The following is a 224,234-nucleotide window of genomic DNA, read 5'->3' as shown; positions in this document are numbered from 1 at the left end:
TTTACTGGTTATTATCTACAATTGGTAGTGTTAGTATAGTAAGGATTTTAGTATTTTTTTTTTTTTAATATTTATTTTTGAGAGAGAGGAGGAGACACAGAATCAGAAGCAGGTTCCAGGCTCCGAGCTGTCAGCACAGAGCCCAACATGGGGCTCGAACTCATGAACCATGAGATCATGAGCTGAAGTCAGACGCTCAACTGACTGAGCCACCCAGGTGCCCCAGCATTTTAGTATTTTTATAATCTGTAAATTACCCAGAAGTTTGATTTGGTATGTGTTCCGTTTTTCTGCTGTGGGGCGACCTAGAAGCTTCGTCTCTTCATTATAACGAAGCGTAACCTTGGTACCCACTGCATTTGTTTGTATTTTATATCCCAAACGCTTAGTTAGGATATATAAAACAGAACAAGAGCCTCCTAACGGGATCGAGGTAATTCTACAGAAAAAGGTTACATTCCTATGTTAACACTCCTAGCAAACTGGACAAGCCAGATTTTACAATTACATTTTATTAGGTATTTGCACAGACATTTCTGTTCATTCAGCAGATACCTACTGTGCTCCTACTACGTGTCAGGCTCTGTGCCAGCTGCGGGGGATATGGCTTCTTCCTTGTGTTTGTGTTCATTATACAGTTGGCTACGTTTCCAGGGTAATGTGCTCAACGGTTGCCGATCGCATACTTTTGCGGGTATTTGGGCTACGGTTTATCTAGATTCACATTAGTCTATAATATGAGCTGTAAACCCCACCGGGTGGGTGAGGGACCCTTCTAGGGAGTTTCTCCTGCCCGCACCCCCCCCCCCCCCCGCCCCCCCGCCAGGTGTTCGCGAAGTGTTCTGACTTTCAACACAGGAACTGGGAGTGAAGACGCACATCAGACTCCACCTTTCAGACGCTCACTTCTCCCGGAGATGATGCCGGCGCGGCCAGGTGCAGGAGCGAGACCAGACGGGCAAAGTATTTTTTATCTTTAATTGAGGTATAACTGACCTGTAATGTTAGGTTCAGCTGTACAGCTTTCTGATTTGGTGTGTGTATAGATACGGAATGATCACCACGGTAACGTCTAGTATAACATCCGTCACCACATACAAATTTTTTTGTGGTGAGAACTTTTAAGACCCAGTAGCAACTTTCAAATATGCAATACAATATTAACTATAGTCGCCATGCTGTACGTTAATCCCTGTGGCTTATTCATTTTTAAAAAATTTCTAGGGGTGCCTGGGTGGCTCAGTCGGTTAAGCGGCCGACTTCGGCTCAGGTCATGATCTCACGGTCCGTGAGTTTGAGCCCCGCGTCGGGCTCTGTGCTGACAGCGCAGAGCCTGGACCCTGTTTCAGATTCTGTGTCTCCCTCTCTCTGACCTTCCCCTGTTCATGCTGTGTCTCTCCCTGTCTCAAAAATAAATAAAATGTTAAAAAAAAAAAATTAAAAAAAAAAATTTCTAAATGTTTATTTTTGAAAGCGAGGGACAGAGCACGAGCGGGGGAGGGGCAGAGAGAGAGGGAGACACAGAATTCGAAGCAGGCTCTGGGCTCCGAGCCGTCAGCAGAGCCCGACGCAGGGCTGGAACCTGTGAACCGCGAGATCATGACCTGAGCTGAAGTCGGACACTTAACCGACTGAGCCACTCAGGCGCCCCGGCTTAATTTATTTTATAACTGGAAGTTTGTACTTTTTGATTCCTTTCACCCATTTTGTCCCCCACCTCTGGCAACCACCAACCTTTTTTCTGGTTCTATGAGCTCCGTTTCGTTGGTTTTTAGGTATTTGTATTTCTGACCTATTTCACTTAGCAGAACACCCTTGAGGCCCATCATGTTGCAGATAGTAAGATTTCCTTTTTTTTTAATGGCTGAATAATACTGCATTATGTATAAATACTGTTTTCTCTTATTGACACTTAAGTTTCCATATTTTGGCTATCGTTAAAGCTGCAAGGAACAAGGCGGTGCATGTATCTTTTCCAGGTAGTGTTTTCATTTCTTCAGATAAATACCTAGAAGGGGAATTGCTGGGCCACGCAGTAATTCTATTTTTAATTTTGGGGGGAACTTCCATATTTTCTGTAGTGACGGTGCCATTTTACGTTGCCAACAGTGTACAACGGTTTCCTCTCAATCCACATCCTCACCCACGCTTCTTTTTGGTAACAGTCATCCTAACAGGTGTGAGGTGGTTTTGATTTGCATTTCCCTGATTAGAGTCGAACACCTTTTCGTGTACCTGTTGGCCCTTTGTGTGTCGTCTTTGGCAAAATGTCTTTTCAGTCCCTCTGTCCATTTTTTATTCGGATAGTTTTTTTGCTACTGAGTTGTATGAATTTCTCTATTTTGGATATTAACCCATCAGATTTATCTCATTTGCAAATACTTCCCCCCATTCAATAGGTTGCCCTTTTGTTGGTTTCCTTTGTTGTGCAGAAGCTTTTTAGTTTGATGTAGTCCCCCTTATTGATTGCTGCTTTTGGTGTCAAATCCAAAAAAAAATCAAGACCAATGTCGAGGGGCTTACTACCCATGTTTCCTCTAGGAGCTTTATGGTTCCAGGTCTTACGTTCAGGTCTTTACTCCATTTGGAGTTAATTTTTGCGTATGTATTGTTTTGCATGGAGCTGTCCAGTTTTCCCAACACCATTTGTCGAAGAGACTGTCCTTTCCCCACTATATATTCTTGGCTCACTTGTAAATGAACTGACCACGTATGTGTGGGTTTATTTCTGGGCTCTTCATTCTGTTCCACTGATCTGTGTGTTTTTATGCCAATACCATACTGTTTTGATTATTAACAGCTTTGTAATATAGTTTGAAATCAGGGAGCATGATGCTTCCAGGTTTGTTCAGAGGACAAAGTTTTAAAGGCAGAGTAGTTTCATGTTTTCTTAAGACAAGAAGAAATCGGTCCTATCAATCCAATTAGCTGGGTAAGGTTTGAATGGCTGAGAATGCCAGATAAAACAGGTTTCAGCACGTCTAGATTTGTGATTTTAACAGATCTTTTAAGTTGCAGCTCTAGCCCCAATTTTGGATTCTTCGGGTAGTTTATGTCATTTCTCTTAATGACACTCTTCTGTCTGCTGTGCCCTTCTCATTCTCTCTTCATTTTTTTATTGTGGTGCTTCTTGCCGTTGCAAATAAGTTTTCCCTGTACCCTCAGCCCCCTCACTAACGCTCTGTTCTCTTGGCTGACCTCCACGCTGGTTCTTCCTTTTCCTTCCCATGTTTTTCAGAGGAGGCAGCTAATTCTCCAGCGCCCCACCATACGGTAATGCATATACACAGCTAAACATACAAAGTTTGTCATATACACTTAAGAACCTTAAAGAAAAAAGAAAAACAACCTTCATCGCCCCTCCCCCTGGCCCCACTCTTGCTTTCCAGATGGCATTAATCCCAAGTATTCGGTCAGCTCTGATGTTTCTTCCATGTTTCTAAGTGACATGTTAATATTATTCATTAATTTTAAACCGTCTGGTTGGTTTCCTTTTATGGTAGTTAAGGATTTATAAACTTCCACCAATCCGGCTCTTTTCCTCCCCACTCATATGTCATATCGCAGTTCTAAGTACATTTTCTTTTCTTTTTTTTTTTTTTCTTTTTTTTTTTTTTTTTAATTTTTTTATTTATTTTTGGGACAGAGAGAGACAGAGCATGAACGGGGGAGGGACAGAGAAAGAGGGAGACACAGAATCGGAAACAGGCTCCAGGCTCTGAGCCATCAGCCCAGAGCCCGACGCGGGGCTCGAACTCACGGACCGTGAGATCGTGACCTGGCTGAAGTCGGACGCTCAACCGACTGCGCCACCCAGGCGCCCCCAGTTCTAAGTACATTTTCAAATGCATGCATGATCAGGAGCGTTTCCTGCGTTCTTCCCTCTCCCCAGGCACTTGGATGGAACCATCTACTTGCTGAGTTACCACTTCATTTGCTTTCTGTTTTTTGAAAAGAAGTTGGCATCTTTGAATGTGTCCTCCTCTCCTATTCTTTGACCTTTGCTTAGCAGGCCTATCCTTTTCCTGCTAAATTCCCTCACCCATTCTTTTTGGTTATTCCTAGTTATTTCTTAGCTTGGTAAAGAGCTGGCAGAACTAGCAACTTAAGAGTACTCCTAAAACATGTAATATTTAAAAATAAAAGTATCATTATACTTGTTTTAGCAAATTCAAATAGTATTAAAGTATATTAAGCACAGAATGAAAGTTTGTATAATCTATCACTCAGAGTGACACCTATTAATGTTTGGGGCCTATTCTTCCAGACGTCTCTACTGGTTATAGTTGTTGACCCTTGAACTACCTGGGTCCATTTATACATGAATTTTTTTGTACAGTACTAGAAAATACTATAGTATTTTAATGTTTTTTTTTCTCTAGGTTTATTATAAGAATACAGTATATAATACATATACAAAATGTCTTAATTTTTGTCAGTAATGCTTCTGGTCAGCAGTAGGCTATTAGTAGTAAAGTTTTTGGGGAGTCAGAAGGTATACATGGATTTTTGACTGCACGGGGCCTTGGCACCTGTGGTCTCCATGGTGTCCAAAGGTCAACTACATACTCCATTATATGGGAGATCCACCCATACCACAGCTTTTAAAGTAAAATAGTATCACGGTGTATAGTTTCATTTGCTCATTTTACTCAAATATATCGTGGATAACAGATCTACTTTCATTTTTTCTCTTCATAACCATTTTTAGAATTCACGTTGTAGCCCTTACAGACCTAGCCTTGTCTTGTGCACGTCCCCGGTCCTTTCCATTCACCTGCACTCACTCCCTTGTCCTGGTAGAGCACAGCTGTCTGGATGTCTGTCTGCAAGACCAGCGGATCCCACGGATCATGCTCCCAGGGCCTCTGTTGTTGTTCATCGCCATTGCTACTCTCTACGTTCCCTAACCGGAGCCTCTCTTCTCCCCTTCAGTCCTTTCCTGGGGTCCCGTGCCATTCTCTGGCTCTGATCAGCAAAGTCCCCCTGTCTTCAACTGCTCTGGAGCCTTCCTCCCCACGGAAGGTGTGGTGCCTTCCTGCTGGGTGTGGGGTCTTCTCCTCCTCCACGCCAGAAATAGGCTTGGTGTGCACTTGCCTACTTCCAGTCCACTGCGCCTCCTCCCCACCTGCAGGCACGAGGGCTCCTTCGAGGCACACGCCTTCTGGCTTTCCACACTCCGCCTCTTCTCACGCCGTCCCCCGACAACGAACAGAAGCCACGGCCACAAATTCTCACCTTCCAGCCACCAGGTGAAAAACCTACACACACACATGCTCTTTTAAAGGTTTAACCCCAGCTCCCACTGCTGATGACGAGCCCACACTTACAGCACTTTTCTGAATTAGAGATGTGTATTGTTTTTACCGAACTACAGCAATAGGTTTCAGGAGCTTGCTGCTCAATCAAGGCCTATTAACTAACTGCTTTGGTGCAAATATGACTAACGAAGAGTGTGTGCCTTTATTCCCTGCCCCCCCCCCCCCCTTAACTTATAAATTCACAGCAGTGTACTTCAAGAAAATTTTTATTTAAAAAAATCATGTCATAAAAAGTACTGGAATGAATATATAAGTAAAGCATTTGGAAAGGAGTCTCCTGGTTTAGAGTGTTTACTGGCTCAGTTCTAGCTCTGTCCTGGTAACGTCCTCCAGAAACTTCACTTACAAAATCTGGTCTCATGGGAAGGGATTTTTACTGTACTGAAAAGAAGCCAGATGAAGGCGCGATCTGAAGCGCTCAGCTTCCAGTTCCCGGAAGAAAGCATCGTCGTCATCCTGGGTGATCATGCGCTGAAGTTGTTGAATCTCCTTCTCCATCTTCGACCTCAGCTCCCTCTTCACCTTATGCAGTGTCTGCAAGAGAACTCACGTCACCTGCTGTTCACGTGTGTCCGGGCCCAACTCTTGTTACACCCTCGCCACTTTCTAGCTGCTCCGGCCCCTGCAACTGCAGGAATTTAGCAGCAGCTCTTACAGAGACGTCACAGGTAAAATGAACACATGATAAATCCTATTTATCAGATTAACCATAGGATAAATGTTTTGGATCGTAGATGGATCTTCTCCATTTCCCTTAAAACGTGTACTATAGTTGTTTTCTAGTTCTGAAAACTATAAATCAATGATTTCTATTAATTATTACCTGTGCCTGGGATCTCTCTCTGGCTTTGAGTTCCTGGCGTTCTTGTGATATGGCTTCTGCCAGCAATGAAAACTGTTCACAGAGAGGACAAAAACCAAATGTTTTACCTACAGCCCAAATATAACAATTCTTATATTGAAAGTTCATAGACTTAACATCTTTTTTTTTTTTTAAGTTTATTTCTGAAGAGACAGGGAGTGAGAGTGCAAGCTGGGGAGAGCAGAGAGGGAGACAGAGGATCCGAAGTGGGCTCTGAGCGGTCAGTACAGAGAGCCTAATGCAGGTTTGAACTCACGAACTGGGAGATCAAGACCCGAGCCAAAGTCAGATGCTTAACCGACTGAGCCACCCAGGTGCCCCTTAAAATCTTTAACAGGACCAGGGCGATGCAGATTCTGTACCGTGGTCAAGGACTAGCTTACTGTGAATCACCAGTGCAACCTGTATGGACAGGTTCTGAATGGATACATGGAGGCTTTTTATTAAACATACAAAGCTGATCTCTGACACAACGTGGTCAGGATTAAGCACATTAGGATGTGAACAAGCGACAGCGAGCCCACCTGGTCTTTATAGTAGTTCTCCATGGAGTCCAGTTCATTCTGGTGCTGTCTCTTTTGTTCAGCTCGCTTTTCTTTGGCATAGTTTCTTAGGTCTCGTAATCTTTGCTTTTGAATTTGTAAACCTTCTTCAAACAACTTCTTAAATATCTGTTAGAAAAATAAAGTTAATGCTGAACTTTTCATGGAGGAATAGAAACATTTTGTCCAACTGGTCCAGCTACACTGATTGTATTTCACAAAGTCTTTTTAAGTAACAGCTTTGTTGCGATACAATCCACATACCATAAAATTCACCCTTTGAAGAGGTACAATTCAGAAAGTTTTTGTATATTCAGACTTGTGCGACCATCGTCACTAACTTCAGGACATTTTTATCATTCCAAAAAGAAACCGTACGCCCATTAGCAGCCACTCCTCCATCACCCCCCGACTCCCTGCAACCACTAATGTACTTTCCAGGTCTATATACCCTGGAGATTTCATATAAGTGGAATCCTAAAATATGTGGCCTTTTGTATGTGGCTTCTTTCGCTTATTAGCATGTTTTCAAGGTTCATCTATATTGTAGCAGGTATCGATACCTCATTCCTTTTTATTGCCACATAACATCCTATTCTATGGGTATATCACATTTTGTTTATCCATTCGTCAGCCGACGGGCCTCTGGAGTTTCTTTCTTCTTTTCAGGTATTATAAATAAGGTGCTATAGCTTATTTGCGTGAATATGTATCTAGGAGTGAAACTGCAGAGTCCTACAGTAGCTCTGTGTTCAACCTCCTGAGGAACTGCCAGACTGTTATCTAAGGTGGCCGCACCATTCTGCCAGCCCTGCGTGAGGGCTGTAACTTCTCCATAACCTTGCCAACACCTTTTTTATTTTAGCCATTTTAGTGAGAGGTTTCCCATGGTGGTTTTGATTTGTACTTCCTTAATGACCAGTGGTGTTCAGCATCCTTTCCTGTATCCCCAGAATTCTTTACTGCTCTCAGAAAACAATTCTCAAGGAGTCATGTATATAGGGGAAGAACCCCAGCCAGAGAAGGAACAAATGGCACATTTACAGATGAGCACAACTGAGGGTGAGGTGGTTATCTGAGCCAGAGGAAAACAGATTATTCAAAGGATTTGGATATGCCCACTTTCGTTATGGCCACGCATTCATCAGTCAGCGGTGTCAGTCAAGTTACTTAACCTCTCAAAGCCTTAGCAGCATCATTTAGTAATGCTAATAGTAGCAGCCCAGTCAACTATAATTACCTCAATGTTTTACTCTAGAGATGAAATTTACTACCAGTTTGTACTCTCAAAATATTAAGCATTTCAGCTTAAGACAACAACCTACACTCCTTTTCTGATTTTATGTGGAATCCAGCTCATCTAGTCACACCTTTGATTCCTGTTCCTTCTAACATGTTCGCAACCCCCTTATAGCAATTGTCCTGGAGGATAAGTGCAGAACAGAGGGAATGAAGGGCTCACGTTCAGACGAGGGCAGTGGAGACTGACAACAGACTGGGAGGCACCACACAGGTAATAAGAAACTTTCGTAGCCAGCACCTGAGGATTTGCATTTGGGTTATGGATTCAAATTGGGACAGGAGTCACAAAGAAGGTCGTCCTGAAAGGTAACAGGTAAAATTCATCCCTTTGACAGGGGTTGGATAAAAAGCCACATTTACCATTTCTTCCCGGGTCCTCATTCTCATCATTTTGGCACACAACTGAACTCTATACTCATCGTAGTATTTTCGGGCACGGACAATCTGCTGCCGGTTTTCCTTTATCTTTGACTGTGTCAACCTCTGCCTATGAATGCGGTCCTTGAAGTCTTGCTAGGAAAGGGAAAGGGAAAAAGAGGTTTAAGGACAAGAGGAAGACAGACTCTGGCATTCTTAACTGCCCTGTTCTGCACCAGGAGGTCCTTGTAAGCCAGGCCTGCGGAGCCAGGGGCCTATCACCTGGGCATAGGTTCTGAAAAACTATTGGCCCCCAGAAGCCTTCCAGCCTTTGGTAGGTTCATCACCAGTCTGAAGGGCCACCCCAACGAGCCCCCACTGCCGCAGGTGATCCAGGTGGAACTGAGGATCGCATCGCCCCATGTCCACCAGGGGGTCACCTAAGCCCCACTCAGATGCCAGGTTAAAAACAGTAGAAAAAAGGCATTCTGACTTTCTAGCAAAACTTGTTACCAAGATTATTTACATCGAAACTAAGGAAATTAGGGGCGCCTGGGTGGCGCAGTCGGTTAAGCGTCCGACTTCAGCCAGGTCACGATCTCGCGGTCCGTGAGTTCGAGCCCCGCGTCAGGCTCTGGGCTGATGGCTCGGAGCCTGGAGCCTGTTTCCGATTCTGTGTCTCTCTCTCTCTCTCTGCCCCTCCCCCGTTCATGCTCTGTCTCTCTCTGTCCCAAAAAAAAAAAAAAAAAAAAAGAAACTAAGGAAATTAGACTATATCTTGCAAAGCAGAGAGGATGAAATAAGGTCATCTACATAAAGCCCTCAACTCAGTGTTCAGACTCATACTTGTTTTCAGATGGCTTCCCTTTCTTTCCCTGGAACTGTTTAGGATTACAGTTGTCATTGCTTATCTCAACCAAGAGTTTTAAAATCTCCTCCTCTGGCATACTGTCTTTGACCTCTGTCCACTCCATTATACTCAACAGAGGATGGTGCGCCGCAGACAGTTCTCAATCCACATTATAAGGGAAGGTGCTAGGCTACCTCAGCTCTCTACTTATGACCTGAGAAAGATCAGAGAGGACAAAAAACACTAAGTTACAACCACCTGGTACCTCGAAGGTGCTGTGGAAGTAGAGACAGACCTGAATTACCACAACCTGGCCCCTTGCTGATCACAGTGGGACCAAGTGTAAGCATCTCGAAGAAAACATCTGCATTACGTTACTATAAAGACCAAATGAAACTGTCTATACTAGCACCTTCCCCCCTCATCAGTTTTGGTTACAGCCCTAGATGCTTCCACAGGCAAGTGTTAAAGGTAAGTCTGTGGGACTATCACCCAGCTGTACAAATCCAAGTAATTAATATAACTTATAAAGTCAAAATTATAATATTCAACTTGCTCTTAACATACCAGTCTCTTGTTATGTTCATATTCTTTCTTGACAAGTACAGTAAGGAGGTCATGCTTTTTTAAGGCTTCTTCTATCTTTAGGGGGGAAAGGAAGGAAGGAGGTTATAATGCTATTCACTAGATTCTAAAAGATTAGCTCTTCCCCTTTCTCCTTTCTAGTCCTATGCCTGAAATTGACAGGTAACTTACTTCATCCTGGAGTTTCTTCTTTGATCGATTTTCTCTATATGCATCTTTTCTGAGCTGTTCAACCTGTGTAATTTGCTGTTTCCACATTTTGCTTAGTGTTTCACCAGAAACATAGAGAAATGGAAACTGCTCCAGCATGAGGGGCAAGAGGCTGTGTTCATTCACTTTCACTGCAAGGTAAAAACAAAACAAAACAAAACAAAAAAAACCCAAACCCCCCTTCACCTGAGAGATTTGCTGACAGCTTTTAACAATAACTCTCATTCTACCTTCCTGGTAGAGCAGAGCTTATCTAAGTGATACAGTTCAGATCCTGAAAAAAATACTTCCAGAAGTACGTCATTAACTTTTGCCCTCCTTCTCTGATCCCAGCACACCAACTACCAGAAAGGATGAAAATAAGCCCAAGAGACCTGACTGATGACACACGGTTCTCATGAAGTCCGTCCTGACTGCTCGGCTGACTCAGCGACTGGGGCGGACGCTGTGTGTGTGGTCACACACACGCTTCCCGGCCCTACTGGGCGGCAAAGTCTGTGTCTGATGGGATGTAGTCAGAAGGCCAGCAGTGTTTGAAACTGAACCCTGGCATTTCACATGACTTTGTTTTCCTTTTAACAGGACTCTAATGCTCACTGGCACCAACTGTCGATGTAACAGGAGCTGGATGGGCCATCTGCTTGCTTTGGACCTTCTCTTTGGTTCTACCAACTTGCCAGAAACAAAGATAAGGCAATTAAAGTGTGAGTGAGCAGAGTGAGGCTGAAGCTGCAGCAACAGGTAGCAGCCCTACCCTGTCTCTGGTACCAATATATAGGCCTCCCTAAGGTATTAAGAGTTTTAAATAAATGCCTTAAGAGTTTTCTCTCTCTCTACAGAAATCAAGCATATGGCAGTGATAAAAGAGGGCACTTTCTCCAGCTAACTGGCAGATGTGAAGTTTTCAGTGTTGTGTCCCTTGGAATGTAGCACACACTTTCAAAGGATGCCAGTTTTCCGTGAAGCACAATTTTGTGGTTCTTACTTGGAACTGCTTTATTTGGCTTTGGCAAGCCACCTCTTGGACTTGGAGTTGTGGTCTTTCTAGAGTAAGTCTTCCAGGGCTGACTACGTTTTGGAGTTCCTTTATGAACAGCTTCTCTGTATATTTTTTCCTTGGAAGCAGACATAAAACAGGATAGAAATAAGATAGAAGTCTAATAACTTTCATATATTATCTTAAGTATTACATATTGATAAAAATAGCTAACCAATCCCCAACCAAACTGTCGTACTTTACATTTCTAAAATCTGGTTAGTGTTTATCCACTCTAAGTTAAAAGCATCTTTTGGCTTCTGGCACCTCTTGGAATTTGAAAAAGCGCTGCATCTTTTTTGAGTTTCATAGTCACCAGAGTCCCACACCCTAAATACAACCACCAGTAATACTTCGATGTACTTGCTTGACGACTTTTTCCACGTAGATTAAAAAAGTGCTTAAATAACATTTAGTTGCAATCATAATGTATTTTACACCCTGTTTTGTTCACGAACATTTCAGCATAAGCATTTGTCCTGTTTTCACTTAGTTTCTGTAACCATCCTTTTGAAAGGCAATGAAAATTTATGCTTTGGGTTTCTTCTCATCAGGCATAGAACAACTGAGATTATCTAACTCCTCTTTAACCTGTCAGCCTCAACTAGCTTTTAAACTACTGGTCAACTGCTAAACAACAGAACCACATAAGAACTGATGGCAGTTTGGGGCAGGAAGGAAAAATGCTAGTATTCTCTGATACCATGTCTTGCCACATTTTAGCAAGTTGGCTACCCTATAAATAAGAGAAAATCCTGCTTCATGAAATCCTTTTTCTAAGGAGCTAATGAGTAAGGCCCTGTTCTTTTTTCCTTTTAAAAAGATCATCTCTGTACTTGGCACTGATCTGATCAAATTGCATTTATTACAGTAGAGACTTTTACCCACTGTTTCCTCATCATTGTTTATTCCTAGAGATCCAATATTCTCTTGAACTTTATTTCTTCTTAGCTCCCTTTCAAATGCTTCCGTTATTGCCTAGAGGAGAAAAAGCCATATATTATAACTATTAAAAACGTATACAAATGAAAATATAAGGAACAAAATTCGCCTAAGTTCCTTGCAGACTCCACTATCCTAAATGTACATTATTTAACAGACATGTAATTGGGACATGAAGTTTTACATAATACACTTTTTTGTTCTCAGGTTTTGTAATTATTTTGATAGTCCCTTGAGTGGAAGTTACATGGGGAGTTGAAGTTACATGTCATTATAAGACATACGAATGCATTTTAGTTTTTCACTAATTATAAAATATACTATAGCAAACAATGTAAGTGTTCTAAATTTATGCTGCATTTCAAACTCCCTGTTCCACAGCAGAAGTCTTCCTTGGTACTCATGCATTCTCCATGTTGAATTTTAACCACCTCCTCTCATTCCTGTCTTGAGCACTTAAATCCTATCTGTAACTCAGCAGGCCGCTCACTTTTAACCCACCTCAAATTCTCATCCTCTCTGAAGCACTCTGCAAATATCAACCCACATTGATCTACTCTTTCTGAATCCACTGGAGTGCTGGATTATATGTGACAAGGTTAGTTTTCTTAGAGTATCACAAGTTTTATGGCGCCTAATGGGAGACATAAAAGCTCTGCCACATCATTTCCTATCATTCACTTAGTTCAAGAATATTAAATGCAATTGAAGCATGTTCACTGTAGCACTTGGCTGAGGGTAAATGGTATTGCCTGCTACTCAACAGGAATCAAGAGATGGGCTGTACCTTTGCTTGGAATTGGTGGATATCTGCCTCTTTAGGCTTTCGCTGCCGTTTTCTCTCCATATGGAACTGTGTGTTTTTGTTAACTGGAGATGGAGAGAGCGAATGAGATCTGTAGGGTGGCCTTCTATGCATAGGAACTCCTGAGACACGGAAGAGACATGCACCATTAGTTCCTGAGAGCCAGAAATAGTAAGGTGGATATCTAAGTTGACTTTTACCAAATCCAAAAAAGAATGACTGTGAATGTGCTAAACATACTCTCTCCTGTAACGAATTCGTATTTATTTATATGTTTAGTCATACCAAGTAAACAGATAAAGGCACATAAATGTATACAGCCTAAAAGAAGTGGAAGGAAGTGGTGGTGGAGGAAGAAAATGTTACACCATCCAAGCTGCGTGTCTGCTATCCCTTTATACCTATCTCGGTCCTGAGGAGGCAGGACGTAAGTATGTATACGTCTCATCCCTACGAAGCAGCACGCTTAGAAGACAAAGTTAATGTAGGTCAGCATTTTGTAAGTCAGTCTCAATTTTGCCCTACTAAGTAATTTAGCCCTCCTAACAATTGCACACTGCCTAAGACATCTAACAAACCACTTTTCTTCACAAATGTTTTTAATGCTCCACTGTGTATAGTTGTGCTAGGGCATCTGGTAGTTGTGTAGAGGGGGACTCCATGCCTTTTCAGAAAAGTGAGTAATTCTAAGATCAAGGAAACTAGTGTGGTATCTTGCTAAATAAACCTTCCAAGAGAACTAAAATTTCCCTAAGCTTTTATTTTTTTCAGTCTTTTAATTCAAATCTTTTAAATTCACTTTGAATGTAAGGTATTAAGGGCGTGCCTGGCTGCCTCAGTCAGTGGGGCACATGACTCTTGATCTCAGGGTCGTGAGTTCAAGCCCCATGTCAGGCACTGATATTCGTAATTTAAAAAAAAAAAAGATTAAGAAAAACTGACTTGCACAATTTACTTTTTAATTTTTTTTTAATGTTTGTTTATATATTTTTTTATTATTATTATTTTTTATTTATTTTTGGGACAGAGAGAGACAGAGCATGAACGGGGGAGGGGCAGAGAGAGAGGGAGACACAGAATCGGAAACAGGCTCCAGGCTCCGAGCCATCAGCCCAGAGCCTGACGCGGGGCTCGAACTCAGGGACCGTGAGATCGTGACCTGGCTGAAGTCGGACGCTTAACCGACTGCGCCACCCAGGCGCCCCTAATGTTTGTTTATATTTTCAGAGAGTGAGTGAGGAGGGGAGGTGCAGAGAGAGACAGAGACAAAGAAAGAATTTGAATCAGGCTCCAGGCTCTGAGCCGTCACCACAGAGCCTGATGCAAGGCTCACACTCATGAGCTGAGCCATGAGATCATGACCTGAGCTGAAGTCAGATGCTCAACCAACTGAGCCACCCAGATACCCCCACAATTTACTTTAAATGATGCTTTCATGACATCTTACTATGTCCACAATGTATTCTTTAGAAACTGAAGATCCAATTAAAATAGCATTGTAACTTACTATGAGTTTTCAAAATAGGATAGATGTGTATGTGTATAGCAAGCGAAACATGTAGCTTACTAGGTGAGGCTTACCTAGAGATTACTTGAGAAAGTTTAAGAGGCGGGGGAAGATGAAATAACCAAGGGAAGAAAGTAATTTTGGGGTAAAAAGAAATTCTACTAGATGTAGATCCCAGAGAAACTTTCTTTAAAAAAGTAAACTGTACCCTCTACATGGGGCTCGAACTCATGACACTGAGATCAAGAGCTCCATGCTTTACAACCTGGCCTGGAGATCCTAGAGAAACTTTGCACATTATAGGTTGTTCATTGCAAAACTGTAGTTAGGAAAAGTAGAAACAATCTACATGTGCTGAAATAGAGGAAAAGGGTGATCTATATATATTCATACAAATGGAGTATATCATATGAACTTACATAGTTAAAATGAATGAACTGTATCTGTATCAACACAGATTTCCAAAACAAGAGAAAAAAGTTACAGAATAATACAGTATCTATATAAATTTAAAAACAATAGCATTTATAAATATGAGCTGTTACAAGTATAAAAAAAAAGGATGAGAAGGTTCCAGTTTAAGATGGCAATTTAGAGGCTCCTAAATTCACCACCTCCCCAGGATGCACTCAATTTACAGCTACATAGATGGAACAATTCCCTCTGAAAGGAATCCAGAAACTAGCTGAATGACTTCTACACCTGAAGTGAATGAGAAAAAAAATCCCAACCTCATCTTCTGGGAGCCATTAAGAACAAAGACGGCAGTCTGACAATCACAAAAGTTTGGCACAACCAAGAACTAGGGACGGGCTGAATGATGAGTGCTCTCCTACACAAGATGACTCCTTAAAGCCTGGGAGAGGTGGGTGTTACCTAGTGCACAGAGACCGACACAGGAAAATGAACAAAAAGAATATGTTGTAAACAAAAGAATAAGACAAAACTCAGACCTTAATGAAACAAAAATAGGGATTTACCTGATGAAAACTTAAAAATAATGGGCATAAAGAGCCTCCACAAGGTCAGGAGAACAATTTCACAAGTGAAAGTGAGAATTTCAACAGAGATAGATAATATAAGGAAGTACCAAACCAAAGTCACATTATTGAAAAATACAGTAACTAAAGTGAAAAATTCCATACAGGGGTTCAACAGCAAACTAGAGGAAGCAGAAAAAATAACTACCAACCTCAAAGACAGGACGGTGGAACTTATCCAAACAGATGAGCAAAAAGAAAAAGAATGAAAAAGAGTGAAGACAGCTTAAGGGATTTGTGGGACACCATGAAGTGGAGCAATATTCACACTACAGAGGTCCCAGAAGGAGAAGAGAGAGAAAAAGGCAGAAAGCTAATTCAAAGAAATAATGGCTGAAAACTCCCCTAACCTGGGTATAGGAAACAGACACCCAGATTCAGGGAGCCCAGAAACTTTCAAATAAGATGAATCCAAAGATCCCACTCTAAGACACATTATAACTAAACTGTCAAATTTAATTTGAGAGAATCTTAAAATCAGCAAGAGAAAAACAACTTGTTATTTACCAGGAAACCCCCATATGACTATCCTTAGATTTTTCAGGAGAAGGTTTGCAGACCAGAAGGGAATGGCACAATATATTCAAAATGCTGAAAGAAAAAAATGGCCAAGGAAAACTATTTTACTCGGCAAAACTGTCCTTTGGAACTGGAGAAATAGTTTTCAAATAAGCAAAAGCTGAAGCAGTTCACCAACACCAGAACGGCTTTAAAAGAAATTTTAAAGGCGCTTCTTCAAAAAGCAATAAAAGGGTGCTATTTAGTAACAGGAAAGCATATAAAAGTAAAATCTCACTGGTAAGAGTAAATATATAATTCAGGAAAGTCCAACATTGTGACAGTGGTGGGTAAAGCACGTGTAAATCTGGCATAAAGGTTAAAAGAAGTAGCAAAAACAACTACAATTATTTGTCACTGGATACACAACATGAAAAGATGTAAATTATGGTATCAAAAACAAAGTATAGGAGCAGGAAGAGAAACCTACAATACACAAAAAATAAAGAAGTGTAAGCATACCCTTAAAGAAAATCATCAAATCACAAAGAAAGCAAGAGAATGAACAGCAGTATTACAAAACAGCCAGAAAACTAACCAAATGGCAACACTAAGTTGACACCTATTAATAATTACTTTAAATGTAAATGGAGTAAATTTTCCAATCAAAAGACACAGAGTGGCTGAATGGATTAAAAAGAAAACACAACTACACACTGACTCTAAATAGAGACTCACTTTAGGTTCAGGGACACTGTCCACGCAGAATAAAAGTGAAGGGATAGAAAAAGGCATTTCACACAAATGGAAACCAAAAGAAAGCTGTGGTAGCTATACTTTTATCAAACAAAACAAACTTTTAAGACAGAGACAGTAACAAGAGACAAAGGCGACTGTTATATAATGATGGAAATGTTATATACTGTTTATGAACACTTCTAAGTATGTATCCAACATAGAAGCATATAAAGATGCTTAAATTCCACACTTTTGACCAGATAACAGACATTTACAGAATATTCTATCCCAAAGCAACAGAATATACATTCTTCTTAAGCATACAAGAACATACTCCAGGACCAATCACATGTTAGGGCACCAAACAAGTCTTAAGTTAGAAAACTGAATCCTATCAGGCATCTTTTCTGACCACAATGGTATGAAATTTAGAAAGCAATTACAAGAAGAAAACCGACAATCAGTTCACAAATATCTGGAGATTAAACAACATGCTACTGAACAACTAAAAGGTCAAAGAAGAAATCAAAGGAGAACTTTTTAAAAATCTTCAGATGGAAAAGGAAATACAACATATCAAAATTAGAGGATGTAGCAAAAAGAAGTTCTAAGATGGAAGTTCATAGCAATAAATGCATACGTTAGAAAACAGGAAAGATAGGACACCTAAAGTATAAGCAGCAAAATAAAAAACAAGTGGAGCTACATCAAACTAAAAGTCTTCTGGAATGGGGAAAAAATTTGCAAATTAGAGATCTGATGAGGGCTTAATATCCAAAATACATAAAGAACTCATACAACTTGGGATGCCTGTGTGGCTCAGTTGGTTAAACCTCCAGCTCTTGATTTTGGCTCCGGTCATGATCTCACTGTGAGATTGAGCCCTGCATCTGGGGAGCCTGCTTGGGATTCTCTCTCTGCCTCTCTCTCTGCCCCTCCCCTGCTCATGTGTGTGCTCTCTCTCACAAACTGAAACCAAAAAACAAATGCATACAACTCAATAGCAAAAACCAAATTTAAAAATGGGCAAAGGAACAGAATAGACATTTTCCAAAGAAGATCTACAAACGGCCAACAGGTACATCAAGCGCTCAGCAGCACTAATCATTACAGAAATGCAAATTAAAACTACAATGAAGTATCACTTCATGCCTATTAGAATGGCTACCAACAAAAGACAAGACATAAAAAGTGTTGGAAAGGATATGGAATAAAGGGAACCCTTGTGCACTGTTGGTGGGAATGTAAACTGGTACAGCCAGATGGCAGTTCCTCAAAAAATTAAAAATAGATGCATTACCATATGATGCAGCAATTTCATCTTTTGAAATACATCCAAGGAAAACAAAAACACTGTTGAAAAGATTATCTGCTACCCCATGTTCACAGCAGCATTATTTATAATAGCCAAGACACGGAAACATAAGTGTACAATGATGGATGAATTATTCAGTCATAAAAAAGAAAATCCTATCATTTGTGACAAAATGGGTGGACCCTCGGAGGATTATTGTATGATCTCACTTGTAGGATCTAAAAGAAAAAGAAATCAAACACTTAGATGTGGAATCTACAAAAAAAAAAAAAAAAAAAAAAAAAAAAAAAAAAAAGCTAAACTCATAGAAAAAGAGACCAGATTTCTGGTTATCAGAGGCAGGGGGTGGATGGAGGAATTTGATGAAGGTGGTCAAAAGGTACAAGCTTTTAGTTATAAGATAAATTAGTACTGGGAATATAATGTAAAACATGACTATAGTTAATTCTGCCATATGGTATATTTGAAAGTTATGGTAGATCCTAAGAGTTCTCAACACAAGGGAAAACTTTTTTTTCTTATATCTATAGGAGATAATGGATATTAACTTATTGTAATCATTTCATATGATAGGTAAATCCAGTCACAGCACCATATACATACACAGTGCTATTTATCAACTAGATCTCAAAAAAATTGGGAGAAAAAAAGAAACAACATCTCAAACAACCTAAATTTACACTGTAAGGACCTAGGGAAAAAAGAACAAAGCCCAAAGTTGGAAGGAAGGGAATGACAATGATCGGAACAGAAATAAGTGAAACAGACAACAACAACAAAAGAAAGGTCAGTGAAACTAAGAGCTGTGTTTCTTTGAAAAAATAAGGATAAACATTTATTTAAATTTTTTTAAATGTACATATTTATTTTGGGAGAGAGAGAGAGAGCAAGCAGGGGAGCAGCAGAAAGAGAGGGAGACAGAATCCCAAGCAGGCTCCACACTGTCAGCACAGAGCCTGATGTGGGGCTCGAACTCATGAACCATGAGACCATAACCTGAGCGGAAACCATGAGCTGGATGCTAAACCAACTGAGCCACCCAGGTGCCACATAAAATAGAGATAAACCTTTAGCCAGACTTACCCAAGGGAAAAAGAGGAAAGACTCAAATAAAATAGGAAATGAAAAAGGAGACATTACAACTAATAAATACCACAGAAATACAAAGGATCCTAAGAAACTACTATGAACAATTTTATGCCAACAAATTGAACAACCTACAAGAAATGGGTAAATTCCTAAAAACATCAAATGTACCAGGATTTAGTCACGAAGAAATAGAAAACCGGAAAAACTAATTACAAGTAAGATTACATCAGTACTCAAAAACCATCCAACAAAAAGTCCAGTACCAGACAGCTTCACTGGTAAATTCTACCAAACATTTAAAGAAGAATAGCAGTCCTTCTCAAACTCTTCCAAAGAACAGAAGAGGAAGAACACTTCCAAACTCATTCTAGAAGGCCAGCATAATGATGAACATCAATGCAAAATGAATATGGATGAACACTGATGTGAACGAAAATCCTTAACAAAATAATTAGCAAATGAGTTCAACAGTATATTAAAAGGATCACACACCATAATGAAGTGGGATTTATTCCAGGAGTGCAAAGATGGTTCAACATCCACCAATCAATGTGATTCACATTAACAAAATGTAGGATAAAAATACGATCATCTCAACAGACGCAAAGAAAGCATTTAATAAAATTCAACACCCATTCATGGTAAAAACTCTCAACAAACTGTGTATAAAGGGAATGTACTCAATATAATAAAGGCAATGTTTGATAAGCCCACAGCTAACATTATAGTTAAGGGTGAAAAGCTAAAGTGTTTCTTCTCATTTCAGTAACAAGACAATACCTACTCTCACTACCTTTATACATATATGTATGTTGTATATATACACGTATACAATATAGTAGTGGAAGTCCTAGCCAGACCAATTAGGTAAGAAAGAAAGCATTCAGGGGCACTTGGCTGGCTCAGTCAGTGGAGTATGCGACACTTGACCTCAGGGTTGTGAGTTTAGGTTGCGTGCAGAGATTACTTAAAAATAAAATCTTTAGGGGCACCTGGGTGGCTCAGTTGGTTAAGTGTCAGACTTCAGCGCAGGTCACGATCTCATGGTTCATGAGCTCGAGCCCCACAATGGGCTTTGCACTGATAGCTTGGAGCCTGCTTCAGATCCTCTGTCTCCCTCTCTCTGCCCCTTTCCAGCTCACACTCTTTCTCTCAAAAATAAACATTAAAAAAATAAATAAAAAAACAAAGCTGCAAGATACAAAATCAGTATACAAAAATCAGTTACCTTTTATATGCTAATAACTATAAGAGAGAGAAATTAAGACAACAATCCCATTTACAATGCTTCAAAAAGCCATAAAAAAGAATGAAATCTTGCAATTTGCAACATGGGTGATCTAGAGAATAGAATGCTAAGTTAAATCAGAGAAAGACAAATACCATATGATTTCACCTGTATGTGAATTTAAAAAAAAAAAAAAAAAAAAAAAGACGACAACAACAACAAAAAACAGACTCTTAAATACAGAGAACTGGTGGTTGCCAGAGGGGAATAGGAGGGAGATGGGTGAAATAGATAAAGCAGATTAAGAATATACTGATCTTGATAAGTACTGAGAAATTTATAGAATTATTGAATCGCTATACACCTGAAAGTAACATTGTATATTAATTATACTTGAATGATAATTCAGAAAAGAATAAAACACCTAGGAATAAACTTAACCAAGAAAGTGAAAAACCTGTACACTGAAAGCTATAGGACACCGATGAAAGAAAGACACAAATAAATGGGAAGATATTCCATGCTCAAGGATTGAAAGCATTAATACCATTACCACCCAAGTGATCTACAGACTCAATGTAATCCCTATCAAAATCCCAATGGTATTTTCACACAAATAGAATAGTCACAAAATTTGTATGGAACCACAAAACACCCCAAATAACCAAAGTGATCCTTAAAAAGGAGAACAAAGCTGGAGACATCACACTTCCTGATTTCAAACTGTATTACAAAGCTATAGTATCAAAACAATATGGTACTGACGTAAAAGACACACAGATCAATGGAACAGAATAGAGAGCCAAGAAATAAACCCCCATATATATTGTCAATTAATTTACAACAAGTGACCCAAGAATATTCAATAGGGAAAGGAGAGTTTCTTTAATAAATGGTGCTAGAAAAACTGGACAGCCACATTTCACAAGGATGAAACTGTAACCTCTCTTACGCCATACGCAAATATCAACTCAAAATGAACTAAAGATTTGGATGTAAGACCCGAAATCATAAACTCCTAGAAGAAAACAGGGGGTAAGCTCCTTGCCATTGGTCTCAGCAATCACCTTTTTGGATTTGACACCAAAAGCAAAAGCAACAAAAGCAAAAATCAGCAAGTGGTCATACCAAGCTTCTGCACTGCCAAGGAAACTATCAACAAAATGAAAAGGCAATCTACCAAACAGGAGAAAATATCTGCAAATCAGATGTCCGATATAGGATTAATATCCGAAATATACAAGGGACTCATACAACTTAATAGTAAAAAAAACTATCCAATTAAAAAAACGGACAGAGGAACTGAATAGATATTTTGCTAAAGACAACACACAAAGAGCCAAGAGGTATGCGAAAAGGTGTTCAACATCACTATCAGAGAAATGCAAATCCAAATCACCATGAGATGTCATCTTACGCTGATTAGAATAATGACTATTACCTTTTTTTTTAAGTTTATTTTGAGAGAGCAAGTGAGCATGCGTGCGAGTGGGGGAGGGGCAAAGAGAGGGAGAGAGAATCCCAAGCAGGCTTGAAGTGGGGCTTGATCTTATGAACCGTGAGATCATGACCCGAGCCAGAATCAAGAGTTGGACACTTAACCCACTGGGTCACCCAGGCGCCCCAGAATAATGGCTATTATCAAAAAGACAAGTGATACCAAGTGTTGGAGAGGATGGAGAGAAAAGGGAACCCTTGTGCATTGTTAGGGGGAATGTAAATTGGTGTAGCCACTAAGTAAAACAGTATTCAAAATAAATAAAACAGTATAGAGGTTCCTTAAAAACTTAAGAACACCAAATGAGCCAGAAGTGAAAAGAAATCACTACCTCAAAAAGATATATGCACCCTCATGTTCACTGCAGCATTATTTAAAATAGCCAAGATGCAGAAACAACCTAAGTGCCCATCCACAGATAAATGGATAAAGAAAAAAACATATATAAACAGATATTATTCATCCATAGAAAAAAAAGGAAATCCTGCCATCTATAACAGCATGGGTGGCTTTGAGGGCATTGTGCTAAGTGAAGTAAGTCAAAGAAAGACAAATAATGTATGATCTCACTTATATGTGGAATCTAAAACACCAGACTCACAGACATAGAGAATAGAATAGTGGTTGCCAAAGGTGGGCGTGAAGGTGCTCAAAAGGTACAAACTTCCAATTATAAGATAAGTAAGTTCTGGGGATATAATGTACAGCATGGCAACTATAGTTAACAATACTATATTGCATATTTGAAAGTTGCAAAAAAATCACCTTAAAAATTATTAACAAAAAATTTGTAACTATGTGAAGTGGTATTAACTAAACTTACTGTGGTAATCATTTTGCAATATATAAATATATCAAGGGGCGCCTAGGTGGATCAGTTGGTTAAGTGTCTGACTCTGGATTTTGGTTCCGGTCATGATGTCATGGTTCATGAGTTCCAGCCCTGCATCAGGCTCTGCACTGAAGTACAGAGCCTGCTTGGGATTCTCTCTCTGCCCCTCTCCCACTCTTGCTCACTCTCTCTCAAAAAAAATAAACGTAAAAAAAAAATACATACGTATATGTGTGTGTGTGTGTGTGTGCATATACACACACACACACATATAAACATGTCAAATCATTACACTGTACACCTTAAATGATTTTATTACGTGTGCTGAAGCAAACACCTATACACCTTAAACAAATATAATGTTATATGTCGATTTTATCTCAAACAAAAAATCAATAAACAATAAAAACTGGGATAAGAAGATATCAACTTTGAGAGAATTGTTTCTTTGAAGGAGGAAAAAAATGGACTGCAGGGAGGACAGGGGATTCTAACTCTTATTTTTAAACACAAAAGGTGTAAAGCACACATAATTGTTAGCATCTGCTACTTTTAGATGGTGAAGATAGAGCTATTATTTTTTATCCTTTTATGTATTTCTAAAATATTTAAAATGAAAAAGCCAGTCATTATAGACCAATGGATGTGCCTGCATGGTTCCCTAGGACTGCATCCTGGCTTCTCTGGGAGAAGAAGTACCTGGCCTTCGCTTCTTCGGCCCATACTCCATGATGCTGTCACTGTGTTGAGACAGTGTCTCATCATTTCCACTCTCCATCTCTTCATTTCCAATATCATCTTCTTCGAAGCCAGTCTTTTCTTTAATTCGATCACCCAGGGCACTTTTTAACATCTATTGAGAAAATACTTTTTAACATCTTTCATTGATTTCAGCAGAATGCAAGTAAGAAAGAGTAGACAGAATCTTTAAAAAGCTTCTTCTCGGGGCGCCTGGGTGGCTCAGTCGGTCAAGCATCCGACTTCAGCTCAGGTCACGATCTCACGGTCCGTGAGTTCGAGCCCCGCGTCGGGCTCTGGGCTGATGGCTCAGAGCCGGGAGCCTGCTTCCAATTCTGTGTCTCCCTCTCTCTCTGCCCCTCCCTCATTCATGCTCTGTCTCTCTCTGTCTCAAAAATAAATAAAAACGTTAAAAAAAATTTATAAAAAAAAAAAAGCTTCTTCTCATAATTAGGTATTAATAACTTTTAGATACTTACGCATATTTAGTTTATCAAGTGTGTATATTAACCAGTGCTATGGACTATTCAGTTTCAATCAACTTTAGAGTAAGTCACACAAGGATTTAATACATTTATTCAATGATACCCCTAAACTGTAATACTGGATTTTGTGAGAAGCAGAGATCTAATTTTATACCAAATCTTAGATGTGTCTAAAATAAAGGTTATAATGTAGTTTTCGGGGTGCGTGGCTGGCTCAGTTGGTAGAGCATGCGACGCCTGATCTTGGGGTTGGTAAGCTTGAGCCCCATGGTGGGTACAGAGATTACTTACAAATAAAATCTTTAAAAAAAGTAAATAATTAAAAAATTTAAAAAAAAAGTAAATAATCAAATGAATAGCTTTCATCAGAATTCAACAAAAATCTGGTTAAATCCATACCAAATTTGGTTATATCATGAAAGGCTAGGTGGAGATGACTTCTCATCCTATGTCCTATCTGCCTGATTAATGGAACATTTTTACAATAATTAAGACACAACTAATTTTAGTACCTTAGCTTAGCTTCCATCTTCGACTGGAAGACCACTTAAATACTCACCAACTATGGCAACTGCAATATAGATAGATAAAAAACAAGACTTGCCCAATCTAGTTCAGAGAGCCGTTGAGAGAGTTTCTCGGAAACTGCGTGTATTTCTTGTTCTGTTAACCTCTTCCTTGCCCTCTGGGAGAAGGGTGAATCCCAGGATGAGACTGTAGGTCTACCTTCATATCTGTAATAAAATGACCATGTGACATTTAAGTAGCCAAGTAACATTACTTAGACAAAATAACTGTAATGCATGCTTTAACAGATTCATACTGGTCTTCACAGCTAAGGTCAGAGAGTACACACCTTTCTTCAAATCCCTTTGCAAACAGACTAAAAACAGAGTGCAGTAATATTACCTTTTTCCTGTGGGAAGTTTCCTTGTCCTAGGGCTTTGGATCTGAGCTGAAACCATTTCCTGTTTGCTATCTTTAGGCAACTTAGAAGTTAAGATAACTCTATTATCTGATTCCTGTTAAAAACAAAAAAGAGTTGATTTGAAAAGGATACAAAGATGGCACATAAAAACATTTTGGGGGAGGAAAAGGGAGGTCCTATGGCACACAACTAGGTACCTTTATTCTCCACGTTTTACTTTTTTAAACGTATTTGTCAAAATACTCTCTTGATCCTCAATACCAAAGGAACAAATGTCTATAAACATGTACTCAGATAAAAAGTGTGGGTCAGGATGCCATTCAAATATAAAGGCAGGTGAGCTGTTCTCAAACAAGAAAATTCAAGGGTTATGGCTAAACCTGGACAATGAAAAAGTGATCAAATCACAAGTGGTAAGTACTAAAATAATTCTCTTTGGTATCAAGAAGTCAACAGAAACTGTCTAAAATTGAAACAGTTAAAAATCAAACGTTATGAATATAAATGCTTAACATTTTTAACAATTTATTTCTTAACTTCAGAAGAAATCTTATGAAGAGACATTTGATGTTTAAGAATCTCTTCAATTTAGGGTGCCTGGGTAGCTCAGTCGTTTAAGTGTCCGACTTCAGCTCGGGTCATGATCTCATGGTTTGTGGGTTTGAGTGCCACGTCGGGCTCTGTGCTAAGAGCTCAGAGCCTGGAGCCTGCATTGGATTCTGTGTCTCCCTCTCTCTCTGCCCCTCCCCTACTTGTGCTCTGTCTCTCTCTCTCAAAAATAAATAAAACATTTTAAAAAGTTAAAAAAAAAAAAAAAGAATCTCTTCAACTTCACTTATGTGTTTCTTGTGTAAGTAAAATTAAATTTAACACTTTTTAGTAAATAACAACTATAAAAACAATCACATTTTAAAAAACTTATTATTGAAGTTTAAGTGTCCTGCTCAAGAATTATTTCAAAAGGAGTATTCCCATTTAAATGCCACTCAGGTCAGGAAATAGAATATTACCAGCAACTCAGAAGCCCTTCTACCCCACTCTCTAAAAGTCCCCCAAATGTAATCATAATCCTAGGATCCCTTTTTTCTAACTTATCCACCTTCCTACCTGAATAGATGCACAGAATGTTTAGAATGATGGCCACCTAATGCTAATGATGCTCATTTCATCTTCGTACTTCTATGTACTCTCTGAATTTTTTAATAATGAAAATGTATCATTGTTTATAAATTCACCACCTGCATATCCCTACATGTTCGTTTCTAGGAAGATAGGGACAGGATAATTATAAAAATGGATTTTTTTCTTCCTAAAGTACAGTAGAAGCAAAAAGACCAAGATATTACTAGCAGTTCACACTGGATAATAGGAATACGGATGAAAGGTTGTTTTTCATACTTTCTTATTAAATTTTCAGTGATTTAACTAGGGACATAGAATACGGGTTCTGAAACTAGAATACCGAATTCAAAAAAAAAAAAAGGTGTTGTTTTTTTTTTTTAATGTTTATTTATATTTGAGAAAGAGAGAAAGTGAGAAAGAGCGTGCGCGTGAGCACGCCTGAGCAAGAGAGGGGCAGAGAGAGACAGAGACAGAATTGGAAGCAGGCTCCAGGCTCTGAGCTGTCAGCACAGAACCCAACAAGGGGCTCGAATTCATGAGCCGTGAGATCATGACCTGAGCCAAAGCCGGACGCTCAACCAACTGAGCCACCCAGGTGCCCCTAGAATATGGAGTTCAAATCCCGACTCTACAGTTGTTGTGTGACCTCAGACTAGATACTTAATCTCTTTATATCAGCTTCCCCTTGGGAAATTAAAAAATAAATAAATAAATAGTACCTACTCCACAGCTGTTGAGGAGTAAATTACTCAATACCAGTAAAGTACCTAGAACTGTGCATGACACAAAATAAACAATGTGTCGTTAGCTCTTACTATTTTCCTTTCTATACATTCATCCCCACTGTTCTAGAGTAAGAACATGTAAGTATACCCAGAGGCAAAATTTAAGAAGTACAATGCTTGGATTAGTGCAGTATCTATAATTACCATTCTAGCAGAGACGTCTTTAAATTGATAGACCTCCATCTCATTGAAAGTAAGCTTTTCCACTTACCACAGAAAATGCAGTGCCCTCTCCAGTAGAATTCACAGCAGGGGAGATGTGACTTGAGCGCAAGTATTCTTTTCCTATGGGACAGGGTGCTCGAGGCTCTGAAGGGTGGTAGGGTGGATGTAAAGGAATAGCTGATTGAATAGGTTCCCCTAGTTTCCTAGCACTTGGAATCACATCCACAGAAGGAATTTCCACTAAGTAGCAAAAATAAAGTAGACATTAAGATGAAACTGTAAGAAACACATCATTTGATATATATACATGCCTATAGGTACTAAAAACCTAAATGGCTGGAATAACAGCTACAGAAATTATGGTTCATCCACAGGTTATACAGCTAGTTCACCATTAACAATGACTTTATGTAATATTAACTAATAAAAATCCCAGACATAACAGTAAGAAATGAGAATATTTTTCAAATTGCTATGTTTTGTCATTCCTTAATAACTGGAAGACTGTAAACTGATGTGGTAACATATGAGAAACTTGTATTGTCCTAAAGTCTTTGAGAGAAGAGTTAGAAAATAGTAGATGCACAACATGTGACCAAAAACCATCTTAAGAAATCAGAACTCATAATAGGAAATGTTTACAAATATAATCATAAGCGTAAAGCAACAAAAGTGAAAAGACTAATAGCATCCGAAAGTATCCCAGGAAATAACTTTTGGCTCTAACTCATAGCAGTAGTCTCACTAATAACACGTTACTACTCACTGTCTTCAACAAAGGATGTCCTACTCTTGGACAAAAAACTAGATGAGGGAGGGTGTAGCACTTCTTCATGTAATAGAGTTGGGGCTTTTTTGGATTGCATTTGGTTAGGGCCTTCGGCACCTAGAAAAGAAAATATTAAAAAGAATTTTTTTTTACTGCCGAATGATATACTAAAAACCAAGAATTTTGTATCCAGAGGATATAAATCTCAGGAATGACGTAATCCTAGAACTATGTTGGTCTGATTGTTCAAACTACCCATTACTTTTAATAACCACCAGAGAGTAAGATCTAGTTCTATAGCCCAGAACCATTTATACAAATTAAAAACAAAGCTTCACATCACATTGCTTTGCTTTAGAAAAATAGGTGCCACAAAAACAGACACATAGATCAAAAGAACAGAAAAGAGAGCCCAGAAATAAACCCCATGCTTATATGGTCAATTAATCTACAACAAAGGAGGTAAGAATATACAATGGGGAAAGGATAGTCTCTTCAATAAACGATGGTAGGAAAACTGGACAGCTATATGCAAAAGAATGAAACACCATACACAAAAATTACCTCAAAATGGATTAAACAACTAAGTGTGAGACATGAAACCACAAAATTCCCAGAAGAAAACATATGCAGTAATCTCTTTGACATCAGCCTTAGCAACAGTTTTCTGATAGGTCTCCTTAGGCAAGGGAAACAAAAGCAAAAAATAAACTATTGGGATTACACTAAAATAAAAACTTTCTGCACAGCAAAGGAAACCATCAACAAAATAAAAAGACAAACTACTGAACAGGAGAAGATATTTGCAAATGATATATCTTATAAAAGATTAATATCCACAATATATAAAGAACTTTATAACTCAACATCAAAATCCCAAAAAAAATCCAATTAAAAAACAGGCATAGGACCTGAGTAGATGCTTTTCCAAAGAAAACATACAGATGGCCAACAGACACAAGAAACGGTGCTCAACATCACTAATCATCAAGGGAAATACATATCAAAATTACAACGAGCTATCACTTTATACCTGTTAGAAAGGCTTGAATCAAAAAGACAAAAAATAAGTGTTGGCAAAGATGTGGAGAAAAAGGACCTCTTGTGCACTGTTGGTGGAAATGTAAATTGGTACAGCCTCTATGGAAAATAGTATGAGCGTTCCTCAAAAAATAAATAAATAAAAATAGAAATCCCTTATGTTCCAGTAATTCCACTACTGCATATTTACCCCCAAGAAAACAATAACTAACTTGAAAAGATACATGCACCCATATTTACTGCAGTATTTACAATAGCCAAATATGGAAACAAACCCACTGTCCATTGATAAATGAAGGAATAAAGATGTGGCGCGCATACACACACACACACACACACACACACACACACACACACACACACAGAGGAGTATTAGTCATAAAAAATGAGATCTTGCCTGGGAATGCAAGCTGGTGCAGCCACTCCGGAAAACAGTATGGAGGTTCCTCAAAAAACTAAAAATAGAACTACCCTACGACCCAGCAATTGCACTACTAGGTATTGATCCACGGGATACAGGTGTGCTTTTTCAAAGGGACACATGCACCCCCAGGTTTATAGCAGCACTATCAACAATAGCCAAAGTATAGAAAGAGCCCAAATGTCCATCGATGGATGAATAAAGAAGATGAGGTGTATATACACAATGGAGTATTACTCGGCAATCAAAAAGAATGAAATCTTGCCATTTGCAACTACGTGGATGGAACTGGAGGATATTATGCTAAGCAAAATTAATCAGAGAAAGACCAATATCATATGACTTCACTCATATGAGGACTTGAAGAGACAAACAGATAAACATAAGGGAAGGGAAGCAAAAATAATATAAAAACAGGGAGGGGGACAAAGCATAAGAGACTCATAAATGTGGAGAACAAACAGAGGATTACTGGAGGGGGTGTAGAAGGGGGGATGGGCTAAATGGGTAAGGGGCATTAAGGAATATACTCCTGAAATCATTGTTGCACTATACGCTAATTTGGATATAAATTAAAAAAATAAAATAAAAAAAAAGGAGAGCTTGCTATTTACAACATGGGTAGACTTAGAGAGTATCACACTAAGTGAAATAAGTCAGAGAAAGACAAATACCATACAATTTCATTTATATATGGAATCCAAAAAACAAAGCAAAAGAACAAACAGAAAAAGAAAAAGATGCATATATACAGAGAACTGATGGTTTCTATACAGGAAGTAGTAGGGGGATGGGCAAAATGGGTAAAGAGGAGTGGGAGGTACACAGGCTTCCAGTTATAGACTGAAAAGTCCCAGGGATGAAAGGAACCTCATAGGGAATATAGTCAACAGAATTAATAATAATGTATGGTGACAAATGGTAACTATACTTGGGGTGAGCATAGCGTAACATATATAGTTGTCAAATCACTATGTTGTACACCTGAAACTAATGTAATATTGTGTCAACTATACTTCAATTAAAAAAAAATCAAAATAACAAAAAAAAAAAAAAAAAAATGGAAAAATATTCCATGCTCCTGGATAGGAAAAACAAATATTGTTAAAATGTCAATACTACCCAAGGCAATTTACATATTCAATGCAATCCCTATCAAAGTAACACCAGCATTCTTCACAGAGCTAGAACAAACAATCCTACAATCTGTATGGAAACAGAAAAGACCCTAGGTAGCCAAAGCAATCTTGAAAAAGAAAACCAAAGCAGGAGGCATCACAATCCCGGACTTCAAGCTGTAATCATCAAGACAGTATGGTACTGGCACAAAAACAGACACTCAGATCAATTCAACAGAACAGAGAATCCAGAAACGGACCCACAAACGTATGGCCAACTCATCTTCGACAAAGCAGGAAAAGAATATCCAATGGCATAAGGACAGTCTCTTCAACAAATGGTGCTGGGAAAACAGGACAGCGACATGCAGAAGAATGAACCTGGACCACTTTCTTACACCAGACACAAAAATAAACTCAAAATGGATGAAAGACCTCAATGTAAGACAGGAAGCCATCAAAATCCTCGAGGAGAAAGCAGGTAAAAACCTCCTTGATCTTGGCCACAGCAACTTCTTACTCAACACGTCTCCAGAGGCAAGGGAAACAAAAGCAAAAATGAACTATTGGGACCTCATCAAAATAAAAGGCTTCTGCACAGCGAAAGAAACAATCTGCAAGACTAAAAGGCAACCGACGGAATGAGAGAAGATATTTGCAAATGACACATCAGATAAAGGGTTAGTAGTATCCAAAATCTATAAAGAGCTTATCAAACTCAACACCCAAAACACAAATAATCCAGTGAAGACATGGGCAAAAGACATGAATAGACACTTCTCCAAAGAAGACATCCAGATGGCCAACTGACACATGAAAAAATGCTCAACATCACTCATTATCAGGGAAATACAAATCAAAATCACAATGAGATACTACCCCACACCTGTCAGAATGGCTAACGTTAACAACTCAGGCAACAACAGATGTTGGCGAGGATGTGGAGAAAGAGGATCTCTTCTGCACTGCTGGTGGGAATGCAAATTGGTGAGGCCACTCTGGAAAACAGTATGGAGGTTCCTCAAAAATTGAAAATGGAACTACCCTAGACCCAGCAATTGCACTACTAGGTATTTATCCAAGGGGATACAGGGATGCTGTTTCAAAGGGGCACATGCACCCCAATGTTTATAGCAGTGCTATTGACAACAGCCAAAGTATGGAAAGAGCCCACATGTCCACTGATGGATAAATGGATACAGAAGATGTGGTGTATATATATACAATGGAGTATTACTTGGCAATCAAAAAGAATGAAATCTTGCCGTTTGCAACTATGTGGACGGAACTAGAGGGTATTATGCTAAGCAAAATTAGTCAGAGACAAATCTCATATGACTTCACTCATATGAGGGCTTTAAGACACAGAACAGATGAACATAAGGGAAGGGAAGCAAAAATAATATAGAAACAGGGAGGGGGCCAAAACATAAGAGACTCTTAAATATAGAGAACAAACAGAGGGTTACTAGAGGGGCTGTGGGAGGACGATGGGCTAAATGGGTAAGGGGCATTAAGGAATCTACTCCTGAAATAACTGTTGCACTATAGGCTAAATAATTTGGATGTAAATTAAAAAAATTTTTTTAAATTAAAAAAAAGAAAACCACATAGATCGCCCTGCAAAAAAAAAAAAAAAAAAAAAAAAAGCAAAATAAAATTACTCATATGCCTTGCCTGCTTCAGATTCTGTGCCCCACCCCTCCACCCCACCCCTGCTTGTGCTGTCTCTTTCAAAAATGAATAAACATTAAAAAAATTTTTTTCTTAATGTTTATTTATTTTTGAGAGAGAGAGAGAGAAATGTTTATTTTTGAGAGAGAGAGTGAGAGAGACAGAGACTGTGAGTGGGGGAGGGGGAGAGAGAGAGAGAGACACACACACAGAATCTGAATCAGGCTCCAGGCTCTGTGCTGTCAGCACAGAGACCGATGGGGGGCTCGAACCCACGAATGGTGAGATCATGACCCAAATGGAAGTCGGACACTTAACTGACTGAGCCACCCAGATGCCCCACTGTATGACTGTATTTTAAAAGAACATATGTGAGGGGCGCCTGGGTGGCTCAGTCAGTTGGGCATCTGACTTCAGCTCAGGTCACGATCTCACTGCTCGTGGGTTCGAGCCTTATGTCGGGCTCTGTGCTGACAGCTCAGAGCCTGGAGCCTTTCTCTGATTCTGTGTCTCCCTCTGTCTCTGCCTGCCCCTCTCCCGCTCACACACTGTCACTTTCTCTCAAAAATAAATAAACTTTAAAAACAAATAAAAAAGAACATATGCGATGCACATTTGCATATCCATAAGTAAAGAAATCAAAATGTTAACAGTGATTTTCTCTAGGTCAGAGGTTGGCAAACTATGGCCCAAAGTCCAAATCTGACTCACCAACTGTTTTTGTAAATAAAATGTGTGTGTGTGTGTGTGTGTGTGTTTTAAGATTTTATTTTTAAGCAATCTCTACATTCATCATGGGGCTCAAACTCACGACTCTGAGATCAAGAGTTGCATGCTGTACCGACTAAGCTAGCCAGGTGTGCCTAGCTTGTGTTTTACTGGAATATACTCATACAAATAGGTGCGAGAATTGTAGAAATGCTGTTCTGTGGGTATATCTCTGAGCCACGAATCCTGGTTGATACCATAATAAAAAATTTATAGGTCAAACTGTTTTGTCTAACTTTTGAATGCTTAATATTTAATCAGCTTTATAATGTTATTACATAGAGAGCTGTATCAAAATAGTTCTGAAATTGAGGGAATATCCACTTTGCTCCCTTAGAAATCTACAATACATAAACTTCCCACAAACAAAACAGACTTATGACTCCTCCTCTACAAATGACTATTTATCCCTTCTTCAATTTAATGAAAGACTTCACCACAAACTTACTCCTCACTTTGAAGGTATGAGAATGTATCCTGAAAACTCAGTTACTAAAGTGGTTAACTGACATAATCACACTAAAAATGGAAAATTCACCTTGCACAAACTCCATGCAATGTATTTCAAGACACTGCATATTTTAAAATGTCTGACATTCATTTGATGTCTCTTAAAATCCAGCAAACACATCTTTTTATGCTCTCCTTTTCCACAACCCAGTGCAACAGGGCCATTTTCACATCAACATGCTTAAAATATGTGAATCTCACTCCATAACTTCATATTTTACACGAAGAGCATCTAAGATCTAATATTCAAAATTCGTAACGTGGTCCACAATTTCTCTACTACCTAAACTAAATTTGTCATCAACTTGACTCCAGGCTAATTCATTTTTACCTGAGTCCATTTTTTCTTCAGTTTCTTGGATGACAAAGAAACTCATATGCTGTTTCTTTTTGATAAAATTTCTCCAAAATTTCATGCTTAGTTAACATTTGGCACTTTTAATTTGTCAGACTGAAAGTGACACACTCAAATTTCCTTATAGTTTTTAGACTGTTTTAGGATATACTGTTTTATGACTGAAAAGTCTCTGGACTTGTCTACTGCAAGCATTAATAAGTATCTATAATAAACATATATGACATTTCATAACTAAGGGGGAACCCTGGGTAGGAAAAAATGGGTGAAGATGGTCAAAAGGTAAAAATTTCCAGTTAAGTCATGGGAATAAAATATACAGCATGACTATAGTTAATACTGTAAGTTGCTAAGAGAATAGATCTTAACAGTTGTCATCACTATCTGTGGTGACAAATATTAACTAGACTTTTATTGGGACAGTCATTTCACAACACATGTAAACATAAAATCCATAGATTGTATATCTGAAACTAACATAATGTTACACGTTCATTATATCTCAATTAAAAAAATAAGATTCATAGCCCAGAAATTGAAGCCTAAGTTAGATGCCTATAAATGTATACGACGACAGTTATCTGATGACTTAAATCCAAATATAAAAGGAAGCTACCATAGCCCTTAATGACACCAAACCAAAACACCTCAGCCTGGCTTTTCTCTCAACCTTTTCTCTTTTGCCTTAATTGCATTATAACCCAAATAGTTAAAATCTGAAAACAACTCACTTCTTACAGATGCAACCTTTCTACACGGTAGTTGCTATCACAGAACACCATTTCTAAAATCATAGTCCCTTCCATCTTCTGTCAATCCACTTGACTCTCTTCCTTCAAGAAGCATTCTTTTGTTACTTTCAATTGACTCTGGTCATTCTGTTACTTCGCTCATCCCAGTGGCAAGTACATGCCTTTAGTCTACTGTCTAACCTTCCATATTGAGGTTCTTTGAACATTAATTCCTTGGATTTCAATGTATATTCTTTGGAACCAAAGTACTAATGCTCAAAGGGATTTCTCAGATGGTTTTGCTGAATTCTCCAATTTCACATGTTAAGAAACGGGCTCAGGAAAGATAAGGGCCTTGTCCAAAGTCACATAGCCAGTAGCAGAGTCTGGATGAGAACTTGGCCGCTGGATTCCCAATTTAATATACTTACTGCCTATCCAGCATTCCTGTTCTTCCATTAAAAAAATACAAACCACAACTTATTTTGGGCTTGGTGTTTTGAGAAGCTCTAAAACACTAAGATGAATATGAATAATTTTACTATGTATCTCACTTACTTGTCTTACTTATTGGCCGCCTCCCCAAGCAGAACACAAGCTCCGTGAGGGAAGGGATTGGTGTCTATTTTGTTAACCACTATAACACCACTGCGTGGCACAGGGAAAGCACTAAATATTTGCTGAATGAGTCTGGTGTGGTTACTGTCCCTGGAACTCACAGTTTATGAAACAAACATACTCAAAATTACTATACAATGTGAGAATAGTATTACCAAAATAAGATGAGAAGGCCACAGTGTAGAAATAGAGCCTCAGAATCTAGGCATGTGGGGGAGGCTGGGCTTTGTAGGGTGAATTTGCCAGGAATAGAGATGAAGAAAGAGCACCCCAGCAGAAGAAACAACATGAAGGCAGAAAAGAGCATGACAACTAAGGTAGGCAGGACAGGAAGTGGGATGAAGCACAGCAAGGTACGAGGATATTCAGGCTTACTGTGTATGAGCAGCAGACTCTTGGAAATGTAGCCTGATGCCTGGAAGAACTGCCACTGACTTGTTGTTTGAAACCATGAAAAGAGTGAGTCATCCAGTTTAGGAAAACTATACTTAGGGGGTAATCTGAATGTGAGTAGACTATTAAGTTGCATTCAGAATTCTCTTCTCAGGGTATCAGGTCTCACATATTATATGACAAACTTGCTCATGTGTCTATAACTCCTACTTGTTTGATTTCAGGTAACTGTTCATATTTAGGTTAATCATGGTATACTCTGGAAATTCAACTCTAAGGTCGAGTTACAACCCTATTCTTCTCAACTGTAAACATTCCTAAGAATAACTATTTTTATTTTCATAGTTGTATGCTGAATAACAGGTATCTGAAGTTTACTCACCATTACTTCTTAGAGAAAAGGTGTGTGCTGTGTCTCCGAGTCTAATTACTTCACCAGTGGATTCTGTTTCATCTCCATCCCAAGAGGGGCCCAAAGCCTCAGATGACAAGGAGCACCTGAAAGAATTCCCTTACTTACTTGGGCCCAGCCTAACCAGAGGGCCCCTCCTGACGAAAGCTGCTTTAAACAGCCTGCCTATGAGTATTCAGACTGCTCATGGCTACGTGCAGAAAAAGGGCAAGACACTCCCTTCTGTTGCTTATCACTTTTTGGTGTTTATCTGTTTTAACTCATACACGTATGGTAGAAATAGCCGTGTAGAAAGTGTCAAGGATTAAATGCATAGGAGAATACACACAGAGAACAATAAACATTGGATACTCGACGGGTGTGGGGGTGGAATCTGGGTAGGGTATGAATTTTGCATTAAATATCCTTGCATTGTTTCACTTTTGCACTGTAAAAAAAATCTAATAATAAAAAATAAAGTCAAGAAATTCATCTCGTGGTGGTCTCCTTTAAGACAGGTTTTCCCCAATGTACTATACCTAAACAGGAAGATATTGCCTGTGTCTTTCAAATCAGGACAAATTCCATAAAAAAAATGGAAAGTCATACATTTAAAAGTCATAGCATTATGTTCAACCCGTAGTTAGAACTACCATCAAATCTGTAATGACATTATATTTTGTCTATAAAAGTTGCAGGTATTTTAAAACTCTGATATTTGTTAATGAGTTAATGTTACTGATTCATGAGGATACAGTAACGAGCAATTTTATACTGCCGGTGAGTGTATAAACTGTCATGGCCTTTTTGGAAAGCAGTCTGGCAACTTCTAATAGGCTTATAACATTCATACTCTTTGGATGTAGCTTAAAGAGCAAACAAAAGCATGTATCACATTTTCAAAAACTATAAAAAAACCCAGAAACATCCACCTCCACTTTAGAGGAGTGGTTTAGCCCATTGTGAAGCACCTATATGGTCTGTTATACAGGGATTAAAAATTACAAAGAATTTAACAACTCGGAAAAAGACTTGATATGTAAAATTTTTAAATGCGGGAAACAAAACTATGTAAACAATATGACTAAATAAAAAAAAAAACGTTATAAAAAAGACTCAAGTATAACAAAACATTAACAAGCCCTTGTTTAGTTCTGAATGGTAGAGCTCATCTTTTTTTTTTTTTCACTTGTTTTTTATTTCTTCGTATTTTCCAGGATTTCTACAGGGAACATAAACTATTTCGATGACCAAGGGAAAAATAAAAAAAATATGCAGGTGCACTTAACCAACTAAGCCACCCAGGCGCCCCACTAAAGACGTATTTTGGAAAGGGGCACCTGGGTGGCTCAGTCAGTTAAGCATCCGACTCCAGCTAAGGTCATGACCTCACTGCTCATGAGTTTGAGCCCTGCGTTGGGCTCTGTGCTGACAGCTCAGAGCCTGGAGCCTGCTTCCAATTCTGCATCTTCCTTTCTCTGTCCCTCTCCCACTCACGCTCCCTTTTCTCTCAACAATAAATAAATGTTTAAAAAAAAAAAAATTTTTTTTTTTAAAAGAAGTATTTTGGAATAAAAGAACTAACTAGGAAGAAGACAATACACAGGTGTTTAATACTGAGATTTAAGTATTACATATAGCACAAGGTTCTTAAAATTCCGTCGGGGAGATTTAAAATATGAGAAGGTACTGAGATTTTCCCATCAGTTTGTTTTGGTTTTTGCTGCCATTGTGGTATGTTGTGTGCCAATTCTTAGAAGGAAAAAGCATAACTTGTTTTGATTAAATTCATAGACATTGAGTGCTACCTCCCAAAAGAAACCTTTTTCCATGATGATTTGGATTCCTTAGTACTTTCTGGCTCTTCTAAAGGTTCTCCTTGATGGAATTCTTTAAAACTCTGTCCAGTTTCACCTGTTTAGAATAGATAAAAACAACACCAAAAAACCTCTAAATTAATAATGCTATTTTTATATGGGGGTGGGTAGAGGTAAGAACAGTTAAGCACCCTCATCTTCTCCTGGTAAACTGGGCTTTTGTGAACATGAAATTAGAAAGAACCAAATTATCACCTGTGAAGACCATGTATTACTTGGGTAACAGAAGCAAGATAAATGGTGCTTTAAAAGCAAGGTCTACAGTTGTACTAGCAATGTTTTATTTTTTAAGATAGGTGGTAGGTTTATTTTTTATTGTTTATAACCTCCCTGTTCAGTAAGGGATGTCTGAAGCAAGAGGACTAGGCTGTGGCTTCAGAACACAACTGTGAGCCTCAAGCTCCAAGACTATCCCTCCCAGGCTAAGAGTCAGAGTACATCAAAGCTCGGCTGAAGTTCTCTTTCAAACTATCACTCCTTTTTCAACTCAACATTTCTGAGGAATACACTTTTGCCAGCAGCAACACACTAGGGAATTGATTTCAGGAGGTACGTGGGTGAAACTTCCTATGATTCAGATTGACGCCTCTGAATATTCCCATCCCCATTTCTAGAGATTTCTCTATTTGAGCATCTACCTTCATTTTTTTGTTTCTGTATTCAAAATAACCAACACTGTAACAACATTAGTTAACATGCACTGTGCACTGACTCGGAGCTAGGCTTGGAACTAAACTATTTATATATCTACTTACTCAACCATCACTATAGCCATGGAAGAATTTCAAATGAGAACACTGAGGCTTAGAGAGCTTCAAACAATGAGAGGCAGAACTTAGCATTGACGCAAAGTCTGCTTTCAAATCCCTGTTCTTCAGTGGTAAGTTAATGATAATGCTAGCTCAGGTACCAGGAAAAAGCTGCTCTGTACATGATGTGACTCATGATAATAAAGATTGACTTCCCATTATTAACTGGCATTTTGAAGACTCTGATTAGCTCTAGGTAATGCTGCCGTATCAACTTGGACCTGCAAAGGTGAGAATCACACTTCAGAAAACATCATCCAACCACAGTACTGCTGCGCTGGGAGGTCCCACCCCTGCAACCCCCTCCTAGCAGCACTAAGCTCACCACATTTTACTGACCTCCCCTGGAAATCTCCCTCCCGCATGCCCTGCCTCCGCGTCTCACTATTACCAGACTCACATTTAAGTATCTCTCAGTTCTGCCCTCCTCTCGCCATCCCCACTGCCCTACTCGTGGTAAAGCCACTACCATTCCTCTTCTACCTGAAATCAAGCACTACATTGTAAAAACTGCTGCTGTTAGTGTAAAACTTCAAATTAATCAATTTCCACCAAAGGTAGTTTTCCATCTCTTAATCTTGTCGCTAAAATGGTTAAAGCCACCAAGCCTCAAAATACCTACTAAGTAGCCTTGAATTAGGTAAATTTCACATGTCTTTCACTCTCCCCCAATTCTCCTATAATGGTTTTTACTGTTTAACAGTCCCCCCCCCCCCACCCCCGAGGGATACGTTCCAAGACCCCCAGAGGATGCCTGAAACCAGATAAGATTGAACCTATATATACTATGTTTTTTCCTATACATACGTATGATAAAGTTTAACTTCTAGATTAGGCACATTAAGATAAGCAATAGCTAATAACAAAATAGAACAATTATAAAAACACACTATAACAAAAGTTATAGAAATGTGGTCTGTCAAAATATCTTATTGTACTGTACTCACCTGCTTCTTGTGATGATGTGGGATGATAAGATGCCTACGTGATGAGACGAAGTGAGCTGAATGACACAGGCATTGTGATGTAGCATTAGGCTATTAATAACCGACCTTCTGACAATACCTCAGGAGGATCATCTGCTTCTGGACCAAGGGGGACTGCGAGTGGAAAGCAAAACTGCATCTAGGGGGACTACTGTATGCAGTTATGGCTGTCTTCCTGACTTAAGTCAGAAACTTAGGTTTCTTTGAGAGCAATAAAACATGGCATGCAATTATGAATCCTCCTAGCGAACCGAGGCTGGTACATATTTAACATATTTCAAACACTCAAAACACTCCACACTCAGAACACTCAAGTGTTTGAAATAAGAAATATCCCCTGTGGCAGTTTTTCCCTCCAGGCCAGACCTACATATGCCTTTAAATCTTTTCAGCAACAATGATAAAAGGTAGAAAACTATCACTAAAGAGTTTAAGGCCAGATGTTATCACAACCACGTGAGAAGTAGGAACGATGAGCCTACCCACATTTTTTTGTCTTCATTCATATTAGAATTTATGTTGTTATTGCTGCTGAAAACTTGTTGGATAACTTTTTGGAGAACTGGATTACTCAAAGGCTAAAATAAAACTTTCAGGCTGTCACAAACCTAAACATAGGTTAAAGACAAAAACACTCCAATTCCTACTGTTAATGCTTTAGCAATATCCAAATTTATAACAAAAATGGCAGTTCTGACAGGAAATTTTGGAATAAGTCATTTCATGCAATAATAGGACAGTAAGCAACTTTAATCAGAACTTTTTATAGATTAGCACATCCAAACTGACAAAGGACATGGTGATAGTCTAAGATAGTTTTTTCCAACCACTTAGAACAGTTAAGAAGTGAGATTTAATTTACCAGGTATATGCATTAGTTATTCTAATTCCTTTGAAGAAAAATACACAAAAAGAAAAGAGGCAAAAAGGGACATGATGTAGAATATAAGCCAAATCAAATTACAATTTTAAAACTTACTTTTTTCGTGAGATGTCTCACTGATGTGTTCTGTAAGATACTCCAGCAACCCATCAAAGATTTCTAGCAGATTCTTAATAGATTCTTTATCTCCCTTCACTATATTTTCTCCTAAACACAAGATAAAAAGCTATTAAAAATATTAACCAAGAAACTAAAAGTCTCAAAGTTTCAAAACAAATATACCACTGTGTAAATACTGTTCAGATAAAAGAATTACAAATTAATTCAGGAAAACGAATAATATTATAAATATTAAAAACATGAATGTCTTGATACCTAATTATATTTGAAAAAACAAAGGAAGCAGTCTTGAATATAAAGTTTGGTAATTAATTAGCATATTCCTTCCTTTACCAAGAAACAAAATAAGTAGACTTAATAAAACATCCTCTGGTAAGATTTATACCAAGATATAAAGTATCTGAGCAGAACTTTTTTTAGGCTGGTGAAAAAAAATGGCAGGAAGCAACACAGTTTCAGATCGTGGGATCCTACTTCTAGATAGTGGTTTGTTCTGAAGATAACAGCAGTAGAGTAACATAAAAACAAAAAACTTGTTGGGATACTTTCATCAGGAATTCCTCATTTTTTCTATTTGTTAACTCCTATTCATTTTATATAGGTTATGTCATTTTTCTTAATTTAAAAACTGCCCATGTGGGATGCCTGGGTGGCTCAGTTACTTAAGTGTCTGACTCTTGACTTCAGCTCAGGTCATGATCCCAGGGTCCTGGGATCGAGCACCACCGCCCCCCCCCCCCATGTCAGGCGTGGAACCTGCTTGAGATTCTCTCTCCCTCTCCCTACGCCCCTCCCCTGCTCAGACCCAGGTGCTCTCACTCTCTCTCTCTCTCTCTCTCAAAAAATAAATAAAATACTAATTTTAAAAACTTGTCCATTCATACAAATTTCCAATTTATACAGCTTTGCATACAGTTTGTCTAACTTCCAGTTATAAAATAAATCAGAGATGAAAAATAAAGCATAGGGAATAACATCAATAACATTGTAATAGCGTTGTAAGGTAGTGGTCGGTTACTATACTTATTACAGTGAGCACTGTGTAACATATAGAACCGTCCAATCACTATGTTGTACATCTGAAACTAATGTAATTTTGTATGTCAACTAAACTTCAATACTAAATTTTCTTAAAAACACTGGCCATGCACGTAAAACTTTTTAATCTCACCTCAGTCCCAACTTCTCCAGCCTCACCTCCCACCACATCCACTTTACACCCAGGGGTTACTCTTTAAACAATTCCTGGCACAATACTTGTCCCCTAATAAATTTTTAATACATGCTAAATTGATATGTTGACAAGAAATGGGTTGGTAAAAGCATGGAAACTTAGCATGCTTAATATCACCTAAAATGGACTCTCATCAACATCAGGTATGGAAGGAATGTAACTCTTGAGACAGCTGGGTTGTCCTTTGGGAGGTCATGCCTGCATTCTCTTAAGTTCAAACCAGTAAGGGAAAGACACCATGGAAACTTGATATTTGAGAGAATCTAGCCATTCAAAATTTCACTCATGATGCAAAACAAACCTAAACCAGAAATACGATGTTTTACAAAATTACCAATACAGATAGACAGTATTTGACAATTTTTTTTTTTTTTTTTTTTTTTTTTTTGGTTTAAAGCAAACAAGTCTTCTTAAGCCTTGTTTTTCTGGCTTAACGAGATACACAAGTATACCCCAAGGGCATACTCAGAACTTCTCAGTTGCCAGGATGGGGAGCATCCTCTGCCAACCCAGCAACTAAGGCCGCCCACCAAAATGCAGTGCTTCATGGTACAGAAGAAAGTATTTTAAATTGAACAAGAACACAACGAGTAAAAAGCTGCTTTGCAGTATACTGGAGGAGATAAGCAGTTCTGCAACTTTTCACCGGGTGGGTGAGAGTTGTTAGGAGCAGCTCTGCGTTAAAAAGTTACATAAGCAGATACAACTATGCTATAGGTTTAAAAAGAACAAATACCAGAAATTACCCTATTCCAGTGATAAAGCAATTCTGAATTGCAAAAGAACAGGAAAACCCTGGGATTATCCCTCAAAATGAATTCTCTTCAAACTAATTTACCATTTTTACTCCTAGAACTGCACTCAAAACTTAAGACAGAGTATTTTTGCAAAACTTGTCGTCAACATCACATTGAGAGATGTGAGTGACCAATCCTGATTAACATTTAACTGCCCAAGAACAAACCAATGGTGTAAGCCTTCTCTAAGTGATTCAAATGTAGGTTCAAATGCACAGATTCCCTCTTTTCCTTAGCTTGAAATAATTTACTGGAATAATCCTCATTTTCTACCTAGAATACAGGGATTTACAAATATATTTATATTTGGTATGTTTGGCTTTAGAATACAAGCACGATATACTCTATTTTGGAAAAAGTTTCAAAAACAATTTACAGTTTTATTTATTTTGAATAGAGAAAATATTCACGAGGCTTAAAATTCAGGGGCGCCTGGGTGGCTCAGTTGGTTGAGCATCTGACCCTTGATTTCAGCTCAGGTCATGATCTCACAGTTTGTGGGATGGAGCACCATGCCGGGCTCTGCGCTGACAGTGTGGTCTCCTTGGGATTCTCTCTCTCTGCCTGTCCCCCATTCACGCACTCTTTCTCTCAAAATAAATAAACTTTAAAAAAACAAAATAAAATTCAGGAAGTATAAAAGTTATATAACGAAGTCTCATCCCACCCTCGTCCTGCAGCCCTGAAGTTCCTCTTACTGGAAGCAATTGGCATTACAGGTTTCTTGCACATGCTTTCAAAGAGTCCTTCTGCAAGCAATCAACTGCATATTTCCTCTCCTTACCTTTGTTTTTATAAGCAGCACCCTACTCTACACATTATCATTGTTAAGTGCACATCTTTCTGAGATTACATATATTGGAGACTGTTCCACTAATATGGAACATTGTACATAATGAGCATCATCAATCATCTTTTACAGTAGCAGAGTAATTCCCTGCATGGAGCTATCATAACTTATTTAACCTGTCCCTATTTAATGGATATTTAGATGTAGCTAATTTTTAGCTACTACAAACAAGCAGCATGTTAGCTTTAAAATAACAAAATAACAAAAAACATACCTTTAACCACCAGCCAGAATTCTTACATCTCAGACTCAGGTCCATCATAAACTCAATGTTTGACTCTCCTAAAAAACCTCTTAAGAATGGCTGCCTTAACTCTACCAGTCAATTTGTCTTGGCTCAGTCTTGCCACTTGGTTTATTTCATAAGCTTACTCATTTGGTTAACTAAACAATGTCTAGGATTCTACCCAACAAATTATTTTAGTCAAATGCAAAATTATCTGATGGTTAAGTATACACCAACCTGTTATGTGAGACAAGCTGACTTGCAGGTAATCCAAGGCCAGCGAATCAATTACTGCTTGTACATTGTGAGCTTCATCCTCTTGACTCCTGGGAATAGCTATGAGGTCTGTGGAAAAAAGGCTACACATTTTTCATCTGAGGGTCCAAGTTTTCATCTGTCTCTGACCAGGCTTCTGAGTCAGGTTAAGTGCTACAAAAGTAAGCTCTACCCAAACAGAACAGGCTCTAAAATTCAGATAAAGCTAACAGAGCCTGATTCCACACAGCACCTTTAGTGGTTGAATACTTAGTCAATCAACATATATATTAACATGTTCTACAATAAGCACCATGCTACAGAAAGATAAAGAGGTCCCTAAATTCAAGGAGGTGCTAATACTCTAGTAAGGGAAACAATAATGGAGTGAGACTTTAACCCATAATCATGGGATGCTTTCCATGAGAGGAAAAAACCCCACAACCTTCTGAAGGTAACCTAGTAGGAATTAATGGCATAATGATTTAAAAGGTCAGTATATAAGGGTGTCTGGGTGGCTTAGTTGGTTAAACGTCTGACTCTTAATTTTGGTTCAGGTCATGAGCTGAGGGCTTCTGAGATGGCATGGAGCCTGCTTAGGATTCTCTCTCCTTTGTTCTCTCTCTGTCCCTCCCCCACTCATACACACACTCTCTAAATAAAAACAGAGGCCCCTGGGTGGCTCAGGTGGTTAAGTGTCCAACTCTTGATTTTGGCTCAGGTCATGATCTCACAGTTCCTGGGATTGAGCCCTGAATCAGGCTCCATGCTGACAGCATGGAGCCTGCTTGGGATTCTCTCTTTACCTCTCTCTGCCCCTCCCTGTACATGCTCTCAAATAAATAAACTTGCACCAAAAACCATAAAATACCTAGTAATAAATCTAACCAAAAGCATAAAAAATCTATACACTGAAAACTACAGAAAGCTTATGAAAGAAATTGAAGAAGACACAAAAAAATGAAAAAATATTCCATACTCCTGGATAGGAAGAACAAATATTGTTAAAATGTCAATACTACCCAAGGCAATTTACATATTCAATGCAATCCCTATCAAAGTAACACCAGCATTCTTCACAGAGTTAGAACAAACAATCCTACAATCTGTATGGAAACAGAAAAGACCCCAGGTAGCCAAAGCAATCTTGAAAAAGAAAACCAAAGCAGGAGGCACCACAATCCCGGACTTCAAGCTGTAATCATCAAGACAGTATGGTACTGGCACAAAAACAGACACTCAGATCAATTCAACAGAACAGAGAATCCAGGAATGGACCCACAAACGTATGGCCAACTCATCTTCGACAAAGCAGGGAAAGAATATCCAATGGCATAAGGACAGTCTCTTCAACAAATGGTGCTGGGAAAACAGGACAGCGACATGCAGAAGAATGAACCTGGACCACTTTCTTACACCAGACACAAAAATAAACTCAAAATGGATGAAAGACCTCAATGTAAGACAGGAAGCCATCAAAATCCTTGAGGAGAAAGCAGGCAAAAACCTCCTTGATCTTGGCCACAGCAACTTCTTACTCAACACGTCTCCAGAGGCAAGGGAAACAAAAGCAAAAATGAACTATTGGGACCTCATCAAAATAAAAGGCTTCTGCACAGCGAAGGAAACAATCTGCAAGACTAAAAGGCAACCGACGGAATGGGAGAAGATATTTGCAAATGACACATCAGATAAAGGGTTAGTATCCAAAATCTATAAAGAGCTTATCAAACTCAACACCCAAAACACAATCCAGTGAAGACATGGGCAAAAGACATGAATAGACACTTCTCCAAAGAAGACATCCAGATGGCCAACCGACACATGAAAAAATGCTCAACATCATTCATCATCAGGGAAATACAAATCAAAGCCACAATGAGATACCACCCCACACCTGTCAGAATGGCTAACGTTAACAACTCAGGCAACAACAGATGTTGGCGAGGATGTGGACAAAGAGGATCTCTTCTGCACTGCTGGTGGGAATGCAAACTGGTGAGCCCACTCTGGAAAACAGTATGGAGGTTCCTCAAAAAATTAAAAATAGAACTACCTTCTGACCGAGCAATTGCGCTACTAGGTATTTATCCAAGGGATACAGGTGTGGTGTTTCGAAGGGGCACATGCACCCCAATGTTTATAGCAGCACTATCAACAATGGCCAATGTGTGGAAACAGCCCAAATGTCTATCAACAGATGGATAAAGAAAATGTGGTGTATATATACATATGGTGTATGTGTACATATATATACCTATGTATACATACAAACGGGTATTACTCAGCAATCAAAAAGAATGAAATCTTGCCATTTGCTCCTATGTAGATGAAACTCGAGAATATTATGCTAAGCAGAATTAGAGAAACACAAATATCGTATGACTTCACTCATATGAGGAATTTAAGATACAAAACAGATGCACATAGGGAAGGGAAACAAAAATATAAAAACAGGGAGGGGAACAAAACATAAGAGACAAATATAGAGAACAAACAGAAGGTTGCTGGAGGGATTGTGGGGGGGGGGGGGGGGATGGGCTAAATGGGTAAGGGGCATTAAGGAATCTCCTGAAATCATTGTTGCACTATATGCTAACTTGGGTGTAAATTAAAAAATAAAAATATAAAACAAAGTAAAACTTACTTTGAAATGCAAATAAACTTTAAAAATTAAAAATAAATCAAAATAAACTTAAAAAAACCCAAAAGGTCAGTAAAGACCACAGTGAGGAAAGATTTTAACACTGAACTTATATTTGGAGTTTCTCCTCTGGCACTGAGGGAGATGAACGGGGGAAGAAAGAAAAAAGTACTTTATTTTTTAAGTTTTTCTTTTATTTATTTTGAGAGAGAGAGAGCAAGTGAGCAGGGAGGGGACAGACAGAGAGGGGCAGAGAGAGAATCCCAAGTTGGCTCCATGCTGTCAGCACAGAGCCCGATGTGGGGCTCAAACTCACGAACCTTGAGATCATGACTGGACCCAAAACCAAGAGTCAGATGCTCAACCGACTAAGCAACCCAGGTGCCCTGAAAAAAGTATTTTAAAACACTGGTCTAATAACTATAGGCCTCTGTGCTCAAATGAAGGTTAAGACTAGCATCAAAGATACCAGCTAGAGGCCATCTCCATTATTCCAAGTGATGAGGGCACTAACTCATGGTAACAGTGGGAAAGGAAAAGAGACTACACAGAGCTTTAATACTAATGGTTATAGCAGAGACAGTAGAGATCTGTGGATAAAGACTCTGAGCTACTCAACCAGGGATGCAGTACAATCATCAATTCATATCCATAATACTGGTTAAGCAACAGGACCCAATAAGTTTCCAAGTTCTACTCAATTTTAGAATTTTTGAAAATATATGTACAGAAAAGGTGTGACTTTCACAAGGTATTAGCCATGATTGACACAATGACCAAGACCACTCAAACTGATTTGAACAAGGCTGTTACTATATGTGGGTCTTTATTATGGTAACGAATGCAACAGTTACATGCAAATAAAATGTAAACAAAGAGAAAATACAGGATTTTATAAACACCACAGGATCTAACTTAAGGCACTCAAAACACCTGGCCTAACATATAGTCACTATTACTCCCACTTTTTAGTACCCTTACCTGGTACCTTTTCTCCCAAAATGGATTGATAAAGAGCAATAAAAACATTAGCATCACAGTCTTCCAGTTCTCGGATCCTCAGGTGTATGTGACATTTCAAAAGAAGGTTATTGGCAACGGTTATCCACTCTGTTAGGAAAGGAAAAAGATAAGCCTTAAATAGCAAAAGTCGACCCCACAAAGACAGACATTGAATGAAGCACAAGATAAGAAATTTGGTTACTATATAGGTTCAAAGGCCCTCCAAGGCATGAATTTTGAAAATACATTATTTAATTTCTAGCACTCGAAGTGCTAGAGTGCTAGAATTTCAACGTAGTATAAAAACTATGATGCAAATCCAATTTCTACCGTTATAGGCTAAAGTCCTAAGTTATGCACCCTTTTCTTATTTTACAAGCCACACAAAGCTGTTTTTATTTAAAACATACGTATAAGTAAACAAATATTATGTCATAAGCAAGACACTTTGTTAATGATAGTCTGAGGCTACCAGAAACTAATTAATGAATGCTGTTTCAAATTCCCAATAGCGTTAGTCATGTTTTTACCAAATTATCTTGTGCAAGTCAGAATTTCTCTGGTGCCCAATAGGCTGATTAACGCAGGCTGTTAAGAAGTGAAGTAATGACACTAACACTACAACATTTGTTAGTTGTTAATTATATTTAATGTGTAAGAAGTAAAACATAGAAAATACCTAAAAATGTCTCTAAATTCACAGCTAGCACATTATCAACACTGAAGTTTCCTGTGCCACCGCAACCCACCCCCAGACACCGTTGGAATTATAGCAAGCACACTTCAAGGGTTTCTCGAACAATTCAGAAAGCTTGAAATATTTGCGCCCTGATATAATTAGCAACTAAAGAGAAAGTTCTGTTACTCTGTATCTGACATGCTCAGCAGGTTCTAAAAATGTGTCTGTATTCAAGGCACATCATCTCCCTCTTCCCAGAAACAAATGAGAGTATCTTCCAAGAATCACGTTCTCTCTCTCTCCCCGTGCCCAGTTCCCAAGCTGACCAAACCAAAGGGTTTGAAGTTTGAACGCTGCCTGGAAGAAAAGGATGAAGGCGTCCCAGGCAACCCAACCAACTCGCTTCTCGAAAGAGGTTGCTAGAAAAAGCCAGGTAACGACACAGAGCACCGAAGAGAAAAATCCACCACCGTTCTACTTTGGCAAGGGCATCAACAACACCGTAAGAGTGCCGTTGCTCAAAAGTTCAATGCACAGGCAGGTACGGCCTCAGTCTCCACAATGCAAGAAGCAGAGAGCGCGCTGACAGTGGCTGGATTCCCGAGAATACAGGTGCCAGGAGGACACGTTCTGCTTTCTGACTGCCCTCTTTGCAGCCAGGCTGCAGGCGTGCTGCGGGCCCTCCTCTTCACACCCCAAAATCCCGCTCGATGGCCACTAAGCGAACCGAGAGCGGGGCTAAGAGACCCAAACCCGCCGACCACGACGGGGTGTCTGTGACGAGCCCCGTCGGCAGGCCAGACCAGTGAGTCCAGCCGGAGGACTCGAGATAAAAGGAATAGGGGTGTTCGGGTTCTTAAACGGTTTCAGTCCACACACACCGGGGCTCCGGGCCGAGACTCACCAGCCTCTGAGCCGGCCATGTCACGGACGCAGGTTGCCGCTAGACTCCCAACTGGGCGCGCGACGGACGGCGTCCTGGAAGGGCCGAACAGCGCAGACGCACCGCCGAGGTGGGGGAACGAAACGAAAGGGCTGGGGGAGAAAGAGGGTGGGACTTTAGAACGGCTTCTCGCTGCTGATTGGTCATCACAGGAGGACTTCCTTTCTCAGCACGGGCCGAGGCGGCGGTTTGTGGGCTCTAGATACCCTTCGCCGCGGGCAATATCCCGCTAAGGGATTCTCAGGTGGGTGGGTTTGACATATCGGGTCACATCCAGCAGCCCAGGTCGGTCTCCCGGGGGCATTGGTACGGAACTTCCGGCGAGCTATTTAGTTTCGTATTCCTCCGCCGACGCCAACTGGAGATGTAGTGCGGTCCGCTTACCCCATGGGCGGGAGCAGCCACGTGACAACGTCTGGCTCCGCCTTCCCGTCTCATTTGGTTAGAGGCGTGAGGGCTCTTTGGAGACGTAAACATCTCCAAGTGGGCTGAGTGGGTTGGCCTGTGCTGGCCATTTTGTTGGGTAGGCTGAACCTGGAAAAGGGCAGGGTGGCCTCCTTGAAGTGTGGAAAAACGAGAAAAAGGTAAAGAATAGAGTGTAGGCTGAGACATCTCAGTGTGGGTGGGTGCAGCCATGAAAGGGGCCCTAAACCGGCGATTCCGAGGGAGGGGCGGTGGGGGGTGGGGCGAGAACATGGCGGATCCCGGAACGCCGGCGGGCGTTGCGGCCTCTGCGCAGGGGCGGAGTGATTAGGTCATAGAGCGGCTCCCAGCGTTCTTTGCGGCGGAGGAGGCGGTCCAGACTATAAAACCGGCTGCCGGGACGCGGCCGGCACCTCATTCATTTCCACCGGTCTCTCGTTGAGCAGCTCCGGCCCTAGTCATCGCCGCTCCTCCGCCGTTGCCGCCCCCGCAAGGCTTTGCTGTCGCCAAAGCCACCCGCAGCGACTCGTCGCACCCGATTCTCTCCATTTCGTTCCCCGCCAACCGCAACCATTGACGCCATGTCGGGTTATTCGAGTGACCGAGACCGCGGCCGGGATCGAGGGTGAGTGTGGGAACGGACTTGTCAGGCCTGGCAGTGGGGGATGGGAGGCCGATGAAGGTGGCGGGCGGGGGCGACAGGAACTTGGGTTTCTCAGCTTATCCTTAGGCTTTTGTGACCGAAGGCTTGCGCCATTTTGGTTTTTGTCAAAAACTGATTGAAAGCTGTTATTCTGTTAACGGCTTTTAAGGTCGCCTTTTGTTGGCGGGCTGGCGGGGGGGGGGGGGACATCGAAGTTTCCCCGGCGATTGAGCAGCTGTTGGGAGAATTCGGGGGAGGGTATTTCGAGGGGAGGAAAGCGCGACGTTTCCAAGAGGATGAAGTCGTCTCTATTAGGTGCAACCCTTCGAGATGTGGTTTAGGTGCCCCGGGAATTCTATGAGAGCCGCCGGGCTCGCCTCCGAACCCGTTGATGTGACAGGGGCAGCAGGGTGGCCAGCGCCGCGGGAATCGGCCATGTGGTTGGGTCGCGGGTACAAAATGCCGGCGTCGGACATGGCGGCGGCGCCTTTGTTACCCCGCCCGGCGGAGGAGCTCAAAATGGCAGCGTCGAGAAAATGTGGCGCAGAGAGAAATGCGAGACAAAGGGGGAAGCGCCGCCCCAGCGGGAACGCCGCCCGGTCCGGGACTCCTCCCCCGGTAGTTGCCAGCTCCTCCTCCTCTTTTTCTTTGCGTTATATAATTTTGCTATCAGAATCAGGAGCCCTTCCGCGGGATACCCCCAAGTCGATTGGCTTGCGTAAGTGTCCCTGAGACCACCGTCCTTGTTCTGTTCTCATTGCTTGTGTTGTCCCCGTTATTCCTTAAAATCAAAGCTTCTTCGCTTGGAAACAGTTGATAAGTAATATCGCTGTTAAGCTCCTCCCTTGTATTGTCTCTTTTCCAGACATTTAATTCCTAAGCTCACGGGAAAGGCTAGTAACCATAAGCTGTTGTCTGTCCTTGTAATCGGAACTTCGGGCGTTTGGGCAGCCAGGTTCCGACCTGCTATCTCCCGGGCTGTTGACTTGGCTTTAGTAGTGTGTACTTGGGACAACGGGAAGGGAGAGAGATGGTGCTAATGGTGGCTTTTGATAGCATGACCATCACCAAGGGCAGTGCTAAGTCTTCAAACTGTGAAAGTCATTTACCTTTAGTGTGTGCCAAAGGATGAAAAGTCTGTATGTAAATCACTGTGTAGACACTTGAAAATGTGAGGTTTTTGTTTTTGTTTTTCCAGGTTTGGTGCACCTCGATTTGGGGGAAGTAGGGCAGGGCCCCTATCTGGAAAGAAGTTTGGAAATCCTGGGGAAAAACTAGTCAAAAAGAAGTGGAATCTTGATGAGCTGCCCAAATTTGAGAAGAATTTTTATCAAGAGCACCCTGATTTGGCTAGGCGCACAGCAGTGAGTAATTTCACATGGTTTTATCAGGCTATAATTCAATAATGACTTAAACCAAAATCTGAATAGAGAGGTCTTGGAAATGACCAAATTAAGGGAAACTCACACTTTTATGGTAGCTAAGAAAGAGGTGGTACTTATAAAAACAGGTGGCTTGGGATTTTTCTACTTCAGAGTTGTTGACCTATAACCACAATAGGTGAATCTTGTGCTGTGTGGTGTCTGTATGTGGATACAGGTTTAAAATCCCATTAAGGTTTGTTAATCATTTAAAAAGTTAGGGACCTGCTGACTTGCATTTTAGTGAAGGTTGTCATGGTACTCAGTAGATCATTAAAATTTGTTTTTTAGCAAGAGGTGGAGACTTACAGAAGGAGTAAGGAAATTACGGTTAGAGGTCACAACTGCCCAAAGCCAGTTCTGAATTTTTATGAAGCGAACTTCCCTGGTAAGTGCCTAGTTTTGAGGTCCCCCCCCCCCCACTTCATTTATTCTTTTTCTTCTGGTTTTGCTAATATTTTATTGAATTATTCTTCCTAATTTTAGCTAACGTAATGGATGTCATTGCAAGACAGAATTTTACTGAGCCCACTGCTATTCAAGCTCAGGGATGGCCCGTTGCTCTAAGTGGATTGGATATGGTTGGAGTAGCACAGACTGGATCCGGGAAAACGTTGTCTGTAAGTTTGGGATAACTCTTGAGTTTTATTCGGTGGTGATGTGCTAGAGAAAACAAATTGAGAATATAAAGAAACCGGAAACATTTTAACTTAATTCCTGTTGTTTGCCTCCCCCCCATAGTATTTGCTGCCTGCTATCGTCCACATCAATCATCAGCCATTCCTAGAGAGAGGTGATGGGCCTATTGTAAGTAGACATATTTTCATTAGCTTTTGCTTAGGAGTATGATGGAGAGATTTGTAGCAAATGTTTGTATGTAGCAAAAAACTCGTGCTTTTACATGGAGATGTTAGTTGTCTTACTCAACTTAGTCGGAGACAAAGCTGTCTTTACAGCAAACATCAATTACCTGCCAGCATAATGCCAGTAAGTTTAAAACTAGGATCCGGGACTCTGTTAAAGTCTCCTCTGCTTTGTGTTTCTTTTAGTGCTTGGTGCTGGCACCAACTCGGGAACTGGCCCAACAAGTACAGCAAGTAGCTGCTGAATACTGTAGAGCATGTCGCTTGAAGTCCACTTGCATCTATGGTGGTGCTCCAAAGGGACCACAAATTCGTGATTTGGAGAGAGGCATGTAACAATAATTTTGTCAGTGTTGGTTCTAGAACTTCTACACTACGTGTTGTAGTTACATCATGTGTTTCATTGAAGGTGTGGAAATCTGTATTGCAACACCTGGAAGACTGATTGACTTTTTGGAGTGTGGGAAAACCAATCTGAGAAGAACCACCTACCTTGTCCTTGATGAAGCAGACAGAATGCTTGATATGGGCTTTGAACCCCAAATAAGGAAGATTGTGGATCAGATAAGAGTAAGTTAGCCTTTAAAAATGTTTCCTTTTCAAACTTATCTCAAAGATTTATTCTTAGAATACAATGCTTTTTTTAACCCAAAATTCTTCAGCCTGATAGGCAAACCCTAATGTGGAGTGCAACTTGGCCAAAAGAAGTAAGACAGCTTGCTGAAGATTTCCTGAAAGACTACATTCACATAAACATTGGTGCACTAGAACTGAGTGCAAACCACAATATTCTTCAGATTGTGGATGTATGTCATGATGTAGAAAAGGATGAAAAGTAAGTTTTCTGTAGAAGTATTGTTCTAAAAACATCACTGTACAAATTCAGGAGTTAACCGTTTGATAGGTTATCTTAAAAGTGACTTTCAGTTGGGTGCAATGTTGGGTGTGTTTGTTTAAAATGAGTCTGTCGATCCTTATTAAAATACTTTCATTCACGCAATTGGTTATCACTATATAGCAAAGAAGGAAAAGGAACTCGTTCTTTATGGGTTAAGGACCAAGGATAGAATTGCTTGATACAAGTGTTCAAGCAGGTGTTTTTACTTGAGTTGTGTAAATCGGAGTTAGTGATTTCACTGACCATAAATATGTGTCTGTAACTGTGGACTTCTTTTATTAAAATTCACAATTTGTTTTTCCAAGACTTATTCGTCTAATGGAAGAGATCATGAGTGAGAAGGAGAATAAAACCATTGTTTTTGTCGAAACCAAAAGAAGATGTGATGAGCTTACTAGAAAAATGAGGAGAGACGGGTATGTGGGCTTCTTCCATTGAAGCAGGTGTATGAGAGCTGAGTTTAGAGGGAGAGGCAAACAGATCGAAAGTAACAGATTTGAGTTTCATGGATGGCAGTTATATCTGGTGTAAATAAAACTGTACATCAGGTAAAACTAAAGGAAATTGTGATTAGTTTTTTAAGCAGACTAAAATCTATCAGGTTTTAAAGGTGAACTTACTGATAGTTTTTCTTTAATGTAGGTGGCCGGCCATGGGTATCCATGGTGACAAGAGTCAACAGGAACGTGACTGGGTTCTAAATGGTAAGTCAAATGAAAATGAAAATTTTTTTATTAAAACCTGTCATTCTTACATTATTGATGATAGTTTTTCTTTCACAGAATTCAAACATGGAAAAGCTCCTATTCTGATTGCTACAGATGTGGCCTCCAGAGGGCTAGGTTAGTAAAAACTCGAATTCGTGGCTCGGTTTCCCAGAAGATCTCCATATACTTTTTTAAAGAAAGTTTATTGCTTTCTTTAACCTCTGCATTTTTTCCAAGTTTTTTTCATATAAAGGTGCAGCCTTTGGCAAGGCCTAGGCATGACAATCGGAGGACTCGAGGGGGATGGAGGACTAGTGGTCGGCTGGCTGCTTCCAGTCGATTAGAGAGGTGAAAAGCTGAAAGTGTGCCAGTAATCTTCAAAAGGCAGAACATACCACCTCTGCCCCGTAAACTGTTCTCTCCGGGGGAAAAAAGTGCAAGTTATCCTCACAGTTCACTGCCGTGGTATTTCTTCTGTCCCATGCTTTGCATGACTGCCATGGTACAGCACTGTTTCAAACTGTTTACTGTGATCTGTGGGTCTTTGAGTTTCAGTGAGTTGGCTGAAATGTTGAAGAACAATTTCCAAACTTCAATGTTCAATGAAATTTTTGTTCAAGTTTGAAATGGAGAGAGCAGCTTTAAAAGGTACTAAGCCTTTTACAAATTGGTGAGTACTGGCACATGAGATCTAGAGCAGGAGCAACTTCTCACACTTAGTCAGTGGGAAAAGAAAGCAGTGCTTTGAAAGTTCCTCCCTCACCTACACAGTAGTCGTCATGTCGAGACCTGCCAGAGAGAGACACATTCTCAAGTGAATCCTGGCTTCTTGGAAGCGCTTGCCTAGACGAGACACAGTGCATAAAAACAACTTTTGGGGGACAGGTATGTTTTTCTTGCAGCTGCGGTTGTAAGGTCTTGGCAAGACAAGCAGTGTGGCCAGAATTTTGAACTTCTGATGAGTGTGTAATGCAAAGGACCATGTACATTTTTGTTTAAAGGTCCTCAAAATGAGCACATGAAGAGGTTGCTGTGAACCTTTAAGTGGCCCTACTGCGCAGAAGCATTCAGATGTCACTTGACGATCTGTAAGGGGACTTGCTGGTTTGGGAATATGTTAGAGAATACACGTCTTACTGACAGGCTGTCTATCATTGGGTGGGTAATGAGACATCCAGGTAGATGGTGTGTGCTTTTTTTTTTTTTTTTTTTTTTTTTCCTTCCCCCTTCTCCAATTTCAATGGTATTCCTACAGGGAATGGATAACCATTTTAACTGTATTTTTTGCAGCCCGTACCTTCTTGGAAATACAATTGTCTAACTTTTTATTTTTGGTCTGGCTGTTGTGGTGTGCAAAACTCCGTACATTGCTATTTTGCCACACTGCAACACCTTACAGATGTGGAAGATGTGAAATTTGTCATCAATTATGACTACCCTAACTCCTCAGAGGATTATATTCATCGAATTGGAAGAACTGCTCGCAGTACCAAAACAGGCACAGCATACACTTTCTTTACACCTAATAACATAAAGCAAGTGAGCGACCTTATCTCTGTGCTTCGTGAAGCTAATCAAGCAATTAATCCCAAGTTGCTTCAGTTGGTCGAAGACAGAGGTTCAGGTAAGACCAACCTTCATTAAGAAATGTTGGTGATTTGGGGTCACATGATGGTCTACAAATCCATTTAAATGGGATTGGCGGGTGAGTAAAAATCTTTAATCTGAAACCGAGAAACACTTCACAGAGTGAATAGAGCTACTTGCTACCTAATTCCTTTTTGTGTCAGTAGTGATTTGTGGCATGGAAATAATCAGCATGCGATTATCTTTTTTTTCTTGACAGGTCGTTCCAGGGGTAGAGGAGGCATGAAGGATGACCGTCGGGACAGATACTCTGCGGGCAAAAGGGGTGGATTTAATACCTTTAGAGACAGGGAAAATTATGACCGAGGTTATTCTAGTCTGCTTAAGAGAGATTTTGGGGCAAAAACTCAGAATGGTGTTTACAGTGCTGCAAATTACACCAATGGGAGCTTTGGAAGTAATTTTGTGTCTGCTGGTATACAGACCAGTTTTAGGACTGGTAATCCAACAGGGACTTACCAGAACGGTTATGATAGCACTCAGCAATATGGAAGTAACGTTCCAAATATGCACAATGGTATGAACCAACAGGCATATGCATATCCTGCTACTGCAGCTGCACCTATGATTGGTTATCCGATGCCAACAGGATATTCTCAATAAGACTTTAGAAGTATATGTAAATGTCTGTTTTTCATAATTGCTCTTTATATTGTGTGTTATCAGACAAGATAGTTATTTAAGAAACATGGGAAATGCAGAAATGACTGCAGTGCAGCAGTAATTATGGTGCACTTTTTCGCTATTTAAGTTGGATATTTCTCTACATTCCTGAAACAATTTTTAGGTTTTTTTTGTACTAGAAAATGCAGGCAGTGTTTTCACAAGTAAATGTACAGTGATTTGAAATACAATAAATGAAGGCAACGCATGGCCTTCCAATAAAAAATATTTGAAGACTGAATTAAGTGGAAATTGTACTTTATTTTACATATATAATGTCATGTAAAATTTTGCTTAGATGGTCTGTTTTTTTAACCATAAAAACTAAAAAGACTGCTCCTTTCTATAATTTAAGTTTGGGAAGTGGGGAGATCAGAAGGCCCTCCTTAAAATGGTCTATTTATATTGCAAGAAGTAAAATGAGTTTAAATTTATAATTTTAGGCAAAATTGCATCAAGGCTTTTTGTGAGTACCTCATCAGGTGAGTCATTTAATAGCCTGGTAGCAGAATGGTAAAGTGAGATTAAGGTAGGAAATAACCAACTGTGTAGCCCCACCCTCAAAGTGCTTCATGTGAGAGCAACATGGAGGACTTTATTCCTTTGTAAAATTTCATCATTTGAAAAGCTCCAAATAACTTGCTGTTTCAGAATAGATTATATTTTTGCTCTTGGCTCTACTGTGAATTAACTGAAATGGTGATTAAAGCTAAAAACTTTACACCTTGTAAGACGTTTGGCTAAGAGCTAAGTTTCAGTTCGTGTAGATTGTAGTCTTCAGGCTTGCTGGGGCTCTACGCTAGTTACATGGGAAATCATGAATATCTTTCCAATAATTCAGGGAATTCTAAAGACTTCAGACTGGAGGGTCTATTCATAAACAAAAATCTCGTTGAAGTTAATAGTTAACCAAGAGGAGGCAACATAACCAAAAGCACAGTGACCATTGTACAAGTCTTCTTAGGGTCAACCTGGGTTTTTATTTCTAGAAAGGTCAAGGGAGGGGTGGTGGTTTTCGATACAATTTTGGCTCACCAACCTTTCTAATACTACATTTCAATTATGACTAGAAATAGGTCTGAATGTCTTCCCAGACAGTCTGGTATTTATGTTCCTTTTTGTCAGGAGAGGAGAGGTCTTAATGAGACTTCATTTAAATTTTGATTATTAAACTGAGGCTTTAATTGGTGTCAATGCCTTATCTCTAAAATGTAAAACTTAACTAGAATTTGCTTGGGGTGGGGGATGGGGATTGGTATTTTTAGGACTAATAACATTGAAAACTGATTCAGCCTGTCTAGTAACTGAACAGTTTTCAATAGCATGGTTAGTCAAATTCATTATGACTTTTAACTTAAAAAGCTTTTGGGGTAGGTTGGAGTATTTATTACATATTTTACTGTTTAATGTCTAACGGCCTTTTAATTTGTAAACATTTATTGAAATGATTGTGGGGCTGTGGAAAACATTTACCTATTTACCTTTGAAGTAAGTTTTAAGACAGTCCACTTTTTAGCATGTGTGTTGTGTCCAGCCTGTGGTTGTCTGAACTAATAAATGTGATTTTTCTCCCCGTTCTCGCTTTTATTTATTTGTGTATAGGCCTCTTCCCTGGTGTTTCCTGATTGGAAAACACGTTGATAGAGCCCAGCTTTGCAGTTCTTGTAATAGAATTACAAGCAATACACAATACGGTCTTAAAGCTTTTTACAAACTAATGAACATGTGCTTGTATGGAATGATTTTCTGAGCCTGATAAATTTTAACTATTGTTAGGTTAATTCAACTGCCTCAGCCGTTGTACCCTCCTTTCACAAACTGCCCTTTGGTGTAGTACAGTGAAATCCAGTTGCTTGTGTCTTACAAGGCTACCCTAACTGCTTTAAGGGAGGCTTAGAAATTGGGAGTTGGGGGCTTTGGGAAGCAACAATTTTCCTCAGTGGGCTGAGGCACCTTTCCACCATTTGGGCAATTCTAAAGGCTCTAAGTGTGAAAATGAAAATTGTGAGGTCTTAAGTGCCTGGTAGGTAATCCTGGTTTGGTTTTGAGACCGGTAATCACGCATTACGCTTTGATGGACCTGTGGAAGGATCCTCTAGTGGGAAAACTTGCCTCTACCACTGATTATCAGTGTGTCTCCACATTCACCTGGAGGATTTGTTTAAAAGGTCACAGGGCTCCTTTTCCAAAAGTGTTCCCAGGGGGTGCAGGCACTGCTGGCCGAGGACTCCCTTTTGAGAACCACTCCCAAAATGTGAAAGATCCATACCCTTCCCTGTCGCACAACCCCAACCCCAGAGAGCAGAGAACCTCTTTGTGGGTAGGTAGGTACCATGGCAACATTTACAAGGAGTTGCAACTAAAGGTTGTGTCTGTAATCTATAAAGGGCTCAGACTTTAAAAGAGGTAACGGTTATTTACGCAAACACCTGAGATTGAAAAGGTGTATTTAAATGGCGATTTGGCGAACTCAAGTATTTCGATGTGATTTGCAAAACACTTGAGAAGCAAAGCGGACTTGGTACAGCACGATAGTGAAAAGTAGACGAGGATGATCTTTATCGGTGCTAATGATGGCTAAAAAGTAGGGGCCGAACTTGGTTGAGGCGAGAAACGGTACCGGGTCTGCGCCGGCCATAGCTACTGGCCTAGGCCTGCAACCGCTACAACCGAAACACGGGCGCGCTTCCGTGGGCGTGGCCAGCCGGGCGTCCGCGCACTTCCGTCGCGCCTGCGCAGTTGGCTCCTGGGCTCACGTTTGTGGCCGTTTCCCGGGACCAGCCAGCTAATAGGATACTGCTGTTTAACTCCCGTGGGCGATGCGTTCTGGTGCTGCAGTCAGGGCCTGCCAGAAAGTCTGCAGGTGCCTATTGTCTGGGTTTGGAGGTCGAGTGGATGGGGGGCCGCCTGAGCCTTTGACGGAAGGGAGTAGCTCCTTCGGAGTGCCCCTGCGGTCGCAAGCGGAGCTGCCCCGGGGGAGCGAGCCGACCGAAGTCCCCGAGTCCGGTGAGGGGAGCGAGGAGCTGCTAGAGATCTGTCAGAGAAGGCATTTCTTCAGCGGCAGCAGGCGGCAGCTTAGCCGACATTCTCTTCTGAGCGGGTGCCACCCCGGCTTTGGCCCCTTGGGCATAGAGTTGCGGAAGAACCTGGCGGCAGAATGGTGGTCCTCCGTGGTGGTGTTAAGGGAGCAGGTCTTCCCCGTAGACGCCCTCCACCATGAGCCAGGCCCTTTGCTGCCCGGGGACAGTACCTTTAGGTTAGTTTCAGCAGCAACTCTACGCGAACTCTTGCAAGACAAAGAGCTGAGTAAGGAACAGCTAGTAGCATTTCTTGACAACTTACTAAAAACTTCTGGGAAACTACGGGAGAACCTTCTTCACGGTATGCTTCACGATTTCATGCTTCAAAATAGATGGGGTGGAAAGGCAGTCTTGGTAGATTTCGCGAATTGCAACAGGCCCTGTATTCACGTGGGAAGGAAATTATCTGGTTCTCATCTTTTTGATGTAGTTGGGTATATTCACTTCCTACCATGGAGAAAACTGGTCCATTTGACTGGACAACACTAGAGTTCAATTGAGCAGCTCCAGAATTCGGGCCTAAATTAAATGATGTGAGTCATTTGTTCGACGTTACTAAAACGTTTGTACATACTTTGTTATCTTTAATTTTACACACAATAGACTAATCAAAAGCTTATTTTTCTAGAGCAAAATGAAAATCCCCCTCCCCCAATTTTTTCTTACAGAAAACTGGTCTACAGTTGTTTGAAGTGCCCCTTAAGTGATTTTTGAGTCAGTTAAAAAAATAATAGTACTAATCAAGCTTTATAAATAATTCTTGAGTGAATACACAGAAATTTGTAGGTCACAATTTGCCCTTGGAGTCAAATAGAACATGATAGCAGAGATTCTGAAAAAAGTAAAAAAAAAAAAAATAATAAAATAACAAAAAATAACGGTTCTTTACAGGACAGACTTGCAGCCACAGCTTCTCATCTTTGCAAAATGCTATCCTTGCTATTTTAATTAAGTGGCACTATAAAGTAACTTAAAATAACCCAATGTCCATGGTTGTCTGAAAATTAGTACCCATATTTTAAAGATTTCCCTAATAAAACAAACTGGTGAGTATTTGTGACAGTTCTCATTTGTGCTACTTTAATTATTCCATGTCTTTTTTCTGGGGGAGTTAAATCACTACTTGTTACTATGTCCAAAACACATCAATGTTTTCTTCCCTATTAGAAAATGAAACTTAGCTCGCTTAGATGCCCATTCATCAAAACATCTTTTGATATATCACACCTTTTCTTTAGCAAATTTAAAACCACTTATTTGCAGAATCCTTTAATTGACTGGTGTTTTTAGCTTAGACTTACCCAGTTTGCTACTTTCTATTCCCAAGGTCCTTGCTTTCTTTATTTCATGTCTGGACAACTTTGGTAGCCTCTACTTATGAATAGCTTTTTAAAATTCTCAGCCATTATGTTTCTGGATATTGTTATTGTCTTTTATGTTTTTGTTTCCAGATATTGCTATTGTTAATTGTCTCTTTCTTCTGTCCTTCTGTGACAAATTACACGTGTTAAACCTTTTCCCCCATCTTGTCATCAGCTTTCTTGAACACAATCACATTTTAAAGTCTGTGTCTAATGACCGAGATGTATCTGTTTCTAGTGTCTGTATCTCCGGCTTTTGGTCATTGGACTTTTCTCCTGATATTCTCTGTAATTTGTGTATAAGTTGGAGAGAGAAATTGAGATATTGGTGGTGTTTTCTTCTTCCTGGGAGGATTTACTTTTGCTTTTGGCAGGCAGCTATCGTGGGAGCATATCTTCTTAATGCAGTTCAAGATTGAGTTTATTGGAGGCTGGTCTTAAGTGTTTTCATCTTTGCTCCTACACTATAGCTCTTTGAATGTCCCTCATGAAAGGCTGGAGTGTTTACCTTGGCACTTCCTCCTTCAGGAGCCCGGAACTACAATTTTTGTACTTTCCAGTCCCATAACTTGTCAGGAAGTTCTCAGCATTTCAGCTTCTCAGCTCTGCTACTTGAGCATTAGAAAAGCAACAATCACTGTTGGGTTCACCTCTCTGCTCTATCCTTCTCTCCATGTTTTGGACCCACAAGTCTTTACTGCCTTGATAGTCTTTAAACAGATTTTTTTTTTTTAATTTTTTCTTAATGTTTATTTATTTTTGAGAGAGGCAGAGACAGAATGTGAGTGGGTTATGAGCAGAGAGAGAGGGAGACACAGAAGCAGGCTCCAGGCTCTTGAGCTGTCAGCACAGAGCCCGACGCAGGGCTCGAACTCACGAGCCGTGAGATCATGACCCGAGCCGAAGTCGGATGCTCAACCGACTGAGCCACCCAGGCGCCCCCCAGCTTTTCTTATCAGCAGGCTAGTGTACTATTATCAGAAGTGGAAATTTCAAGTAATTTGAACACAATGCTGTCATTTAGTGGGATGCCATCTCAGTGCATAAAGAACCACAAAGAACTCTTGAATTTAGATTTATTCCAAATAGAAATGTTGGAAATAGAATTCTGAAGCTGTTTCATATATGTTAGATGATAAAGCAAGTAGATGGATAGGTTAAGGTTATTAGGAACCAAGATTTTCGCTGTAAGAAAAAAGAGATACAAATATAATATAAAAGATACAAATATAAAAGAAGGCAAGGATAAACTTTGTAATGTTAAATTTGAATCAGCAATATTATATTAATATTAGTATGACCTCATAATTTTGAAAAACATTTCTTAACTTTCTTCATTTTGAAAGGACCTAGAAGTGATGACAATAGCAATAAACACAACTAGTACCCAGACTTTGATTTTTAAAATGAACCAGTGCTTGGAGAAATGGCTAATCCCAGATCTGGGGCAGGGAAAGTACAAAGTGAGTTTGAGACATTTTATGGTGCTAGAAAGCAAAGAATTACTTGAAGACTAGTAGAGTTATATCACAAGGACACAGATAATGGCTTGAAGGAGAATCCAGGTGAATATTAATTAGTAATAGTAATAGATTATAACACATTAAAAATAGAAATTTATAGTGTTAATCAAAAAAGAAATAGTTGAGACTGCCGGTAGGGGAAAGGGATGGAAAAACATTGTTTTTACAGAAGCTATGAAATAAATGTAGAAGGAAAGACAGAAAAGTCACCTTTTAATGATTTTGCAATCCCCAGTATAATGATTCAAGCAGGATCATGAATGGATTCTAAAATGTTGGGTGGAAGTTTGTTGAGCAGGATGTTGTTGGGGAATGGATATTACTACCTGATCAGGTAATCAAATTTGGTTTCATTAATATGGGATAATCTGAAATTATGTTCCTCCTGTTAAAATGCAAGAAGACCTACATATCAACTATGTAGTATTTAGTTCTGTTAAAAATGATTTACCCCAATTAATGAAACAATTAGCCAGATCTTGAGTATGACTGTCCTGGACTCCAGTCAAGTCAATGTCATTAAAAGCAAAGTTAGAGAAGGAGGGAGGAGCAAGGGGACATGTTCTAGATTAAAATAGATTAAAGAGACCTGGTAAAAATGCAGAGCAGGAACCACAGCAATAAATGACATTTTGGGTGACAATTGGAGAAAATAAAATATTGACCATGTGTTAGATGAAATTGTGGTATTACGATTAATTTTATGGTGCAGTAATGATAGAGAATAATTTCAGGAGCCACATGCTGAAATGTTTCGGGGTGAATAAGAAAACGTGGCAGAATGTTGACAGTTGGTGTGTCTAGCTGAAGAGTTTACAGATATTTATTGTACTATACTTTCAACTTTCTTATTGATTTGAAAATCAAGAAGTTGTGGGGAAACCCCCTAAAACTAAGTGGTAATCAATTAAGATCTGCCTTAATAGTTCCATGCTACTTGTACCGCTTTGCTGGCATTATTATATTGTTAACTTGTTTATAAACTAACCCTTATGACTTGGGGATATGGAATAGATTGATATGATGATGAATTTATCTTTTGACAGGTGCGTTGGAGCACTATGTTAATTGCCTGGATCTGGTAAACAGGAGGCTGCCTTATGGCCTTGCTCAGATTGGAGTGTGTTTTCATCCTGTTTCTGATACTAAGCAGACACCTGATGGTGTTAAAAGGTACAAAAAAATAACAAATGACATGGCCTTGTATTTAAGTAGTCAAGAACCAGTCACTCTCCCTTTGATCCAGATAGATTATGTAATTTCCAAGTAAGTAACTCTGATATTTCTGATATCCAAAGAATCGGTGAGAAGACTGAGGCTTCACTGGTTTGGTTTACTTCAGCAAGAACTGCAGGCCAGTGGCTTGATTTCTGGTTACGTCATCGACTCCTGTGGTGGAGAAAGGTACCGTTAATTTAATAGTTAATAGGTAGAGTGTCTTAGTGTGTCAGAGATGATATTTCTCTACGATAAAATATTTTATTTGGTGTAGCTACGTTATGCTTGTAAGAGCTATAACGAATAGATAAATGCAAGTAAAACCTCTTTGTAATGATTTTCATTGTCGCATATAAAAAGTTTCTTTGGTAAAGATACCTGTTGATGTCTGTCTTGCTCAGAAGCTTTTGTTGAGTAAGCATTTGCATTCGAGATAGAGTTCAAGTCCCTCACTTGGCATTCCTGGCTGCTGTAGAGTTTGACCCTTGCACACCCTACAGCCCCAACTTTTGTACCCTGCCTCCATGAACTCTGTATTTGTCAAAATGGTTCTGTAATTTATAATTAAGTTTTAGTACCTGCTGAAGGGAAAACAGTTGAAGTAAGCATGTGTGGCTCACCATTGTCTTATCTCTCTCCAATTCTTAAAATCCCAAACACCCACTAAACTGAGTGGAATAATTACAAATAATCACACTCTTCACAAAGGATAAGAATGGTGAGTATACACTTTCTTCTTTACCCCACTTAGTTTACGGTCACCTTCCCCTCTTACTAACTGACCTCAGAAAGGTTACATAGCTCCAACAGTTTTTCTCTGTAGTTCTTTCAAACTAAAAACAATATTTTTAGCAATATATTCACTCATTTAACTAAACTTCATAATTTTTATTTGGAATCTGACCAATTTCATTCAGTTCCTGCATAGAAAGTCTCAGGCAGCTTTCCTTTTTTTTTTTTTTTTTTAATGTTTATTTTAACTTATTTTGAGAGAGTGAGAGCACAGGGGAGGGGCAGAGAGAGGGGGTGAGAGAATCCCAAGCAGGCTCTGCTCTCTCAATGCAGAGCCCAATGCAGGGCTCAAAACCACACAAACCATGAGATCATGACCTGAGCTGAAATCAAAAGTTGACACTTACCTGACTGAGCCACCCAGGTGCCCCACAACTTTTCTTATTTAAAAATTTTTTTTTTTTAAGAGACAGAGCATGAGTGGGGGAGGGGGAGGGGCAGGGGCAGGGACACAATATGAAGCAGGCTGTAGGCTCTGAGCTGTCAGCACAGAGCTGGACACAGGGTTAGAACTCAGGAACTGCGGGATGATGACCTGAGCCGAAGTTGGACGCTTAACTGATTGAGCCGCCCAGGCGCCCCTCAACTTTACTTTTTAACATTTATTTTAACAAGTTAATAAAACAAGTTTCTTTTCTAGTTTGCCAAGAGTCCATCTAACTTCAGCAGCAGTGATTGTCAGGACGAAGAGGGACGAAAAGGAAATAAACTTTACTACAATTTTCCATGGGGAAAGGAGCCAATCGAGACCCTGTGGAATCTAGGAGACCATGAACTTTTAAACATGTGTCCTGGAAATGAGTCTCAATTACACGTATGTTTTATATTAAGCTCCTATATATTTTTTACCCAGGTTCTCTAACTGATCTTTTTTTTTTAAGTTTATTGATTTATTTTGAGACAGAGACAGAATGCAAGCAGGGAAGGGGCAGAGAGGGAGGGAAAGAGAGAGAATCCCAAGCAGGCTCCGCACTGTCAGCACAGAGCCCGATGTGGGGCTGGAACTAACAAACCATGAGATCATGACCTGAGCCAAAATCAAGAGTCAGCCAGCTTAACAACGAGCCACCTAGGCACCCCTAACTGATCGCTTCTGAAACCATTTGAGAATAAATTGTAGACATGGGGCCCCATGACCTCTTAATACTACAGTATATATGTCTGAAATGCAAGGACACTCACCTACTTAACCACAACACAGCTGTCGAAATCTGGAATGTAATGATAATCTAATTATTACCATCCAATCCACTTAATCCTTCAAATGTTGTCCTAATGATGTCCTTCATAGGTCCAATATCCAATCTAGGATTTCATGTAGTTGTCATGTCTCTTTAGTTTCCTTCAAATGAACAGTTCCTTTTATCTTTGATGACCTTGACATTATTTTTAAAGATTTTATTTTTAAGTAATTGCTACACCCAATGTGGGCTTGAAATTACAGCCAAGAGATTAAGAGTCGCATGCTCTACTGACCGAGCCAGTCAGATGCCCCATGACTTTGACATTTTTGAAGAGTATATGTCTTTGTAGTTACTTTGTAGAATGTCCCTCAATTTGAATTTCTCTCATGTTTCCTTATGATTTATGTGTTTTTGCTAGGAATACCACAGAAATGGTGCTGCCCTCTCAGTGTATCATATCACAAGGCAAATGATAATCAGATTTTTTACTGTGGATGTTAACTTTTATCTCTTGGTTGCAATCGTGCTACCAGGTTTCTCCAATATGAAGTTGACAAATACTTTGTACTTAGTAATTAATGAGCAATTAATATGTCTTTTGTGGGCAGACAGTTTAAGACTATGTCAATAACCTGTTTCTCACCGCATTTTGACCTACCAGTTGGAGCATGTGTTGATGTTTCTTGTGTAAATCAGTGGTTACTATGAGGGTTGCTAAATGGTGTCATTTATTATAATTATTAATTGTATTGCTCTATTAGATTTGTTTTTCAACAGTATACTGTGGGGTAGAGTTTTCTCCCCCTTTCTGTAAATATGGACTTACCCATTCCAGTTTCTCTCAGAGGGTTATAATCTGTTACTAGCATTATTTATTTTGATGCTGAAATTGCCCTAGACTTGGCCAGGGTCCTTTTGACATACCTCTATCATTCTCTGAGCATTTCCTTACTTTTTGTAGCAACAAGTTGTTCCAGGATCATCTTGTTTCTTGGCCTAGCTGTGGAGTCAGCCATTTCTCCAAGGAACCTTAATTCTTATTAGAGGAAAATGTATTTAAAAACTGAGATTTTGCTACAAGATGTACTCCTTGCAAGTGGGTATCATTGCTTCTGGGCCCTTTCTGTGGACCCAGCTAAGAAATATTTGTAGGCGATTCTGTACATACATGTTTACACACTCACCTCTATATTTGTGTCTGTATTTACCTGGTAAAAACTAGGAGTGCACACCAGTTCTTCAAGTTCTAGTCTAGTGTCACAGGGTTTATTCTAGCTTCACCTCTTTCCAAATTTATAATTCTCTTCTCTGACAGTGAGAAACCTGGCTCCCAGTATCTTCAGTTACTGATTTTTCATTTCTTGTATGTAACCAAAGTCCCTACCATTGTTATACAAAGATCAGCCCTGATACATCCCTCTTCCCACCCCATCAGACACTCTAGGTGAGTGTTTGAAGCAGGGGAAGGAACAAGGAAGAAAGACTAAAGAACTTGACTGTAGATATACTGTTGCCCGCTCCCTTTACAACCCCCATCACTAGGTGCTCTGGTGAGAATATAGAGAAGGAGGATTAGTTAGAAAGCCTGGCTTTGGGCCTCAGTGTCCCCTTCTTTACCAGTCACACTGGCTAGAAGTTGGGCCCTGGATCTCTCCCAGTTGGATACACTAGCCAGCTGACCAAAAACTGAGCCCTGGCCACAGAAGAAAGGTGCTTCATTTACATCCTAAAAGGAACAAAGTTTTCAAAATTTAAACAGGTGATATAGTTTTCTTAGAGAAGGAACCTTGCTTTTCCATCACACAGGGTTCTTTATAAATGTCTATAATATTTTTCAAGGTACCCATGGATACAAAGTTTTAGAAGCCACATGGATGGATAGAATTGTGGCTGAGCCCTCTTATATGCTGACCCAGTCTTTCATTTAATTTTTTTAAAGTTTATTTATTTTGAGGAGGGGAGGGGCAGAGAGAAAGAGAATCCCAAGCAGACTTTGCATTGTCAGCACAGAGCCTGATATGGGGCTTGATCTATGAGATCATGACCTGAGCAGAAATCAAGGCTGGGATGCTCAACAGACTGAGCCAGCCAGGCACGCCCATGCTGACCCTTTCTTTAAGTTTATTTATTTTGAGAAAGAGAGGGCGGTGGGGGTTGAGAAGGGGCAGAGAAAGAGGGAGCGAGAAAGAATCCCATGCAGGCTCTGCACTGTCAGCACAGAACCTGACGTGGGGCTTGAACCCACAAACCATGAGATCATGACCTGAGCTGAAACCAAGAGTCAGATGCTTAACCGACTGAGGCACCCAAATGCCTCTATGCTGACCCATTTTTGAGCTGTTGCAGATTTGAATGTTTAGATTTTCTGATTGGCAACGGGTGGAGTTTTTATGTGCTATTTGGTGACTAATAGAGTCTTCTCGTTGTTGAATATTTTCCCATAGCACCAACACCATCACATTTCATTTGGGGATATTCAGCACTCTTATGAAACCTGGTTAGCATAGTCATAGTTAAATAATCATTATTATAGTTAAAAACCAATCAGTCTTGTGACTAGGAATTTAATGTTTTTAGGTCTTTTTTTTTTTTTTTTTTTTTTTTTTTAAACGTAATCGCTACACCTAGTACGGGGCTTGAACTCAGATCAAGGGTGGCATGCTCTTCTGACTGAGGCAGCCAGGGCCCCAGTCTTATCACTAGAAATTTGAAGGTAATCTCTTTGTTATGGCTATTAGTCTCTTAATTTTTGTTCATTTTTTCACTATCTCCATGAAAAATTTTCCATACTCACCGTTAAATTGTTGCCCTTCCATTTCCATGGTTCTCAAAATTGCTCATCATTAGTTGAACATGTTATAAAATAATAAGTAGAATTTCTGCTATTTAGTATGTTTTTTTGAAAGGCTTCTTGGGCTATTTGGTGTTTGTTTTTAGTAAATTTTACAGTTAACATCTAAGTACATTCTTGGAGGGATTTTTTTTTTGAGAATGGTGAAGTAGATCAGCAACGTCTGAAGAACAAAGTGAGTATAGAAAGAAGTTTATTCTGGATGGTATAAGAAATCAGATATTCTAGCTAAGAAGAGTTACCATTGGATACCTTGGCATCCTTGGATATCCAGTTATCAAAGAATTAGAAAACATTACCTGCATCTGGTTGGCTCAGTCAGTAGAGCATGTGACTCTTGATCTCGGGGTTGTGAGTTTAAGTCCCACGTTGGGTATAGAGATTACTTAAAATCTTTGGGGCATCTGGGTGGCTCAGTTGGTTGAGCGTCTGACTTCAGCTCAGGTCATGATCTGGCAGTTTGTGAGTTCAAGCCCCCTGTCGAGCTCTGTGCTGACAGCTCAGAGCCAGGACCCTGCTTCGGATTCTGTGTTTCCCTCTTTCTCTGCTCCTCCTCGGCTTGCTCTCTGTCTCTCACTCTCTCTCAAAAATAAATAAACTTTAAAAAATAACAATAAAAATAAAATCTTCATTAAAAAAGGAAAACATTAAAGCCTTCCTAATACTTAAGCACAATTTAGTCTTTTTTTAATTCAAATGGCACCACAGAAGCTTGCAGTGCCTCAAGAGTTATATTAAGTATCATATCTATAAATGTGTACAAGATGTCAATTAATAGAGTTATAATAGAATCCCAGATTTCAGGAAGTTTACTGCCTTTTGAGAACAAATTTACATTAATCTTTACGGTACCATATGCCATAAAAATGGGTTTAAAATGTCAGTACATATATGTATTAGTGAAAACTATGCTTGATCATGGATAGTAGAAGTTGAGATTGACAAATTTTTTAAGTATCAGAATTACATGAATGTTCAGATGACAGTGATAACAGTAAAAAAAAGAATGAAGGTAGAACTGTTTATATGCAGAACCTTTTTAATTTTTAGAATTGACATTTTAAAAATTTTGAGATGGTTGTTTATCAGCTTAAAAGGAAGGAAAGAGGGGTACCTGGCTGGCTCAGTTGGTTAAGCGTCCGACTTCAGCTCAGGTCATGATCTCACAGTTCGTTGGTTCAAGGTCCACATTGGGCTCTGTGCTGACAGCTCAGAGCCTGGAGCCTGCTTTGGATTCTGTGTCTCCCTCTCTTTCTGCCCCTCCGCTGCTCATGCTCTGTCTCTCTGTCTCTCTGTCTCTCAAAAACAAATAAACATTAAAAAAATTTTTTTTAATAAAAGGAAGGAAATAATTGGTCTCTTATCAGTATCTGATTTATATCCTGCATTATGGTATATTTTACATTCTTAATTGTAGCCTTAAAGTAATAACCCCAATGCAGGTTTTCAAAAGATGTTTGCTTCTTATAAGAACTTTACATTTACATAGATTATACTCCCTATCCCTAAGTGTACCAATTGTTTTTTTCTCTAAGGGCCCTTCTGAACTTTATTGTAATATTATAATCTGTATTATAACACTCATGTAGGGAGCACTGGAAAAGTAGTGATGTTGGGGTCCCACTCTTGTCCAGGTAGTTGAGAACCTCTGGGAGTGGGGCCCAACACAATACCTTTACATTTTATTCATTTATTTATTTTTAATGGGGTTTGTTTGTTTTTTGTTTTTGTTTTTGTTTTTGTTTTTTGAGAGAAAAACAGAACAGAGGAGCTGAAGCAGGCTCTGTGCTGCCAGCAGCAAGCCCTTTTGGGGCTAGAACTCACAAACTGTGAGATCATGACCTCAGCCGAAGTCAGATGTTCAACCGAGTCACCCAGGTGCCCCAAAACCTTTTACATTTTATAATTCAGGGCAGTTTTATGGGGCCCCTGGATGGCTCAGTTTTGAGCCCCACATTGGGCTCTGTGCTGACAGCTTAGAGCCTGGAGCCTGCTTCAGATTCTGTGTCTCCCCCCGCCCCCCCCCCCCCCCAGCCTGCTGCCCCTGTCCTGCTCATGCTCTGTTTCTCAAAAATAAATAAACATTAAAAAAAAATTTTTTTTTAATTCAAGACAGTTCTAATACATAGTCAATTGAGACTTAATGATCTAATCTAAATCCTAATCTCCCTGAAAGCAGGAAATGTGTCATAACCATCTTTGTGGGTCCAGTGACTAGTATAGGCCTGGCCCAGAGTAGATACTTTCTTAAATGAATTTGTAAGTTTGTGTTCTGATTCTCTAAGTCTATAGTTTTAAGAGATAGCTCTGCTAAGTGATACTTTATTTTTGTTCTACTTTTCTATGAAGGGCCGAGATGGACGAAAAAATGTGGTTCCTTACGTTTTATCTGTTAGTGGAAATCTAGACCGAGGCATGCTGGCTTATCTCTACGATTCTTTCCAGCTAACAGAGAGCTCCTTTACAAGAAAGAAGAATCTTCATAGAAAGGTGCTTTTAATATTTCAGAGATAAACTTGGGAAACTAGAAGCATATGTTTTTTTCACTCATGTTATTAGTATACTTGGTTTCTAACACAAACTGTGAATAATAAATTTCTTTTAGTGCAAGTTATTTTACTGTTTTTCAGATTTTTAGAATCTGGCCACAGGAATAATAAGCAGGTTCTCACAGAATAGAACAAGGCATTCCTATTGGGTAATCCCAGAGGCATTTCTGTTTGATCCTGGCAGACAGGGAGACAGAAATCTCTGATTCTTAGCTCCTGAGCCTTTCCCTCAGGTGGCTTCCATTTGTATCAGAGTGTTAAGTAGGATTATGTCACACTAGTAAGACTTGTGGTATTGACCTTACTGCTTCTAGTCCCCAAGTGGCTATTGAGTAGATCATAAGAGCTAGCTATGGGCCTGGATAAAGGACATTTTTAAGGGCTCAAAATCAAGAGAGAGGAGGAAAGAAAGTAAATGACTAATGGAGCAAGATTTTGGAAGAAACATGAGGAGTCAAGGCAGGATCAAGAACACAAGTGGGAGGGATTGGTCTTGAAAAGGAATTATTTGAAAAAGCAGGGAGGAGAGAAATGATTGTATAGATAGAAATAGGCTACCAGGGCTGGTTAGCCTTTGAAGGAAGTTTTCCTCATACCCTCTATTTTCTTAGGGAATTAGAAGGCAGGATTATTAACTTAAACTGGGGAGGAGTACGGTTTAATTGGCAAGAATTTAGAGTATTCATATCCCCCTTGAATGCAAAAGGGAGCTGCCCCAAATCAATTTCAACATGTTGGGTACTCAGCTGGGACTGGAAACTGAATTTGTCCTACCACGCTGCAGAGCTAAGTGATTTATTATGCAGTGTTCATTTAGCCTGATAGGCCCCTAAAGTTGGATTATAGAATTAATTGTTCGGGGGCTGGGATTTATAGGATGTATAGCAAACAAGGGGGATCCGTTCCTTCTCTCATATCCCACATCCAAACCGTCAGCAAAAACCATCGGACTCTGTCTTCAAAATATATCCTGTGTCTGACCATTTCTTACCACCAACTGCTTCCGCTCTGATCTAAGCCACCACCATCCCCTCCCTCTGGCACTGAATGACCCTTTTCAAAGGTACGTGTTACTTTGCCCGGCTGCTCAGAATATTCCGCTAAACTCCTCCGCTCACTCAGATGAAAAGGCAAAGCCTCCCAAGTGTTTCACAAAACCCTTCGCTTTTGACCTCACACGCCTGCTCCAGCAGCACAGACCTCCTTGCTGTTCCTGGGACATGCAGGTCACGCTTCCATTTGGCTGGGATGCGCCTCCTCCAGGACCCACTTGCACCTCTCAAGTCTGCCCCAGTGTCACCTCAGAGAGAAGAACTTCTCTTACTACCTTATTTAAAATTGCAGCGGTGCCTGGGTGGCTCAGTCAGTTAAGCACCCGACCTTTGATTCTGGCTCAGGTCGTGATCTCCCACGTCACAGTTCGTGAGTTTGAGCCCCATGTTGGGCTCTCTGCTCATGACGTGGAGCCGGCTTGGGATTCTGTCCCCCTCTCTCTCTGCCCCTTCTCCGCTCATGTGCGTGCACCCTCGCAAAAAAAAAAAATAAAGTTAAACTAAAAAAAATTGCAAACAGCCTCTCCAAACCACCACTCACCAGCACTTCCTGTCTCCTCCCATACCACCTTCAAATATATGATTTACTTGTTTATTATCTGTTTATCCCCTCCATGAGGGGCAGGGAGTTTTGTCCCCAGTACGTAGAACTGTTTCTGGCACTAAGTAGCTGTTCAATATTTGTTGAGTGGATGGATGAATAAGAAAAGTGGTAAGTTTTGGCAAAAGAGAGTCCAAACAATAAGCCACATGGCTCTGGCTGGGTAGGGAAGGCAGTGATGCCAGGAAGGGGCATTTTGATTGAGGGAAAATAGAGTTGTCAGAAAATGGGAGAGTAGCAAGTGAGCTTATTTCTGCAGAACGTTTAAGTGGGGAAGTCAATGAGCACCTGGATATAGCCAGCTAAGTACATCATTACATGATTTTTTTCTGACCTCAGCTAGCTTCCGTTTTCATACAAGATTTTACTGTTTAAGAAGCTCTATGTTTGTTAGTGCTTGTGTTATGTTTAAACAAGGTGTGCTGTCCTTTCCCCCCCCCCCCCCCCTCTTTAAATTGCTTTTAGGTACTTAAACTTCACCCTTGTTTAGCCCCTGTTAAGGTTGCTTTGGATGTGGGAAGAGGCCCAACAGTGGAATTAAGACAGGTGGGTTAAATGAGTTTTAATGTCATGATTTTAATTATTACCATTATTTCAAACAAATGGGTAGCTTGCCATTTAAAATTTTTGATTTGTTTGATTTTTTAAATTAATATTTTTTTATTTGAGAGAGAGAGAGGAAGTGGGGTAGAGGGGCAGTGGGAGACAGAGAATTCCAAGCCCTGGGGATAGATACCATGACCCTGGGATCGTGACCTAAACTGAAATCCAGAATTGGACACTCAGCTGACTGAGCCACCCAGGCATCCCTCATTGGCTTCTTAAAAAATTTAATTAAATGGCTATGGATAAATTCTATGGTTAATTATGGATAATTGGAACTATAGTATATAAAAGAAGCTGCATACAGTTCAGTGGATTTTACTGTTAAGTCATGCTTAGTGATAGTTGCATTTTTTAAATGAGTGTGCATAGTTTTGGTAATCCAAATATTTGTACAGATGTCTAGTGAGTTATTTCTTGCCTACTTACAATTTTAACGTAACACTTTTGATACCTGTTGATATAAACACAAGTTCTAGATCTGTAATCTTGTTTTGGTTTCTCTAATCTATCTAGCCTAATGAAATACTCTTGAGAAAAGCCAGGAGGGTGGTTTTAGTTTCTTTTAAGACCCCCCTTTACAGTGATGCTGGGTCCTGGGTGACTCAGACCCATCTAGCAACTGAGTGAGGACCCTAGCAAGATTCACCCAGCTTTTTTCTTCAGGGTCCTGTGGAGAGGTCTTGGGGGGAGGGGCAGGTAGTGCACACAGAGAAAAGGAAGGTAATGGTTTAACTTCCACTTTTCCCCCTGGGGTCATGGCGGACTCCCCAGCACCCTTGTAGGTAGAAGTTCCTTGGGGTTTTTTGCTTGAAGGACAAAAAAGAACTCTGCTCCTTAAATATTTGTCATTGTAATTGCAGGCCTTGTTTTGTTTTAGTTTTCTTTACGTGTAAGAATATAATAGTATTGTGTCCCGTGGGTGTTTTTAATTTACCAAAAGGGAGCATGTTGTATATCTTACTCTGTTTCTAACTTTTTTCCCTCAGCAGTATGACAGAAGTTTCTGGGCTATGCAAGAGTTTTTTGCCGGTTATATACATGAAGATGGGATTACTGGATAAAATGGATATGAATCCTTAATTTCACTATGTCAGTGAGATTGTCTCCATATCGGCTGCATGGTGTATTTGTATTCTCACTCATGGTGTGGGGATTGTCATTATCCCATGTCTTCAGCACCTAATCATGCTTAGAGCCATTTCTCTTCTACCTTCCAAAAGAGCAAAAATTTTTTAAGTTTATATATAGCGGGGGGTGGGGGGCAGAGAGAGAGGGAGAGAGAGAATCCCAAGCAGGCTCTGCACTGTCAGCACAGAGCCTGATGTGGGGACTGATGCCACGAACCACGAGATCATGACCTGAGCCGAAATCAAGAGTCGAACATCCAACCTAATGAGCCAGCCAGGTGCCCCAAAAGAGCAAATTGTTTGCTGTCAACCACTAACCTGTTAAAATCCACAATTATGTTTACCTTTCTCTGTTAACTTCTTACTTCGATTTATTAATATTTATATTCTCACCTATCCCCAAAATATCAAGTACCTTAACACCCACCTACTTAGTTACGGTCTTTCCCTCGGAACTTGTTAGAAATGCAGATTCTTGGTCTTCGCGGCAGAGCTGCTGAATCAGAAACTCTGGTGATGCAACATGTGTTTGACAAACCCTCCAGGGGATTCTAATGCTAGCTGAAGTTTGAGAAACAGTACTGTCGCTCAGGCACTCCCTCCACACTCCCCAGTTCGAGATGGTCAACCTCCCCACCAGGGACATTTGGTGTTGTCTAGAGATAGCTTTGGTTGTCAGTTGTGGGGAGAGGAGTGCTAGAGGTATCTCGTGGAGGCCAGGGATGCTGCTAAGTATCCTGCGTCAGCATTCAGAGGGGGAGAAACCCTTCTCCAGATTGTTAAGGATGTTTAAAGTTTTTGCTCTGTTTTGCTTCACCATTGCTTGTTAAGAAAACTGTTTATTATGTAAATTATGTAATATTACCCCTTACTACTTCTGTATTTCCAGTCAGGCTTTTGTGTACAGCGTCCCACCAAAATCAGTCATTCTGTCCTGGAAACGTTTTCTTTAGTTGGCTTCAGGAACACTGTTGTCCCCGTTTTCATCATGTTCGTCTGACTACTTCTCCCTTGTTTCCTCTCTGCCTGACATGGTTGTACAACCCTGGGGCTCAGTGCCCTGCTCTCAGATGAGTTCACAGCACAGCGCTTTGGACTGTTTTTTCTCCAACAGAATCTGCTTTGGTTTTGTTAGTGTTTTGAATGATAACGATGATGACAAAAATTCTTGTATTTGGTATAAAATTTTCTCTCAGAGAATATTTGCATTTAGTATTCAGCTTTGCAGTGCTTAATTTCTTCATTTCCAGAGGAAGTATGCAGCTTATAAGTATATAGTATGTGAATTGTGAACACTATTATCACATAACTAAAAGAATTTATGCCCATTTTAAACACTGGAAAAGGTGATTAGTGGTTTCATGAAAACAGGGTAATCATCCTAGTTACTTTTACTTCCTTCATATTTGAATTTTATGTATTTTTTCTCAGGTTTGTCAAGGACTATTTAGTGAATTACTAGAAAATGGTATTTCTGTGTGGCCTGGTTATTTGGAAACTGTGCACTCCTCACTGGAACAACTTTATTCAAAGTAAGAATTGTCTTTTTTTTTTTTTTTTCCCAACATTTATTTATTTTTGAGAGAGTGAGAGAAAGAGAGAGAGAAACAGAGCGTGAGCAGGGGAGGGGCAGAGAGAGAGGGAAACACAGAATCTGAAGCAGGCTTCAGGCTCTGAGCTGTCAGCACAGAGGCCAACATGGGGCTCAGACTCATAAACTGCTAGATCATGACCAGAGCCAAAGTTGCACGCTTAACCAACTGAGCCACCCATGCACCCCAAGAATTGTTTGTGTTCAGAGTTTTTGATCCTGTGATGTTTCTTTATGAGTAACAGAAATCTCTTCTAAATATCCTTCTAAATATCTATCTATTTATATCTACATAAAATTATTCCTAACTCTCCCATTTATAGAACCATGTGCCCCTAGTTAATTGCTATAGCAGGAACAGTATTCATCAGGTATATCTGAGCACATACTATGTGCAGCTTTAAGACTTAATGTCATGGACTGTGTGTACCCGAGTTTATCATTTTATCAAGGATGCATTTATGTGTATTAGACACATTTATTGAATTAGGACTGAGGGAACATGAGTGGAGTGCCTTTTCCTTGCTTGTGTTGTGGTTCATTCTGAGGCTGAGTGGAAGATAATTCCATCCCAGACAAAGGACAGAGGACTAGTTTCAGTGATCAGCACCTCTGTTCACCCAGTTGATCCAGACACATTCCTGGATTTATCGTCCTTAACTCTTTCCTCTTCCTTACTTTTCACCTCCAGTTCATCACTACATGCCAGCCTGCTTCCTGAATAGTATCTTGGACCCATCTCTCGATCCTTAGTTCACTGCCCAAGTTAAAGTCAACAGTGTCTTCTGGCTGGTTCTTGCAGTAATCTCCTGATCTTTTTTTTTTTTTTTTTTTTAATTTTTTTATGTTTATTTTTTGAGAGAGAGAGCATGAGTTGGGGAGGGGCAGAGAGAGAGGGAGACACAGAATCCAAAGCAGGCTCTAGGCTCTGAGCTATTGGCACAGAGCCTGACACAGGGCTTGAACTCACAAACCACAAGATCATGACCTGAGCTCAAGTCGGACCCTTAACTCAGGCGCCCCTCCTGATTGATCTTCTGTCTCTAGTCTTACCCCCTGCTATTTCATTAACTTCTCTTTTTCAAATAATCCATTCTTCCCTCCTTTGGGTTTATTTTGTTATCTTAATAACTTTTTGTGTTGACTGTCTTTTGGGTGAAAAGTTGGGAAGCTTTATGTTTTTCTCTTCAGTTCTCTAGCAACTTGTTAAAATACGCCTTTCAGATGATGTCAGAGGAAAAACAGGTTTCTATAGATAAAGCAAGTAATGGTTTCACTGTATGTAAAACTGAAAGGTGCCGCTTGAACCTGCCAGTCCTGTGAGTTCTAAAATCTTATCCTTTGTGTCATTAGAGGATAATTGAATATTATCAAGTTACAGTTGTTTTTGAATGGTAAAGCCCAAGAGCTTTTTAATGGAACATTTATTAAGCACACTTACTATATTTTGGGCACTTTGATAACAGCAATAAACAAGACAGAAAAGATTCCTGTTCTTATGAAGCCTATATTGGAGTGGGACAAAGTAGACAGTAAACAAGTAAATAGATAAATAGGATAATTGCTGATGGAATTCTAGAAAGAAAACAATGAGGTAGTGTAACTGGGTAAGCAGAAAGAAGGCCAGTGCGAATATATTCAGTTATTGCTGAACTAGAAACTATAAGTTAGCATACTAAGTTCTGTATTAAGCAAGCATGGTTTGGGTATAATGTATTGTACTCAAGATCTTTGTTACAGTAGTATCATAAGAGAATTTAGTCTAAAGTAATTTTTCTTGAATTGTATCCAAGTACCAGAAGGCTATAGTTATTCTGAGGTTCCTCCATAATTTCGCCCCAGATGATGTGTTGAGGTACCAGTGTTTATTTCTCAAATTTTAGTTTTTTATGACTTTCCATCTATTACAATAATTCAGAGAAACTTTATGAAAAGTTTACTTTGAATACAATTTGGAAACTTTGAAAAAGTTTTTTGGTCTACCTTTCAAGCCCTGCCTTTGAGTTTTGTGACTCTGGAAAGTGACTGGGTTCTAAAGTAATTAAAGCTGGTAGTATGGCGAATTTACAATTTAATTTGTGCTCATGTGTTTTGTTTGACTACTTTTTCCCTCAGATATGATGAAATGAGTATTCTCTTCACAGTTTTGATTACTGAAGCTACTTTGGAGAATGGGTTAATACATCTGAGAAGTAGAGACACCACGATGAAGGAAATGATGCATATATCCAAAGTAAAAGACTTTTTAATCAAGTATATATCATCAGCTAAGAATGTATAGATTTTAATATTTATATAATAAATATTCTTCCTTCCTAATTTGATTGTCTTCTATTAACTTAGATTTGTTTTTAGCACCTTTACACTTATGAAGTAGACATTTTCAGTGCTTTTTGAAAATTCAGTTTGTATTCCTTATATATCTTGATGTATTCCATTCTATCAGAAATATGTTCAGCTACAAGAAACAAAAATCCCACTATATTGGGTGCCCCTAGTTGGCTCAGCTGGAAGAGCATGTGACTCTCGAATCTCAGGATTGTGAGTTCAAGACCCTACAATGGGTGTAGAGATTCCTTGAAAATCAAATCTTAAAAAAAAAAAAAACCCAACATATTGGATTAAGCAAATTGTAGTTTGTTTTTCTCGTAACAAGAAGTCCAAGGGGTGGACTGTCCAGAGCTGGTATAATTATTTCAATTATACTTGGGGACCCAGGCTCTTGATATCTTTCTATTCTACCATCTTTAGTATTTTGGTTTTTATTTTTGTACTTGCTGCTACATGCTCATAAGGTGACTCCCGTCTAGGCTTCTTGTCCACATTCCAGTTAGGAAGAAAGTCAAGGAAACAAGAGCTAACCAGCCAAAACTCTTTCCTTTTTTTTTCAAAAAAATTTTTTAATGTTTATTTATTTTTGAGACAGAGACAGAGCATGAACGGGGGAGGGTCAGAGAGAGGGAGACACAGAATCAGAAGCAGGCTCCAGGCTCCAAGCTGTCAGCACAGAGCCCGATGCAGGGCTCGAACTCACAGACCGTGAGATTGTGACCTGAGCCAAGGTCGGACGCTCAACCGACAGCCACCCAGGTGCCCCAACTCTTTCCTTTTTAATTGGGAAAGTAAAAGCTTTTCCAGGCATCCCAATTAGAAGACTTATTTACATTTCATTGGTCAGAACTGGGTCACCTGGTCACTCGTAGGCCAGTCACTGTCTGAGGGGATGAGAATATCATGATTAATTTGGATCAAACACAGTTTATTCTTTGGGGCTTTAGTAGTGTCTTCTCTCTGAAATGGGTTCTACTATCAGGAAAGAAGGAGTCTTTCTAGAATCTGCCACATGTATATTGTCAAATACTGAAGATTAACGTAAAACTAAACTTTCAAAAATTAGCACATTTATTTTTAAAACGCAAAATAAAATGTTAGATGGCATAATCTAGTGTTACAGTGTATTTTGTGTCTGCTTCTCATAGATAAAAGAAATCTTTAGACTTTTGTGTGCTGATTATGTTTGTGTTAATTATGCTGTCATTACTCGCTTGGCAAAAATTCCAAATATATGGACAATAGTGTAATTGACTCCAAATACTATGGCCCAGCACCAGCAACCATCAGCCTGTGAACATCTTGCTTCCTCCCCCTAACACCACCTTTCCATTCCAGTTTGAAGCAGATTATGGGTATCATTTCGTCTGTAAGGATTTCAGTTAAGTATCTTGTTAACCGTTATCCCACCTAAAAACATTAATACTAGATGATATGAAGGAATTATTGACAATTTCCTTGGGAGTCTGATGATGGTATTATGGCTTTTTTTTTTTTTTTTTAACATCCTTATCTGAAAGAGACACATACTTAAATATTTTTGAGTGAAATTATACAATATCTGAAACATGCCTTAAAATTCTCCAGTTTAAAAAAAAGTGGTGGAATATAGATAAAAAAAATATCTCTGAGTTGTTGGAGGTGGGTGATGGGTACATGGAGGTTCATTGTAATGCTTTTCTATTTTTGCATATGTTTGAGAATTTTCATAATAAAAAGTTTTTAAAAACAAATTTTTTTTTTTTTTTTTTTTTTTTTTTAATGTTTATTTATCCTTGAGAGAGAGCAGGAGAGGAGCAGAGAGAGAGGGAGACAGAGAAGCCAAAGCAGGCTCTGGGCTATCAGTGCAGAATACGATGCAGGGCTTGAACTCAGGAACTGTGAGACCATGACCTGAGCCCAAGTTGGATACTTAACTGCCTGAGCCACCCAGGCACCCCAAAACCAATTCTTTAATGTCAAATATCCACTTGATTTTCAATTGTCTCATAATTTCATAAAATTGAAGTTGATTGTTAGGTCTTTTAGTCTCTCTTATCCCATAAATTTGAGCTCTCTGTTTTTCCTTTTTTAAGAAATTGGGCTGCTTATTTTACAGGCTTTGTCACTGTTTGGACCGTGCTTATTGCATCCCCATGAGGGTTTAACCTGTTCTTCTCTATATATAATTCCTGTAGAGTGGAAGTTGAATCCAGAGGCTTGATCAGTTTCAAGTTTAATATGGGGGTGGGGGCGGGGGCGGGGAGACAAGATTTTTCCTAGGTTGTGTTCTCCCATCAGGAGGCAGTTAGGTCTGGTGGTTTCTCTTTTGGGGATGCTAGCAATCAATCGTTGATCAATGCTTAGGTCAGTCAGTTCATTAGAGGTGGCAAAATGGTGATATTCTGATTTTCTTACATCTTCATTCATTAGTTAGAATACTTCTGTAAGGAAAAACATCTCTTACTTGCTTAGAGGTATGAGAGAGGTAGGATAAATGCTGATTCATCCCCTTTAAAGTTGTTCCTTTTGATGTTCAAATTGTCCTATCTTTAGCCAGTGGGAGCTTCTTCAAGTTGGCCTGGAGTCCTTTTGACATAACTTTAGTAGTGTTTGATAGCTTCCTTGGTATCTAATGTCTGATCTAGAAATTGTATATTTCAGAGTTTCTCCAAGAAACCCTGGTTCCTTTTAATGGAAAACAGTATTTGGATGCTGTACTCTGGGTACTAGGGGTACTGATAGTTAGAAAGTAGACTTTGTGTCTAGGCCTTTTCAGTGTTCACGACTAGCGTGTGTGTGTGTGTGTGTTTGCGTGTTTGTGTATGTATATGTTTTAATCAGCTTTGTTGAGATATAATTTATCTTCAATAAATTTACCTATTTTAAATGTACAAATTAGGCGTTTTAGGTAAATGGGTAACTACTACCAGAGTGACAATATAGAACATTTCCATCACACCAAAAAAGTCCCCTCTTGCCCTTTAGGACTGCAGGGGTTTTACTTAATCTCTTTTATCAGACATTTGTATTCCCATTCCAAAATCCCAGTTCTCAGGACTATTGAGGGTGATGATAAAATTAGAAAGCCACATCTCACAACTGCTCATTTGTTTTATTTTACCTTAATTACATCAGTCTCAGAATTGCAATACCAATATGACCCCTGTACGTCTACTTAAAAGTTTAAATTTCGTTTTTTGCAATTTGGGGTTCAATACTTAGTTTTAATATAACTAAGAATTTTTTAAGTTTTAAAACATTTTTCTAAAGCTCTCCGTTGTACTGCCAGGTCCCTTTATTTAGGTACCTTTTCCTTTTAGGGGCCTCAGCCTTCACAGGAGATTGTATTCCTGGTTTGACTGCTAAGGCATCTGCACTGATGGGCAACATAGAATGTTTACACTGCAGGTGAGGTAAGTAATATTTATGGAGGTTTTTCCAGATCACAGATGTCCAGCTGGAGTTCTACATCAGAATCCCCTGTGGAGCTTTTAAAAACCTGAATATATTTGAGCCCTATTCTTTCTGATAACAATCTCTGACCGTTGGGCCCACACAAGTATATTTTTAAAACCTACAGGTGATTTCTGATGCTCACTGCAGCAGCAGTTCCCATTAAATCTGTCCGACAGCTGCACACTTGCATGGTATTGTTTTGATGTATTTTCCCTCCAATCCAATTATTTTTAATACATTTGTTTTTACCAAATACCCTTCTCACGTATTACACCACACCAATATCTATTGAAAGATGTTACTAAGAAATAGTCCTGTGAACTCATTGTTGATTTAGCCATAAGAGTGTTTTTGGAGGCATTTGTTTGCTGTTATACCACATCATCCTGTAAGGAAACATGGGAGAAATTTCTCTCAGATAATTGTGCTTCTCCTGAAGACTGGCCTGCTATTGTATGTGTTCTCTATTTATTCATCTTGTTCATTCAAAAAGGCTTTCTGAGCACCTGAGTCCCAGGGACTGTAAGTGTTAAGGACGTAGTGGTGAACAACACAGACAAGTCCCTTCCAGGGGTGGGCAGGTGGGGACAGATGCTAAGCAGGAGGCACATGGACAATTTCAGATAGTGATAGTGTTGTAGGTAATAGAACAGGATGATGTGCCAAATCGTGGCTGGGTAGTGTGTTTTGCATAGGTTGTCAGGGAAGCTCTGAGAACCTGACCTTCAAATTGAGGCTGAATGATACAAAGGGGTCAGGTATGTGAAGATCTGGGGCGGTGGGACTAGCAAGAGCCAAGGCCCTTACGAGGGAAAAGGTGTGGAGTGATCAAGGAGCAGAAAACAGGCCAGGGGAGCCGGAATAGATGAGCATAGGGGAGATGGGTAGAAGAGGTCAGAGAGGTGGCCAAGACCCACATCCCTTAGGGGCACTTGGGTGGCTTAGTCAGTTGAGCGTCCAACTCTTGATTTTGGCTCAGGTCATGATCTCATGGTTGGTGACTTTAAGCCCCCCATCAAGTAGCCTTATAATGTTTGCAAACCTTATGCACACCTCTCTTTCTGCCCCTCTGCCTTCTGCCATTTATGTTTACTCTATGAATGTTCTTGAATCTTACACCCTTTCTCTGTGTTCAGGTTTCTTCTTCAAGTATACAGCGTACTTCTTTCACTGAGAACGTGATTGGAAAACCTCCTTCTCAGTCTTTGTCTTAAAATGCCTTCACTGTACCCTCAGTCTTGATTGCTATTTTGGCTAATGTAGTAGATTCTTTGGCTCTCTTAAGTGTCATCATAACCCTCCTATTTGGTGGCATCAGAAACCTAAAAAATTACAATGCCCTTACTGCCAGGGTGTGTGTGGTTGTGAATGTCTTCCATTTAGACACACGTGCATGGGATCTGGGAGGTAGAAGGGAAGGTGGTGGTTGTCGCTGAGAAGCAAATGTCTGCAGTGGCAGAACTCCACATCCCATGTCGAGCCTCCAGTTTCTGGGCCTGAGGCTGTTGTGGCAGGAGGCAACCAGGGTAACGGCAGCAGTAGCTCTCCGGTCTCCAGAATGTAAGAACATCTACAGTTAAGTTATTTAAGTTGAAGAGAGTTTAGCAGGGTTGCTAAAGGATACAAAATCAAACAAAAAAAAACTGTGTTCTGTATATCAACGGCATGAAATAAAATACAACTTACAGCATCAACATATCGAGTACCTAGGAATAAATAAGATGTGGAACAAAAGATGTGTAAGATGGGTATGCAGGAAATGATAAAATGTTAAGAGAATCCAAGAAGACAAAAGCAGTGAGATGCTTGTAATGTGCAAGACTCATTATTATAACAACGTTAATGCTCCCCAAATGGATCTATAAATTCAATCCAGTATCAATCAAAATCCCTCTAATGTTCAGGGTTTGTTTTTGTTTTTGTTTTCTTTAAGAAAATAACAAGCTGACTCTAAGATTTAATTGGAAATGCAACAGGTCAAGAATAGCTAAGACATTCTTAAAAAGAACAAGATGGGAAAATTTGCTTTTCCAGTTATCAAAACTTATTTAGAAGAGTATGGTGGCAGGGCGCCTGAGCGGCTCAGTCGGTTAAGCGTCTGACTCTCGGCTTCAGCTCAGGTCACGATCTCACGGTTCGTGATTTCGAGCCCCGCATCGGGCTCTGCACTGACAGTGCAGAGCCTGCTTGGGATTCTCTCTCTGCCCCTCCCACAATCACTCAGTATCTCTCTCTCTCTCACAATAAATAAATAAACTTAAAAAAAAAAAAGAGTATATGGTACTAACGCAGGAGAGATAAGAAGAACAATGAAACAATCTGAAGCGCAGAAGGAAACGCACATTGTACATGGACATTTGATTGTGCGACAGAGACGATATAGCAGTTTGGTGGGCAGAGGACAGCTTTTCAGTGGATGGTGCTAGAGTTGGCTATGTTCGTGCACGGGAGGGATGAACTATGATGTCCACACCACACACATCTGGGTGGATGTAGACCAAAATATGAAAGTCAAAACGCTTCAGAAAAACAGGCTAAGTAAGGGCCTCAAACAGGGATTTCATTAAAAAAAGAAATCCAAATGACCTATAAATATGGGAAAGTGTGTTCAACCTTATTAGTCTCAGGGAAACGCAAGTTAAAATCACAAAATGATATTACTAGATGGCCACAAGAATGGTTCAATTAAAATGACCGTGCGGGGCACCTGGGTGGCTCAGTCAATTGAGCATCTGACTCTTGGTTACTGTGTAGGTCATGACCCCAGGGTCATGGGATCGACCCACATCAGGCTCATGCTGAGCATGATGCCTCTTTGAGGTTCTCTCTCTCCCTCTGCCCCTCTCTCCCACTCATGCTCTCTAAATAAGTAAGTAAATTAATTAAAAAAATAAATAAATAATGACCCACATCGGACTCGTGGTGAGCATGATGCCTGCTAGAGGCTCTCTCTCTCCCTCAGCCCCTCTCCCCTGCTCACGCTCTCAAAATAAATAAATACATAAATACATAAATAAATAAATAAAATGACATCGTCTACCATTCAAGGGAATGGAAAGGTGATAGAAAGGTGATAGAACCACTTTGGAAAATATAATGGCATCATCTCCTTACATTGGGGATAAACATGGGGATGAATCCCATGACCCAGTCATTGTATTCCTATACATATTCAACATAGTTGCACGCACATGAAAGCACCAGACATGTTGTTGCATAAGAGCAGTCACAGCTTCATTATTTGTAATAGCCCCAAGTTGACAACAGCCCAAATGTTTGTCAGCTGCAGAATAGATAAGTTACAGTATATTCAAACAATGGAATACTATTTAGTAGTGAAATACACAATTAAAGCTGCATGCTGCAACTCACAAATCTCACAAATACAATGTTGGGTAGAAAAAAACCAGACACAAGAATGACTGCTCCATGATTCCATTTGTATTCAATGCAAAAACAGGCAAAACTAAAGACAGTATGGAAAAAGAACCAAAGTGAAGCTGAAATAGACCTGAAAACAAAGTAGCTATTGAAATGAAAGCTCAGTAGGTCTTTTCCTTTTCCTTTTCCTCTTCTTCCCTTCCTGAACAATTCAATCTGAAAGCCAGAACGTGTGTGGGGAGTGGGGTGGGGGGGGTGGTGTGGAGTGGGAAGCCACAGGAAGTCGCAGCTGGATGGGGAGGGAATCGTGAGGACTATGGAAGCATATAAGGTACACAAAGCACTTAATAGCAGCTGGACACTGGTATGGCAGTTATTGTTTTCACAAAGGAACTTTGGCGAGATGGCGTAGCCACCACCTCTGTATCTTGTGTCACATCCTCGGGGCCTCACCTCTGATTCCAGCTGCATCTGGGACTTCGTTCACTTTGTGTTGACAACTTCTCACTTCAAGCGTGCAACACATATCACTCATTTTCTGCCCTGGTGCTTTGCAGTTCCCTGCATGAGACGCCCATGGAAACCCACTTGGAATGTCCACATGCACAGCCTAGAGGTCGGGGAGGCATCCCCTCCTGGGACACCCCTCAGCCAATCAGGGATGGAAGTCAATGGATAACCGCTTCTTACTATCAGTCCTTAGGCAGACAGTTCTAAGAAACATCTTCTCATTGCTAAGAAGGTTCCAGTGAGATCAAGCCCCAGTTGCCCAACTCAACAGTACACCCTGGTACTGGCTTTTCCTCCAGTACCTGATGCTTGCGTCACCTCCCAGATAAATTATTTGCACAGAAGGCCTTATCTCAGGCTCTGCTTTCAGGGCTAGCCCAGGAAAAGACAGGGTATCAGAAGGCCCTAGAAAGCAGTGCTGGGAAGCTGAATTACTCCTTGGATGGATGGCAACATGTGATGTTGGAAGGGGGTGGTGATAACACTTGCACGCCATAGCCTCCCAATTACTTTACAATTACTAAGACCTTCCCCTGCAGTGGGAAAGGGGACAGAGGTAGAAAGTGAAGCACTAGGCTCTTCCATGGTTTTAGCACTTGAAAGGCACAGGGCAATCGTAATTATATGGATTGTGGACTTGGTTGGCTTCTACTAAGTGCTTTAAAAGCTTTGCAAGGAGAAAATGAGAGGCTGTCGATTCAGGGCATGCTGTGAAACCCAGAGGCATTCTGGACTTCAAAACTTCAGAAGGTCTTAACTGGATCAAATCCAATTCCCAGTAAGGTTTCTAGCTTGCTGGCCCCTCCCCGCCCTGAGTTGACTTTTCCTCCTCTGAAATGTTTCACTGTACCTGCTCTCTCGCTCCCAGCGCCTGGGGTCACCTGACATATAGGCTACCTGCACCCAAGTCCTTATCTCAGGCTCTGCTTTAGGAGGGAGCCCAAGACAGAAGAGGCCAATGGTGACTGAGTTGCCAAGTTTATGACCACAAAGACTTCAAGATTTCTAAGGGGAGCAGCCAACTGGTATGACTCAAGAGTAAGCATCATACCACAAAGAGGTAGCCTTTTAAAAATTCTTATTATATGCCTGACCCTGTTCCAAGCCCTTTACATTCATTACCTGAACTAATTCTCACAGTGGCTCCATGATGCAGGTATTTATTTGTCTCCCCCACCCCCCACTTTGCTCTCACCCCCCAGATGAAAAAAAACTGAACCCCATAACTTATCCAGAGTCACACAGTTAAGACATGACTGAGCCTGAATTCAGCTCAGTCTGTTTGACTCCTTACTCTCTTAGCCTCTGTGACATACTGATTTCCCCCAAATACAAATATCAGCAGAGAAAGGGCAGAAATTATGCTCATGAATCCTGCCTTATGACAATACAATCCTCTAGTCTGGACCTGTGTGCACAGTATCCCTTCCCACCCTAAGAGGCATTTCCATGGCCAGTGCTTCTGCTGATCTTTGCTAGGACTGAACTCCCAATTCAACCACCACTAAGCTGTGGGTGACCTTGTAAAATTACTTACCGCATCTGAGTCTAAGTTTCCTTACCTGTAAAAGCAAGTTCATAATATCGGCCTTACAGAATGTTATACAGTTAGTGTCTAATAACTGGTAGCTGTGCTTTTTCTAGTCAGAGGTCCACTGTTGGGAGCGATTAAGACAGAGGTTCAGGCAACACCCAGAAGAAGAGCAGAGCAGAAAAATTTTGGCCATGTTGTTTTGGTTGTCTACAAATGCCTTTTGGCTTTTATTGGATGTTACTAATAACTCCTAGGATGAGAGGCTTAAACTAGAAACCATTTTGTCCCCTGTAGGGGTCTGAATGGGTGGCTCCCCAAAAAGATTAAGTCCATGTCCTAACTCCTGAAACCTGTGAATGTCACCTAATTTGAAAAAAGTGTCTATGCAGCTATAATTGAGGATCTTGAGATGAGGCCATCCCAGATTATCCAGGGGGTTCCGAGATCCAATGACCAGTGTCCTTATAAAAGAAAGGCAAAGGACGAGCAGGCCATGTGAAGACAGAGGCAGAGACTAGAGAGATGTTGCCACAAGCCAAGGAACACCAGGAACCATGGGAAACTGAAGCAGACAAGCAGGATTCTCCCTTAGGGTCTTCAGAGGGAGCCCAGCCCTGCCGACATCTTGATTTTGGATTTCTGGTCTCCAGAACTATGAAAATAAATTTCTGTTGTTTTAAGCCACCAGTTTGTGGTAATTTGTTAAAACAGTCAAAATAATCCATTCTCCTTTCTCCCACACAACACTGTTCTCTCTACAGAATGCTGATGGGAAACATAAAGGTACGCCTTTGATATTAGCTAAGTCTTGAGGACTGAGGAAGTCCATGAAAATCAATATAAATGTTTTTGCAGCCTTCCAAAATCTGAGAGCAAACCAAAACAGCAATGGATAATAAATGTGTACTTGGTGTGTAACTATAGGGACTGTTTTCTTCAGACACATTTTCAAAGGCACCAATTTTTGTTTTAGAATTTAGACACGAAAAGCACAGTGGTCTAACCATTACTCTTTTTTTTTTTTTTTTTTTTTTTTTTTTTTTTTTAGAGAGAGAGAGAGAAAGCATGGGAGGGACACAGAGAGAGAATCTTAATCAGGCTCCATGCCGAGTGGAGCCCCGGGGGAAACTCGATCTCACGACTGTGAGATCATGAGCTGAAATCAAGAGTCTGATGCTTAACCAACTGAGCCACCCAAGACGCCCCACAAGTACTCTTTTTTAATGATGTGGCAATGGGGAGAGAATGGTCCATGCCTAAAAATAGCAAAAGCATTTAAAATCTGTCACCAGTCAGGATCCCACCTGACAAAACTATTATCTGATGACAGGATTGGATGTACCCAAATAGGCCAAAGGAATAGTGTTTGATCATGAAAAATAGTAATTTATTTTAGGTAACCAGTGAGATATTTTTAAGTATCAGTCAAATTTGCTTTTTCTTCATGTAAATCAGCTTCATAAAAAGCATCTTACTCTGAGATGTAGCTTGTAGCTTTAAATGTCATCTTCTGATGAGCTCAGAATAGATAGACCCAGTTTTACAATCATTATAGGCTTCTGAAATATAAAAGAGAAAATAATTCAGTAAAACTAATGTATATATCCATAGAGTCTCTAAAAACCAACCACCACCACCCCTCAAAAAAAAAAAAAAATCTCATTTTAGTAGCTGGGTGGATTGACAGAACCAAGAATTAACTGGGTTTTTTTCCTGGACTGTATACAAACAATTTATTCTTTAAGATGGTTTAGGAGTACCCCCGTATCCTCCTCTCTGAGTTTTTTATACGTCACTATGTCACATCCTTCCCTCTTCCCTACCCACCCGTCTCCCGATGTCATTTGCTAGGAGCTGTGGTATTGGTTCCTACTGGTACCCTGGGTGTGCACGTTGCCCCCATCTACCCCATCCTTGGGCTTCTAAAGCCCCAGAGTATGGTGGCCTCACAGGGACCGCGGTCTCATTTTGTTAGCATCTCTTATCCCAAACTGTGGCTCACCACGACCTCCAGGTGCCACCTCCTGGAACATGGGGGTAGCATAATGTATCTCCTGGGAGTGTCCAATTCCTGGGCAAAAGACAGGGAACAGAGTTACTAGGCCTGTCATCCGAATCTCTGATCACCATTTCGAGGGCAGGGTTTAGCCAGCTGCCCTCGAAATGGTGTGCAGCCTCTGGACTTTTCCCAGAGAGCACTCACCATCTTGGGCTGTGCGAACACACTGCCTTGGTTCCAAGCCTGGCACAGAGTCTATGGGAATGAGATAAATTGGGAGTCAGTGGTGTTTGCATATACAGAGCAGGTAATTTGCTTAGCGCCATGCCTGGGGATAAGGCCGGCCCTCAGTCAGTTGGCTGGGTTTATTCTCATCCTTACCAAGGATGGCCTTACCCTGCCCTGGGTCTATTTACCATAAAGCAGTGTATGATGCCTGCATTAAGAGGGGGTCATAAGAGGCTCTGGAACACCCTGCGGTTCATTCCGAATTGACATTAAAATATCTCCACGATACGTTGTGAAGTGAAAAAAATCAAGGCGTACGATGGCATGGCTATGACCTGCTACCATATGCATAGAGTATCTGTGGAAGGATTTTAAAAACTGATGGTCAAACCAGCAGGGTGGAACTGGAGGTCATGGGTCGGAGGGAGCCCTTGTATTCTATAACTTTTCTTCATTTTTTTTTTTTTTGGTACCCGTGTGTCTGTACAACCTTAAAAAAATTTTAAAAAGACGAAACCTGAAACCAACCAACCAAACCAATCAAAATACCCAACAAAGTTCTCTTACCTGCTTGAGTTTCACAGACATTTGCATATATTCCAATTTCCATGGGTGTATTTCCATTGTCTCTGGGTGCCTGATCTCTCATAGCTTTTCCTACGTAAATTGGTACAGAAACATTAAACCAATTCAGCCATATTTTTCTCATTTCCTCTGCCAAGGAGCCAAATCCCCCAAAGTTCCGAAACAAAGAATGACCCTGCTCCAATGGCCTACACTGTCATCCATTAAAGGAAAACCATGGGCTCAGCGAGGAATCCATATCACCCGCTTCTCCAAGCCAGAAGCCCTTCTGATTTATTTCCCTGGGTCTGCAAGGAACATCCTTTGCCCATCAGATTACGCAGATTACATTTGGGTTGGCCACAGACACATTTTCTTTCCTTTGCTGAAAAAGAACAGTCTGTAAAAAAGCTTTGTAATATCTGCAAGAGACAGTAAATTACCCAGCCGAGTTCTATTGAATCCTGGCCAGTAATCAAGAATGCTAATTCCACTTTTGCAAGACCCTGGGCTTTTTGTAAGAAGGGAAGACAGGTTGTAAAAAGGTATAAGATGTATACATTTTGACATCTAGTTTCAAGTTTTGTGTCAACTGAGTCCCTGACTTCTCTGACTTAAAACTCTCTAGAGGAGGCACAGGGGGAGGCACAGGTGGCTAACATGCATCACTTAGGTCTCTCCCTAGCTGTGACAGTATCTCCCCATTCTACAGGTCAGAACACTGAGGCTCCAGCAAGTGAAGGAGCCTGCCCAACGCCCCTCGGCTCACTGGTACAGAGACATCCTGGTTTTTTGTGCAAATCTTGATATTCCTCCATACTTGTGGGCCAAGTGAAAAGGCCAAATTTCACAATCTTAAGTAGAGGTGGTCCCGAGAGGTGACTGGCGAAAAGCAGTGCCTGGGGCTTGATGCAGCACCTGAGGTGAGGCAGAGGCATGTTGCTCGAGTTCATCTTCAATTACGGAGCTTCCTCGGAGGGGCAGGGCCAGCAAGGAGGTGGACAATTACAAGGCAAAGCTCTTGCCTTTGCGGAGCTGGCGGTCGGGACCCACCACCTCATTTGCAGGGCCCAGTGCAATGCAAACATGCGGGGCCTTTTGTTAAAAAATTATTAAGATTTGTGTGCCCATGTTTACAGCAGCATTACTCACAATAGCCCAAAGGCAGAAGCAACCCAAGGCCCCACTGACAGACGAATGGATAAATTTAGCGGATATATGTATTTGTATCTACGTATGTATCTGTGATGGAATATTCTTCAGCTTTAGAAATGAAGGAAATTTCTGACACATGCCCAACATGGATGAATCTTGAGGACATTACGCTGAGTGAAATAAGCCTGTTACCAAAGGAGAGACACCCTAGGATTCCCTTAGATGAGGTCCCCAGAGTAGTCAATTCATAGAGGAAGAAAGGAGAACGCTGGTTGTCAGGGGCTGGGGTCGGGGGAGCTGAATGGGGAGGGTTGAATGGGGACAGGATTTCAGTGTTGCAAGATGAGAAAAGTTCCGTGCACGGATGCTGGTGATGGTTGTGGAGCAGTGGCAGTGTCCTTATACTCAACTGTATACTGAACAGTGGTTAAGATGGTAATGTTTATTTTTTTATGTGTATTTTACAATTTTTTTAAATTTTTTTAATGCTTATTCATTTTTGAGAGAGAGAGAGAGAGAGGGAGGGAGAGAGGGAGGGAGGGAGGGGCAGAGAGAGGGGGACAGAGGATCAGAAGCGGGCTCTCAGCTGACAGCAGCGAGCCCAGTGCGGGGCTTGTACTCACGAGCTGCGAGATCCTGACCTGAGCCGAAGTTGGATGCTCAACCCACTGAGCCATGCAGGCGCCCCCTTCGTCGTATCCCATTTTTAATTTTCCTTTCCCTTCCTCTTCACCTTCTCTCCTGTTCTCTGTATCCCACGCCCATGGAAAGCCGTGAAAAGCTGCCAAAAGAACTTACCTGCTCTGTACTTTGGTAGTATCCAAAATGTCAGAATTGGGATTATTACCATTAGCACCAGCAATAATCCCAGAAGCAGTAGCTGCAGACAGAAAGGACAGCTGCCTCCTCCTGGAAGAAGATAGCGGTTCATTGGTTACCGCACAGCTTTCTTTTCCAATGACATTGAACTGTAGAGTGTTCTGGAAAGGGCAGTTTACAACCGTCTCCTAAATTAACTAATTTAATTACCTCAGACCACTATGGACACCTGCAACTCTTGAGAGGTAGCTTGTTAGTCAGTGAAGTTGTTAAAGTCACAACCAAATACATCTTCCACAAGGGGTCGCACAAAGGAAGAGAAAAAACAGCACAGCCTTGAACCAGATTCCTGGCAACACTGTTAGAGTCATAAGGCTCAGAACAGCCTGGCCACTTATTGGGCAAAGCCCTTAGTCATGTTGGCATGATTTATGTCACCTAAACAGCTACCATTCGTTATTAACTACACGCCAGATGCTGTGTTAAGCACTTTGCGTGCATTGCCTTATTTATCTCATTGATAGCACTCCCATTTTACAAATGAGTAAAGTAAGGCTCAGAGAGGATAGAGGACTTTCCTACAGTCACACAGCTAGTAAATGGAAGGGCTGTGGTTTGTAGGCAAAACCAGGACTCTGGAGCCTGAGTCCAACAGGCTGCCTCATCTGTTAGAACTTACCAAAGAGCAGGGTGTGGGCTCTGTTCTTCTGTGGATGAGGCTAAGTGAAGTGTTCAATGCCCAAGTGTGCCTACTGCCTTAGCTAACCTCATTTTTGTTCTACCCTCCTCCTACCTCGACAAGTGTCCCTTCATAAGGACCTGGAAAGCCAGGTTTGAATCTAGAATTCTCAGACTCCTCAGACTTCTGTGCCAGAATATGGCAGCATGAAGAGAGTCAGCCCTAGCCCCAGGCCCAGCCCAGCTTTCCACTCGGGCTCTGATGTGCACCCCAAGGGGCCTCGCCTGCACGTGGATCCTCTAGCCTGCATGTCCAAATGCTATCCACACCCCCCAAAAGCAGCCCCCTACACTTGAGTCTAGGGATGCTCCTATCCTTACCCTGGTACAATCTTGGGAGGATGAGCTGGGAACAAGACTTGTGTAGGCCCTGGAAGGAGGGTTCTGATCTGACTGGGTAGGGAATTCAGGTGCAGGTACCCAGAATATGGTTTAGGAAAGTGGAGATACAGGGTCCAGGTGGGCACTTTCTCATGTGCCCCTGGGCCCCTCGGCCTGTGGGAAGATACATGGCCAAGAAGCACCAAAGCAGTGCCTTCCAAAACACAGGACTGGGACAGGGGCCCTTCTCACCACAAGGGTGGTCCCAGAAGTCTAGACTCACCAAGCATTAGTAGTGGGCAAGAAACAGCCAAACGGGAGGGCACAGGCGTTAGAAGTCAATGAAAAAGCAGAAGGAAATCAAGACCGGGCTCCAAGCCCAAGAAAGATGCAAATTCTCATGTGCTAACTTAGAACCTGGGCAGCGGGAGATCAAGGCAGGAAGCAGGGTCAAGTCAGGAAATCTCACTGCAAGGTTTCTTCCTGACCTAGCTTCTAGGCTTTTCATCTTCTTTTGGATGGCAGAAAGAAACCCCATCAGAATTTGTGTGGAACCTTCCAAAGGAAAGGCCTTTGGATGCGTACAGCCAAAGTGGGAAGTGCGTGGGCAGGGGAGAGGCTGGCTGCAGTTTTTGGAAGCAAATCCAGAGCCTGTCGAAAGAGTTCAGGTAGCCCTTACCTGTCCAGGGATTGATGAAGACTGGTTGACTGTATTTTGTGTGGTCAGGCAATTTGTTTTCAGCTTTGCACCTATACTCTTCCCTTCCGCCAGTGCTTTTCTTGGTTAGGTTGAATTCAGCGGGCTCCCTTACGTACTTGGAAATGGCTGGTGATACGGCAGTATCTTTTTCAAAGAAAGTATAATTGATGGGCAGAGAGCCGTTGAATGAGATGCAATGCAGTATTATATGTCGGTCTGTTTCTATTTTAACGACGTTAACATTCAGCACTGGTGTAATCACTGGGTCTAGGCAAATGAAAGTATGTGTTAAAGGGATGAGCAGAATGGATTCACCCACTCAGTCCACCAGCATGGATTGAACCTCTATTCCTGACTGTGGACGCAAAGGTAATGACACCCTTCTTGAGAAGCCAGGGAGCTTGCAGCCCAGTGGGAAAGACCGATGGTATATGGTTAGCTCCACTCAGCGTGGCACAAGCTGGGTGCTGAGAACACCAGAGGGTGGAGGGTGTCTCTTACTTTGAGGAATCAAAGCACAAACTTGCCTTTCAGCAGAATTCTCCATCTGTTTATTGTTGACAACGAGTGTGATTCTGTCAAAGATCTAGTTCCAAGTATGAAGTTGAGAGGCGCTCTTAGTCCCAGTCTTTATAAGGCTACATTGTTTTTTTTTTTAATCAAAGAAATCTAAAAATATAATCTTTTCTAACTGTATTTTTATTTATAGAATTCAGCTGAATGATTATCTTCTACTTCCTCCCACAAAGCAGGAAGTAACTCTGATAGATTCAAGAGAACTTTTCAACAGGAAGTGTGTGGGTCTGCTTAACTTTGTCAGGGAAAACCCTGTGGTATGGGTATTTTGTGGGAGAATCCAGCTATATTATTTATTTAATAATTCAGTAATAAAGCAGTATTATAGGAAAGGAAGGATAATTGTTGAGTATCCATCATGTACCAGGCTTGCTATTCACATTACCTCCTTTCACTTTGTAACAACAGTACTACAAGCAGGATAATATCATGCCCATTCCGCAGATGAACGAACTGTGATTCAGAGAGGTAAGAAACTCACACCGCTAGTAAACCAGCAGATCCAGGGCCAACTCTCAAACAGATTTTTTTTTTTTTTAACAATATCAGTTTGGCACAGAAACAATGAAATACAAGGACCCAAGTATAAGTAAAATCAAGGAAAATGATTTAGTCTCCTTGCTCCACCCCTCCCTTGAGCAGAATCCCTGAAGCAACATCCTTGACAAGGCAGCACCTGGTTGGTGATGGTGGCCTCAGAGAGCAACTTTGGGAAGAGCACTGATAGGACATTCTTCCAATGGAACTGAAATCTATATCCTGTAGTGTTCAGGAAGGAGCAGTTGAAACAATTCATGAGAAATCAGGGCGCCTGGACTCCTCGCTGAGATGGGATGATCCAAACTGGACCAAGGACTGATATCTAAAGTGACTGGAAAGATGTAAACTTTCCTGAGAGTTTGTAAAAGGACTGGTAAAAGGGAGTCACAGCATCACAGTGATCAGAGTAAGGGGGTTGCTACTCTTCACTAACCCAGTTATATTTTTAAAAACTTCAAGGAGTCCTTTAAGACTCATTCAGCTGCCCCGTTTCCTTTAAGACTTGCCTAAAGCCTCCAGGCAGAAGTGCTTCCTCTTCTGCCTCCTCTCGTCTTTGGCCCATCCTCTTATATGATACACTTGGGTGTCTCATGGTCCCCTCAAGTGTAATCTGTTTGAAACTGAACTCTAGCTGATCTGCTGGTTAATGAAAAATCAGTAGGTAGATAAACATATAACAAAATCCCATTCTTTAAGAAGTGTTTTTATTTAGATATATATTCATTCATCCACCCATCCACTCATTCATTTACTTACTTTACCATGGTAAGAAGAGTTAACAGGAGATCTACTTTCTTAAATCTTTAAGTGCTCAATACAGTAGTATTAACTACAGGCACAATGTTGTACAGCAAGATCTGGAGAACTTACTCATCTTGCATATACCCATTGAACAGCTCTCCATTTCCCCCACCTCCCATTCTTCTAGTTTTCCCCATCTCAGTAAATGCAACACTCCTATCGTGGATCACATTAGATATCTGGAAATCATTTTGATTCCTTCCTCACCTTCACTGCTGTGAATCCAAATCCAATCACCAAACAAATCCTGCTGCTTCTTCCTCCAAAATATACCTGGAATCCATCCATGTCTGTCCGTCCTCACCATTGTTTGTCTCCTGGATGACTTCAAGAGCCTCCTAACCAGTCCCCAACTTCTCTTGCCCTGCCTCACCTAGAATGTACTTTGAAGATGATCAATTGGGTCATAGGCCCTGCCTGACTTGGCCCCTTCCCACTCTAGTCTCACCTGGGGTTACACTCCCCTCATTTGACCTTTGGCCATACCAGCCTCCTATCAGGTCCTTCCCAACCAGCCAAGTTCTTTCCCAAGTTGGAGCCCCTGAACAGGCTAGTGTCCCTTGACTAGAGCCCTCTTTCTCTGTCTCCTTGCATAGCTAACTCCTCATTCTTCAAGGCTCTACTTCAATGCCATCCCCTTTGAGAGGCCTTCCCTAACTATCCTACCTAAGTAGATCACTCCACCATGCCTTGCCTCACTCCATCACTGTGCCAGTTTCTTTTTTCTTCATAACAAGCAATGCCGTTTGTGATTATGAATCTGTTTGGGTACTTGGGTTTTGTATCTCCCCAACAAGACTGTAAGCTCTACCAGAGCAGAAACTTAATGTATATCCAGGGTTTGGCACATTTGGGATATCATCAAATATTTGATGATTGAGTCAATAATTAGTGAATTTGTGTTCATGGCTCATATCCCTACTGGGCTGGGGACAAGAACATGTCTTAGGCATCACTGAAACCCCAGCAACACCCAATACCCAACACAATTACTTGCACAGGGTAAGCACTCAATAGATATCTACTAATTGGATCTAAATGGGGCTGAAACAGTCTTATAATCTATCAAAATAGTTCTACAGGACAGTGTAGTTACCATGACAAATTGCAGGAAACTTGTGCATTTACTTGGAAGGCAGGATGTGGGAAGACTTTATACATATCTGTGGGACAGAAGCTCAGGAAATGAAGACTTGGGGTTTTTTTTAATCAGCTGATTTAAGGCTTCAGCCATCAAGTTCATAAACCATCTAAAACTGGGCTTATTCCTTACAGGAGTGTAGGTCCCCGTTATTCAAATGAAGGAAACCCACACTAATAGTGGGTCTTGACATCTTTTCTCACACTGAATCTCAGTGATTTGAAGGACAATCGTATGTTTTCTCGGCCAAGTAAGTGCCTACTCTCCTCACCCCATGCTGCCCACAATAGACTGAGATTCCCACCCAGAGTTAAAGCCCATGTTAAATGGTATTTTACCATTTAACCCATTTTAATGATTGAGGGCTGGAGATATAGCAAAGGCGCATCTAAAGGGAATATGCAAAGTTGCACGGGAAGCCAGGGGTGCACAGGTTCCCCAACACTCACCCCGTTGCTCTTTCTGCAGTACAAGGCGGCTCAGTCCAGCCTGGTGGCCTAGATGGACTATTATCAGCGGAGGGCCTGCCCTCATGTTATGTACCACATCCTAAGACCATGTTTGTAAGGATTTGCCCCTTCTTCACTCTTCTTCTACAATATGGCTTCTGTTCATTTTGGGTTCAAAACTGTCCTAAAATGGTTGGTTTTAACCTGGATCTCCTAAAAGCCTTATGCAGAGATTTGCATCTGTAATCTCATGAATATGTCTCAGGAAAAGTACCCATCACTATCATTCGATTGTTAAGACAGCTATAACCTAAAATGCTAAGAACCCTTGCACTAGAGCAATGGCGCTCAGTAGAACTTTCTGTAATGATGGAAACGTTCTGTCTGCACTAACAAAGCAGCCACCGGCCGGCTGTGGCTATTGAATACACTAAGGAATTGAGCTTTTTGCTTCATTTAGTTTTAATTAATTTGGATGTAAATGTAAATAACCACACGTGGCTAGTGGCTACTATGCTAGACAGCACAGACCTAGAGAATCACTCAAAGATTCGATCAGTGAGTCAGAGCTCTTATGTTTAGAAGCCTCCAGGTTCCATGCCCACATATTACCTGGAAACCCTCTCTCCCTCTCTCAGAAGTCCTTTATCAAGGTCACCTTTATAAATGAGACCATTAATGCTAGGTTGTGAGAGGCTTGGGTGGGAAGACGGGAGAGAAAAATATAGCAGTAATAAGATGTGGTTGGGCAGGAAGAGTGCTGGCTGGTGGGGCGCCTGCTGGGTGGTCACTGCAAAGGGAAGAAGTTGGAAAAGACCTGGGGCTTTGAAGACCTTTGCCGCAGGGTCCAATACTGATTCTAAGTCTTCCTGCACCTTCAGAGAAACAGTGGTTTTTGCCTACGTGATGGGAATCCTAGAATAAAGCATCTAGAAAAGATCTCAACAATTTCCCAAATTGTTCACATAAGGCTTTTTGTCTAAGGCAATCAGGCTATCATTATTTGAAATAGCAATGAGTCTTTGGAAGAGGTATGCCGGATTGCCACGATGTCATTCCCCAAATACCAGCCGTGGCGGTTGGCCACCCTGCCTGCTATCTTCCACCCAGCCGAATATGACAGGCACATCTGTGGAAGCCCAGAAGGCGCAAACTGAGCGGTTGGTCGTAAGACACCAACCTGGGGCGCCTGGGTGGTTCAGTCACTAAGCTCCCGACTCTTGATCTCACCTCAGGTCATGATCTCACCGTTTGGGAGATTGAGCCCTGCGTTGGGCTCAGCACTGACATTGCAGAGCCTGCTTGGGATTCTCTCCCTCTCACCTTGCCCCTCCCCAACTCGCACCTTTGCATGAGCGCTCTTTCTCTCTCTTAAAATAAATAAGTAAACGTTAAAAAAAAAAAAAAAAATCCCAACCTAAATGGGAGTACTTGCTTCAGTACCACAATCTGAGCCACAGAGGGCTCACCAAAGATCCTGCCTTAATTCATTGGGCCCTATGCAAGATCAGCAAATATCTATCCCAATCCCAAGACCTCACTCTTAGGAGCTCTGTTAGGAATTGGGTCCCCCTTCTTCTGGTATTATGTTTCCAAAACTGACAGAAATAGGAAAGAAAAACTTATCTAGGAAGGAAAATTGGATCGACCATTTAACATTTCATATTAAGTCTGGCAACGATGACCCTATGTATTATAATAGCTTAAAGAAGTCTATTAATCATTAAAAAAAAAGTCTTCGGAAGAGCAAGCAAAATGGAATTAATAAGAATAAAGATCTCAGTGACATACTTTCCAAGCCCTTGAGTGAGTATTCTCAGGAGAGCAGAGAGCCCATTCTAGGACAGGAAAGAATCCCACAAATCACAGGGCCCCCCCCAGGGATGAGTCTCTACTTACCAACAAAGGTGAAGTTGAACTCATGACTGTATTTGATAACTGAACAGTTAGAAACTTGGACTTTGCATTTGTAGGGACCCAAATCATGGGCTTCTGAGACACTTAGGTTAAAAATCATGGGTTCACCTTTGCCTTCCTGGGTTCTCAGGTGCTTCTCATGCCGAAACAAAAGATAGGTGATCTGTAGTGATGGGTTCCGGCTGGAACAAATTAAAGACACATTTTGACCCCTCGTGACTGCATTTGTTTTTGAGTTCAAACTTGGAGAAAGGAGTTCTGGAAAACAGAGTAACACAAGAAAAAAGTCTTTGTTAATGTCGCTTAATAACTAAGTGGTAATCTGGCCACATTTTGTGGGTCAAGGGGTAGAGACGCTCGTTCCTGGAGAACTTTCTTGTTGGCACGGCCAGGCTGACCAGTGTGTGAGGAAAGCCTCAGCACCTACAGAGGCTCCTTCCAGTGACAGATGGGTGGCCTTGACCAGCTCTTCCGTGCTTGTTAGCTCTTCTGCTGGTGAGAGCTTGAAGTGGACACTCTAATTTTTCCTTCTTTCTTTTTTTAAATTTAAATCCTAGTGAGGGGGCGCCTGGGTGGCTCTGTCGGTTAAGCATCCGACTCTTGGTTTTCGGCTCAGGTCACGATCTCGCGGTTTCGTGAGTTCGAGCCTCACATTGGGCTCCAAGCTGACAGTGAGGAGCCTGCTTGGGATTCTCTGTCTCCCTCTCTGTCTCTGCCCCTCCCCCACTCGCGCTATCTCTGCCTCTCTCAAAATGAATAAATTTTTAAAAATTTCATTCCAGTTACTTAACGCACAGTGTAATATTAGTTGCAGGTATACAGTTTGATAAAAGACACTCCCTTAAGACTGGCTGTGCTGACTTAGAGATATTAAAATTCCGGGGCTCCTGGGTGGTTCCGTCGGTTAAGAGTCTGTACTCTTGATTTCAGCTCAAGTCATGATCTAACGGTTCGTAAGACCTAGCCCCTGTGCTGACAGCACAGACCCTGCTTGGGATTCTGTGACTCCCTCTCTCTCTGCCCCTCCTCCACTCTCCCTCTCTCTCTCTCTCTCTCTCACTCTCTCTCTCTCAAAAATAAATAAACATTAAAAAAATTATTTTGAAATAAATATTAAAATTCTAGGTTCTCTGACCAAACATTATGTCTGGTGACCTTTTTGGACCACTATTTCTTTTAAATTTCTTATTTTGAAAAAAAAAATTATTTAAAAATTTTTTTAATATTTATTCATTTTTGAGAGAGGGAGAGAGACACAGAGAGAGACATAGAGAGAGACAGAGGGCAAGCAGGGGAGGGGCAGAGAGAGAGGGAGACACAGGCTCTGAGCCGTCAGCACAGAAATCCGACAAGGGGCTCAAACTCACAAACTGTGAGATTATGACCTGGGCCCAAGTCAGAGGCTTAGCCGACTGAGCCCACCCAGGTCCCTCCCCGTTTTTTTTTTAATTAAAAAAAATTTTTCTAATGTCTATTTATTTTTGAGAGAGAGAGAGAGTGATAGTGAGGGGGAGACACAGACTCTGACACAGGCTCCAGGCTCTGAGCTGTCAGCACAGAGCCCGACACGGGGCTCAAACCCACGAACTGTGAGATCATGACCTGAGCTGAAGTTGGACGCTTAACCAACTGAGCCACCCAGGCGCCCCTATTTCTTATGTCTTTTTATTTTTATTTATTTTTTTTTTTTTATTTTTTAATATATGAAATTTACTGTCAAATTGGTTTCCATACAACACCCAGTGCACATCCCAAAAGGTGCCCTCCTCAATACCCATCACCCACCCTGCCCTCCCTCCCACCCCCCATCAACCCTCAGTTTGTTCTCAGTTTTTAACAGTCTCTAATGCTTTGGCTCTCTCCCACTCTAACCTCTTTTTTTTTTTTTTTTTTCCTTCCCCTCCCCCATGGGTTTCTGTTATGTTTCTCAGGATCCACATAAGAGTGAAACCATATGGTATCTGTCTTTCTCTGTATGGCTTATTTCACTTAGCATCACACTCTCCAGTTCCATCCATGTTGCTACAAAAGGCCATATTTCATTTTTTCTCATTGCCACGTAGTATTCCATTGTGTATATAAACCACAATTTCTTTATCCATTCATCAGTTGATGGACATTTAGGCTCTTTCCATAATTTGGCTATTGTTGAGAGTGCCGCTATAAACATTGGGGTACAGGTGCCCCTATGCATCAGTACTCCTGTATCCCTTGGATAAATTCCTAGCAGTGCTATTGCTGGGTCATAGGGTAGGTCTATTTTTAATTTTCTGAGGAACCTCCACACTGCTTTCCAGAGCGGCTGCACCAATTTGCATTCCCACCAACAGTGCAAGAGGGTTCCTGTTTCTCCACATCCTCTCCAGCATCTATAGTCTCCTGATTTGTTCATTTTGGCCAGTCTGACTGGCGTGAGGTGGTATCTGAGTGTGGTTTTGATTTGTATTTCCCTGATAAGGAGCGACGTTGAACATCTTTTCATGTGCCTGTTGGCCATCCGGATGTCTTCTTTAGAGAAGTGTCTATTCATGTTTTCTGCCCATTTCTTCACTGGGTTATTTGTTTTTCGGGTGTGGAGTTTGATGAGCTCTTTATAGATTTTGGATACTAGCCCTTTGTCCGATGTGTCATTTTCAAATATCTTTTCCCATTCCGTTGGTTGCCTTTTAGTTTTGTTGGTTGTTTCCTTTGCTGTGCAGAAGCTTTTTATCTTCATAAGGTCCCAGTAATTCACTTTTGCTTTTAATTCCCTTGCCTTTGGGGATGTGCCGAGTAAGAGATTGCTACGGCTGAGGTCAGAGAGGTCTTTTCCTGCTTTCTCCTCTAAGGTTTTGATGGTTTCCTGTCTCACATTCAGGTCCTTTATCCATTTTGAGTTTATTTTTGTGAATGGTGTGAGAAAGTGGTCTAGTTTCAACCTTCTGCATGTTGCTGTCCAGTTCTCCCAGCACCATTTGTTGAAGAGACTGTCTTTTTTCCATTGGATGTTCTTTCCTGCTTTGTCAAAGATGAGTTGGCCATACGTTTGTGGGTCTAGTTCTGGGGTTTCTATTCTATTCCATTGGTCTATGTGTCTGTTTTTATGCCAATACCATGCTGTCTTGATGATGACAGCTTTGTAGTAGAGGCTAAAGTCTGGGATTGTGATGCCTCCTGCTTTGGTCTTCTTCTTCAAAATTACTTTGGCTATTCGGGGCCTTTTGTGGTTCCATATGAATTTTAGGATTGCTTGTTCTAGTTTCGAGAAGAATGCTGGTGCAATTTTGATTGGGATTGCATTGAATGTGTAGATAGCTTTGGGAAGTATTGACATTTTGACAATATTTATTCTTCCAATCCATGAGCAGGGAATGTCTTTCCATTTCTTTATATCTTCTTCAATTACCTGCATAAGCTTTCTATAGTTTTCAGCATACAGATCTTTTACATCTTTGGTTAGATTTATTCCTAGGTATTTTATGCTTCTTGGTGCAATTGTGAATGGGATCAGTTTCTTCATTTGTCTTTCTGTTGCTTCATTGTTAGTGTATAAGAATGCAACTGATTTCTGCACATTGATTTTGTATCCTGCAACTTTGCTGAATTCATGTATCAGTTCTAGCAGACTTTTGGTGGAGTCTATCGGATTTTCCATGTATAATATCATGTCATCTGCAAAAAGCGAAAGCTTGACTTCATCTTTGCCAATTTTGATGCCTTTGATTTCCTTTTGTTGTCTGATTGCTGATGCTAGAACTTCCAGCACTATATTAAACAGCAGCGGTGACAGTGGGCATCCCTGTCGTGTTCCTGATCTCAGGGAAAAAGCTCTCAGTTTTTCCCCGTTGAGGATGATGTTAGCTGTGGGCTTTTCATAAATGGCCTTTATGATCTTTAAGTATGTTCCTTCTATCCCGACTTTCTCAAGGGTTTTTATTAAGAAAGGGTGCTGGATTTTGTCAAAGGCCTTTTCTGCATCGATTGACAGGATCATATGGTTCTTCTCTTTTTTTTTGTTAATGTGATGTATCACGTTGATCGATTTGCGAATGTTGAACCAGCCCTGCATCCCAGGAATGAATCCCACTTGATCCTGGTGAATAATTCTTTTTATATGCTGTTGAATTCGATTTGCTAGTATCTTATTAAGAATTTTTGCATCCATATTCATCAGGGATATTGGCCTGTAGTTCTCTTTTTTTACTGGGTCTCTGTCTGGTTTAGGAATCAAAGTAATACTGGCTTCATAGAATGAGTCTGGAAGTTTTCCTTCCCTTTCTATTTCTTGGAATAGCTTGAGAAGGATAGGTATTATCTCTGCTTTAAATGTCTGGTAGAACTCCCCTGGGAAGCCATCTGGTCCTGGACTCTTATTTGTTGGGAGATTTTTGATAACCGATTCAATTTCTTCGCTGGTTATGGGTCTGTTCAAGCTTTCTATTTCCTCCTGATTGAGTTTTGGAAGAGTGTGGGTGTTTAGAAATTTGTCCATTTCTTCCAGGTTGTCCAATTTGCTGGCATATAATTTTTCATAGTATTCCCTGATAATTGTTTGTATCTCTGAGGGATTGGTTGTAATCATTCCATTTTCATTCATGATTTTATCTATTTGGGTCATCTCCCTTTTCTTTTTGAGAAGCCTGGCTAGAGGTTTGTCAATTTTGTTTATTTTTTCAAAAAACCAACTCTTGGTTTCGTTGATCTGCTCTACAGTTTTTTTAGATTCTATATTGTTTATTTCTGCTCTGATCTTTATTATTTCTCTTCTTCTGCTGGGTTTAGGCTGCCTTTGCTGTTCTGCTTCTATTTCCTTTAGGTGTGCTGTTAGATTTTGTATTTGGGATTTTTCTTGTTTCTTGAGATAGGCCTGGATTGCAATGTATTTTCCTCTCAGGACTGCCTTCGCTGCATCCCAGAGCGTTTGGATTGTTGTATTTTCATTTTCGTTTGTTTCCATATATGTTTTAATTTCTTCTCTAATTGCCTGGTTGACCCACTCATTCGTTAGTAGGGTGTTCTTTAACCTCCATGCTTTTGGAGGTTTTCCAGACTTTTTCCTGTGGTTGATTTCAAGCTTCATAGCATTGTGGTCTGAAAGTATGCATGGTATAATTTCAATTCTTGTAAACTTATGAAGGGCTGTTTTGTGACCCAGTATATGATCTATCTTGGAGAATGTTCCATGTGCACTCGAGAAGAAAGTATATTCTGTTGCTTTGGGATGCAGAGTTCTAAATATATCTGTCAAGTCCATCTGATCCAATGTATCATTCAGGGCCCTTGTTTCTTTATTGACTGTGTGTCTAGATGATCTATCCATTTCTGTAAGTGGGGTGTTAAAGTCCCCTGCAATGACCACATTCTTATCAATAAGGTTGCTTATGTTTATGAGTAATTGTTTTATATATCTGGGGGCTCGGGTATTTGGCACATAGACATTTATAATAGTTAGCTCTTCCTGGTGGATAGACCCTGTGATTATTATATAATGCCCTTCTTCATCTCTTGTTACAGCCTTTAATTTAAAGTCTAGTTTGTCTGATATAAGTATGGCTACTCCAGCCTTCTTTTGGCTTCCAGGAGCATGATAAATAGTTCTCCATCCCCTCACTCTCAATCTAAAGGTGTCCTCAGATCTAAAATGAGTCTCTTGTAGACAGCAAATAGATGGGTCTTGTTTTTTTATCCATTCTGATACCCTATGTCTTTTAGTTGGCGCATTTAATCCATTTACATTCAGTGTTATTATAGAAAGATATGGGTTTAGAGTCATTGTGATGTCTGTATGTTTTATGCTTGTAGTGATGTCTCTGGTACTTTGTCTCACAGGATCCCCCTTAGGATCTCTTGTAGGGCTGGTTTCGTGGTGACAAATTCCTTCAGTTTTTGTTTGTTTGGGAAGACCTTTATCTCTCCTTCTATTCTAAATGACAGACTTGCTGGATAAAGGATTCTCGGCTGCATATTTTTTCTGTTTAGCACACTGTAGATATCGTGCCAAGCCTTTCTGGCCTGCCAAGTTTCAAAGGAGAGATCAGTCACGAGTCTTATAGGTCTCCCTTTATATGTGAGTGCACGTTTATCCCTTGCTGCTTTCAGAATTTTCTCTTTATCCTTGTATTTTGCCAGTTTCACTATGATATGTCGTGCAGAAGATCGATTCAAGTTACGTCTGAAGGGAGTTCTCTGTGCCTCTTGGATTTCAATGCCTTTTTCCTTCCCCAGTTCAGGGAAGTTCTCAGCTATAATTTGTTCAAGTACCCCTTCAGCACCCTTCCCTCTCTCTTCCTCCTCTGGGATACCAATTATGCGTATATTATTTTTTTTTAGTGTATCACTTAGTTCTCTAATTTTCCCCTCATACTCCTGGATTTTTTTATCCCTCTTTCTTTCAGCTTCCTCTTTCTCCATAACTTTATCTTCTAGTTCACCTATTCTCTCCTCTGCCTCTTCAAGCCGAGCCATCGTGGATTCCATTTTGTTTTGCAATTCGTTTAAAGCGTTTTTCAACTCCTCGTGACTGTTCCTTAGTCCCTCGATCTTTGTGGCAAGAGATTCTCTGCTGTCCTGTATACTGTTTTCAAGCCCAGCGATTAATTTTATGACTATTATTCTAAATTCACTTTCTGTTATATTATTTAAATCCTTTTTGATCAGTTCATTAGCTGTTGTTATTTCCTGGAGATTCTTCTGAGGGGAATTCTTCCGTTTGGTCATTTTGGAGAGTCCCTGGCGTGGTGAGGACCTGCAGTGCACTTCCCCTGTGCTGTGGTGTATAACTGGAGTTAGTGGGCGGGGCCGCAGTCCGACCCGATGTCTGCCCCCAGCCCACTGCTGGGGCCACAGTCAGACTGGTGTGTGCCTTCTCTTCCCCTCTCCTAGGGGCGGGATTCACTGTGGGGTGGCGTGTCCCGTCTGGGCTACTTGCACACTGCCAGGCTTGTGTTGCTGGGGATCTGGTGTATTAGCTGGAGTGGGTAGGCAAGGTGCACGGGGGCTGGAGGGGCAGGCTTAGCTCGCTTCTCCTTAGGTGATCCACTTCAGGAGGAGCCCTGTGGCAGCGGGAGGGAGTCAGATCCGCTGCCAGAGGTTTGGCTCCGCAGAAGCACAGAGTTGGGTGTTTGCGCGGAGCGAGCAAGTTCCCTGGCAGGAACTGGTTCCCTTTGGGATTTTGGCTGGGGGATGGGCGGGGGAGATGGCGCTGGCGCCTTTGTTCCCCGCCAAGCTGAGCTCTGCCGTCCGGGGGCTCAGCAGCTCTCCCTCCCTTTGTCCTCCAGCCTTCCCGCTTTCCGAGCAGAGCTGTTAACTTCTGACCTCCCAGACGCTAAGTCGCGCTTGCTGTCGGAACACAGTCTGTCCGGCCCCTCCGCTTTTGCCAGCCAGACTCGGGGGCTCCGCTTGGCCGGCGAGCCGCCCCTCCGCCCCGGCTCCCTCCCGCCAGTCCGTGGAGCGCGCACCGCCTCGCCGCCCTTCCTACCCTCTTCCGTGGGCCTCTAGTCTGCGCTTGACTCCGGAGACTCCCTTCTGCTAATCCTCTGGCGGTTTTCTGGGTTCTTTAGGCAGGTGTAGGTGGAATCTAAGTGATCGGCAGGACGCGCTGTGAGCCCCGCGTCCTCCTACGCCGCCATCTTCCGGCACTCTCTCTCTTATGTCTTTTTAAATCTGTAGATGTTTCCATCTTTTTCTTTCCCCCTGCAACTTATTTGTGGAAGATGGCAAGCTCTTTGTTCGATAGTGTTTTCCATGGTCTGGATTTTGTTGATCACATTCCCATGGTATCCTTTACCTTGGTCCTCTGTCCCTTGTCCCCTGAATTTAATGAAATTCAGATTAGCTTTTTTTTCTTTTAAGTTTTATTTATTTAAGTAATCTTTACACCCAATGTGGGCTTGAACTCATGACCTCAAGATCATGAGGCTCATGCTTTTCCTATTAAGCCAGCCAGGTGCCCCCAGATTAGCTTTTATTTAGCAAGAATGCATGAGGGTAGGGTGTACTTCCATTGTGAAGCACATAATGTCTGGTCATCTCTCTTTTTGTTTCTTAGTCGGCTTTGACAATAATCACTTGGAAGCATTATTTCATTAGAGGTTGCAAAATGGTGATATACTAATTCATTCCTTTTCCATTTATTATCTGAAATAATTCTATAAAGAGAAACTTGCCCCCATCAACTATGGTTATATGGAGATACGGTTTGCATTGAAAAAGCAGGATAAATGCTTGATTCTCTTCCTTTATTGACTGGTTCTGAAAATAATGAGTTGGTTTCCTAGCATCTTGTAACAGGAAATTTTTCTTTCACTGTTGTTATTTTTTTGTTTAAGAATCATTATGAACTTGGGGCACCTGGGTGGCTCAGTCAGTTAAGCGTCCAACTTCGACTCAGGTCATGATCTCATGGTTTGTGAGTTCAAGCCCCGCGTCGGGCTCTGTGCTGACAGCTCAGAGCCTGGAGCCTGCTTCGGATTCTGTGTCTCCCTCTCTCTCTGTCCCTCCCATGCTCATGCTCTGTCTCTCTCTGTGTCTCAATAATAACTAAATGTTAAAAATTTTTTTTAAAAAAGAATCATTATGAACTCATAGTTTACATATTTGATGTATTTCAATCCATTGCAATTATTATTTTTATTGTCCCATTTTTTGGCCATGAGAAGCATCTCTATACCAGCTCCTGAGTCCTTTTTTGTTTTGTTTTTTGTTTGTTTGTTTTTAGGTAAGCTCTATATTCAATATGGGGCACAACACGGGGCTCAACACGGGGCTCAAACTCATGACCCCAAGATCAAGAGTCACATGCTCTACCAGCCAGGAGCCCCTCATGAGTCCTCTGACACTAGCTAGTAGTCTTTGATAGCTTGTATGTTTGTATTTTATTATTTTAAAATGCCAAGGAAAAAAGTAACCCTCATCAGAAAATCTAATGTAAAAGAATAACATTATTAAAGAATTAAAGAAATATTAGAAAATGTTTTCATATCACTTGAGAAGAAAAGCTCTTCCAAATAAGACACAAAAATTGGAGCCACAAAGAAAAGACTGAAAAATTGACTCCCCTAAAACTTAAAGCTTTTCTATGGCAAAATTAAGACAACTGACAATCGAAAAGGAAATACTTAACATATAAATGAAAGCAAAGGATTTTTCATGTATATATATTTTCATATATGTATATATATAGACAGATATGTCAATGGCAACTGAATAAGAAAAAGACAAATAAATGGACAAATAATATGAATAGGTAATTTCCAGAAGAATGAATGCAAAAGGCCATTAAATAATGCTAGGGCCATGGGACAGTTTGGGTAGAGGAGGAGTTTAGGCCCCTCAAAAATGTCATCAAGCTCCCTTGCCCTTTTTGATCTGGACAACTGACATTTTCTCAGCTTCTGTAAGCTCAGCTTCAAGATAAAGCCTCTCCTCTCCTTCCAACCAGACGGCTGTCCCTAAATTTCCTTTCCATAGAACTTCTGGAGCTTTCATGACCAATAAACATGAAGAAGATGCTCTGGCTCACAAGTGATGAGGTCAAAACAGCACTGAGATATTGTTTTTTACTCATCGGATTGGCACAAATTTAAAAACAGATTGTGTCCACTGTTGGAGAAGGCTGGGACACACTCACCCTGTGACTGGGTACCCGGTCTGCGTGTTAAGAAGGCAACTTAACAATTCAAATGTACATGCCCTTTGACGCAGCGATTTCACCTCCAGGATTTTATCCTCCAGAGATGCTCTCCCCCTCTCCTGTGTCCACAAAGGATGTTTTGTATGAGGATTTTCATTGCAGCATTGTTTACATTACAAAGAAAAAAATGGATAAATCAGTAAGGGGGGTGGTTACATGAACTATGGCTGAGTCACATTATGAAATGCCAAGCAGCCGTTGAAAAAAGAGAGGTGAGTCTACATCTACTGCTTACAAGGATTTCTGTGATGTACTGTCATCTAAAAATAGGACTGGGCCCCTGGGTGGTTCAGTTAAGCATCAAGACTCTCGATTTCAGCTCGGGTCATGATCTTGAGGGTCGTGAGTTTGAGTCCCACATTGGGTTCCGCGCTGACAGTGGAGAGCCTGCTTTGCGATTCTCTCTCTCCCTCTCTCTCTGCCCCTCCCCTGCTCTCTCTCTCTCTCTCTCTCTCTCAAGTAAATAAATAAACTTTAAAATAAATTAAAAAGGACACATCACAGAAGAGTTTGTTTCCTATGGTACCAAATAGAGAATGACTGTTGATAAGTGGTTGCTTCTGGAAATGGAGAATTGGAGAGCACAACGGCACTTTCATATTTCATCTAGTCACAGCAGCATGGGCTGGCATTTAGCGACACCACATACCAAGTTCTGTGCTAAGGGACATGGCTTGTCTCACCGAGTCCTCGTAAGAACCCTCCCAGGTAGGTGGTTTTATTATCCTCACATCACAGAGGTAAGAGATTAAGGGTCAGGTGGTTACATCAGACACCCAGCCTGCCTGCTGGAAAACGGTAGAAACCGGGGTTAGGACCACAACCCTGGCTGGTCTAGCTCCATGATGGTAAACCACCTCCCAATATATATTTTTATTTTGTTGCTTGAATTATTTTACAATGATTATGCATTGATTTTCTAAATTTAAAAAAAAAAACAAACCAATAACAACAGAGAAAGAAAGAAACATTTCAGCGTAAAAGCAATCTCAACATTTAATCTCTGAACCTCAGCAAAGAGCCTTCAACTCCCTCCCTCCCATCATTTCCTTTTAAACTGTAGGTAACAGAAAAGGCTTGACTTTGGTTGTTCGTCTAAAAGCAAAGAAAGACTTATTCGTGAATGGTCGTGCTGAAAGCTGACCATCTCCACTTGTCGGTGAAAAGAGTTTTGGTAAAAGAGAGAAGGAAGTAAATGAAACTTACTGTTCCTCCATTCACAATCCAGGGCAGCTCTTTGAACTGAGAGAGAGAAAAGGAACATGAGAAAACTCTTTTTCCACATCACGTTTTGGTTTGGAGACACAAGCTTCAAAATGGCAAATGAGCCATACATGCGAGAGAAGAAAAAAATGCCCTAAAAGAACAGTTTGTTGAAACAGCTCCAGAAGAAATTAGGGAGGAGGACACAGAAGGCATGATGACCCCATACTGATGAGTCATTTAGGGAACTTCCTCTTTTTTGACAACGTAAAAGAAATTGGAGGTGCCTAGACAAGTTTGAAACAAAATATGATTGGTTGGTTTGACCGACCTGTGTTCCCCCAATGAGTTCTTGTACGAAGAGACTGGTGGTTCATGGGTTCAAGCCCCATGTCAGACTCTGTGCTGACAGCTCAGAGCTGGGAGCCTGCTTCAAATTCTGTGTCTCCCCTTCTCTCTGTCCGTCCTCCACTCACACTCTGTCTCTCTCTCAAAAATAAACATTAAAAAAAAAATTAAAAAGAAATGCCTTGTATTAAATATATTAAATGCTGGTTCTTAGGCCCCACTCCAGACTTACTCGGAATAAAACCTGGGACTCTGAATTGTAACAAGGGCCCCCAGCAGTCTCTGAGTCTCTACGTTACAACCCAGAGAGGCTTGTGATCCACTTCTACTCCATCTAGCATTCTCCTGGCTCTGTGAAATGCATGCAGAAGTAGAGTCACATAGCGGCGCCTGGGCGGCTCAGCCAGTTAAGCATCTGACTCTTTTTTTTTTTTTTTTTTTTAATTTTTTTTTTTTAACGTTTTTTATTTATTTTTGGGACAGAGAGAGACAGAGCATGAACGGGGGAGGGGCAGAGAGAGAGGGAGACACAGAATCGGAAACAGGCTCCAGGCTCCGAGCCATCAGCCCAGAGCCTGACGCGGGGCTCGAACTCACGGACCGTGAGATCGTGACCTGGCTGAAGTCGGACGCTTAACCGACTGTGCCACCCAGGCGCCCCAGCATCTGACTCTTGATATCAGCTCAGGTGGTGACCTCAGGGCCATGGGATCGAGCCCAGGGCAGGTTCCGCACTGAACATAGAGCCTGCTTGAGATTCTCTCTCTCCCTCTCTCTCTCTGCCCCTCCCCTGCTCAAGCTCGCTCTCTCAAAACAAATAAATAAAAACTTAAACAAAAGAAGTAAAGCCACATATTCCAGTGTCACCAGTCTGAAGGGGGGGGTAGGAAGTGTGAGGGGCTTCCCAAGTGGAGGGAGCTGTGATCTGGCCAGGCCACTTTGGTGGTGATTTCTTTTGCCACTCTAAGGCCTGCCCTATAGGTCTCCCGCTTTTCTGTGGACAGGGGCTCTCTCCGGGGGAAGTCAGTTTCCTGCCCAGGTACATGTCCTTCTGGGACATCGTCCAACCCACTGTGTGCATTCAGTCCAGGTGCTCTTTGCTTGGCCTCCCCACGTCCCATCCTGTGGTGGTGAGTCATTCTGGGTCTCACACCTAGCCAGCCCTGGGGGACTGAGCAAAGCCAGGGTCTGCCACCTGGCCACTGTCTGGAAGCAAATCATTAGTTAACTCTCAGTGCATAGAAGGCCCTTATTCCCTTCTGATAGTAAAAGTTGCTTTTGGGGGGCACTTGGGTGGCTCAGCCGGTTAAGCACCCGACTCTTGATTTCAGCTCAGGTCATGATCTCATGGTTCGCGAGTTCGAGTCCGACGTTGGGCTCTGCACTGACAGTGCAGAGCTTGCTTAGGATTCTCTCTCCCTCTCTCTCTCTGCCCCTTCCCTCCCCGTCTCTCTCAAAATAAGTAAACTTTTTTAAAAAGTTGCTTTTGGGACACCTGGGTGGATCAGTCAGTTAAGCGTCCAACTTTGGCTCAGGTCATGATCTTGCAGTTCGTGAGTTTGAGCCCCGTATCAGACTCCCTGCTGCCAGCACAGAGCGTACTTTGGGTCCTCTCTCCCCTTCTCTCTGCCCCTCCCTTGCTGGCACATTTTCTTTCTTAAAAGTAAATAACCATTGAAAAAAATTTTTTTTCAGTTGCTTTTTGGGCACCTCTTGTAAAAAACACGACAGTGATTGATGGTGATTTTCTTTTTTTTTTTTTTAATGTTAATTTATTTTTTGAGAGAGAGAGAGAGAGGGAGAGTGAGGGGGAGACACAGACTCTGACACAGGCTCCAGGCTCTGAGCTGTCAGCAAAGAGCCCAACACGGGGCTCCAACTCCCAAACTGTGAGATCATGACCTGAGCCGAAGTCGGATGCGCCACCCAGGCTTCCCAGTGGTGATTTTCATGCTGGGATAGTGGTGGTAATTTCTCTTGCTGAAGAGAGGGAGGGAAGGAACCTCACAAGTTTAATCTCTGGTGGGATGATCCTTCTCCATGTCAGAACTGTTGCCAAAGGAAATTGGAGGTTTTGCAGGCATGGCCGGTTTGACACTTTCCCCACCAGTATCTCGCGCATCCTTGCCTGGGTGGTGGGCGGGGCCAGTCCCTGAGGACTTTCATGCCCAGGAGGACTGGGGGGCAGGGGCAGGGGTACATTCAGAAGAGCTGACGTGTCTAGAACATTTTCCCTGTATGAAACTCAGCTGGGTCAGGAAACTTGCAGACCGCAGCTCGGATGCTTAGAGAGCAGAGGAAGTGCTACTAACAGCTGTTGGTAAGTACTGATTGGTAGGGGTGCGTTGGCAAGGCCCCATAAGAGGAAAGTAATTTGTCAAAGGTTACACAAATATATCAAGAGGGAAGTGTCAAATGGAAAGAGAAAAATCCATCCATGGACTTGTCATGCTTACTAATAGTAAAGTTAGTCTATTCCTCTTACCTGAGAACTTTACACTGATAATCTCATTCAATCCTTACAAAATCTCTGTGAGGTGTGAGGAGGTATTACAAATATTTAACAACCAAAAAAAAAAAAAAAAAAAGAAACCTACAACCCCCCCCCCAAAAGATTTAACAACCTACGGAGTAATGTAAATAATTATTAACTCAATGCACAGATCAAAAATTTTAAAACACACTCCCCTTTATTCTAAGTAAACTAAGCCATGTGATACAAAGCTACTTAAGAAGTGATATACATATTTCTGCAAATTGTTAATCAAATCATTCTCATATTGTCCAAAATTTGGTTGATGTTTAGAAATGGTTGGTGCAGTCTTTTGATACAGGGCTCACTGTCGGGGATGATCTGATGTGGGGAAGTGCCTTGAACTTTTCCAATGAATTCTTTTAAATAGATAGCCATGGAGTAATGTGTAGTCTCAATAGAGAATTCCTCTTCCCATCAAGGATATTACTCATGATGTTAAATCTTCAATCCCTGATGACCAATAATAATTACAACTATTTATTTATTCATTTATTTAAAATGTTTATTTATTTTTGAGAGAGAGAAAGAAAGAAACAGAGAAGAAATGGGCAAAAGACATGAACAGACACTTTTCCAAAGAAGACATCAGATGGCTGACAGACACATGAAAGGATGTTCAACATCATTCATTCTCAGGGAAATACAAATCAAAACCACAATGAGATACCACCTCACACCTGTCAGAATGGCTAACATTAACAACTCAGGAAACAGCAGATGTTGGTGAGGATGTAGCGAAAGGGGAACACTTTTGCACTGCTGGTGGGAATGCAAACTGGTTCAGCCACTTTGGAAAACAGTATGGAGGTTCCTCAAAAAATTAAAAATAAGGGCTCCTGGGTGGCTTAGTTTGTTAAGCATCTGACTTTGGCTCCGGTCATGATCTCACAAGAGTTCGAGCCCTGCATCAAGCTCCATGCTGACAGCTCAGAGCTGGAAGCCTGCTTTGGATTCTGTGTCTCCATCTCACTCTTCCCCTCCCCCATTTGTGCTCTGTCTCTCTCTGTCTCTGTCTTTCTCAAAAATAAGTAAATATTAAACAAAATTTTTAAAATTAAAACTAGAACTACCCTATGACCCAGCAATTGCACTATTAGGTATTTATCCAAAGGATACAAAAATGCTGATTTGAAGGGGCACCTGCACCTCCATGTTTAGAGAAGCACTATCAACAATAGTCAAATTATGGAAAGAGCCCAAATGTCCATCGACTGACAAATGGATAAAGAAGATATGGTACATATATACAATGGAATACTACTCAGAGATGAAAAAGAATGAAATCTTGCCATTTGTAACAACATGGATGGCATTAGAGGGTATTATACTAAGTGAAATAAGTCTGTCAGAGAAAGACAGATATCATATGATTTCACTCATGTGGAATTTGAGAAACACAACAGATGAACATAAGGGAAGGGAAGGAAAAATACGATAAAAACAGAGAGGGAGGAGGCAAATCATAAGAGACTGTATGTAATACAGTAATGTATTACATGGTTTCAGGAGTAGAATTTAGTGATTCATCACTTACATATAACACCCAGTGCTCATCCCAGTTAAGTGCTCCTTAATTCCCATCACCCATTTAACCCACCCCCCACCCAACACCCCTCCAGGAACCCTCAGTTTGTTCTCTGCATTTAACAGTCTCTTATGGTTTGCCTCCTCCCTCTCTGTTTTTATCGTATTTTTCCTTCCCTTCCCCTATGTTCATCTGTTGTGTTTCTCAAATTCCACATATGAGTGAAATCACATGATGTCTTTCTCTGAATGACTTATTTCACTTAGCATAATACCCTCTAGTTCCATTCACGTTGTTGCAAATGGCAAGATTTCATTCTTTTTCATCCCTGAGTAGTATTCCATTGTATATATGTACCATATCTTCTTTATCCATTTGTCAGTCAATGGACATTCGGGCTCTTTCCATAATTTGACTATTGTTGATAGTGCTTCTCTAAACATGGAGGTGCAGGTGCCCCTTCAAATCAGCATTTTTGTATCCTTTGGATAAATACCTAATAGTGCAATTGCTGGGTTGTAGGGTAGTCCTAGTCTTAATTTTTTGAGGAACCTCCATACTGTTTTCCAGAGCGGCTACACCAGTTTGCATTCCCACAATGAGATACCACCTCACACCTGTCAGATGTAAGGTATTCTTTTCATTATTTTGCTCACTGACATTGTAGAATTTATTAGAGCAATGAGCTTTGCCAGCATATGATTACCATTCCGATTAAATATATTTAGTATTTTCAACTTTTCACATTACAGCTGCTGAACCCCATTTACTCACAACCTCTGAAGGCTATCCATGTTTTTTGTTACGATAATCCAATTGTTTTTCATCGCACAAGCCAAAACTGTTTACTGTATTTTGTACTTTTCTTGCACAGTGTAAAAAGATACTCTGGGCTGGGCCCTATAACAGATGTTCTGGGCTGCAATTCGTTATCTGTTTCGTATCTTATTTGTTCCCACGGATTCTGTATTCGATTGACTAGTGCTCCCCAGACTTCATATCTGTCCAGAACCTTAGAATATGGGCTTACTCAGAAGTGAGGTCTTTGCAGATGTAGTCAGTCAAAATGCAGTCGTACTGGTGTCCTTACAAGAAGGAGGCTTTGTGATTCTTCACAGAGACAGGGTCTGGCAGGGGCTCTGGTAATTTTGTCTGTTTTCCAGTTTTCCTGCATCCAGGATGGCGTGGGCTGCTGCTGAGAAGGCAGCCCCATCCCTGGGTGCAAGAATGATTTCATCTGACCCCCTAACCCCTCCCAGGGAAGGGGCTGCTGAAGATTCTGGGGTGGGTAGGAGGAGTTCACAAGGCCAGATGCAGGCCTTGCCCTCCTTCTCCTGATTCTTCTTGGACTTTCCTCCCTCTGTCCGCAGCTGGGAGCAAGCGACTTTGGTGTCCATGCCTGGACTGAGCTGGTGACCTCCCAGTTGTGGGGGTCACCACTCAGGAACTGCATCATGTGACTGAATTCACCAGGGTCTGCCCTGCCTCTGAATTTGCTGCACACTCATCTAGAGTCTCTCGAGAACCCATGGGGAGGATCTAGCATGTACTGAGCTCTTGCTAGCCAGGGGTCGGTCCATCAGATGGACCAGCTCCCTGCGTCCACGTAACACTGTGAGTTGTTCTGTTTCGAGAAGGGAAAAACCATTCGGGAACAGATGGATCTAAGTCTGCAGCTGGTCGAGGCAGATCTGGGGTACTAACCAAGGTGCCTGGCCATACCTAGCTATGGTAGATTGTAGTAAGAAGACTAAACCACATCTCCCTCCTCCCCTACCTACGATCACTGGGGAACACAGGCCCATCCTCAACAGAAAACTCACTTCAGCAAATGTCAAAACATTTATCTTCTTGGAAGAAAGTTGAAGGGGCTTCTACCACACCTGCTAGCATCAGAATCCCTGCATCCAGAGCTGTGTCGTATAGACCTAGAAATTTCCCTCTCGATCTACACGTGTGCCAAGTGTAGGCACAGGGCATCCCTGCAGTTTTGCTTGTAATCGTGAAAAACTACAGACACTTAAGCGCCCATCGATTGGGAACTAGTTATTTAAATGATAGGCATTCCTTACAATGGTATGTTTTTTGACATCCTGTTCTTTTAAACAGTTTTGCTGAGATATACACACCATAAAATTTAAAGTGCACAGTTTGGGGGTTTTTAGTATACCCACAAAGCTGTGCAACTATCACCACAATCTAACTTTAGAACGTTTTGGGGGCACCTGGGTGGATCAGTAGGTTAAGCGTCGGACTCTTGATTTTGGCTCAGGTCATGTTCCCAGGATTGTGGGATCGAGCCCTGTGTAGGACTGAGTGTGGAGCCTGCTTAAGATTCTCTCTCTCTCTCTGCCCCTTCCCCATTCACACCCTCTCTCTCTAAATAAATAATAAAATAAAATGAGAATAATTATCGTTAAAAAAAAGAGTATTTTTATTACCCCAAAAATGATTCCCATACATAATGAGATCTTTTGGAGACATTTTTAAAAAATAAGGTGATTCTGTATGTATATAAATGAAAATATATTCATAATGGGCAAAAGGTGAAAAAAAAGCACATTGCAAAAATATATAATATTATCCAGCGGTGCTTGGGTGGCTCAGTCAGTTAAACATCCCACTCTTGGTTTTGGCTCAGGTCATGATCTCATCATTCATGAGTTCAAGCTCCACGTTGGGCTCGGCACTCATAGCACAGAGCGTGCTTGGGATTTTCTCTATCTCGCTGTCTGTCCCACTCGTGGACAAATACTCTCTCCCTCTCTTTCTCTCTCAAAATAAATAAATAAACATTTTAATTTACATAAATTCTTTTTTAAGTTTATTTATTTATTTTGAGAGAGAGAGAGAGAGCACGAGCAGGGGACAGGCAGAGAGAGGGAGAGAGAGGGAATCCCAAGCAGGCTCTGCACTGTCAGAGCAGAGCCCAGCATGGTGGGGCTTGATCTCAAGAACTGTGAGATCATGACCTGAGCCAAAACCAAAAGTCAGACACCTAACTGACTGAGCCACCCAGGTGCCCCAATAAATAAACATTTTTAAAAATAAAATAAAAACTAGCAGTACCTGGGTGGCTCAGTTGGTTAAGCATCCGACTTCAGCTCAGGTCATGATCTTGCAGTTCATGAGTTCGAGCCCCATGTCAGGCTCTGTGCTCATGCTCTCTCTCTCTCTCTCTCTCTCTCAAAAATAAACATTAAAAAAAATTAAATTAAAAATAAATAAAATAACATGGTAAAAATGGTAAATTAAAAAAAAGTTATCCTATTTATTTATTATAGTATGTATACTTACATATATATCTTTTTTTAAAGTTTATTTATTTTGAGAGAGAGAGAGAGAGAGAACACAAGCGGTGGAGGGGCAGAGAGAGAGAAAGTGGGGGAGAAAGAATCCCAAGCAGGGATTTTGTCAGTGCGGAGCCCAATGCAGGGCCTGAACTCATGAACAGCAAGCTCATGACCTAAGCTGAAACTGAGTTGGACGCTTAACCTACTGAGCCACCCAGGCATCCCTATGCTATATTTTTTAGAAATACTTAAAAAAAAAAAAAAAAGATTAACGTTTATTTTTGAGAGAGAGAGAGAGAGAGAGAGCGAGAGAGACAGAGCATGAGTGGGGGAGGGGCAGAGAGAGAGGGAGACACCGGATCCGAAGCAAACTCTGGGCTCTGAGCTGTCCGCACAGAGCCCCACACGGGGGCTTGAACTCACAAACCCAACCGTGAAATCACGACCTGAGCTGAAGTTGGACGCTCAGCCACCTGAGCCACCCAGGGGCCGCTATGCTATATTTTAATATAATTTTTTACATCAATGATATGTTTAGAAACAAATAATAGCCAAGAGTGACATAAGTACTGGAGGTGTCCATTGATAACGAAGTGCTTAGAAGAAGCTACTGCTGATAAATGTGAAGGTAAAAGAAACGATTTTTGTGCCTAACCTAATCTTCCATTAGATGGCGCCATTGTCAAAGGTCTGTAGTTTGAAATGGGCAGGGGAAGGACAGGTGGCACCCATTAACTGTTTCTGCCTGCAACCACGTTGTTTTTGTTATTGCTTGCTTTTCTTTTAAGGCACAGGGTGGGGCTGGGGGTGGGGGAACAAGTTAAATCTCCCTTCAGCTGTGTCCTACTATTTCAAGCCAGAGGGGTCAATGAAATGAATGCTTATTAAAGGAATTTAGTCATTAGAAGAAAAATACAATCAGATGCATGTAAAGACTGACAACTAGGAACGAGTTACTTTCCCTCGGTCCTGTAAAAAATTCACTACTGATAGCCTGATTATCAGAAGTGCAAAGGGCTGTTTGCTCCTTTGGAATTTTCCGTAAATCTGGGCAGACTGGGGATTTCTACTCTTTCACCATCAACAGCCCCTCCATTATTTTCATTCCACAAATCTCATTATTGGGATGATTTTATCCCAAACGGCATTAGCTAAATGTTAATGATTTTTCTATTTTGTATTTATGTGTGTATGGATTTGATTGATTAAAGTTTCTAATGGACAGGGAACAACCTTGCCAAGATGATATAATTCCAGCTAAAAACAGGATGAACTTGAACTGGGTGGTAAGAACAAAAGCCCTTGGGTTGGCCCCTAACCAGCCATGGCACCGTGGGTGAGTTACTGTTAGCTGCACTGACATAGGACCGGGCCACAGTGCATGTAAAATCATTTAGTGCACTATGATAAAGGGCAGTTACTATTACTGGGTTTTTACTCAGCGTGTGTCACTTCATCCACAGGCAGCCTTACTCTACCTGTGGTTCTGGAGGCGCAGCTTGGAGGGGCAGCAGGCAAGAGACCAACCCTGGAGCTGGGAATGTGTTTGCAGAGAACCAGCGGAAGGGTAAAGTCCTCCTGCCGACTATCCCTGGCTGGCTTCCTCGTGATTTATCGCTATGGAAACTGAGCTCTTTTCCTCTTCGCTGGCGGCTGCTTGGGGGCTTGCTCAGAGCTCAGAAGTTCCTTCCTCTTTCCTGTTGCAGAAATGCCACAGTGACCGTTGTCCAAGAACTTCAGCTCACACCTGAAGAGCTGGATCTTGGGAAAAACAATCTCATTTGATTCCCCAGGGGTTGTGGGGGCCTTCTGGGTAAGCGGAGGCCCGAGAACAATGCAGCCTCCGGGGCTGAACCAGGCCCCCGCTTTTCCCCTTCCTTCAGCTTTCCTAGCTGCGTTTAAAAAATGGACTTTCAGGCAGTCGCAGGTAGTATTGTGTTAATGGCAGAAAACTTAAACTCAAAGTCCCTTTGTGTGGCCAGGCAGATGTGATCTATGGGCAGCGCAGGGTCTCTTCCATGGCAAGTGCCTACCCACTCGCGGAGACCCCCCACCCCCAAGAGCAATCTGTTCTTGGAGGGTAAGGCTTTGCAGATGGAGGGCAGATGCGGAGGGGGGAGGGGGGAGAGGCAAATGCCTGGGTGATTGGTATTTAGAGGGCAGGCACCCTGTGTCATCACTTCCACATTTACGTGAGTTTCAGGGGTTGTCACCTGGTGCTTGGTGACAGCTGGCTCTGCTGGGGTGGGCCCAGCACTCAGGCCATTCTTCAGAAGCCAGCACCTGGCTCAGAGCACCCTGGCCCTGGTATCACACACACTGTGCCAGGTTCTTGATGTGAGGACACAGGGCAGGTGATGAGTGGGGACCCCAGAGACAGTGAAGGAAGCTCCCTGGCCAGGAAGGAGTTCTTGAGACACTGTCAGGCTCATCAGGCCCTTCTGTGGCTGCCCAGGTAAGTCATGGCCAACCTCAGGGGCCGTCTCTGTAAGCCAGCTTAAGGGATGGCATTTTGGCCTCATCTATGGGGGAGGAAGAGACTAAGGACACCTTACATTTATCCTTTCACTGTTCCAGAGGTCCATGTGAGGATAATTTTCTGGTGCAACTGATCATGAAATTATCTGGGAGGGAGACATCCCACTTAGGAGCTGGGGCATTTTAGTGCATCTCTAGAATAATGTTCAACCCCCCCCCCCCCTTTTACCTCCTCGAACATCCACGATCTTTCCTAGGTCTCAAAATGTTTCTGTTCACTTTCCACCTAGAATGTCCCATTATTTGGAACATGTTTGTTCCTTGTCACCCTGGGAGAAGATTTCCGAGTTTTTTCCAGGTTGGAAGTAGCAGTGTGAACATTCATGTTTTATTTTTGTCAGTGGAGTGGCCTGGACCCCTAGATCCCAGGAGGGCCCCAGCATTAGGGAGAAGATGGTAACAGACGTGGTCTTGCCACATGCCTTCAGAGCACCTCAGATCACCTCTTCCTTTTAGTACAAGAAAAGGAGCCTCTTGGAGGAGAGCATTCGGGTTCTCCCTGATTTGCTCTGTGCCGGTGGGACCAGCAGAAATGGAGGACCCTCGGGGCACCTGGGTGGCTCAGTCAGTGAAGCGTCCAACTCTTGCTTTCAGCTCAGGTCATCATCTCAAGGTTTTGTGGGTTCAAACCCCGAGCGGAGCCTGCTTGGGATGCTCCCTTTCTCTGCCCCTCCCCCACTCGCACTGTCTCTGTCTCAAAATGAATAATTAAACTTAAAAAAAAAAAAAAAGAAATGGAAGGTTTTCACGTAATGCTCAGCTTCCCTGTCACCACCTGGCGTCACTCCACACAAGACCCAGGAGAACTGGAGGGTGGAAGGCCATAGCATATTTTCCTGGAGATTTGCTCAGTTTGTCGTTAATAGTTTGTTCCTTTTTATTGCTGAAGAATATTCCATAGTATGGATATACCGCTGCTTAACCATTCACCCACTGAAGGACATCTGGGCTAATTCCAGCTTTTTTTGGAAAAGTTGGAATTATAAATAATTCCAGCACAGCTGCTGTGCACATTCATGTACAGATATTTGTGTGAACCCATGCTTTTTTTTTTTTTTTTTTTGAAAGAGAGAGAAAGAGAACACCAGCAGGGGAGAGACAGAGAGAGAGGAAGAGAGAGAACCCCATGCCCAGGCTTCATGCCCAGGGAGGAGCCTGATGCAGGAATTGATCTCACATCTGAGAGATCATGACCTGAGCTGAAATCAAGAGTCAGACACTTAATTGAGTCACCCAGGTGTCCAACATGCTTTTTATTTCTCTGGGCAAATTGGTGTCTTTTTAAACAGCTCTCATTAGATCTCATGGTTCCTGAGATCCAGCTTGGGACTCTCTCTCCCTCTCTCTCTGCCCCTCCCCAGCTCATGCTGGCGCATGCATGCGCTCTCTCTCTCAAAATAAATAAACATTTGGGGCGCCTGGGTGGCTCAGTCGGTTGAGCGTCTGACTTTGGCTCAGGTCATGATCTCGCAGTCTGTGAGTTCAAGCCCCGCCTCGGGCTCTGTGCTGACAGCTCGGAGCCTGGAGCCTGTTTCGGATTCTGGGTCTCCCTCTCTCTTTGCCCCTCCCCTGCTCATGCTCTGTCTCTCTGTCTCTCTGTCAAAAATAAATAAACATTAAAAAAAATTAAAAATAAATAAATAAACATTAAAAAAGTAAACAGCTCTAATTAAAGCAGATCATTGAGGTTTGTGAGGGATCCATTTAGAAAGCCCCATGTGTTCTCACATTCTCAATATTAGAAATGTTTACACAGGCTCCCAGCTTGGTCCTAAACCACATGAATCTCATGTCTGTCTATTAGCACTGTTTCCTGTGCATATTCTCATACCCTAACTTGGCTGCCTTTTTTATTTGTATGCATCTATTTATTTTAATTTTGTTTAATCGGGTAGTGAAGTTATAAAGAAACAGGAAACAGCAAGACAGTTGTATAGAACAAATTGAAGGATTACATCCTAGAATAACCTTGGTAAATAAATATTTTATACTCTGTGTTCTTCACCTTTTTCACACTCTGACCCCTTTGGTATTTGTTCAAAGCCGAAGATTTTCCTATTGTGGGACATTTCAAGAAGTCCTGAAATGTTTTTCTTCTTCTTCTCCTTCTCCTCCTCCTCCTCCTCTTCCTCCTCCTTCTCCTTCTTTTGATTTTTTAAAACTAAAAAAAAAAATTGTTTTTCAACATTTATTTATTTTTGAGAGAGAGAGAGACAGAGTGCGAGCAGGGGAGGGGCAGAGAGAGAGGGAGACACAGAATCCAAAGCAGGCTCCAGGCTCTGAGCTGTCAGCACAAAGCCCAACTCAGGGCTTGAACCCATGAACCGTGAGATCATGACCTGAGCCGAAATTGGACGCTTAACCCACTGAGCCACCCAGGCACCCCTGAAATGCTTTTCTTCTAGAGGCATTTGTACAAGGAGTTCAGGCCTTGGAGTCAGGCATCCAACACTCCAACAGACTTTACCACTTAAACTGACTGTGGGACCTTGGGCAAGCGTACTAACCTCTCTGAGAGTCTTGTTTGTCTCCTGAAAAACCCCTCTCCAAGTCAATTAGCAGAAACCCCTCTCCAAGTCAATTTAAAATAAGGCAGGGCTTCACTGGAGGTTGTTTGAAGGGGACTTAGAGGGGAGAATCCCACTTCCCAGAGAAAGCCCCAGTACCGAGGCCTTTCCCTCAAAATCAAGTCCAGGCCGGCCCTCTCAAAGTCAACCAATCAGTCTTGCTCTGCCTCTCTCACTCCCAGATGGGCTCCTTTCTTCTTGAGTTTTGTGTGGCACATCCAGAACTTTTGTTATTCTGCCACCCTTGCTGGCTTCACATGAGACTTGAGCTCTTGGGCTACATTTTGTTTTTGCTTTTGTTCCTGTCCTGCTTGCTGTTTGAGTGGTCAGACAGATCTGCTCAAGTTTCTACAATGAGGACACAGATGCATGTTCATTGTTGCATGGCCCTTCCTAGCATCCAGCCAGAACTGTGACTACCCCCCTCCCCCGCCACAATCAACAGAGGCCACTTAACCACGTTCACAATGACAACAGCTTTCTTCTTTCCTTTCTCTTTGTGTTTAACTTTGGCAATCAGCAGGAACACTGCTCTGACCCACCAGGTGTTGGTTTTGACAAATATTTGCCTTCTTAGTAGCTTATTTATCAGTAAGATGAAGAGATGTTCAACAGGTACACGTTCCCCCTGGAGAGGAGAGTGGCTTACATGGCCGCTGGAGTCCCCGGGGAACTGGCCTGCACACTTGCTTTCTTGCTGGAGGCTGTGTTGCCCAATGTTGGCCCAGAGGTTACTCCACAGCCCTCTAGAAACATGCCCTCCCTCCCTCAGCTGTCTCTAAAAACCTTCCCAGGGGCGCCTGGGTGGCTCAGTGAGTCGAACGTCCGACTTTGGCTCAGGTCATGATCTCACAGATCATGGGCTCAAGCCCTGCTTCGGGCTCTGTGCTGACAGCTCAGAGCCTGGAGCCTGCTTCAGTGGTCTCTGGGAACTAAGGTCAGAAGTTTAACTTTGTTTTTAATTTTTTTTAATGTTTATTCTTGAGAGAGAGAGAGAGAGAGAGAGAGAGAGAGAGAGAGAGTGACAGAGCATGAACGAGGGAGGGGCAGAGAGAGAAGGAGACACAGAATCCGAAGCAGGCTCCAGGCTCTGAGCTGTCAGCACAGAGCCCGATTCGGGGCTCGAACCCAGAACTGTGAGATTATGGCCGGAGCCGGTAAGTTGGCCGCTTAACTGACTGAGCCGCCCAGACGCTCCTGATTAAAAACTCTCCTGATTTAATTGTCCCACAAGTCGCAGATTGCACACACTTCTCCACAAGGGCTTCGGGACAGACCTGGCTAGATGTCTTGCTAAAATCGAGGAGCCCTGTACCTACAGGATTTTATGGTTTTGACAATCTAGTGACCCTGACAACAAAAGAAACCAGGTGCAACTGTCATGACTTATTTTTAGAAGAGCCTTGTCGGTTTCTGGGCATCTCCAGCTCTTGCCTGGAAGCCGCAAGTGCTCTCTGCCGACTCCTGTAAGAGTTCTGATGTGATCTGCACCTGTCTGTTGTCGGTCCTTGCACTGGGCACTCCTCCTGTTCTGCCTACTTCATGACCCAGGCCGTGTCTAGCCCTTAACACCTGGCCTGACCCTTCCGGGGCGTGACCTTCACAGGCGGCTCTATCAGGCCTGGCCCAGACTCCCCATCCTCCACCCTTCCCTGAACTCTCAACAGCTGAGGTCTGGGCCCTCTCCCTAATTTCATTTATTTCAACAAGGACTTTATTGAAGCTCTATACACTTCTTGATTGAAGTGTGAGCCATCATAACTCACTAGGAAAAGATTGTAGGGGATGCATAGACACAACATGAAGTTTTTACATACCTAAGAAATAATCTGCTGGAGCTTTATGGAGGGTAGATGTCACGGCCCCTGTCATCTATGGTTTTAGGATTCCCTATCTCCCCCACCTTTTTTGTTTTTGTTTTTGAAGGAGAGAGAGAGACAGAGCATGAGCAGGGGAGGAGCAGAGAGAGTGGGAGACACAGAATTCGAAGCAGGCTCCAGGCTCTATGCTGTTAGCACAGAGCCCGACGTGGGGCTGGAACCCATGAACCGTGAGATCATGACCTGAGCCGAAGTCGGACGCTCAACCGACTGAGCCACCCAGGCGCCCCTCTCCCCCACCTTTTAAACTCAGGCCATTTTGGGGGTTTCAGGTTAGATACTGGAAGAGAACAAGGTTGCCCTTACACTTGCAACACGGGGAGGCCCAGCCCAGGGATAGCACAAACCTGCCTGGCCAAAACAGTGGAGAGGGGAAACCTCTAAGAGGCAATGTGTTAGCAGGAGCTACTAGTTCCTGTCAAAGCAGGCGATGGAGGGATCTGCTGAGAACTGAGAACATCCTTGTGGCTCAGTTCACATCGTTCCCGGCTTCTGCTTTCTCCGCAGCTCCCCCAACCAGATTTCCTGTTCAGACCGAGGTGATGGTTGGTCATAAGAAGCCGACCTACACTTCTGCCGGCCCCATGAGAAAGGATGAAGCAACACATGCTCACTGGACTGGGAGCCACCCCGGTTGGTAATGTTTTAACTATTTCTAAGTGCTTTTCTCTCTTAGATCCCCAGAGCCTATGTGTACAGAGAACAAACTGTAAAGGGATGCTTGTGAACAGCAGCCGTCAGCCAACATTCCTATCTCTCACCTTCTGTGTTTTCTGCTATTTCTCTTCAATCTCTAGTAGTAAAATATTAGGAGAAGGATGGATTTCTAGAGCCTAATGCTGTGGGTTTAAGAAGACAGTTTGGAGAAATGGCTGCCACCTGTCCCCAGGCAAAATGAGGCTCTGGCACCCATCGAGATGGGAATCTACAGACACTGATGGGGTGACATGAGGAATGGGGACACCGTTCCTGCTGGAAAGTCCCCCAAAAGAAGGGACTACGCGCCATGAAAAATGTCCTTAAGTTATAGACAGTGGGCTTAAAAATAATCCCTGCATACAGGCAGCTGCCTGCTGAGTCCCATGTGCAGAGGAGGGAAACTGCCCAGACCTCCCCCTGATAGGAAGGGGCTCAGAGCTGGGAGCCCGAAGAAACTTGGGGCTCAGTTACAATCTCAGCCTCACTGCCGATAAAGGGCTTGTTGGGGTTGAGCAGGGAACCTAATCAGTGTTTGTCAGACTGCTTTTCGAGTACATTTTGTATTTGCTCAACAGCCAACTTGAAAACAAACTTCTGGATCAAAACCTGATGATAAGCTGGAAACTGCCTGTACTTTAAACCGAAGTCACTCTTTGTATCTAAAATTCGTTCTACTGATCTCTAGATAAACCATGACCATTCCCCCCCTGCCCTGCCACCCCCCACCCCTGCCCCGCGCACACTCCCCAAGAGTTGTTCCTGGCAGGGTAATTTTTCCTTGAACTTAAGATAAACCAACCAGGGTTTCCTCTTATTTTAGTGAAGTTTACTGCGTCTTGGATAGAAAGGACAACAAAGGAGAGTGAAGACAAAAAAAAAAAATTCTCTTATTTATTATTGTTATTGTTACCACTGCTGCCTGGATGGTATTGAGAGTGATCACCCTCTAATGGAGCTATAGTTTGCTAGTACTTCTGGATTTGATCAAGGCACCTATGATATCGTCCTGAGGAAGCCTCACGTCCTCATGGAGATGGGTGGGATACATGACGGCAGAGGAAGGGGATTTGTAGCTTGCTGAACATTTATATCAAAAGAATTTTGATTAGGATCAGCCTGGGGCAAATCTGTAGAGTGCTGTAGGGTTGTATCTTCACTCCCCTACTGAGTATTTTTATTAATGACTTGGATGAGAACCCTGCTGACCTTCTGATAAAATCTGTGGATGATCCAGGGGCACCTGGGTGGCTCAGTCGGTGGAGCGTCTGACTCTTGATGTCGGCTCAGGTCATGATCAGGATGAAGCCCCGCGTCGGGCTCTGCACTGACAGTGAGGAGCCTGCTCGGGATTCTCTCTGTGGATGATTCAAAACTGGGAAGAAGGAGTCAGAGGATAGTCAATTGTCAAGAAGATGGATAAAGACCCTGGTTGTAGAAGTAGATATCGTTTTTCCGCTTAGACTGATGGGGAAAACCAGAGAGAAATATCCAGGGAAGACCACCTCTGGCCACCTCATTTTCTGTCTTCTGCGGGGAGCTTCTCCCAGCACGCCTGACTCTTTGTTGAACCGTCTGTTGATAAATCAGCCTCCAGACCCCTCGAGGGCAGGGCCAGGACTTTGTCTTTCCTGGTGTTTAGCAGGGTGCCTGCTTGGGATGAGGCCATCCCTCTGCAGGCACATCTTTGCTGTTTCATTAGGTGGGGACTCCTAGAAGACACTGCCCTCCTGGTCCTGGGCCGGGCCTGGAGCAGAGCATTTCTGACCCTCCCTCCCATCTGCAGCCCCACTTAGTGCCTGTTTTCCCTCATGTCCCTTCAATAACCTGACAAAGAAACGCATGGGAAACTTCACTGCTTCAGCCCCCTGAAAGTTCTAGCGTTTCTGCACCTGACTCTGGTTTGGCATAAGTGTTCCTGAAACAGAGGGGGTCCCGAGTGACGGTTGTCAGGTAAAATGCCGGATGCCCAGGTACATCTGAATTTCAGATAGCCCAAATCATTTTCTAGTCTGTCCTGTGCAATATTTGGGACGTACTCCTATTACAAAATGACTTGTTGCTCTTGTGAAATTCAGATGTAAGTCGGGGTCAGGCATTTTTATTTGCTAAAGCGGATCAGCCCTACCAGGGCGGCCTCTCAGGATGCCTGGCCCAGCTCATTTCCAACCCAAACCACCACTCACACAAGAGCATGCAGACCCTTCAAACCACCCCCCCCCCCACACACACACACGCTTCCTCCTTCACTCCGATGGGCTCCTCAGGCCCTGGTCTCCTCCATTGGGGCCTTGGGCCTGCACCCCGCTCAGGGCTGCATCTTGCCTCATCGGGCTAGGGGCAGACGCTGGCTTTCTATCAGCTCCCACTTAGTCTAGGTCAGCCTGAGGCCAGCCATGGAGAGCAAATCCGCTCCTGTGGCCCGTGCATCGCCATCGTACATGCATCGTGCATCGCCATCTTTACAACCCATCTGCCCTTCCAGCACATTCCCTCATTTAGCAAATATGTACGCAGGGCCTCCTACATCACAGGCATTGTGTTGACTGCAGGGACACTGCAGTGAGCCCAACAGACCCACGTCTGTCCTCACAGAGCTGACAGCCTAATAGGGGCGACACCTCCTGAGGCTCACACAGGGACACCTGGGTGGCTCAGTCAGCCAAGCGTCTGACTTTGGCTCAGGTCATGATCTCGCGGTTTGTGAGTTCGAGCCCCACGTCAGGCTCTGTGCCTCTGTGCCCAGAGCCTCGAGCCTACTTCGGATTCTGTGTCTCCCCCTCTCTCTGCCCTTTCCCTGCTTGCACTCTCTCTCTCTCAAATAAATAAACATTAGATAAAACTTTGTAAAAAATAACAGTTTGTGGAGATGTATTTCACACACCATACCATTTAACTGTTTATAGTGTACAATTCAGTGGTCTTTAGTCTATTGACAGAATTGTGCAACTATCATCGCACTCAACTTTTAGAACTTATTTTTTTAAGTAGGCTTCACGTCCGGCATAGAGCCCAATGCAGGGCTTGAACTCACAACCCTGAGATCAAGACCTGAGCAGAGACCAAGACTTGGATGCTTAACCAGCTGAACCACCCAGGTGCCCCACCTTTGAGAACTTTGTAATCCCTCCTACGAAGAACCCTCATACCCATTCAGAGTCACTCTTATTTCCCTTCACTCCCCCGGCCTTAGGAAACTACTAAGCTACTTCTCTCTAACTATAGATTTGCCTACTTTGGACATTTCATATAAATAGAATCATATACATGTGGCCTTTCATGTTTGGTTTCTTTCACTTACCATGACGTTTTCAAGGTTCATCCATACTGTAGCAGGTATCAATCCTTCATTCTTTTTTCTGCCAAATAATATTCTATTGTATGGATACATCACTTTTATTTATCCATTTGTCAGTTGATAGACATTTGAGTTCCTCCTGCCTTTTAGGTATTATTCGTAATGCTGCTGTAAACGTCCACATACAAGTATTTGTGTAAGCGTGTTTTCATTTCCTTTGGGTGTATATACCTAAGAATGGAATTGCTCCTGGATAATATGGCAATTCTAGTTTTTAAGCTTTCCAACGTGGATGTATCATTTTACAATCCCGCCAGCAATGTCTGAGGGTTCTAGTATCTCCATCCGCACCAACATTTATTAATGTCTGTCTTTTTTTTTTTAATTTTGGTTTTACCCTTTTTATTTTATTATTAGTTTTTATTAAATGTTTATTGGGGCGCCTGGGTGGCTCAACCAGTTAAGCATCCAACTCTCGATTTCAGCTCAGGTCATGGTCTCACGGTTTGTGAGATCGAGCCCTGCATCAGGTTCTGCTTTCACAGTGCAGAGCCTGCTTGGGATTCTCTATCTCTCTCTGCCCCTCCCCCCATCTCTCCCGCCCCCACCCCCTTCTTACCCAACACCGCTCCTAGCTTTTCAGAAGAAGCACTTCCTGAGTTGTTGTTTTGTTTTGTTTTTTTTTCCTTATTACAGCAGGCAGTTTTTTCCTGTGGTTAATGAATTGCTGTGTTACACATTTGTGTGATTTTCCTGGTATTTGGGCAGACGCACAGCATGTAGAAACCACTCTGTTCTCCTTCAATTCCCTTTACCGAAAAGAGGAAGAAGGGAACAGCACTGTAAGGAGAAATATAGTTTCTTAATTAGTTACCAAACAGCTAAAATAGTTTCTGGAACTTTTTTTTTTTTTTTCTTTGATTATGGAGTCCACTGAGGACAAAGAGCTAGAAAGGGAGAGATACGTGAGGGCCACACACATATAAAAAGCCACTGAACTGACTATTTTTTTTATGTTTATTTTTGAGAGAGAGAGAGCTTGCAAGCAGGAGAGGGGCAGAGGAAGAGGGGGACAGAGGATCTGACACAGGCTCCGTGCTGACAGCAGAGAGCCCAATGTGGGGCTTGAATGCACAAACTGTGAGCTCATGACCCAAGCTGAAGTCTGATGCTTAACTGACTGAGCCACCCAGGCACCCCTTAACTGATGAGTTTTAAAAAGCGGAACTAGAAAACATTCCATTTATATATTTTTAATTTTGAATAAGACATTCAGACTGTACGAATAAAGAATAAGGAGCCTGATCATCTTTTCGATGGATAAAATAAATGAAGGAGAGTATACAGTCCAGTTCTGACATCATAGCTGGGGGAAGAGAGGAGGAAGAGATTGCTGGGATAACTAGAAAGAGTGGGTCCCATAGAAAGAGACTAAGAGGGAGGCAGACCCATAGTGAGTGGGGGTGGGGAGGCTCTCCTGTGAAGGATCAGCCTCATGTTGACTTGGCTCCCGGGGGGCCTCAACACAAGTCACCCTGTAGTATTGTCTGGGCCGGGGTGGTGGGGATAACAGTCATTCCAAATAATGTCCAGCACCCGAGGCACAGCTTTTATTTTAGACTTTAATTTCTTAGTTTGATTTTTAATAGGTAATACATTTACATGACTTTAAAACTAAAAAAGACACGAGGTTTCTAAAGAAAAGCACACCGGAAACTACAACAACATTGCTGTTTGTCAAGAGGTATGCTATGTCTGTGGGCCAGAATACTCTAAGACTAAAAGGTCACTTCTCCCCACAATGCTTTACAGGTTCAATACCTTCCAGTCGAAATCACAGAAGGCCTTTTTTTAGACAGAGATCAAAAAGTTGATTTTATTTTTTTATTAAAAAAAATTTTTTTTAAGTCTTTAATGTTTATTTGTGTTGAGAAAGAGACAGAAAGCAAGCAGAGGAAAGGCAGAGAGAGAGGGAGACCCAGAATCCGAAGCAGGCTCCAGGCTCTGAGCTATCAGCACAGAGCCCGATGCGGAGCTCGAACCCATGAGCTGTGAGATCATGACCTGAGCTGAAGTCGGAAGCTTAATCGACTGAGCCACCCAGGTGCCCCTGATTTTATTTTTTTAAGGATTTATTTATTTTGAGAGAGAGCACAAATGGGGGAGAGGCAGACAGAGAGGCAGAGAGAATCCTAAGCAGGCTCTGCACTGTCACCACAGAGCCTGATGCAGGACTTGAACTCACCAAGTGTGAGATCATGACCTGAGCCGAAGTCAGAGGCTTAACGACTGAGCCACAAAGGTGCCCAGAGAAATTGATTTTAAAATGCACAGGGAAGGACAAAGGGCCTAGAATAGCCCAAATTGAGACAGAGCAGCGATTGGACTCCAGTGCCCTCAACCCAGACCACAAAATCCAGCGTTCCTTGATAACTGAAACCCAGTGCCTCCTACTAGCATATCTTGCAGGAATTCGGAAAGAGGCTGCCTCCCAAAGGAGGGACTCCCCTACCAAGACTGGTGAAGACTGAACCAAACCAGTCTGCGCTAGGGTTGGGCCCCTGGCACTGAACTGTCACCGACTTTGCCCCTCATTATAATACTAAAAATCAAGCCTGGTGGAGATTTAACATGCCATTGAGACGTGCCATGCATGACAAAGCACGTTCTGTCCACTGCACCTGTGCGCCCAACTTCCTGTATCTCTCCCCACCTTTACCTGTTGCACCGCACTCCTTCCCTGCCTCAGCCTCTTTAAAAACTTTCCCCAGCCTTTGTTCAGAGACCCAGCATGAAGACCCTTTCCTCTGTGCTGTCTCCCTCTAGATCCGGCATAAATCGGAACTTCTAGTGAGGCCTCTAGAAAATCTCTGTTCCTTGGAGAGCCCAAGGACCGGAGTTGGTAACAGATAGGGAACAAGTGGAACTCTCATACCTCACTGGTGGGAATGTGAAATAGTATATAGCCACTTGGGGGAACAGTGTGGCAGTTTCTTAAAATGTTGAAACATACGCCTAGCATACAACCCAGGCATTCTACTCCTGGGTATTTGCCCAAGAGAAATCAAAGTGTGTGTCTGTACAAAAGCAGGTTCATAGCAGCTCTCTATGAGCTCAGAATTGGAAACAACTCAAATGTGCATTGATAAATAATGATTAAAAAAAAAACTGATATATTCATGCAGTGGAATACTACTTGGCAATAAGAAGAAATTAATAATTGACTATGCTGATAAGAGAAGATAGACACCCCCCCCCCCACATATTACATACTGTATGATTCCATTTTTATAAAATTCTAAGAATACAAACTAACCTATAGTGACAGAAAGCAGGTGTTTGCAATGAGGAATGGTGCCTGTGGGGTGGATATTAGAGAGATTACATGTTCATTTATGTATTAGAGAGGTTAGCTCTTTGTCGATGATGTGAATTGCAAATATTTTTTCCAGTTTGTATTTTTTCTCTTGACTGACCTTTTTTTGGGGGGGGGGAGGGGCAAAGTAGAACTTTTTTTTTTTCATGGAGTATAATTTGTCAGTCTTATTTTATAACTTCTGGATTTTAAGTCCTACTTGAACCAGCCTTTGCCATTTTGAGGTCATGAGGAATTCTTTCACGTTTTCTTCTAGATCTTCTACGGTTTTGTTCATACCTTCAGAGGGTCAGTCCATTTGGAATTTATTCTGGTACATGGTGTGAGTTGGGGGATATAGTTTTTTCTGCTTTTCTTTTAAAGTATTGGGGCACCTGCCTGGCTCAGTCAATTAAGCATCCGACTCTCAGTTTCGGCTCAGGTCATGATCTCACTCACACGTTCGTGGGTTCAAGCCCCATGTCGGGCTCTGAGCTGACATGTGGAAACTGCCTGGGATTCTCTCTCCCTCTCTCTCCTCCTCCCTTACTCACGTTGTCTCTGTCTTTCTCAAAATAAATAAATAAAAATTAAAAAAATAATAAAATAAACTATCAACACTTATTTTAGGTCACCTGGCTGGCTCAGTCGTTTAAGTGTCTGACTTCGGCTCCAGTCCTGATCTCACAGTTTATGGGTTTGAGTCCCTCTTTGGGCTGTGTGAAGAGCCTGCTTCGGATCCTCTGTCTCCCTCTCTCTCTGCCCCTCCCCTGCTCACTCTCTTACTTTCTCTCAAAAATGAATAGACATTAAATGACTAAAATATTGGCATTTATTTTGAAAGGAAGCTTTATTTTCTCATGGTGTGCTAAAACTATTAGCATTGTATATGAAACAATGACTAAGTTTTAGAAGTTTACTTTGGAACTTAGGGGCATCGGGTGGGACATTTATCACCATTGCTTGAAAGTCACCTTGAGAAGCACAAGCTGGTTACTCCACAGTATACAAAAGTTATCTTTGAAGCCAACCTTTATTTGAGGACTCATGGTGTTTCTTTTTTTCTTGCCAAGTAGAAATTTGGTAGATGGGTGGGGCGCGGGGAGGGGGGGAGGGGGGGTTTCCAGTAGGTTGCTTAAGAAGAGAGTTTACAGTGGGGAGGGGGATAGAGGATACAAAACAACAAAAGTAAATAGCACAATAGAAAAAGTTCTGTTGTGTTACATTGTTCTTTCACAGCTCTTATCATCACTTCCATTGAACTGTAGATCAGAGAGAGGAATTGTTTTCTAGCTGGAAGCCATCCCTTCTTGGTATTTGCCCTGCAGCAGAGAAGTCTTTGGTTTCCATTGTCCCAGTTTGAACCTGACTTAGATTTACCCTGTGTCAGTATCAGAGAGTAGCATTTCAGAAACAACACTGCCCTCAGACCTCAAGGCAGTAATAGTCTAATTCAGACAATACTGTTAACTTGTCTTCATTCACCCGACCATCCACTCTATTAATGTTTTTTGACCAGACACTGTCCCTGCGATCATGCAGCCAGCCAGCCGTCCTGTCCACGTGGGTGAGAACAGGCCATTATCGCACACTGTAGAACATGTCTCAGCCAGGGAAGCCCAGGGGGGTGAGGAATGCAGACAGGGATGCGGAGAAAGGGTGGTTCAGTGTGGGAGAGACAGAGGAGAATTCTGGAAGAGTGGATACCTAAACTGAGTTACGACACCTGGGTAGGAATATGTCGGAAAAGGAGAGGGGATGAGTACTCTAGGGAGGGGTATGGCAAAGGTAAAGGCCCAGACACGTGATGTGTTCTGGGAACTATAAATTCTAGCAACCAGAATATAGGGGCAAGGAGAGAATGGGTGACAGACCCGGCTGGGGAGGTAAGCAAGGGCCGGATTGTGGAGGATTAGAAACTGACTTTCCCTGGAGAGCAGTGGGGAGCCATTCCAAGGTTTCAAGCAGGGGAGTGAAAGGACCTGATTTATGTCTCAGAAAGCTCCCTGTGGCCTGATATACTCTGATGTTTAAAGGCACAGGCTGGAGGGGAGCCACCAGAAGGCATGGATACCGCAAAGAGCTGCCTTCCTTCACGCTGAAACCAACCGCAGAAGCCAGGGAGAGCCTCCTAGGTCCAGCAAGTTCCAAGCTGAGCTTTCCCCAAGGTGGCAGGTCTGTCTGGTGAACCTGCAGTTTTCTGGAAAAGTAAGCCCTGTCTGATAGCATTGCCAGGAAAGGCAGGAGGTCCAAACTTATGCTGTGTAGACAGGCCCATTGGGTTTGGGGTGGCGGGGTGGGGGAAATGGCTCAGGAAAATCAAGAGATCTTGTTGGGTGTCCAAAGAGAGAAGTCCTTTGGGTAGAGGTTGGAAAGAGGGAAGAAGCCTCTCACCCTGCCGTGAGAAGGGGCTCTAAACCCAGGTGAGACAGGAGGGTCAGGAGCACTAAGGCAAATGTCACTTGTAACTTTAAAACAAAGAGTCTGCATTCAGCAGCCCCCTCAGGAAGGCCAGTCATTTCCTGAGGGGATATCGGGCCGCCCCATGCTTCATTGTTTCCAGTTTCCAGCAATGGCAGCCATTACCTGATCAGCACTGTAGTCAGTCTCTGCTTGTGGTGCCAGAAGTTACTAGAGTGCTTTTCTCTACTTTCACAGGGCAGATTTATCTGTGCCACGAGGGAAGTGTCTTCTGCCCCAGGGGCATGGGCCAAAGGCAGAACTAACTGCCTGAAGTCTTTGCTCTCAGGATGCAGCTGGAGACAGCCCAAGACAGCAAGATGTGGCTCGGAGTGCTGCTGGCACTTATGCTTTGTGAGTTTTTATTCTCTTTCCACAGTCCTTAAACTTCATGAGAATCAAAGCTGAGGAAATGAACATATTTCTTCTGTCTTTTCCAGGTCCAGGCCTTGAAGGACAAGAAAACCGTAAGTTGTACAGTTTCTACCTAGCTTCACTGTGTCTTTTCAGGATTCTTAAAACTCACAACGAATTGCTTGGGTTTCATGTTTATAACAACTGAGAAAAATATTGAGAGCTAAAGTCTATTTCTTTCTGGCATTTTTAGAAGGCTTTTAGAATAAAATGCTTCTTCTAAGCCAAGTTCTAATCAGCGTGTTCTAGGAGTCGCATACATTTTCTCTAGAAACAAGTGCATTGCTATTTGTGAGGATTGGGGAAGTGATAAAAAAGGAGTGATTTCATTACTCGTTTTACCATAAATTTCTTAATTTCATATTCTCCCCTATGCCCCATTGTTTTTGTTCAAGTGAGACATAATCAATTTGTTAGATTCTTGAAGACAGAACATAAATTGTTGTTATGACTTTTCTTCTAAATGATCTGAAACATCCTGGATTTCACTTCCCATCGGCCTGGGAGGCTATGATAATTGTAATGTTTTGTGCTTGTGGACAGGAAGGGGGGTTGCTTCTGCCTATCTTGGAGGTCTGGTTTATCATCCACTTTAGAGCTAATTTTGAATCTTTAAGACAAGATCAGATGCTTGACGGGGTCTGGGGGCTAAATGGAGGGAGAGCCCACAGAAGAGGATCCCCTTGTCTCTCGGCAAAAGAACGGGGTTGACTGGATTGCAGACAGTTGTATAGTTCTTTGGAGATGATGTGCGCGGATGACGCTAGTTTGCTGAGCCCAGGCTTGGAGCAGTGGCTCTGGGATTGGCCAGTGCGGCTACTAACAAAGCCAGTCTGCTGGCCTCCTGTCCATGTGCTCTAGTGGGCATTTGACTCCCAGGGCAACTCATGGAGACAGGATATCCCTGATCTTTGTAAGCATCCTAATGGACCGATGATGTCTCTATGACTCCAAGAAATAACCAACTCGCCCAGGTGAGAGCCAGTTAGCAGGGCATTGGCACTAGAACTTTCACCGTGTAAAATATGGCTCTCTGTCTAGAGCCAGAGGCCCAACTCAGATCTTTAAAAAAAAAAAAAATTTTTTTTAACGTTTATTTATTATTGAGAGACAGAGAGACACAGAGCATGAACAGGGGAGGGGTAGAGAGAGAGGGAGACACAGAATCTGAAGTTGGCTCCAGGCTCTGAGCTGTCAGCACAGAGCCCGACGCGGGGCTCGAACTCACAAACTTCGAGATCATGACCTGAGCCGAAGTCAGTGGCTCAACCAACTGAGTCACCCGGGCGCCCCCCAACTCAGATCTTTAAAGCCACTTTCACTTTGCCTCTTTGAGCCTTTTTCCCCCAATCTGTAGAATGGGGATGATAAGAGAATTGATCCCATAGAGTCTGTATGAGGATGAGATTAGATAAAAGGAAGTGATTTACCTGCATGGCATGCAATGACTGACAATGGTTTAGTATCTGGTCTTAGCCCTCCACAATCATGGCTCCTGCACTGCCCCTGTCTGTCCGTTGCTGTTCACATACCTCAGCTCTCGTCCACACCATGCCCTGCAAACGTGCAGGTTGCTGGGCTTCTGCTTCCCAGGACCTCCAGTCTCTCCCACCTCCCTACCTCACCTGGGAGGGTATCACTCCCTTCCCAGGGTTCCTGGAGAAAGGCCTCTGTATCCAGGGAAGACCTCAGAACCGTAGGACTTGGAGCAGGGAGACTCTCCCACTGCTTCCTCAGGCTATCACCTTGTTTTACACTTGAGGAGACGGAGGCTCGGGGGCCATGAGGTACTTGTGGGTGGTCAATGCTGGGTGTTAGCAGAGTGAAGACTAGGACCGGGTCTCCTGTTCCTCAGGTCACCCAAGACCGTGCTGACCACACGTTTGACACGCACGACGCCAGCTTGCTCCACATTGCCTGCTCTGTGGTCGTACTCCTTGGTCAGCCTTGGCCCTTTGCCTTCCTTTCATCCCAGTCTCCCCCACTCAGCCCCAGCCCGCCTGCCTGCCTCAGGAGATGACCTCAGCTCCATCCTTCACCTAGAAAACACTGCTGTCTGCAGGGAACTCCCTCTACTTCCCGCCCTGCCCTGTCTACAGGCTTATCTGTCTCCCCACCCATCCTCCCAGCTTCCCTCCCTGCTTCAGAGATGTCAGTCCCTGTGGCTGAACGGGGCCAGCCTGTCCACCTGGGCTCTGAGCCCACCGCTCATCCGCCCCGATCTCCCTCTACCATTTTTTTAAAAATATTTTTTTATGTTTATTTTTATTTTTGAGAGAGAGAGAGACACAGGGCACAAGTGGGAGAGGGGCAGAGAGAGCGAGACACAGATCCAGAGCAGGCTCCAGGCTCCGAGCTGTCAGGACAGAGCCCGAGAAGGGGCTCGAACCCACGGAATGCAAGATCACGACCTGAGCTGAAGTCAGACGCTCAACCGACTGAGCCACCCAGGTGCCCCTCGCTCTATCATTTATTTAGTCCACCACTCCACTTTTAGGATCTCTGTTTCCCACTCCGTTCGGGCTCTTTCTCCTCAGTCTACAAACACAAATGGTAGTTTTTGGTTTGTTTTTTTTTTTTGTTTTTAGGAAAAAGAAAAAACACAAACAACACACCTCCCTTCATTATCTTGTGTCCCCCCCCCCTATGAATCCACTCCCTTCCTCAAATTTCTGTCAAGGCTGCTTTATAACTGCAGTCTCTGCTTCCTCAGCTCTTAGCCTGCCCTCACTTAGTGCTCTGGTTTTAGCCCCCACACCCCGCTGCCACCAGAATCCTCTCATTACGGGCTCACCAAAGACCTTGTACTACCAAATGCCACGAACACTCCCGTCCCTCACCTTTCTGGACCCCTTTGCTGCCTTTGCACAAAGCCTCCTTCCTTGACCTTCTAGACTCTTCCTTGGTGTTCTCCCACCCCTCTGACAAACCCTCCGCCTCTATTATTAATGACAGTACATTCATAATGTGGTGCAAACATCTCCACTGTCTAGTTCCAGAATATTTTCATCACCCCAGAAAAAAAAGTCCTTTCTCATCCATTCAATATTCTCAAGTCTACCCCTTCCCCCAGTCTCACTGCACCTGCCCTACCACAGTCTTTGTAGATGTCAGCTTGCTCCACATTGCCTGCTCTGTGGTCGTACTCCTTGGTCAGCCTTGGCCCTTTCCCTTCCTTTTATCCCAGTCTCCCCCACTCAGCCCTGAACCATGGTTCAGGATGTTTATAGGCCTCTGGTCTCTCCCTCCAGCCCATAGTGATCTTTCTTTTTTTTACTTTATTTTTTTTAATTAAATTTTATTTTTTTAATGTTTATTTGTTTTTGAGAGAGAGAGACAGAGACAGAGCACGAACAGGGGAGGGGCAGAAAGAGAGAGGGAGACACAGGATCCAAAGCAGGTTCCAGGCTCTGAGCCATGAGCATAGAGCCCGATGCAGGGCTCGAGCTCATGAACTGTGAGATCATGACCTGAGCTGAAGTTGGATGCTTAACTCACTGAGCCACCCAGTCACCACCTATAGTGATCTTTCTAAAGCTCCAATGTCATTCTGTCACCCTAACCTCCCCCCTACCCCCCGCCAAATACCCTTAGGCAGCTTGTCAGCACCCTAAGAAACACCCTCCATTCTGGCACCTCCTACCTAGCTTGCCTGGCCCCTCGGGCCCCACATTGTGGTTTCTGTAATTGTATGTGCCCAGAATACATTGATGTCTTGGTTCTAGGTAGTTTTGCTGTAAACATCTTTGCTATAAGCATTTTTGCTACATAACTACTAGGCTGGAAGGTAGTTTTGTCATGCAAGGCTAAAAAAATAATTGGTTGACAGCTGGTTTTAACAACTGGTTGAGTTTGGTTTCATTTCTCCATTCACATGGTGCTCTGTTTTTATGTTCTATAAATCTTAGTCTTCATGATGGTCTATACAGTCGTGTAGAATTTTGAACCCACACTTCCCATAGAACTTTGGAACAGCTATCAATGGACATGTGACAATCTTCCAAGAACAAACAACAGGATAGGAGGCAATACACTTTCACAGTGTAGTACAAAACTCTGTTACAAATATGCATCCTAGTATCTGGAAACTATACCTCTCTCTCTCTTTTATGTTTTTTTACACCCAATGTGGGGCTTGAACTCATGACCCAGAGATTAAGAATTGGATGCTCTAGGGGCATCTGGGTGGCTCAGTGAGTTAAACATCCTACTTCGGCTCAGGTCATGATCCCAAGGTTCATGAGTTCGAGCCCCGCGTCTGGCTCTGTTCTGACAGCTCAGAGCCTGGAGCCTGCTTGGGATTCTGTGTCTCCATCTCTCTCTGTGCCCCTCCCCCACTTGTGCTATCTCTCAAAAATAAACAAACGTTAAAAAAATTATTAAAAAAAAAAAAAGAGTTGGATGCTCTACCAACTGAGCCAGCCAGGCACCTCAAAACTATACCTCTCTTAATGAGGAAGAAGCTTTAGTAAAGAAAGAATGAGGAGACCCATCAATAAGCAAAAAAAAAAAAAAAGTATAACACTATGAACGAAAGACTTTGAAGACAAATACTTACGTATAATCCACGAAATAAAATCAGTTATTTACATAGAATTGGCATGAATCTACACACATTTTAAATGTATTCAATTATTTTTTTATAATAGTTTTTCTGATTTTGTTATTCATTTTTCATGTTTTGTTATGTCCTCTTACATGAATGTCCCTCTTTTATTTTCCGTGATTTTATCTTTTATGGCCAAATGGCTTTAAGACAAATTAGTTATGTGTTGAAAATGTTTGCAGCAAAGATCCTTACCATGAAAATACCAAACATGTGACCTTTCATGCCCCTGTGCCCTGGAACATGCTGTTCTCCTGCCTGGAGCACCCCACCACCCGTTCTTGGCCTGATTCAAGCTTTGGTTCAAGGGTCACTTCCTTCACACTTTCCTTGGCCTCCCTAGAGCCACCTTTTTTTTTTTTTTTTTTTTTTTTTTTATTTGGTGCTTAATTCATTGTACTTTGGTCATCTAGGTCCCCATCAGCCCATATGGTCTAGGACAGAGGGGATGATTTCTTACTCATCTTGTAATCCCAGCACCTGACATAGGTGCTCACTAAATGTTTCACTGAAGGAGACCCCAACTGAACTTGGAGATGCTTGAGATTCAGATGAGATGGGTCCGTGCATTCTCCGCTGAGCACCAAAGTTCATCAGGGGCTCCCTGCTAACCGGCTCCCTGTAATTTTCCTGACTACAATGGGGGGGCACCTTTCCTCCCCCCATTTCTGAGTCATTTCCAGGTTGGCCAAGACACTGGCTGAGTCATGATGCCTCATCTTCCCAAGAAACATGAGCATCCGCTCACGGGGAGCTCGAGGTACAAGGAAGCAGCCCCTTCTTTCAGGGTCTGGGCATCTGGCATGATGGTCCCTTATCTGGGCTGTGGTGACTTTGTTACCATGGATCCCTCTCCATCAGCCTTCATCTGTCCAGGTTGAAAAGATCTGACCTATTTAGGCTGCTGCCTAACCCCAATCTTTCATCACAATGGTTCAGTAAAGAAAGCCGTGGATCCTTTTCTCTAGAACAAATGCACACTTGCATCTACTTAAAGGTGGTTCATGGGCCCCCTACCACCTACCCATGAGCCTCAGGAGGCCCAGGGAGCCCAGATGTGAACACTCACTCTGTTGCGTAAATAGTGAGACCTATACATGGTAATCCAGCTTGGCTCTTCCTGGACACTTTATTCACAAAGAGGACAATGTTTTCAGTATTATCTTAATAATCAGGCAGAGATTTTTAAAGATTAGTTGAGTGGTGTACTACTGCTTAACAAATTAACCCGGAATTTAGTGGCTTGAGATAATGATTTATGGGGCACCTGGGTGGCTCAGTCAGTTAAGTCGACTCTTGATTTCTGCTCAGATCATGATCTCACGGTTCATGTGTTCATGCTCTGTCAGTGCAGAACCTGCTTGGGATTCTCTCTCTCCCTCTCTTTCTGCCCCTCCCCGGCTTGCATGAGCACACATGTGTGCACTCTCTCTCTCTCTCAAAAATAAATAAACTTAAAAGATAACAATTTATTATCTCACACCTTCTGAGGGTCAGGAATCTGGGGAGCTCTGGCTCAGGGTCTGTCAGGAGATTGCCCATAAAATGCTATTCAGTATTACAATGATCTGAGGGCTTCTTTAAGGCCAGGGGATTTGCTTTTAAGCTCACTCATGTGGCTGTGGGCCTCTCTATCGGGATGCTCAGGGAGCAGCTGATTTTGCACAGAGTGAGTGATCCCCCAAAAAGGAAAGAGTGCTCAAGACAAAAGTTGCAAAGTCTTATAACCTAAACTCAGAAGGAGCGAACAAGCATGTCAATATTTTGGGGTCACAAGAGTAACCCTGGTATGATGTGGGAAGGGATAAAATGCACATGTGAGGGGCGCCTGGGCAACTCGGTCAGTTGAGCATCGGACTTCGGCTCAGGTCATGATCTCATAGTTCGTGGGCTCGAGCCTTGTGTGGGGCTCTATGCTGACAGCTCGGGGCCTGGAGCCTGCTTCAGATTCTGTGTGTCCTTCTCTCTCTGCCCCTTCTGCACTCGCGCTCTGTCTCTCTCTCTCAAAGATAAATCAACATTTCAAAAAATGCAGGTGTGAATAGCAGAGGGCAAGGCTCAATGGGCGGCAACTTGAAGGCTGGCTTCCACAAGGGTTGTGGTGGCGGTGGTGGTGTCGAAACTCTGTGCTGCTTTTGTTACATCATGTCAGTGAGGTTTTGTGTTTTGTCACAGAGCTGGGTTTCATAAATCTACAATAAACATATTGATCAATTTTGTAAAATGCTTTTCCTTCTTCCATCCTGCTGTCCTTTCTTTTTTTTTTTTTTTTTTTTTACATTTTATTTATTTTTGATAGAGAGAGATCGAGCACAAGTAGGGGAGGGGTAGAGGGAGAGGGAGACACAGAATCCGAAGCAGGCTCCAGGCTCTGAGCTGTCGGTGCAGAACCTGAGGCGGGGCTCGAACCCACAAACTGCGAGATCGTGACCTGAGCTGAAGTCGGATGCTCAACCGACTGAGCCACCCAGGAGCCCCAATCCTGCTGTCCTTTCTTCACCCCTGTCTGTTCCAGTTGACCATGGGACGGTGATGTTTCTTCCAGTGAATCAGTTGAGCTGATTTATGAAGTAAATGTGTGTTTGTTGCTTAGAAAGACCAGTTGGCAGAAGTGCCCCATGCTAGTGGATCTCATCCTTTCTAAAAAACCACCACCTGATGCTTTAGCCAAGTTTGCTTTGGGGCCCCTGTAAGATGGAAATGAACGAGGCCCGGTCAGTAGGAGACCCACGCAGGGATGGTGCTGAGGCCGGAGGTTCCCGAGTAGAGAAGAACCGGGAATGCAGACGGTGAGCTCCAGGGGGGCAAAAACTGTGCCGATCTCACTCTTCCCTGAACCCCCCACTATTAGATGCGGTGCCTGGCACAGAGAAGCCCCCTTAAATGTCTGCTGAGTGCCAAGGAAGAGGGAAGAGAATGTCAGCCAGGGCCAGGCATTGGGCAATACACACTCTGTCCCTTCAGGGCCCTCAGCCATCTTGGTTCAGTCATTACTCAAGACAGAAATAGGAGGGAAGGCAGGTACTAATGTTCCCATTTTATAGGAGGAGAAGCGGTAGCTGAGAGGGGTTAAGTAACTCCCAAGAGCACTCAGATAATGGCTGTGGAGACAGGGGTTTGGACCCAGACATGCCTGACTTGCTTTCTTCCTGTATCCGCCCAGGTCTGTGTCCCAGTCTAGGGCATGGCCAGCCACGGGTGTGTACTGATGACACAGTAGGCTGATGACACGAAGTAGCCTAACACGGCAGGGACGACTAACCCTGGGAGTCTGAAGAAGCCACTGTAATTAACCTGGGAAATCAAGAAATGGTTTTCTTTTGAAAAAATTCATTAGCCAAAGGAGTAGATATCGAGTTTCAGAAACCTCAAGACTCAAGTTGGGTTTTATATCTGTGACTGGCAGACAGAAACCTAGCTAACATTTCTCAAGCATTCATCTGTGCTAGGAACTGTGTTCCCAGTACTTAAACTTGGGCTCCCATTTACACTTACTATTATTATGTCCATTGTGTGGATAAGCAAACTGAGGCTCAGAGAAGCTCAGGAATTTGCCAAAAGCCACACAGTTTGTGACCAGAGGTGGGATTTGGCCCAGGCAGTGCGGCTCTGCACGTACCTTCTTCTCCTGTTAGAATCACTGTACTAAACAGCATGGCTTAAAATGAGGAGGAGGTGATGAAGGAGTAGTGAGATGGCCTGTCCCTACCTGGAGGGGACCATATTAATGGATGGGAAACTTCTGTTCTGAGAGCTCACCCAGCAGGCTCCTCAGACCAGGAGCTGGTAAGGAATAGCAAAGACAAAAAAGGGAGTTCTAAAGATTAATGCTGCGGGAAACAACTTGCATTTTAAACAATCACCTCGTTTCATTTCATGGACTGATCAGATGCTGTTTTTTGTTAAATTAATTGCTCAGAAGAAAGGGACAGGTGTGGACGGTTGTATTCCTTTTAAAACCTGAGACATATTAGACACAAAGTCTAAAACTGTTCAAAAAGACTTGACTTTTATTAAAAGAGAGAGAAAGAAAGACAATTTTTGCCAGTCTCTCTGGTCAGCTAGCTAGCTAGCTAGCTATCCATTTTCTTATTTGAAAAATGATTTGGGACCACTTATAAAAATTATGTGCTGTTGTTCATGAGGAGAACATAAATGAGGAAATCAGAGTGAAAGGTAAATAAAGGCAGGCCAAAGAAACTATGAGTCTTTAAACACACAGAAATTCATCCCAAAGTTTGCCAGAAGCAGAGGTGAAATTTTGGGTTAATGCTTCTTAGCAGTCAAAGCCAAAAGGAAAACAAGATCCATTAGAAAAATTTTGTGGGGGCGCCTGGGTGGCTCAGTCAGGTAAGCATCTGACTTTGACTCAAGTCATGATCGCGCGGTTTGTGAGTTTGATCCTCACATCGGGCTCTGTGCTGACACCTCAGAGCCTGGAGCCTGCTTCAGATTCTGTGTCTCCCTCTCTCTCTGACCCCCCCCCCCCCCAGCTTATACTCTCTTTCTCTCAAAAATAAATAAACATTAAAAAAAAAAAAAAGAAAGAAAAATGCTGGAATTTACAAGATAGAAATGAATAAACACAGCTTTTCCTGATGTAGTTGAAGCACTATGTGAAATCCTGGACAACATCCCGTTGGCATCCTAGACTAGACAATATCGGGTTCCATAAGACAATTTCTTACCAGCATCTATCAGTTTCCTAGCTCTACCACAACGAAATACCACAGACTGGCTATCTTCAACAACAGAAATTAATTTTCTCACAGTTCTGGAGGCTAGAAGTCCAAGACTAAAATGTCAGCAGCTTTGGTTTCTTCTGAGGCCTCTCTCCTTGGCTCACAGATGGCCGCCTTCATATGGTCATCCCTCTGTGCACATGTCCGTGGTCTCTCTTTGTCCAAATTCCTTATAAGGACACCAGGCAGGTTGGATTAGGGCCCATTTTAATTTAATCACCTTTAAAGGCCTGATGTTCAAGCACAGTCACATTCTGAGGTACTAGGGGTTAGGTTTTGAATATATGAATGTTTCCCTACTAACAGCGTCCCTTGGTAGAGGGCCAAAGCTTCATTCCATTAATACTAGTAAACGAGGGACCATAGCAAAGTGGTCCAAGCGTGCAGATTTCTGAGACCTTCCTCTGTCCAAGGATAAGGAGATTGGGGATATGTAAGGAGACTCAATAAATATACATTCATCATGGCCCATGAATATTTTTATTATCAAAGTATGTGCTAAGGATTGATCTTTAGGAGCCTTACCTAAGCCACCGGACCCTGTTTTGCTTGAATAACACCTGGTGTCTACAGCCCCACACTATTTCTGGCCCCTAAAGCCCTCATGGGCCACATAAACTTTAGGTAGGGTGCCAAACTCGATATATGAAGACCTACCTCTTAAGTAAAAGATCAGGAAAGAGTACGTAAGACTTTATCTTTGTATTTGCTTATAGATGTGTACAGACCATCTGGAAGAAACTAAATTCAGTGGTTATTTCTGCAAGGGGAGATGGGAACTGGGTGGGCAGGACAAGAATGGGAATGAGACTTTACACTGTATCTGTTTCTTTTTTTGTTTTAATGTCATTTATTTTTGAGAGAGAGAGAGAACAGGTAGGGGCAAAAAAAAAGGGGGGGGGGGCGTGGAGATAGAGAATCCCAAGCAGGCTCCATGCTGTCAACACAGAGCCCGATGAGGGGCTTAAACTCATGAACTGTGAGATCATGACCCCAAATCAAGAGTTGGGCATTTAACTAGCTGAGCTACCCAGGTGCCCTATCTTGTATCTTTTCTTCGTACAGAAAATACATTTTCTTTTTTGGGCCTCAAGTACACAGAATTGGATTGATTATAATCCCTGGCTCATAACATACTCTCATCTTTGATCTGTGCACAATTACCTTTTGTTTTATTTATATATGCATGCTTTTAATAACATAATGAATTCACGTGACCCCACCACCTAACCTGAAAATTAGAACATCACCAATACTATATCACCCCATGTAGTCCTAATCCTACCCTCTTCTTCCCTTCAGAAGTGACCACTACCCTGATTTTTTTTTTTTAATCTTAAGTAGGCTTCACGCCCATCATGGGGCTTGAACTCACAACCTTGAGATCAAGAGTCACATGTTCTACCAACTGAGCCAGCCAGGTGCCCCCACTATCCTGATTTTTTAAATATTAGTTATATCCACCTTTTTTTTTTTTTTTTTTCCCCATCCACTTTTCTAAACCTGCATTATTTCAAATGATCTATCTTTAGGCTCTTTGGGGTTTTTCACATAGACGTCATATCATCTGCCCTTGGGGATTTTGAAACATTTGACGGCACTATCCGCTCAGAAATGTACATAAGATGTTTATAATCTCAGGATTGTTTTCTTCATACTTCATGGACACTGATGCGAAAGGAGGCTAACAAAGCATGGGAGACACAGTAGCTCTTAACCCCAAGTCCTGATGCTAGATAGATAGCCTCCACGGCTATCACATACCATCCTTGACTGTCTGGTCCCCGTAGGCACTGGGATCCCCGGACGCTACACTGCAGAGGATGTGAGAATGCCAATCTACTGTAATCTGATGTGGTGTAAAGGTCACCAGGATGATGCTTCTGAGATAACGGGTGTGTCTGCTCTCCTTCCCTTGGCATGTAGCCTTCACCATCAACTACATCCACATGAATATCCTGCCAGGACTGGAGGTGCAAAATGGGGAGAACCTGACCCTGCGGTGCATCGTGGACATCAGCACCACCTCCCGTGTCAAGCCTCAGCACTGGGTGCTGTTCTATAAGGATGATGTGCTGTTTCACAACGTCTCCTCCATGAAGAACACGGAGAGTTATTTTATTCCCCAAGCCCGGGTCTATGATGCAGGGACATATAAATGCACCGTGATTCTGAACAACAAGGAGAAAACCACATCGGAGTACCAGGTGTGGGTGAAAGGTGAGTCCCTGCCTTTGAACGTAGCTCAAGTGGATGCAGCATAGCGCACGCGGTAGCAGGAATAGAAACTGAATGGAGGCTAACACTGGACCTCCCTGCCCATCCGTCACCCTTGTCACTTCTCTGCCTGGCATTTTCCTAACCTGCAAATGTAGGCATTAGACATGGCTCCCAACACGCCGGGCTGTTTCTTACCTCCTTGCCTTTGCGTACACTATATTCCCTCTCCTGGGAATACCCTTCTTCATCTTCTCCCTCCTTCAAGACTCAACTCAATCATCTCTTCTCTGACACTTTCCCAAGCAAAGCCAATCTCCCCCAGGGTCCCGGTCCTTACAGCTCTTATGCAATCTGGACATTCCGTGGCATTTGTATAAAGGCCACAGGCCGAGTGTTCACATTGGATTCTGCAGTCGTTCTGCCTGGAGTCCAGTCTGGGCAAGTCCCTTAGCCTCTGTAAACTTTAAAATTCTCATCAGTGAACCGCTCAGAGCCTGGAGCCTGTTTCAGATTCTGTGTCTCCCTCTCTCTGACCCTCCCCCGTTCATGCTCTGTCTCTCTCTGTCTCAAAAATAAATAAACGTTAAAAATAAAAAATAAAAATAAAATTCTCATCAGTGAAATGAAGATAATAATAATACCCAGCTCAGGGAGTGATTGCAAGGATTAAAAGATACCTTCTAGGTAAAGTGCTTAGTATAATTTCCAACACATAATTAAGTTCCCCCCAAATGGCAATTACTGTTTCACTCAATTGCAAATGTTTCTCTCACACCTGTCTGCTCTACTGTGAGATTCCCAAGGAAAGAGATGGTGTTCGGTCCGTTTTTGTATTTCAAACAAAGAATCTGGCTTATAGTAGGCACTCAGTAAATGATTGTGGAATAAATTAGGCAGATGAAAAAGGGGAAGTAGAAATGGATAGAAATGCAGAAGTGGGAGGGAAATCATGGGAAATTTGGGTTCTGAGATATAGGATTCCATCCAGTCACTCATTGCTTTGCTCCCTCAAGAAGCATTTCCCAAGGCTGCAAGTCAGGAACAAAAACCAGGTGCAAGACATGAAAATGCGTCGAGTCCAGCTCTGGTGGCGGTCACTGTCTGGTGGGGAAGAGAGACATTAAAAAAATAATTACGGTCTAATGGTCGTATGATCTGAGTGCCTTGGGAGCACAAAGATGAGAGGCAACAATTCTTCCTAGAGAAGTTAGGGATGGCTTCCTGGAGGAAGGGACTTTGAGTCCAGATACAGAAGATCATGGAGGAGTTTGCTTGATGGTGAAATGGAGCAAGGGCAGAGAAATGGAAATGTCACATGAATGGAAGAGCAGAGGCCGAGAAAGAGCAGAGTATCCCAATAGAGTGGCTCTTCAGTGAAATACCCCAACCTTTGGAGTCTTCACTTCCTGTCTTTAAAATAGAGATCACTAGGTAGCAACACGTACCCTTGAAGGTTGTTTTGTTTTGAGGATTAAATGTGATAGCATCGAAGTGTGCTTAGTAACCAAGTATTGAATGAATGAATGAATGAATGAATGCCCATCATGTGTGAGGGGTTCAGCTGGGCCATCCTTAGAAAGGGATAACCCTTTCAGCATATAGGAAGCAGGAAGAACCAGCAGGTAAGTGTTCGGGGCATTTTCCTTTCATGAGCATACAATCTCTGGCCACATTTTTGGTCAGGCCTTTAGGCTTACTTGGGAGACTATGACATCACCCTCCCCCAGGCCAATTCCCCCATGGGTGTCCTTTGGACAGTCAGGGACATGGCTGGCTAGACATCCCTCAGAGTCGCCAGGGGCAACAGCCACAGGGATGCAGACCAGCCCTTCTCGTTTCCACTGAGGACAGGGCCTTGCCTGGCCAACAGCTCCCAGCACTGACTTTAGTGATAAGGAAAGATTGACAGGCTGAATTTGGGCAATGTCTGTTGAAAAGAAATGTGCTGGCAGGCTTTAGAAACTTAGGGTGATTTATCTTAAAACTTGGATGGTTTAATGGATTGTTAGTGAATTGAACCCTGTGCTTCCTTGACAGCGACTGCCATAACGGTCGTTTCTGCATTTTGTGTGCTCACTTTTGTCATCAGAATAGTCATTCACTCTATTGTTACTTCCAATGATAAGAACTGTCACCTATCAGACCCTCATGGGGTAAACGGTTGTAAGTGCTTCACACACGTCATTTAAGCCCTGCAATAGCGCTGAGAGCTAAATGTGACCCTTTCCAGGTGCAGACACAGGCCCAGAGAGGTTGAATGGCATGTTCATGCCTTGAAGTTCCTCAGAGGCCAAGCTGGTTAGAACCAAGATCTCGTTGACTCCAAAGCTGGCCTCTCTAACTCTTAATTATTATTCAGGTCTTTGAGGTAGACCAGAGGCCATTCATTCATTCATTCATTCACTCAACATGTATTGAGTCCCACTCTGGGCTAGGCTGAGGAACCAACAATGAGTAAGATGTGATCCCTTCCCTTGGGGAGATCCGTGTGAAGCAGGGGAACACCTCTGTAAACAGCTGCCACCACAGGTGGAAATAGTGGTACGAACACAGTATAGGTCACCTTCCCAAGAGGACAGCCCATGATGTCCGAACTGGGTGCGTTGAAACAAAGATTCAGAAGAGTCATAAGCAACTAGGTGAAGTGGCAAGGTTTAGGATACCAGCTAGTCTGTCTGACTCTTGAGGTGGACCTCATGACCACCAGACCACGGAGCCTGGACAAGACATCTAGTCTCAGCTAGACCATCCTAGCTCCCCCTCATCTGACCCTGGCTCACCACCTACTGTACCTCTCCCCACCCCCCTTTCTTTGTTCTAGATGGCCCTCCCAAAAAGTCCATCGTATTCCTTGACACAAGCAGTCCCTGTGCACATGCACCCTGAAATCCCTGTCTTTAGCCCCCAACCTCATCTGTTCTTAGCCCCCATTTCATCTGTCCAAATAACAAATAGCCCCCACCTCATCTGTCCAAACAACAAATAACACCCTTCCTCCAAGATTACTCTCAGGCACTATTCCTTTCTAGAATCTTCTCTGATCCCTCAGGCAAAGAGGGCCTCCTTTTTTCCTGACTGCTTCATCACTCATTATCTCTACCACACATTCTAATGGTTAATTATTTTCAGCTTCACTTTGTGAACCAGGAGGTGACATGTCCTTCCTCTCTCCCACCTCCCACCCCAACTCCTGGCTTTGGAGTTAGACAGACCTGGAATCGAATCTCAGTTCTGCAACTTGCGGGCAAGGAGCTTTTGGATGAAACTTGGACCTCACTGAGCTTCACCTTCTTCAAAATAGGCATACTTTTATCTTTCATGTCCACCCTGGAGATTTATTATGAGAATTACATGGGGTCATGGATAAAAAGTCTAACCTAGGTTGTGGTTGGCAGTCAATAAATTATAACACCAACCACAGTAATGCCTATAGATATGGCTGTTTTGTTTTAATTGTATCAGTTGGCAAGACTTGTCTCCCCAGTGGGACTGTAAACTTTGAAAGCACCAACCACATCTGAAACATATTTTATATTTTTCAAAGTAGCTGGTATAGCTCTGGGAACATACTTGCTCAGTAATCACCTGGTAGGTAGCCCTGGGGTTCTGGGAACAAAAGAGAAGACTCTCAGATGGGTCGATCACAGTGGTGCAGCCGAGGTAGGCTTGAATCACTAGATCAAACTGATACTAATGGACTTTCTCTTTCCCCAAAGGAGTGTCCGATCCCAGAGTGACACTGGACAAGAAAGAGGCAATAGAAGGCGGGGTCGTGACGGTCAATTGTTCTGTCCCAGAGGAAAATCCCCCAATATACTTCACAATTGAAAAACTCAAGCTAGATGCAAAAGGTTTCAAGCAAAAAAGAGAAAAAGTTTCTCAGAACCAGAATTTTATGGTGATGGAATTCACAGTGGAGGAACAGGACCACGTCATACTTTTCCAATGTCAAGCCAGGATCTTTTCTGGGACCAATGTGGAGATCTCTAAAGCCATCAGGAGTGAACTGGTCACCGTGACGGGTCAGAGTCCTACTCTCCTTTTCATCACTCTCTGGTTTGCTGGTTGGGATGGGGAGAAAGCCCAGAAATTGGGAAGGGGCTGGGGCCTTCTGACTGGGCTGCTGTTTTCAAGACTGTTCTTAACCACTTACAAGCCATGCTTTTCAAACTTTTTGACTGCGATATAGTTCAAAAAATTGTGTGTGTGTGTGTGTGTGTGTGTGTGTGTGTGTGTGTGCAAAATTTCCCAAGCAAAAGTTTCACAACTAATCCTTAATGTATGGAGCATTTTGCTATTTTCTATTCTATTCTATTTTGTTTTTCTAAAACACTGACCTTGACTCAGGGAAATGATGCATTGTGTGATGTGCAGTTTGGAAAACACGGCTTCAAGCCAATATGGGTCAGACACCAGGAGGTGGAGTCTGGAGGGGTTTGGGAGGGAAGGGGGTCCCTATCCCCAGCCTTCGCCTCCCACATTTGAGGAAGGACTCCCCTCTTCTACCCACCCTCCATCACCAAGATGTTGGACAAATAAGAAGCGGATGGGGTGGCCTGAGGAATGCTCTTCAGAGAGAAAGGAAATAGCAGAGGGAGGCCCGGGCGTGCGTGTCCAGGATGAAAAGAGCTCCAGCACAGGCAGCCTGTAGGATGGCACGAGGACTCGTGAGCAGGGGAGAGCCAAGGGAAGGTATATTCTAGCGCAGTAGCCTCGAGTCTTTTCTATAGGAGCCCCAAAGTTTGTCATGGATACCCTTCTGCTTTTGGTACCTCATTTCATTCCCACCCGTTGTGTGTGTATATATGTATACATATGATATTATGTATATATCATATTTTTCTGATTATAATACATGGTGTGGGTTAAATGTCCCGAATATATGGCACGGTATAAAGTATCAGGTGACAATCATTCATAGCACCAATACTTAGAGAATCACTTGTGTTGTCCTAGACTTGCTCTACTGTTATGTTCATGCACACACAAAATTTTTGTTTTTCTTTGTTTTTACAAAAAGTGTGACCTGTCAAAAAGCACTGTTTTGTAACTTTTCCTTAACTTAACGGTATGTCATAGACCTTTGTCCATATCAAGAAATATAGATCTACATCCTTTTAGTGGCATCTCGGAAAGCTATTATAGGATTACCTCATTTACCTAATTTACCTCATTTTTCTAATATAGACTTTTAGGTATTTTCCCAGCTTTTTTGCTCCCTCTTTTTTTTTTTTTTTTTAAGAGGGAGGGTGAGAGAGCACCTGTGTGAGGGAGGAGAGGGGCAGAGGGAGAGAGAGAGAGAGAGAGAGAGAATCCCAAACTCAGTGTGGAGCCTGATGTGGGGCTTGATCCCACAACCCTGGGATCATGACCTCAGCCAGAATCAAGAGGCGGACGCTCAACTGACTGAGCCACCCAGGCACACTGTCCCCCTTACTCCCTGCCAACCCAGTTTTTTGCTACTAAAACAATCCTGCAATATACAGACTTATAGTTTGTATACTTCTGTGAGTATTTTTTTCATTATTATTTATAAGGTTGATTCCTGGCAGTCAAATTGTTGATTCAAATGTTTTGTGCATTTTAAATATTGATATATATTGCCAAAGCACTCCTCAAAATGGTTGAACATTTCCATCAAAACTGATGCTACTGTTTATTTTCCCACATTCTTACTCTTACGTAGCATTATCAACATTTTCTTGTTTATGACGATCTGAGACACAGTGATATATCATTGTTCTTGTGATTTATTTCTTTGGTCTTTACTGAGGTCAAGTATGTTCTTGGTGTTTATTGACTTATTACATTTCCCCCCATAAACTGCCTGTTTATATACACTTGGCCCATTTTTACTGTTTCTGATTGATTTGTTTGAGCCCTTTATAAATTAAAGGCATTAGCTCTTTGTCAAGTACTATGCAAATATTTCCCTGAGTTTGTCATCTGTCTTTCTTTTATGCTCAGTTTTCAGGCAGAAGCGTTTCATCCTTATTGAATCAAATTTGTCCATCTTTTTCTTTTTTGGCATCTCAGTTTCATGATTCACACCTAAAGCTTATAAAGATAATTAAAGGAAAAAATGCACGTATGTTTGCTCTTACTGTTCCTGTAGTTTAACTGTTTGCTTGGTTTTTTTTCTGCGTTTAGATTTCTGGTGCATCTGGAGTTAATTAGGATGTAAGAAAAAAAAAAAACCTTTAGTGATGATTACCCTTCTCCAGAGGACATTTGTTGAGTATCCTAAAAGATGCCCTTTCTTGTTTTTTAACTTCCATTCAGGGAAGTAGCCTATTTTTTTTTTTTAATTTTCATTTAAATTCTAGTTAGTTAACATCCAGTGCAATATTGGTTTCAGGAGTAGAATTCAGCAATTCATCACGTACATACAACGCCCAGTGCTCATCACAAGTGCCCTCCTTAGTACACATCACCCATGTAGCCCATCCCCCCTCTCCCATCTCCCTTCTCTATTGTTAAGAGTCTCTTAAGATTTGCTTCCCCTCACCTCTTTTTTTCCTTCCCATATGTTCATCTGTTTTGTTTCTTAAATTCTACATAGGAGTGGAATCATATGGTATTTGTCTTTCTCTGACTATTTTGCTTAGCCTAATACTCTCTAGCTCCAGCCACGTAATTGCAAACAGCAAGATTTCATTCTTTTTGATGGCTGAGTAATATTCCATTTGTGTGTGTGTGTGTGTGTGTGTGTGTGTGTGTGTGTGTGTGTATGCCACATCTTTTTTTCTTTAACATTTATTTATTTTGAGAGAGAGAGAGAGTGTATGTGTGCGTGAGCAGGAGAGGGGGAGAGAGACAGGGAGAGAAAGAATCTCAAGCAGGCTCTGCACTGTCAGCTCAGAGCCCATTATGGGGCTTGATCCCACTAACTGTGAGATCATGACCTGAGCAGAAATCAAGAGTCAGATGCTTAACCAACTGAGCCACCCAGGTGCCCCTATATGCCACATCTTGTTTATCCATTCATCGTCGATGGACATTTGGGCTCTCTTCATAGTTTGGCTATTGTTGATAATGCTGCTATAAGCATTGGGGTGCATGTCATCCTTCAAAACTTTTTGTATCCTTTGGGTAAAATACGTAGTAGTACAATTGCTGGATCAAAGGATGGTTCTATTTTTAATTTTTTGAGGAAACTCCATACTGTTCTCCAGAGTGGCTGTACCAGTTTGCATTCCCACCAACAGTACAAGAGGGTTCCCCTTTCTCCACATTCTCGCCAACATCTCTTGCCTGTGTTGTTAATTTTAGCCATTCTGGTAGGTGTGAGGTGGTATCTCATTGTGGTTTTCATATGTATTTCCCTGATGATGAGTGATATTGAGCATTTTTTCATGTGTCTGTTAGCCATCTGGATGTCTTCTTTGGACAACGTCTGTTCATGTCTTCTGCCCATTTCTTTTTTTTTTTCAACTTTTTTTTTTTTTTTTTTTTTTTATTTTTGGGACAGAGAGAGACAGAGCATGAACGGAGGAGGGGCAGAGAGAGAGGGAGACACAGAATCGGAAACAGGCTCCAGGCTCCCAGCCATCAGCCCAGAGCCTGACGCGGGGCTCGAACTCACGGACCGCGAGATCGTGACCTGGCTGAAGTCGGACGCTTAACCGACTGCGCCACCCAGGCGCCCCTCTTCTGCCCATTTCTTAACTGGATTGTTTGTTATTTCGGTGTTGAGTTAGATAAATTCCTTACAAATTTTGGATATTTACGCTTTATCAGATATGTCATTTGCAAATATCTTCTCCAATTCTGTAGGCTGCCTTTTAGTTTTGTTGATTATTTCCTTCATTGTGCAGAAGGTTTTTATCTTGATAAGGTCCCAATAGTTCATTTTTTTGCTTTTGTTTCCTTTCATTCCCACGACGGCAGACTATTGTTTTTTTTTTTTAAAGATAGCTATTTATTGTGAAGTTAAATGACTTTGCAGTAAAAAGCTAGCAAATTAGGAGCACCTGAGTGGCTCAGTCAGTTAAGCGTCCGACTTTGGCTCAGGTCATGATCTTGCTGTTTGTGGGTTCGAGCCCTGCATCAGGCTCTGTGCTGACAGTTCAGAGCCTGGAGCCTGCCTCGGATTCTGTGTCTCCCTCTCTCTGCCCTTGCCCTGCTTGTGCTCTCTCTCTCAAAATAAATAAACATTTAAAAAAATTTTTTTAAAAAGACAAGTGAATGAAAGTATATCACTCTAAATTCACTTTTGGCTTCATTTTGCATAGTTGGCAATCTGTGTGTGTACTCTAATGGTCTGCAATTTTTTTATTTGTTTGTGGAAGCAAAGGCTGACCCCTACTTCTCTTACCATCTCCTGATGATCCCACACCCTGGTATCTGACCAATATTTTATTAAAACAGTGTTTTTCAAGCTGCATGAGTCATGCAATCAATTTAGTCAGTCACAGCCAGCATTAAAAAAAAATAGAATAGACCAGAAATCAGTTTTGGGGGGGGAGGTGCATATCGTTATTTAAATATGCATTTCCATGAAGTGGCACAGTTTACATCATTGTCACTTTAGAAAACTATGGAATATTTGTGCTGAAATGCCATGGTTCCATGAAACTATGTGAGAAGAGCCTAGAAAATCTTTAGTGGACAGGGGCAAGAGTCTGTTTCCAATGCTCTGAAGATTTTTGAGGTCATTTGAAGAGGATTCTGCAGATGAGATCTAGAGAAGGTGGTTTTGGCTTTGGGAAGGTCAAGGGAGATTGCAGCTAAGAAGGCTGAAGTTGCAAGAATGAGTGAGAAGCATCAGAGCAACTTAGGAGAAGGTTTTTAAGGGAAAAGATTGAATTTGTTTAATTAATAAGGAAGAATAGTGTTGGCAACAAAAAAGATCACAAAAGGGGAGGATGTAAATGCCTCTTCCGCTCACTCAGCTTTGAACCTGAGTCCAACCAGCTTGTCCTCTTCTTGTAGAATCCTTCTCTAATCCCAGATTCCACATCAGCCCCAAGGGAGTGATCACAGAAGGAGATCAGCTCAACATTAAGTGCACCATTCAAGTGACACACCTGGTGCAGTCATTTCCAGAAATCATAATCCAGAAGGACAAGGCGATTGTAGCACACAAGACGCATGGCAATGAGGCCACCTACTCAGTGATGGCCATGGTGGAGCATAATGGCAACTACACGTGCAAAGTGGAAGCCAGCCGGATATCCAAGGTCAGCAGCATCGTGGTCAACATAACAGGTAGGGCTGCTGCTGGAGGATGTGTGAATATGGTAGGCTCAAGCAGCCACTGTGCTGGAATCCAGAATGGCCAATGAGAGCGGATATTTCTGCTCCTGCTTGTCTGAATGAATGTACTCAGGTGGGGGTGTGGTGCTCAAGGGGAAAAGTCAATGCAGAGTCAGTAAGCAGTTAGCTGTGGTGGTTGAGGGTGCAAGTTCTGACATCAAATCCCAACACTGCCAGCCACTACTTCAGTGACCTTAGGTGAATTACTCAGCTTCTCCTTGGCACAGCTCTATGAGATGGGGATAATGACAGCACTCACCTGTAGGACTGTCTCCGTGATGAAATGACATGACTCTGCTATAAACAGCCTCATACAGAATAAGCACTCTGTGTGAATGTTAGCCAGTGTGTCTGCTATTATATTTATCTTTCCTCTGTGCCAGGCACTATGCTAGATCCCAGACCCAGGTCCTAAGACTGGGTCAGGAGTGAGAAAGCATTAGCAAATTCAAGAACAATAGCAACAATTCCCTTTTGTTGAAAACTCTATGACTGGTTTACATACATTTGCATTTCACGCTCATAACAATGCTGTGAGATAGGGATCATGATTCTGGTTTTATGGGTGTGGAAATTGAGGCTGAGATGTTAGGTAACTCACCCAGCGATTATAGGGTTACCAAGTGGCAGAACAAGAGTCACCCCAGGCCCATTTGACTTCCAAACCCATGCACTTAAAAGTTCTATTGGACTCCTTTCCCCCTTTCCTGGCTTTACTTCTCTCCATAGCACCTATTACCAAAAAAATATATTCTATCTCTTCCTGTTTATTGTATGTATCCAGGCACTGGAATGCAAGCCTATGAGACTAGGAACGTTACCCATTTTATCCAGTGCTATGTCCTTAACACCTAGAATAGAGCCTGGCACATAGTAGGACTTAAATACATATTTGTTGGATGAATGAATGAACATTGGACGACTGTGTTTCAGAGGGCAGAGAGAGTCAGCACTTCGTGGTTGCCATGTGAAGGTATTCATTCATTTCTTCATTTACTGAAAGCCTTCTACGTGTAAAGCACTGAGTGTAGTCACAGGGACAGTCCACAGTATCATAGGAAACTACCCAACTGGGTGATTGGCATATGTGTTGGATCCCACTGGTCTATAGTGTGTACTAATAATTTAGTTTATTATTGATAATGATAAATATCTTGATGGTACATGATACTTTTCGCCGATCAGACATGTATTATCTCATTAGAGAAAAGTTTTCAATTCAACATACATTGAGTACCATCCGCATGCTGGGCAACTTATTGGGGATAGACAGCTGCCTAAGGTCAGGCTTTGCTCCTGACAAACTCACAGGCATAAATAGACTATTTGAATGCAATGCAATGAGCAAGTACAACAAAGGGATGGACATACTACTGTGAGAGCAACAGGGACCATGTGGCGGACCAACTGACGGTTGCATCAGCCAGAGCAGCATCTTTACCCCTCGGGCCAGGCTACTTTGGGAAAGCATAAAGCATCATTGGACCCTAGGATACTACTGTTGTAGGTGATCACCTACCCCCAGAAGTCTGTATCGGGTGGGGTATACAAGCCATTCAGTAGATCAGTCTCCCTGGCCCAAGATAACAGAGTGTTACACACAGCCTGCCCTTTCTGTCCTTTTAGCCTGAGTGCTCTGTGATCCTGAGCTCTGCCCTTTCCACCCAGAGCTAACTGAGCCACACCAGGGCTGGCAGGCAAGTACCCTCATGTTCAAGTTCCACCAGGCCTTTGGAAAGCTCTCCAGGCCCACTGATGCATCTCGTGATCCATGCCCCTGTTGCCATCAAGCTTCACTGTCAATGGCTCTATTGAGTGATGTTAGCAGCTCACAATAGATTTATGAAAATAGAAGTCATTGAATTAGTCATTTGTCTTTGGATAGAAAAGACACCTTCATCCCCCACTGTCTACCTTTTCAGACCTGTTCTGTCACCAGGTGTTGTAGGTCTTTCAGCTCTGTTCTGTCTTCTTGTCTCGGTAATCACACCCTAACACTGGCCCTCACACCAGGATTACCTATTGCAGGGGTTTCCTGGAGTATCTCTGTTCCAGTTCATTCTTCAACCAGCTATAGGAGAAGCCCTCCTAATATGACCCCTATTTGACATCACTGTTCATGAGCTTCAACCCTGAATTGTCATGATCCTTCACTTTGACCCCATCCCCTTCCCAATGTCCCTCCCACTCTCCCTGGGCCACTCTTTCCCCTCAGCCACTGAAAAACTCCTGTTGTCCTTAAAGACCAAACCCCAGATCTCCCTCGGGGGTTCCCCAGGACAGTTCCATGGTCACACCTTAGTTCCTATCACACTCGGTTTCCATCTTTATGTCAGCAGTCACTACAAAGGTCTAGAGTCTGCCATCACCACTCTGGGTAAGCTCTTGAAGGACCAGATCTGTGCCTCAATTCACCTTACATCATTGACACTTAGCACAGAGACTGGCACGTTGGAGGAGCTCAGTAAGTGTTCATTCAACAGGTGAATAAAAGACTAATTCTTATTAGTCTACGTGATGGTCCTGCTGGTCTGTTACATTACCTGCAAGTGGACCATTTACAAATGGACTATTATTTCCTTACATTTCATTCCTACAGACCATCTTGCACCTACTTCTGAAAGATGGTTTCTATTTTTCACATTTTCGTTTACATATTTTTAAATAGTGAGTCATTGCTTTGGAATTTTTTTGCTAAGTGATTTTTTTCACATTTTTTGGTATCTGCCCACTGGGATTGTAAAGGCTTTTAGTATGTCAGTTTCTTTGGTTTCTTTTTCCCATTCCTAAACTAGAGCTTTTGATGGTGCTAGGAAAACAGATAAGTCAATGCTTATGTGGAAGGAAGGATGGAATGTGTCTTAATAAAACATAGATTAATTATTGGACTACCACCTTACTTGAAGTTTTATTTTATCCCCTTCTGAGGAAACTAGGAAAGCATTGGGGATTGATTTTGATGGAAATAACTCCTATAGATAGCTACTTAACATCAATGACAATGACAGTGTTGATTTGTACCTCCCAAAAACCTGTATGGCAGGTAAATTTAGAACCAAATGTAGAATTTGATTCCCTGACTCCTGGCTGCACTCTCAAGCCTCTAGCCCAAGAAGCTTTCCAAAGAGGGACTTTGGGTCTCAGTTCCTCTCTCAATATGAAGATAGTTTCAAAAATTACTGACTTCGTCCTTCTGCATCACAGGGAATAATCTTGAAGCCAGTGTGCATTTGCTTACATGAAGGACCACTGCACAGTGGTTAAGTAGTTAATTAGTAATTTTCCAGTAGCTGAAATTAAAAACATAGTCCATGACTATGAAATCTTGATGTATTTCAGGGAATATTCAAATAAGATGACAAGACTTCTTAAAAGTCAACTTCTGTCTTTATTGCTATTGACATCCAACCTCAACTATGGTGCTAGTGACTCCTTAAAGTGGCATAGAATGTTACAGCTTACAAAGTACGCAACCTCGGGTGTTATCTTCTCTGTGGGAAGTGCTGGAGGGATGGTGACCAGCTGCCACTTCTCCCCAACCTCATGCTCTCTGCATCAAGCCTGCACTTCATCCTTCTTGCTCCCAGTCCAAGCTCTCAGCCCCATCCATTCTCCCTCCAGATATCTCCCTATAACACACATCTGATGTCATTCCCCCAAGCCAAACTCTCCATGGTTCCCATTGCCCCAGGATACAATTCACACTTGTTTAGATGGTTCTCAAGGTCCTTCAAGATCTATAGGTCTTCCTCTGGCCGCTTCTACTCCCACTAAGTTCCAGGACTTTCAGGTGCTCCAACTTCCTGCCAGGACTTGCCTTGGCTCTTCTCTCTGCTTAGAACACTCCCTGTTTGCCTGGATAGTTCCTGTAAGAGTCCTTTCCTGATTCCCTGAGCCTAGGTTCAGCTATCCCCTCCATGGGCTCTCCTGCAGATAAGCATGTCTGAATCACCCACTAAACGTAAGCACTTGGAAGTCAGGGCCTTTTTTTTTTTCACAGCTATCTCTGATGCTAAGCAAGGTACCCAGTACAGAGAAAGTGTGTACTAAATACTTATGAAATAAAGCATATGAGTGAATGAATACCTGGGTGAATGCATGAATCATCACTGCTGCATTACACAGTGAAAAACTTTTCTAATTCATTTTTATGAAATAAATTGGATTAACAAGGGTAGAAAACCTGCCATTGCAATCCCAGGCAAAGAATGAACCCCAACTCTTGAATTGTGTGATTATTGGGTTTCATGAGAAGCTAAAGAGAAATTTCTGCAGCAAGTTTGGGGATTCGCTCTGACAAAAGCAGCTGGGTCAAGGGTCTCTCTGTAAGGGGGCTGCGGGAGTGGTGCCCGGAAACGTCTCACCTCCTTCCACTCACTGGTCTTCCAGAGCTGTTTTCTAAGCCGAAGCTGGAATCTTCCACCACCCGCCTGGATCACGGTGAAAGCCTGAACCTGTGGTGCTCCATTCCAGGAGCACCTCCAGCCAACTTTACCATCCAGAAGGAAAACACGATTGTGTCACTGTCTCAAAATTTCACCAAGATAGCCTCAGAGAGGGACAGAGGGACATACACCTGCAATGCAGGCATTGGCAAGGTGGTCAAGAAAAGCAATGCAGTCCAGATAACTGTGTGTGGTGAGTACATCCTCGCTGGCTCAGAGAGTCTTGGGGTGGAATGAGAGAAAGGCAATTTATCACCAGCTGCCACCCTCTCCAGTCTGAAGGCAGATCAGACTGAGACAGGGTAACAACTTGGAGGTAAGAGGAAGCAGTGATATCAAGAGACCAAACAAGTGTGTATTCCTTCTTGGAGGACAGGAAAGAGGCGGTACAAAGAAAATGTTGGCAAAAATCAAGTTCATGGCTTTATTGTGGCTGCATGCTGTTGATGGGGCTGAGTTGGCAAGATTCTGGCTGCTGGAACAGGCACCCTCTAAAAGGTCAGGGAGGAAACACTGCTTACTCAACACTAAATTTTAGGATCTCAGTTCCATATCCTGATCCATATCCTGGCTGACCAGCAGGGCTGGGACTCCTGGTGGGCCGAACATAGGTACCAGAACCACCTACGGCCGTGCTTCTCAGAGTGACTGTGCATGCAAAACCCAGTTAGAACACAGTTCCGGTTGGAGCCAGATTCCACATCTCTAACTAGATAGAGCCTTGGGGATGCTGGGTCCTAGACCACCCTCTGAGTAGAGGGGTCTAAGTGAATGGAGAGCTCTGGTCAAGCTGTCACAGGCTCTGTTGTTATTCAGTCACTGTCCTTCAGTTTACCCTGTGGTTGTGGTTTTAGCCAGCCAAGATTTTAGTCTCAACTCAACAAGGATTGTAGTCTATTGTCAACTCTCTCATCATGGAAATCCAAAGGAAATAATGCAAGAGACAAATGTGGGCCATTACATTTTCATTTTCTCTGTTGTTCTTGGAAGGAGGTCATTTCGTTTTATAAGCTTTATAAATAAGTGAACTTCTAAATAAGGACCTAGTAGAATTCTTGCTTCTTGGGGCGTGCAGTTTATGATCAGGAGAGGCTGAGGCACTGAGGATTTGTTTTCAAATAAAATCTGTTTGGTACTTGTTATATTTTTAATGCATTTCCTTATATCTTTTCTCAATATAACTGCCACAACATATGGATGTGTGTGCATGTGAGATGCATGGAAATATAAAAACGTATTTATTTATTTTTTTGTATTTTATTTTTGAGACAGAGAGAGACAGAGCATGAATGGGGGAGGGTCAGAGAGAGAGGGAGACACAGAATCTGAAACAGGCTCCAGGCTCTGAGCTGTCAGCACAGAGCCCGGCACGGGGCTCGAACTCACAGACCGTGAGATCATGACCTGAGCTGAAGTTGGCTGCTTAACCGACTGAGCCACCCAGGTGCCCCTATAAAAACGTATTTAGGGGGATGTCATGTTTTTCTTGAACTTGTGTCATCCTTTTTTATTGATAGCATTCATTTCCCCCCTCCATCCTCATCTCACACACACACACACACACACACACACACACATTACTTGCCAATCTTAAAGGAGTCCTATAAAGGTAGATAAGGCAGGTAGACATTTAAAATTATAGTAAATGCGCCTAGGGGGGCGCCTAGGTGGCTCAGTTGGTTGAGCATCCGACTTTGGCTCAGGTCATGATCTCAAGGCTCATGAGTTCGAGCTTCACATTGGTTGTCTGCTGTCCGCACAGAACCCACTTCAGATCCCCTGTCTCCCTCTCTCTCTGCCCCTCCCCTGCTCATGCTGTCTCTCTCAAATAAATAAATAAACTTAAATAAAATAAAATAAATTATAGTAATGTTAGAGTTTGGAGAAGGACCCTCTTTAGGCTGGATGTTTTGTTTCTGCTTTCAGTCGTCATTCAGGTTGTCTCTCTCTCTCTCTTTCGTTCTAGAAATGCTCTCCAAGCCCAGGATTTTTTATGACTCCGGCCCTGAGGTGATAAAAGGACAGACCATAGCAGTCAGTTGCCAGTCTGTAAATGGAACCGCACCTATTAGCTATCACCTTGTGAAAGCAAATAGCATTTTGGAGAGTTGTAACATGGACTCCAATGAGCCTGCGGTATTCAAAGACAAGCCAACAAAAGATGTAGAATACCAATGTATCGCAGACAATTGTCATTCCCATACTGAAATGATCAGTGAAGTTCTGCGGGTCAAGGTGATAGGTAAGTTGCATGATCTTGAGTTCAAGCCCCGCAATGGCCTGTGTGCTGTCAACGCAGAGCCCGCTTCAGATCCTCTGTCTCTCTTTTTCTGCTCCTCCCCCCTCATGCTCTTTTAAAAATAAATAAACATTAGAAGAAGAAGAAGAAGAAGAAGAAGAAGAAGAAGAAGAAGAAGAAGAAAAAGAAAAGTAAAAGCTAATGCAGAATGCCAAGTGAAACTGTTGGTTTAAACTGGGTCAGCATTAGTGGCTAACATTTACTGACCCCGACTATGTGCCCAACCCTGTGTGAAGTGTTGTAGTAAATTATCCTCATTAATACTTACAGTAGCCATGAAAGGCCCATGATCATATTATCCTTGTTTTATGATGAGACAACTAAGGCTTAGGACAAACAGCTGGTGGGCAATGGGGCTGGGAATTAAGGCCAGGCAGCGTGGCTCCTGAAGCTGGCTTGCCACCACCCCTTTGTACTTTATCAGGAGAGATGCTGTCGAATCAGGCTGCACCCTCTGGGATCTGCCCTTGTGGTGGAACCCCACCCTCCCATCAGGGGCCTGGTCCTCCCTTTTTGTGGGAGCAGCAGCTCCGTGGTCTAGTGACGTACTGTACTCTTCAGGGAGGTGATTCATGGTCAGATGCCAGTGTGCTGACCAGTCAATTCTCACACCGATAGGAAGGTCTACTTGGGAAGACAATTGAGGATCAAAATTTCAGTAATTAAACATGGAAAAGATATAGGGGAGGACATCGAGTTCTGCTTGGATCTGCTGGAAATGAGAGGCCGGCAGGACTTCCAGGTGGAAATGCCCAGGTCAAAATCCAGACCTGGAATTCAGGGGAGTAATTGGACTAGAGCTATATATTTAGGCATTAAATGCCACATGCTTACGTGTTAAATGCACAAACAGAAGCTATAATGTGGGCGAAATCACCAGAAAGGGGAATGGAGATGGAAAGCTGAGGACTGAATTTTGCAGAAAGTCCATATTTAAGGAGCAAAAGGAAGAAAAACTAGTGAAAAAAGAGGGAGTGACAGGTGGGAAGGTAAGAGAATCTGGGCAGTGAGACATCATCGAAGCCCCAGAAGAAGCTGGGTAGCAGTTGAGGCCACAGGTGGGAAGGTTAGATGGGAGCCTATGAAAGGCTGGATTTAATCTGCTGGAGACTCAGGGATGGGATAGTCAGGGGATTGGTGACCTTTGGGGTTTCTTCAAAACCAGAGATAGAGGGCAGTTTCCGAAGCAGAGGACTGAAAGTCAGATGTCAGGAGTAGCGAGAATGTGGGAAAACGAGGAAGTGAGAATGATTGGTTTAGAACATCTATAAAAGGAAAAGGAGAAAACCAAGAATAACTAAAGGTGGTGGATCAAGATTATTCGTTCATAAGATCTGGAAATGCCATGCATCTTTGTATACACAGGGAGTGAAATCTCTCTCTCTCTCTCTCTCTCTCTCATACACACTCACACAGAATAAAAATCAACAGGACACAGAGGTTAATCATATCTTCAGGCTAAGTGTGGAGTGAGGGGACGTGTCCATAGCATCTTGTGTTTAAAAAACACGTGGGGACAGGAGGCATCAGTTGCTGCCCTTATGGGCTAAGGGGGAGGAGAGGCTCTGAAGAATGTGGGATTGATGGGGCAGGGAGGGTGGTGGGAATGAACTGAGTAAAAGGATCCCAGTCTTGGTCACAGTGCAGCAGCAGGACAGCCATGGGCAGTGCTGTGTCATGTTCATTCTCTTGTGACCCCCCTGTTCTCAGTGCTGTCCCTTTCTCTGCCTTTCAGCCCCCGTGGATGAGGTCAAGCTCACTATCCTGCTGAATGAAGAGGTGGAGTCTGGGAAGGAGGTTGTGCTTCGGTGCTCCGTGAATGATGCCTCTGGTCCCATCACCTACAGGTTTTACAGAGAAAAGGAGGGCAGTCCCTTCTACCAGATCATCTCAAATGATACCTACGCCATGTGGCACAAGGAGAAGGCTAGCAAGGAACATGAGGGACAATATTACTGCACAGCCTTCAACAGAGCCAACCTTGTTAAAAGCAATCCCCAAAGCAACATACTGACAGTCAGAGGTGAGTCAGGATCTCAACAGTGAGATATAGTGTGGTTTCCAAGAGCAAAGCCAAAGTCTCACCCCTTGTAAGAGGAAATGGGTGGCTGTTTAGCTCATTTCACTGAGGGTTGAGAGACCAATGTTCTCAAGGTTCTTTTATTGCAAGTGACAGACATGCACCCAAATTAAATATAGAAGAGAATTGGTTATTATAAAAATTAGAAATTTCTCATATAATCGTAACTCCAAATTCTTGGTAGAGAGATATCAACTGGCCTGTCTTGGGTCAAATGTCCACCCATGGACCACCTGTGGCCAAGAGGATTGGGTCATGCAGAAGGGACATAGTTTCAGGAACCCACCAATGTGGGTAGAGGTGGCTTCCTAGTGAAGGAGAAGGGATGAATAGACCCCCAAAAAGTAATCTACTTCAGTCCAATGGTCCTTTAAGACCATAGCTGTAGCAAAAAACAAACCAAAAAAAAAAAAAAAAAAAAAAAAACCAACCCAAAAAACAAAAAACAACATTTCTGCACCAGCTATGAACACAAGAGTCCTTTGGAGGTAGATGCTCATGTAAGATGCTGGATACAAGGACTATAAAATTCAGTCTTATTTGTTGCTTAAATTTGATATTATTTCTTGCTGACAGAGCAAAAACCTGTGTGTGCGTGTGTGTGCGTGTGTGTGTGCGTGCACGTGTGTGTGTGTGTGTGTGCGTGTGTGTTTCTTTCTTCATTTCTAGTCTTTCTTGCCCCATGGAAGAAAGGACTTATTGCCGTGGTTGTCATCGGAGTGATAATTGCCACCTTGATACTTGGAGCCAGATGCTGTTTTCTGAAGAAAGCCAAGGGTAAGTACAATTCTTTCACTGCATTCTGGCAGGTCGCCCTGGCCAGGAAACTGGCCATGGATGTGAAATGCTTCAGCTTCATGGACAGCTGGTACTCTGCCCCAGCGGGAACTGAGGAGACAATTGTTTTTCTCCTTGGGTGGGGGGGGGGGTCACCTTGATAACCAAAGATTTGAGCTACAAAGCTTTTATTGCCCCTTGGATTTAGCTAGGCACACGTGAACGCAATGGTTCTTCTAGTTGGACAACCCAGAAAAGATGAATCTCGAAGATTGCATCTACATGTGATCAGAAGAAGCTGTTTCTGTGGATTTGGCCACACCTAGTCCTGCAGTTGGTAGAGTGGGTTGTGAGTTCTATGGAGACATGGAGACACGCGCCCCCCACCCCCCCCCCAACACACACACACTGAATGCCTCCCAATTAATCTGCCACTTGTGCCATGATTTCTACCCTGTGCTTGAGGTTAACCATGCACGGAAGGGAAGCCAGGATCACCCACTGACCCTCAGAAATCAGAGTCAGCTAGCCTGAACTCAAGGAAAAGGGCACAGTCCCAGTAAATTTCGCAAAAATGTTTGTGGAGTAAGGCTACTACCTGGGATGGGTCGGGCAGATGGATGAGGTGGGGCCCTGGGCTTTTTCTGGAGCAAGAAAGTTGCCACCCTTCTGGGAAGACAGGCTCCAGAACCAACCCCTTCCTAAGGTTGACCCTGGCCTTGGTCTCAGGCCGGCTTGGAATTAAAAGCAGAAGGATTGACGTCACTTTTACTTTCTGAAATCTTCTTGAATCAAAGCGATAATTGCCTGTATATCTGCCTTATCTGGTTCCTTTATCATTATCTTCATCTCGATCACATTCCACTAAGGAAAATCGCTCCTGGCTAAAACAGTCAAAATGTCAGATTCCTGAAGGAAATGATGTGAAATCTCTCAGTATAAGAGCAAGAAAAGACCTACTTTGTTTATGTGTTTATTTTCTTCCCTTTTAAAGGCAGGAAGAAATTTGGCTTTCTTTTCTCTTTTTATGGGTATTCAGCCTTCAAGAAAGTCAAATATGGCCAAGATGAGTGTTCCTATCTGGTATGGACATGGATATTTTATACTGACTTTGGATTTTCTCTTTCTCTTTTAAAGCCAAGCAGACGCCAGTGGAGATGGCCAGGTCAGTATGCGTATTTGGAAGAGACGTGGGTGGCTCTGTAGACATGTGGAAACTGTAGGGAAATTCTGGTCATCAGGAATTTTTTCTTGGGAAACTCAGAAAAATAAGGTCTTAGGTGTGAGTAGTGGAGGTGTGCGTGCGTGTGTGTGTGTGTGTGTGTGTACGTGTGTGTTTGTCTCCGTGGAAGATTGCCAATCGCCCTTCCCTGGGAAAGAATGGCCTTATTCTGAGGCCATGTCCTTCCGACACTCTTACCTGTCAAATCCCCTTTTCCTTATGAAATTATACTGACGGTAGAGGGAATTTTTAGAATTTACTTTCTTGGTAAAATAGAGTTGGCCTAAAAAAAAACATGGTTGTAATCATTTTACTGTTTTTGAAACCTCAAATCCAAAAGTATGGAAATGATAGCTCTGATGGTTCTGGAGAAAAACAGTAGCACAGGCTGAAGAACTCAGAGGGGTGGGATTCGCCTGATAAAGGCTGCCTGCAGTTCAGGTTCCCTTGGCCCTGACATTTCTTTTAACGGCAAAAAGGTTTTGTCAAATAATCTTAGAGCTGAAAACAATGTTAGCTTTCCACAGGAGAGGGTAAAGTTTTTGTAACTGCAGAAAACTCTTTAAAGAAGAAAAGAAAAAGAAAACTCTTCCTGGTTTTCTCATGATCTTTCCTTGGTTATTTTATTAGTTTGAAGTTAGAGCCAAAAAAAAGTCATCTATTCTTTACTTTTTAAATTTCATTTTAAGGCCAGCAGCGCCACTTCTGAACTCCAGCAATGAGAAGATGTTGTCAGATCCCGATACCGAAGCCAACAGACATTACGGTACGGTCTTGGTTTCCCCTAGTTGCTAAGCGTTTTCCCCAGCTGGCTACACACTCCCCTACTGGTCTTAGAAGCAGAATATGTAGGTAATGGGGTTCAAGTTGGAAGGGAAGCCCTGTCCTCAAGCAGGGGCACTTAATCCAATCAGTCATGGAAGGGTGAGTTGATAAATAAACCAAAAACTTCGGAAGACAGGCAGAACATTTTATCCTAATTTTACCACCTTCTAAACATCCCAGGGAATGTGGAGAATAATTGTAATGCCGTGGATACCCATCCTGGGTTATCTTCCAAAACTTTGAACAGTGCCCAAGTATAATCATTATCCTTTTGTTAGAGAAGAGACCAGTTACCAAATTGGGCACTGGTAAAACATCTTCTCGGATGAAATTGTTTATTACAAGCACAAGACAGTTTCCTTTCAAACTTTGCCACAATTAATTAAAGTATTTCTCTGATAGTGGAGGCATTAAAAAAAAAAATGTTACAATAAAGGAATGCATACTTAGAGGCTGAGTGAAAGCTTGAAAGTAAGCTCAGTAGGGTGGGGAGCCAATCCCTGGAGTTCTTAATCCCATTAAGTCTAGGAGAAAATTGCTCAAGCCTTTGAAGAAGGGTGCCAGCCACTTCCCAGAGGGGTGGTATAATTACATCACGCAAGACATCCTGTCCCAGACCACGTTGGGGGCAGTTTTCTTTATCAGCAGGTCTGAGAATAGAATGCTCATGTTCTTTTCTAATTGTGTAAGTGTTTCACAAGAATGAGAATTTTAGGTAGGATATGCCTTTTACAGGGCATACTTGAGAAACATGTTTTAAGAATTGAGCAATTCTTATAGTACCAAATCAAACCTTTAAAAAGTCAATAAAACGGCCTGGTTGGCTCAATCGTAGAGCATGCAACTCTTAACCTCAGGGTCATGAGTTCAAGCCCCACATGGGACGTGGAACCTACTAATTAATAATCAAACAAACAAACAAATAAATGGAAGAAGCTGGGAAACTGTATTCCTGAAGGCCATCAAATAGAACAGGAACTAAAGAAAGCACAAAATGTGAGACAATCCTTACTAGACAGTGAATAAAACATTTGCAATAGCAAAAGTAATGGGCCAATAAAGAGAGAAATGGGCAAATATATCATTTAAGAAACTACATATAGAAACATTTGGTGAATATTTAGTAAAAAGTAATCCAGTGTTATAGAGAAAATACCTTTTTGTGGTTTAAGGGGGGGGTTCTTTTGGTGATTTATACTATTTACACCTAAATACATAGACACTTTAAATTAAATGCTAAGAGGTATATTAAAATAGGATTTTCCCCCAAATTTCCAAAATGCAAGAAATACTCTAATTCTTATATTGTCTCTCCATGGATGATTTCACTTTATAAAATATTTTAATAATCACAATAAGTAATTAGTTTTAATACATAATGGAAACTCATATGTTCTTCAGAAGTATTATTTATAACATCCGTAAGAATTATTATTATGTTTTTATTCTTGAGAGAGCATGTAAGCAGGGGAGAGGGAGGGAGAGAGAGAATCCCAAGCAGGTTCTGCACTGTCCGCGTGGAGCCCTGTGCGGGGCTTGAACTCACAAACTGTGAGATCATGACTTGAGCTGAAATTAAGAGTCAGACACCCAACCGACTGAGCCACCCAGGTACCCTGAGAATTATTTTTAATAAAGAATAACTTGATTTTTAAAAATGTTAAAAAATTTTTTTACCCACTGAGGTGGCAGCCTGAAGGTACCGTAATTTTTTAAACCGTGTTCTCATGCATTCAGTCCTCCGGTTGGAGCAGGCGAGTTTGCTAGTTTCTGGTTATGGACCCCTTCCTTTAGAATTAAGCTTAACCTCAGGGCCCCCGGGTGGCTCAGTCGCTTAAGCGTTGGACTTCGGCTCGGGTCGCAATCTGCTGATCTGTGAGTTCGAGCCCTGCACCTGGCTCTGGGCTGACAGCTCAGAGCCTGGAACCTGCTTCTGATTCTCTGTCTCCTTCTCTCTTTGCCCCTCCCCCACTCACACTCTGTCTCTCTCTCAGAAGTAATAAACAAACAAACAAAAAAGGAATTTAGCTTCATTTCTAATGAGGTTGCTCAACGTGAACAATTCTGAATTTTGAACAACCCATAGGCAGAAGTTTTCCTCCCATGGGATGGTAAGCGTGTTCCTGGTGTTAGAAAGAGACCGCACAGTGGGCGGGATGGGGCTGAAGGGGGACCAGAAGGGAATCCAGAATCAGATACACTGCTGGTTGCCCGCTATACTGAAGAAGTTAGGCCTGACTTCGTTTCTTAGTGGCACTAAGTTGTTGTTGTTGTTGTTTTTTAATGTTTGTTTATTTTTGAGAGAGAGAGAGAGAAAGAGTGTGAGCTGGGGAGGGGCAGAGCGAGAGGTTAGACACAGAAACCAAAGCAGCCTCCAGGCTCCCAGCTCCCCACCCATCCTCATGTGGGGCTCAAACTCACAAACTGCGAGATCATGACCTGAGCTTAACCTGAGCACTTAACTGACTGAGTTACCCAGGTGCCCTGTGGCACTAAGTTTTTTAAACATTATATGAGAGCTAGAATTTCCATTGCCATTCATCCTAATTGTTATTTTTCAACTAGGTTACAGTGAAGATGTTGGAAACCATGCAATGAAACCAGCAAATGAAAATAAAGGTAATTATCTAATTTAAAAAAGTTTTTTTCATTAGAAACTTTACGTTAAAAAAGACCCCTAGGGAAAGAGCTAAAACTGTTAAGGCCTGGGGATGTTTCCCCACCTCTCTCAGTGACCCTGTCCCTGGCCACTGTGTATAAATGGAGATGGCTGGTTGCTTTCTCCAAAGATGCTATCTTGTGTCCTTAATGGAAAGTAACCAAAATTCTAGTGGGAAAGAACTGGGTTATACCTAACAGGGAACTGGCTGATTCAGAATGGGTTACTGAGTATTGTAGAGGACCTCCTTTCTTTTGGATAGTAGAAGCAGGGATGTTTTTTATTTTTATTTAGTTAGTTATTTTTCATGTTTATTTATTTTTGAGAGAGAGACAGAGAGAGTGTGTGTGAGTGGAGGAGGGACAGAGAGAGAGGGAGACACAGGACGCGGGGCTTGAACTCACGGATCAGGAGATCATGACCTGAGCTGACGTTGGACACTCAACCGACTGAGCCACCCAAGCGTCCCATGTATTTTATACATAACTTAAAAATATTATTTTGTGTCTCAATATTAATAAAAATAAAACATACACTATAAAAAAAATAAACTAGCATTGCTGCTAATTTTTAAAGACAATTAACAGTAGATTCCCTGCTACGGTTAAACCTCAGAAGGATTGGGCTAAATCGTAAATCGTTTCTCAAAATTCTTCCCCCCCACCCCGGGGCTCTATCACAGGAACTAAATCTAAAGAAGTAGGGTTGCCTGGGTGGCTTTGTTAGTCTGCCTCTTGATCTCAGTTCAGGTCTTGATCTCTGGGTCATGATTTCAGACTCTGAGCGGGATGTGAAGCCTACTTAAAAAAAAAAAAAAAAAAAAAAAAATCTCAAAAAGTAAACACCTGTGTCCTTGACCACATATCGATGTTTTCAGTGCTGGCGAGAAACCCCAACTCTGAGGCTTCAAAAATAAAACAATAATGTAATTTTGAGTTGAGACAAACTAATTTACTGGATTTCACTCTAGTGGCCCAACTGCTCTCATTAACTTGTTTTCCTATGCGTGTGGCTCATACTGTCAGAGCATTTTTAGGCGGGGGACCCTGTTCCCCATTTCCTGAGATCCTTTCCATCTTGGAGATAGCTTTCTATGCCTGTGGCTGTGGAGGAGGCTCCTAGAGTTAGCTGCCATGGATGATACTGGCTGTTTTCTGTGTCTACTGAGCTTTTACAAATCCTTCCCCTGTAGAAACAATGGAGACCTGGGCCGGAGGGCCTTTCCACATCCTGGAGAAAGCAGGACTTGTGACTGTCTTCTCTAGCCCAAGATTTCTCACCTACTTAGAATGGCATTAGGCCTGTGTCTGGCTTCCTCCTCGAAATATGGAATGTTATAATCATTTGAGTGGAAATCTCTAAGGCAGGCTGAGGCTCCCCAAGGAGATTTTGTCTCACCGGTGCTGTGGTTCTTTTGAGCAGAGCCTCTGACCATGGACGTGGAATACACAGAGGTGCAAGTGACCCCATCTGAGCCTTACCAAGGTAAACACCATCCCTGGAGCGATTCCCCATGTTTTGCTCTCTGCTTGGGTGTAGACAACAGAGTGAGGTGTGCTATGACCCGGGGACAAGGGTCCCCTCAGTCGGTCAGAAGGGGGGTGGTCAGCAGACAGGCCTGTTAGACGTGCCTATGACAAGAGCAGTGACCCCCCCCCCCCTAGGCTTCTGAGGTGTAACATTTCATTAATTATTGTTTACCTACTACTAACCATGAGTAAGTTTTATTGAGCAACTATTAAGCGCTAAGAAATGTGTTTGGTGAGAGACTTTGAGGGCAGCCTTACCCCTGGGCGTTTGGACTTTCCTCCAGAGGTATGTTCCTTGCCCAAACCTAGCGTCATCCTGAAAAAGTTGCTTGCACACTGAGCTCGTGTAAATGAAATGCACGTTTGAAGGTAGTGAGGGCTTGGCTCTTTAAAGGCACGCTTGGGTAAAGGCTCTTGAAAGTACAGAGTACCCTGCTGTGTAAACAGTGGCACTAGTTTCACACTTCAGGTTTTGTTTTCATGTGTGTGGTTCTCTCAGGGGCGGGCTGGCCTGGAGGCCACTAGTTCTGGTTCTGTGCTGGTTGAGACTGACTCAGAGTGGGCTGGTCCATAGCAAATGCTAGAACAGCAATTTCAGTTGCTTTTGGTCCCACAAAAAACCATGCATACCTTCCTAGCTCTCCACCCTGGCTTTCCCACAGGCCCCTGCGCTCAAAGGAGCTCTCCAAAGCCTTCCTCCCCTCCTGGGAAGCTCATTAGGGCTATTGTCATGCACCCCCCCCCCCTTCCTGCTGAGGCTGAGGCCACTGCTGTGTCTATTCTGCCTGGCAAGCTGAGGGCCAGACCAGGCATTAGCCAGAGCCACATGGCAAGGGCATCCTTTTGTTACCTCTAGCTCCATGATTTGGGAAGAGTTTGGGGTTCTTTCTTTCTTCCCTTGCTTAGGTTCTGGGTACCATGTCAGCAGCTATGTGCACAGAATCTTTCGGTAAGGCAGTCCCCGAAGGCCCCTAGGCTGTGCGCCGCACAGTGGGGCACTGACCCTACAGTCTGCATTCAGAATGGCCCCCTAGAGTTGGTACTCCCCGATCTGCACAAACGCTACACAGGGCGTCCCACTTCCAAGTCTGGACTGGACCTGGGAATGGTGGGGGCCATGGCAGGCCTGAAATTCTCTTCTTCCTTATTTCATGGTAAAGTGGTTTGCCTGTTAGCAAGTTAAGGGCGGTGTTGGACCAACCCCTGTGCCAAGTAGCAAAGGTACGCGTGCAGCCCGCGGGGCCTCTGAGGTTCCCTTTGCAATTCTAGTCTCGGTGGAGCAGAAGGCCTTTAGACGCCTCTAAGCAGGAAATTGACAGGTTCCATGTGGCTGGTGCGGAGGACAGACTGAAAGCAGACAGGGATGGAGACAGAGAGGCCCGTGTGTTAACACCGGGAAACAAGGGATGGGGGCGGAGCCAAAGTGCTGGCAGTGGATGGGTTCCAGATCTATTTTAGAGACATCACAACACTGGATGAATTTTATGGCAAGGACCAGGGAGACGGAATCACTACAGGTTGTGTGAGTGGACAACTGTGTGGATGGTCATGAGGTCTGAGACGGGGAGGAACAGCAGGTTCAGCTGGGTTAAGTATGAGATGCCCAAGAGGAGACAGCACAGGGCTCTGGTGCCCAGAACTGAGTATGGGTTGGCTCTGGCTACAGGGGCTGGAAGGGGGCTCCCCTCCAGCCTTCTCTGGTCCTGCCAACGCCTGATGCACATGCCCGTCTGTCGCTTGGGCTCAGTCCTGTGAGTAACAGCTTACTTCCCTTTAAGGGGACTTCAGACTCAGAAGGAAAGAGGAACCATAACAGGAGGGCAGGGCTGCCCCAGGGTTTTGATGATGTGTAGAAAAACTCTGCTGTCCCCATTGACCCTCCAAACTCCACTGGGAGCTCAAGCAGACAGTCCTGAAGCTCCTCACAGAGGGCCAGGCCCTGCCCCTCCGGGGCTGCTAGTCAGCTCAGGGCAAGGTGGCTTCATGAGTGCTCTGCCCAGTGCCTGGGAGGCCTTGGATTTAAAGTAGCTGATGGAGAAAGGAAGCAGGGTTTCTCCTTGGAGAAGCATCCATTTTCCATTCTTTTGGAAATGTTTCCATGTTAGAGTATCTGGTTTTCTTTTTCTTGCTTGAAGGTCGGGGGCAGAGGGGGCTTTCGAGTGAAAAGAAGTCCCAGGACGGGGTGAGGAGGGAAGCTTTTCTTGACAAGCTGTGTGCAGGTAGCCAGACAAGTGGTTACCTTTCCCCAGGCTGCTGTGGGGGCCTCGGGAGAGCTAAAATGAGTGCCTTGTGGGTGGAAATGGAGAGTTTCTAGAAGATTCAAGTTGAGCTTTCAGAACCCAGCCTCGTTGGTGCTAAGGGACAGCAAGGGTAGGGCAGTCCTGAAGTGGGTGGGTGAGGAAAGGGCTCTGTGGGTTCAAGGCCAGTGATGAGTAAACTTGATCTGGTCTTGGCCAATCCAGTTCCCTGTCCTCAAAGCTCCCTCTTCTACAGCTGGGGTGGAGGAGGGGCTGGGAACCCAGTCCAGCTCTGACTCTGACTGGGCAGTTGCCCAAGGAGTCACTCGGGGGATGGAAGCGGGGTGGGAAGGAACTCGTTAAACCGTTTTGTTGCTTGTTTGCTGTGAGGCTAATTGCTGGGAAAACCCCATGACGTTGAAGACTTCTCTTTCTCTGTTAACAGAGAAAAACAGGAGCCAAAATAAAGCACCATCCGGAAACATCCCTGACAGCAGAGACAAACAGCCTGCTGGCCTGGGTTAGTCATTAGCAGGCAGCTGCATTGCAGGGGAGGTGGTGACGAGCGGCCGGGGGTGGGGTGGGGGGGCTCCCGCCCATCACGGAAGGGCAGAGCAGGGGGGCAGCGGGAGGAGCCGCTGGGGCAGCTGCAAGTGTAGCTGCTCAGCCAAGGACGGAAACCAACAAGCTGATCTGCAGTTATAAGGAGGAAGGGAGTCAAGCATGACTCTTGAGTCCAGAGGCTGTTAGCGTGTCCCCAAGGTGGCCAGAGAGGTCTACCAGCAACTCTTGTGTTCCGGGGGGCGGTGGAGCTTACAAGGGTGTCCAGGCCCCCACGTTGGCCACCCAGCCCCCTCCCTCGATTCCTTCCCTGTGGCCCCCACTCCCATTGTGGGGCGGGGTCAGAGGAGGAGCTGGCAGAGACCCCAGAGCACCTATATTGCTTATCACAGCATTGTCTGTCCCATGGCCTGGGGCTTCTGAAAGCTCCAGTGTAGGTGTGATTTGCCTTTTCCCTCCCGCTTCAGCTTCAGCTTCCACCTTGCCCAGCAAACAATAGGTGTCAGGATCATACTGAAGGAGTGACTTCCCCGGGCCTGACATTGAGCAGAATCCCTTGGGAATGTGAGAGATTCCCCAGGAGATATGGGAAACCCTGGAGCTTCCCTCTACACCCCCAAATCTGGTGCCACGGAGGGAGCCTGGTATAAGCATCTCTGCTGGCCTCTTAGAGAACGGCAGGTGTCCGTTCTCTAAGCTGAGAGCACCTGGTATCTCAGTCACTCTAGTGACTACCAACTAGTGAGTACCAACTCCTGTTTGGTGCCCTGGGCGGGGGCCCATATGAAGACTTGTGCGAGGCCCTGGCCACCCAAAATGTCCCAAGTTCACCTGCTGGAGTCTGAAACACCCCCTCAGGCTTCCTCCTGGTGTTCAGGTCCTGGCACGGGAACCACCGCCATTCAGTGTCTAACGAATGACCATGATTTCAGTTCTAAAATCTAAAACCTCAGGGAGCAAGCTGATTATGCCAAAGCCTTCCTGAGGCTCGGGGGACCTGAGATAGAGGCACCCGCAAACTCATTGACTGGTGCCGTCACTATCTCGTGAAACCTTTACAGGTGCCTCCAGGTAACTGCATTGACTGGGAGGTGCACCAGACCCCTGGAGAAGCTCCGGGCCCATCAGGGGACAGGCAGTCGTGGGGACAAATAACATCAGTGTGGTTGTGGACAAGTGTCCCCAAACTGCCGTGGGAGCACAGGGGACCTAGCAACTGCCCTGGGCCCTGAGAAGGGGTGCATGTGTTGGGGTGTATGCAGGTGTGTGAGGGTATGTGTACCCAAGTGCGGAAGCAAAGCCTGTCCTGAGACTTGGAGGATGGGGAGGAATGGGGCAAAGAGAAAGGGCCGGGCCAGCGGTGAAAGGGTACGTTCAGGGTCAGGGGGCATCCCTGGGGCCTAGGGAGTCAAGGGTATCTTGGTGCAGTTAGAGTCCGTGGACATGCCCCAGCCACCTGCCACCAAGAAAAATCACATGGCGCTGAGCATGGTGGCAGGAAGCATCTTACCCGGTCTGGGGCTTCATTTCCGGATCTGTAGAAAGAGAATGTTGGCCTCATGGCGTGAGCCACCTTTCTACAATGAGGCTTCCTTGTCCTTTGTGCAGGTGAGAGGAGGTGGGGGAAGAAGTGGGGTCCCATCCTGTTTCCTGAGGGTTCGTGGGTGTGTATGTATGTGCATGCTGTGTGTATACACCCTCTATGATTCATACAATGCATGTAGATACACTATGAGTGTGTGTACAAGTGTGTGTATACACAACCTGTACACCTACTTCAACTTAAACAGATGACCATATGGGTGCTTTGTCCTCCAAACCCTGGGTCTCCCCTGAGTGTGATCCATACCCTGGCTGGTCATCTGTGCGCCAGTCCAAAAGAGTCCAGACCAGAGGATCTCAACCCCGTCTGCCTATTGGAATCCCCTGGGAGCTCTTAAAACCCACCAATGCCAGGGCCACTCCAGAACTAATCAGAATCAGAATGAGGCCCACGTGTTGGCGTTTGAAATCAACTAGCCCCGCTGTCAAGATTTTAAGTGGTTCTCGGTCCCAGCTGATCCTTAACATCACAGATGAGGCCCAGGCTCGAACCCAGGCCTCGGGTGATTGGGAAGTCATAGCCCAGCCTCCTGGGAGGGGCGGGGAGAGCAGTTGGACACAGGAACACACTGGCAGGGAAGGAGGTATGGGACCACTGAGCAGGAGGCTGCAGGCCTATGTTGGGAACCCCTCCCCCTGTGAGTGGTCCAGGTGGACCCATAATGGCCTGTTGACTTCATACTTCCAGACAGAGAGTGAGGCTACTTAGACCAGGATCTTGTAAAGCCAGGGAATGGCCTGGGCTTAGTGGCATTAAGGTCTCCAGGGCTTGCTGGAGACAGGCACTCGTGAGGTGGGGTCGTGGGTAAGCAGGGAGCCTCAGACACTGTCTTGCTTCGGCAGTGGGCCGACCTGGTGCCCGGAGGCAGCTGTTGACCTGTGCTTGATCACTTTCCAGGTCTGGAAACCAAGGGCACAGAGACGGTGTATAGTGAAATCCGGAAAACTAATCCTGGTGAGTGAGGGCTTCTGACTCCCCGAGCCTGGGGGACGCTTCCTCCTGAATCATCCACGTGGGCCTTGGGAGTGGGCAAGGAGAAGGAGCAAAGGAGGCCCCTTACACCAAAGTTGTTGACTGTCTCTCCCCCACCACTCTTCAAATGTAGCCACGTGTTACATGTGCTATAATTTAGTCAATGAATGCTTATTAAGTGCCTGCTGCAGGCCAGGCAAATAGGACTTTGCATATTCGTACCCAGCTGATGGGATGTGCCCTGGTGCCACTGTGTGCTCACGTGACCCCAAGAGAAGCAGTGCGGCCCTGCCTGTTCTCAGAGGCCAACCAGTGCACCTCACCCGCCCCACTCCCCAACGGGCCCTGGTGCACGGGACCGGGGCGGGGGTGCCCGAAGGTCTTAGTGCTGTGCTTTGAAGACCTTGGGTAGCTTCAGCCTTTCTGAGAACCCCCTTTCTGCCTGGGGGTGGGGTACAGATCTGCCCCCATTTCCTTTGATTCTTCCTTTCTTTGATTCTAGACCCCAATTCAGTTCCCATCTCCATTACTTCCTCATGAGGAGCTCCCCCCAGGACTGAGCACAGTGCCCAAGCAGTCATGGGCCTGGGGAAGTTCCCAGCAATAACGTGTGTGTGTGTGTGTGTGTGTGTGTGTGTGTGTGTGTGTGTGTGTAATTATTCTATTCCATCCTGGGTAAATGAATGAATACAAAGATTACTTTTAAATTCTGAAAAAATAGGGGCGCCTGGGTGGCTCAGTCGGTTAAGCGACCGACTCTTGATTTCAGCTCAGGTCGGGACCCTAGGGTCGGCTCCGTGCTAACAGCACAGAGCCTGCTTGGGATTCTTGCTTTCCCTCTTCCTCTGCCCCTCCCCTGCACTCACGCTCTCTCTCTCTCTCTCTCTCTCACTCTCTCTCTGTCTCTCAAATAAACTTTAGGATAAGTAAATTCTGAAAATCAGTCACAATCCAAAGGGCATAAGATTCTGGGGGAACTAGTCACTGTGAGTGTATCTTGCTTTGTACAACAGACCTGTATTTAAGTGGAAACTTTGGGAGAGCCTGGCCATTCCAAGTGCCGTCCCCAGACCAGCAGCCGTGGGTGTCTCCGGACCAGCCCAGCCCCACGGAATCAGAATCTCCAGAATCTGAACTCTAACAGGCTCCCAGATATCGCTGGTGCTGCCAGCGTTTGAGGAGCACTGTCTTACCAGAAAAGCCTACTTTTTATCTTTTTATATTTAATATATATATATATAATATATATATTTAATATATTATTAAATATATTTTCATGGGTAGAGCAGAAACCCAGCCTCCTTGTGGAACTTGACACTGACTGACTGATTTTCAGAAACCATCCCCTGGGGGCGTTTTTGGCCTCAGTGTCTCATTTTGTATTCTCAAAATATTCAGAGCCAGCAAAATGCAAATTCAGAAATAAATAGGCCTTCTCTGTCCTTCCAGTGTAACAAAAAGCTAGAGTTCTTGTAGGGCTCATGCTTGGTCCTGTTGGGTAATTTTTTTTTTTTTTTCCCAAGACATTCTCTTATTTTTTTTTAAATATGAAATTTATTGTCAAATTGGTTTCCATACAACACCCTGTTGGGTAATTGTGTGAGAATTGTATGAAACCCCTCTGCTCTTCTTATGGTCCCTGAAATTGTTCATTTTGGGTCGCTTTGGTTATGCAAAACCTCACATTTATTGAGCGCTTACTGTGTATGCCAAGTGGTCTGTGTTACAATATCTCTTTCAATCCTCACATTTAAGTCCCATTTTACAGATGAGGATACTGAGGCATAGAGCAGTGAAAACACCTGACCAAGTTCACACAGGAGGCAAGTCCCCAGACTGGCCCACCCTGGACCTGAACTCCAGGCTCCTGATCAGGCTCCCGCAGGGATCCCCCACCCCAGGACCAGAGGCCTGGGGGTCTGCGGTGGCCTGGGCTAGCAGCTGGAGGTCCTTTACAGCTGGCTGGCGAGGGCCACACCCAGTGTCAGTATGAGATGCCCTGCCCTGCGACTGACAAAAGACAGATTAACAAGGAGAAAAACAGTGATGAGTAAGTCCTCAGTGTGGTTAGAACTGGGGGCTTCTTTAGCACGTTAGGCAAGAACAATACATTTGTGGAGAAGTGACAAAACAAATGGGAAGGTAAATATCTGGGGGAAACAAATGGAATAAGGTTTGTTTAGGCAGGTCCATCTCAGCACCGCCTTTCTGTCATCTTGGAGGCCAGAAGCCTTCCCTGGGAGAGGGACTCATGGCTGTCTTCATTTCCCAGGAACTTCGGCTTCTGGTCAGATAAGGCAAACTCCTGGAAGGCTTCCTTCTGCATCCTCCGGCCCCAAATAATCCTATGCCAGTGTGGCATATTCGGGGGTGGCATTTACACCTGCTTTAGGGCAGCTGTTCAGACGGTTCTCCGTGCCTGAGTCCTCAGTCCCCCACCCTGGGAATCTCGCTGCTCCCTCTGGTCTAGGGCAGGAATGGACCCCAGGGGTTCAGGGTGGTGAAGGGCCCTGTTTTGTTCGCAGACATCTGAGCCCCAGTCCTGGTGCTGCCCCTTAGCAGCTGTGTGACTGTGACCAAGATGCCTGACCCTTCTGAGACTCCAGGTTCTTCAGCTGTTGCATGGAGATGATATTAAATGGGGCTAATTACCCCAGGCACGAGTCCGTCTACTATCCCTACCATACAGCGAGCGTCCAATCCGTGTTAGCCAAAAGATGCAGGAGAAACTTGAGCCCTAGGGTTCAGGGCAGGGACCAGGCACAGCCGTCTCCCTCCCCACCCCGACTCCCAGCCAGAGCCCCACTTGGGCCATCAGGAGTCAGCTGGGGCTGGGACTCCTCTGTAACCTGGTCTCTGAACAGGCAGCTGGCTCCTGCCCCAGCGGTTGCGGGTAGAGAGAGCCCTGGGTGTTGTAGCCAAAACCACAGTGCTGCTGTGAAAGTCTGTGTGCTCACCTTGCCTAAGAGGCTCCCGTCCTGGAGGCCAAGGGAGCTGCTGTTTCCCAGCATTTCCTGCTCGGTGGCTGCTCCAAGGCAGGAAGCTGTAAGCTCCTCAGTCCTCTTCCTGTTCTTTCTTTCTGTCCCTCTTACTGCGAGACGCCTGCTCTTTGTTCAGTCCTCAAAACCATCCTAGGGTTGACGGAGGTTTTACTACTGTTCCTGTCCTGCAGATGGGAAAATGGGCTCGGAGGCTAAGTAACTCATCCCAATCCTAAGGCCAGTGATGGCAGAGCAGGGACTCGAATGCTGGGAGCCCGGCTTCACGTTTCCTCCCGGTCCTGCCAAAGGGACTGCCTGCTGCTGCCCTTTCCAGCTTTGTTCGGTTTCACATTACCATCCGCTTAATTAGAGGATTCAGTTCTATTAACAGCCTGGGGGTGCCTGGGTGGCTCAGTTGGTTGAGCGTCCGGTCTTTGACCAGCTCAGGTCAGGATCTCACAGTTCATGAGTTCGAGCCCCGTGTCGGGCTCTGAGCTGACAGCCTGCTTGAGATTCTCCCCCTCTCTCTGCACCTCCCCAATTCACACAATCTCTGACTCTCTCAAAATAAATACGTAAAGTTAAAAAAAAAAAAAAAAAAAAAAGAGTAACAGCCTGGTATGGTCTGGGTGATCCTGGGTGAGTCGTGGAACCTCTCAGAACCTTGGTTGCCTTGTCTGTGAAATGAGGGGCAGGGGCTCAAATGTAGATGGAGCATTCTCCAGGTGTGTTAAAACACAAACGGTGTGGTACCACCACCCAGACTTTGTGATTTCAGTAGGTCTGGAGTGGGACTAATTTGTATTTCTTTTAGTATTTTTTAAAAATGTTTATTTATTTTTGAGGGGGAGAGTGAGCAGGGGAGGGACAGAGAGAGAGGGAGACACAGAATCTGAAGCAGGCTCCAGGCTCTGAGCTGTCAGCACAGAGCCCGACGCGGCGCTCGAACCCACGGACCGTGAGATCATGACCTGAGCCGAAGTCGGACGCTTAACCGACCGAGCCACCCAGGCGCCCCAATTTGTATTTCTAAAAAATTCTCACATGTTGCTGCTGTTGTTCTGGGGACCACACTTTTAGAAGCATTTTCTAGATGCCCTCACTTCCCTTCTGATTATACCTCTGTTATGTTCTGCTTCTTGCTTGAAGAGGTAGGGTCTTTCTTACTCCTCAGCAATCCTGAAAGGATACTGGAAGGACTGGCCTCAGGGTTGGCCAGCAGAGAGAATCTTCCAACTCACGTACATATGTGCATGTGTGTGCGTGTGTGTGTGTGTGTGTGTGTGTGTGTGTTGGGGGGAGGAGGGTGACACACAATAAAATAAAGACCTTGGGGGAGGTGGGTCTCTGGACAGGTCGGTGAATGGGCTGAGTACAGAGCTAAGGCTTATCTAACCTTTCCTTCTTAATTTTTTATTCTTCCCATCTTAATTTCTTAGTTCTCCCCACCTTCCAACCAGCAGCACGTCAGGGCTGACTATTTTGGGAAATGGCTCACAGGGCGTAGTTCTGGCTCTTAAACCCCCCTTTTCCCCTGAGTGATACAAAGGAAAACTGCTCCTCTAGATAAGGGAAAGGGCATTGGGCAGGCCTGCCTCCAAGGAACAGCCCCAGGGCGGGAATCTGGACAGGACCAGCGTCCTGGAGGGAGCGAGGTGGACTGCTGGCTCATGAGTGTGGGGGCATCTGTAGGCTGTGGGGGGAACCAGGTCTTTGCAATCTTGGCTTTAGGCTCTAAGCTCACAGCTTTGGTTGTGTGTTTTAACTGTGACAAAATACACATAACACCTGCCATTTTAACCACTTTTAAGTGTACGTTTTGGTGGCATTAAATACATTCACGTAGCTGTATAACCATCACCATCCATCTCCGGAGCTTTTTCATCTTCCCCAAATGAAACTTTAGACCCAGTAAGCAATAACTTGCTATTCTTTCCAGCCCCTGGCAACAACCATTCTACTTTGTCTATCTGTGAATTTGAGCAAGCTCAGTGCTTCTGTATTGAGTGAGGTGGTTGAATGGATGATCTTAAGTTGCCTTCCGGTGATGACGTTCGGAGAGTCTCAGTGTCCTGGCATTTGGAAGTCATGGTCATTTGTCTATGCTTTGGTCCATCCAAAACCATTCCCCTAAATGTTTTGTTCTAAGCAACTTCTAAGAGTCACTTCCTAGGTCCCTTGGAGGCAATTCTAATCCTTTACTCACCCTTGACTCCAAGACCCAATAAGTATTTGCTTCTACTAAGCCTGAGTTTTCCCTCCGAATCTGAATTAAATCATGGAGCTCAGGGGCCAACTCACTGTGCTTCTGGTACGTTTGTTTTGGCTGGAGTCCAGCTGGATGGTTCTTTGCACTGTAACCCTAAGAGGAGCACCCTGAGTGGGAGATAGAGACTAGGGTTTGGTCTCAGCACTGCCCTTACCCAGTTATATGACTTGGCTCCCAACCCTTACTTCTCCCCTGGACGTCAGTTTTCTTATTAATTTTCAATAAAATGTCCCTCCCCCATATGGAATTGTCACAGTGAACACCGCAGTGTTCCTCGGGAGTGTGTGTAGGTGGATAAGCACTGCGGTGGGCAGGTGGGTTCAATAAAATTGGTATCTCGTCCAACTGAGTATCCCCTGCTGCGTCGTGGCCATGGTTAGACAGGTCTGCTCTTCTGTTGGGAGCCTACTGTTTTGTTGACGGAGAGCTAAGTTAACATCTTATCCCAGCAGTCAACTCAGTCTGGGACAAAGAAACCTCTGATCTTTGAACGTTTCCCTTTCCCAACTGTTAGGTGATTCCTTACAAACCGTTAGGGAAAGAAGGAGAGGGGTTCTCAGTACTAGGAAATTTATATCCAGAAGAGGCCCAATTGAGAAAAGCCTAAGTAGAAGGGACAGCAAGCCCTGGAACGCCCCCAGAACTGGTTGAGAAAGAGCTTTTGCATTTACATAACCATCAGCTTTCTTAAGGTAAAGGAAAACTTGCCGATCATTTCTGGTAAGTTAGATCTGCAAGGTTAGCACTTCAGGCTCTTTGAAGTACTTATTCCCTTTTCAATGACTTGCCTAAGATGAGGATTTTCAAATTCCAGGCAGCAACAGTAGCTCTGGTTATGACTTGCGGTTTGGCTTTACAGAAATGGGAACTAAGCCTGTGTTTATGCCTCTTCTTAAGCAGTAATGTGGGTGGTCCTAAAAAGTGAGCGTTTGAAGGAAGTAATCCAGGTTGGTTTGGTACCTTTCTCTCTTGAACACTTAACTGGAACCAATTTCCTCCCATCCCCTGTAACCTTGGACTTCATACAGGATGCTCTGTTACTCACCTGAGTTCTCTTGATTTAGATGGTGGTGTCCTTCAGGGCTTGCTCATAGCTTAGACACTCTCGGTTGTGGCGCAACCTGACATCAGAAGCCCCCCACCCCACCCGCAAGCACGCGCCCCCCAAACCTCTCTTTTTACCTGTCATCAACTTCCTCCTTCTCTGACTAATCCGGGGAAAGGTTTGATTTTCTTCTCCTCCCCTTGCTTTTCTGGTGACAAGAACGAAAAGAGAGCAATTACAGGCTGTCTATGGCTTTCTCAACAACTTCACTCAGCCTGGCTGAGCCTTGTAGGAACCGCAATTTCTGGCTCATCAGGAAAGTTTGTATCTTCACTCCGATTCGGGACTTCACCTTTTATAGTGCTCTGGCTTATTCTGAAAGTACTTTGTAAAATGGCCCGCAGGTCATCCAAAGCAAAACCTACTAATGTATATTTACACTGGATTTTAACAGAAGAGTGAAGTGGTTTACTACAATCAGCAATGCAGTCAAGCTCTTTCACTATGAAAGAACTCAGGTCTAGGAGTCCTCGGCCCGGAGCACTGGTTCACAAGGCAGGAGACATCTTTGGTTGTCATAATTGGGGGGGGAGGAAAAGGGGTGCTATAGCATCTAATGTGTGGAGGCCAGGAATGCGACTTAACATGTTACAATGTATGGGACAGTCCCCACAAGAAAGAATGATGCAACCCAGAGGTGCCTGGTGGGCTCAGTTGGGAGAGCATGCAACTCTTTTTTTTTTTTTTTTTTAATTTTTTTAACGTTTATTCCTTTTATGAGAGAAGGTGGGGGAGGGGTAGAGAGAGAGGGAGACACAGAATCTGAAACAGACTCCAGACTCCAAGCTGTCAGCACAGAGCCCGACGCGGGGCTCGAACTCACGGACTGTGAGATCATGACCTGAGCCAAAGTCGGACGCTTAACCGATGGAGCCACCCAGGCGCCCTGAGAGGGCATCCAACTCTTGGTCTCAGGGTCACGAGTTGAAGGCCCACGTTGGGTGTAGATATCGCTAAAAAACAGTATGTAAACTCTAAGAAAGAAAAAGAAGAAGAAGAAGAATGATCCAGCCCCAAATGTCAGTGTTAAGAAACCTTGGCTTCTCGTAATTCACCTCCTTGTGAGTCCTCCAACAGGAGAATTGGTTTTCCTCTCTAGATGCCCCGTGCCCACCTCCACAGGTGTCCTGGGCACATCCCACTTGACAATGCCAGGCCCTGGCAGAGATGCCGGGTCCTGCTCCAGACACGAAGTTATGCCTTTTGGGGTTGGACCCAGCCATCTTCCCACCTGAGGATCTGCTCACTCGGCCTTCACATTCTGCTCGCTCTTTGGTGTTCCGAATGTTTCTAAAGGGGCAGAAGTCTAATATACTAAGAGTAGCTGTCATCAAGAAAGAACCACAGTGTGGAGGGCCTCTCACAACCCCTGTGGGAGGGAGAAAAGAGCACTTGAGAGCCGGTCCCCACCCATCCTGTGTGGCACTGAGCCAGCCAGCCTGGCAGACACTGCCAGCCCTGCCCCCCCCCGGTGGGGGGGTGCGTTTCTTTAGTTCAGAATCTAAGAGGGTAAAAAAGTAGTCTGTGAAAAAAAAAAATAGGTACTACCCACCAGATTCTATTTTTGCAGTGATTGCTCTATTACCAAAAAGAAAGTAGCAAAAACTACAAGTGGGCATAAACCTAGGGTTTCCTTGAATATTACTAGCATATTCGAAATTTTCCACCTTTTGTATTCATATTACTAAGACTAAGTAATAGTCTAAGACTATTACAGACATACAGACTAAGGCTCTTTCCCTCTTAAGTCTGATTCCAGAGCCCTTGGGGGTTTTGGGGGAGTGGGCAGCACGGGGTCCTTCAGGTCCTCCCGGGTCGGATTTGGGCTGCAGGTGGGAGCCTTGCCCGAGCCTCACTCAATGCGTGGAAGTTTACACAATGGCTCGACTTCGTGTGGTCCGGCTGATTCATCCATTTGGCTGTTTGACGTCTGCCTCTGGCCCAGCCAGGACAGAAGGGGGCCCCTTAGGAACTTCTGGCCCCGTTCCCTCTCCAGGGGACGCACAATAGGGCTGTGATAAGACAGGGTTTGAGGGGGAAGTGGACTTTTGGAAACAGGATATTTTTAAATTAGAGAGAGAAACAGAAGGGTTGTGACTCCCGTTGTGACAGGTGGGCCCCAAGACCGCCCAAGACTCAGAAGGGACTGGGTTTGAGGTTGGGCGGCCTCGCAGAGCCCGAGGCCCCTTGGAGTGCATCCACCTAGTAGCCCTGAGGACTCGGGTCCAGTAGGTTATGGCCCTCCTGCCATTGCCTCTTCCACCTTCAAGACTGGCTGCCACCCCCAACACCCACATACGCTCTAGGCATCTTTCCCAGACAGCAGGAGGTCCCCATGGTTTCTCTGTCTTCAGGTCTGTGTCCAGCATGGACTGTTTGGGGAATCAGCCCCGGCCGTGTGGGCCGCTGCCCGATTAGAAACTGCGATGGGTGGGGGCCTGCTCCTTTCCAAGGGCAAACCACAGCCCTCTCTCGCCTGTTGTAGTGAAAACCGGCTCTAACGAACAGTGGCGGGATGGCTCGCGCCCCACACGACACCTCCCGTTCTCCTTGGCCTTTCTTCACCTCGCTCCGATCTTCCTGACATTTGGAAGGACCTGGCAGGCTCATGTTCATCCTTGCAGCCTGGCTGGGCCAGCAGGTCCTGGCGTGCACCCTAGCAAGAAGACAGGGGGGCCTACGGGGGAAGGGGGAAGAGGTGGCCCTGTCATTCCAGGCAGCGCTTGGGCTGTCTATCCCGAGAGTGGTGGCAGTGTTTATACCTTCTCCTCCCCTGCTCCCACTTGTGGGGATGGAGAAGCTACTATGAAATAAGGAAATAGCCTTATTCCCAAAGAGGATGTGGCAGCACTATTTACATCTTTTTTTTTTTTTTATTAAGTTTATTTATTTATTTTGGGAGAAGGAAAACATGAGCAGGGGAGGGACAGAGAGAGAGAGAGAGAGAGAGAGAGAATCCTAAGCAAGCTCCACGCTGTCAACACAGAGCCTGACGTGGGGCTCGAACTCAAGAAACCGTGAGAGCATGACTTCAGCCGAAACCGAGAGTTGGACACTTAACTGACCGAGCCACCCAGGCTCCCCTGGCAGCACTATTTAAAACAGCAAAAACTTGGAAAGAACCTAAATTTCTAAAGTAAGGAGCTGGATGAGTAAACAATTGTACACCCATTGAATGATTATTACACAGGCCACTCCCAAGTATGTTTAAGAAGGTACCAGGAAATGTTTATAAGATCACGTTATGTAAAAAGGATAGGCTAGAAAATGGCATATGTTGTATGTTATGACTCAGAACCAAAAGCCTACGGGAGAGCAGAAAAAAACTGGGGGACAAAAGTGTCAACAGCGTTTAAAGAATGGAACAAGAGATCATGCTTATCGGCTATTTTCTACTCCTCTATAGTTTTCAGTTTTTTTCTTGAAATAACCTGAAGTACTAATTAAAAACAAGAGCAAAAAAAACCTGCCGGGACGCCTGGGTGGCTCAGTCCATGGAGCATGCGACTCGGGTGTTTGCAGTCATGAGTTCCAGCCCCACATTGGATATAGAGATTACTTAAAAAATAAAATAAAATCTTTGGGCGCCCGGGTGGCTCAGTCGGTTAAGCGTCCTATTTCAGCTCAGGTCATGACTTCACTGCTCATGGGTTCGAGCCTCGCGTCAGGCTCTGTGCTGACAGCTCAGAGCCTGGAGCCTGCTTCAGATTCTGGGTCTCTCTCTCTCTGCTCCCCATCCCTGCCCCCCCCCCCCCCCACCAGCTCACGCTCTGTCTCTTCTTGCAAAAATAAACAAACATTAAAAATAAATTAAAAAATAAAATAAAATCTTTAAAAAAAACTGTTTAAAATGTCCAGTGAGCTTCCAGGGATTTTAATATGCTTGTCACATGGAGTGTAGAGCCCAGAGGAAGCTGTCTGTGGGCAAAGGAGCCATACAGCTGAGCACCCAGTAAAGCTCTGGTGTCTCCTTCTGCACCGCCCCCACCCCCTGCCTTTACCCATGGGGTTCCTGAGATGGTTGGGGGGCGGGGGGAGCCTGATGTACTCTCTGAATCGCTCACCCTCCATGTTATGCTTTGTTTTGCAGATTTCGTGGAAAACAGATATTCTGTAAGTACACATTTCACAAACAATTTTTAAAAATGGTCCATTGAACAGTGAACTATTTCCAAACTCAGCCAGGTTCTGCCTTCCCACGAATCACACCCCTACAGCGGCCTGGTCTGTTTTAGACCAGGAGCCCCCGGCAACAATAGCCTAGATGTTGTATGGAGGGTGTTTGGTCATCGGGCTGGCCGGGTTTTCTGGGCCTGGCGATTTCAAATATTCTCTCCCACTGTTTCCATCCTTGCATCTCAGCCCTCATATGAAGAGAGACCCCCTCAAAGGATCAGGAACCTAGAACATATAGCCCCCCTTGAGCGAAGTGCACATTTCCTCCTAGTTCAGGTTCAGGCTTTGGAAGTGAGGCAGACATTGTTGTGGGGTGGGGGGAATGCTTGGAGGAAGGGAGGATCCAACAGTGCATTTGAACTTTGAACTCTGAGAGCCTATGCCAGTCACCCTGACACACCAGGCCCTCTGCTGCAGAGGCCACTCAAGGTCCTTGACCCACAGAGGGAATCAGATGAGTTAACACGGATGAGAAAGCAAGGTGATGATAGCTCACCAGAAGCTATGGAAATGCAGAAGAAAGACGGTTCTGGTTAGGGTCTCCTCCCCACGGAAGGGGTCACTGGGATAGGCCGTGAGGAAGGGGTCCAACCACAGCAGCAGACCCAGGTAGAAAGATCAGCAGGAGTAGAGCCATGAGGGAAGGAACAGTCCAAGCAGCTCAGGGTGATAGGAGAAAGGACATCCAGGAGAAGCACTAGGAAGAGGTCAGTTAGGGCTTACATGCAAAGGACTCAAACACCTCATTATGAGGTTTTCCTTTTTGTTTTTTAATTTTTTTTAATTAACATTTATTTATTTTTTGAGAGTCAGAGAGAGAGACAGAGCACGAGCAGGGGAGGTGCAGAGAGAAGGAGACACAGAATCTCGGAAGCAGGCTCCAGCCTCTGAGCTGTCAGCACAGAGCGTGATGCGGGGCTCAAACCCACGAACCGTGAGATCATGACCTCAGCCGAGGTCGGTCGCTTAACCGACGGAGCCACCCAGGCGCCCCTGAGGTTTTCACTCTGTAGGAAATTGAAGATTTAGGATGCTGCTACTTGGCAGATGGAAATATATATTCTTTTAATGTGGAGGTCCAAGTTCAAATTTTGCTAAGATCTGTCTCCTCCTATCTTCCCACTCCCAACCTTTTGATGAACTACCCAGTAGTTTAGGGGTTAACTGGGCAGCTGGTATCTTGAGAAATGAGGAGGTGCTGCTTTAAGGTCTGGGAAGAAAGAACCTTCGGCAAGATTGCTGGTAGCCTTTCCAATGGGCCCCCTGGCTTCCTTTGTTTTGCTGGAGTCTGAATTCTTATAAAACAGAGAACTCATTATGCCTTTGACGGCAGGAAACCACTGACATTCTTCTTATGGAGGAAAGCTATCAATTTAAGGAAAAGAGGGATAAAATGAAGGTCTTTTTCTAGCCTAAACCCACCCCGACTCCCGAAACCAGTGACTTGCCTTGGCAAGGGTCCGGAGCCCAATTTATAGGTGCAAAAACTGACGGCTGAATCGGCAGAACAGCCTGGCTGGGGTGTCCCAGCCAGGTAATAGCAGAGCCAGGACTAGAACCTAGGTCCCCAGATTCCTTGGCTAGTCCACAACACAAGACTCCCTCCAAGAAGTGACATCATCGTTTCAGCTATCATGGCCTTGAGGGAGTGGAAAGTGAGATCTTTGCTACATAGGCAACGTGGGACCCAGAAAAAGAGATGCTCTCCCGCTACAATAAACATAGCTGTGTCCTCCCCAGGCAAGTCTGTTGAACCTGCAGGACTGACTTATTTACTTTGTCTGCAATCCAAACGGTCTCTCTGGACAAAGGCTCTGAGCTCCAGGACAGATAGAACTTTCCTTTTCCCCCAGGAGCTGGCCCGTGGATCCAGAAGTCTGCTCCCAGGATGCTCCTGAGAGCTCCCCCACCAGCTGGTCCTGCCCTCCCAAATAATAAAGACTTTTGGCAGGAGCTCAGGGGTTCCCAGCCGTTGGGAGAGAGATTTTGACGCTTTAAGCGAATACAATTTGTTTAGAAAAGAAGGAGGTATAGTTTTCCTAATAATCAGCTGGTGAGGGTCAGGAGAAAATTAATCGAATTGCCCAGCAGGGAAATGGGAGGGGATTTCCTTCCTGAAATCAAACCTGGCGATCATTCCCAGTAGTTTAACGGCCGTTGCTTCTGAAAACACATTGGAGGAAATATCTTAACAATGAGATAGCCGCTTAGCCAAATACTAATTTAGTATTGTTTGACTTGCTTCAATGGCACATTCTGACTTCATTTTTCCTCTGCCATTTTTGCCTTGTTTATAAATTGTGTTTGTGGCCCAGGCAGACAGATAATGTGAAAGAGAACACCTTGTACTGAAAAGAAAGGGGTGAATCTGGACCTTCGTGGGTCTCGGGATCTTGGAGACAGCCTTGTCTTCTTACGGAAAAAAAGGAAGTTCCCAGTTACAGCTCACCCCCTTCCCTCCTGGGAGCCAGCAGTGGGAAATGGAGTCTGAGCTTCAGCTCTCTGGCCATCTTTTGGGTGATCCTGCCCTCCTCCAACTAAGCTTTCCAATTCGTGAAACAGAGATGGTGAGACCCCCAAACACAGTAATGGCCCCCTACTAGAAGTTTCTTAAAGGTAAAATGAGGAACACGTGTACAAAGTATTTTGCAGTGTACCACATAAATGCTACTTGACGGTCTGTTTAAAGTTCTTTTCATCACTCTGGCAGTATGAGGCACGAATGGGAGACTTACTTCATTTTGGCCCTGAAAGGCCTCTTCATGGGATTCACCCAAAGCCAGGCTTTGACTTGGGAATCAGAGACCCAGCTTAAAACCTAACCTTTCCATGACTCGCTGTTTACCAGCTGAGTCACGCTGGGCAGATGTCTCAGGGCCTTTGTTTCCTCATCTGGAATTGGAGATAATAACCACCCCCCACCCCCCACCTGGTTGTTGCAAGGATTAAATGAGCACCTATCACAGACTTGGTTTATTGGAAGTGCTCATAAGGGGCACATTCTATTTTTATTTTAAGTTTATTTTTTTTAAATTTCTTTAAACATTTATTTATTTTTGAGACAGAGAGAGAGCATGAACAGGGGAGGGTCAGAGAAAGAGGGAGACACAGAATCTGAAACAGGCTCCAGGCTCTGAGCTGACAGCACAGAGCCCGATGCGGGGCTCAAACCCACGGACCGCGAGATCATGACCTGAGCCGAAGTTGGATGCTTAACCAACTGAGCCACCCAGGCGCCCCAAGTTTATCTATTTTTTGAGAGAGGGAGTGAGTGGGGAGGGGCAGAGAGCGAGAAGGAGAGAGAGAGAGAATCCCGAGCAGGGATCTCAGTCCTGGGCTTGAACCCATGAACTGTGGGATCATGACCTGAGCTGAAACCAAGCGCTTAACTAACTGAACCACCAAGGCGCCCCCCCCCCACCCCCCATAAGGGGCACATTCTAGAATCGGAAAGTAGAAAACCCAGGGGTGTTAGAAGTAAAATGACCTTTGAGAGCATCTATACCATGTTCTGGCCCGAAGTGGGGCGATTTCATGGCTGTTCTTGGGTGGCTGACAGCTGGCCTCTGATTTAGGTACAAGGAAGGACAGGTCTTGGATGTGAGTATGTTAACCTTTACTTCAAGGTCCGGTTGACTGTGACCCAGCCCTTCCCATCCGTGGGGCCAGTCCTCCTGCAGCTACCGAGTGCTCGCCTCGCCTGGCGGAGGAGAGCAGAGGCGTTTAGGGAGGGACTTGGTCTGGGGCCTGCAGGAAGCCTGGACACCAGGGTCACCCCTCTGGGCAAAGCGGAAGAAATGAAGGTAGCTGCCAGCGCTGGCGGGCCTCCAGCCCCTTGGGGCCAACACAGCTCTCTTGGCCCGCTTGCCAGGGTCTCTCCTGGCAGAGGCAGAGCCGTGGCCTGCCAGCTGGAGCCCTTGGGACCCGCATCCTGTTCTCGGAGGCTCCTCAGAGGCGCAGGGACCAGAACAAAACAGGGACCTCAGCCCCCACCGTCAGAGAGCCAACCAGCCTGGCCATGGGGCTCCCAAGACGCTGGCTGATCCCCACAAGTGCCCCCACTTGTGTGCCCACGAGGTCCACCTGCACTCACAGAGGGTCGGGTCACGGACTCATTTGCTGCCTGCCCCTTGGGGCCCAGGGCGCCTTTGCTCCAGCATTTCCATCTGCCCCGCTCTTGCCCCCGCGCTGCAGCCATTCATCCAAACCCGCCTCACCTTGGAGGCTGGCTCCACGAAGCCTTCTGTGATTCCCTCGTGGCACAGCGAGGGCGTCTCGCCACCTCTGAACTCCTGCAGTTTGTTAGGACCTTTCCCACATGCTAGCACTGTTTGTCAGTAACGGATAGGGTATAAAATTCCTGGCGGGTTCTTGCGTCCTCGGTATAGATAACAGTACTCGGGTCAGATGGGGATCCAGTTACTGGTGGATACGGAGGTGTCAACGATATCACACAAAGCAGTTAGAGAACACTGCAGGATGGCGTGCGGAATCTGGCTTTTGTTTTTGTTTTGTTTTTTAACTTTTTTTCTTGGGGAGGGGGCAAAACAGACACAACAGCAGGTACCATTTTAACCATTTTTAAGTGTACCTCTCAGTGACCTTAAGTACATTCACATCGTGTGCAACCATCACCATCCACCCACAGAACTTTGTCATCATTCCAACCCAAAAGTCTACCCATTGCACACTCATTTCCCCCTTCCCCGCAGCTCCTGGAAATCACAGTTGTCCTTTCTAGCTCCATCAGTTTGACTACTCTGGGTACCTCGTGTAAGTGGAATCACACAATATTTCTTCCTCCTGCGTCTGGCTTCTTCCACTTCATCTTTATGACGATAAACATCCTCAGTGTTTATCCGTGTTAAAACTCTTTGATTTTGCGATTAAAAAAGAAAATGGGCTGGGTGGGGGGGGTGGTGCCTGGGTGGCTCAGTCGGCTGAGCATCAACTTCAGCTCAGGTCATGATCTCATGGTTTGTGAGTTCGAGCCCCGCGTCGGGCTCTGTGCTGTCAGCTCGGAGCCTGGAGCCTGCTTCCCATTCTGTCTCTCTCTCTCTCTCTCTCTCTCTCTCTCTCAAAAATAAATAAAAAACATTAATTAAAAACATTTTTTAAAAGAAAACGGCGGTGCCCGGGTGGCTCAGTTGGTTGAGCGACCTACTTCCACTCAGGTCATGATCTCCCAGTTTGTGAGTTCGAGCCCCATGTCAGGCTCTGTGCTGACAGTTTGGAGCCTGGAGCCTGCTTCGGGTTCTGTGTCTCCCTCTCTCTCTGCCCCTAACCCACTCGCAGTCTGTCTCTGTCTCTCTCAAAAATAAATAAACATTAAAAAAAAAAAAGTTGAAAAAAAAAAAAAAAAAAGAAAACAGACCTAGAGAAGCCTCAGCTTGTGTTAGAAGCAGAGCTGGAGCAAGAAGCCAGGTCTCTCTTAACTCTACTAGTCTTGCTCTGTAGGTAAGTGTGGCACCCACGGGGCAGAATGCTGGGTGTTCAGTGGGTGCTTGACAAAGTTGGCTGATAGCCTGATGTGCAGCGCACGTCTACAGGCAGTGGAGGTCACAGCCCTGGGTGGAGCTGGTGTGGTGAGGAGGGAGAAGTGAATGTGGGCAGGAGCTGACCCCACAGGGTGGAGGTACCAGCGGAAGACGGCGCTGTCAGAGAGCCTTTGTGAAGTGCTTGCTGCAATATTGCTTATCCCTCCTCCAGGCCAGTCTTGAGCCCTGAAGGGTGTGACCATAGCTTGTCTTCTCTTGTCTCTGCAGAGAACGGAAGGCTCCCTTGATGGAACTTAGGGCGGCGAGGACAGATGTTCCTCCTTGGAAGGACACCCACGTTCCAAGAAGAGGAGATCATTCCTGTATTCCAAGAGCTCTGTGCATTTATTTATGAACCTGCCCTGCTCCCACTGAACAGAGCAATTCCTCAGGCCAAGTCACCAGTTCTGAAATCCATCTGCCTACATTTATGGGGGGTATAAAGAGATACGGAGGGGCTGGTTAAGTCCCCCCACAGCGCCCCCCTCTCACCAAGCTGGGGCATCCCCATGAGTGGGGAGCCGCAGAAGGAGGTTCAGGGTTAAACGGCCATTGGGATATTTTGAAACTTGAATATTTTTGTCTTGCACGGAGATCAAGAACTTGTCCAAGTATCTTCACACACAGAAACCATTTTTTTGTTTTGTAGCCAATCGCTTCTAGCGAATGGCTGGGCTGAGGGGCTATTTCTCTCTCTCTCTCTCTCTCTCTCTCTCTCTTTGCCTTTGGTCCTTCAAAGGCCTGTGGTTCTGGGTGGTCCTTGTTCCTCGGAAGTGAACAGCACTGACCAGACAGCGCCCCCTGTTCCCTCCACGACCTCGCCTGCCACAAATGTCACAACAAAGCTCCTTGGGAGCGACCCCTTTGAGATGCCAACCTGAAGATCAGGTTCATTCGGGGCAATGCACAGAAGAGAAAATGAAGTCGGACAGAGCACAGATGTTCTTATGCTGTTTTTCTATACCCTTTCTTTCTTTTCCTTTACCATGCTGCAGGCTGCAAGATGGGAAGATGTTTGCCTACAGCAAATATTGTTTTTAATAGAAAAATGAAATGCGTATTTTTCTTACTAATTTTTTTTTAATTTATTCCTTGCTAAAGAAATGGTCCCCTGAGGTCTTACGATATTTCTGAGGGTGTCTTGAGGGGGTGGACGAGTAGCCGCGGCCATTTTGCGGGGGAATTTCACCAGTGGGCACACCTAGCTGAGATCATTTTCCCCCCACGTCCCGTCCACCTCAGTGACACAGCTGCAGGGTATTGCATTAAATAAATTTGATCTTTACTCTTCACAGACCTGTGAAATGTCATCTTCTAAGAGGACACATACACTTAGAATGTCTGTAGTGCTTGAGGACGCCTCGGGCCTTCTGAAGTCACAAAGAACCAAGCAGGTCTTATCAGGTTGTCTCACACAGGCCAAGGGCCTCCGTGGCCTTTATTGAAGGCAGGGCCAGAGGTAGTCTGAGCATCAAACACTGAGTCATTAATATCCATTGGCTGCGATTCAGCGTTTGCTTCCCAGCCAAAGACTGCCAGGCTGTCCCTGGCAGATAGGGTTGCCAGGTTGAGCAAATAACACCAACAAAAAACACCGAAACACCCAGGGTGCTCAGTTAAATTTGAATTTCAGAGAAACAATGAATCTGCTTCGGGTGTAAGTATGTCCTGTGTAACATTCGGCTTATACTTACACTGTAAAAGTATTCATTTATCTGAGAGTCAAATGTAACTAGGCATCTCATTTTATCTGGTAACCCTACTGGCAAAGCACCCCCTCCTATCCCTCTAAGCCATCCTCAGTGGCCTCAGAACAGACCTCACTGCCCTACAGCCCAGGTCCCCATCAGAACAGCGCCCCACTGGGCCTGAAGGCAGAGGGAGATAGGAGTGTATGTCCTAGTTCTGCCACATTGCAGCTGTAGGAACTTGAAGGAGCCTCTTAACCTCTGAGCTTCAGGTTCTTCACTTCTACAATGAGGAGCTTGGACCAGGGGTTCTTAGTATCTGGAGGGTTTAGACTCCTTTGAAAATATGACAAAAGGTATGAATCCGTGTGCGCGCACACACAAAGTTGTAGCACGAAAATGTTATATAATTTCCCCGGTTCCAGAGCCAGGCATGGACTCAGGGTGGAGCCCCAGAATGTGATGGTCTGTATTGAACTTCAAGCCTGAAGGTTGATGTGTTGATGATCTGGGGAGAGCCCAGAGCCTCCATGTCAACTCCTCAGTTCCCTGCTGTCACCAGAGAAGGGCCATTGCCCCGGAAGCTGGGAAGACCCTGTTCCTGATGCTTATGACTTATTTATGGAACACAAATGGATCTTTGTTTTCCCCCTCTTGTCTATATTTCTGGGGCGGGTGCGGGGGAGAGGGGAGCCACACACACAGGGATCTTTCGTAGTAGATTCAGAAAATAAAAATCCAAGACTCTGATTCGGCTGTCCTAACTCTAGGGCATAACCAAGCGCCTAAACCTCCAGAGCTCATCACTATGGAAGAGCTTCAGTCACCCTTTCTGGGAGTGGCTGGTTTTCCTCTGTGTTGGAACTTGTTAGAGCTCCCTCTCGTGTCCTTACATCGTTATAGGTCATTAAACGACTTAACCACTCTTTTGCAAACATGTAATAGATTTTGGGGGGGGGGGGCTCTTTTGAAGATCCACAAGAGGTCAGCCACCCATTTCAGGAGCCACCCACTCCATCAGCATTAATTGATTACCTGAATTTTCACTCCCTGACATAGATGCAAGATCGGCAAAGTGACTCCAAGGTCAGCATTCATCCATTAAAGCGGTGGTTTTCTATCAGGGTGATTTTGCCTCCCAGGGTCACTGGACAGTGTCTGGAGACATTTTTAGTTGTCACCACTGGATGGGACGCTACTGGAATCTGGTGGGTAGAAGCCAGGGACGCTGCTAAATGTCCTACGATGCACAGGACAGTCCACCATGACAAAGAATTATCATGTCCAAAATGCCAATAATGCCTGCGTTGAACCAACCGGTTATTTATTTATTTTGATTCCATCACGCTCTATTTTCCTGACACTGTTGGGAATAGGCCAGCTTATAAGAATCACTTGGCCTCTACTCCTCCTGGAACACACAATCCAGTAGAGCTACAGATGAGTAGAGTGCCCATCATAGCAGGCAGGACAAGGACTGCAGTGGAGAAAGTCAAGGCCAATGGGGGCATAGGGAAAGGGCTCCTCGAACACTGACATTAGGGAATCAGAAAAAGCGTCCAAGGGGAAGTTGTGTCTAACCAAAGACCTGAGGGTAGGGAGAATACCAGGTGGAAAAGGTGGGGGTGAGCATGGCTAACCAAGGGGGCAGAGTGTGTGTGCTAAGACCTTGAGGCAAAGGAGAGGACAGTGCCTTCAACATAGCAGGAAAACAGCCTGTCAGCCCTGGGTCCTTTCCAGCCCAAGGATCAATTAGTCCTCTTCAAAAAGCCACCATTGTCCCTTGAAATTTCTGCCAGGAACCCCACTGGCCTGACTCAATCTTTGAGAGTCTTCAGGAGAAGCTTCCTGAAAGTTGCTCAGCCAGCACTCAGTTCCTGAGCATGGTTGTTTTTAAGACTCCCCGTGTGTGTTATTAATATGTTGGAGAGAAATTCTCTGCTCCAGGGTCAGGTTCTGCCTTTGCTCACCACCACATGGCTCCAGTGAAAAGGAGAACTGGGGGGAAATGGAGGCCCAGCCACTTGAAGACAGCCTCCACAGCGGGGGTCCACAGAGTGGGGATGGTGGTAAGGGACAGTGTCTGTGAACACGGTGAGAGTAGGGGCAGGAAGTTATGAGAACATGCCATTTTCTGGAAGATGGTCATGGTTTTTATCAGTTTCCCAGAGACATGGTCCAAAACAAGGTTAAGAACTACAGAATCATTAACAACTCAAGTGTGCTCCATGTGATGTGATGTCTGTTAAGAACTCCAAAAGAGTGGTTAACCCATTTTCTTCTCAAAGAGTCTACTTTGTGGATTGTTTTAAGTCCAACATCCCTAGAGGAACTTGGCTTGCCTTCAGAAAATGGCTCAAAATAAATAAACGGTGATCTCAGTGTTAAAAAGAGACAGCCCTCATCTCCCAAAAGTAATGAGCTATTAGGTTATTTTTGGTACACCAAAGGAATAGGCGGTACATTAATTTAAAACTTTCATAGTCCAAAGTATTTCTAAAACCTTCATACGGATTTCACAATTCAAACTGATAAAAGCCAACATGCACTGATAAAAGTTTCAACACGAACTTGGAGAGGAGAAGAGGAAAATGATTTCCATGTTTGCAGAGCATGAAGGAAAAGGCAAGTTGCAACAGGGGATTGGCTACCAGTTGATTCTGTGACCTTGAGCTGTCGGGGGGTGGTGGGGAGGGGGACACTATTCAACCCAGTGTAGAAGGAACGTGACAAGATGAGCTCAACTCCTTGCAGCTCTGATTGTCCATGTTTCTAAGATGCTCCTATAAATAGAAAGGTACAGCACCGGTGATTTACCTGCACATAACCTAGTCTTTCGAGCCATCGCAGTCTGATGTTTGCTCCCTGTGCTTTGCTTTCGTGTGTTTGGTGTCTCTGCCTCTGGGATCATCACTGTGCTTCTGTCTCTAACCTTCTTCATGTCCTTGCTCTCATCTCCCATCCTTTTCCTGCTTCTTCTTTCCTTTATCCCCTCCATTTCATCTTTTTCCTTTCTCCCTCATCCACAGTTACTTGACCATAATACAGAATTGAACTTTACATACTTCTTTTTTTCTCTTTCTTATTCCTTTATTTCACTGTGAAAGTTTTCCTTAAAAAAAACCCCAAAAAACTGAAGTATAGTTGACACAGTATTACATTAGTTTCAACAATTCTGTATATTATGTTGTACTCAGCACAAGGGTAGCTACCATCTGTCACCATGCAACGCTATTACAATACCATTGACTATACTCCCCCTGCTGTACCTTTCATCCCGGTGACTTATTCATTCCATGACTGGAAGCCTGTATCTCCCACTCCCCTTCCCCCATTTTGCCTAACTCTCCCTCCTGGAAACCATCAGTTTGTTCTCTGTGGTTATGGGTCTTTCTGCTTTGTTTTTTTTCTTTTTGGATTCCACATATAAATGAAACCGTGTGGTAGTTGTCGTTGTCTGACTTATTTCACTTAGCATAATACCCCCTAGGTCCAGCCATGTCGTCACAAATGGCAAGATGCCATTTTTTATGGCTGAGTAATATTTCACTGTATATACTCACCACATCTTCTTTATCTATCCATCTGTTGATGGACACTGGACTGCTTCCATATCTTGCCTATTGTAAATAATGCTGCAATAAACATAGCAGGACATATGTCTTTTCAATTAGTGTTTTTGTTTTCTTTGGGTAAATAGCCAATAGTTGAATTTCCATTTTTAACTTTTTATATATTTCTCATATTTATAAATGCGTTTTATATTCTCATTTATTTTGAGAACCAATGCATGGAATATTTTCCATTTTTCTCTCTTTTCAGGAAAAAAAAATGCCTCCAAAAGCCTGCAAAGTTGTTTTTGGTTTCTGTCTATATTTGACCATTGGTGGATTATTTTTCCAAGCGTTTATTAGATTTATTAGGAAAAAGTCCCCAGTTGCTGCCTTACTTCCTCCTGATCCTGGGATGTGCTAGTTTTCCTGGAACCTCTTGGCACAGGAGGGTCTGGTTTAGTGCCAGAAACTATTCCATTAGTTTCTGGTACAACTAACACTCTCCTTCTCAGGGCTTGGGTTATTCGGGCCAGAATTTGCAGCACAAGTAAACCTCCCATGGTTGGGACTTTGAAGGATCCTGGGACTGGGTCCTAGGGAAAGGAAAAAGATGCATCAGACAACCAGACAGACAGGGTCTCTGGTGCTTGTGATACTTTGCTCGGAGAAGTCATGCTTTTTAGTCATGCTTCTTAGGGGGAAAGATGTCAAAATGTCAAATGTTCACAGTAGTTATCCCTTTTTAGTGTTAATGTCTACTCATGAAGTGGATCCCCAGACCTGGAGAGCTTTGGAATCATTACAAAAGGTCCTCAAATGCATAGGGATGTATTTTTATCAACCTAATAATGCTAAAAAGGTCAATTAAACTCATGTGGGAATCTTTGCAAACTCTTTTATTTATTTATTCATTTATTTTTTTAGTTTTAGGCTGAGCATGGAGACCTACACAGGGCTCGATCCCACAACCCTGGGATCATGACCTGAGCTGAAATCAAGAGTGACGCTCAACTGACTGAGCCGTCCAGGTGCCCTGCAAACTATTTTATATTCAAGAAGAATCCTTGTACTTGAACAGGTTGGGACCTATCGGTCTACTATATTCATCTCTGAGTTTGTCAGACGTTCCGTGTCTGTCCTGAGGTGATGTGTCTGTCCAGCCCTTGGTAGGTATGCACGTGCGTGAACGCACACGTGTGCGTGTGCTCATCTGTATGCACACACGCACGTGCACTGCACGCTAGAGAACAAGGATGCCCCAGCCCTGCCCCTGAGGAGATGGTGTGCCAAGACCAACACAGGTGCTTCTCTCTGTTTTGTAGGAAGGTGTTGGCATATGGATAGGTGATATTTAAGTCAAAAAGTGAAAATCAAGACAGCATGTCTCCAAACAGTCCACGTGTCACTTTTGCTCATCTGATTTTTTTCAACAAACACTGAGCATCTGGCTTATGTGAGGCTTTGTTGCACGGCTGTGTGGAAGATGCCAAGATAAGCAGATGCCCCGAGGAAACAGGAGCCCACAAATAGCCAGCATGGGCCAGGAGCTTGTTGTAGTCCTACTCAGCCCTCCAAGACAGCCGCCCTTACCACGATGCCTTGCACACAGCAGGCTCATGGCAAACCCAAGCAGGTCTCTTTCAAGATGGAAGCAACTGATCCATGTAATTGAAGCAGAGGGATCCAGGTCATTCAGGCAAAAGACCAGGTTTGGATCAGTGCAAAACCTAGCACCAGTTGGTGACTAAGGCCACTTGACAACTGTGTTGAAGCTCTGGGCCCTCTCACAGCCAAGGACTGTTAACATGGCAGAACCAGCGCCAAGTGGAGAAAGATCATTCTATGTGTGTGATTCGTCTGTTATGGGCAGAGGGACAGTGTGGTGGGGGCTCAATTAAAGACATGGTCACAGTGACTTCTATTTTAAAAAGCACCAGGCACAAAAATGCCTTGGGAAATGTATTAAGTAGTATATTAAAATATTTGTAGGGGCGCCCGAGTGGCTCAGTTGGTTGAGCGTCTGACTTTGGCTCAGGCCACGATCTCACAGTTTGTGAGTTCGAGCCCCATGTTGGGCTTTGTGCTGACAGTGTGGAGCCTGGAGCCCACTTCGAGTTCTGTGTCTCCCTCTCTCTCTGCCTCTCCCCTGCTCATGCTCTGTCTCTCTCTCTTTCAAAAATAAATAAACATTAAAAAAAATTTTTTTTAATTTGTAAATCAAATATCTTATACAGGATTAATATCCAGAATATATAGAAAACTCCTAAAACTCAACAATAATAAAAAAACAAACAACCTGCTTCCAAATGGGCAAAGCACTTGAATTGACAGTTTGCCAAAGAAAATCTACAAATAGCCAATAAGTGCATGAAAAGATGCTCAACAGCACTAATCATTAGGGAATGCAAATCAAAATCACAATGAGATACAACCTCACACTCATTAGGATGGCTTCTATTAAAAAAAAACAACAGACGATACTGTGTTGGCGAGGATGTGGAGAAATTGGAACACTTGTATACTGTTGGTAAGAATGTAAAATGGTACACCCACTATGAAGAACAATATGGTAATTCCTAAAAAATTAAAAACGCGTTAATATTTATGAATTACAGTGCAATATTAATTACATTGTGGCCCAGCAATTCCATTTCTGGATATATGCCCAAAAGAATTGAAAGCAGGGTTAAAAGAGGTATCTGTACACCTATATTCATAATAGCATGTATGATAACTAAAACATGGGAGAAACCCAAGTGTCCTTTGATGGATAAATGAATAAACAAAACATTCTGTATACATACAGTGCAATATTATTTAACCTTTAAAAGGAGGGAAATTCTGCAATATGTTACAACATGGATGAAACTTGAGGACATTATGCTAAGTGAAATAAGCCAGTCACAAAAAGACAAATACTACGTGATTCCACTTAAACGAGGTACAATCATAGAGACCGAAAGTAGAAGGGTGGTCATCAAGGGCTTGGGAGAGAATGGAGGGGGGGGAGTGGTATTATTTAATGGATATAGAGTTTCAGGGTTTTAAAAAAAAATTGTTTATTTATTTATTTTGAGAGAGAGCGTGAGTAGGGGAAGGGCAGAAAGAGAGTGAGAGGGAGAATTCCAAGCAAGTCTCACGCTATCAGCACAGAGCCCCACGTGGGGTTCAATCTCATGAACTGCAAGATCACGACCTGAGACGATATCAAAAGTTGGGCTCAACCGACTGAGCCACCTAGGGGCCCCTAGAATTTCAGTTTTACAAGATGAAAAGAGTTATGGGGATGGACAGTTGTGTTGGCTGCACAACATTATGAATGTATGTAATACCACTGAAGTATACATTGAAAAGTGGCTAAAGTGTTATATTTTATGTCATGTGTATTTTATCACACATGGTATGGGCACACGCACACACACACACACACACACACACACAAATTTTGGGGTGAAACACATAGAAAAAAAAAGCCTTAGGATTTCTTTAAATAAAAAAAAAAAGACAAAGGGTCGATAAGAGAATAACGTATTGTCATTTGTTCATTTGTTCAAATATGTTGGCTAGTATTCACTCACAAGGTATTTAGAGGCTTTGTAAAAGAATTGGGTTTTGAAAGAGCACCTGTGTCCTTGCTTGGTGCAGGGCACAACTTCCCAGAGGCCAGAAGAGGTGAACTTGTATGTGCAGTCTCTCTCTTTTGGACGCATAACAAACCCTAGCCAATGCTTGATGCAACCTGGAGAAACAGATGTGGCTTCCTCCCCTGTCCTCTCTACGCCAGAGATAGCTGGGCCTAGGGAGTTCCCTGCAGGGAAGTCAGAAAAGGAAAGAGATGGTTTGTGGCAGAAACTCAACAGATATTTCTTGAACATAAGAAAATCCAATCCATGAATTGCCTGGGGTTCAATGTTTACCAAAGATTTAAGACATCAGATAATTTGTCAAAGATATTCTTAGATGTGTTGAACTACGCATTCTTCTAGATTCTCGAGTTTCCATCTTTATTTTCCGTTAGAGCATTAGGACAGGAGTCACTTGCACCACAAGAGCTGTCTATGGTCTATGTGATTTAATGTTATACTCTCAGTCTTCCCTGATAAAGGGACCACATTCTTTAACCATGACTTTGGGTATTTTGTAAACATTGGCCAACTTGGAGCCCAGTGGATGTTACACAGAGTTCTCCGGTACCAGTTCCTCCTGGAAGTGAGTCCCTGCTGAGTGCTCAGGTTTTCTTAGGTCAGACAATGAACACTCTATAGTCCCACGTGCTTCCTGTTTAACTCAGCTGCCAGAGAAGTTAGAGCCAAATCCCGCATCCCATTAGAGTAATTAACTACTGTCAAGTGCCTGTTACGTGGACTCCCTCTTCCTTTAGATGGTATCTCTTCCATTTTGATTCTTAACTGTTCCATTTTATATGACCTTTAATCTTGTCCGCTGCTTCAGATGCTTTTTGGAAAAGGCCTAAGCCAAATAATAAAAATGAAAAATATCGCTTACAATTTGATAGAAACAAACCCTTGTTTTTAAATTAGATTCATTCAGAAGAATAGGAGCAATATCCCTACAGTCTGTGTGACCTTGGGCAAGTCTTTATCTGGCCTAGAGACCTGGAGCTCATTTCTTCATCAGCAAAATCAGGGGATTGGGCTCTGTTATTTTGAAGGTCCCATTAAGGTGCACAGATATTTTCTTGGGCGCCTATTATGTGCCAGACACTGCTCTAGGTGTTTGGGATATATTGGTAAAGGAAATAGACAAGGATCCCTGCCCTCCTGGAACTTAGATTCTAGCCGGAGAGACAGAAATCAGCGATAAACATAATAAGCAGATTATAGGTATGTGAGAAGGTAGTGAGGGCTTCAGGGGAAAAGGATCGAGCAGATGGAAGCAGGCATGGGGGTAGGTGGTGGTATTCAATAGGGTGGTCTGGGTAACCCTCATTAAGAAGTGAGATTTGAGGGGCGCCTGGGTGGCTCAGTCGGTTAAGCGTCCGACTTCGACTCAGGTCACGATCTCGCGGTCCCTGAGTTCGAGCCCCGCGTCAGGCTCTGGGCTGATGGCTCGGAGCCTGGAGCCTGCTTCGGATTCTGTGTCTCCCTCTCTCTCTGTCCCTGCCCCCCCCCCCCCGCCCCGTTTATGCTCTGTCTCTCTCTGTCTCAAAAATAAATAAACGTTAAAGAAGTGAGATTTGAGCAAAGGCTGGAGGGAGCCAAGAGCGTTATCCAAGCAGAAGGACATCTGTGGAGGGGAAGGGCATTCTAGGCAGAGAGAACAGCTAGAGCAAAATCCCCACTGTTTGGAACAAGGAGGCCAAAGGGCTGGGTGTAGGGAGGAGGACATGGGAGCAGCTTCCTTACTGATTGTGACATAAAAGTAAAAGTTGCCTAACTGTAAATAGATATATTTCTTCACATGCTTGTTCTAAACTCCTGCTCCTCCAAGTGTGGTCTGTAGACCAGCAGCATCACCATCACCAGTAGCTTGTTACAAATGCAAACTCTTGGAACCTACCACAGTTCCACTGAGTCAGAGACCTGATGTGCAATATCTCAGGGAGGGGGGATTATGAATCATATGTGAGAAGTCATGCCCAAAAGAATAGCATCTTTATAAACACACGGGCATTTTTAACATCATATGCTTTACCAAATAAGAGCCTTATCTGATTAAGACAAAGCGGGGTTGCTTGCCTTAAATTGCCTTTCCAGGATGGCTTTTTTGGCCCAAGGACTGTTGAGAGCGCCACCTAGTGGTGGTTTAGGAAAATTTACATTTCTAGGACAAGGATCACATTTAGGATTAAAATATATCCTATGTAAAGTAATCGTGGTTGTTTTTTATCTTTATTTTTTAATTTTAAAAAAGTTTTATTTATTTATTTTGAGAGGGACAGAGCGTGAAGCGGGGCAGGGGCAGAGAGAGGAAGAGAGAGAGCACACCAGGCGGGCTCCACACTGTTAGCACACAGCCCAAGGTGGGGCTCGAACTCACAAACTGGGAGATCATGACCTGAGCCGAAACCAAGAGTGGGACGTTTAACCGACGGAGCCACCAGGCGCCCCGTAGTTGCTTTTTTAACGTTTATTTATTTTGAGAGAGAGAGAGTGTGTGTGTGTGCACGCACATGAGAGTGGGGGAGGGGCAGAGAGAGAATCCCAAGCAGGCTCCACACCGCCAGGGCGGAGCCCACAAACTGGGAGATCATGACTTGAACTGAAATCAAGAATTGGACACTCAACCAGTTGAGGCCACCCAGGGGCCCCTAAAGTAATTGTAGTTTTAAAACAATTTAGACTTTTCAAAATCTCCATATCAGAAAAGACTAAAATGTGCTGGGAACTGCTCTAGATTAAAGGAAACTCTTCAGTTTCAGGGAACTGAATGCAACACGTAGGTGATCCCGGATGGAATCCTAGGCAGGAAGAAGGGGGCCGGGGGAGGGGAGGGAAAGCTATCAAAGGATATTATTGGGCCAATTTGGAAAATTTGAATATGGAATGTATGTTAGTACCAGGATAGTATTAAATGTTAGGCTTCCCAAGTGTGATAATACATTGTGGTTATGGAGGATGTCCCTGTTCCCAGGGGATACGTGCTGAAATACTAGGAACAAAGCATCATGATGTCTGTACCTAAATTTCAAATGATTCAGCAAAAATGAAAATTATATAGGGGCACCTGGGTGGCTCAGTCAGTTAAGCATCGACTCTGGATTTTGGCTCAGGTCATGATCCCAGGATTGTGAGATTGAGCTCTGCATTGGGCTCTGCACTGAGGGTAGAGCCTGCTTAAGATTCTGTCTCCCTCTTCCTCTGCCCCTTACACACACACACACACGCACACACACACACTCTCTCTCTCTCTCTCTCTCTCTCTCTCTCTGTAAAAGAAGGAAAGAAAGAAAGAAAGAAAGAAAAAAAAAAAAGGAAAGGAAAATTATATATATATACAGACAGAGAGAGCGAGCAAATGGGCAAAATGTTAACAACTATTGTGAATCTAGGCGAAGGATATACAAGTGTTCATTGTACTATTTCTTGTCACTTTTCTGAGGTCTGGAAATTTTCCAGAAGAAGAAAGGAAGAACTATCATCTTCAGACACACTTTCAATTGCAAGAAACTACTTAAGAAGACCAGGTCGTAACAGCTGGGGTCAACTTGAAGCTCCAACCCCCATCCCCATGGTGGAATGATTATCTCCATTTCTCTGACTTGTTTTCCTCAAGAGACTAGAGATCAAACCCAAGAGCCCACGGAAGGCTGAAGCAACGGAGGGCCCACCTCTCTGGGCCGTGCAAAGAGTAGAAGGGGGACATGGGGCTCAGCCCTGTGTCTCTGGCCCCGGCTGTATCCTGGGCCCCAATTCTGCATTTCTCATTCATTTAATTCCCTCATTGTGTATTATTTTAAAATTACAAATACGATGCATGTTTATTGTGGGAAAATTCAAACAATATAGAGGCACAGAGATGAAAATAGAAAAACCCTCATTAAAACTATGTCCCTGCTCCCAGACGCCCCGCCTAGAAATAACCCATGGGAACAGGTCCTTCTGGTCTACTTTGTGTTCCTTCATAAACCCTGGTCATGTGCATGTCACGAGAGCAGGGGCTTTGTGTAGCTGTTCCCTTTTTATCCATGGTGCCCGGCCTGGAATAGGCTCTCATTAAATGTTGGTTAAATAAAATAAGTATTTTCTTTTACATAAATGGGATCATTTTGAACATATTTTTCTTCTGCCTGCTGTTTTCATTTAACAGCAGATAGTCTCCGGTAGCCGGCACAGGTCCGCCTCATTGTCTTTTTTGCCTCATTATTTTTAACTGCCTGGTGCAGCTGCCTGGCATCCCATAATATGGAAGGGCCTTCACTTACTTAACCAGTTGCCCATTAAAGGGCTTTCCCCTCCCCGCCACCACTAACAACAGGGAAATTTCTTGCAAACGCCATTATGCACATGTGTGAGTATTCTCAGGGATGAATTTCTGGACTGGGAATTTGGGGTCAGAGGATGAGCACATTTAGCATTTGAATGGCTGTTGTCCTGTGGACTCAGTCCCTGGTGGTTCCCTCCTCCCGCAAACTTCCCTTCCTACCACACGGGAACTGTGGAGACCCACAGCCCCTTGAGCACAAGGGAGGGAGTTGGGGCCTTTTCCATCCTAAGGCAGGAATGAGCTGGCCTGGAGAAGCTTCTGGTGCAGGTGGATCCAGAACTTGAGAAGCTCTGCCAGGGGCATCCTTACTTCCCAGAGTTTCTAGAGGCAGAAAGGAAAAAGTGTGAAATAGGACAGCCAAGTACACTGAGCTTTGAGCTTAGGTGGTGGGCAGCCAGCCCTGAGCCTGCAGGGTGGGGGTGAGCATCTCGGTGGGGGGACCTGCCCCTTGGCTGAGCCTCTGGGGAGGAGGACACTCAGAAGCTACATCCCTCACCCAGAGAGAGCAGCTCCTCCAGGGAAGCACGTCGGCAGCAGGAACCCTGGGAGAACGGACAAAGTGTTGATGGACGCTAACTGCGTGGGCAAAGTCACCCACCATGCGCAGAAAGAAAATAAGGAGTCCGTATGTTCCTAAGCTTGATTAAACAGTAATTATACCTCAAAAGCTTGCTAAACGTCCCTCTTAAAGAACCGCCCAGCTAGGCAATTTTTCTTTCACGTTTGACAGCAACTATTCTTGTATTCTTTCTCATCCAAAGTGGTCATAATTATGGGGTGTGATGAGACGGCACCTTCCTAAGCTGTTGGTGGGAGAGGGGAGTAGCACAGTCCTTCCGTAGAGTAACTCCTTCCAAGAGCTTTAAAAACCTTCCCACCCTTTGGCTCAGTGAGTCCATTTCTGGGAATCTATCCTGAGGCAACAAATAGACCCACAGATAATATTTATGTAGGAAGATGTTTATCGCTGCCTTGTTTATAGTACAAAAATATTGGAAATCACCTAAGCAGTGACTTTTAATGAGGGATACATTTTAATTTATTATTTGTGTTTGTGTGTGTGGTTTTTTTTTTTTTTTTTTTTTTTTTTTTTAGAGAGAGAGCATGTGCAAGCTGAGGAGAGGGGCAGATGGAGGGAGAGAGAATCTTAAGCAGGTGCCATGCTCAGCGCAGACGCCCACATGGGGCTCGGTCTCAAGACCCTGGGATCATGACCTGAGCAGAAATCAAGAGTCCGACGCTTCACAGACTGAGCCACCCAGGCGTCCATGAACTTTTATAATCAGAAAACGATATTATGAAAATAGACCAGAAGACAATAGGAGGTTCAGCTGGCAAACTCCTACTGTGTACCAGGCCCTCTACGGGTATTGATTCTGAACTAAAGAAAGCACAATCTGGCCCTTCAAGAAGTTCACAGCCTTCCACAGGGAGAAAGCCGTGAGAAAACAAATATTCTTTCAATCTACAAAGAGAAACATGTCCTACTAGGTAAGTACTAGGTATGGTGCCATCAAGGGAGTAATTAGGTAATTAGCTCCGGTTAGAAGCCCTGGGAAAACCACTTATGGAGCATTTTAGTCAGTCCTCCACATCTAGGAGAGAAGGAAGGAAATGGCATTCCAGACCTAGGAAACAGCCCATGCAAAGGCACTGAGGCATGAACACCCTCATATGTTTGAGAAAATGTGAGCAGTGTGGTGTGGCTAGAGCAGAAGGTTGCACGAAGTCACAAGAGGAGGTGACCTGGGAGAGGCAGGTCGGGCCCGCTAGGTTAAGGACCTGCATTTGAAGCAAGGGCCAGTGGTTCCCAGACTGTGTGCCAAGGAACACCAGTTCTCCTTCAGATCGATGGATAGATGTTCAGGCCTTCAAGGGGTCCCGTGGCAAAATGCCTTTGGAAGACTCTAGGTTAAAGTGTTCTTTGATTTTATTTTCAGGACACATCAAAGCCTTCAATATACTAATATGTCGGAAGTTCTCCAAGACAAGGCAGCATAGGGAACATGTCCCCGGTTTACGTAACTACAGACCTCCACCACCACCATATACACATTTCATCGCTGTGGATGCTGTTTTAAAGAAAACTCATCATGAACATCTTACGTAGTGGTGTTCCCAGTGGCAGAGTTTGGCAAACTCAGCTGTGGTCAATAGAAAGCCCGCGAGGGAAACCAGTGAAATGAAAGAAGCACAAACTCAAAAGTCCCACAGACCTGGACTCAAATCCCAGCTCCCCTATTTACCAGCTCGGCGATCTGGCCAAGTCATTGAAGCAAGTTGTCTCGTCAGTAAAGCCTGGTACCCGGTAGACTTTTGGAGACGAAATGAAAATGCGAGCGAGATGGCCGGCACGCAATAGGGTGTAAGTAGTTGATGGCCACTGTTATGATCTTTTCATCTGTGTTTCAAAAAGATCCCTTGGCAGCTGCCCTGGAGTGCTCAGCCAAGTTTGCAGGCCCAGAGGCAAGGGCACACGTCTTGCTTCTGCCAGGGGAGGTGGACAGTGAGGCCGGGGGAAACATCCCGCAGCTGTGAGAGGCAGAACCGGATGGCCTGATGAAGCAAGAAAGGGAATATGGAGGGCACCCCTGAGTCTAACACCAGAGGGTCTCAGGGGGTGGGGTGGGGGGAGGTTGGTGGGAATGTTAGCCAGGACAGAAAGTCCAGGCAGAGCGGCACTTTGGGGAGAAAAAAAAAAATCGTTGGATGTGTGAAGCTCCCTCTGTTGAATTCAGGCCCTTCTGCATGACTTGAGCCTGGCTGTAAAAGCTTTTCTTTGATTTATTAACTTTATTAGAACTGTAGACACTATGATCACTCCCAGTTTCAAATCACATTTCATGTTGTTTCTCTCTGCCAGACTCAGAGGGTTTTTATTATGTCTTTTCCCCCGTCTATAATAACAAAAGAAGGGAGAATAAATTTTAGGTGGGGAAATTAGGTGCTCAGCTCTTGCAAAAAAAAAAAAAATTACCACATATGCAGGTGTCTCGGTGCTATTACAGAAGACAGATTCTGTAGTAATGCAGCCATGGGGCAGGAGTGGGAGTGGGAGTGTTTTTGAATGGATGCCAGTGGCTCCTAGATGTTCCCACACCAAGAGACATCGGCAATCTCCTCATGGACGTGTGTGTTCGCCACAAATCCACCTCTGGTTATAAAGAACAAATGGTAATAAGAGGGCCGTGCCAGACATTTTTGCAGAAGGCAGATCTGATGCTTGGAACCTCCCAGGAAGGTAGCGCAAGGCAGCACCGTTTTGTAGGTGAGGATGCTGAAGCTTAGCCGGGCTAAGTCGCTCGCTTGAGGTCACATAACTATAATTGTGGCAGATCTGGAGATTCCAGACCAGGTCTTTCTGGTTCCAAAAGTGCAAACTCCACTCTCCCATGTCCTCATGTCTTTGGATACGGGCACAAATAAAATGCTTGGCACGGCTCCTGGCACATAGTAGGCCCGCGGTAAAGGGTAGCTGCTCCTAATATCAGTATTGTTATTCCTAAAACTTAGAGCAGGATGGCGACCAGTGTAGTATCTGAGAATTACTATGTCCCGCCCCCCACAAAACCCCCAGCCCCACAGGTAGTAAAAACACAATGTTTGTGCACAGGGTCCTCGTCGACATTTCCTTTAAGCTTAATGGTACTTGGAGCTGGATAAAAACCTCTCCCTCTACCCCAGTTTGGGAGTTTTACAGGCAAGGAAACCAAAAGCTGGGACTTTCCTGGGCTCAGTCAGTGAGGAGGGCAGAGCAGGCCATGCTCAGATCTCTTGACTCCCTGGTTGGGACTCCATCCACTTTCTTGAGTGGGCCGCCTTCCCATTCCCATGAGGCCTGCTTTAGATTAAGGCAAAGGCTCCAGAAAGCCTCACTTAACTTGGCTCTAAACCTACATTAGCCAGGATAGGGGGAGGCCATTTAACTGTACTGATGATTACAGGTAATTATAGATGGCTGTATTTGTCACCTAGGGCTACTGTAAGAAATGAGCACAAACTGTGTGGCTTTCAAGCAACACTCAGTTTCTTTTCTCTCACAGTTCTGGAGACCAGAAATCCAAAATCAGCATCACAAGGCATAAGTCAACACATTATCTGGGCTGTGGTCCCTCCGGAGACTCTAGAGAAGAATCTGTTCCTTGCCTCTGGCAGCTCCCAGGGGCTGCTGGTTCCTTCACTGGGGCCACATCACTCCATGGCCAACGTCTTCACATCTCCCTCTGTTCTGTCTTCACATTGTCCTCTCCTCTGTGTGTCAAATCTCCCTCTGCTTCTATCTCAAAAGGACACTTGTGACAGCATAGAGGGCCCACTGGGATAAAGCAGGATGACTTTCCCATCTCAAGGTCCTTAAGTTAATTACATCCGCGAAGGTCATTTTCCCATATAAGGAAACATTCACAGGTTCAGGGATTAGAATGTGGTATCTTTGAGGGGCCATTTTTCAGCAAATCACAATGGCCGGATAAATTCACTTATCTGCTAGCTATCCTTGAAGGCCCTGGGGGATGGGAGCTGGAAGGAAAATGTCAGATGGCAGGGGAAAGGAAGGAAGAGAAGGAGACAGGGCGGAAGCTTGGGGTGGGCTCTCATCTAGTGAGCCAGACAGCCCCTCTGAGTTTTAGGGGTGCTGAATGAGCAGTCAGGGTGCCCACTGGATACTCTCAGGACAGGATCCGCAAACTTAAGGCCACTGGCTGACTGTTTTTTGTAAAGTTGTATTGGAACACAGACATGCCTATTTGTTCCGTACTGTCTGGGATTGCTTTCGAGCATAGTTGAATAGGCAGAGTTGAATGATTGCAATGGAAACCATAAAGCCCACAAACCTAAAACATTTACTATCTGCCCTTTGAGAAAAACAATCCCAAGGCACCTGGGTGACTCAGTTGGTTAAGTGTCCGACTTCGGCTGAAGTCATAATCGTGTGGTTTGTGAGTTTGAGCCCGCATCAGGCTCTGTGCTAACAGCCCAGAGCCTGGACCCTGCTTCAGATTCTGTGTCTCCCTGTCTCTGACCCTCCCTTGCTTGCTCTCTCTCTCTCTCTCTCAAAAATAAATAAACATTAAAAAAAAGAAAAAGGAAAAAAAACTATCCCAATCCCTGCACTAGGGAGATAAGGGAAGCAGGGAAATGACCCCCTGCTCATTTTTTCCCCCCTTTTTTTCCTCTGTGTTTCATTTCGGGTAGTTACTGATGCTATGTCTTCAGGTTTACTCATCCTTGCTTCTGCAGTGTCTAATCTGAAATTAATAACATCCAGCATATCTTTTTCCCAGCATATCTTTTCAGACATCGTATTGTTCATCTTTAGGAGTTTCATCTGGATTTTTCCCCCCTATTTTCCATATCTCTACTAAACATGCTCACTCTCCACTACCTTCCTCAACATAGGGTATATCGTAGCTGTTTTGATGTCCTGGTCTACCAGTTGTACTATCTATGTAATTTTTACATTTGTTTCTACTGATTGATTTTTTTTTTTACTCATTGTGGATCGTTTTTTTTTTTTTTCTTCTTTGAATACCTGATAATTTTTTATTGGATGTCAGATTGTGACTGTACCAGTTACCAATGTATTCCCTGGCAGCTCCAGATTTATTCTTCATTGTCTGCCCTGGACTCCGAGCATTTCTTTGCAGCTGGCACCATATTAAGCTTCGTCAATAGGAGCACTAGACGGATGATGTAGGCAAAGGGCTTCTCTTCCTTATTCTAATGTACTTTTTTTGGCTTCTTACCCCTATTGCATGGCTGCCAGTCAAGTATGGAGACCTTGGGGGGGCACCCCCATCAAATTTTAGCCCCACAAATTACAAGGTTTTCCACTCTGGCTGATAGCAACATGGACTATTCCTGGTCCTATATGGGCTCCAAAGATTCTTCTCTCTGCTCCTTTCAGGTGGTCCTTTCTCTGGCTTCTGGTAGTTTCTTCACATGGTTGGGCTGATCGGTACTTAGCTGGTGACTTGAGTGGGACCCTGTGCAGATTTCTGGAACTTTCTCTTTGTGAAGCTCTCTTCTCCAAGTCTCTGTCCTGCAAAATAGCTGCCCTGGCCACCTGGTTCCATCTCCTCAGTTCAGGGAGGCTGCCAAGTTCCACCTGATTCCCACCACCCACACCATGGCCTGCAAACCCTCCAGGCAGTTAGTTGGAGCAATCATAGGGCTCCCTCCATCTGTCCATCTCCCAAGGGTCATTGTCCTCTGCTGCCCAGTGTCCAATGTCTTGACAACCATTGTTTCATGTATTTTGTCCAACTTTTAAGTTGTTTCAGGCTGGTCCCTAGTACTCTGTCTTCAAACCTCCTAATTGTAAAATATTCATTTATTCACTGCATGCACAGAAAATTACTGAGCACCAGCCATCTGGATGCATCAATGAACAAAATAAACAAAAACCTCTGCCCTCCCAGAGCTGACATTCTTACAGCAACTGATTAAGCAAATCTCTACTGCTGTGTGAGCCCACAAAATGTATTCTGGTGTGGCCCACCAGGCTGTGAAGCCCCCTCCAGCTCTCCCCGTCCCTGAGTCGTACTGAACTATGGCTCTGTTCTTTTTGCTTTCCTTCCTCCTCCAGACATGGTGCCCACAACGGTGGCCCCTCCTTTTCTTTCCTGAGATAATTAATAGAATTCTTCAAACCGCTTTATCTGTGCGTGCCTGTGGAAAGCAGCATGATGAATGCCTCCAAAGCCTAGAAAGTATAATTTATGTTTTTAATTATATCTTTCCAGCATCGTGGAAGGAGTTTTCTTCCTTCCTATCTCCATCGCATCACACTTGCTCTTTAGTGAGTAGACTGAGATCTAACCTCAGCCCTTACAGGGTCACAGATAACCAGCCCTAATCAGCACCTTGCATCTGACAGCTAAAAGCCAAGGTCTTATTTATAGGCTCTGTTACATACTAACCACCCCCCTTCCCTACCAAGTTCATCTTTTATTATTCTATTTTAAATTGGGGAGATAGCCAATGCCACATCCTTCTTTGTCTGCCATACCGCCAGGGGGTATAGACTGGGTAGCAGCCATAAACATATATGTAGATATGTTTAATAACAGCTTGGTTGAGATATAATTCACATACCATAAAAATCATCCCTTTAAAGTGCACAAACTCAGTGACTTTTAGTATATTCACAGAGTTGTGCCACCATCACCACCATCAATCTTGGGACATTTTTGTCACCCCCAAAAGAAACCCCGTACCCGCTGGTAGTCACTCCCAATTCCCTTAATGCCCCTGGCCCTAGGAAACCACCAATCTGCTTTCTGTCTCTGGGGATTTGCCTTTTCAGTACCTTTCGTATAGAAGGGTCTCAGACAGAATGCGGTCCTTTGTGACCGGCTCCTTTCTCTTAGCATCCTATTTTCAAGAATCACCATGTTTCGGCGCTCAGGCCGGACTTCCATTTCCTTTTTATTACCAAGTAAGATATCATTCATTGTGTTGGTGTAGCGTATTTTGTTTATCCGTTCATCAGTTGATGGACATTTGGGTCGTTTCCCCCTTTGGGCTCTTGTGAGTAATGCTGCCAGGAACATCCATGCATGAGTGTTTTGGGGGTAGACATAAATACTTAACATCAATCTCCATCAGCAATTTGGCTGAGGACGTGCTTGAGACAAGGTCCGTGAAGGTGGCTGCAAAAGCCGGCCCATTTTCTGTCACACTGATGGAGGTTTCGGGGAGGAAGGAGGGGGAAGACCAAGCTGCTGCTTAGAAAGTTCAGCCTCATAGACAGGAGCTGAAGACCTGCTTTTTGGTGGGCACTGAGATGGGTGCTGAGACCGTAGCCTCTGCCTCTCTTCCTCTTGACACTCGTTATTAGCTTCTACTCCCTGCCAGACTCTAGGAGGTGTGCCCAAGGGTCTTCGCCTAGTGGGAGAAACAGGTGCTTGACTTCAGGACAGTAAGTGCCCTGGTGACAATAGTTCCTGTCCTGGAACAACAATAGACCACGAGAGGGGCACTCAGTCCAATTCTGGAGGATCAGGGAAGGCTTCTCAGAGGGGGTGACTTCTGTTCTTACCACATTATACTATACAAATTTCTAAACTTACAGAAAAGCTGACATGCTCATTACCAGTGTTTAAGGACTCAAAATCTTGCCAGATTTTTTTCTGAAAAATTTTTTAGGCAAATTTCAGATATTGTGGCAGTTCACCCCTAAATACAGGGGCACAGGGGTGCCTGGTGGCTCAGTTGGTTGAGCTTCTGATTCTTGATTTTGGCTTGGGTCGTGATCCCAGGGTTCTGAGATCGAGCCCCACATTGGGCTCCATGCTGAGCATGGAGAGTGCTTAAGATTCTCTCTCTCCCTCTGCCCTTCTCCCCCACTCATGCTCTCTCTCTCTCTCTCAAAAAAAAAATCAAAAAAACAAACAAAAAAACGCTTCAGTACATATTTTTAAAAGGAGGATATTTTCCTGTATACAATACTCTTAGCCCACTGAGCATAAGTCACAATATTCCTTTAATATCCTTAATACCCAGTTCATATTCAAATTTCTCCAATTATTTCAAAAGCATTATTGATGATTGCTTTGTTTGAAAGAGGATCCAATTCAGATGGGGGTCCCCTTTAATTTGCAACGTGAAAGGAGGCCGAGGGGGCTCTGTGGGCAGAGACAGGTCCACAGCAAAGGCCTAGGAGGAGTCTGACATGCCCAGAGCCTAGGGCTGTGAAGAAAGGGCCTGCTGGTTCTTGCAGTGGCCCCAGAAACTGCTTCCTGATGTCCCCTCAGGGCAGGAAGTCCTCAAAACCTTCCTACAGCCAGGGGTAGAGGTCCATCCATCCTTCAATCGGCTGCTCTGGAAACTTTCGCGAGTGAGTGATTCTGTCATGGCTTGTCTTGTGCTCTCTGTCATGGCTTGTCTTGTCATGGGCCCTGCCTGGACCCCCAGGGCAGTGCTCTTTCTCCTGAGCCATGCCGCTTCCTCCCAAGACAGGCGACCATCCTTCCTCAGGCATTCTGGGACGCTAGGACGGTGGCCGATCCTGATTGTGTGACGGCCCAGGTTGGTGTTCTCGCTTCCCCAGATCTCTGGCGAGCTGCTGTGGTGCCCCTGGATGACTGTTCTAATTGTTGGATTGATGGGGGGGCCTGGGTGGCTTAGTCAGTTAAGGGTCTGACTTCAGCTCAGGTCATCAATTCACAGTGTGAGTTCTAGCCCCGCGTCAGGCTTCACGCTGACATCTCAGAGCCTGCTTGGGATTCTCTCTCTCTCTGCCCCTCCCCCCTCTCTAAATAAATAAATAAATAAATAAATAAATAAATACAAACGAATTGTAGGATTGATCACCAGAGAAGGTAAGGGTGGCCCTCTCTGTTCTGAGCCCTCTCCTTTGAGAACAGCTATGTGCTCCTCAGGTGGGTTGAAGACGACCTTTTGAGAAGCGTACCCCATTTCCCAGCAGCCCCATTCATCCCTGTCTCTGAGATGTTGCTTCTTTGTGATGGGACTTCGGATGAAAACCACTTCTCAGACTTCACCTTGTGGGCCTTGAGTCCACAGATGGCCTGTGAGCCCTCGGCAGGTGCCCATTTAAACCCAGCCAGCAGGGATGAAAGGGCTGGAGGTAAGGGCCGGTGGGGCGGCTGTGACTGTCCCCAGCACAGCCCCGTGAAGCCCAGGTGTGGGGTGCAGGGCAGGGAAGGGTCTTTCTTACTCATCAATAGAGTGTCTTTCCAGGCAGTGCTCTAGTTCAGACCTTACCTTCCCCAGAACTTCTTTATCAGCTCACTTCATCAGGCTCACTAATCAAGCCATCAAGAGCTGGACAAATAATCTAGGAAGCCACTTTTATTGACTCATTCACTCAACATATATCTAAAAAAAATTTTCTGTTAAATTTTTTAACGTTTTTACTTATTTTTGAGAGAGATACAGACCGAGCATGAGTGGGGGAGGGGCTGTGAGAGGCGGAGATACAGAATCCAAGCTCTGAGCTGCCAGCACAGAGCTTGACGTGGGGCTCGAACCCACAAGTCATGGGATCATGACCTGAGCTGAAGTCAGACCCTAAACCGACTGAACCACCCAGGTGCCCCTAAAATAATTTTTTTTTAGAGAGAGGAAGAGAGCATGAGCAGGGGAGAGGGGCAGAGAGAGAGAGAGAGAGAGAGACAGAGAGAGAGAGAACCTTAAGCAGGCTCCACGCTCAGTATGGAGCCCGAAGCAGGGCTCGATCCCACGACCATGGGATCATGACCTGAGCCGAAATCAAGTGTCGGACACTCAACCAACAGAGCCACCCAGGCGCCCCTCAACAAAATTTATTAGCATTTTCTGTTTGTCAGGCATTGTTCTAGGGGCTGGGCACATAGAGATGAAAGGCACAATGTTCCCACCCTTGCAGGAAGTACAGTAAATTCATTTGCAGCTAATTCATTTCAGAAAGAAACAGAGCAGCCAGAGCACTGAGCACCCGGGTCAGCTGACCCATCATGGACAGGGTCAAAACAGTGGTGTGGTTCGTGGGTCTTAATGACCAACTGGTCCCTGGACCACCAGAAACATCTCAGGTGCCTACAGTGGTGTCCCCTTCCTCAGAGACCATTGCCTCTGTAGATGGTGCAGCTAATTCTTGTCCTGGGTATTCCATCTGGATTCATTCTGGGAGTGGAAATGGGGGGATGGTTTGAACCCTGTATATTAACTATATATATCATAAGTTCTTTTTCAAGATTTGAGGTTTGTATCTTTTAAAAATTACCATTATCTAGGGGCGCCCAGGTGGCTCAGTCAGTTAAGCATCCGATACTTGGTTTCAGCTCAAGTCACGATCTCACAGTCCATGAGATCAAGCCCTGCATCGGGCTCTGTGCGAACAGCACGTAGCCTGCTTGAGATTCTGTCTTCCTTCTCTCTGCCCCTCCCCTGCTCATGTTCTCTCTCTCTCTCAAAATAAATAAACTTAAACAAAACAAGACAAAAATTATTATTATCTAAAGATATTCATCTGTATATAATAGTAATAATGATAATAGTTAAAATAATAGCTGCTTATAATAGCTCTTATGTATTAGACATGTTCTAAGGGCTTCAGGCTTTGCATATAATAATAATTGTAATTAAATTTATAATTAAATGATTATAATAAATAATTTAATCTTCACTGCACAACAACCCTGTGAGGTAAGTATGCTATTATTATCTTCATTTCAGAGATGAAAAAACAAGGGTGAGCAAGGTTAAGGGACAGATCCAGGAGAAAATCTATTCGCCTCCAGATCCCTGCTTTTAACCATGATGATATATGTGTTACTTTTGGATGCACTTGAAACAATGCCGTACTTGGAGGAAGTTTTCCAGACTCTGCAGGAAGAAGAGAGAGACCGGCAATTCTGTAAGGGACGTCATCTGGAGATTCCCAGATCCCTGAAGTTGCTGAGGTCTTGTGAATTACAGATTCCCAGGCCCCCCTGTAGAATTTCTGGACGGAAGCAACAAAACTCATTATGTCACAGTCCCCCAAACAGCTCTAATGCAGCTGATCCGGGCATCAACCTCATGGAGCCTCAGGTCTACTCCCTCCAGTTTACAGGACAGGTGACTTGGCAGCTGGTTTAGCTCCTTACAGAACAGAGATGACCTGGGAAGGATCTGGTGTGGGCAGAGCTATGGTGACCAAGGTGCAGGTTCTTCTTAGGCAGCTCCTCTCTCAGGTGATTTTCTGGTGGGCAGGTGTCAGCTGGGTTTTCTCTGCACTGGTGGTAAACCCTGGGGCATTCAGGATCCCCTATAAGCTGGACACACACAGTGAGCACAAGTTTCCAGAAAAGCTCAGACTGAACATAGAATACCAATGGGACAGGTGAGCTAGATTCATGCAGGATGTCATATGAGATGACATGAGCCATGTTTCTCACTTGAGGACATTTATGTGAGGTCCCCAGGATAACCCTGTGCCCACATACTGAGATGGACCTTGGGCTGGAAGTCCCCTGGCAGAAAATTTAGCGTGACATTCATGCTGCCTATGGAGCTATACATACCTTTTAATGGTCTTTTTAATTCTTCATCTTTGTCTAAGAGTAGTTGCTTACTTTGACCACAAGGTGACGCTAACAGGCTTGGTGGCCCATAGTTGGGGTTGGTTAGATCTTGAGGTCTTTCAAAAGAAAAACTCGATTGCTCCCTTCTTAAGGGATCAAATCTTACATTTCTTTTCCCTATTCTGCACTTTCCAATCTTGGTGAGGGGGGACTACCACTCAATAACAAACTGTCATTTGGTATATTAACTTTGGACACTTTTTTTTTTTTTTACATGATTGTGGCTATATGGTAGTATAGTTGTTTAATCATTTTTAAACTTGATATAATATTTTTCTGTGTCACTACAAGTTCTTCATAAACACATTGATTGCTGCACGTTATACAGCAACCATATATTAAGGTCAGGACAGAGCCCGACGCAGGGCTCGAACTCATGAACTATAAGATCATGACCTGAGCCAAAGTTGGACACCCAACTGACTGAGCCACTCAGGAGCCCCTGTGGTTACATATTTTTCAAGAGCCTTTCCCAGGAGTGCTTCACTGGCTCAGTCAGTGGAGTGTGCAACTGTTGATCTCAGGGTTGTGAGTTCCAGCTGCACGTTGGGTGTAAAGATTACTTAAATAAAACCTTTAAAAAATAATGAAGAGCCTTTCCTACAGATGCATAATGTAGTATTTACAAGTGAAATAATATTATCTAGAATTTACTCAAAATAATCCAGTTGAGGGGTGCCTGGGTGGCTCAGTCAGTTAAACATCTGCCTGACTTCGGCTCAGGTCATGATCTAATGGTTCATGAGTTCAAGTCCCATGTCGGACTTGTGCTGACAGCTCAGAGCCTGGAGCCTGCTTCAGATTCTGTGTCTCCCTCTCTCTGACCCTCCCCTGCTCACGCTCTATCTCTATCTCTCTCAAAAATAAATAAACATAAAAAAATAATCCAGTTGAGGGAGGAGTAGAAGATTAATAAAAACAAGAACTTAAGTGGGTGTTGATCACTGATAAAACTCCATTATGGGTACACAGGTGTTGAATATGCTATTCTCTCTACTTTTGTATATGGTTGGAATTTTCTATGATGAAAAGTTTCAAATATAGCTATAAAAAAAATCTTATAATCTGTAAGAGAAGCCAGACCCATAATTCCTCTTCTGCCTAATTTAGTGAGAAAGGCAGGAAACATGGGGTAGCTTTGCAGAATAGTCTTCTCATCTCTCTCTCCTCATTAAATAAGAGTTAAGGTCTCCCTATAACCAAACCATATCAATCCATTTTGTTTTGCTAATACTTTTATTTATTTTTAATAGGGTCATAGAGTTGGAAAGAATCTTTGGTATCCGGTCCTCATTCTTTTAACCTGAGAATCTTCTGAATTACAATCAGCGCTCTATGACAGTTTCATGCAGACACTTCCCAACCATAGTTTGGTGCAGGCTTTGAGTTTCTGGAACTGTTCAGTGTTTCTCTTCATAGTAGGAAACCTCACCTATCATATCATTTTATTTTTAAATGTTTTTTTTTTTTTTTGAGAGAGAGAGAGAGAGAGAGAGAGCGCGCACACGCAAGGGAGGGTCAGGCTCCATGCTGACAGCAAAGAGCCCAATGTGGGGCTCAAAGTCACGAACCTGGAGATCATGACCTGAGCCAAAGTCGGACGCTCGACCGTCTGAGCCATTCAGGCGCCCCTCACCTATCATTTTAAATTTAAAAATGAAAATGTTTTGTGTGCTCTGGACATGATGAGCATTGAGCATTTGGAGACTCCCCAGGAGAGGTCACAGCATCAAAATGAAAGTCAGTTATACCCTTTGTCACCCTGCGTACATACCCCTCCATGGTTTTACTCTCATGTCTCCCTCCTGGCACTTCTTATGGGCTGGCACCTTCTACCCACCCACCCGTATCCTTTCCCCAGGATACCTGGTCAACTCTGCCAGCACGGGCCTGTCACACAGGACTTGCTCAGCGCGGCTGGTCCCCTGGGGGGAGATCTGGAAGAGGAGCCTGAGGAAAGGCTGCAAATCCTCCCCTATAGGTTTTGGTTTTTCAGTCCTCCAGAGTCCTTCTATGTGGAGTCTAAAACACAAAAACAGAACTCGCGGATGCAGAGAACAGATTGGTGGTTGCCAGAGGCAGGGGTTAGGGGTGGTGACATGGGTGAAGGGGGTCAAAAGGCACAAACTTCCACTTATAAGATAAATATGTCCTAAAAAATAAGTAAAAAATAAAAATAAATAAGTCTTGAGGATATAATGTATAGCATGGTGACTATAATTAATAATACACTGTCATATATTGCTGAGGGAATAGATCTGAAAAGTTCCCATCACAAGAAAAAAAATTTTTTGTAACTATGTGTGGTGTTGGATGTTAATTAGACTTACTATGGTGATCATTTTGCAGTAAATATATAAATCAAATCATTGCACACCTGAAATTAATATAATGTTATATATCAATTACATCTCAACTAAGGAAAGCAAGAAAAAGGGGCTCCTGAGTGGCTCAGTTGGTTGAGTGTCCGACTTGAGCTCAGGTCATGATCTCACGGCTCATGAGTTCGAGCCCCACGTCAGGCTCTGTGCTGACAACTCAGAGCCTGGAATCTCCTTCGGAGTCTGTGTCTCCCTCTCTCTTTGCTCCTCCGCTGCTCATACTCTATCTGTCTCTCTCTCTCAAAAATAAATAAACATTAAAAAAAAAGAAAAGCAAGAAAAAAAGAACAAAGTAGGTGTTTAGTAAATATAGGCTGTCTTCAGCTTTTACTATATGAGTAATTATAAATATAAATTGATTAATATTTGATATTTAATATTAGATACTCTGGGGAAAAGAGAGTCCTTAAGGCAAAACAAAAGCTAGAACGCCCTCTCCCTCTTTTTTTTCCCTGCCTTGGTCACAGAAACAGGAGTTTCTATCTTTATATATGCCATGTGATTTAGGAGCCAAAGTCTTTTAAGGGGAGAGAGTTCACTGTCTTAAACAAATACCACTACCCAAGGTTTTTATTAGGTTCGGTGTTGGATATAAAGTCATTGGAATCACTACCCTCCTCCCACCATATATGAGAAGAATTTTCTCCAGGCCTTGGAAACTCCATCCTATGGATTCAGAATTTGCACTTCTTTTTTCTCATGGGCCTGCTTTGTTCCCTCGATGGGACTTGTTGGTTTGAAGTTTCTGAGACACAAAGAAATGATGTCTGTCATACCACCGTGGAATGAGAACAAAACTTTGGCTCATCCCAGCAGCTTCTAGCCTAAAAATACCTCAATTATAGGAACTTTGTCTGTCTTTTCCTTCTGATAGACAGGGCTGGAGGTAGACAGGACCCTTCTAAGCTCCAGGTGGATAGAACACGTGTCTATGAGAAGAGGGGTGTTTCCCCTGGCCCAACAGGCCCAGAGAGGTCCCTTCTTATGACGGCCTGACCCTGTGGAAGGAGAGAGAAACAAGAGCTGATCCCTGCCGTCCCAGAGCTCACCGTCCAGGATCGGAGATGCCAATAATGACTGGAATCACTCTTTTGGTAAGTATCACAGAGGAGATAAACAGCAGCAGCAGGACCTAGACCTCTCTGATTTACAACCCAGGGCCAAAGGAAACAGGTCGCCACGGTGACAGGACTCAATTCACCTTTAGAGAAGGAAGATTCTAGCAAAAGTGAAGAGGCCTGAGAATTAAGAGGTAGATATTGATGAAAAGGGTTGAAAAAGTTGGGATCTGATACTGATTGATGTCCAGAAAGAGGAAAAGGCAGGGAGGTTTCAAGTTGTTCCCTGGGCACTCTGTCAGCAGAAACACCAGAATTACAGCAGATACGTGACTTCTATAGCCAAGCGCTCGGAAAGGTCACTGAGATACAATCATATAATCACAGCTACGTGGGAGTCTTGAGTGATGCCAACAGGCCCCCGACTGTCACGTCCTTTCGTGCCAGAGGCAGGTCACCTCCATGGATTACTCCCCATCGAGGACACCTCTTCCCTGGCACTCTACCCACAGATGAGATCCTTGCAGATGAGAGCTAACTCTTCTTATCAGGCATTTTAATTGTTGGCATCCAACCTTTATTGCCCAACCATTAGAACTTTAATGATGGAAATTAAGAGGGGGAAAAAAGAAACACCAGCAATCCTATCACACCCCCGTATCAATGTAGTGTATTGACCATTCCCAGCCCCCGTTGTATAAGATGAAGAGAACAGGCCTGTGGGGACATTGTTTGGTGCTCTTAGCAGACATCCCAGGGCCTGCCCTGGCCAACACCCCACCCTTACATTTCCTGGCACCGATGGACAGATGGATGCCCCACCTGCTGGACAGGAAACAGACCACCAGAAATGTGTGACCTGACCTGGGTGACAAAGCTTGCTGTCACTGTCCCACCACGGCTCAGAGGGGATGTGAGAAACTAGACTAAGGAGCGAAGTTTGGATGAGATGAGAGGTAGGCAGTAGAGGTTTGGGAAAGGACTGAGTAAGAGTCAAGAAAGACAGAGAAGCGACCTGAGGTTTGGCAGAGTTCAGATATCAAGGATTTGACAAGAACCACTCCAGGGGAACAGTGGAGGCAGAAGCCCCTTTGGAGCAGGTTAAAGAGGATGAAAGGAGAGGAAGAGAACTTTTTTTTTTTTTTTTTTTTGAGAAAGGATGGCAGAGAATGGGACAACATGAGGGAGTCTTGGACCGGAGAGAAGGGGGTTTTCAGAAGAGAGATACAGGGCATGATTGTGTGTTGGCGGGAAGGATCCAGTTGAGAGAAAGAAACTGATTATGCAAGAGAAACGGGGGGGGGGGGGGAATGACTAGATCAGCAGACTCCTAGGAAGCCAGCGAGGTTAGACCTTGGGAAGGACTGAGAACAGTAAACAGAGGGCATGCATGAAGAGGCCACAGGAGACTTGGCGTGGAGAAGACAGGGGACTTTCTGCCTCCCTGGGTACTTACGTCCCGGGAAGGAGATGATGGGGTTAGCGGTTAAGAGGGGGGAGGCGGTGTTGGGCATCCGTAGGGAGAGCGGTCAGTGCTGTCCCAGAGAGCGGGGGAGTGAACGCACTGACAAAACGCAGCCTCGCTGGCCAGGCCTGAATGTCTGCGATGAGGAAGCACTGAGTGAAGGTGAAAGCAGAGTCCAGGTGAGCACTGATGGTGGCTGTGGAGAAGGAGAGAGGCAGACACATTTGAGAGTTTGGATGTGCCCAAACCAGGACTTGTCCATGGACTGGATGTGCCCAGGGGAGGGTGAAATCAAGAGTAACTCATTGTTCTTGACTCGAGCCAGTGAGCGTAGGGAGGAGGGGCATGGACTAAGATGGGGGTGGCAGAGACCAAGAGCTCCATTTGAGGAGTCAAGAAAGAGAAGCGACCTGAGATTTGGCAGAGTTCAGCTATCAAGGATTTGACAAGCAGGAAGGTGGGTGAGGCTGGAACATAAGGGGGAGGTTTTCTCCTCTGCTCTGCTCTACAGTGTATGAGACGTATGTCGTGAGCTAGGTCTGGGTATGTGGCTTCACCATCCTGACTTGCACAAAGAGGAAGAAGGTCTCCAGCGCTAGACTGCAAGCTCCTTGCAGGCAGGGCCTGGGTTTTGTTCACTGACATATCTCCAGCACCTCGCAGAACACCTGGAAGGCAGTAGGTTGCCATGACCATTTTCTGTCTGGATAGATAGATAACATCACGGTCCCCCCCTACCCTCCAGAAACTGGGTGACTTTGTAAAGCCTGGAACAGATGCTTTCATAGCTTAATGAGAGAGGCCTTGCTAATTACATGATGATGACAATGAGTTGGGGATGACTTATAGTCAGGAAGGACCAACTGCTCTTCTGAATAATCACTTGAATGGGTCACACCATGATTGCTCAGAGTGCCATGACTGGCGAAGTGGATGGATGTAGGAGGGTGGGGTGGGTGATCAGAAAATGGGAGGAAAGGAGTTCCAATTACACTGGTAAGCTGGGTTTGCTTTGTGACTTCAGGCTAACTACTTGATCTCTCCCGCCTTTTGAATTTGTTTTTTATGGGGGGGAGGGGTGGTTTTTTTTTAAGTTTATTTATTTTGAGAGAGAGAGGACATGAGTGGGGGAGGGGCAAATAGAGAAGGAGAGAGAGAATCCCAAGCAGGCTCCATGCTATTAGCACGGAGCCTGACACAGGGCTCAGTCTCAGGAACAAGGAGGCCATGATCTGAACTGAAATCAAGAGTCAGATGCTTAACCAACTGAGCCACCCAATCACCCCAGTTATTTTTAATGGAAGTGATAGAGATCTACCACCCCAAATGGCCATAGGCACCGCTGATAAAATTGCGGCACCTCTGTGG

At 43.5% G+C, this 224,234-nt stretch overlaps 5 protein-coding genes and 1 long non-coding RNA gene across 25 annotated transcripts; 3 read left to right on the top strand and 3 right to left on the bottom strand.

Annotated features, from left to right (window-relative positions):
• Positions 1-5,511: 5,511 nt before the first annotated feature.
• CEP95 (centrosomal protein 95) lies at positions 5,512-48,983 on the bottom strand. The gene is made up of 20 exons (XM_060645659.3): positions 48,836-48,983; positions 47,232-47,360; positions 43,589-43,696; positions 40,221-40,331; positions 37,378-37,483; positions 35,561-35,676; positions 27,547-27,666; positions 26,827-27,020; positions 24,690-24,802; positions 24,385-24,514; positions 23,257-23,410; positions 12,795-12,934; positions 11,954-12,043; positions 11,015-11,144; positions 9,991-10,160; positions 9,802-9,876; positions 8,388-8,540; positions 6,708-6,854; positions 6,145-6,216; positions 5,512-5,855 (listed from the first exon to the last, which is right to left on the bottom strand). The coding sequence occupies exons 1-20, from the start codon at positions 48,852-48,854 to the stop codon at positions 5,679-5,681; spliced, it is 2,454 nt and encodes an 817-aa protein (XP_060501642.1). The 5' UTR covers positions 48,855-48,983; the 3' UTR covers positions 5,512-5,678.
• Positions 37,781-39,196, bottom strand: LOC144614421 (uncharacterized). Its single transcript, XR_013552227.2, has 2 exons — positions 38,656-39,196; positions 37,781-38,476 (listed from the first exon to the last, which is right to left on the bottom strand). It is a non-coding gene; the product is annotated as an uncharacterized LOC144614421 (long non-coding RNA).
• Positions 48,984-49,036: 53 nt separating the features above from the next.
• DDX5 (DEAD-box helicase 5) lies at positions 49,037-56,380 on the top strand. Of its 3 annotated transcripts, none has more exons than XM_060645666.2 (14): positions 49,037-49,118; positions 49,744-49,922; positions 51,139-51,304; positions 51,653-51,749; positions 51,848-51,981; positions 52,103-52,168; positions 52,411-52,552; positions 52,634-52,794; positions 52,887-53,059; positions 53,428-53,538; positions 53,765-53,826; positions 53,905-53,964; positions 55,229-55,453; positions 55,676-56,380. In XM_060645666.2, exons 2-14 carry the CDS (start codon positions 49,879-49,881, stop codon positions 56,077-56,079), a joined length of 1,845 nt encoding a protein of 614 aa, XP_060501649.1. In that variant the 5' UTR covers positions 49,037-49,118; positions 49,744-49,878; the 3' UTR covers positions 56,080-56,380. The 3 variants fall into 3 exon arrangements, with proteins under 3 accessions (XP_060501649.1, XP_060501648.1, XP_060501647.1); XM_060645665.3 differs by lacking the exon at positions 49,037-49,118 and adding an exon at positions 49,344-49,458; XM_060645664.1 differs by lacking the exons at positions 49,037-49,118; positions 49,744-49,922 and adding an exon at positions 50,462-50,658.
• Positions 56,381-56,493: 113 nt separating this feature from the next.
• POLG2 (DNA polymerase gamma 2, accessory subunit) lies at positions 56,494-81,400 on the top strand. Of its 8 annotated transcripts, XM_060645670.3 has the most exons (9): positions 56,494-59,520; positions 63,150-63,276; positions 63,402-63,507; positions 64,754-64,927; positions 70,498-70,638; positions 72,816-72,896; positions 75,515-75,615; positions 77,790-77,907; positions 81,308-81,400. In XM_060645670.3, exons 1-9 carry the CDS (start codon positions 58,959-58,961, stop codon positions 81,344-81,346), a joined length of 1,449 nt encoding a protein of 482 aa, XP_060501653.2. In that variant the 5' UTR covers positions 56,494-58,958; the 3' UTR covers positions 81,347-81,400. The 8 variants fall into 8 exon arrangements, with proteins under 8 accessions (XP_060501653.2, XP_060501655.2, XP_060501658.1 ...); XM_060645672.3 differs by lacking the exon at positions 81,308-81,400 and having other exon boundaries at positions 72,852-72,896; positions 77,790-77,993; XM_060645675.3 differs by lacking the exon at positions 81,308-81,400 and having other exon boundaries at positions 77,819-77,993.
• A 986-nt stretch (positions 81,401-82,386) lies between these two features.
• Positions 82,387-109,974, bottom strand: MILR1 (mast cell immunoglobulin like receptor 1). 5 transcript variants are annotated; one of them, XM_078438287.2, is made up of 9 exons: positions 109,693-109,967; positions 98,799-99,074; positions 93,372-93,659; positions 91,613-91,723; positions 89,663-89,752; positions 89,072-89,122; positions 88,871-88,939; positions 88,344-88,427; positions 82,387-83,013 (listed from the first exon to the last, which is right to left on the bottom strand). In XM_078438287.2, exons 1-8 carry the CDS (start codon positions 109,820-109,822, stop codon positions 88,372-88,374), a joined length of 1,071 nt encoding a protein of 356 aa, XP_078294413.1. In that variant the 5' UTR covers positions 109,823-109,967; the 3' UTR covers positions 82,387-83,013; positions 88,344-88,371. The 5 variants fall into 5 exon arrangements, with proteins under 5 accessions (XP_078294413.1, XP_078294415.1, XP_078294416.1 ...); XM_078438290.2 differs by lacking the exon at positions 82,387-83,013 and having other exon boundaries at positions 87,920-88,427; positions 98,925-99,074; positions 109,693-109,974; XM_078438291.2 differs by lacking the exon at positions 82,387-83,013 and having other exon boundaries at positions 87,921-88,427; positions 98,799-98,998; positions 109,693-109,810.
• A 9,656-nt stretch (positions 109,975-119,630) lies between these two features.
• On the top strand, positions 119,631-193,994 carry PECAM1 (platelet and endothelial cell adhesion molecule 1). Of its 7 annotated transcripts, XM_078438282.2 has the most exons (20): positions 119,631-119,846; positions 124,884-125,009; positions 130,020-130,114; positions 134,384-134,539; positions 134,626-134,652; positions 145,874-146,167; positions 149,884-150,189; positions 155,102-155,377; positions 159,815-160,063; positions 161,837-162,112; positions 163,905-164,192; positions 164,919-165,026; positions 166,164-166,191; positions 166,938-167,014; positions 169,639-169,692; positions 171,155-171,217; positions 173,944-174,018; positions 176,560-176,616; positions 187,080-187,102; positions 192,931-193,994. In XM_078438282.2, the coding sequence occupies exons 4-20, from the start codon at positions 134,476-134,478 to the stop codon at positions 192,958-192,960; spliced, it is 2,295 nt and encodes a 764-aa protein (XP_078294408.1). In that variant the 5' UTR covers positions 119,631-119,846; positions 124,884-125,009; positions 130,020-130,114; positions 134,384-134,475; the 3' UTR covers positions 192,961-193,994. The 7 variants fall into 7 exon arrangements, with proteins under 7 accessions (XP_078294408.1, XP_078294406.1, XP_060501668.1 ...); XM_078438280.2 differs by lacking the exon at positions 130,020-130,114; XM_060645685.3 differs by lacking the exons at positions 119,631-119,846; positions 124,884-125,009; positions 130,020-130,114; positions 187,080-187,102 and having other exon boundaries at positions 134,269-134,539.
• Positions 193,995-224,234: the final 30,240 nt, after the last annotated feature.

Source organism: Panthera onca, chromosome E1 (assembly GCF_046562875.1).
Source record: "Panthera onca isolate mPanOnc1 chromosome E1, mPanOnc1 haplotype 2, whole genome shotgun sequence".
NCBI classification, from domain to species: domain Eukaryota; kingdom Metazoa; phylum Chordata; class Mammalia; order Carnivora; family Felidae; genus Panthera; species Panthera onca.
This window is presented reverse-complemented; position numbering and strand designations above follow the sequence as displayed.

Excerpts from the sequence above, each read along its gene's own strand:
- MILR1 (XM_078438287.2), bottom strand. The coding sequence starts at position 109,822 with ATGTATGGCTCATTTGCCATTTTGAAGCTTGTGTCTCCAAACCAAAAC. Across the intron at positions 93,660-98,798 it reads GTTCAACTTCACCTTTGTTG|ACCCAGTGATTACACCAGTG; the intron begins GTAAGTAGAGAC and ends TCATTTGCCTAG. Across the intron at positions 88,940-89,071 it reads TGTTCGCACAGCCCAAGATG|GAATTGGACACTCCCAGGAG; the intron begins GTGAGTGCTCTC and ends TCTTTTGCCCAG.
- PECAM1 (XM_078438280.2), top strand. The coding sequence starts at position 134,476 with ATGCAGCTGGAGACAGCCCAAGACAGCAAGATGTGGCTCGGAGTGCTG. Across the intron at positions 150,190-155,101 it reads TGAACTGGTCACCGTGACGG|AATCCTTCTCTAATCCCAGA; the intron begins GTCAGAGTCCTA and ends CTCTTCTTGTAG. Across the intron at positions 174,019-176,559 it reads CAAACAGCCTGCTGGCCTGG|GTCTGGAAACCAAGGGCACA; the intron begins GTTAGTCATTAG and ends ATCACTTTCCAG.
- POLG2 (XM_060645667.3), top strand. The coding sequence starts at position 58,959 with ATGCGTTCTGGTGCTGCAGTCAGGGCCTGCCAGAAAGTCTGCAGGTGC. Across the intron at positions 59,521-63,149 it reads ACGGGAGAACCTTCTTCACG|GTGCGTTGGAGCACTATGTT; the intron begins GTATGCTTCACG and ends ATCTTTTGACAG. Across the intron at positions 72,897-75,514 it reads CAACAGTGGAATTAAGACAG|GTTTGTCAAGGACTATTTAG; the intron begins GTGGGTTAAATG and ends ATTTTTTCTCAG.
- CEP95 (XM_060645659.3), bottom strand. Across the intron at positions 11,145-11,953 it reads TAAACAATGATGAGGAAACA|GAAAAAATATACAGAGAAGC; the intron begins GTGGGTAAAAGT and ends TCTGCTTCCAAG. Across the intron at positions 6,855-8,387 it reads TGAGGACCCGGGAAGAAATG|ATATTTAAGAAGTTGTTTGA; the intron begins GTAAATGTGGCT and ends TTTTTCTAACAG.
- DDX5 (XM_060645664.1), top strand. The coding sequence starts at position 50,477 with ATGTGGCGCAGAGAGAAATGCGAGACAAAGGGGGAAGCGCCGCCCCAG. Across the intron at positions 52,553-52,633 it reads AATTCGTGATTTGGAGAGAG|GTGTGGAAATCTGTATTGCA; the intron begins GCATGTAACAAT and ends GTTTCATTGAAG. Across the intron at positions 53,965-55,228 it reads TGTGGCCTCCAGAGGGCTAG|ATGTGGAAGATGTGAAATTT; the intron begins GTTAGTAAAAAC and ends AACACCTTACAG.